At 34.6% G+C, this 288,358-nt stretch overlaps 5 protein-coding genes and 5 non-coding genes across 21 annotated transcripts in view; 7 read left to right on the top strand and 3 right to left on the bottom strand.

The window, feature by feature from the left end:
- Positions 1-51,033, top strand: part of LOC120425314 (glutamate receptor ionotropic, kainate 2) — a 312,178-nt gene extending 261,145 nt beyond the window's left edge. The window contains exons 12-17 of one of the 4 annotated variants that reach the window (XM_052706464.1): positions 8,998-9,135; positions 45,897-46,095; positions 46,162-46,393; positions 46,453-46,568; positions 46,786-46,941; positions 50,588-51,033. In XM_052706464.1, coding sequence (XP_052562424.1) covers positions 8,998-9,135; positions 45,897-46,095; positions 46,162-46,393; positions 46,453-46,568; positions 46,786-46,941; positions 50,588-50,806 — 1,060 coding nt within the window. In that variant the 3' untranslated portion in view covers positions 50,807-51,033. The other 3 variants (XM_052706467.1, XM_052706466.1, XM_052706465.1) reach the window with 3 other exon arrangements.
- A 9,811-nt stretch (positions 51,034-60,844) lies between these two features.
- On the top strand, positions 60,845-106,620 carry LOC120425313 (glutamate receptor ionotropic, kainate 2). 4 transcript variants are annotated; one of them, XR_008211836.1, is made up of 10 exons: positions 60,845-61,526; positions 69,912-70,084; positions 95,977-96,540; positions 102,714-103,467; positions 103,531-103,807; positions 104,617-105,041; positions 105,098-105,213; positions 105,382-105,531; positions 105,825-106,109; positions 106,247-106,395. XR_008211836.1 is itself a non-coding variant. In XM_039589779.2 (10 exons), exons 1-10 carry the CDS (start codon positions 61,403-61,405, stop codon positions 106,484-106,486), a joined length of 2,973 nt encoding a protein of 990 aa, XP_039445713.1. In that variant the 5' UTR covers positions 60,846-61,402; the 3' UTR covers positions 106,487-106,620. The 4 variants fall into 4 exon arrangements, 3 of the variants coding, with proteins under 3 accessions (XP_039445713.1, XP_039445715.1, XP_039445714.1); XM_039589779.2 differs by having other exon boundaries at positions 60,846-61,526; positions 105,825-105,974; positions 106,247-106,620; XM_039589781.2 differs by lacking the exon at positions 105,382-105,531 and having other exon boundaries at positions 60,847-61,526; positions 105,825-105,974; positions 106,247-106,620.
- An 8,698-nt stretch (positions 106,621-115,318) lies between these two features.
- Positions 115,319-272,791, bottom strand: LOC120425317 (protein sidekick). 5 transcript variants are annotated; one of them, XM_039589792.2, is made up of 17 exons: positions 271,974-272,790; positions 268,139-268,741; positions 176,430-176,531; positions 159,974-160,150; positions 154,951-155,826; positions 154,486-154,767; positions 148,757-148,876; positions 148,470-148,625; positions 148,263-148,389; positions 147,904-148,205; positions 147,656-147,841; positions 140,559-143,780; positions 137,437-137,715; positions 137,031-137,051; positions 122,044-122,364; positions 121,633-121,976; positions 115,319-116,732 (listed from the first exon to the last, which is right to left on the bottom strand). In XM_039589792.2, the coding sequence occupies exons 2-17, from the start codon at positions 268,389-268,391 to the stop codon at positions 116,490-116,492; spliced, it is 7,011 nt and encodes a 2,336-aa protein (XP_039445726.1). In that variant the 5' UTR covers positions 268,392-268,741; positions 271,974-272,790; the 3' UTR covers positions 115,319-116,489. The 5 variants fall into 5 exon arrangements, with proteins under 5 accessions (XP_039445726.1, XP_039445727.1, XP_039445723.1 ...); XM_039589793.2 differs by lacking the exon at positions 137,031-137,051; XM_039589789.2 differs by lacking the exon at positions 137,031-137,051 and having other exon boundaries at positions 147,904-148,389; positions 271,974-272,791.
- Positions 204,026-204,097, bottom strand: Trnap-agg (transfer RNA proline (anticodon AGG)). Its single transcript has one exon. It is a non-coding gene; the product is annotated as a tRNA-Pro (tRNA).
- On the top strand, positions 204,685-204,756 carry Trnap-agg (transfer RNA proline (anticodon AGG)). The gene has a single exon. It is a non-coding gene; the product is annotated as a tRNA-Pro (tRNA).
- On the top strand, positions 205,092-205,163 carry Trnap-cgg (transfer RNA proline (anticodon CGG)). The gene has a single exon. It is a non-coding gene; the product is annotated as a tRNA-Pro (tRNA).
- On the top strand, positions 205,513-205,584 carry Trnap-cgg (transfer RNA proline (anticodon CGG)). Its single transcript has one exon. It is a non-coding gene; the product is annotated as a tRNA-Pro (tRNA).
- Positions 205,797-205,868, top strand: Trnap-cgg (transfer RNA proline (anticodon CGG)). The gene has a single exon. It is a non-coding gene; the product is annotated as a tRNA-Pro (tRNA).
- Positions 272,792-273,873: 1,082 nt separating the features above from the next.
- LOC120425318 (40S ribosomal protein S15Aa) lies at positions 273,874-280,313 on the bottom strand. The gene is made up of 3 exons (XM_039589796.2): positions 280,176-280,313; positions 279,577-279,880; positions 273,874-274,086 (listed from the first exon to the last, which is right to left on the bottom strand). The coding sequence occupies exons 2-3, from the start codon at positions 279,873-279,875 to the stop codon at positions 273,993-273,995; spliced, it is 393 nt and encodes a 130-aa protein (XP_039445730.1). The 5' UTR covers positions 279,876-279,880; positions 280,176-280,313; the 3' UTR covers positions 273,874-273,992.
- A 2,697-nt stretch (positions 280,314-283,010) lies between these two features.
- On the top strand, positions 283,011-284,593 carry LOC120425323 (uncharacterized). 2 transcript variants are annotated; one of them, XM_039589803.2, is made up of 3 exons: positions 283,011-283,523; positions 283,587-283,655; positions 283,716-284,593. In XM_039589803.2, exons 1-3 carry the CDS (start codon positions 283,198-283,200, stop codon positions 284,566-284,568), a joined length of 1,248 nt encoding a protein of 415 aa, XP_039445737.1. In that variant the 5' UTR covers positions 283,011-283,197; the 3' UTR covers positions 284,569-284,593. The 2 variants fall into 2 exon arrangements, with proteins under 2 accessions (XP_039445737.1, XP_039445736.1); XM_039589802.2 differs by having other exon boundaries at positions 283,698-284,593.
- The last annotated feature ends 3,765 nt before the right edge of the window (positions 284,594-288,358 follow it).

The raw sequence follows: 288,358 nt of genomic DNA, 5'->3' as shown, positions 1-288,358 counted from the left end.
AAAATGGCCTCGACCTTTTCACCGCCCTGAACCACGTTCACCGATCGCTGCGGTATCTCCAGATCGAAAACGTTCCCCCATCCAGCTTCAGCGAACCCCACCTCAACCGCTTCGACGCACTGACCTGCGTGCGGCTCGGCTTCCTCGACGAATCCCAACAGTTCTACCTCGCCCTGTTCCGAGCCTGCCCGCGCGTAGAACTGGTCCAGCTGACCAGCATGCCCGCCGTCGATGACGAAGTGGTGCTGGTGCTGTGCCAATCCGCGCAGCGGTTGAAGTTCCTGGCGCTGTCCGAGTGTGCCGTCACGGAGCGGTCCGTGGGCCACATCGTGAGCGGCGACTGTCCGGCGCTGGAGAAGTTTGCGGTCGATCGGTTTTGCCAGCTTACGGCAGCGGCGTATCGGGGGCTGGATAACGTGGGAAGGCACGATCACGAGCTTGGGGCGCGGTTCGAAAAGTATGTCCCGGGGGGAAGGTTTTGAATAAATGTTGTTATTTTTGAAAAACGTATTTTAATTTGAACCATTGCATGTAAATTATTAAAAACTCCATATGATCGAGCTTGAGCTGTCACAGTCCCTGTGAAATTTTTTGGCTGAAATTTCTGTAAACGATCCAATAATTTAGATTTTACTGAGTTCTCAGTTAATTGATCTTTGTTACTTTGACAGATGAGTTACTGAAATTTCAATAAAGTAATGAAATTACAGCAAATGAAAAGTCAAAATTATTTTGCTGAAAATTTAGCAATTTTCTTGTGTCAGTTTGACTTTTTTTTATCAAAATATGATTTTCCTTACCATTAGAAATGTTTCCAATGCTGTTTTTGATATTGTACGATCAGTTCCTTACTGGACTCGGCTCAACGACCGTCGAAATAGGCGGCGGGTCAGATGGGGGTTACAAATGTCAAAACCACTCCCCCCTCACTTCGTCTCGCCATCCAACTGCAGCTTTGTTGGCAAACAAACGGAGCACGTGGTCGCATGATGGCGGCATCGAGCCAGAGCTAGGGATGATCATACAATATTTTAATTTTTTTCTCAAGAAAAATAATATTTTGCCCAAATGAAAAAAAAAAATGCCAGAATGTATTTTTGATGTTGGAGAAGTGATTAAATATTTTTTCTTTGAATTGAACTTTTTCACACCAATTGAGCACCCCTAGGTCTATCCACGGCCGTTTCCAACGACCGTAAGAAAAATGCTAGAAAATCCACAATACATATATTTCTCAAATCATCCCAGCGCATATAAAAAATCTTCGAAAAAAACATATTTTGGAAATTCTAGGTTGTGTGATAAAAAGTCAAGAAATAAAATCGGGGAAAACAATTTCCGTGTACCTATTCTTCCTTATTATAGCGGTGTATGCACTTCGGAAGGAATCGGTCAAGAAATTTTTTAATGAGCAGCAGCGGCAGCGGAAGCAAGCCAGAGAGGGTGAAGAAATACCACAAGAAAACGCTCCCTCTCCTTTGTTCTGCTGTTCGTAAAGCTGTTTCTTGACCCCTTTTCTTCCGATCTCCACACTAGCCTTATATCCTTAGCAAAAATTGCCAGTTTTTAATTTTTTGTTTGACGTTTTGTTTTTTGAAAAGTTATGATTTATTGACAAAATTTTGTAAATTGGGAAAATATCGGAAATTCCCCCGAAAAAAAAATCAGAAATCATTTTTGAATTTAAAATTAAGGGTCCTGATTGCTCAAAATCAATCACTCCATTCGCGAGCACAAATAGCAGGCGACGCGATACTGCCCTGATGGATTCCTACTGTTTGTCACTTTCACACCATTCACTCGCGAACACTCTCTCTTCTACTCTCCTTCTCTCTCTGATCGGCTCAGTCTCCGAACGGCTCAGACAGGCCGAACGTCACCGATCACTCTGGACTGAAAACATTTATTCTCTGATGAGCTGCGTTATACTCATTGATTTGGGTTGCCTACAATCAATGTTATCAATTAAATTGTGCATTTATTTTGATTTCATAACATTACAGACACCATTCAAAGAAACTTCCACCAAGAAAAACAAATGATGGCAAACTGAGGGCGTGAAGACAAAAAGACTGCCGCGCCGGCATTTTGTGAGAATGGCTCTTCGCTGAGCATGGTAGTGTGTGAGTGCCGTCGAGCGACGGAGTAGGCAAAAAATTTCACGATGTATTTGTTCGCTGAGTGAACAGTTCGGGCCACTTGCTGGCTGCTTGCGAGTATCATTCGCTCATGAATGCTAGCGGGTTAGAATAGGCGATGAGTGAGTGGTTTCTGTTCATTGAACCAAAAATCAGGACCCTTGTTTAAAATTCAAATTGGAATCAAAATGAATTTAATTTACATTTTTGATTTTATTTCCGATTTCAAGCCATTTTGAAAATGTGTTTTCAAAAAAACAATGTTTTTTTAAATAGTTTTCATCCTCTACAATTTGAATTAATTGGTCCTTTTCAAATATAAGTCGTAAATATAAAAAAAACACACGAATTTAACTTTTCAACACTGGATGTAACCCGTTTTGAAACAAGGATCGAATGAGTGGCGTTTTTTTAAATTCCAATTTACAAGAAAAAAATGTTTTTCTTAAAAAAGGCTTTAACTCTAAAAAAAATGCATTTTAATTAAAAAAAAACAAAAAAACTATTTGATTTAAAATTGAATTTGAAATCCAAACGTGTTTTTGGAAGCTTTTTCCAGTGAATTTTACGGATGTGCGACAAAAGGTCAAAAGACATAAGGTCGAATGGACAAAAGGTCGAATGGACAAAATGTCGAATAGACAAAACGTCGAAAGGAGGATTGTGAGAAAATGAAAAAAATAATTAAAATTATAAACTTTCAAAAAAAGCTTGAAAACAATATTTTCTTTCAGAAAAGTCTGATTTTTATCTGTGAGTTTATCCTTGATTTATACATCCATTTAGTAATGATCTTTTTTTTTAATAAACAGAATGACAGAAGTATTTCCAAATACTGTTTGACTTTTAAAATATTTTTGATTTTTTTTAAACAGCATCTTTGTCGTAATATATTTGTAAGTTTTTTCATTCATTTTGAGCAGTTCTTCAAAAAAAGTTCATCTCCTAAAATGTTTTGGAAGTTAATTTTTATTTTGAAAAACAACCTATTCTTGATTGTCAAAATATTTTTTTTCAGTTTTTCCAAAAGAAGTTCGGCTTCTAAAATATTTTTTTTATAAACAACCTATTCTTGACTATCATAATAATTTTGTGAGTTTTTCCTTTCTTTCAAACATGAGCAGATCTTTTGAAAAAGGTCGACTTCTAAAATATTGTTTTATGTTTTTTAATTAAACAACCGATTCTTGATTGTCAAAATAAAATGGGTTTTTTCCATTCTTTCAAACATGAGCAGTTCTTCAAAAAAAAAGTTCAAATTTAAATAGTTTCGAAAAATGAAAAAGTTTTGCTTCCTAAATATTGTTTCAAACTCTCTATCCTTTTTAATTTATCTTTCAAGGTCACAATAGATCCTAAGAAAAATCTGACTTCAAAAATATAGCTGCATAAGTAAAAAAAAACCCCTCCCCCCTTTTTTCAAAAAGTCTCCAAAAAAGCGTGGGCAAGTTTTTATTCAGAAGTCCTCTAAATTTTTAAGAATACAGAGAAACTTTGCTTTTCAATATTTGTGTATTTAGGCTCACATCAAAAGTTTTGTTGTGCAAATTGTTTTTTTTTTAATTCGATCTTTTGTCCAATTTCGACCTTTTGTCCATTTGACCTTATGTCCATTCGACCTTATGTCTTTCGAAAACGAAGTTGACTTTTATAGCTGTCGGCCACCATTGCTAGTACCAACCACTAGTGTCTTCCTTTTAATCTACAAGGACTTCGCCGCCCTGGGCTCCTAAGTGTATAAAAGTATGGCACGGAGCGACGGCGCCGAATACTCATATTTACACAAAGAATTTTAGAGCGCCCGCCGCGGGATTCGAACCGGCGACCTCTGGATTGTGAGTCCAGTGCGCGGTCCGATTGATCCACACGGGTCTTTCGACCTTTTGTAATTCGACCTTATGTCTTTCGACCTTTTGGAATTCGACTTTTTGTCCATTCGACCTTATGTCTTTGGACCTTTTGTCATACATTCGAATTTTACATAGTTCCGATTAATTAATTAATCCGCCGATCTCGCCCATGGGAACGACTGACAGCTGTCAAAAGCACGGAAACGCGCGCTCGAAAATCGTCAAACAATGGAGTTTAAGCAGAAAAATCAGTTTGAGTTTTCAACTCGATTCCGTCTTGTCATTCGATCATAATGATTACACCTCTGGCAAAACAATGTTATTGGACCAATGTTTAAGTGTAAACAACGAGTCTATTCTGCTCGTTCCTAGGAGGCTGCGTCGAATGGTCAAGTAGAACTTTGTTTTATTGATCTATGAAAAGTGGAAAAAAATAGGGGAAAAATATACCCATTCCCAGCCTGCTAAGCTGTCGTGTCTGAATGATGCTGGATAACGTGGAGTGTACCTTGAAATTTACTAAACCCAAGTACACCAACCAATAGAGCAGCTTTTTGTGAACATTTCTGTTTAATTTGACTTTCAGAAAAAGTTATTCCTATTCCTTTTACAAGCATTTTACAAAAATATTTCCCAATTGTATTCTGGTCTGACGAGAATGCGCTAGAGCCCGCGCCATTTTTCAGCGTTTTTCTTTCATTCAGTGCTCTTTTGCGTCTGCCTAGTGCTGCCATTTGCCACTCCTACACGCGCTGCTAGTGGTGATTAGAATAGGTATAAACGTCAAATGACTCAGTGCGATATGTTTTTGATAGCGCTTGCTAATTATTTTCATGTTTCGGGATTATTTTTCAAGTGAGTGGCTAAACCATGTTCAAAAGAACATGTTGCCGATAGTTGGAAGCAATTGCATAACTTAAGTGCTGTGAAATTGTTAGCGCAAGTGAAACGATGGTGATGGCGACTTTGGTTAAGCGGTTAAGCCCTCATAATGCGTGTGGATGTGTGTGCAACAAACTCTCTTTATATTTCCCCTACCTAAATCTAATTGGCTCTTCCAGCTCAGCGCAAGCCAGGTAACGATCCTTCCGGTAGGGGGAAAACCCCCGACCACCAGCGTCTACCCCCGACCAATACCCGTACCGTTTCTGCCACAAAACTCCCACGCACCGCTTCTCATTCATCCCATTCAGTCAAACCATGGCGGACGAACCCTGCCCAAACTGCTGCTACCAAGACCACCCGCTCGGCGTCCCCGTCGTCACGTGCGCCGGACCCTGCGGCGAACGGCGCTTCCACGCGTTCTGCGAGGACCTGACCCGGTCTAGCCTGGCCGCGCTCCGCGAGCAACCCGGCATGAAGTGGTTCTGCAGGGACTGTCGGCGGCAGCCGGATCGCCGCGTTTCGTTTGAGTTTTCCGAGCTGAAGCAGCTGCTGCGGCGGCGAGGTCGAGCGAAGAGGACGGGCGGTCGGGCGAGCAGGAGGCGGCCCTCGGTTCGGAAGCGGACGGTCGAGGACGGGAACGTGAGTACGAGTACGGCGCTGGATTCGACGGAGACTTCCGGGGAGTTGACGCCGCAGTTTGAGAGTGAGTTGTGGCCGGGGCTGGTGAGGAACGTGTGCGAGTTCCTGTCCGTGGCGGAGTTTATGGGCTTGCGGTTGGTTTGTTCCGAGTGGAAGCAGATTGTCGATGGTAGTGAGAGGTTGATGGCGCGGTGTCAGATCCGGATGGCGGGGGACGTGGATCGGGACTATCAGCCGAAGTGGTTGCCGCCGGTGCGGGGAGTTGCTTTTGGAGAGGGCACTATCCTGTCGGTTGGCTCGTGGTGGGCTTCGGTAGGGGAAAGATTGAGTGGGTTGGTGTTGGGAAACTGTCGGATTACGATGGGCACGCTGCTCGGACTGCTGAAGCAGACGCCCGAGCTGAGGAGTCTCCAGCTAGGCTCGGGAATTCTTCCGAGTGGTGGGAAATCCCTCACGAACGTTCAGCTGGACCAGCTGGAAGAGCTCAAGATCTCCAGGTGCACCAACTGTGACGTCTTGTTGCAACTGGTCTGCCCAAAGCTGAAGCAGTTCGAATCTCGCACCGGCAGCACCAAGGTGGCACGCTTCTTGACGGAAGTTAAGGGCACGCTCGAACAGCTGGTAACCGTCTACACGGAGGAGATCTCAACCGCGATCGTCGAGCTGAAACAGCTGAAGCAAGTCAACATGCAGTTCATCCTGAGTCCAGCCAGCCTGCAAGAGTCGTTGGCCAAGATCGCCCAAGCCATCCCGAGCTTGCAAAGTCTCAAGTTCTCCTGCTCATGGGAACAGCCCGAAGAAGGCAGATCGGTAGATCTGGCCAGCCTACAGCCCCTGACCGACCTGCAATCCCTACTAATCTGCGGTCCGTACGGTTCCGGCTCCCGATCCATCGACTTCAACCAGCTCGCCCACCCAACCCTGCAACGCCTCTGCCTCTCGCGGCTCCGCTTCCCAGAATCCCTCCCCCGCTACCTCAGCAGTGCTGCCAACCTTCACAGCGTCTCACTCCGAGGCTGCCAGTTCAACGATTGGAACGAACTGTTCTCCTCCCTCCCCCCTACCCTCACCCGGCTCGAAATCATGGACTGCGAGGTGCACCGCAACGACGACTTCATGCCGGACTACTTCGATCAGCTCGAAAGCCTCAAAATTTCCACCTCCAACCTCACCAAAACCCAGCTCAAAACCCTGCTCCAGCTGTGTCCGAACGTGCGGCAGGTCCACCTGTACGGGCTGGCCGTGGACGACGAAGTGATGGCGGTGCTGGCCCGCAAGGCGAAACAGCTGCGCGTGTTGGCCCTCTCGAAATGTGACGTCAGCGACGCCGGCGTGGCCACCCTCGTTGACAGCAGCTGTCACCGGTTGGTGCGCTTCGCCGTGGTGGACTGCGCGGCCGTTTCGAGCGAGCTGATGGCGCAACTTGACGACGCCGACGGCCACCAGCCGGCGCTGGTCAACGGGAACTGGAACACGGATGACTTTTACTGCTGAAGCGTTTTGTTTACACTTTTTGCGACAAAAGCAGTGCTGACTGACGGTTAGTGATTTGTTTACCTTTTTTCGGCACTCTCCGCAAACGTCAAACCATACAAAATTGCTGCCGGATCTTTTCCGGGAGAGATCCGAAAATAGATCCGTGGCCGTTTGGAAGAAAAACAGCAACCAAAAAAAGAACCCAATATCCAGTATGGGATTTGACAGTTTACACGGAAAAAAATCCAATCGCAAAATTGTGAACAAACGTTTGTAAATTTGCGAAATTAGAATTTTTCGGATAACTTTTTAATTTAAGCTTATTAATACGGAAATAAAATCTACTTTTTAACCAAACAAAAATCCCAAAAAAAAACCTAAAAAGAGAAAACTATCCCTCTTCTGAATTCAAAACAAAAAAAGATCAAAAACCACCGAAAATGACGAACGACGCAGGTGGGATTCGAACCTCCCTCCTTCTTGGACAGTTCCGAAGTCGGACTCACGATTGCCGGAGGCGTTGCTCACCGTAGTCCGTTTGTTATTAATATTGGATTGATTAGATTACTGCTGGGTCCCTCCCAGCTGGTCCCCGGATCGATACGGAATTCCACGAACGAGCCCAGTTCCACACCCGGGTGAGCATTGAGCCAAGGGTTCTGCCAAATTGGAAGCCAATCGGGTGCTTGAGGGGGAAGATTCCACTCGAAGTCACGAATTTTGTTTTGTTTTTGTTTTTTTTCAATTTGAAGTCAATTTCTCATCAAGAGCCAGAGCACAAATTCTGGAAAATTGAAAAATCGTTAAATTTAAGCCAAAATTAAGAAAAATCTTCAATTTCAAGTCAATTGCTCATCACCATCGAGAGCACAAATTCAGAGATGTTGAAAAATGACTAATTGAATCCAAATTTTGACATTTTGAAGTCAATTTCTCATCAACAGCCAGAGCACAAATTCTGGAAAGTTGAAAAATCATTAAATTCAAGCCAAAATTAAGAAAAATCTTCAATTTCAAGTCAATTGCTCATCACAATCTAGAGCACAAATTCAGAGATGTTTAAAAATGACTAATTGAATCCAAATTTTTGACATTTTGAAGCCAATTTCTCATCAACAGCCAGAGCACAAATTCTGGAAAGTTGAAAAATCGTTAATTTAGGCCAAAATTAAGAAAAACTTTCAATTTCAAGTCATTTGCTCATCACCATCTGGAGCACAAATTCAGAGATGTTGAGAAATGACTAATTTTAGTCCAAATTAAGTTATATTTTCATTTTGAAGTCAATTTCTCATCAACAGCCAGAGCACAAATTCTGGAATGTTGAAAAATCGTTAGTTTAGGCCAAAATATAGAAAAAAATTCAATTTCAGGTCAATTGCTCATCCCCATCTAGAGCACAAATTCAGAGAAGTTCAAAAATCATTAATTTAGGCCAAAATTTAGATCAACTGTCAATTTAAAGTCGATTACTCTTCACCAGCCAAAGCACAAATTCAGGGAGGTTAAAAAATCGTAAATGTAGACCAAATACAAGAAATCTTTTCAATTTCAAGTCCATTGCTCATTACCAGTCACAGCACAAGTTCAGAGAAGTTGAAAAATCATTAATTTGGGTCAAAATTAAGTAATATTTTCAATTTCAAGTCAATTGCTCATCACCAGCTAGAGCACAAATTCAGAGAAGTTAAAAATCAATATTTTATAAACGTTAACATTTGTCATTTGCGATTCGTCGTGGAACTTTCCCGAGAAAAAAAAAAAACAAAAAACGCCAGCAAAACTAGGCAAACGCCCTCGTCGAAAACGCACCCGGGGCCAATCGATCTCGGGGAACATGACTTTATTAAATTCACCTGGTGCCCGTTCCCAGGGCCCAAATTCTCCGTGCGGAGGAGAGAACAACGACCGGAGCACCTTCCGAATACTGAACATGATTTCTTTCTTTCCTTTTTTTCTTCCCCAAAAAAAATCAACCCCTCTTCCAAAAACGAAAACACACGAAACAGTTTCACGCCGTACGAGTGGGAGAATCCCCATCCCTGTAACTCGGACCCGCAGTTTCTGGAGAACAGCTTCACGCTGCTCAACTCGCTCTGGTTCACGATCGGCTCGTTGATGCAGCAGGGCTGCGATATTGCCCCCAAGTAAGTTTTCCGTTGTTTTTTTTTTTCGTTGAGTTTTGGTTTGCGCTTTCCTTGCTCGCTCTCTCTCTTTGTTTGATTGTTTCCTGTACCTACTTTTACCTGATTCGATTACTGGTCGTGGCACACGTGGTTCTTTTTTGGGTTTTGCTGTAAATAAGTGCTCTCCTTTTGCTCTATGTTTACAACTATTCTATTTACTATGTTCCTGTTCGTTAGTTTAAGAAATTTGATATCAAATCTTTGAGTAAACTCTTTGTAAATATCAGTCAAATAAGGGGCAAAAGAATACAAAAAAAAATAACAAAACAAATGTTTTAAAAACTGAAGAAAACTCTACTACAATTTTGTTTTATTTTTTCATTTTTGATAATTTTGCCAGTGTTCTAACAAAAATGTTCATTGAATTTCACAAAATAGCATCTATTTTTAAATAATTCAATTTTCATTATTTGCAATATGGGTAACAAACTACACGAAATTTTATGTAATATTTCATGTAAAATAATGACTTTCGTTATCCGCAATCCGTATTTCATTTCATTTGCACTGTAATAATTTTTAGTATTTTACATTAAAGTACATTAGCAATTTAAACAAAATTTTGTGGGGAAGTTGAGATTTTGAAAAAACAGTATTTTCAAATTGTATTAAATTTAAATTTCTACGAAATTTTGCGTCATTGAAGTTCCGTTTAGCCAATTTATATAAAAATATATATATTTTTTATTTTCGAAATACGGAATTTTGTGAAAGTATGAGTATTTATTTTAAATTGTAAATAGTTAAAGAGATATAATAAATAAAAGAGTCATAGTTTAAGAAATAATTGTTCCAAAATGGATCATGATGCAACACACAGCTGAAAGGAACTCCAAAACTCTGTTATGAACTTTAAAAGAACTTAATTTATTTTGATTATTTACTCATAATACCGAATTGAATTTTAAAAATAATTTATATTTTTTTATTTGGTTTAAACTTTGGGGGGCCTTCCCTATGACTTGGCTTAGTGATTTTTCACGCTCGAAAATTGCAAATTTCACGGGGACCTCAATTTCAAAACACCAAATTTTACGCAAATTTCGCGGAACTTGAAAAAAGTAAAAATAACTCTGAAAATCCTATGATTAAAACACAGAAACTTATTTTGATGCTTCATTATGTATTACTATGTAAAAAAATCTTTACTAAATTTGAATGCGACAAAAAAATTCTTCCAATTTAAAAAAAAAATCCTCCTGGTTATTGGATAGGCTCTATATATATTTTGAAACAAAATGTAGGGCACGCGTATTCTCATTTACTGAACTGCTCTTTTAATATTCGACTAACAAAGCTCAAATGTTTTCGCTAATTTGCTTCTGTTATATCATTTTACATTTTATTGAATTTCATATCAAAGCTAGGTTTGTCCAGACAGAATGAGTAAAATAAATTGAATTTTCTGCGTCATTTAACCCATTAAACATATTTTAAGGGTTTTAGCTCATTTGTCAAAAACTAAATTTATAAACATTTTGCAAAAATTATATAATTTTAAACAAAATCGAAATTTTTATTCTAAATGAGAAGAGAAAACAAAAAAGGATCATTTTTTAACTTTCAAGGGAATTATCCACCCAAATAAACAAATATCGCTAAAATTTAACAGGCCCAAAAATAATTGTTATACATATTTTTAAAATATGATTCCAAAGATAAAAAAATACTCTTAATTTTTTTTTTTTTGAATAAAACAAACCTTGATTCTTTTAATTTCTTTCAAAACTATACCTTTCAAATAAAATAGCACGAAAAATTTTAATACAGCGAATGAAAATATTACTAAATTTTGTTAGTTTCTAAAAAACTCAAAAATCTCAACATTTCTTCAAATGGTTCATATCAACTTGACACACATATAAAATCAAGCTTTTTAATTGAAAACTAAATAAATTCTTTTCTTTTTGGATGAAATATTGATTAAGTTGTTAGGCTGGTTCAAATTTTATTAAAAGTTTTTGTCTCCCCCCCCCCCTTCCTACGATGTTGACCCGAAAAATCAGGGGACAAAAAAAATATTTTTTCAGAAAAACTTAAAAATTTCAATGGATCAGCTGAAATAAATTTAAAATTCATTCCCCTGCGTTTTTCATTCCATTTTTAGAATGTTTGGGATCATTTTAAGAATGTTTGGGTTAATTTAAAAATCTTTCGAATTTTTGAAAATTTTCGATGTTTGTTATCGCTAAATGTTTTTTTTTTTTTTGCTAAAATTTTTATTTTCGTCAAATTTTACATTTTTTAAAAACTAATGATTGCAAAACTACTGAACTAGTGTAAAATGCATTTTTAAACCCTTTTTCCATGCAAATGTTGAAACTATGGCTTGTTATTTCAATATTTATATTTTTTTGCCCATATTTGCATTCAATGATTCGAGAAAATTGATAAAGTTCACGAATTTCAATCCGTCTACGAAACCGTCAAAAATCATTAACCCTATATTAGTAATAAAACCAGGGTATTCACTCGCTTGATTCTACAGTAGTTCATAACATTATTTTTATTCCTTTTTAAGTTTGATAAGTTATTTTATGAAAAATCGTTACATTTTCACACTAACAGGACCGGCCCGTGGCTTAATGGCTACGGCTCCCGCCTCATAAGCGGAAGGTTCAGGGTTCGATGCCCGACCGGTCCTGCTTGAAATTATTCGACTATAATTGAACTTTGAATATGAACAAAAACTGCATGGAATCAGGTGAGATTCGAACTCACCACTTTGGATTGGTAGTCAGATGTTCTAGCCACTCGGCCACCGAGGGGTTGACACCACTTGAGTGAAGAATCCGTAGTGGTGAAATATTGTCATTAGGTCATTTACTATATAATACAACAATCCCTTCCCCAACGATTCCCCTACACACACTACACACCATATTCTATAAATAACTCGAAGTGGTTGGTACGGTATGTCCTCACTTCTTCTTCTTCCCCTGATGATTCCATGAAATGTGGGTTCCGTTCATAGAATCTGTCTCTTGCGGTTAATGCAACGCAGTAGGCCGGGCCGCTTTAGTGAGTGTAATACATTTCGGGGGGTTCTCGAAAGTACTGCAATCATTAATAATGACAAGAAAGAACTCAAGGCGTAATCTAACCATAAGTTCTTCCCGGATGCTTTCTTCGGACTGGCTGCGCTTGTGTTCGATTAGATTAGATTAGATTAGATTAGAAAAATCGTTACATTTTCACACTAACATAAAATTTCACGGGATTTCGCGGAAAAAGCCAAATTTCGCGGATTTCACGCTGTCCGCGAAATCGTGAAATTTGACTAACCCTACCTATGACCAAAGAAACCATTTCAAATGGGCGTATTATTGGATGTCTGGCCCTTTTGAAATGTCAGTCTTGATTCCTAAATTTATCAAAATATTTTTCTCAAGAGTTCATTAAATTACAAATATTTTATTGTTCAACATTTAAATTTTGACCATAAATTGCTGAGATATTGGCGTTAGAAAAAGTGGAAATGTTTGGATGAGACTTAAAAACTAAAATTTTCTCGGGTCTTTTTTCATTTTCATCTTCAATATCTCTTAGAGAATTTTTATTGGAAATTTTCTGAACCTAAAAAAAATATTTCCAGGAATGGACAATCATGAACATTTTTTTTAAATCGAAAAACGGATTCTTTTTTCATTTTGAAGTCAATTTCTCATCAAGAACCAGAGCACAAATTCTGAAATGTTGAAAAATCGTTAATTTAGGCCAAAACTAAGAAAAACTTTCAATTTCAAGTAATTTGCTCATCACCATCTAGAGCACAAATTCATAGATGTTGAAAATCAGTGTCTTGCGAACCTTCGTGGTGAACGGACACTAGAGCTGCGGTATTTTTTACTACCTAAGCTCAGAGTTATTTCAAAACAAAATTCACAGTCTTTTTAAAGACTACCTGAGTTATTTTCCAAAATTCTAAACAGTCTTTTCAAGACTAACCCCGCCTGAAATTTTGTTGTATTTTACAAACGAAGCCATCTTTTTAAGAGAACTTTGCTTGCAAAATGCGTCAAAACAAAGGTAAACGCAAATCTTCTGAAGATTTGGTCGTTACGTCGGTGAAGCGTTTGAACGCTAAACCGGCTAACGGAAACAGAAAAAGAAAACAGCCTCTTCTGAGGTCTGATTCTGATTCTGAATGTGAGGTCAATCCTCCAATTCCATTGGCAAACAGTTTCGGTGTTTTATCCGAAACTGTAGACAATGATCCTTCTCCTCGTACTGAGCCTTCTGCCGTCGAGAAACGAGTAAAGGCTCCGCCAATTGTAGTGACTTCCGTCTCCGATTTGGCCAGCTTTCGAACGCAACTGAAGAATTGCAAGGAAACTTGCAATTTGAAAGTTTCGTTCCAGCTTGGTCGAAGAGGAGAATGTCGCTTGTTGACGGAATCTTTACAAGATCACCAAACTTTTGTTGGTTATTTGAAAAGCCACAAACACAATTTCTACACGTATGAGACCAAGAATGCTCGTCCATTCAAGGCGGTCCTGAAAGGTCTCTCCAACGACTTGTCGGTGGATGAGATCAAAAACGAACTTAAGGTGTTGCTTGGCTTTGCCCCATCCCAAGTAATACCAATGAAGAAAAAATCAAACGGGAATATTTCTCGCTTTGGTTTGACTTCACAATTTTATCTGATTCATTTCAACAGAAATGAAATCAACAATTTGAAACTTTTGGACAAAGTTCAGTTTTTGTTCCATGTACGGGTAAAGTGGGAGCATTTTAAGAAACATGGCGGTAATGGCCAGAATCTGACCCAGTGCCGGCGTTGCCAGGCATTCGGTCACGGTACTGATCATTGCGCCATGGTTCCAAAATGCATGGTTTGCGGGGATTCTTCTCACGACAAGGACAATTGTCCCGTGAAAGAAGTCACCCAATTTAAATGTGCAAATTGAGGTGGAAATCACAAATCAAATTTCTGGGATTGCCCCATCAGAAAAAAGGTTTTGGATTCTCGTGCTAAGCATCAGCCGAAATCCAAACCGAAATTTTCTCAAAGTCAGGTTTTACCTGCATCTTTAAATCAAACGTTCGTGCTGTCTCACTCGAACAATGCTAGAAATACCCCTACCGTGGAAAAGTTAGGTAACAACAATGGCATTTCTTATGCTAACGTCGTTTCGGGTTCATCCACGAATTTTAAATCCTCTACCAATCTTTCTGAAATTGGGCAGGTACCTCAAATCTCATTTGAAAATTTTTCTGCTGGCAACGCTTTGGGATCTTCTGATCTCGGCGATGTTACGTTTGAAAAAATGACTTTTTTGCAAAACTCACTGTTTGGTTTGATTCAAACAATGAGTAATGCTACATCCATGATGGAAGCAATCCAGATTGGATTAAAATTTGCGAATGATGTTGTTCTTACCCTGAAGTTTAATCATGGATCTAAGTAATTCCATCAATATTATGAATTTTAATGCTCGCTCTTTAAAAGCGAAAGAAAATGAATTTTTCAACTTTTTACGAGTTCATAACGTGCATGTTGCTGTTATAACCGAAACATTTTTAAAAACTGGCACTTATTTGAAAAGTGATCCAGATTATAAAGTAATAACTAATAACAGAATGAATCGAAATGGCGGTGGAGTTGCAATAGTTATCCACCGTAGTATGACTTATAGCACGTTACGTGACTTTAAGTTAAAAGTTATTGAAAGTTTGGGCATTGAACTTGAAACTTCTTTTGGGAAAATTATGATTGCAGCTGCATATTTGCCATTCCAATGCACTGGGGAAAATAAAAATTATTTCAAAGGGGATTTGAATAAACTTACTCGGCATAGATCTCGATTTTTGATCATCGGTGATTTTAATGCCAAACACCAATCTTGGAATAATTCAAAAGTAAATTCCAATGGTAAAATTCTGTTCAGAGATTGCACTTCTGGTCTTTATTCGGTTTTATACCCGAATGGGCCAACTTGCTTTTCTTCTGTTAGAAATCCATCAACAATTGATTTGGTGTTGACAAATCAAAGTCAGTATTGTGGTCCTTTAGTGACTCATGCTGATTTTGATTCTGATCATCTTCCAGTAACTTTTTCACTTTCTCATGAAGCAGTTACCAGACCCAATAGTTCTGTGTTTAATTACCACAAAGCTAATTGGGACAGGTATCAGCATCATATTGAGAATAATTTAAATCATGATTTTGTTTTAGAAACCAAAGCTGATATTGATTCAGCCTTGGAATCTTTAACTAATGCAATTTTGGATGCTAGGAATATTGCTATTCCTAAAGTCCAAGTCAAATTTGATTCTCCCATTATTGATGACGATCTTCAGCTTCTGATTCGTCTGAAAAATGTTCGCCGAAGACAGTATCAACGTTCTCGTGATCCTGCACTGAAGCGAATTCAAAAAGATTTGCAAAAGGTTATTGACCACAGATTCACTCTCCTGCGAAATGAAAAGTTCGCAAGAGATGTCGAACAAATTAAACCTTATTCCAAACCTTTTTGGAAACTTTCAAAGGTTCTTAAGAAACCTCAAAAACCCATCCCTTCTTTAAAAGATGGTGATAATATTCTATTAACTAATGGGGAAAAAGCTCAAAAACTTGCTCAGCAGTTTGAGAGTGCTCATAATTTCAACTTGAATGTTTTGAGTCCTATTGAAAATCAAATTTCAATAGAATTTCAGAATATTGTTGAACAAGAATTTTCATCAGATGAAGTTTTTAATACGGATCTGAATGAAATAAAATCTATTATCAAAAAATTTAAAAATATGAAAGCCCCTGGTGAGGATGGCATTTTTTACATTTTAATTAAAAAATTACCAGAAGCAACTTTAAGTTGCTTGGTCAAAATTTTCAACAAATGTTTTGATTTGGCATATTTTCCCAGTAGTTGGAAAAATGCCAAAGTAATTCCGATTTTGAAACCGGATAAAAATCCTGCTGAAGCCTCAAGCTATCGGCCCATTAGTTTGCTTTCATCTATTAGTAAATTATTCGAAAGAATAATTCTTAATAGAATGATGACGCACATTAATGAAAATTCAATTTTCGCTGATGAGCAGTTTGGATTTCGCCTTGGGCATTCAACTACTCATCAGTTGTTGAGAGTTTCAAATTTAATTCGAAGCAACAAATCTGAGGGCTATTCTACTGGCGCTGCTCTTCTAGACATAGAAAAAGCATTTGACAGTGTTTGGCATAAAGGTTTGATTGCGAAATTGAAAAGGTTTAATTTTCCGATTTATATCGTGAAAATTATTCAAAATTATTTGACGGATCGTACTCTGCAGGTATGTTATCAGAATAGCAAATCTGATCAACTACCTGTACGTGCTGGCGTCCCTCAAGGAAGCATTTTGGGTCCAATTTTATACAATATTTTTACTTCTGACTTGCCTGATTTGCCCCCAGGATGTCAGAAATCACTTTTTGCTGATGACACAAGCATCTCCGCCAAAGGCAGAAGCCTTCGTGTCATCACAAGAAGATTACAAAAAAGCTTGGATATTTTCAATTCTTATTTGAAAGAATGGAAAATTACTCCAAATGCTGCAAAAACTCAACTTATTATTTTCCCTCACAAACCAAGGGCTGATTTTCTTAAACCAAAAAGTCATCACATTATAAAGATGAATGAGGTAAATTTAAAGTGGGAGGATCAAGTGAAATATCTTGGACTTGGTTTTGACAAAAACCTTACTTACAAGGATCACATTGAAAGTATCCAGGTTAAATGTAACAAATATATTAAATGTTTGTATCCACTTATAAACAGGAATTCTAGACTTTGTCGCAAGAATAAACTGTTAATTTATAAACAAATTTTCAGACCTGCCATGCTTTATGCTGTGCCGATTTGGACAAGCTGTTGCTTAACCAGGAAGAAAAAACTTCAGAGGATTCAGAACAAAATTCTGAAAATGATTCTGAAACTTCCTCCCTGGTTCAGCACCAGTGAACTTCATCAATTAGCCGAAGTTGACACTTTGGATGTTATGTCCAATAAGATAATTGATGCATTTCGACAAAAATCATTGCAGTCTTCAGCAGCATTGATCCGCTCTTTATATAGTTTATAAGTTAGTTTTAAGGTATCCCTTTTCCCTTTTGTACATGTAGGACCTCCTACATTTGAAATCACTGAATAGCGAAAGCTACAATATTTCATGAATAAATGAAAGTTGCTAGTATTTAAAATTGAGGTGAAAAGTCATCGTTTGTGATTGGACACTCAATAATATTTTAACTGAATGAATGTACATGGAAAAGAAATTTGAATAAATATAAATTAAAAAAAAAAAAAAAAAAAAAAAAATAGATGTTGAAAAATGACTAGTTTTAGACCAAATTAAGTTATATTCTCAAATTCAAGTCGATTACTCATCAATAGTCAGAGCACAAATTCAGAAAAGTTGAAAATTCGTTAATTTGAGCAAAAATTAAGAAAAACTTACAATTACAAGTGAATTGCTCATCACACAGCACAAATTCAGAGAAATTGAAAAATCATTTATTAACGTTATTATAAGGTTAAATTTTTAATTTCTAGTCAATTGCTCACCACCAGCTAAAGCACAAATTCAGAGAACTATAAAAATCGACAATCTAAGTTAAATTCAGAGAAGTTGAAGAATCAATATTTTTATAAAGTCAAAGTTTGTCATTTGTGATTTGGCGTGAAACTTTCACAAAAAAAAACATAAATTGCTGAGATATTGGCGCTAGAAAAAGTGGAAATGTTTGGATGAGACTTAAACAACTAAAATTTTCTCGTATCTTTTTCATTTATTAGCTGATTTCAGCAACCAGAGGTTCTATCTTCAATGTCTCTTAGAGAATTTTTATTGACAATTTTCTGAACTTTAAAAAAAAATCCCAAGAATGGAGAGCCATGGACACTATTTTTCTTTATTCGAAAAACGGTTTTTTTATTTAAAATCAAACTTTAAGTGGCTATATTTTGAAAACGGTGCTTTTAACAAACAATCTATCAAGTACTTTTCGATTTCAAATTTAATATTACATTAAAAACTGAAGTCAATCAAAAATTTGCCCTAAATTTCTATTTTTTCTAAAAAAAAAAAGATTTTTTGTTCAAAAAATCAAAGCTCGGCGTAATTTTTTTTGAGTACTTCTAAATAGCTTGAAAATGAGGATATCACAAATGTAGAAATATGGATTTTGGGAAATCTTTTTTTTTTTGTGAAGAAAAAGTTAATGAATGAATCGGCATTTTTTGTTGTTTCCGTGCGCCTAATTTTTTTTCAGAATAGTCCTCCTTATCAATATCTACAACTTTGTCCAAGACACCAAATCGATTACCTAAAATACCTTCAAAAGTTACAGATTTTAGAATACAGTCCAAATTGATTATCCGAAGTTCGATTATCCGAAGGTTTGTATAGGACTTCGGATAATCAAATCACGAACAATTTTTTTTTCGTACTTGAATTAGTTGATTGTCTAAAAAATTAATAAAAAAATGCTTTTTTTCAATATTTCATTATCGCCATCTTGGATTCTAAATCACTATGAAGGGTTATACTAAAGCTCAAAATCAAAAATAAGACAACGAAAAAAAAAATGTTTTTTCGTGATTCGATCATCCGAAGTGAAATTTTGCCATAGGAAAGGCCCCCACAATGTTTGAGCCAAATTGAAAAATACAAAAAATAAAAATGGTCGAAATCGGCCGATTTTGTAGAGAACTGCTTACATGGACTTGACATGGAGTCAGGAAAAACACAAAATCTAAAAATGAAATTTTTTGTTCTAAATGAAAAAATAACCTTCTGGGTTAATGTAGATTCGAAAAGAACATTAAATCTCATGGTTTACATGGTATGAGCACATATTGGAACATTTTTTTAAATCTGGTTTGAGGGCATTAAAATATGCATTTTCATCTATTATCAAAAGAAGTTTGAAGAAATTTGGTTGTATCATTGCCGAGATATAGCTATTTGAAAAAAAAAATCATTTAAAAAAAAAGATAAAAATATTTTTATGCTTTTCATATAAAAAAACGTCAGTTTTTGATTTTTGTATTTTTTTAAAAAAGCAAAATTTAAAAATCGGGCTTTGTAATACACACGGGATATGTCTTGAGTGTCTTCACCTCTAATTTCAGCCAATTTGGTCAATCCCATCTCAAGATATTGTGGCACCCGTAATTCAACTCGGTGTTTAGAGAAAAACGTTCACAAAGTTTGACAGTTCGCTTTGCGCATGGCAAAATTTTGTACTTAAATCGTCTCTTACTCAGTTTAACCATAAAATATCTTCATGAAATTTTCAGGAGTGATTTAAAGTCATCTTTTTAGTGGATTCATTAAATTTTCTGTATTATTAAATTTTATGATTTTTTATATTTATGTAACCCCTTAAAATGACATGTTCCAAAAAAAATTACAGTCTTGTAACGAAAAATGGCAGTTTTTTAAACCTTTTTTTTGTCTTTTTTTTATGAAAAACAGTTTTTTGGAATTTTGAGTACGCCATCAAATCGTCTTTTTTCGCATGTTCAAAAATGGAAGAGGTTGTACCGTCCCTCCGTCACAAGATATCAAAAACGAACCTCGGATTCGTCATCAGGGACAAAAGTTACCCCTTTGGATAAAGTTTCACGCAAATCGAAGAGGGGTCGGGGCAACTTTTCCCGATTTCGTGTGAATTGGTAGAGAATTACCCACCTCCAACTCGTAACACCGTTTAACTTTCCGCTAGATCATCGTGTAATAACCACCACCGTGTCCCGCACAGGCCATATTTTCATTGAACTCAGATTTAGATAAAGACGTTATGCAAATTAAATGCAAATTTTCAGCAATCCCGAGCAAGAGCAAATTTACACCCCGCGTTGAACTCGCGTCGAGCAGTCGGCGGGAATTCATGTAAATCTGTTCAAAGGGGGGAGGGGGGGCAATCTGCATCAGCAGTAAATTTCCACAAAGAAAAGAGAGAGAGAAAAAAACTGTAAGTGCATTTCCATTCCTGGAGCGCATTTCGACTTTCGCCAGTCAGGTGGCCACCCGTCCCGGGCTTCCAGTTGGAGCAGGAAACTTTTGAAGAGGGCGATTTTCTTCTGCTCGGGACGACCTTCCGAAAAAAAGGAGGGGGAAAGGGGGCGGGGTGCTACTAAAGAGAAAGTGCATTACCATAATAATGGTGTGCATTCAGGATGATTTGTGGGTTTGGGCTGAGATGGTTCCGAGAAGGAGGAGGAGGAGGGGACGGGGCGGTCAACGGGATTATAAATTGTGAGTCTGCTTCTGGGGTGGGGGAAAGTCGGGCAATGTTGTGGAAAATGCAAATCATGACCAACTGGTGCCGGTGCTGTTGGTCTTCTGCTACTGATGACGAAGGAACTTTCTTTCTTCCACTCGATATTGCAACTTTTTGAGTGGGTCTGTTTTGGGGTGGCCCCCGGGATTTATTGGGATTGGCAGTGAAATCAAAATCAAATTTGGCTTCAACAGATTTTCTGGCTTCCCAGTGTCATCAAATAAGCCATCATTTTTCAAATGAAAATACTAATAAAAGAAATTATCTGCATATTTCAATAAATTTATTATTGCTTTATTTCCAGAAAAAAAAATTGACTAAAATTTACATTTTAATTGAAAAAACTTGAACAATCGATTGTAAACTATTCAGAACACATTTCATGATGCTTGTTTATGTAAGTTAAATCAAATGAAGACTTTTCATACCGTCAGTGGGGGTGACTATGGGTCAAAAAACGATACACCTCTCGTAAATTCTTAATAACAAAAATAATTTAAATAACATCGAAAATCTTTCAACGTAGATTTGTTCTTAGATAGTTTACTAACATTTTCCCAAAATATGGTGGATTATGATGAACCTTAAATGCCAATAGTTTGAAAATTGACCCAATCTCACCCCTTAGAAGGGGTGACATTGGGTCAAATGAAACTAAAATGATGCACCAATACAACGATGTGGTAAAAACAAGTCATCCAACAGTGTTTCTTGTTCGAGGGAATCGTATTGACATGCTACAATGTTTGAAGTGGAGATTTTCAAACATTTGGGTAGTTTTTGAGCAATTCCAACAAAAATATTAGAAAAATGATTTTTTGAGAGGTTATTTTTGGCCAAAAACGTACCTCAACTTTCGACTGCTGCCAAAATGACAGGATTTGTTCTAGGAACGAGATTTTTTCAGCGAAGTCATCTTAAGATGTCCCCTACACAACCCTTTTAACAGAATTGAGTTTCATTGAGAAGAACCTGAGAAATGGTAAAATCCGTAAAAAATCACTTTGACCCAATCTCACCCCCCAGACCCAATGTCACCCCCACTGACGGTATTTTAAAAAAAATTAAGGGAAGTGTCCACCAACGAACAAGTTGTACATTAAAAAATCATAAATCCATTGATATATCGATGTTTTATACTACAGTCGACTCTCTGGCTGTCGATCTTCTCGATATCAATATTTCTCCATGTACCGATGAATTCTTCAGTCCTTTCAAACTGCATACTGTGATTGTCTTTATTCCTCGATATTTTCTCTTGCTTGAAGGATCTCTTCCTCGACGGTCCCTTAGATTATTTTTGCTTTAAAAATCTCTTCCGGTTGTCAATAATTTCACTTTGTCATGGCTTCCATAGACATTTTTCTTTGATAAACGAAGCATTACAGGGTGTTTGACATTTGTTTGTTTTTGTTTGCTTGGCGTTGCCATGATTCTCCCCTATAGGAGGTCATCACGAAAAAACAAATTTCAATCGAGTCTTCATTTTGCATCGTTCTGTAAACTGATGCTTCTCTTCCTCGACGGTCCCTTGGATATTGACAACCAGAGAGTCGACTGTAGTACAACTGTAGTGACATTTTGCTATAATTTTCGCATTTTTTTATTAATCACGCTTAAAATTTGGAAAAAAAACTCAGCAAGAAAAAAATTAAAAAGAAAATATTTAAATTTTTAGATTTTTTTAGGAAAATCTGCTTTTGTACGTTAGAAAATCGGACTAATTAGGTGAATCTGAGAAAAACTTAATTTCCACATTATCATGTTAACATAAAATGTTGTTTTGAAATGATTTTTTTTTTAAACTTATCTAAACATTAATTTTAAAAGTTTTGATGACCGAATGTTAAATATTTTCCAAAAATCTACATCTTTTCAAAAATTTGTGTCATTAGTACCAGGTTTTGCACCATCCTAAACTCTGGGACAAAATATGTATTTTTTGTAGTTTAGGTAAACATGAGAAAAATCTAAAATTTACATTACGTATTTTGTGAATTAAATTGCAGATAATAAAAATTGGAATAATAAAACAAGTTTTTTTCCGTGTACTAATTTCAGAAAAAAAAAATCAAAGCATAACCTTAAAATTTGTCGAAGAAAACAAATCGAAAAAAAATCTTCTCAAGATACAGATTTTCGAAAATTTACATTTCCATATTTCATGATCAGTCCGCAGATTTGCACGCAGATTTGTATGAGTAATTCTCGGTCCTTCTATTTTTTTTTTTTGTATTTTTGTATCTGGCTGAAACATTTTTGGTGCCTTCAGTATGCCCAAAGAAGCCATTTTGCATCATTAGTTTGTCCATTTAATTTTCCATACAACTCCATACAAAAATTAAGTATGAAAATTAAAAAATCTTTATTTTTTGAAGGATTATTTTGATTGATTTGATGTCTTCGGCAAAGTTGTTGGATAAGGACTACACTGAAAAAAAAATTATACACGGTATAAGATATTTAATTTAACATTTTGTCACTTCTTGACAAAAACACTATTTTTATTTTTTATATGTCTTAGGGTACATCAAATGCCAACTTTTCAGAAATTTCCAAAATGGACAAAAAAATTTGACCGAATTATAAACTTTAGAATCAATTCTGATTTTTTTTTCAAAAAATCAAAATATTGGTCGCAGAAAATTTCATTTTTTTTTTCATTTTTCGATGTTAAATTTGCAATCCAAATATACTTCAGTGAAATTTTAATAAGGTTCACCGTTTTCAAGTTATAGACATTTTTAGGTAACTTTTTTGAAAATAGTCGCAGTTTTTTTTAATTAGCGCCCATGTTTGCTCACTTTTGAAAGAAATATTGAAAAGCTGAGAAAAATCTTTTTATTTTGCTATTTCGAACTTTGTTGCTGAAATATTACCATGCATAGATTTAAAAAACAGACCTTAACTTTTTGATCACTAATATTTCGGAAACTGTTGATGCGATTTTCAACTTTAAAAATGAAACATTCGTGAAATTTTCCGATCTCTTCGACAAAAATATTCCCAAATTCAACCCTATTGAACCGCAAATGAAAGGTGATCCCAAAAATCAAAGTTGTTAATTTTCAAAAAATCATATCTTGGAATCCTGTTGATGAAAACCTTCCATTTTCGAGTATGTTACGTAAAATTGTCCAAGGAATCATATAAAAATATTTTCAGGCATAAGCAGTAAAAAAAAATCATTGTAACATTACATCCGAAAGGGGTACATGTTTTATGTCAGAGAAAATCTGTAATTTTACCTCTGAAAATGTCTAATTTTACCACTTTTTTGGTGTAATGTGACTTTTTCAGTCTCAATTGAGGAAAAATTACATCATAAAAGATGTAATATTCAACCTTTAAAAATTACACCTTCCAAATTTACACATTTTTTACAGTGTAGGCTTTTTGGTCCAGACACCGTCATAACGGCATTTTTATGTTTCATTCCACCTTTTCAAAGGTTGTGCTAGATTTTTAGGTCTTCTAACTATTATTCCATAGAAGACTAACTTATCACCTTTCATTTGCGTCCAAGACAACTAAAATCGGTTGAAATGGCGAGGAGTTTTTGCTAAAAACTATGAAAATTGCCATTTTTGGGACCACCCTAGGACGGTGTAGGTCACCCTAATGGCCAATGACAAAAATACGGGTCTAATTATTTTGGCCAAGGAACCCCCAGAAAATTTTTGAGCCCGATCAGAGAACTTATTATCGGTTTATGCTATTTTCAGACGGAATTGCTGCTTGCATAAGTAAAATTGCATACAAAACGATGAAAATTTCAACAGTTTCTAATGTATTTAATAACGGACATTTTTTTGCACTACATCTTTCGAGAAGGATTTTGTGACTAAAAATGTGTAGTTTTACATCATGAACTAAAGATAATTTCATAATTTTCTATTCAATTTAGCTTTTTACACATCAATTTAGGTAAAATGCACAGAAAATAAAATCATGGTAATATTACATCTGGAAAGGGGTAACATCTTTTATGTCAGAAAAATCTGTAATTTTACCTCTGAAAATGTGTAATTTTGCCACTTTTCTGTTGTAATGTCGCTTTTTCAGTCTAAATTGAGGAAAAATTACATCATAAAAGAGGTAATATTCAACCTTCCAAAATTACACCTTGCAAATGTACAGAATTTTTTACTGTGTGGTCTTTTTTTTTTTGATGCAAATCCATGGTAGTATTTTGTTCTGTACCTAGAAAAAAAGAGATTAATCAAAATTATCCCTTTTGATAATTTATGATTCCTTTTTTTGTTTTTTGCTTTTTGGAATAAATTTATGGATTATGACGTTCGATCTTGATGGAATTAACGAACAAAAAAGAGAGCATATCGACTCTCCACACAGAAAAAAATAATGTAAATTTGGAAGCTTTAATTTTGGAAGGTACAATATTACCTCTTTTATGATGTAATTTTACCTCAATTTAGACTGAAAAAGTGACATTACACCAGAAAAGTGGTAAAATTACACATTTCCAGAGGTAAAATTACTCATTTTTTCTGACATAAAAGATGTACCCCTTCCCAGATGTAATATTACCATGATTTTTTTTTTCTGTGCATTTTAAATTGTAAGCCAAAACAGTTCACAGCAAAAAAAGTAGTTATACAGCTGCGTGTAAAAGGCCAGGGTGTGCAATAAATTTTGCATTATTTTATAAATTTTCCTGTAATATTACACCTAGAAATATGTAACCCATCAATGAAAAACCACTTGACCGAAATGTCTAGCTCATATGTGCGTTTATCCTTTCCATTCTTCATCGGTCTGATGGCCGAGCGGGCTGAGGCGCCAGTCCTTACTTTTGGTGCTGGGTTTGAATCCCGTCGGTTGCAACTTTTTTTTGTGTTTACAAAAATTGCTCAATTCCACATAAGACAACCAAGCGTTGGATGGCACTGAACTTGAAATGACAAGACGTATTTTTTAAAAAAAATTTCTTATTTCTCTTAAAGCCACAATAAAAGAAAATTAACATTATAAAAATACACAGAAAAAACACATTTAAGCACCTCAATATTGTAATAACATTCAAACACTTGTGCCCACCTTCCAAAACATAACTTTGCCAGCAGTTCAAATTGTCAACTCATTGTCCTGCTGTTTCTTTCTTTGGATCATCGATATCCTCCTCTCAAGCACCCACCCGGAGAGTGAACTTTTACTTTTATATTGACGGGACCTTCTACCAACCGGACGGATCGAACTCTCTCGTCCGTCCGGTTGGGCAAATTTCCTCGCCCCAAGAAAGGGGAAACCCCCAATTGTCCGGCACTTGGGAGTCCCACAAACCCGAAGCTGCTTGTTGCTCACAGTGAAAAATGGAAATTTCTAAGATTTTTCAAATTGACAGATTTTTTGTTGATTTCAACTAAACTTTTTGTAGAAACTGAAAATTTTTATCAGTGTTTCAGCTTAAAAATAGACACCAAGAAGCTCATCTTCTGCTCGTTTCAACTTTTCTTTTCACACTTGCCATCACTTGTCGTCGTGTCGTGGGAGTACAAGTATGTGTGTGTGTTGAATTCATCGTGATTGTCACTTTTGTGCTGGCAACACTGCCGGCTTCGTCGTTCAAGAAATGCTTTCTTCCACTTTCTCGTTTTTTTTCTGTCGGTGGTGATAACGTTTTGTCGATTGTCATAAAAGTGGGAGAATATGAAGTTTGTGCTTGAAGAGGGTTGATACTGGATAAGTTTCTTAGTTATTTTCTATTTTTAGAATTTATTTACAGTATCAATAGCTTCTTTAATAAAACATATGATTTTCCAACAAACAAATGATACAAAAAATCGTCCAAGAACGTCAAATCCCATCACCGACATGACACTCTTGTCTTCGAATAGAATCCCATATAAAAGAGAAGAAGAGTTGACCAACTCAAGCGACAAAAGAGAGCTGATGATCCTGTTGCTGCTGCTTCTCCTTCACATTAAGGGATGTGCCCCCCCCACACAAGAGTCAATCAGCCGAGAGTGTTTGCCTTTGCTGGCACTGACGACACTGGCCAAAGACTGCTCCCGGAAGTGCACTTTGCCCTGTTGAATGGACCTCGGGGCTGTCAATGGAGAGCTTTTAGTTAGTCGGTCGCTCTGTCTCCCTCTGCCCGTTCGATACAGTTCCAATAATGCCGTAGGAGTTTGGCCTCTTGTGGTGAATTCAACAGAATGCAATTGACCATTGTTGGACAAGCCACAAAGGAGCCCGGAGATTTGCACCCCAGTTGTTGGACGTGTGTTGAACATGGGAGGTTTTCAGCGAATTTCTTTTATTTTCCTTAAAAAAGGATTTGAACTACAAAGATTGAAGCCGGCTTTCCTTTCCCAGATTTTTTTAGTTTGCAAATTAGAAAAGACTCTTTTCATCATCAGTTTTCAAATTTAATCCAAACTTGATATATAATAGAAATTCGAATATATACTATAAAACTGAGAATGAGAATTTTAGGAACCCCTAATTTTATTTAACAGAAAGGAGTTCATCCAAATCGGGCCGTTTAAACACAAACATAATTTCACTAAAAATCTAGGATATCTCAGTTAAGATTTTTATTATTTTTAGGATTATTATGATTTTTAAGATTTTTAAGATTTTTAAGATTTTTAAGATTTTTAAGATTTTTAAGATTTTTAAGATTTTTAAGATTTTTAAGATTTTTAAGATTTTTAAGATTTTTAAGATTTTTAAGATTTTTAAGATTTTTAAGATTTTTAAGATTTTTAAAATTTTTAAGATTTTTAAGATTTTTTTTGACAATTTTGACAATTTTGACAATTTTGACAATTTTAACAGTTTTGACAATTTTGACAATTTTGACAATTTTGACAATTTTGACAATTTTGACAATTTTGACAATTTTGACAATTTTGACAATTTTGACAATTTTGACAATTTTGACAATTTTGACAATTTTGACAATTTTGACAATTTTGACAATTTTGACAATTTTGACAATTTTGACAATTTTGACAATTTTGACAATTTTGACATTTTTGACATTTTTGACAATTTTGACAATTTTGACAATTTTGACAATTTTGACAATTTTGACAATTTTGACAATTTTGACAATTTTGACAATTTTGACAATTTTGACAATTTTGACAATTTTGACAATTTTGACAATTTTGACAATTTTGACAATTTTGACAATTTTGACAATTTTGACAATTTTGACAATTTTGACAATTTTGACAATTTTGACAATTTTGACAATTTTGACAATTTTGACAATTTTGACAATTTTGACAATTTTGACAATTTTGACAATTTTGACAATTTTGACAATTTTGACAATTTTGACAATTTTGACAATTTTGACAATTTTGACAATTTTGACAATTTTGACAATTTTGACAATTTTGACAATTTTGACAATTTTGACAATTTTGACAATTTTGACAATTTTGACAATTTTGACAATTTTGACAATTTTGACAATTTTGACAATTTTGACAATTTTGACAATTTTGACAATTTTGACAATTTTGACAATTTTGACAATTTTGACAATTTTGACAATTTTGACAATTTTGACAATTTTGACAATTTTGACAATTTTGACAATTTTGACAATTTTGACAATTTTGACAATTTTGACAATTTTGACAATTTTGACAATTTTGACAATTTTGACAATTTTGACAATTTTGACAATTTTGACAATTTTGACAATTTTGACAATTTTGACAATTTTGACAATTTTGACAATTTTGACAATTTTGACAATTTTGACAATTTTGACAATTTTGACAATTTTGACAATTTTGACAATTTTGACAATTTTGACAATTTTGACAATTTTGACAATTTTGACAATTTTGACAATTTTGACAATTTTGACAATTTTGACAATTTTGACAATTTTGACAATTTTGACAATTTTGACAATTTTGACAATTTTGACAATTTTGACAATTTTGACAATTTTGACAATTTTGACAATTATGACAATTTTGACAATTATGACAATTTTGTCAATTTTGACAATTTTGACAATTTTGACAATTTTGACAATTTTGACAATTTTGACAATTTTGACAATTTTGACAATTTTGACAATTTTGACAATTTTGACAATTTTGACAATTTTGACAATTTTGACAATTTTGACAATTTTGACAATTTTGACAATTTTGTCAATTTCGACAATTTTGACAATGTTGACTATTTTGGCAATTTTGTCAATTTTGACAATTTTGACAGTTTTGTCAATTTTGTCAATTTTGTCAATTTTGACAATTTTGACATTTTTGACAATTTTGACAATTTTGACAATTTTGACAATTTTGACAATTTTGACAATTTTGACAATTTTGACAATTTTGACAATTTTGACAATTTTGACAATTTTGACAATTTTGACAATTTTGACAATTTTGACAATTTTGACAATTTTGACAATTTTGACAATTTTGACAATTTTGACAATTTTGACAATTTTGACAATTTTGACAATTTTGACAATTTTGACAATTTTGACAATTTTGACAATTTTGACAATTTTGACAATTTTGACAATTTTGACAATTTTGACAATTTTGACAATTTTGACAATTTTGACAATTTTGACAATTTTGACAATTTTGACAATTTTGACAATTTTTACAATTTTTACAATTTTGACAATTTTGACAATTTTGACAATTTTGACAATTTTGACAATTTTGACAATTTTGACAATTTTGACAATTTTGACAATTTTGACAATTTTGACAATTTTCACAATTTTGACAATTTTGACAATTTTGACAATTTTGACAATTTTGACAATTTTGACAATTTTGACAATTTTGACAATTTTGACAATTTTGACAATTTTGACAATTTTGACAATTTTGTCAATTTTGACAATTTTGACAATTTTGACAATTTTGACAATTTTGTCAATTTTGTCAATTTCGACAATTTTGACAATGTTGACTATTTTGGCAGTTTTGTCAATTTTGACAATTTTGACAATTTTGACAATTTTGACAATTTTGACAATTTTGACAATTTTGACAATTTTGACAATTTTGACAATTTTGACAATTTTGACAATTTTGACTATTTTGACAATTTTGACAATTTTGACAATTTTGACAATTTTGACAATTTTGACAATTTTGACAATTTTGACAATTTTGACAATTTTGACAATTTTGACAATTTTGACAATTTTGACAATTTTGACAATTTTGACAATTTTGACAATTTTGACAATTTTGACAATTTTGACAATTTTGACAATTTTGACAATTTTCACAATTTTGACAATTTTCACAATTTTGACAATTTTCACAATTTTGACAATTTTGACAATTTTGACAATTTTGACAATTTTGACAGTTTTGACAATTTTGACAATTTTGACAATTTTGAAAATTTTGACAATTTTGACAATTTTGACAATTTTGACAATTTTGACAATTTTGACAATTTTGACAATTTTGACAATTTTGACAATTTTGACAATTTTGACAATTTTGACAATTTTGACAATTTTGACAATTTTGACAATTTTGACAATTTTGACAATTTTGACAATTTTGACAATTTTGACAATTTTGACAATTTTGACAATTTTGACAATTTTGACAATTTTGACAATTTTGACAATTTTGACAATTTTGTCAATTTTGACAATTTTGACAATTTTAACGATTTGGACAATTTTGACAATTTTGGCAATTTTGACAATTTTGACAATTTTGACAATTTTGACAATTTTGACAATTTTGACAATTTTGACAATTTTGACAATTTTGACAATTTTGACAATTTTGACAATTTTGACAATTTTGACAATTTTGACAATTTTGACAATTTTGACAATTTTGTCAATTTTGACAATTTTGACAATTTTGACAATTTTGACAATTTTAACGATTTGGACAATTTTTTAAAATTTTGTCGAGCTCCACACTGCAAAAAAAATCAACACTTTACAAAAACGACCTTTGCTCAACTTATTAATTTTTGCACTGCACCAAACGAACGCCATAAATCACCCAATTTCAACTACATGCCCGAAACGCCATCCAAACTAACTTTACAACCTCACATTGTTGGTTTTGATCGTGCACCAGAACTCCAAACTCCAACTCGAAAAAAAAACCCAGAGAGTTTTACACCAGTGTGGAAATATGTAACAACGAAAAATTCCTCACGCTAGCTTTTTTTTAGTTCCGCTTTCCGGGGTTGATTTTGTTTTCTCGAGTACTTCAACTTTTGCACCAACTTCCGACATATGTAAGGCTTTTACACAAGGGGGAGGGAGGAAAACGAAAAAAAAACACGAGGCGAAAAAGCAATTACAAAACTGCGGCAAGCAGTCCGTTAACTGGTTTTATTGCTTCGCGATTTTTTTTTCTCACCCATTCCTGAAGGAGGTAAATTAAAACCACAACACGGTTGGGAATTATTTTTTGAGGTAGGGAAAAAATTAGCGTATCGTGGAAGAAAAAATATTTTTAATTTTTTTTACAATATTTTTTCAAAATAATAAAAATGCAAAAAAAATCATCAAAAAGTCATTCCGACAAAGTTCATTTTCCACAAAAATACAAAACAAAAAAAAATCCTTCAAACTAGCAATATCAAACTGCAGTGGTTTTGTAACTAGAGGAGGGAAGCTGCTTAGCAATGCCGACAAAACCACCACCTCACAGAAAAGTTTTGCCAAACTGCAGGAACTCGATCCATTTTCTAGCGAATTTTAGCTGGGCTTGAAGCATTTTTCACCTCGATGCTCACTTGAGGCCCGGCAGAATCAGATCCAGAGGCTGAAAGTTAATCGGAGGAACATGAGAGTTTTTTTCCTTTTTTTTTATGCACTTGTATTTGAATTTGAGTTTCACTGCCGGTATGAGCAACTGACGGTGAAACTATGCTCACTACACTAGATAGAGTGATAGAAAGAGAATGATGTGGATCCAAAGTGGAATTTTTACAGGTGGAACTTTTGGCTAGCAGTTATGGGGGAAAAGTCCATGATTGGCAGTGTTGCCGGATGAGAGAAGCTTATTTAGTAGTTTTTTTTCAAGCTGTGTGTTGTATTTTTCCTTTTTTTAACTAGAACCTTTACAATTTTCCCAAGTCAACTAATTGCATAAAGGCATGTATCCCATTTTTAAAATGTTTTTTTTTTATATTTCAAAATAGTTAGGTTAAATCAAATCACCGCAAAAATGGGCGACCCTAATATTTACCAACGCCAAAAGTTGACTTTTCTGTTTACAAAAGTTCAACTACAATCCAATTTCCATCTTTTTACAATAGCCACAGCTTTTAATAAATAAAACGCAACGCATACCGCAAAATGACAAAAATTTGATATGCTCAAAGAAATGCTTTCTAGCATTTCTCGGCGATTTTAGGTTGCCCTCCGTACGCCCAAAGAAGTAATTTCGCATCATATCAATGCAAATATCATTTGTAGAAATAAAAAAATCTGGATCTTTAGAAGATACCCGGGCAGACGGTAATAACAAAATTAATAATATTTCAATAACAAATCCTGTTAAAATAACAAAAAGTGTTATTATTTTATCCTGAAGTTCAACTTCAAGAAGAAAAAATAATAACAGTTTCTGATAAAATAACATAATTTGGTATTGAAGTGATGTTATATTGAAAATGTTTAATAACACGCTAATAAGAGGAAATGTTATACATTTCAAAAACTCTCCTAATAACAAAATTTGTTATTTGTTCGGTATACTGACTTAGAAATAAAATTACCATAAATCGCACAAATGGAAAAGTTTCTAAGTGTCCATAACACAATCTGTTATTATTTTTTCTTTTGTTAAATATGTTTAGATCTTTGGGATAATTTTGTCTAATTTCGTCGCGGTCATTATTTTGGCCATGAAATGGGGTCCTTAAGCTAAAATTATTCTAAAAAGTTGAAATTTTGAAAGTTGATTTTTTTATTATTTGATATACCCCCTAAGGGACTTAGCTAAAATTGGCTAGAACTATGGGATAATTTTGACCAATTTCGTCGGGGTCATTATTTTGGCCATGAAATGGGGTCCTTAAGCTAAAATTATTCTAAAAAGTTGAAATTTTGAAAGTTGATTTTTTTTTATTATTTGATATACCCCCTAAAGGACTTTGTTTAAAATGGTTAGAACTATGGGATAATTTTGACCAATTTCGTCAGGGTCATTATTTTGGCCATGAAATGGGGTCCTTAAGCTAAAATTATTCTAAAAAGTTGAAATTTTGAATGTTGATTTTTTTAATTATTTGATATACCCCCAAAAGGACTTTGTTTAAAATGGTTAGAACTATGGGATTCAGCAAATTTTCAGCAACTTTTACTTGGAGTCGGAATCTGTGAAGTCGGGTATTTTTTGAGAGCTGAAGTCGTCGTTGACGTCATATCCTGCATCCAGAGTCCGAGTTGTCTTCAAAGTCGCTTGGAAGTACCCGACTCTGCAGCTCTGACTAGTACAAAGGAGTTATGATAACTGCAGGTTTATTTGCAAATTACAAATAAACCAAAACAATAACTTTTTTTGTTATGGAGACATACCAGTTCAATAACATTTTTTGTTATTATGCTGCTCCACCTCTCCGCACAAAATAACAAATCTTGTTATTCCTTCATGATTCCTTCTGTGTTATTGGTTTGTTATTGCAATAACAACATAATAACAGTTTAAGTTATTCTTCGAACAAATCTTTGTTATTGATTTTTGTTATTTTAACAACTAATCCGATCATCCCAATAACATATTTCGATCTTCTCACAATATCAAAAACTGACCTTCCCAAGTTATTTCCGTCTGCTCGGGATATGCCATGATCGATTTGGTGTCTTCAGCAACCTTGTAGGTATTAATGAAGACTACCCCGAAAATAATGATAACCAGCTTTTTTTACAAATTTTTGAAATCACTTTTTGTCACTAGCAGTATATTTTCAAAACAATCTTTTTTAATTTTTTTATATGTTTTAAAGGACATAATGCCATCTTTTCAAAAAAAATCCAGGGTGGGCATAACATGTTTGGCCAAATTACAGTCCAGACTCGATTATCCGGAGGCCTCGAATAATCAAATCTCGAACTTGAAATAATCAAATAACGAAAAAAAATGTCTTATCTTTAATTGTCAAGCTAGAGTGAAAATTATAGTGTTCATGAATCGGGATGATGTCAACTATCCATTGCTATTATAATTACATGAAAATTTTCACAAAAATACTTATTTTTCCTGTATTTTGAAAATGCAAGGTTTCTCGAAATAAAATCTGATGATTATTGATATTGCTATATCGGTATCATATGATCGGGATTTTTCCATAGATTTCAAATGTTACTAACAAAGTTTTGAAAATACTTAAAAGTTTCACAAAACTACGTATTTTCGAAAAAATACTTAAAATCTAAGTTTTTACAATATGGGTATCAAATGATCAGAATTTTTTCATACATTTCATCAAATCTAGTCATCAATTTGTTTTGAAAATACTCAAAATTTTCATAAAACTACGTATTTTTGAAAAAAAAAATACTTGAAATTTCAGATTTTTTTTTCAATACGGGTATGAAATGATTGGAATTTTTTTATGCATTTTGAAAGTAATAACATTTTTTTAAATACTCAAAATTTTCACAAAACCACGTATTTTTGAAAAAATACTCAAAATTTCAGTTTGTTGCAATATGGGTATTTAAAAAAATGTGTTATAACTTTCTAATTGTATAAAAAAAAAACCGATTATTTGATAAGTATATTGTAAAAAACCTGAAATTTCTAGGTTTTTTTTTTCAAAAATACGTAGTTTTGTAAACATTTTGAATATTTTTCATTTTTTTTTTGTTATTGCTTTCGAAATTTATGAAAAAACCCAGCTCATTTGATACGCATATTGTTCTCCAGCCAAACAATTGAAATTGTCAAAATAAGTGTTTAAGCCTTTTCAAAAACTTATGTTTGATCATATATTTTTTTAAGGGTCCACAAACCACGTAGACACTTTTTTAATAAAAAAAATAAAAAAATCTAAAAATTGAAATTACGAGCCATGGATGTAACATTTTAATGAAAAAAGTGTTTTAAAATGCATTATACACCTGTCCAGTTGTTTTGCCATCATTAGTTTCCAAAATATCTAAGTATTGACGAAATTTTATTTTTTGCGAAAAATAAAATTTTTGCGGTGCTGTACATTGGAATTTCATAAAAATTCAAAACATTTTTAAACAAGCCAAAAATGCTAAATATGATTATGAATGCAGAAAAATGCATTTTAGTTTGTTTTCAGTTGATTAGACTTCTATTTTCATGTAAATTTTAAAGTTTTTAGGAAAGTTTTAGGGTGCGAAATAAACTTTGAAAAATAATTGCAACGGCCTTAGATATTTTTCAAAATCATAATGATTCTTTTGTCTATACTGGAAGTTTTAAAAAAGTAAATGTAGTGTTTTTTCTGTACTCAATTTCAAAGATGATTGAATTCGGCTAAATTCGTAGAGTTCCCTTTTTAAAGTGGAAAAAAGAAATATTTAAAAAAGAATAATTTCATTTCGATTTAATTCCACACTCCTTCGTCACATTGTTTTTCACTCACCATGCATAAATCATGCCTCCAAATGTGGAAACAAACAAGCTTTCCCGTGCTGCCTTCAATTTACCCAAATTTGACGAGCGAACATAACAGAAAAAAAATCAAACAATTCACCGTTCGAATTGCGATGATTTCAATTTGCCTCATTCCGCCAGAAATAAAATTCACGAATGCAATTTCCCCCCCTTTCCGTTTCGTCCTCCCCCACATTTTTGGCCCTCCCAAATCAAATGACAAAAGGTAACATATTTCCTTTCCCGGTTTCCCCACCCCACCCCATAAATTTCCCATTTCACAAGTTCTCTTTTTTTTTCCTGCTCCGAAAATCGGAACAAGTCTTTTATGCCCAGGAACATAATTTGTGTTTCCATTCTCGAAAGTCACAAAAGGCAGGCAGCCACCAAGCTGGTGATTCTTCAAAAATGCAAATCTGTTTCTACTCTTTTTTCGTTCTTGGTTGTTCGAAAACTCATTCTCGTAAAAGGCCACGAACCCCCCCGAAGAATCTGCTGCTCCTCTCCGGAAAGGGGTCACAAAAGGTGCTTCCTCTGTTCGATTTGAGAACCTTCCCTTCGAGTTTTCCAACCGCCCACGCAAGAGAAATGGCATTACTCTGCTTGTCAAGTGATATTATTATTTTTATTATTATTCGTGATTTCTTTTCGTTCGAGGTCGAAACATTCCACGAAATTCGACGACGAGGGGACAAAGTACGGATTTGAATATCCGGTCCTCGCTCCCAGGTTTTTTTTTGTATTTTGGGGAAATGCGATGAAAGCAGCAAAGTTTTTTTTCACGCTCGTTTCGTTTCGTTTCAAACGCTGAAAAGGAGTTCAGGGAAACGTAAAATTTTGTTAGATTTGATTTGTACGACTCCTCCCTTTCGCTTTGAAATGGTTGGAAGGTGAAATTGAACCGGGTTAAAAGATGACTGAGTTGGGCAGATTTGTGTTTGGATTTTTTGGGATTTTTGATGTCAACGGTGCAAAAATGTTAATGGAATTAAGAAGTATAGAGCGACTCCATGGAACGTCACCGAGTTTTAATATTTCGGTGGAAACGCATGGTGGCTTGTGAAAATTTGGTATTTTAACAGGCCACCATGAGTCTCCACGGTAATGTATTGGTTTATTTAGTGATCTTTCGATAGAATCATTTTCAAATACAATCATGTATCGGTTTAGCACCGCATATGGGGGATGCAAAACCAAAGCGTGCATAACCGAGGCACAGAGCTTATGGGATTTCGGCTATATTGGAGACATTGGCTAGAATCATATGAAAAATTATGCAAGCATCAAAAATAATAGTGTTTTGGAATCGAGATGATGGCAGCTATCCATTGAAATTATAATTTCATGAAAATTTTCACAAAAATACGTATTTTTTCTGTATTTTGAAAGTGCATTTTTTTTCTCTAAAGAAACCTCAAAATAATGGTTATTGCAATATGGGTATCAAATAATTGAAAATTCACAAAACTACATATTTTTGGAATATAAAATGATCGGTTTTTTTTTTATACATTTAAAATGTAACAGCAAAGTTTCTGAAAATACTCTAAATTTTCACAAAACTAAGTATTTTTGAAAAAATACTCAAAATTTAAGTTTTTTACAATATGGGTATCACGTAGTTTTGTGAAAATTAAGAGTATTTTCAAAAAATGTTGTTGTTACGTTCGAGATGTAGGAAAAAATCCAAATCTTTTGATATGAGTATTGTAAAAAAAAACTGAAATTTTGAGTATTTTTTCGAAAATTCGTAGTTTTGTGAAAATTTTGAATACTTTTAAAAAAAGTTGTTAATACATTCGAATGTTTGAATAAATCTTGATCATTTGACACAAATATTGTAAAACTAAAATTTTTAGTATTTTTTTCGAAAATACGTAGTTTTGTGAAAATTTGGAGTATTTTCAAAATACAGAAAACATACATATTTCTGTGAAAATTTTCATGTAATTATAAGTGCAATGGATAGCTGACATCATCCCGATTCCTAAACACTATAATTTTCTGATGTTTGCATGATTTTTCATACGATAGTAGCCAATGTCAATACAAAAAATATAAAAAATTAAATAGCAAGCTATGGTCTTAACATTTGAATGAAAAAAGTATTTTAAAGTGTATTTGACACTTGCCCAGTTGTTTGCAATCATCAGTTTTCAAAATATACCAGTACCGAAAAGATTTTTTTTCCGCCGAAAAAAAAACTTTTTGCGGTGCTTAACGCATGAAAATGCATTTCTAATTGTTTTCAGTTGGTTAGACTCTCCTTTAAAATTTTGAAGGTTTTTGAAAAAAAAATCCCCTTTGATTTTTGAAAGCGGGGCGGGGCGACATAAATTTTGAAAAATATTTGCAACGACCTAAACAATAGGTAAATTTGGAAGGTTGATATTACCTCTTTTATAATGTAATTATATGTAGCTCAATTTATATTGGAAAAGTGATATCACCCAAGAAAAGTGGTAAAATCACACGTCTTCAGAGATAAAATTACACTTTTTTGCAATTCCGTCGTGAAACTACTAATTTTTCCTGTCATTCTTGAACGACGAAATAGCCTACCTTTCTGTACCAAAAATAACAGAATCGAATAGCAACACTTTTCAAAATAAATGCTGAAAAGTTCTACTTTTCAGCACTCAAATGGGTGCTGAAAAGTTGAACTTTTCAGCACTTGTTTCGAAAAGTAACACTTTTCAACATTTTTTTTTTTTGATTTAAACGATTACTGACAAAATACATGAAAATTTGACATAAAATTTCACTCAGTGTGTGTTTTTTGGAATTGCAAAAAATGTTGTATGGAACTCGTTGCAAAACTTGATTTTTTCAGCACTCTTCGTATTTATCCAACTCGGTGAACCTCGTTGGATAAATGTACGACTCGTGCTGAAAAATTCTCTTTTTGCAACTTGTTGCATAAACTACTATTTTTGGCCTACTTTTCTCTACCAAAAATAACCGAATAGGAAAGAAATACTTTTCAATACAAGGCTAAAGAGTTATACTTGACACTGAAATGGACATTTGACTTAAAACGGAGTCTAGAGCTCGTTACATAACTTGATTTTTTCAGCACTCGTCGTATTTATCCAACTCGGTTAACTCCGTTGGATAAATGTACGACTCGTGCTGAAAAAGTATTCGTTTTTGAAACTGAGCAATTCTCTACCAAAACCGGCTCCAAATTTGGCTCAAACTTTGTGGGGGCCTTTCCTATGACCAAATAAGCTATTTTGTGTCATTGCTTCACCCATACAAGTCTCCTACAAATTTGGAAGCTCTCCATACAAAATTGGTACGTACATATTCAAACAGCTGTAACTTTTGAGCAATTCTCTACGAAATCGGTCTTTTTTTAGTGAAATTTTGATAAAGTGCACCATTTTCAAGTTATAGCCATTTTTATGTAACTTTTTTCAAAATGGTCGTAGTTATTGATTTTTTAAAAATAATGCCCATGTTTGCCCACTTTTGAAAAAAATATTTTTGAAAAGCTGAGAAAATTCTCTATATTTTGCTTTTTTGAACTTTGTTGATACGACCCTTAGTTGCTGAGATATAAACAGTAGAAAATGTTGGGTTGTTTGGTTGAGACTTAGAAACTTCAATTTTCCTGTTTCATTTTCTTCATTTCCGCAAACAGAGGTCCAATCTTCAATGTCTCTTAGACAATTTTTTTAAAATATTTTTAGAAATGGTCACTTATGGTAGCCCTTTATCAAAAAATCTGTAAATAACTTTTTATTGGCCATCACAAAGTTTGAGCCAAATAAAAAACTACAAAAAATAAAAATGGTCGAAATCGGCCGATTTCGTAGAGAATTGCTATTTTTAAAATGATTTTGACCAGTGTTCCCACGAGCCTAAGCCATCGGCTAGGCTAGGTTCATTTTTTTGGTTCAGGTTCACACCACACGTCGGCAAGCACCGTCGGCTCAGGCTCACTGAGTGCCGTGAGCCATGGTTCATTTGGTTCAAACCAGGCGAGGCTAGCCAAAATGAACCATTGGCTTGAACCTGGCTTGAACCTGATCAAAGAATGTTAGGCTAAACGGCAAGCTTTGTTACACCGTAGTATGCTCAAACCGTAACATTCGTTACACCGTAGTATGATTACACCGTAACATTGTTACACCGTAACATTGTTACACCGTAACATTGTTACACCGTAACATTGTTACACCGTAACATTGTTACACCGTAAAATTGTTACACCGTAACATTGTTACACCGTAACATTGTTACACCGTAACATTGTTACACCGTAACATTGTTACACCGTAACATTGTTACACCGTAACATTGTTACACCGTAACATTGTTACACCGTAACATTGTTACACCGTAACATTGTTACACCGTAACATTGTTACACCGTAACATTGTTACACCGTAACATTGTTACACCGTAACATTGTTACACCGTAACATTGTTACACCGTTAAATTGTTACACCGTAACAATGTTACGGTGTAACAATGTTACGGTGTAACAATGTTACGGTGTAACAATGTTACGGTGTAACAATGTTACGGTGTAACAATGTTACGGTGTAACAATGTTACGGTGTAACAATGTTACGGTGTAACAATGTTACGGTGTAACAATGTTACGGTGTAACAATGTTACAGTGTTACAGTGTAACAATGTTATGGTGTAACAATGTTACGGTGTAATAATGTTACTGTATAAAAATGTTACGGTGTAACAATGTTACGGTGTAACGAATGTTGTGGTGTAACAATGTTACGGTGTAATCATATTACGGTGTAACGGATGTTCGGTATAATGAATGTTACATTGTAACATTGCTACACTCTAATATTTGTTACACAGTGCATTATTCCTATGGTTCTCATTAGCCTGGTTAGCCTGGCTTAAGCCATGGTTCATGGTTCACTGAACCAGGATTGAACCACAAATTGAGGCTTAAGCCGAACCAAGTTTATAGGTGAACCTAGCCTAACCGGTTCATTTGGGAACTCTGATTTTGACAAAATCAATGCTAAATGCATATCACTACAGGAGAAGTACCATGCTGCTCCATCGAATTATTCCATTTTATTTAGAACATTAACTATTTGATGGAGACGCATGGTGTACCACTTTAAGAAGCGAATTTGCTTCGCAGATAACTGTTTTTAAAAACAAATCAAATTAAATTAGCTCTTGCTCTTAAATTTTAATAGTAAAATGTTTTCTTAATTTGTAAATTGTGGGTTTACAAAATATACCGAACAACTACCAGTTGCGTTTCTTCCCACGCAATCCCTTAGAGAACACACTCGTAGTGTTCACAAACTTGATGCTAATTACAACCTTGCCAACAGGTCGCCAGACATAACGCTGCAAACTTGGCCAAGAAGTTGCTCGACCACAAACCATAACAAACCAGGGGGACCCAAGCCCCAACAAAGTTGCATGAATTATCAATGTGGCCCACGTCCTCGGCTTTTTTGCAGGTCCTGCGACCACCACGCATCATAAATTTAATGTGCTGAATTATGATTCCCCCTGCCGCATCAAATTTCATGCGTTTGGAGAGTGGAAAAGAAGGAAGGGAAAAGAGATATTTAGTGACACTGTTTCTGGTCGCCCCCCTCATTTTTGGACGACGACGACGAAACGCATTCAAAAGTTTTATCGCCCTTTTTATGGGCAATATAAAACGAATTTTTGAAGGATTTTTTTGGGGCTTGGTTTTTTTCTTTGGGGGAGGTTTTTTTTTAGATAAGACTTTGCTGGAGAGTGGGGTTCAAAAAAAATGAGCAACCGGTAACTTATTCATACAGTTCGAGAACTTGAAAAGTGAGGAGGGCACTGAAAACTCAAGAAAAACAAACCTGGAATATGTTTGAAATTATTAGTTTTAAACTAATGAATATTGTTGACATTGAACTTAATTCAGTTTTGAGTAACATTTTAGAAACGTGTTTTGATATGCAAGCTGTCAAACTCAAAAACATGACCAAGACATATAGATTAGATAAGGTAAGGTGGGTTTTCCAGCTGTCAAAAAAATAGTTTGCACGAAAACCGGATTTTATATGAAGATTTTCAGAAACGGAAAATTTGATCATATTCCGGGCAAATTTTACCGTTTTTTTTTTACTGTAGGGTTGTTTTGCAAGCCAAACTGCGTCGAAAAACGTTTTCAAACCGAAAATATTTTTTCAAAAAATAAAATGCAACTAAAAGCGGATTTTTCATGCTAAACAACCCTACAGAAAAATAATCCAGTGAAATTTGCATGGATAATGGTATTTTTTTTACTTTTCTAAAAATCTTCAAATAAAATCCACACATTTACTGTAATATTACCAAATTTACATCAAATTACGTTGAAAATGTTTGATGACGTGCAAAAGTGTTACTTCATTAATGATGTAAATTTCGGAATTATTTCTTTTCGGTGTCTACTTAAGAATGCGTGACTTACCCAAGTAACATTTTAGGCTTTATCAAAGCTGTCACAACCGCTATAAAACCTATCAGCCAAAATCAACATTAAAACCACTTAGTCATAACAGCCTCCCCCCAGAACCCCGATAAACCTCTGTTAAAACCCAAAAGGACCTCGCAAAAGGTTGTCACGGCCTATTGATAAAACCTACATAAGAGTTCAAGGCTTTACATTTGAATCCTAACAATTTACTCAAAGCCGTAATAAAACCTTTGTTGAAATCCAGTTAGGAGTTATGGAAAAATGACATTTCATACGTCTTCAAACGTCTTTTGCCAGATAGGTTTTATTCTGGCAAAAAAAATATTCTTTGCTTTGCCAAATGTAATTATAATAATTTGAAAGATTATTTCTCGCAGTTGGTGACTTAATTTCAGCTGCGGTTGGAATTTTTTCGATAAATGTGGGGAAAAAAATCAACTCGCTTCATCAAAAACAATTCTTTTGTAATTTCAATTTTTGATCAGAATTTTTTTTGCGGTTTTTTGAGAAAAATGTTCAACACATTTTTGAACGTCGATGGTTATACTAGCTATGCCAGAAATTCATCATAAATGTGTGTTTTCATCAAATGCTTATCAAATTTATTGCTTTTTCTACCAAGATGGCGATCAATCACATTCAATCAAACCACGCGTTACTTTCTTAGGAGCTAATGGTTTTAAGTAAGCTTTTTGCATGCCTAAAGGCAATTGACAGCTACAACACCCTTGGTTTTAAAGAAGCATGAGATAAAACCATCAGGCATGACATCGGGTTTTCAAAACTCTCTTAAAACTTTCATAAAACCCTAGTGAAAGCCGTTTGACTTTTTTTTTATTGCCACCGGGTTTTATGTCCGAGGCATAAAACCTTCTTAGAACCTTCAAATTTGCGCATGCTTATTGGTTGCTGTGACAGCCAACATAAAATTTACAAGCAATCAAGATGCTTGTAAGATAAAACCTCAATAAAACTAGCTGGTTGGGTAGTAAAATGGATTTAATGCAAATTTTAGTTCATTTAGGGATTTTTTGTTTTACTTATTTGTAATAGCGATTCATTCCACAACTTTTCAGCGCACTATTAGTCTTTGTTTTTGAATGAAATTTTCGCGGATTTTTTAAAAATAAAAGAAAAGGCTCGATTTCAATTTATCGAAAACTGAGTGAAAAGGCTTGATTTAAATTTTGACGAAATCTAACTACTATTTTCTAAAAATGTGTGGTTTTGGATGAACGTGTACTCAAACGTGGACATACAAATACTGAAATTCACTTCGATTTCCTCAAAATCAAACTTTCTCAATCACTCCTTAACCTATTTTTCGAGGTAAATGAAATTTACTTAAACTGTAAGTGAAATAAACTTCAAGAAAAAATCACAAAAAATTGTGAAAAAAATCTATCTAAATTAATTTGAAAAATGGTTTTGACAAAATTTGAGATAAAACAGCTCAAAGTTTGTTGTTTCGGATTAACGTGTACATAAACATAACTTGTTCTGTTTGCACGCATATTGAAAATCGCCCAAATTTCCCCCAAAAATTGAATGCAATTTTTTATAAATTTCACAAATTAAAAAAAAAACTAAGTGAAAATAACAAAGAAGTGAGCTATTTTGAATGAACGTGTACAACAAAATCACCCATGACAGTGTTGGGTTAATATTATTTGATTTCGATTTATTAGTTTAGTTCACTCAACTCTGACATTTTCATGACTTTCTTATTTCTAATTTTTGCATGAATTCAACTCAAACTTAATGAATTTAATTAAAACTGATCTTAAAAAAAACATTGAAGTGAGTGGTTTAGGACAAACGTAAGTAAACATTACTTATGTTAATTTGGGGTTATTTTCAAAAAAAATACGTTGAAAAATGAATATATTCCCCCAATTCTGACATTTCTAACACTTACGAACTTAGAATTCTACTTAGAATATTAGAATTTCATTTAAAACCGAAAAAAAAATCTTTCAAAACTTCATTCCTGACTTGCTCGAGTAATTTGGGTTAGAGTAACCATGATTTTTTTAAATTTAAAATGAGCGTGTACTTACACATTAAACACATTTTGGCTACACGCAAATCTGGATTTACTTTGCAATGATAATAATGACAGATTGGGAGACGTTTACTCAAATTGTGAAGGATTTTTTTTTTTAAATTTTAACTGCCATTTGGCTCGATTTCTCATTACTTATTTTAGTATAAATTTTCTTAAATTTTAGGTATTTTATAGCAACTTTTAGAAAAAATTCCCGTGACATAAGAACAACTCACTCTATCGCTGGTAACTCAAAACTGATTGTTAAAAAAATGTTATTACTTATTGCTGAGTAGTTTCACTTTCGATGAAATAATAAAGAAAAAAGCTTAAAATTAACATTTCCCTAACTTTCTAAAATTTTTGACTAAAACTCGCCTACATTTGACGTTTGTGACTTTACTCATTCGTTAGTCAAGTTTGATTAAAATTTACCCAAAATTTGTTAAGTTATTAATTGTGTTTACATTCTAGGGAATGTTCTAATATTACGTGACATATCTTACTTGTTAAACAAAAAGTTTGAGGGTATCAAAAGGTGTTTTTTACTTTTGCATTTTTTCTTTAATTGAGAAAAACGACCACAACTGGTCACCTCCGTGCCATTTCACAGTCTAATGCCCGCTTCACCCACACATTTTATGGCCATATTTGTTTTTCATGAGCCTCCCACTAAACCAAAAATACTTCCGAGACTGATGGCACAATTTACAAAACAACCCTAGAGGAAAGGTCGCACAAACAAAGCCCAGCTGTCAAGCTTCCAACAACCTGTGACGTTTCGGGGGAACCGCATCATTTCGCGATCTAGTTTCAGCGACTAAAAAAGATTCGTCATAACTTCCGGCGATGCTGCCGCGAAGCGGCCATTGTTTGCATGTTTACGACTTACTGACAATAGCGCAACGTCTTTGACGTCTGTCATCTACTCCGGGCTTCCTCTTTTTATGGCAACCGCGCCATAATGGCGACTATTGTCAGCGGTCCGGATCCGGTGACCCGTAAACGAGCAGGAAAACTCATTAATGAAAAGCAAACAATCGATTCGGGCTCATTGGCTTAATTTTATCCCCCTTTGCTTTTGTTCAGTTTTTTTTTTTTGTTTTGGAATGAGAATTTTCGGCACGCCATAAAAAAAATGCTGTGCATTAACGAGGAAAATTTGCGGCGAAAGCTGCTGGCATTTATGATGAGGTAAAGAATTTAATTCACGCATTGTTTTCCCCTCTCTTTTTTTGCACTGCGTCAGTTGACGCTGTGAAATGTCATCGTGCACGGTGAAAAAAAGGTGGCGCAAGTTTGACGTTTACGCCCCGAGTTCTAATCAAAACAATTGTTTACACTCAAAACTGAGTAGAGTCAGTTTCGGTTAGAGTTCAACCAGCTGTCAAACTTTTTCACGGTGCCCGAAAGGGCACCGTAGCGAAAAAGTGTCACTTCTGAGTGATTTTTTTTGCACATCAGCGCAAATTTAATGTATTTTTCACCTCGCCCCTTCACGAACCTGCAGGGACAGGTTTTGTTTTGACAGTCGGAAAAAAATGAGGAGGGGGAGAGAGGGGGGCGGACCTCTCACTCACTCAAACAAACAAACGAGATGACGCAGAGTTGACAGAACAGAAAAACTCATCGCATGCAAAAGGGCGTAAGAGGCAATGACAGATTAAATATTTGCTTTTGACGGAATGTGCGCTTCCGGCGAGTGAGCGTGTACATGTGTGTGTGTGCGAGCGCAAATCCATCCGGAAGTTTAAAATAATGTGGAAAATTAAAGTTATTGCTAGCCAAAATATTACTTTCCGGGGGTTTATTTGCGCTTTTTGCTTTACAGAAAGGAAAACAAACAGTTTCAACATGGTTTAAAACTGTGTGTGTGTGTGATTGCAATTTGGACGGTGTTTTTGTATTTTGCCAGCATGGCACGCTGGGACCATAATTCAGTGCCGGCGAGATAAACAAAGTTGTAAATAAAATAAACGCCATCTCGCGGACCGTCGCTGCAATATCGGTGACAGCCAACAATTGTTGCTGATTATTTATATGCGCTGCATGTGTGTGTGGCTGTGTGCGTCTGTGTAAATAAACCGCACTGTTTTCGTTGGTTAATGAATGTAAACAATCGATGCGGGCTGATTAATGGCTGCGGTTGGTCGCTCAGCTGTCAAATTTTGCGTGATTTTTTAAACTTTACTCATTAGCGCTGTAAATTTCGGGTCAAATCTTTGTTTTCAAACTTCAAAATTCAGCACGTTTATCTTTCCACGCTTCCGAACTGTCAAAAAAAGCGTAAACAAAACATTCGCTAATGCTCTCTTCTCTTCTTTCCCCAAACCAAACGTATCGGAACGCAACCAAAACGTCACGCCACCAAAGGGCCGTCTCGACGCGGATGGTCGCCGGCATGTGGTGGTTCTTCACGTTGATCATGATCAGCTCGTACACTGCCAACCTGGCTGCGTTCTTGACCGTCGAGCGGATGGACTCGCCCATCGAGAGTGCCGAAGATCTGGCCAAGCAGACCAAGATCAAGTACGGGGCGCTGCGTGGTGGCAGCACGGCTGCGTTCTTTAGGGTGCGTACTGACCGGTTGCGTCCTGATTGTTAAATCTAATTTGAGTTGGTTTTTCTTTCCGCGCAGGACTCCAACTTTTCCACCTACCAGCGGATGTGGTCCTTCATGGAGGCGAGCCGGCCGTCCGTCTTCACCGCCAGCAACATCGAGGGCGTCGAGCGGGTCGTCAAGGGCAAGGGCAGCTACGCGTTCCTGATGGAGTCGACCTCGATCGAGTACGTGATCGAGCGGAACTGCGAGCTAACGCAGGTCGGCGGCATGCTCGACTCGAAGGGCTACGGGATCGCGATGCCACCGAGTAAGAAGCGAAGCGTTGATGGACGCAGCCAAACGCCTAACCTCTGACCTCTTTGACAGATTCACCCTTCCGCACCGCCATCAGTGGCGCCGTCCTGAAGCTGCAGGAGGAGGGCAAGCTGCACATTCTGAAAACGCGCTGGTGGAAGGAGAAACGCGGCGGGGGATCCTGTAGGGTAAGTCAACCGGTGCCCAGCTGTCAAACGTAGTGGCTGCGTACTTGACATTGATACGCCTACATTGGCTGCATACTCAACCGTCAAATGCTACCAATGGCGGCGTGCTCAACTGTCAAACCGCTACTAGTGGCTGCGTGCTCAACTGTCAAACCGCTACTAGTGGCTGCGTACCGCTACTAATGGCTGCGTACCTCTTTCTTCATTTTTGCTAAAGGACGACACCTCCAAGTCCAGCTCGACGGCCAACGAGCTGGGGCTGGCCAACGTGGGCGGAGTCTTCGTCGTGCTGATGGGCGGAATGGGCGTGGCCTGCGTCATCGCCGTGTGCGAGTTCGTCTGGAAGTCCCGGAAAGTGGCCGTCGAAGAGCGGGTAAGTTCACAGTTGATTGCTGTTGCCCACACGGGTGCTCACGATAACCGGACTCGGACGAAAACTTTTCGGAGAAAAAAAAAACCCAGTAAACATCATTTGCTCATCTGCCTCTCTCTCTCTCTCTCATTTTGCTCTTCCCAACTCTCCCGACCTCTGGCCCTCGAATTATTTCTGTGAACATCCCTACCTTGAACGAAATCTGACAGGAACCCTACCAGAAAAAGCACCCCAAAGAGTGTAGATTTGAGTGAAGAAATCGAACAGAATAGGTCAAAATTTCGTTGGTTTCGCCCTTGGTTGGTCCCGGCGCGCGAATTGTTTACGTCCAGCTGTCAAAACTGAACTGATTTCACACCCACACAATCAAGATGGCTTCAAGTTTTTAAGGTTACCACAGTAGATTTTGAAATCCGTTTCCCCAGCTTAGACTAGCAGAACAATTGTAGGAAAGTTAGCGAATCGTGTAAATAAGCTCCCCTAAAGTTACAGCAAAATCATTGTACATTCACAAAAACTCTGACTGACAGCACATTTTCACGCAACAGCAAAAAAAAAAAATGATCGAAATCAAGCGCTACATTCTAAGCTTTTCCGGATTTTTTACCAGAAACAACAGCTATACTAGAATGTCAGTATCGAAAAAAAAAAATCACCCCAAACAAAAACAAAACAACCCCCTTCAAAACAAAAAAAAACAAAAACTTCATCTCCGTGTGATACACTCAAAATCCAAAATGTATTGTGTGGCGATTTTTCTTCTCTTCTCACCACCACCACCACCGACACCGAAATCACCATCGTCAACTCACCACACGCGCGTACTCACCTCGGAACATTGATGGTGTGCGGCTTTGCGCGGAATTACGCAGGAGGTGAGTTTAAAAAAATTGTACAATCAAGAAAAATATGTTTTTAATTTTTTTTATTCATTTAAATTTTTAAAAATTTTCAAATTAAAAAAAATATTTTTCTTAAATTTTTTAAATTTTTTAAATTTTTTAAATTTTTTAAATTTTTTAAATTTTTTAAATTTTTTAAATTTTTTAAATTTTTTAAATTTTTTAAATTTTTTAAATTTTTTAAATTTTTTAAATTTTTTAAATTTTTTAAATTTTTTAAATTTTTTAAATTTTTTAAATTTTTTAAATTTTTTAAATTTTTTAAATTTTTTAAATTTTTTAAATTTTTTAAATTTTTTAAATTTTTTAAATTTTTTAAATTTTTTAATTTTTTAAATTTTTTAAATTTTTTAAATTTTTTAAATTTTTTTAATTTTTTAAATTTTTTAAATTTTTTAAATTTTTTAAATTTTTTAAATTTTTTAAATTTTTTAAATTTTTTAAATTTTTTAAATTTTTTAAATTTTTTAAATTTTTAAATTTTTTTAAATTTTTTAAATTTTTTATTTTTTTTAAATTTTTTAAATTTTTTAATTTTTTAAAATTTTTTAAATTTTTTAAAATTTTTTAAATTTTTTAAATTTTTTAAATTTTTTAAATTTTTTAAATTTTTTAAATCTTTTAAATTTTTTAAATTTTTTAAATTTTTTAAATTTTTTAAATTTTTTAAATTTTTTAAATTTTTTAAATTTTTTAAATTTTTTAAATTTTTTAAATTTTTTAAATTTTTTAAATTTTTTAAATTTTTTAAATTTTTTAAATTTTTTAAATTTTTTAAATTTTTTAAATTTTTTAAATTTTTTAAATTTTTTAAATTTTTTAAATTTTTTAAATTTTTTAAATTTTTTAAATTTTTTAAATTTTTTAAATTTTTTAAATTTTTTAAATTTTTTAAATTTTTTAAATTTTTTAAATTTTTTAAATTTTTTAAATTTTTTAAATTTTTTAAATTTTTTAAATTTTTTAAATTTTTTAAATTTTTTAAATTTTTTAAATTTTTTAAATTTTTTAAATTTTTTAAATTTTTTAAATTTTTTAAATTTTTTAAATTTTTTAAATTTTTTAAATTTTTTAAATTTTTTAAATTTTTTAAATTTTTTAAATTTTTTAAATTTTTTAAATTTTTTAAATTTTTTAAATTTTTTAAATTTTTTAAATTTTTTAAATTTTTTAAATTTTTTAAATTTTTTAAATTTTTTAAATTTTTTAAATTTTTTAAATTTTTTAAATTTTTTAAATTTTTTAAATTTTTTAAATTTTTTAAATTTTTTAAATTTTTTAAATTTTTTAAATTTTTTAAATTTTTTAAATTTTTTAAATTTTTTAAATTTTTTAAATTTTTTAAATTTTTTAAATTTTTTAAATTTTTTAAATTTTTTAAATTTTTTAAATTTTTTAATTTTTTTAAATTTTTTAAATTTTTTAAATTTTTTAAATTTTTTAAATTTTTTAATTTTTTTAAATTTTTTAAATTTTTTAAATTTTTTAAATTTTTTAAATTTTTTAAATTTTTTAAATTTTTTAAATTTTTTAAATTTTTTAAATTTTTTAAATTTTTTAAATTTTTTAAATTTTTTAAATTTTTTAAATTTTTTAAATTTTTTAAATTTTTTAAATTTTTTAAATTTTTTAAATTTTTTAAATTTTTTAAATTTTTTAAATTTTTTAAATTTTTTAAATTTTTTAAATTTTTTAAATTTTTTAAATTTTTTAAATTTTTTAAATTTTTTAAATTTTTTAAATTTTTTAAATTTTTTAAATTTTTTAAATTTTTTAAATTTTTTAAATTTTTTAAATTTTTAAAATTTTTTAAATTTTTTAAATTTTTTAAATTTTTTAAATTTTTTAAATTTTTTAAATTTTTTAAATTTTTTAAATTTTTTAAATTTTTTAAATTTTTTAAATTTTTTAAATTTTTTAAATTTTTTAAATTTTTTAAATTTTTTAAATTTTTTAAATTTTTTAAATTTTTTAAATTTTTTAAATTTTTTAAATTTTTTAAATTTTTTAAATTTTTTAAATTTTTTAAATTTTTTAAATTTTTTAAATTTTTTAAATTTTTTAAATTTTTTAAATTTTTTAAATTTTTTAAATTTTTTAAATTTTTTAAATTTTTTAAATTTTTTAAATTTTTTAAATTTTTTAAATTTTTTAAATTTTTTAAATTTTTTAAATTTTTTAAATTTTTTAAATTTTTTAAATTTTTTAAATTTTTTAAATTTTTTAAATTTTTTAAATTTTTTAAATTTTTTAAATTTTTTAAATTTTTTAAATTTTTTAAATTTTTTAAATTTTTTAAATTTTTTAAATTTTTTAAATTTTTGAAATTTTTTAATTTTTTTAAATTTTTTAAATTTTTTAAATTTTTTAAATTTTTTAAATTTTTTAAATTTTTTAAATTTTTTAAATTTTTTAAATTTTTTAAATTTTTTAAATTTTTTAAATTTTTTAAATTTTTTAAATTTTTTAAATTTTTTAAATTTTTTAAATTTTTTAAATTTTTTAAATTTTTTAAATTTTTTAAATTTTTTAAATTTTTTAAATTTTTTAAATTTTTTAAATTTTTTAAATTTTTTAAATTTTTTAAATTTTTTAAATTTTTTAAATTTTTTAAATTTTTTAAATTTTTTAAATTTTTTAAATTTTTTAAATTTAAAAAAAAAATTTTTTGAATGCAAATATTTTTTTTATTTTTTTAAACTTGTCTCAAAATATGTCAAACTCAAGCTTCAAACCTTTGCCAGGTCTCGCTCTGCTCGGAAATGGCCTCCGAGCTGCGGTTCGCGCTGAAGCGTAACCGGTCCAAGAGCTCGGACCACAACACGACCGCCACCACGCTCCGAACGACGGCCAGCTCGCGCGCCTCCCCGAAGGACTCGGAACCGTCGTCCGAGCATCGGTTCCACCCGCTCGGTCCGCCCTACGCCCAGTACGAGTTCGACCCGAAGGCGGTCGGCCAGTAGGTGTGGATGTTTTCGGCGATCCTCTCCGACGCTCCGGGCTCCGTCGTTCCCATGACAACGATCATAACGACGGCCGAGGTGTACGTGGAGTAGTGCTGTCAGTGTTGACAGCGCCGAGCTGTCAGTTGTGTTGCAGAAGAGAAGGAGGAGATCGCAACGAAAACCAATCCCGTGTTTGTGTCAAGTGTCCACTTTCAAAACCATTTTTGCGCGTATTTTCGTCACGTTTTGAGCGAAAGCATATGGAGCCAAGTCCAATTCAAAACATGGTTCCGAAATTTGTTCGCATCAGTATCACCACCTAGCGTGGATGCCTGAAGTTACTACACTGTTAACTTTGAATATTATACAAGATAATGTTGTATAACACACGCTACAGGTCACGCGCACTAATCTGATTTTGAATAAGTGGCATAATTTTTGAATTGACCGTTACTACTGGTTTATTTTTGTTTTCAACTTATTCCCTAGCGTAAACGAGTTGCATACATTGTGTAAATAAGTAAACAGTCTCCTCAAATAGGGTTGGCGGTAATTGATATGAAAAATTACGTATGTTTATAAATTAAAATTTCTAAAATTCTTTGGGAGGGATAATGCGTGTTACAAGTTTTTCTTATGTTTCCATAAAATAAGTGTTTCGGTGTTACTCAACAGATGTCCAGTTGGCCTGGCTTCAGCCCCAGTCAGACCCGGTGGCTTTTTTCTAGTCAAGATTTGTCTTACCCGTCGGATGGGGAAGTGAACATTGGTTCAGACCTAATCTAGATCGTTAGCTTAGTCCAGGTGTAGGAGTCGTCCATGGGTCCTTCCTCGGTGGAGTCGCTGGTAGGCAGTTGGACTCACAATCCAAAGGTCATCAATTCGAATCCTATCGAGAGGAATGCATCAACCACCATACGGTAGATTAAGTAACGTTTTACCATTCGTTAACATGTCGAAGTAGTTATTGATATACTGATTAAACATATTGGCAAAAAATCTGATGACCTTAATTTGTACACCTTTGTTTGACAGCTAACAGGCGAAAAAACAATCACTTTGGGGACTGGAAACTTTGCCGTTCTCAAGCAAACTTTTAAAATAATATCCGGCAATTTTGGGAAAGACCGGCTCCGTGGTTTAATGGTTATGGCTTCTGCCTCACAAGCAAAAGGTTCAGGGTTCAAATCCCGGTCGGTACCTTTTAAATTTGGAATCAGGAATTGGAACTTTGAATATGAACAAAAACGAAACAGAATCAGGTGGGATTCGAACTCACACCTTCGGATTGATGGTCTGGGACTCTAACCAGTCGGTCATCTGAAGGTTATAAAACATGTTGTATTCTTCTCATATTAAATACGCTCTGATCCCTGATTTGCCTGAAGGGATTGGGAGTCTTAGGATAGATCAAGGATCCGTCTGGTGCTTGCTTCTATGTTAAGGCGGGGCCGAACAATGCCCAACGACCTCGGAATTTGGCCGCTAGGATCTCTGCCATTCTGAAATGGGTCGTTGGAAGCAGCGCGAGGGCTATCACCACCTAATACCCGGGACTGAGATAAGTTGTATCAGCATTCGGAATATATAAAGTCTGATACAAATTATATTTTCCCATAATTTCGCTACCGGTTAGCGGGTTTTGGATTGGACCACACACACACACACACACACACACACACACACACACACACACACACACACACACACACACACACACACACACACACCCGGAAATTTTGGGAAAGATCAGTTTCTCTTGACAACGTTGGCTAGCCGGATTTTTTTTTATTTGGCCACTGTTTGACGGATTTTTTGGCTGTATTTTGCAAGAGGAATCGGTCCACCGGTGGACAGATTTCTTTTCAGGAGGAAAACAATGCACAGAAAGCCGTCCACTGGGGAACCAGTTCTCTTGTCAATTTACAGCTATTGTTGAACGCCCAACTGTTGTAAGCCAACATCACGTGCATGATGAAATTACATGCTATTCCTCTTTACATTCATAATAAAATTATGCTGCAAAAATATTCAAGAAAAAACGAACCGACTTACGGTAGTTGTACTGTATACTGTTTACAAACATTATACGAGGCTTTTTTGACGTTATACCACTGTGGCGTACACGGTCAGCAGCGAACGGGCAAAACAGGCAACAAATGGGAAACCAAAGTGAGACCAGGAAAAAAAATCGCTTTTGTTCGAGCTTGCCTCTATATGGCGAAAGCCAAACCTAATAAGACTTGTACTATATATAAATAAGTGTGTATAGCGGAGACACCGCGCGCCAACTGATGCGAACTAATTTAGAGTGTACCCTCTCCACTATCTATGCTCAACGATGTGTCAAATTTGAAACTATCGCCAAATTGCGTTTCTCCCCGTAGCTAAAAACACGTTCCTTTGACCCCTTTCTTTTGGAAGCAATATGCCAAGCAAATGTAAATTTACAGAACCCTCCTTGCGGAAGCGAATCGAGTTGTAAACAAACTTAGTGAAATTGAAAACCAAAAGTGAAACGTTTTGAAATGTTCCGAACAAAAGAAAAACCAACGTTTACGTTACCGTTTATCGAACGCAAAACTGTGTATAAACCAAAACAAACAAAATGGAGATTGTAATTAGATCCTTGCCGTAACAAAAATAACAACTTCGCGAAACAAAAAATCACATAAACATTCCTCACTGACATTTTCACAAAAAAAACATAAACAAACCACACAGTCGCGCACGGAATCTAAGCGGAAAAGTAGAGACAAAAACAAAACAGAGAAGGCGAAAGTAATAAAAAACATTTTTCCCAAATTTGTAAACAAAAGCCGGCGCAGAGTGTTAGATCAATGATCCGAACGAATCCCCAACATTAACTCCACTTTGAGTAACTTTCCGGTAACCGTGCACGTTTGACAGATTGCAGGCATCAACAAGAGAAAGGTAATCTCAGTGAGTGCTGTTTTCGACAGAGTTCCCCAAAGCGGGCTGTCAAAAGTCAACCCGAGATCATCAATCTTTTGACAGATTACACGTCAAACCACCGCCGGGGGTCATAAATGTTGGAAGTTGGGATAAACACACGAGAAGTACGAAACGGTACGGATCGATTGGGATTGGATTGCCGTTTGCGTAAACAATTGCGTGATGAGCTGTCACAATCTATTGACGGTGGTCGTTTCATGGGTGTGTGTGTGCGTGTGGTGTCATTCTTCGTTTACCGTCCGTCCGTCCGTTTGACTTGCGGGGGATTGGCTTTTACGAGTTGTGATGATGTGTGGCTTCTTCCGGGGACAAAAAGGGTAGGCCCTGGGTAATCGATCATCGCCGCGGAAGATGAGCAGCCGTGTTGATGGACAATTTAATCAACTTGGATGGTGGTGGTAAGTGTAGTGAGATTTGATTTTGTATTTATTACAGCTTTTTATATTCCACCGACATTTATTATTTATTTATTTTTTGCATTCCGTTATAAAACATCTTACTTTTCCTGTCAAAAATAACATAACATTTGAGTGCTGAAAAGAACAACTTTTCTGCACTTGAATCAAAAATTAATACTATTTGATACTGTTTTGGAGTTTGACACTTATCTTGATGGCAAATGTAAATGTATTCAATTCGCCGCAAAATTTGATTCTTTCAGCACTTGTCACCTCGTCACCTCGTCGGTTTTTAAGTATACATTTTTGACCTAATGATTTCTTTATAATGTTTCAAAATATAATGTTTTATTCTTTAAACAAATTTAACTAAATCCGAGTACATGGTTCGTGACCTTGAAAGATGTCAAATGGGGTTCATTCAAATATGACGTAACAGAACAAAAATGTTTTCCTTGTCTAATTTTTGATTGTCAAGCTTAGGTATGACCCCTAAACATCGCTAAAATGATTGAGAATTTTTAAATCCAAGATGGCGGTCAAAATGGCGGTGATGCAATATTGAAAAAATGCATGTTATTTTTTAATAGGCAAACAACAACTCAAATTTGACTAAAATGGGGTCGTTGAGCTCAAATTTTATGGTAAAAACAAGAAAATGAAAAAAATAAGAAAACAAAAAATTTTTTGCTCGTGATTCGATTATCCGAAGTCCCATACAAACCATCGGATAATCGAACTTCGGATAATCGAGTCTGGACTGTTGTTCCGTGGAGGATGGCAGGAAAAGTTTGATAATTCGCCATCACTGCATCATTTCGCCATTCTTTAAAAAAAAAACTTCATGTTTTTTTGTTATTAACAATGAAAAAAAAAACATTTAAGTACTAAAAATTTCGATACAATTCGTTTTATTTCAAAATTCTAAAATTTTCATAATTCGTAATATGGTTGCCATGTGTCGAAATTGTTTAAATAGTTTAAAAGAAACTTGGAATAACTTGTAAATAAAAATATTTTGTTTGTTAAATGAACTATTTTTTACAAAACTGTTTTTTTTTTAATTAGCTAGTCTAGCTAAGAGAGGTGTAAAATGACATAAAATTAAGTCATTGAAGTACGAAAAAATAATTCAATTTTGAAATACTTAATGTTTAAATTTCACAGTTTCAAGATTTGTGACTCAAATCTTTGAATAGATTTCCAGGACATTAGACTTTTTGACGTCTAACACAAAAGTTAGTTAACCAAAACATCTTTTTTCATTTATTTCCTTAAAAAAAACTCTTCATATGGTTTAGGAATGGCAGAAAAAACTCATTTTTTTTATCCTCAAATTTTCACGATTTAATTTGGATTTTTGGCGTGAATAACTCAAATTTGCTTTTTTTTACAAGCATTTTTTCAATTCAAAAAAAAATTTCTGATTTTTTTATTCTGAGTCTTACCAAATCACAATTTTTAGTCCGATAAAAATCAATTAATTTTCACAGCATTAACTAGAAAAAAATACTCAAATTTTGAAATTGTGTGTGTTGAAGTTCTATTCAAATTTCCAAATTTGCACGATTTGTGACTCGAAATTTTAAAAAGATTTTCATAACATTTGCAATGCATTTTTAATTATTTCCTAAAAAAATCCACGTAATTTATAAATGACCCAAAAAATCACAATTTCCTTTTTAATTTTTTTTAATTACCAAATTACTCTTGCCAGATTGAAAATTTAATTGATTTCACAGCACTGGAGTTACTTGAATAAAATACTCAATTTATGAAAGCTGAAAGTTTACAATAAACAATGTTCTTCTTGAATCTTAAAATTTACCTTATTTTTAAATTCTTATTAGGCCGATGCAAATATTTTTCAAAGTTTTTGTCCCTCGGCTCTGGCCGGGATAGAGGGCCCCTCCCTCAAAAAAATAAAAAAATATAAATATTGAAATGTCAAGCCAAAGTTTCAGCATTTGCATGGAAAAAGTGTTTTAATAGTAGTTTATGCAACAAGTTGCAAAAAGAGGATTTTTTCAGCACGAGTCCTACACTTATCCAACGAGGTTCACCGAGTTGGATAAATACGACGAGTGCTGAAAAAATCAAGTTTTGCAACGAATTCCATACAACATTTTTTGCAATTCCGGAAAGCACCCATTGAGTGAAATTTTAAGTCGAATTTTCATGTATTTTGTCAATAAATCGTTTAAATCAAAAAAATGTTGAAAAGTGTTACTTTTCGAAACAAGTGCTGAAAAGTTCAACTTTTCAGCATTTATTTGAAAAGTGTTGCTTTTCGATTCTGTTATTTTTTGTACATAAAAGTAGGCTATTTCGTCGTTCAAGAATGACAGGAAAAGTAAGTAGTTTCACGACGGAATTGCAAAAAATGTATTTAGCAAGGGTCCTGATTGTTCAAAATCAACCACTCCATTCGCGAGCACAAATAGCAGGCGACGCGATACTGCCCTGATGAATTCCTACTGTTTGTCACTTTCTCACCATTCGCTCCCGAACACTCTCGCTTCTACTCTTCTTCTCTCTCTGATCGGCTCAGTCGTCGAACGGCTCAGGCAGGCCGAACGTCACCGATCACTTTGAACTGAACACATTTTTTCTCTGATGCGCTGCGTTATACTCATTCATTTGGGTTGCCTAAAATCAATGTTATCAATTAAATTGTGCATTTATTTTGATTTCATAACATTATAGACACCATTCAAAGAAACTTCCACCAAGAAAAAAATTTTGTGAGAATGGCTCTTCGCTGAGCATGGTAGTGTGTGAGTGTTGTCGAGCGACGGAGTAGGCAAAAATTTTCACGATGTATTTGTTCGCTGAGTGAACAGTTCGGGCCACTCGCTGGCTGCTTGCGAGTATCATTCGCTCATGAATGCTAGCGGGTTAGAATAGGCGACGACTGGATAGGCGATGAGTGAGTGGTTTCTGTTCATTGAACCGAAAATCAGGACCCTTGGTATTTAGCAACACTTTTCAAAATAAATGCTGAAAAGTCCTACTTTTCAGCACTTGTTTCGAAAAGTAACACTTTTCAACATTTTTTTGATTTCAACGATTTATTGAAAAAATACATGAAAATTTGACTTCAAATTTCACTCAATGGGTGTTTTTCGGAATTGCAAAAAATGTTGTATGGAGCTCGTTACAAAACTAGATTTTTTCAGCACTCGTCGTATTTATCCAACTCGGTGAACCTCGTTGGATAAATGTACGACTCGTGCTGAAAAATTCCTCTTTTTGCAACTTGTTGCATATACTACTATTTACTTTAGTTCAGTTGTTTTCCAATCATTAGTTTTCAAAAAATGTACGATTTGACGAAAACACAAATTTTAGCAAAAAAAGAACTTTTTGCGATAATGATCATCGAAAATTTTCAAAAATTCAGGTGATTTTTAAATCAACCCAAACATGTTAAAAATGATTCTAAACGCAGGGGAATGCTCTTTTAATTGATTTCAGCTAATTGCACTTAAATTTCCATTGAAATTTTGAAGTCTTTTGAAAAAAAAAATTTGCCCCCTGATTTTTTGATAGTAAAAATTCAAATTTTTACATTTTTTAAATACCAGAAATGTTCATGATTTGCAATATTGGTGAGTAACGACGCAAACAAATTAAATAGATTTTTTAACAATTTGAATGATTTGTTAAAAATACGGTGATTCATACTCAAATATTCATAATTCTCAATTTAGTTACCAAAGCGAAGCCAAATTTTGAATGAAATTTCATAACTATGAGTTTTTGGAATATAATATTAGTTGATTCAGTTTTTAAACTTAAAATTTTCTTCCCTTCGCTTTGAAATTTTGCCATTTAAAAAAAAATCTCAATTTCCAAATAAAAAAGTCCACGTAGTTTGTAAATGGCCCAAAAAACACAATGATCACTTTGAAAAAAAAATCTGTTATTTTCTCTTTCCAAATTCTACAAATTCTTTTTTTTACTAAACAACATTTTGGATCTTTATTTTTAAATACTACGGTACCGTAAAACGGGGTGACTTTGATAGGTTTGAGATTTTTCCGAAAAATGAAGAGTACAACTTAAATACGTACGGAATGGTATTGAATCATACTGACCGTGGTAGAGAAGAGTTCAAAGTACCTCAAGAAAAACTTTTCATAAAATTTTGAAAAGTTTAAAAAGTTAGTTAACTATAATTAAGAAAATGTTGATGAAAAACATTATTTAAATCTTCTCAAAGTGTCATGTTTTTCTCAACGAACATAATTTTGAATCGGAAAATGGAATGCATTTTCGGATTCTTTGGACAATTTCCACTAAGAGAAGGTTGAATAAGTTTGTAAATAATAAATATTATCTGTTTTTGAAACAGAAATAAATAAAAATCTTTTGTTTCATAGGCATTTTCAGTTGACTAATTTCATATAAAATGTGAAAACTTTCGATTTTTGCTTCTAATTCAGTTTTAAATGCAATATTAATCGATAATTTTATAAACATAACAAGTTTTGACGAATTTCAGGCAAAATTCTGACTTTTAAACAATATTCCCTAAAATTTATATGTATTTTGTTAAAAAGCTTATAAACTTAGTTAACTAAACATAAACATTTTTTCCTAGAAATCTAAATTAGCAACCTTAGTAATGTTACATTTGACGTAAAAATAAAGTTTGAACACCTTAAATCTTATTTTAACAAGAAAAACTATGACTATCAAAGTCACCCCGGATTTCAAAATAAGAATTTTTAACATAACTTTTTTTTAAAAGACTATTGAAAAAACTTTTTTTCAAAAATGGTATATGGACCATGTGTGGGCTACCCTGGTACATGTTTTAAAAATAATGATCTCAAGACAAGCCTTACCAGTTGGAAAATATTCCAAAAATAAATTGAAATCCTATCAAAGTCACCCCGGTTTACGGTACTAAATATTTCAATTAACAAACCACCAAAATTTTATCAAAATTAATAGCATACGAAATTTTCCTGATTTCCAATATAATTAAGAAAAGACGCGAAATTAGAAAAAAAATTACTATATAAGAAATTTGGTAAAAAATATTGAAATTTTTTACAAAAGACCGTACTAATTTAAATAGGTATCGTAATTATTCAAGTTAAGTAAAATTATAAATTGATTTTCATAACATGAAAGTATTTTGGCATTTAAGTAATGCCATAAATGCATTTTGTATTTTTTTTTGTATTTTGTTTAAATTTATGTTCAAACTTAAAATTATCTCTCTCTCTCTCTCTCTCTCTCTCTCTCTCTCTCTCTCTCTACCCATCTCTCTCTTTTTCAAATCGGGATTTCATTTTGACTTTTTTTTCCTATTTTAGTTTTGAATCATCATTCAGTTTAGTAATGTTTAGAAAATAGTAAATGAAAGCTTTTATTTTTAAAAAATTTGCAGCTTCTTTAAGGCGCTGAAAGTCATCATTCCCGATCGGCCATTCGGCGGCCATGTTTGTTTTAGAAAAAAACATTCAAATCTTGTATTTTTTCTAAAACCTGACTTGACTTGACTTAAAAACATATATTTTCCTGTTTTCAAATCTGTGCATGGCAATATCTTTGCAACTGAGGTTTGTATCAACAAAGTTAGAAAAAGCTAAATATAGAACATTTCCTCAGCTTTCCAAACATTTTTTTTTTTTCAAGACTGGGCAACTTATTTTAAAACATGAATAACTGCGACTATTTTCAAAAAAGTTACCTAAAATTGACTTTATCAAAATTTTTACCCTGTATCATTTTTTTTCAGTGCAGTTCTTATCCATACCTACAACTTTGCCGAAGACACCAAATCGATCAAAAAATTCCTTCAAAAGATACAGATTTTTGAATTTTCATACATCATTTTATATGGACAGCTGCCAAATTTGCATGGACAATTTTATGGACAAACTAATGATGCAAAATGGCTTCTTTGGGCATACCGAAGGCACCAAAAAGGCAGCCGGATTAAAAAATACAAAAAATAAAATTATTAAAAATAGACCGATTTCGTAGAGCATTGCTCTAGAGTTTTAATTATTTTTTGAACAAGTTGGCATTTAGAAAAAAAATGAAAAAAGAAACTTTACGAATGATTTTCAATTGAACTCAATTAACAATCATTCCATGTGGGTAATTCATCATTAACGCAGTATTAAATTGGATTATTGTCACCTCATTGTCCGCCAATCAAGCATAAAATGAGCGGCATGTGTTCAGTTTGTTCTTGGTTGAATAGTGGACAAAAGACCATTGTTCCGATGTACTCTCATTGTGTGTTGACTACAATTCATTTGTGTAATAATTGGGTTTTAAATTTGATTCATTAGTTCGATCAGTGCTCTTGAGTGTACTTAATTAAAATAAATTTAAAACTTTTATCGATTTGTGTAATTTACACTCTTAAATTAGTGTACTCAATATTTTTTTAATTGTTTTTTTATTATTTAATTCAAACCACCTTTTCCCCAAACAGGTTTCACCCCTCGAACGCAACGCAACGCAAACATATTTCCGCAGCGCGACAAACCTCTGGCGATGGGTAATTTTAGAAAAGAAAAACAACAACAACGCTACGCGGGCCCTCGGAAAAATCTCTCACGGCGACGGCTCATCCACTTGTGACTCGTGTCTGTCTGGCACGACGGGGCCCGTGACACGACCGACGCCGCTCAGTTTACCGAGCAAACTCACCGTGAAAAGTTGTCACCGGTCGTCGTGAAGGCGCGCGCGCGCGTTTTGGGTCGCCATTTTCTTTTTTTTGTGGGAAAAAGTATTAAGTCGCTTTTTTGGCGTGAAAATGTTAGTTTTTTAGTGCGAAAATTTGAAATTTTTGTGAGCTAGTGTCTGTTGATGGTGGAAGTGGTGAAAAAGTGCGTGAAAACGACCCCAAAATTGGTGGAAAAGCGATTCGAAAATCATCTCAAGGGGTTCGAAGGAAAAAGTCAAGTGTGTTCGATGCGCTAGCCTGAAAGTGAAAATTTGCTTGCAAGCTCAACGCCAGCGTTTGACAACAACAACATAGCCTACTGGCCCACATTGCGTCAGTGTCATTGTGTCAACCAACTCCAGAAGAGAAAGAAGAAGGAGGCCAACTACGACCGAGTGTTGAAATCAACCGAAAATACTGTTACATAACCTCAAATAAAAAAAAAGTGCCATCTGTTGAAGCTGTCATGAAAATTGTGCATTTTTGGTCGTGATTGTTGTTGTTGTCAGTGCAGTGGTAAGCAACAGCCGGCTCACTGTCGGAATGATGAATAAGAGGAAGAAGTCTGCGGTGGTGGCGCTGGTGGCGCTAGTGTTGAGCGCACACTTTGACGCGTTCCCCGCGTACAACAGCGACGCCGACGAAACGGTGGAGCACATCAAAATTGGTGAGTTTGTTTTGGTTGACAAAATTGACAAAAAAATGAGACAAAATTGAGACAAAATTGAGACAAAATTGAGACAAAATTTAGACAAAATTGAGACATAATTGAGACATAATTGAGATAAAATTGAGACAAAATTGAGACAAAATTGAGACAAAATTGACAAAATTGACAAAATTGACAAAATTGAAAAAATGACAAAATTGACAAAATTGACAAAATTGACAAAATTGACAAAATTGACAAAATTGACAAAATTGACAAAATTGACAAAATTGACAAAATTGACAAAATTGACAAAATTGACAAAATTGACAAAATTGACAAAATTGACAAAATTGACAGAATTGACAAAATTGACAAAATTGACAAAATTGACAAAATTGACAAAATTGACAAAATTGACAAAATTGACAAAATTGACAAAATTGACAAAATTGACAAATTTGAGACAAAATTGACAAAATTGACAAAATTGACAAAATTGACAAAATTGACAAAATTGACAAAATTGAGACAAAATTGACAAAATTGACAAAATTGACAAAATTGACAAAATTGACAAAATTGACAAAATTGACAAAATTGACAAAATTGACAAAATTGACAAAATTGACAAAATTGACAAAATTGACAAAATTGACAAAATTGTCAAAATTGTCAAAATTGACAAAATTGACAAAATTGACAAAATTGACAAAATTGACAAAATTGACAAAATTGTCAAAATTGACAAAATTGACAAAATTGACAAAATTGACAAAATTGACAAAATTGACAAAATTGACAAAATTGACAAAATTGACAAAATTGACAAAATTGACAAAATTGAGACAAAATTGAGACAAAATTGAGACAAAATTGAGACAAAATTGAGACAAAATTGAGACAAAATTGAGACAAAATTGAGACAAAATTGAGACAAAATTGAGACAAAATTGAGACAAAATTGAGACAAAATTGAGACAAAATTGAGACAAAATTGAGACAAAATTGAGACAAAATTGAGACAAAATTGAGACAAAATTGAGACAAAATTGAGACAAAATTGAGACAAAATTGAGACAAAATTGAGACAAAATTGAGACAAAATTGAGACAAAATTGAGACAAAATTGAGGCAAAATTGAGACAAAATTGAGACAAAATTGAGACAAAATTGAGACAAAATTGAGACAAAATTGAGACAAAATTGAGACAAAATTAAGACAAAATTGAGACAAAATTGAGACAAAATTGAGACAAAATTGAGACAAAATTGAGACAAAATTCATACATAATTCAAACAAAATTGAGACAAAGTTGAGACAAAGTGACAAAATTGACAAAAAATACATAAATTACAAAAAATATCAAAATTATGAATTTAACAAAAAATACAAAAATCATAAATTTTACAAAAACTTTTGTCTTAAATATTATTGAAAATCCAACATTTTAAAGATCAATTTGAACAATTCCATACTCACCACAGAAAGTTAAATTCACTACAGTGCAGGATTTAAAAAATAATTTATTATTAAAAAAATTGAATATCAAAAAGGTAAATTTAAAAAAATTAAACATTAAAAAAATAATATTAAAAAATTTAATACTATAAAAATAACCAGAAGCAAATTAAGTAAAATATGAAATATGTTTAAAGTATTTTTGTAACTTTGTATAATTTCACACTTCTTGAAATATCATGACCATGTTTTCTTACAAAATACTTTGTAAGTCGGAAATCCCAAATTCTTTTAAAATATGTAAACAGTTTGGATTCTCTTAAATATTATTACAGTATTTAATTAATTTTATGAAAATCCAAGGCCGAAGGACATAAAATTTATATTAAATTTGTAATAGCCAAACTTAATGAAATGTTAAGTATTTGAATTCAGAAATGTTGTGTAAATGAGAAATAAATCTATTTTCTTATTGAAAAAAAAGAAACTTTGACACCTAAATTGTTGAATCTTAAATTTGAAGAATATAAAAAAAAATATTTTGAGAGAGTTGAGTTTTTTAAGCTATAAAAGATAAATAACGTTAAAACAAACGTTGATAATTTGGCTACGTTTTCAATATTACATAGGTTTTTTAAGCTCAATTACACAAATGAAAAAAAAATCTTTCGGCATAGGAAACTACATAGCTTAGAGATTTTTTTTAAATATAAACCCTGGAATTAATGTTTTAAATTTCTAACATTTCTTATCATTAATAATCATAATGATTATTATCACTGGGGTTAGTGATTTTTCGTGTTAATGAAGTTTACTAAACAAAGTTCACCAAATATTTTGCAATGTAAATGTAAAAAAATGCTTTTAATGAAGTTTTTCCTGAACTTAATTGAAATACTTAAATTTACCTACCTGAGATTCTACTTTTGATGAATATGACATTCAGTATATGCTTCGTTTAGGAGATATTTTAGCAAATTAAATTTCTTAAATGTCAATAAAATTAAAATTTGTAGCCGAATCAAAAATTCATAAATTCAACTTCTTCAAAATTTCTAAAACTTAATCAAATGCAGTTTTTCCCAAACAATTAAATTGTGTCAGAGAGTTTTATTTTCTATCTTTAACTACAGCTAAATTTTAAGACACTTTTCTGAACAAAATCATGCACATTTTCAAGTAAATTTTAACAGTTTTCCGAGTACCGTGAAATTTCAATGTTTTCGTGAAATTCCGATTTTTTTGCCGTTAAAAATCACTACCCCTAATTATCACTATTATCATAATATTATTAATAATAGTCTCCAGGTTATTTTACACTATCGTAAAGAAAATATTTTTTGTTACATTTTTTTAGATTTAAAAAACATGTTTTAAGAAAAACACACTTTTTTTACTTTTCCAAAACAAGATTAAATGATTGTAACAATTTAGATAAAATAACAGACAATCAGACGTCAATAATTGAACATTTTTATCAAAACCCCATTAAACAATTTTCAACAGTGCCATCTAGTTGTGAGTACACGAAATTCAGAGTTGTGTGCGTGAGTCCTTCACACAACTGTCAAACGCGTGTTAATGAGCTGTGGTGAGTTTCCATTCCTTCAAATCGACCGTAAAGCTTGATTGATAGATTTTTAGCGAGATCCACGACTGTTTGTCTGTGATAAAATGTTACTCAAACGAAATGTCTCCCACACAAAAATTCACCACCAGACAGACACACCGACGACAACAACAACGCGACAGATGGCGCGTTCGCGTCTTTCTAAAATACCCCAAAATATCATGCTTTTTGTGACATACACACGCACACCAGCCATCCAACATGACGCGAGACGCGGCGTCGTGTTTTTTGTTGCCAAACCCACAAAAAAAAATACAGAATAAAAAGTAGGAAGAGGAAAAAAACATGGTGCGACGATTTCGAACTCACCCTAATTGACAGATTGCACCGAATTCGCAGCATTTGAATCAATTTCAGCTAACACAGCAGGCTTGGACAAATATACACAGAGAGAGAAACAAAAACAAGTTGGTTCAGCACCAGATTGATCCCGCTGAGTTTGTATTTATTTTTGTTTGCGCTAAGCTGAAAGAGTTGATCCGAGTTCAGTGTTTACGAACTGCGATGCTGCACCCAAATAAACCGTTTGAACTGTGGGATTTATTGACAGATTATGCATTTCGAAGCAACTGTTTTGACGCGATGACATTTGCTTCTACTCAATTTTGGGTTTGAAGCGGGTTACTTCGTTTTTTTCGACTTTCAAGTCTGACTAAAAATTTAAAATTCAATTATTTTCTTTCTTCAATACTTAGAATTTAATCAAGCAGGTTAAACGACCTCCAACAGGTTCAGACCAAAACTCACCAAAGCACCCTTAAGTTTCTATTCCACCATCAGCAAAAACAAAAGATTAAAAAAAACAGAGAAAAGATAAAACACCGCCACTTTGCCAAGCAATTCATTCGTTTTCCATGTTTTCCATTCAAACGTGCACTTGTGAGGGGAACAAAAAGTTGTTTTGTTTACATTTACAACTTTTACAATCGCTCTCTGGCAACCAGACGACGCCGCCGTCGTCGTCTTGTCATTGTCTTTGCCGGTTTCTTTGAAACTTTTTTTTCCCCCTCCAACTTCTTTTCAGCTTTGAAATGTCCCCACTTGTCCTTTTGTCTTCCGCCGTCGCTTGGCAGCAATAATTTAAGCCACTTCTTCCCGCCTCAGCGCGCTGAAGGAGGAAAAAACGAAGTTTTGTTTTGGTTTTCCTTTAAGCGTGTAGCGCTGTCAAATTTGCGCACGCTGAAGACACACAGACAAACAGACGGCGATCGTTGAACAGGATGACTGTTTTGTTTACAGTCTTTTTTCTTTGTCCACTTTCTTTGAAAATGTGTAAGGTGAGCTGTGGTGAGTTTGACTTTGAAGTGGTGAGTTTCTCCAGACATTCAAAATGACGCGCGTGTCTGTGCTAAAGTTCGATAGTATCTAACAGATTGTTTATCGATAAAATTATCGAGGCTCGATATAGGTAACGATAACTCTATCGGCGATAATATTATCGCTGATGATGAACGTTATTTCATTTTTAAAATCGTTCTAAAATCGACTAAATTTAACTACATCATGTTATATTTTCAATGTTTTCACTATATATTCTTACATTTTTGAAAATGTAGTAAGTTTCAAATACTCAAAATTGTTCACAAAATACCGTATTTTTTCGAAAATACTGAAATTTTCAAAATTTGCAATATGGGTATCAACGAAGCAAAATTTGGTATGCTTAATTAAAAACAGAAAATTTCTCAAAATACCGTATTTTTTCGAAAATATATACTCAAATTTTCAAAATTTGAAAAAAAAAATCAATCGAACGAGATTGTGTATGCTTTTTCACTTTTTTATAGTTTTTTTTAAACTTCTAAAATTTTCACCGAAAACCGTAAATTTTCAAAAATACTAAAATTTTCAAAATCTGCAATATGGGTATCAAACGAATCATAATTTAGTATGCGTATTCATTTAATTTTTTTTTGTTTTAACCCTTTCAAGCCTTATGACCCAAAAATCAAAATTTTCTAAAGTAGCCTATAATTTTCGTTTTTTTTTTTCGATCCTCAGGATCATTTCCCATCATCAACTAAAAAAATATTTTTTTGAAAATTCAGGCCTAAAAGGGTTAAGCCAAAAATGTCATAAAATACCGAATTTTTCGAAAATACTCAAATTTTCAATATTTGCAATATAGGTATAAAACGAAGCAAAATTTTGGATTCGTTTTCACTTTCTTACAATTGATTTTGTTTAACTTGAACTAATATTTTCACAAAATACCGTATTTTTCGAAAATACTAAAATTTTCAAAATTTGCAATATGGGTATCAAACGAAGCAAAATTGTTTATGCTTTTTTACTTTTTTATATATTTTTTTAAAACTTCTAAAATTTTCACATAAAACTGTGTTTTTCGAAAATACAAAAATTTTCAAAATCTGAAATATGGGTATCAAACGAAGCGAAATTTTTTATGCGTCTTATTTTTTTTTTTGTTTTAAACAAAAAATTTAACAAATAAAAAAATATTGGAATTAAAAGCCATAGTTTCAACATTTGCATGGAAAAAGTGTTTTAAAATGCATTTTGCACTAGTTCAGTTGTTTTGCAATCATTAATTTTCAAAAATTGTAAAATTTGACCAAAACTATTTTTTTGCGAAAATTTTCAAAAATTCAAATGAATTTTGAATCAATCAAAATATGCTGAACATGATTCGAAACGCAGGGGAATGCATTTAAAACATATTTCAGCTGATTCCACTTAAATTTTCATTGAAATTTTGAAGTTTCCTGAAAATTTTTTTGCTGCCCCCTGATGTTTCGGGCCAATTTTAAAATCTTGAAATAAAATTTGTACCAGCCTAAATTCTCATAATTTGAAAAGTGGGTATTAAACGAAGCGAAATAATGTTTGCTTTTTCACTTTTTTGTAGTTTTTCTCAATTCTAAAATTTTCATAAAATACCGCATTTTCGAAAATACTCAAATTTGCATTTTTTTTTAATTTTAGTTATCGAAAAGAATACTTTAATAATGTTAAAACGCATACAAAATTTCGCTTCGTTTGATACTCATATTGCAAAATATTGAAAATTTGAGTATTTTCGAAAAATAATACGGCATTTTGTGAAAATTATAGTATTTTTCAATAAAAATTTAAAAATGTGAAATTTTGTATGCTTTTTCTCTTTTTTATATTTTTTTTAGTCTCAAATTTTCACAAAAATCCGTATGTTTCGAAAATACTTAAATTATATTTTTTTTCTTAAATTTTAGTTTTCGACAAAAAAAAACTCTAATAAGTGAAAAAGCATACACAATTTCACTTTGTTTGAAACCCATATTGCAAATTTTGGAAAGTACTTTCGAAAAAATATGGTATTTTGTGAAAATAAATATAATAATTTGAAAATGCATGACAAATTTCGCTTCGTTTGATATCCATATTGCAAAATTTTGAAAATTTTAGTATTTTCGAAAAAATACGGTATTTTGTGAAAATTTTAGTATTTTTCAATGAAACTTTGAAAAAGTGAAATTTTGAATGCTTTTTAACTTTTTTATAGAATTGTTTTTTTAATTCTAAAATTTTCACAAAATACCGTATGTTTCGAAAATACATAAATTTTATTTTTTTTCTTAAATTTTAGATTTCGACAAAAAAAATGTGATGAAGTGAAAACGCATACGCATTTCCGCTTCGTTTGACACACATATTGCAAATTTTGGAAATTTGAGCACTTTCGAAAAAAATGGTGTTTTGTGAAAATAATAATAATAATAAGAAAATGCATGACAAATTTCGCTTCATTTCATATCCATATTGCAAATTTTAAAAACTTGAGTATTTTCGAAAAAATACGGTATTGTGTGAAATTTTGTATGGTTTTTCACTTTTACATAGATTTTATTTAAATTCTAAAATTTTCACAAAATACCTTATGTTCCGAAAATACTCAAATTTAATTTTAAGGCGAAAACGCATTCGCAATTTCGCTTCGTTTGATACCCATATTAAAAATTTAAAAAAATTGAGTATTTTTTGAAAAAAATATGATATTTTTTGAAAATAATTACTAAAATTATAATTATTTGAAAATGCATTACAAATTTCGCTTCGTTTGATTGAAAAAAATACGATATTTTGTGAAAATTTGTATTTTTTGTTTGTATTTTCAAACAAAAATTTAAATAAGGTGAAAAGCTTGCAAAATTTCGCCTCGTTTGATATCCATATTTCAATTCAAGAAAAAAAATTTAATACTTTCTAAAAAATACGGTATTTTGTGAACAATTTTGAGTATTTATACTTAGGACCATCCATAAACCACGTGGGCACTTTAGAGGAGAGGGGGGTTGAGCGATTATCCACACTCCATACAACGAGGGGGGGGGGTCTGAGATTAAAAAAAAGTTTCCACGTGGTTTATGGATGGTCCCCTTTGAAACTTACCATATTTTCAAAAAATATATTCTTAGTGAAAGCATTGAAAATATAACATGATATGATTGAATTTTAGAATGATTTTAGAAATGAGTTATCGTCTATCATCGGCGATAATCTTATCGCCAATAAAATTATCGAAATTACGATAACGATAGAATTATCGTTATCTTTAGACGATAATATTATCGACGATAACTTTATCGACCTTGTAAATTCTGAATTTGACAGCTCAAAATCAATTCAAAACAACAACAAAACGGCAGCAATCGCACCGAAAATCAAACAAAAAGAGCTCAAAAATGATGAATATTGGTCCTTTCATGACAGCGATTTTTTTTTTTTCAAAACTGTAAAATAAAATGGAAATTTGGGAGTTCCACTCGCAGCGGAAACCTCCCGGCAGGGGAAAAAAAAGCAAAAGAGAAGTGAACCAGAGAGATTTGTTGTTCTTTTATTTACAATGTCATTATCTGGGGCTCTTGATGTTGGCCTTCCTTTGTTGTCCTGCTCTGATGGATGCTGGAAGGAGGAGGGAGGGCGGGGAGAGGGGAAAGAGAAGATAAACAATAACAAAATCTTCCAAAAGATGGCTCCGATTGGGGAAGTAAACAAAGTAATTTGATGCGTTGTTTTCGGGGTTTTCAATGAAAGTGAGGTTGAAAGGGTTAAAAGTAGAACGCACATTTTGGTTGTTTATACAGTATTTTTTACAAATTAGTTTATGAATGAAAATTTGAAGGCTGTGCTTCAAAAATTTCGATTAAATTTTATAGTTTCCTGACTAGAATCAAATGAGCGTATATTTGTTTGGCCTTGTTGATTGTAAATTGGCCATTTTCAGGAAAATTAATATCAAAATGTTCCCAATTTTAAGGTCGTTGTAAAATTTTTCATAAGCAAACTATCTTTTTATTCTTCTTTTTGCCAGGCGGCCTGTTTGACAGCGACACCGATGACGTTTCACTCGCCTTCCAGTACGCGGTCGAGGCCGTCAACAACGAGAAGCTGTCCTACTCCAACTACCGGCTGGAAGCGGTACCGGTGACGGTCAAGTACGGCGACCAGTTCGACGTGTCCAAGAAGCTGTGCAAGGTGCTGCGGGTGAGTCAATCTTAGTTTTTTTGCAGAAATGACAAATTTTCTAGAAGTCCAATCAAAAGAGTTCAGCTCAACTTCGAACTTGTTTTACAATCCGATTTTATAGTTGAAGCACTTTGCAAACATCGTTACTGTTACTCTCTGTCTCTCCGACATTTAACGGCTTCAATTACTTCCATCTCATATACAAACTCAATAAATTAATCACTTCGCACTTCCTCGCCCAATGAAACTCATTCATCGTCTACGTCGTCTCGTTTGTTCGAGTTTTGCGTTGGTAAAAGTCGAGCACAAAACCTCCCACCACAGACAAACAGACGCGAACCCGCTTCAAAATCTATCAATCAACAATTTAACGGTCAATTTGAACGATCAACTGTCAAACACTGCTCATTTGCGCACGTTTTGACAGTTGGTTGAATCTAGAAGGCTGCTGTTTCTAAATTCGTTCAATGATTGACGTCTGTTTGTCTGTGCTTCCACCCATCTTTTCCCCGCTATTCACGTTTCGATATTCTCCTCATAAATAATTAAATTGACGGCGCTCATTTTCGGAAGAAGATATGTGTGTACACAAAACACACACACTCTCGTGTTTGAGCACCAACAAAGTCTGTTTAAATTTTCACCCAGCTTCGTCGCTTCCTTGCTCCCCCTCGGAATAGAACAAACAGTCCCTGGGTGGCAATTTCCACGCGCGAGTTTTCTTCGCCCCTCGAAACGACACGTGTGCAGAGACAAAATTTGGTTTCATTTCTGGACTGTTTTTTTTTTTTATTTGATTCTATAAACCAATGTAAACATACAGGTCACCGCTGAAATTTTAAAGATATCGCAGTTTTTGTGAAAAAAGTTTTTTTTTAACCGTTCCCACGCCCATTTTAAAATAATGATTCGTGAAATTTCCCGCGAAATCCGAATAAAATATTTTCAGACAAAGGCTTTTGATCCAAACACCGTGAAAACCGCATTTGAAGTTTTCATGCGACTTTTTTCAAATATGGGGCGAAATTTTTCAAAATCCTTGCTATCTTTCCTTACAATTCCATTGTTTGGACTACTCTAACACAGCGTTGGTCACCCTAATGGCCAAATAGAAAAAAAAATGGGTCGATTTATTTGGGTCAAGAACACACACACACACACCAATTTGTAGCCAATTCGAAGCATTTTGTTTTTCTTCAACTTTCAAATGGAACGGCTGTCAGGAGAGTTTGATACGGTATGTCCACGCATCCTTCCTCCCCTGCCGCAGTGGTTGGAAACGCAAATTTAGCAGGGATAATTTATAATTTATTTCCGCTTCAGGGATGCATTTTCGAGCTTCGGTGTCCAAGAAGCATTTGTTAAAATGATTTTTTTCGCCTTTTGATCAAAACGATATTAGGGTGGTCCAAAAAATTCTCATACTTTCAAAAACTATCTTCGCTCCTAGATGAGATAAAGGTACACATTCTTGGGCAGCATTGTAGTACTAGTTATTTCAAACAACTTTGCCGAAGGCACCAAATCTCTATCTCTAAATCTGTTAATTCTAAAGCATTTTATATGAAAAGCACTAGGGTGGCCCATAAAAAAAGGTTTCTTTTTTGTGTTATTTTTGGCGATTTTGGTGCCTTGGGGACATATTAAGAGCATAAAAATACACATCTTTTGAAACGTGAACGAAGTCGCTAGGTCATTTTGGTAAAAAGTTTCAGCATTTTTAATGTTTTTAATATGCCTTTTTCAAATGTTTGTATCTTTTCGAGGGGTACAATACATTTTCTAACAAACATAATATATCTTTTTTTTCTAATTCATTTGAGCCACCCTAATCAGACATTGTATCCTCTGCTACTTCACTTATTAAAACAGGTTATGTATTTGAATTTTGTTCAAAATGATTTTTTTTTCTTTTTCATTCCAAGCAAATTAAAAAATCATATTTTATCAAATTAAATGAATATAAACCATCCTAGATCATCTAAGATCACCCTAGATACCATAAAAAAACGGGTTCCCCCACGTTCGCCCACAAATCACAAACTTACCGGCATTTGAGCTCATTAAGAGCAGTTTTGATATTGATTTATCCGACAATGCGACATTCATGTAAATTTTCTTTTTTAAAATTGCTGTAAGGCCTTTGCTAATATTTTTCAAAGTTTCTGTCGCCCCCCTTCAAAATTGGTCTGAAAAATCAGGGGCAAAAAAAAATATTTTTCCAAAAAACTTAAAAAATTCCATGAAAATAGAAGTCTAATCAACTAAAAACAATCTAAAATGCATTTTTCTGCATTGATAATCATATTTATCATGTTTGGGCTTGTTTAAAAATGTTTTGAATTTTTATAAAATTCCAATGTACAGCATCGCAAAAAAAATATTTTTCGCAAAAAATAAAATATTCGTGAATACTTAGACATTTTGGAAACTAAAGATGGCAAAACAACTGGAACTGGTGTAGAATGCATTTTAAAACACTTTCTTCATTAAAATGTTGAAACCATGGCTCGTAGTTTCAATTTTTATACTTTTTTATTTTTTTGCCCCCCCATCCCCCCCCCCTCGACTTAGGTCAGAGTCGAGGGACATAAACTTCAAAAAATATTTGCAACGGCCTAACTTGGGTTTAAGAAAAACCCTTTGAAGAAGTTTTAAGCTTTCATATGCACCGCGGAGCATTTTTTTTTGTTACCCCCTCGAAAAGATACAAACATTTGAAAAGGGCCTATTAAAAACATTCAAAACGCTGCAAATTTTTACCAAAATGACCTAGCGACTTCGTTCACGTTTCAAAAGATGTGTATTTTATGCTCTAAATATGTCCTCAAGACACCAAAATTGCCTAAAGTAAAACATATAAGATATGCAATAAAAACCTTTTTCAAAGGACCACCCTAATGCTTTCTAGTCTAATCTAACCCTATCGCAGCCAGTCTTTCGAGGGCATCCTGGAAAATGCCTCACAAAACGTTAAAGCGGCCAGGCCAACTGCGTAAAGTTAACCGCAAAGATGATTCGTTGAAGTGGATTGAGTTTTGAGCACGAATGTTCATACCACAACACCTTTCTGAATCTACATGAGAGGAAGAAACGTGGGGATCCCCCGCTCACGTTCCTGTTTATAAAAGCAATGCATCGTTGGGGGCACCATGCTAAGAAGTTTTGGATGATACAAAAAAGTTAATTAAAAAGTAATAACACCCAAGTAACATTTTAGGCTTTATCAAAGCTGTCACAACCGCTATAAAACCTATCAGCCAAAACCAACATTAAAACCACTTGGTCGTAACAGCCTCCCCAGAACCCCGATAAACCTCTGTTAAACCCCAAAAGGAATTTATAAAACCTACATAGGAGTTCAAGGCTTTACAACTGAATCCTAACAACATCCTCAAAGCCTTTATAAAACTTTTGTTAAAACCTAGTCAGGAGTTAAGTAAAACTGACATTTCATACGTCTTCAAACGACTAGGGCCAAATAGGTTTTATTTTGGCAAAAAATGAGTCTTTGTCTTGCCACATGATAAAATGGAGATGGTTTGCAGAAATTGCGTTGATAAATAATAGATATTGGATGTAATCAAAATAATTTGAAAGCTTATTTCTCGCAACTGGTGGTTCAAATTCAGCTGCGGTTGAAATTTTATTGATAGATGTAAGCAGGGCTGTGGAGTCGGAGTCGGAGTCGGAGCCGGAGTCGGAGCCGGAGTCGGTGGAGTCGGGTCTTTTTGGGGACCTGGAGTCGGAGTCGGAGTCGTCAAAACTCTAACAGCTGGAGTCGGAGTCGGAGCCGAGGATTTCTGATAACCCGGAGTCGGAGTTGGAGCCGGTGTTATCTTAAATTCAACAAAAAATTTGTTTTTTTTATTGTTCAGTATTTCCTATAGAACAGCTTAATTTACAAAACATCTTATATTTTTAATTGATTTATCAGATGCCATTGTGTTTTTGAAGCTTTTTATTGTGATTGAAAAGCTCTAATTGTGTTATTACACTATAATCACTAAATGATAACCTCTTACCCAAGTATGTAGTATCATAATTTAAAAAAAAAATATTGGTTATGTAGTCAGACATATATAATTGAGTCTTGAATGCTTCCTTTTGCCTATATTTATGTGCCCTTTCAATTCAAATTTGACCAAATTTCATCCAGTTATTTCTGAAAAAAAGTACACACACAGTCATATTTTAGCCCGATAGCATATGTCTTGGTACGAGGTACATAAAAATATTTAAAAAAAAAGTTATCACTGTTTTTGCAAATCGAAAAAGAGTCAATGACAGTTTAACTTTTGTAACAAATAATCAACGATAATAACAATCTCTTACTTGGAAATCAACATGCGCATTTTGTTTATCACTAAGTACAAGAAAATCAATATATTGCATTTAAAATAATTGAAACTAACAAAAAATATCAAAAGAAGTTGCAACAAATTTTGAATTAATCATTGATTGTTGATGTTGATAATGATTTTAGTTAAACTATTTTGATATCGTTGCAAATTATCGTTGAACAAATCTAAAGAATTCAGTACAAAAATGAACGAATAAAAAAATTTATAGAACAAAATGTAGGATTTTAATTTACTTTTCAAATATTATACAAAAAACAAAATCAAAATATTATCAACTGGTACAAATTTTCTCATACTGTATGTCCCACGCCAATATGACGCAAGGTGATAATCATTGCATAACAATGTAGCTTAAAAAATTAAATATTTGTGACCTAGAAAATATTTTACTTGTGGATATTTGTTTTTTATTATATTTTAAGCTTTTTAATATATTTTGATGGAGGCGCAAGATCATTCATAAAGCTTCGTTTTAGGTGAAGATTCACGAAGTATCGTGCGCCTCCTTTTTAAAGTATATAAAATTTTAAAATTAAAATAAATTAAAAATTTCCAGGGAAAAATATTTTCCATGTCACAAATATTTGAAAAGGACATCTTAAGCGTCATTTCCACGAAGAAATTTTTTAGATACATTGATTTGCAATAATAATCTCCTTCAGCCATGGCGTGATGTCCATGTACGTCTTAAAAAAAACAAAAAAAAATGTTTCGTTTAAAATTGTCATTTTAAAAACAAGGTGCCTGTCACTGTGCTTCTTACAAATGTCAGCCTTAAAGTGAGCAAATTAAATTTTAATGTTCAATAAATCATTAGGGCCAGGTTTCTTTTAGTTATTCTTTCAAAATAACAATTTAATATTTAAATTTATTAGCTTTGAGAAAAATATTTTCAAATTTGAGGTTAAGCAAATTAATCAAAATTTACTTACAAAACTGTTCTTCTCAAAATGCCTCTAAAACTGAAGATATTTTTTGATTTCTGTTTCCATAACCTATAAAACTTGTACAAACTTTTTTTCCGTTTATTTACTTTACTTTACTTTTACTTAACTTATTTTTCTTGAGAAAAACATGACGCTTAGAGAGTATTCAAATAATCATATTTATCAAAGTTTTAAAAATAATTAACTAATAATAGCTTACTAACTTTTGAAACATTTAAAAATATGTTGAGTCGGAGTCGGAGGCGGAGCCAACCATTTGTTGAAAGCTGGAGTCGGAGTCGGAGTCGGAGTCGTTTGATATATGACCCGACTCCGCAGCCCTGGATGTAGGGGAGATAGAGCCAAATAAATCAACTCACCTCATAAAAAATCATTATTTGTAATCATAGTTTTCAATGTTAAAAAATATTTTACTGCAATTCTTTGAAAAAAAATTCAAATTATTTATAAACATCCATCGCTATTTTAATTATATTAAAAAATTCAGGATAAATGAGTGTTTTCGTCAAATTTAAATCAAATTTCTCAGTTCACTATTTTTTCAACCAATCACATTCAATCAGAACACGCGTTTAGCGCCATATTAATGCACTGCTAATTGGCCGCGTTAAAAGCTTTTTCAGGAGCTTGTGGTTTTAATTAAGCTTTTTGCATGCCTAATGGCACTTGAAAGCTAAAACAACCTCGGTTTTAAAGAAGCATGCGATAAAACCGTTTGACATGGCATTGTCATTGGGTTTTCAAGACTCTCTTAAAACTTTCCTAAAACCTTACTGAAAGCCATTTAGCTTTTATTAGTTAGAACCTATTAATTAGTTCATGCTTATTGGTTGCGGCGAATGCCCAAATAAAACTATTAAGCAATCAAGATGCTACCATAAAACCTTAAAAGCGAGTCCACGAGCAAAGCATACCCATCTCGCATCGACCTCACCAATCTGCCTGAAATTTTCAGGGGTTGTTTGTACATATAAAACTAGCATCTGGCCAAAATATGAGCACTCTAGGTCAACGGGAAGTGGGGCAAATCGGGACACAAAGTTTGAAGGTTCAAAAACGTCAAAAATCTTAAAAAGGCTATAACTTAGGCAAAATTCAATTTAATTTCAAAATTCAAAATGCATCTGAAAGGGCTTGAAAAATGCAACAAAATGCAGGGTAGAGCATCTCAATTGGTTATTTCTAAAGGGAGTTATTGGCATTTTAGTGAAAAAATAGCATAATTTTCAAACTCAAATAAAAAAGTGTTCCATCCAGATATCAACTCGGTTCGACCTGCAGCTTGTAGGGGACATCTGGGACTACCATCTGAGACTGAGAACGCTTTGGGTAAGGCAGTTTAACATATTAAATAGACACTTTTACTTTTAGTGAATTTTTTTGTTGTAAATTTTTGCTCGGGAGACCCCTTAGATCCCATTTTTTGGTGATAATTTTATCATATTCGTGTTCCTGAGACAATTTCACAATAGAAACATGCATAAAAATGTTTATTTTCATCCATTTTAACCCTTTAAAAAATGAAAGTTAAAAAAAATCTTCGATTCACATTTATTGAAAATCAAGTTCGTTTCCAAGGATACTAGATGACACCAGAAAAAAAGCAGCTTCTTATTTTTTTTAACTTTCATTTTTTAAAGGGTTAAAATGGATGAAAATAAACATTTTTATGCATGTTTCTATTGTGAAATTGTCTCAGGAACACGAATATGATAAAATTATCACCAAAAAATGGGATCTAAGGGGTCTCCCGAGCAAAAATTTACAACAAAAAAATTCACTAAAAGTAAAAGTGTCTATTTAATATGTTAAACTGCCTTACCCAAAGCGTTCTCAGTCTCAGATGGTAGTCCCAGATGTCCCCTACAAGCTGCAGGTCGAACCGAGTTGATATCTGGATGGAACACTTTTTTATTTGAGTTTGAAAATTATGCTATTTTTTCACTAAAATGCCAATAACTCCCTTTAGAAATAACCAATTGAGATGCTCTACCCTGCATTTTGTTGCATTTTTCAAGCCCTTTCAGATGCATTTTGAATTTTGAAATTAAATTGAATTTTGCCTAAGTTATAGCCTTTTTAAGATTTTTGACGTTTTTTAACCTTCAAACTTTGTGTCCCGATTTGCCCCACTTCCCGTTGACCTAGAGTGCTCATATTTTGGCCAGATGCTAGTTTTATATGTACAAACAACCCCTGAAAATTTCAGGCAGATTGGTGAGGTCCAAACGACGTCCAATACAAAGGGGTATGCCCTGTTCGTGGACTCGCTCTTAATACAACTATGTTGGGGCTAGTTGGTTTAAAAATGTTACTTGGGCATGGATCACCATTTCTAACTAATTTAAAAATTTAAATAAAATTAAATATTTTTTTTAAATGTGTGCACCTGCACATTAAAATTACACAAATTCTGTCGCTCTCACACCTGGCAACTTTGTGGAATTACCGACCTCAATGGGCCACCCTAATGCTTTTCATATAAAATGCTGTAGAATGAACAAATTAAGAGATAATTCTGAATTTTGCTGGTTAGTCATAAAAAAATGAGCATAAAAATGCCAATGGAAATTCAAAAAAAGACATAACTGTCGAAAAAGAAATTACCGTGTTCTAGCTAGTGAGTAAATCTAGTTATTAAATTTGAAGAAATCGCCTTCCAAGAAGGAGTGCAAGCGCACTCAGGCTGATCGTTTCATAGATCACCAGCCAAAATGCGATAAACAGTGAAGTGATATTTTTATTTGGCTTTACTACATTCTGTCGAGCTCCGAGAAGTGATGGCCGCTAGGAAGGTACGCATCGAAAACGGTAACCCTTAAAACAGAAATCAATTTTAAAATATATTAGGGAAATTTAAATTATACTAAAAAAAAGACACCAAAAACATACTACAAATGAGCAATTGTAAACAACAAAATAAATATCAAATTTCAAAAGACCAAGGGTCTAAACCGAAATTAACGCCGGAACCACGTGTGCATCCACGCGATTTTCTCTCGCGGAAGAAAACAGCACGAAACCCACCCGCCCCTGACTATGGTTTACGTTTATTGGCTTTTATTTTAATTGAAAATTTTAATTGTTTTCCCACCGTTGCTATGGGGTGGCTATTATCTGTTGCACGTGCACGTGGAAAATTTTAACGGGCATTCCCGTGCCGCTGGCATCACTGCTTGCGTTACCGGGTTGCTGGGATTGTGGATTTAGATTGCCGATATGAGTTTTTTATTTATTGGTACGAATTTTGAGGTCATGTTCTTTTATTGTTTAACTGGTTGAAATCATTTAAAATTAAAAAAAAATCCTTAGAAAATTACTTTTACTTTCATAACAATTTTCACCAGAAGAAAACGCTGATTAATAAATGCAGTACATCCTAGGCCAGCCCTACTGGGTCGTGTTTACCGCAGAGAGGATTCTGAGAACGTATCACATTTTAAAGAATCTACAGGCATAGTTTTACACATTTACCATTTTTTGCACCTTTTTACGTCGAAATTGAACAAAAAATCGTCGATTTGTTCATTATAGTTCATCTTTCAAAATCAATCGGAACTGCTTTTTTCCCATATAACCATAAAATCAAAATTCAGTATAAAAAAAACCAACCCTCGAGCAACATGCATTCCAATCTAGAAAGCTTCATTAACAGTCGAACGCATCAAGCTGCTGCGTGACTCACTCCCAACTCCAAATATCACCGTCCCGTCCCACTGGGTAAACTTCACCACGGCGATCCATTTCAGTGCAGTTCAGTGCAGTTGCGCCACGCCACGCCAAGTTTATTGACTTTATCGAGTTAATTAAAGTGATGAATCGCTTGATCTCGTATCACGCTGGTGCTGCCATCTACCGGTAATTCTACGCTTCTCGAGCCAGCCCCGGTTTGCCATCATATCCCATAATCACCGGCACGGAACACGGGCTAGTTCAATGATTGGACCTCAACTGCACTAAAGGTCGGGGGTTCACAGATAAAACAGACCGAAAGGTGCGCTGAAAATGGTGGAGATGTCAAGAAAGTGCTACGGTAGTGCCTCTAGTGGTGATTTTTGAAAGTTTTTTGACAGTTCAAAAGGAACGAAATCGAAAATGGATTAGCGAACACTTCCACTTGTCTGTGAGCAAGTCGTAGAGCGCTCACGTTCATGATACACTTAACCGATTAAAAGGGTTATAGATTTAATTACTGCTCTCTTTGAAACTTTTTTATCCCAACTAGGCAACTATGGCAAACGAACTGATATTGGTTTTTTGTTCCCTTTTATTCTCAAAAAAGTAAAACTTAAAAAAAATCGAGTCAATAGCAATCTGTGCGACCACTGCAAGCCCCGGCAAAGCTTTATTAGCCTCACGATGACCACCGCCACAATCCCGGGTCCAGTGTTGCCAGAGCTGAACCAACATGACTTATGAACATGTTGATGGCCAACTTTGAGCAGCCAACGAGACGAGGGTTCCACAGAGTTTCCGCGTCATTTGAATAATTTTTGGGACCACCGGGAATAATAACCACCAACGAGAACGAGCGGGCAGCACTGTTTGTTTGCTTTTGGGAAATGTATACGGGGAGGCTGGAGTCCGCTTGGCCTTTTTGGTGGAAGATTCAGGTAAATCAGTTCGAAAAGTAAATCTTTGCTTCAGATCCACGAAAAAAAAATTCTAATTCTTTTGGCAGTGCTCCCAGATTTCAGGAATGTTTATAAAAAAATATTTTTAAATATGTAATTATATATGGAGGCAATTTCATTCAAGGCTAAATTGAGAATTTTCCATGACAATATTACCAGAAATTGATGAGCTCATAAAACCTTTTTATTTAAAAAAAATGATAAATAATCAAACAACTTTCAAAAAAATTTTTTTGTTTGGCTTTCTTATATTTCTTAAATTATAGAAAAAGCTTTACAAAAAACAAATAACAAAATATAATAAATTTATTCAAAGAACTGCTCATAAATCACGTAAACCCTTTTAAGGAGATTGTTGAAACTTTGAACACCCCCCCGCTCCCCCCTCTCCTTCACTCCATATTGACAATCATCCATACGAAAAACACAAAAAAAAATTAAGGCTTTAAAAATCTACGAAAATTTTAAACAAAAATTCAATCATTCATACACAATCGTCAAAACTCAAAGTTGTTTTTTTTTTATATATCTCGAAAGATTTAAAAAAAACTACGAAGGCCATTGCAAATACAATTTTCAGTTTTTGCCAGCTCTAAACGCATCTAAAAAATCAAAACGCGAGAAAATTATAAAAAAAAACTAATAAAAAAATTGCTAATGAAATCACTAAACTAAATTATTTTACAATTCCAAACATTTTGAAATGCTTTTTTCCATGTGTAAAATATTCGATTTTTTTAAACATTGTTTAAAGAAATCACAAATATATTTTAAATATATTTTTAAAAAAGTTAGGCCGTTGCAAATATTTTTTCAAGTTTTTGTCTCACACCCCCCACCCCCCTGGCTTCAAAATCGGTCCGAAAAATCAGGGGGCAAAACAATATTTTTTTAAAAAACTTAAAATTTTTAATGGAAAAAGAAGTCTAATGAACTGAAAATAATTTGAAATGCATTTTCCTGCGTTTAAAATCATATTTAGCATATTTGAGATCGATAAACAATTTTTTTTTGTGAAATTCTGTTGTACAGTACTGCAAAAAGTTTTTTCTTTAGACAAAATAAAATATTTTGCCAATGCTTTGATATTTTGAAAACTAAAAATTGCAAAACATCTGGGCGGGCATAAAATCGTAAAAAACACAATTCTGAAAAATGCAATAAATATTATTTAAAAAAAATCTAGGCATGTTGCAAATATCTGAAAAATTCTAAAACACTGTAAAATTATAAATCTTGAAAAAATTAAAATATTCAAAAAAAAAATCAAAATTCAAACTTTGTCTTAAAAAATATATAAAATATCAGAAACATAATAAAATTCTGAAAAAAAAAACATTATTCAAAAATTTAATTTATAATTCAAATTCTACAAAATTTTCTTTAGTTCAAACATTTTAAAAAAATATTTTTTTTAATAATCAAAATTCAGCATAATTGTCTTTATGCTGCCAAATTAAAAAAAAAATCCAAAAACATCTAAATATTTAAAACCTTCATAATCTTTCGCTAAATTTTGAAAAGTTCTCAAATTTCTTTAAAAATTCAAGAAAGTCAATAATATCTTTTTTTAAATGGGTAATTCTCTACCAACTCACACGAAATCGGAAAAAGTTGCCCCGACCCCTCTTCGATTTGCGTGAAACTTTGTCCTAAGGGGTAACTTTTGTCCCTGATCACGAATCCGAGGTCTGTTTTTTGATATCTCGTGACGGAGGGGCGGTACGACCCCTTCCATTTTTGAACATGCGAAAAAAGAGGTGTTTTTCAATAATTTGCAGCCTGAAACGGTGATGAGATAGAAATTTGGTGTCAAAGGGACTTTTATGTAAAATTAGACGCCCGATTTGATGGCGTACTCAGAATTCCGAAAAAACGTATTTTTCATCGAAAAAAACACTAAAAAAGTTTAAAAAATTCTCCCATTTTCCGTTACTCGACTGTAAAATTTTTTTGGAACATGTCATTTTATGGGAAATTTAATGTACTTTTCGAATCTACATTGACCCAGAAGGGTCATCTTTTCATTTAAAACAAAATTTTTCATTTTAAAATTTCGTGTTTTTTCTAACTTTGCAGGGTTATTTTTTAGAGTGTAACAATGTTCTACAAAGTTGTAGAGCAGACAATTACAAAAATTTTGATATATAGACATAAGGGGTTTGCTTATAAACATCACGAGTTATCGCGATTTTACGAAAAAAACGTTACTTAATCCACCTTTAGGTGGTTGGTGCCTTCCTCACATTCATAAAGTCAATACATTCAGTAAAAATAGCAACATTCCCTTAACATGTTTAACAAATCAACTGTATTACTTTTTTCTTTTGATAGGGTTCGCAGACCTTTAATTTTTCTGGCTCATCGGCAAAAAAAAACCTATCCAACGATAGTTCGCATGGAAGATTCAGACAATATTTTTATCACAATATCTGAAATCCGACCTCTAAAATGTGTATAAATAACACTTAAGTGCTAATAACTTTTGAAAGGGTTGTCAGATCCTCGATGTATTAGGCTCATTTGAAAGGTCTTTCGATTGTCTAACTAACGACAGGTCGCATGATGGACCCGGACATCATTTTTACTGAAATATCTGAGATCCGGCCTCCAAAAAGTGTATAAATAACACTTAAGTGCCAATAACTTTTGATAGGGTTGTCAGATCCTTGATGTTTTAGGCTCATTTGAAAGGTCTTTCGATTATCTAACTAACGATGGGTTGCATGATGGACCCGGACATCATTATCATTGAAATATCTGAGATCCGGCCTCCAAAAAGTGTATAAATAACACTTAAGTGCTAATAACTTTTGATAGGGTTGTCAGATCTTCAATGTTTTGGGCTCATTGGAAAGGTCTTTTTAATACCTTTCTGAAAATGTATAACATGATAGGGTTTCTTGCAAAAACCACCCTTTTTACAATCTTCCGGACATACGCCAAAATCGTTTTTTTAGCATAACTTTTGAAGTACTTAACTAAACTTGCTGATTTTAAATAGAGACCTATGGGACCCCAAGACGGATCGAATGAGACTACTACGGTCAAAATCCGTTCATCCAGTCCGAAGATAATCGAGTGACAATTTTTTTGTCCACCCACCTACACACATCCACACAGACATTTGCTCAGAACATGATTCTGAGTCGATAGGTATACGTGAAGGTGGGTCTACAAGGTCGAATTAAGAAGTTCATTTTCAGAGTGATTTTATAGCCTTTCCTCAGTAAGGTGAGGAAGGCAAAAAGTTTTGAAAAAGTTACTTTTTGCGTTTCTCTTTGTTTCGTCGTCCGTGTCTGTCGCGGGTGACCATGAACGGCCATGATCGATGACGACCAACTTTTTCAAAACTTTTTTTCGTAAAATCGCGATAACTCGTGATGTTTATAAGCAAACCCCTTATGTCTATATATCAAAATTTTTGTAATTGTCTGCTCTACATTTTTGTAGAACATTATTACACTCTAAAAAATAACCCTGCAAAGTTAGAAAAAACACGAAATTTTAAAATAAAAAATTTTGTTCTAAATGAAAAAATGACCCTTCTGGGTCAATGTAGATTCAAAAAGTACATTAAATTTCCCATAAAATGACATGTTCCAAATTTTTTTACAGTCGAGTAACGGAAAATGGGAGAATTTTTTAAACTTTTTTAGTGTTTTTTTCGATGAAAAATACGTTTTTTTGGAATTCTGAGTACGCCATCAAATCGGGCGTCTAATTTTACACAAAAGTCCCTTTGACACCAAATTTCTATCTCATCACCGTTTCAGGCTGCAAATTATTGAAAAACACCTCTTTTTTCGCATGTTCAAAAATGGAAGGGGTCGTACCGCACCTCCGTCACGAGATATCAAAAAACGGACCTCGGATTCGTGATCAGGGACAAAAGTTACCCCTTAGGACAAAGTTTCACGCAAATCGAAGAGGGGTCGGGGCAACTGCTGTGTGAGTTGGCGGAGAATTACCCAAATACGTTTTTTTTAACTCTTATAAAACCTAAACATTTGCTAATTTTGAAAATTCCGTTTTTTAATTATGCAAAGCTGTTGCAAATATTTTTAAACCCTTATGTTGTGAGAATCAACACACACAACCAAAAATTCTTGAACAATGTACATTATTTATAAATATTCAAATTTATTTAAAAGAGGGAGGACAAAAACTTTAACTGAAATTTGTACCAGCCTAATTAAAAAAAAAATCAAAATTTATCCAAAAAAATATATCTGAAAAATCATATCTAACATATTTTTTTCTGAAACCAAAAAAAAATCTTGATTTGAAGATTCTACTTTATTTTAAAAATCTATAATTCTGAATTCGAATAACTTAAATATAATTCTGCAAAACTCAAAAACAAACAAAAAATCTTCAAATATATAAAACCATACTAATATTCTGTTGAATTTTGAAAAATTCCAATATTTAAAAAAATATAATAACGCCTTCTTAAACCAAAAAAAATCCAAACAAATTTGAAATGATCTGAAATATATTTTTTTTCATTTCTAAGGTTGATGCAAATATTTTTCAAAGTTTTTGTCCTCCGGCTCTAGCCTAGGTCGAAATGAGGGGGCAAAAAAATAAAAAATATATATTAAAAATTAGATAACAGGCCATAGTCTCAATATTTGAACGCAAAAAGCGTTTTAAAATGCATTTTACACTAGTTCAGTTGTTTTGCAATCATTAGTTTTCAAAAAATGTAAAATTTGACGAAAACAAAAAAAATTGCGAAAAAAAAACTTTTTTGCGATAATAAACATCATTTTTTTCAAATCAACCCAAGCATGCTTAAAATGATTCTAAACGCAGGGGAATGCATTTTAAATTGATTTCAGCTGATTGCATCTAAATTTTCATTAAAATATATAATTTTTTTGAAAATTTTTTTTTTTGCTCCATGATTTTTCGGCCCAACTTTGCCGATGGGGGAAGGGGGGGGGGGGGGGGGGCAAAAGCTTTAAATAAAATTTGTAACAGCCTTATAAACAAAAAAAACTAGTGAATGAAAAAAAAAATCTGAAATAATTTTAACGTACATATTTTTAAAGTAATAATAAGGCTGTTACAAATTTTATTTTAAAGTTTTTGTCTCTCCCCCCTCCCCCGCATCCATGCAAATGTTGAAACTACGGCTTTTTATTTCAATATTTGTATTTTTTTTATTAATTTTTTTGGCACACGCACAAAAAAAACACTCAAAAAAACTGTAAAATTGCATTTTATTTAAAAAAAATTGAAATACCTAAAAAAAACTGAACATTTCTAAAATACTTTGAAAATTTTAAAATCCTGAAATATTAGAATTTCCCAAAAAAAAAATTAAATTCAAAATTTATCCAAAAATATATCTAACATATTTTTTCTGAAACAGAAAAAAAAATCTTGTATTTTCTAAAATTTGATTTTTATTTAAAATACCACAAAGAAAAATCTAATTTTATTGTTTTTTTAAATTACCAAGATTCTGTAAAATTCTTCAAAAGTAAGCTAAATTAATCAAGTTTCTACTAAATTAAAAAAAAAATCTATTTAATCATGAATTCTAATAACTTAAATAAAAGTAAACAAAAAGGAAAAACAAACAAAAAATCTTCAAAATTTATATCACCATATTATTTTTTTGTTGATTTTTGGAAAATTACAGAAATGACAAATAAAAAAAAATATTGTTTTTTAAAACCAAAAAAAAATAATTTGGAAAAGAGTTTGAAAAACTTTTTTGATCATTTCTGATGAAACCTCATTTGTAAATTTAGGAAATTTGTTTATAAATTTGGGAAATTTGTTTATTCCAAAGCATTTCAAAATATTTATTGAAAATAGACTAATTTACTGAAATTATCTGAAATTCTTTTATCTGCATGCTAATCATGTTAGGGCATGTTAGGGCATGTCTTTCTCGCATATAAAATTTCTCCAGCCAATACTAACATATTTCGGAAACTAATGATTAAAACAACCACTCCCAAAACCCACCTCTCCCTCCGACTTTGTTCAACTTTGTGGAAAATGTTTGACGAAAATCCTGATGTTCTATTTCAATCATTTTGAAAAGTGTCCTTCCATAAACCACGTGAACTTTTTTTTTGGAAATCTCAGCGCTCCCTCCCTCTTGTGACAATTGTTGTTACAAAAAAAATCTTTTTTGTATGGACTGTGGACAATCGCTACCCAATTCCCCCTCCCCCTCCTAAAGCGTTTACGTTGTTTAAGGATGTTCCCAGAGAACTATTATTATTAAAAATACCAAAATATTACTAGAAATTTATATATTTTTTGAAAATAATGCTACAAAATTGCTAACAGAAAGTTCTTTAGGGAGCGTTCTTTTATTACGTAACGCAGTTGGGGGTGAGGAGGGGAGGGGGGGGTCAGAAGCTGTGTTACGCTCCATAAACAAAAGTTTAAATTTGAATGGAAATTTTGTTACAAGGGGCCGGAGGGGGTCTAAAAATCCAAATTTTTGCGTCACGTAATAAAAGAACGCTCCCTTAAATGTTGGTATCAAGGTTGGTATCTTCCACATATTCCTTAGAAAAGGTTAACCTTGAACACAAATCGTACGAATTCGAAAATATTTTCAAAAAAAAAATGAAATGATACATTAATTAAGATTTAAAACGTTAAAAAATTTATTTGAAAACCTCATAAATTGTAGTTTATTTTTTATTCTTAAAGTAATCCATTTTACCCCTTAGATCCCATTCCCCAGAGAATATAGCTTTCCGAAAACCAACATTCCCCGACTCAACATCAAACTATCGTCACACCATTATAGTCAGAGTACACACAAAGTACCCCCCCCCCCCTTATTTCTTCATTCTCCCACCAAGTCCGACACCCCCCCCCCTTCGAAGTTAATGGAAGAGTGTGGATGGGGGAGAGAGGGGCGGTCCACAAAATTTTACAAACGAGAATATATACACAAAACGATTCCGGAATTGTTTACAATAAAATGTAACTTTGACGGGGATATGAGTGAGGACAACCACCCCGCAAGACCCCTCCCCCCCCCCCTTGGTTTGAGTTTTAGATGAATGGCAAAATATCTCCCTGCCGGTTGACTGACTGACTGGCCGACTAAAATGCTGTTGAGGGGGGTCCATTCCGGCAGAGTAAATAGACGATAAATATTTTGTGGTCGAGCTCAAGAGTTGCATTTGTTTGCACATTCGTTTGTTGGCCGCCCTCTGTGTCGCGCTGGACAGATGTTTTGGAAATTTTCGGCCGAAATTGGTTGACTCAACTGCAGTGGGATGTAAATATCTGGGGAATTTGGAGGGTTATTGTGTTTGGGATCGCTACGGTTACGTGATTGAAGAATGGTCCCCAGCTGTCAAACGACAAGCCACGTGGTTTAAATGAAAACAAGTCAATGTCAAACAACATTGAGGTGACGCAAAGTTTACTCGCAAAATGTCAAATTCATTATATCACGTAGCTTCTGGATAGCCCCCCTTCAATGAAGCTTTCGCCCATGCAGCAAAATCGTTCGATTAAACTCAGAGAATGAGTATATTTTAGCCAACGTGTACCCCCTCTGAACTGACAGTTCCTGGTTCATTGGCCACAAATAAAGGTTCCTGGAGGGAGAGGGCTGGCCCCTCTGGAGCCACCAATTTATTCACAGTCATCTGTCTAGTTTGACCCCCCCCCCCTCCGCCAACCCCTCCTTGAACATAACCACAAACATCGAAAGTTGTGTGTGTTAATTTATTCATATTCTATTCATTTGGCCCTCCCGGATTAGGATCTGTCAGAAAGAGGAAGAGAGCGGGAGGGGGGTCTTTCGGAAAATTTATCTGCTCTTGAACGACTCTATGAATAATTGGGGCTTGCTGCGTTTCTGCAGAGAGAGAGCACGAGAAATCGGTCTCTAATAAATGTCAACACATGGTGTGACGATGGTGGCGCCACCGGCGCCGGCGACGGCTGTTGCCTGAATTAATGTATTATTATTAATTCATTAGGAAATAATTTCCGCACGAAAGTTTCGCGATGTGGGTGGGGGGGATTTCAAGATCCCATTTCGGATCGTTGTGGGATTTGTGTCTTGCGCCGTTTTGTTGCTGATATGTTGCAAAGTTGTTTTTAATTGGTCGCGGCAGCTTTGATCCCAGCAGGCTTTGACAGATTTCGTTCGTCGAGCGTTATCTTCCCGGATAACATGTGCTCGGGCTATTAATTTTGCATTTGCATCGGGAAACATGCCGGGCAGTGCAGTCCTGGGCAGATTTTAAAATGGGTTAGTGGGTGATGAACTACGGTAGGTTAAATCACAGACAAATAGACGTAAATCAATCACTTTGTCGAGATCGTGCTATCTTGTCGTACGTCAACATTGGGCCACATTGAGTTAAGAATGCCAATTTGTGTAGCTCTCAAAGCCTCACTTTTTGACCTTCACAGATCAACAAAAATCGAAATAAAAACTCCCTGCAGGGTGGCCACTCAAGTCGGGAAAAATTCGAGAATTAACCAAAATCTGCCAAAATTCGGGAAAAAGTCGGGAGTTTGTAATTTGTTGTCAAAAAGTCTGGGAAAGTCGGGAATCCCAAGAATACTTGTTAAAAACTATTTCCAATTTTCAAATTAAATCTACTCATTTTTATATTTAGTAACTTTTTTTTTGCACTCTATCATATGAATTCAAATCCGAAATAAGATTCTCACATTTAAAAACCGAACTACGCGGGATTCACCCCTTTTTGTTGAAAAGTACACCATGTACTTCCGAGTGCTGCGCAAAATCAAACTTTTTTCAGTAAAATCGCTGTATCTCGTCAATAGTTCATTTTAGTTTGAGGTCTACATTGATTATTATGTAAAATTGTCCGGGGAACACGATGGTGATAAAATAAAACAAATAAAAATATAAGGAATTGGTCGAAACTGAATTTTAATACTTAAACCGTTAGTTTTATCGAATTCCTCGGACAATTTTCTATAAAATACAACCTGTAGAAAGTCTTTTGCTCAAATAGTTGCAAAGTTATGATTAAAAGAAAAAAAAGTTTTTTAGAAAATCGTCAAAAAAGAGGGCGGTGCCAAAACTAGAGGAACATGGGATTTCTGTCAACTATCGATAGATGAACGTTCCCTCCAAGTTTGGTCCAAATCGGTGAAGTTCGAGTCCAAAAGTGTACTCAGTTGACCTGGAATGACCCATATGCTTCCCTCTTCCTGAATGAAAAACAGGGAAAACTTTTGAACGTTTTGAACACATAAAGAAAATATTGAAATTGCAAAAAACTAATCCAATTTTGATTTAAGTTATTGCAAATATGTTTAAAGAATTTGTCTCTACAAACTTTTTACATAAAATAAGTGCTAAGACATGGAATCTTATCAAACTGAATTTCTCTTTGATAAAAAATATATAATTGTATACTGATAACAAGATAAATCAACATTGATTAAAAAAATGAATATCAAAATTTACAATAATAAAAAGGGAACTTAGTGAAAACATTTAATTAATCCAATTTCTAGACATTTTCTTAATTCTTCGGAAAAAACAAGCATTGAAATTATAAGAATTGTTAAGCTTTCTATTATTTTCAATCTGAATCAATCTGAATCAAAATAATGAGTGCTTAAATTTTAGAGTTATTTTTCATGTAGAAATTTGTTGTAAGTTTCTGTTTTTAACGAAAATTCTCATTTTGTGACTTTTAAATTTCATTTTGATTTTTTTTTTCGATGATCAGTATTGACTTTTTACAAGGAGTTTTTTTTATTGCTCTTATCTGTGTTTGTTTTTTTGTACAACTTCTGTGTACAGTTCTTTGAACTATCTAAAGAAATTGGTTTTATTTTTTTATTGTATGTATTTGCTTTATTTAGAGTGATCATTTCCTGAAAAAAATAATTTTGTGAAATCATTTTAGATTTTTTTTTAAATGTTCCCAAACTTTTTTTTTAGAGAGTTTTTATTTTTTCCGTGTTTAGGAGGTAATTTTAAGCAACTTTTGTTCTACGAAAAACTTTACTTCTCTTGTTTTATGTTTTTCTTGTTTTATGTTTAGCATTTTAATTTGCATCTATCTTGTTTATGTTTTGGATAGTATTTGGCCTATTCTACCACCTCCTATTATTACATTTTGCCTTTCTATTTTTTTTCATGTTTTAAACAGTAACTTTTTTCAATTATTCGCTTGTTTTTCACATTTTCTGCTCTAGAATGGCACCATTATCATTCAAATAGTAAAAAAAAATGCGTAGAAAAATAGTCTGGGACACTACAAAAATTACTGCATACTTCTTTTTACTTAAAATATCGGAAATGTTAGTAAAAAACACAGCCAAAGTTGACCCCTTAAAAAATGACATTTCTAAAAACATTGGCAAAGTCACATAAAACAAGTCTAACTTCCATCCCTAACATTTTCTTAAATTTAATGAGTTCTTCTTTCCAATGCTTTTTAAAGATCAAAAATTGGTTGAAAAAAGGATTTTTGGCGATTTTTTAGATCGAAGCCCGTCTAAAGACGGGGTTGGGTTTTAAAAAAATGTTACATTGATGTTTTTCATTCATTTCAACATGGCAGATTCTACATTTTTTAAAGAGTAATTTTCGTTCATTACTGTGAAAACTGTTTGTTTCGAACATGAGCACTGGGCAGTTCTTTAACCTTCGGGAAGTCGCGCTAGAGTACTTTGTGCACCAGATTTGGGAAACTTCGAAAAACAATTGTTTTTCATGAAATAATCAAGCCGTAGCCTTGATATATGCTCAAGATAAACCTTTTTACTTACGGAAACAAGTTGACCTAAGACATTGTATAGTTAAAACTATTTTTAATATATTTTTTAAAATAGTGTTTTTGGGTTGGTGCACAAAGTACACCAGCGCGACTGCTCGTGTAAGTATTTTTTTTTTTTTGTGGAATGAATACCGGAAGTTACACATTGTTTTTATGAGTCTCAATCTGGATCAATTGACCCCAAACTGTTGCATTGTATTCAGGGGGCCTCTTATAACGACTCAATGCATATATGGGATCTGAGTGTGGTCCGGTGGCCCTTGGGGATGTTCCGAAGAGGGGACATATCCGAAATTCCGGTCCGCTAGGCATGATGGGTGTCAAACTTCATAATTTTCAACGGCAAATCTCAATATGATCATTTCAAGTGTCAGAGATGATCTTGCCACCATCCGGATTAACCCGGTGGCCCCGGGGATGTTCCGAAGAGGGGACATTTCCGGAAATCCGGTCCACAAGCCATGATGGGTGTCAAACTTCATAATTTTCAACGGCAAACCGTAATATGAACATTTAAAGTTTCAAAGATGATCTTGCCACCATCCGGATTAACCCGGTGGCCCGGGGATGTTCCGAAGAGGGGACATTTCCGGAAATCCGGTCCACAAGCCATGATGGGTGTCAAACTTCATAATTTTCAACGGCAAATCTCAATATGAACATGTAAAGTGTCAGAGATGATATGCATTTTTGTTAAATTTCCAAATATCAAAATCAAAATCAAAGTGAACATCGTGATCAGTACACAGCAAAAAAAATGTTGAATTTTGGAAAGATAAAAATTTGGTTGGTTGATATAACCTCTTTTTTGAGTAATATTACTTGAAAAATATTCCTGCAAATTGGATAATTTTTTTACAGATTATTGGTGTTGTTAGAAGCGGCCGTGGGTGACTGGTTATGGTGTTCGCTTTGAAAGCGAATGGTTCTGGGTTCGATTCCCATCTGCTCCGAACACACACAACACAAAAAATTGAAATGATGAATATGAACGAAAAATCAAAGTCGCTCGAAGCGGGGTTCGATCCCCCGTCCTTTGAATTGGTAAGTAAAAATGCTAACCACTAGGCCATGACTACTAGGTGAGATTTGATTGGAATTTGGAATACTGGAATTTGGAGCGCGTTGTGGCGCAATAACCACGGCAAATAGTGTCTATGGTGGTGTGTCCCCACGCTTCTTCCTTCCCCTGTCGATTCAGAATTGTGTTCTTGTTCGAACACTCCGTGCTCAAACTCAACCCACTTCAACGAATCATATCTCTGCGATACGACTTTACGCAGTAGGCCTGGCCGCTTTTAGGCTTGTGATGTTTCAATGCATTCTAATGCAATGGCGCACTACAAATGTTAATGAATGACAAGAAGAGAGCAAGGCATAATCTACACAGCTAAAAAAGTAGTAATCCAGCTGCGTGTAAAAGGCCTGGGTGTAAAATAAATATTGCATTATTTTATGCAATTCTGTGTAATATTACACCCTGAAATATGTAGCCCATCAGTATGAGAAACCTACTTGACCGAAATGTCAAGCTCATATATGCGTTTATCCTTACAGCTTTTCGTCGGTCTGATGGCCGAGTGGGCTAAGGCGCCAGTCCTTACTGTTGGTGCTCAGTTTGAATCCCATCGGTTGCAACTTTTTTTTTGTGTTTGCAAAAATTGTACATGCAGTGTGTAATATTAAGTGTTTATTTTGACGAAGGTGATGTGCATGCTTTTGCATGCGATTTTACCATCGGATTTTTTGCTGTGTAACCTAAGGCACTCTCCAGGATCCCTTCGAAAGATTGGCTGCGTTAGGGTTTGGTCAGATTAGATTAGATCAGATACAGATTATTGTTGATGTTAATTCAGTTATTTCTGACTGATTTAACCTTCTTGGTCATTCGCTGCCCTATGCTATAAAGAGGAAAAATATTTAGCCATATTGATGTTCGATTGTATAAATGCTTCATTAATTTGGTGATTCAGAAAAAGTAAAATAAAACTTGTTGAAAATGCCAATTACTGTAGATGAAGACATGACTACTAAGTTGGGGACCCTAGAGTTTTCCATAAAAAATCATTTTCATATCCAGTCCAGATTTGAAAAATCTAAAGTAGGTAAAGTAGGTAAGTAAGGCCATAAATCATTTTATGCTTTCATTGAAGTCCAAATTAATTACGATTAAAAAATATATTTGAATTCTGTGTAATGTTAAGATAATTAGTGAATATTTAATTTTCCGTAAGTACTGTAAATATTTATTCACGTAAAATTTAAAGTTGTCCTAGCGAAGAAAAATAGTACTCAAAATGTTGCTTTGGGCCATTATTTATCATCTTAGGGAATCATATTTAAGATTTTTTTTACTTTCGGATTAAAATTTTCTAACAAGTTTTTGTTTACAACGAGAAAGCAGAATTTCAAACATAAAAAAAAATCCCGGAAAATAGCAAAAATCAACTCTCGATTCCCGGGAAACAAAATTCTCGACAATCATCACCTTCTAGATGTGTATCTTATATTGTCATCTGGTTCGGAACACCTGTGTTAGCCATATTGTGGAACAGTATTTTTATATTTTTGATCAGTTTAATTTAGAACAGACACAGATCATCAAATTTAGTCTATCGATTTCCAAATTTGAAGCCCAAAAACTGCTGTCCCTTTTCTGATTCGTCGCAGGTGACGGTACGCAATTTAATTGTAGATATATCCGCCTTTATTGTCAATGCCTTGGTAATCAAACAATTCCGATGAGCCAAAAATAATAATAATCGAAGAAATATGAGAATCTAGAGTTATTTTTTTAAACATTGGAAATTCAATATTTTTGATAACAATCTAGCATAATGTGACAAATTCACAACATACGTAAGAGTGATTTAATTAATGTTTTATTTCACTTTTTAGTTTATTGTCCTCATGAATACAGAATTGAAAAGCTTTTATCACATTTTAATTTAAAGAGATAATGTTTTTCATCATGCCTTGCGGACCGGATTTCCGGAAATGTCCCCTCTTCGGAACATCCCCAGGGACACCGTGTTAATCTGGATGTTGGCAAGATCATCTCTGACACTTTACATGTTCATATTGAGGTTTGCCGTTGTGGATCAATCGAACCGCGCACTGGACGCACAATCCAGAGGTCGCCGGTTCGAATCCCGCGGCGGACGCTCTAAAATTCTTTGTGTAAATATGGGTATTCCGCGCCGTCGCTCCGTGCCATACTTTCATACACTCAGGAGCCCAGGGCGGCGAAGTCCTTGTAGATAAAAAGGAAGACACTAGTGGTTGGTACTAGCAATGGTGGCCACTAGCGTGCCCAGTTCTTTGAGGAAGGTGGGGCAATAATAAGGACGTTTTGAAAAATACGTCATTTGTGGACACCCGACAGCTATAAAGTCAACTTCACACCCATTATGCCTTGCGGACCGGATTTCCGGAAATGTCCCCTCTTCGGAACATCCCCGGGGCCACCGGGTTAATCTGGATGGTGGCAAGATCATCTCTGACACTTGAAATGTTCATATTAAGGTTTGCCGTTGAAAATTATAAAGTTTGACACCCATCATGCCTTGCGGACCGGATTTCCGGAAATGTCCCCTCTTCGGAACATCCCCGGGGCCACCGGGTTAATCCGGATGGTGGCAAGATCATCTCTGACACTTTACATGTTCATATTGAGGTTTGCCGTTGAAAATTATGAAGTTTGACACCCATCATGCCTTGCGGACCGGAATTTCGGAAATGTCCCCTCTTCGGAACATCTCCGGGGCCACCGGGTTAATCCGGATGGTGGCAAGATCAACTCTGACACTTTAAATGTTCATATTAAAGCTTGCCGTTGAAAATTATGAAGTTTGACACCCATCATGCCTTGCGGACCGGAATTTCGGAAATGTCCTCTCTTCGGAACATCCCCGGGGCCACCGGGTTAATCCGGATGGTGGCAAGATCATCTGTGACACTTTAAATGTTCATATTAAGGTTTGCCGTTGAAAATTATGAAGTTTGACACCCATCATGCCTTGCGGACCGGATTTCCGGAAATGTCCCCTCTTCGGAACATCCCCGGGGCCACCGGGTTAATCCGGATGGTGGCAAGATCATCTCTGACACTTTACATGTTCATATTGAGGTTTGCCGTTGAAAATTATGAAGTTTGACACCCATCATGCCTTGCGGACCGGAATTTCGGAAATGTCCCCTCTTCGGAACATCCCCGGGGCCACCGGGTTAATCCGGATGGTGGCAAGATCATCTCTGACACTTTAAATGTTCATATTAAGGTTTGCCGTTGAAAATTATGAAGTTTGACACCCATCATGCCTTGCGGACCGGAATTTTGGAAATGTCCTCTCTTCGGAACATCCCCGGGGCCCCCCGGTTTATTCCGGACGGTGGTTAGATATCTGATGACATTCTTGTTGGTGAAATTAACAACTTTGTAGAACATTGTTTCTTCCTATTTGGAATTATATTCGATTTATTTTAAAATTTCTGACAGGTGCACAAAGTACACCACGCGACTGCTCTTGTAGTTTTTTTTTGCGCGACTTCCCGAAGGTTAAAAAAAATAGTGATGCTGTCAAAAATTTGCAAAAAAAAATAAATATTTTCTATAATGCAGGTTTATTTAAAAAAAAAATTAGTTTACAATCAATTGTATGGTTATTTTCAATGATTTAACAATTAACGTCTAACATAGAGCATATGTCGTTATTTTGGACCTACTAAGCAGAGCGCACTATTAATTTGTGATACTCTCAATGGCTGCTTAGTTTATTTTACACGAATAAGTTGGTGTTTGAATGTTAAAGCTCGTACATTATCAACTTTTTGATTTAAAATAATCTTATATGGCTAAACTACACTTTTTGTCCCTATTTTGAGTCTATTGCTCCTAGGATTCGACCTTCAATGTGCCTATTTTCGACCCACCTTCTGATTGATTGAAATTTCGAAAGCACGTGGCGAACTTTTTTGACGAACGATTTAGTCTGGCATTTCGTCGGTTTTGAGAACTGTCAAATTTCTATGGGGTACCCTGTAAAAAGTTTAACAGTTCTCGATTTGAGCAGTCAGCCTTTTTAATTTTTCCGAGTCACGACGTTCTAGCAGAGTTCTAACAGAGTTCTTATATTTTTAAATTATACATCTAATCTGAACATTTCCCCTTCTCTTTTTCTCACGCAGTCCGGCGTCGCCGCCATCTTCGGGCCCAACTCGCCGAAAGCGGCGGTCCACGTGCAGAGCATCTGCGACGAGAAGGAAATGCCCCACATCGAAACGCGCTGGGACGCCTACACGCGCCTTCCCACCATCAACATCCACCCCCATCCGCACATTCTGGGCCGGGTGTTTCTGGACCTGGTAGTGGCCTTCGAGTGGAAGGACTTTACCATCATTTACGAGTCCGGTCCGTGGCTGCCGGGAATCTCCGACCTGCTCAAGATGTACGACCCGAAGGGCTACACCGTGACGGTGCGCCAGCTGGACCTGAAGCTGAACGGGAACTACCGGGCGGTTCTGCGGCGGGTCAAGCAGTCCGACGACAAGCACATCATACTGGCCGCTTCGGTCGACTCGATGCCGGAGATTTTGAAGCAGGCCCAGCAGGTCGGCCTGATGACGGACTACCATCAGTTTATCATCACGTCGATGGATTTGCACACGATCGATCTGGAGCCGTACCAGTACAGCGGGACGAACATCACCGGCATTCGGCTGGTCGATCCGGACGAGGAGAAGATTCACCAGGTTGGTTTGGGAATTGGAAATATTCAAACAAACCATTTTTGGGTCAAACTTAAAGTACCGTGCGCCTCCATCAAAGTTTATTCGCTACATACATAATTTTATGGAGAAGCCTGGTCCTTTAAGTTAGAATAATGAATTGGACCGAGATCTTCAATTCTAAATTTACAATTTGCAGTTTGTTATGTAATTAGGTACGGTAATTTGCTAGCGTAGACTTAGCATCAGGTCGAGTCAAAGAAGAAACCATAACAGTCTGGACCCAGTACCTGCTATTTCTGTTACATTTATAGGGGAAGGTGGGGAAAGACGACCATATGGGGCAAGAGGAACAATCGCTCGTTTCCAGTATGAGGAATTGTTGCTAGCAATGCAATTAGCTGATTCTACTACCACATAACCGCCAAAACGACGTAAACGCCACGGGGCATAAGATATAATGAAGTTTTTTTTTCAAAACCTTCGTTTTCTTATAATATTTGGAAAGTACAAAATAAGGCTTAGGGTTCGTTTTGAGGCTCATTTTATCAAAATGCTATTTTTCCTAGATCAGTAGTGTCCCTACCAATGACTTGCACGTATTATAAAGTATGATTTATGTTTTGGCTATTTTTGTAAAGAGCTTTTAAAAATTCTTGTTTGGGTGGGGCAAGTGTACCATATGGATTTTTAGTATGGAAAAAAATACGAATTGCAGCAGCAACATATTTTATTGTGAAAAAATACATAAAAGTTCTTAAAAACTGATAAACAATTGTTTAAAAAAATGTCCATACACGATAAAATAATATCATGGAAATTTACTATTTATCATCTCAGTATTTTTTTTTCGTAAAAACCTGGGTGCAGAATAGTGGTTCGCAAAGCGGCCTCAATTTAGAACTGTCAAAGCGGAACCAATTTACTGTTTGCAAAATGATACCAAGAAGTGGCAAGTATTGTAATCGATCTATAATTTATTTTGTCAGGATTAAAAAATGACTCGAACTTTTGAGGTATTCGAAGTCAACAAATCTTAAGATACAAAGATACATAATCTCGGAACTTCCATTCGGTTGTTCTTCTGGTTCACAAAATTCCACCCACTTCTGACGCAATTTTTCGTCACGTGGAAAATAAAAAAAGCATCTTTTGGCCGCCCATCGTTTAGTCTACGAACAAAAAATGCGCGAAGCACTTAATTTTTCAGCAAAAACTTTAACATCAACAGATCCAAAATGTTTCAAAACAAGTCACTTCAGCAGCAAAAAAAAGTCACGCTTGAGCTTGAACAAAGCCTTCTACTTTGTTTATGTTTACAGCAGTAGTGCACTTGTATTAGTGAGGAGCAGTTGGGAGCATTCGAAAATCACGTTACGCATTCTGTCTTTTCAGCACCCAGGTAAAAACGATAAAATTTTTAGTAAAATATTGTTTTTTAATCTAAAAATGAAAGAAACGTTTCAAATACATTCTAATCTGATGTATCTAAGTGATAACAGTTCATTTGTTAGCAAATTAGCATGTTGTTTCAATCACGGAAAATCAAAAATTTTAAAATCAGTTTTTTACAGTCAAAAACTAATTTTTTTTAAAACCTGTTCTATCGAAGGCTTAGTCAAGACCTGGAATAAGATGATTATAAAAAAATCTGACAAATTTTTCACGTTTTTAATGGGTTATAACGAGCATTTCCTTAGCTTGTTACACTTGCCCCACTTTCCCCTATTGAACTCCAGAAAGAATGCAGAGGATATTTAAGGCAATGGTTCCAGACTGTTGCAAATTCCCGATACTAGTTTAAAATCAAAGTACAGTACACTCAAAGTCAGAAGTATCCCTCAAAAGGGTACTTTCAATCCTCAAAAAGGATACTTTCTATCCTTTTTTAAAGTTCACCCGGCGTCACCCTTTTAAAAGGGTACCGTAAACCGGGGTGACTTTGATAGGATTTCAATTTGTTTTTAGAATATTTTCCAACAGGTAAGGTTTTTCTCAAGATTATTATTTTTAAAACATGTACTGGGGTAGACCACACAAAGTCCATGCACTATTTCGGAAAAAAGTTTTTTCAATAATGTTTAGAAAAATAGTTACGTTAAAAATTCTTAGTTTTAATTCTGGGGTGACTTTGATAGTCATAGTTTTTCTTGTTAAAATCATATTTAAGATGTTCAAACTTTATTTGTACGCTAAATGTACCATCACTAAAGTAGCTGATATAGTTTTTAAGAAAAAAAAATCAATGTTTATATTTAGTTTACTAAGTGTATAAGCTTTTTAGCAAAATACATATAAACTTTAGGTAAAATATTTAAATACTTGGAATTTTGCCTAAAATTTGTTAAAACTAGTTTTGTATAAAATTATCGATTTATATTGCATTTTATAATGAATTCGAAGCACGAATCACAAGTTTTCAGAATCCGAAAATGCATTCCGTTTTCCGATTAAAAATCATGTTCATTGAGAAAATCATGACACTTTGAGAAGTTTAAAATAATGACTTTTATCAACATTTTCTTAACTATAGTTAACTAACTTTTTAGACTTGTCAACATTTTATGAAAAGTTCTTCTTGAGGTACTTTGAACACTTCTCTACCACGGTCAGTATGATTCTAAACCATTCCTTGCGTATTTTGCGTCATTGCGTCATTTTGCGGAAAAATCGCAAACCTATCAAAGTCACCCCGTTTTACGGTATGTCAAATTCAGTACATTTTCGATACCCTTTTAAAGGGTGACGACGGGTGAACTTGAAAAAAGGATACTTTTTACTTTGAGTGTAGGTACTTGTTCGATAACTGTGCTGATCGAAAAATTACGAGGGGAACATCGATGCATTATTTTTGCATCAACTGACCCCTCGATAATTTTTCTTTCTTATTGTTATTTGACGTTTCTCTGCTTTTTGACTGGGCAACAACCCAGTTATCGCAGCCCACGGTGTGTTTTGTAGAACAAACTTAAGATAAAAAATTCGGAGTGTCTGATAATTGGCACCGCGAAAGAATGGCTCTTTCCCGTTCGACATTAATTTTTTTTTTTTTTTTTTGAAGATTATTTTCCGATTTTATGGGATATTTGTTAAAAAAAAAAGTCACAGAAAATCGGTGCATTCATGTTGATATCACCAAATTTGATGACATTTGTTCAATAATTAACGTATACAAACGCTAGTGGAGCAATTGATCAACAAAAACAATAAAAAGCGATGTTTTACTTGCCACTTGGTGCACCATCTTCAGAAATCAGTTTTAAAATTGGTCAAGGGGTGTCCATAAACGACGAAATTTTCAAATTCGCTCATATTGTTGCCCCACCTTTATTAAGGATCCTGGCACGCTAGTGATTAGGACTATCCGGAAAAAATAGTACACGGAAAACCCATTTTTTTAAATCACTTTTTATTGTAATAAATCGATTTGGGAAAACCTAAACCCCTTAATTTTTTCATTTTGTTCATGTGTTTTAGTGATCAAAAAGTGCTAGTTGATCTAAGCAACCGAAGGGTGGATCAACAATGTCCAAAAAAATTTTAGACAGTTTTCACAATTTTTTTATAATATTTCTTTCAAATAAGGTTGAAAATTGACGCCTCTAAAATTTTGTTTTTTAACTTTAGCGTTTAAATGTATTTAACTCGAAAACGGTGCATTTTATCAAAAATCGCATTGGTATTTTTTAAGTTTTTAATGTAAAAAATAAACATCAATTCGATATTTAAGGATTGTTAAGAAAATTTATATCTCCGTAATAAAATAGCCATATGTAGGTGTGGCTCAGAAGTTTCCTATTTTGATCCTCTAACATATTTTTAAAAATTAAAAAAAAAGGTTTGGTGATTCCAAATTATTGAATAAGCTAACCTTTGCTTTGAATTGTTCTCCACTTACAACATTGCTGAAGACAAATAAATTTCTTCCCGAGTTAATGATTTTCAAGTATTTTGTAGAAGTTAGTAATTTAATATTCAAATATCTTAGCCAGTGAAAATTGTATACAAAATTTGGCGTCGTTTGTTTCCCATTTCAAAAAACTATAAGTAAGTTCAAAAATAAACGAAATTTTGCGCAAATTTTAAAATTCGATGCGTACAAATTCTGTTTTGTACAAAAAATCATTCCAAATTATTAATATTTAAATTATTTATAAAAAAATACGATATTTTGTAAAAAAAAACTGTATTTTGTGGTTAAAAGTTTGATATTTGAAATAGTTTTACAAATTTAATTATGAAAATTTGAGTAATTTAATAAAAAAGCTATGGTATATCGTGAAAATTAAAAAAAAAATCGTTAATCTGGTCAAAATTCAAATACATAATTTGGCGTCGATTGGTACCCATATTGCACATATTAAAAATTCGAATATTTAAAAAAAACTGTAAATTTGTTGAAAAAAAACTTTAAAATTTATTGCAAATAGAAGTTTAATCAACTGAGAAAAAAATTAAATATGTGCATATATCTGCGTTTATAATAGGGTGGCTCGAGATGCTAAATTTTTCAGAACAATGTTTTTCCAGTTGCTTTTAGGTCCCTAAACAACTCTCTAAAAATTTGGAGCGATTGGTTGCGTCAAGACTTTGCGCATTGCATTTCAACTTTGTATGGGAATTCGTATGAAAACCTTCTTTTTCTTTTGCTATCAAAAATCACGTTTTAGACCATGTTTGAGAATGCTATTGTGTTGATTCAAAATTTAAATTACAAAAGTCCAAATAGGGGAAAGTGTAACAATCTAAGGAAATGCTCGTTATAACCTATTAAAAAGTTAAAAAAAAATCTGTCGGATTTTATTATAATCATCTTAGTCTAGGTCTTGACTAAGACTTTGTTAAAACAAGTTTTTAAAAAATCCTAGTTTTTAATGTAATAATTGATTTAAAAATTTTTGGTTTTCCGTACGTTCTACTCAACTAGTGGGGCAAGACGAACAACCCGTTGGGGCAAGAGGAGCAATGCATGGAATAGCATGTTAATTTGCTAACAATTTAACTGTTATCAATTTGAGACTTCAGATTACAATGTATTTGAAGCGTTCCTTTCATTTTTAGATGAAATAATAATATTTTACTAAAAATTTGATCGTTTTTACGAGAAAAAAATATTACTTAGATGAAAAAAAGGAAATTTTCATAATATCACTATATTTTGCATGGACATTTTTTTTTACAATTGTTTATCAGTTTTAAGTACTTTAATGTATTTTTTCCCAATAAAATATGTTGCTGCTGCAATTCGTATTTTTTTCCATACTAAATATCCATATGGTACATTTGCCCCACCTAAACAAGAATTTTTAAAAGCTCTTTACAAAAATAGCCAAAACATAAATCATACTTTATAATACTGGCAAGTCATTGGTAGGGACACTACTATCTAGGAAGCCTTATTTTGTACCATCCAAATATTATAAGAAAGCAAAGGTTTTGAAAAAAAAACTTCATTATATCTTATGCCCCGTGGCGTTTACGTCGTTTTGGCGGTTATGTGGTAGTAGAATCAACTAATTGCATTGCTAGCAACAATTCCTCATACTGGAAATAATCATAATTGTAAAAATTACGGCCTTACGAGCGATTGTTCCTCTTGGCTAAACTCCGGAAGAATGTAAAATGGGTGGTTTTTGTAAGAAACCCCGTCTTGTTGTATATTATTAGGAAGGTATTTGAAAGACCTTTCCAACGCATTCAAAAGATTGAAGATCTGACCCTTGTAACATTTTAGGTTTTAAGTAGGCCATAAAAGCCTATTTAGGCCGTATGAGGGTTTCCAGAACCATGATAAAACCTAAAGTTTAAAAAAGTTACTAGGGGACAACCCCATCAAAAGTTATGAGCACTTAAGTGTTATTTATATACCTTTTTGGCCGGATCTCAAATATTTTGATGAAAAAGTTGTTCAGATCTATCGTTGAATAGGAAATCAAAAGACCTTTCGAACGAGCCCGAAAGACAACCCCATCAAAAGTTATAAGTACTTTGGTGTTTTTTATACCTTTTTTAGGCCGGATCTCAGATATTTTGATAAAAATAAGTGTTATTTATAAACTTTTTAGAGACTGTTTTGTGTATTCACTTTATGAATGTGAGGAAGGCACCAACCACCTAAAGGTGGATTATGTAACTTTTTTTTAAGTGTCCACATGGTTTATAAATGGTCCCTTATCTAAACTCCTACAATTTTCCAGGTCACGGAATTCCTGAACGCCTCCCAGATCTCCAAAACCCTGGAACTGAACCAGGGCCTGAACCCGGCCACGATGCGCGTCGAGACGGCCCTCATGTACGACGCGGTCCTGCTGTTCGCGGAAGCCCTGCGCCACCTGATCGGCATCGATCCCCCGCACCCGCTGGAACCGATCGCGCTCAAGTGCGAGGACGACAACACCTGGAAGAACGGGTACAGCATCATCAACTACATGAAGGCGTCCACGATCCACGGGCTAACGCGGGGGGTGAAGTTCGACCACGAGGGGCACCGGTCGGACTTTCTGCTGGACATTGTCGAGCTGGGCCCGGCCGGGCTGGAGAAGGTCGGGGTGTGGAACTCGACCGAGGGGCTTAATTTTACGCGCAAGAAGGAACTGACGGCGCTGGCGCTGGACGACGGAACGCTGCAGAACCGTACGTTCATCGTGTTGACGGCGATTTCGCCCCCGTACGGGATGTTGAAGGACTCGCCGACCAAGCTGACGGGGAACGATCGGTTCGAGGGCTTTGGGGTTGATTTGATCCACGAGCTGTCGCTGATGCTGGGCTTCAACTATACCTTTGTGCTGCAGGAGGACGGCGTGTACGGGTCGCTGAACCGGGAGACCGGCAAGTGGAACGGAATGGTGAACGAGCTGCTGGAGTGGCGGGCGGACCTGGCGATTACGGATCTGACCATCACGTCGGACCGGGAGAGCGCGGTGGACTTTACGATGCCGTTTATGAACTTGGGTGAGTTTGGGTGATTTTGAAGGGTGCGCGATCGCGGTAATGACATTTCTCGTCTCCCTTTAGGAATTTCGATCCTGTTCCGGAAGCCCACCAAGGAACCACCGTCGCTGTTCTCCTTCATGTCCCCGTTCTCGAAGCAGGTCTGGCTATATCTGGGCGGTGCCTACATGATGGTGTCGATGTCCCTGTTCATCCTGGGCCGGCTCTCGCCGAAGGAGTGGGACAACCCGTACCCGTGCATCGAAGAGCCGGAAGAGCTGGAGAACCAGTTCAGCTTCAGCAACTCCATGTGGTTCACGATCGGTGCCCTGCTGCAGCAGGGCTCGGAAATCGCCCCCAAGTAGGTGACCTGACGACAGTTCTGACCGCCCTTCAGAACTGTCAAACAGCGTTGCGTAATAAAAGAACGATCACTTGTAAGTGACAGCCACGGACGAACGGACATGACGCGGGGTTTCAAAAAGTGAAGCAGGTTTTCTTTTACTTCTTCTTGGCGAAAACCTGCTCAAGCGAGATCGCTTATGTCAAAATCTTCGCGCCACGTGGTTTAAAATGTAAACAAAGCCAGCTGATGATGCAAATTCATGGACACTTTTTGAAATTATCGGATGAATTTAAATTAAAAATACCATTTCTATCAATTTGTCGGCAATTTAAGTATATCCATCATAAATTACATAGAATCATAAAGACGAACTTAATGCCAAAAAAACAGTTTCTACACAGTCATTTTTGATTTTCGAGCTCGGCAGAATTCTGCCGAAAACAGAACAACTGATTTTTTCGGCAGAAAAATGTTGAAATTCGGCATATTAACTGTCATTTTTCGCCGAGAATTCGGTAGAATGACTCCCATTTTGCCGAGATTCGGCATATATTTCTGCCGAGCGATAAGTTGTTCTGATTTCGGCAGAATTTTGCCGAAGTTCGGCATAAAAATCTAAGTGTGTAGCACCAAACTAATGCTAAATGTTTTAATTAATTATTGCATAAGACATTTTGACAAATCATACGTAATCGCGCGATGATACTTCGACAACTTGAATGTAGATGGCGCAAGTGATAGTTTGCTTCAGAAATTTGAAGAAAATTTGTTCCTGTGGTGTCATGTCCGTTCGTCCGCGTGACAGCTGCATCGTTTCCGCGCAGGTCCTCCTCGACGCGCGCCGTCGCGTCCATCTGGTGGTTCTTCACGCTGATCATGGTGTCGTCCTACACCGCCAACCTGGCGGCGTTCTTGACGGTCGAGCAGGTCCACTCGCCGATCAGCAACGCCGAGGACCTGGCGGCGGCCGGCGGCACCGTCAAGTACGGCGCCAAGCGGGACGGCAGCACGATCAGCTTCTTCAAGGACGCCGAGTACAAGACGTACCAGCGGATGTACGAGTACATGATGCAGAACCCGGAACTGCTGACGTCGTCCAACCCGGAGGGGCTGAACCGGGCCAAGACGGAGAACTACGCCTTCCTGATGGAGTCGTCCTCGATCGAGTACATCGTGGAGCGGGAGTGCGACGTGACGCAGATTGGCGGCCTGCTGGACGACAAGGGCTACGGGATTGCGATGCGGAAGAGTAGGTTTCGGGTTTTTTTTTTAGGGTCTGGAGTGACCGGATCTGCTTTCTTTTAGATTCACCGTACCGAAGCGCACTGAGTGAAGCGGTTCTGCGACTGCAGGAGCAAGGTGTATTGACCTCGCTGAAGCGCAAATGGTGGAAGGAGAAGCGCGGTGGCGGCGCCTGTTCGGTAAGTTGACGTTTCCGAAGGGTTTCGCAAAGTCCAACCCTGCGTTTGACAGTTCGATCGCACCTAGCGTTGTTTACCTTTGACGCGTCAAGGTAGGCGGATGCAAGGTGAGCAACTGTCAAACGCAGCGTCAACAAAGATAACCAAAAGTCTTGCCGGCGCCCGTAGGGAACCACGGAGGAAGGCGGCGCCCTGGCCCTGGAGGTGGCCAACGTGGGCGGTGTCTTTGTGCTGCTGATCGTGGGCTGCGTCGTGGCGTTGTTCATAAGCTTCTGCGAGATGATGTGCGACGTGCACAGCCGCTCGCGAGAGCTCAAGGTTCGCAGAGTTGGTCCTGCCCCTCCCCGTTTCACAGTTTGACGTGTTCCTACTCTAGAATAGAACTTCATCGCGATCCCGGAACCACTCCCCGTGCACAAAGTTTTGTCCCTGTCGGCGGCCATCTTGTTTTCCGTAGTCATGCTTCAGTGCGAACCCGTCCCCGTTTCTCGAACCCCCCGGTTGTAGTAGGCTTTGACCCCAAACCCTCCCCCCTCTAGCCTACTGAGATCTGCCCTCCCCTTAACGCACCCGCCTTAACCCACCCTCTTGATCCACTGCCCTTTTTGCAGCAAGGTTCGGCGGACGACGGCGCCGAGGAGCTCGGCATGGACAACGTCGGCGGTGTGTTCTTCGTGCTCTGCGTCGGATGTTCCTTCGCCAGTGTCATCGGCTGTTGCGAGCTGCTGTGCGTGATCATGCAGCGGGCTCGACAGCACAAGGTAATTGTTGCCGCCACGCCACGCCACTGTCACTACTGCTCTAGTCGGTTGTACTAACACCCCCCTTCACTAACCTGCATCCCTGCCTAACCTCAAAACTCATGTGCTTGGCCACGCCCACCCCACCCAACACAGGTAAGTGTCAGATTGCCCAAAACAAAACACCGCTGTACATCTGTCACTTGTCAAAGCTTTGCTTTGACAGCTACACGCCTAACCCTAAACCACAAACCATTTTTTTCCCCTTTCTAACCCGCCAATCAATCCCGCAGGTTCCGTTCCGCGAGGAGCTCGCCGCCGAGCTGCGCTTCGTGGCCAAGTGCTCCGGCAACACGAAACCGGTTCGCCACCGGAAGAGCTCGTCCGGGTCGCGCAACTCGCTCGAGTCGGGCCTGTCGGTGGAGCAGCACTCGGGCATGGATCCGGTCGCGGCGAACGGAGGAGCAGGAGGAGACAGCAACGGGAAGGCTGCCAAGACGAACGGGCGGAAGATGGTTTCGTTGGACGATTAGCTTCGAGATCGGCCGTTGGGGAGATTGTTTATTACTTTAGCTTTATTTGTTTGCACCAAAGGATGTTCGCGTTTGTTTCAAAGTTTGAAAATAGATGTAGATAAAAAATACAATTTTATGAAGCTTAAAGTATGTGTCATTTTGGTTTTATTTTCATCGAAATTTCCATCAATTTAATAAAAATATTTTTCCAAAACACGTGTTTGCTCTTCACTTTGAATCTATGTCTACATGATTTTGAAACGAACCTTGTTCATCTCTTCTCATTGGAAACGAACCTTTCTGAATTATGGTTTGTGTCCCGAATGGTTGGTAAACGCCACCAACAATTCCCAGACAGAAAAGTGAGCCGAAAGCAGGCCAAAGGCGTTGGCCATCAGCACGCATTTTAAACAACTGCCGGGGGGTTCAATAATTATAAATTAGAGATAATTTATCGACATCATTTTAGATGAATTAAAATTAGCAATAATTCAATCAATTTAAGTAGGTATATAACTCAAGCGAGAAAAAAATAGATGAATTTAGCAAAAATAGTAAAACTTATTTCGATTCAGTTAAATTTAATTAAATTTGATGATAATTATAGTTACATCAAGTTGACTTAGTAACATTAAGGTAAATTTATTTAAATTAAGTTGAATTTAATAAAAATTAATTAGTTTCAGTTCAATTTAGAAAGATCTAGTTAAATGTTGCAAGAGTTTGTTGAAAATAATTGAACAGGTAAAACAATTATCCTTCCAATTTTTTATAAAATTTGGAACAAGTCACAATAAACTTAAATTGATATAAAAAAAATGGTTGAAATGAGTTAAAATTAGTGACATTTAGCAATTTTTTTAAATATGGTAAACATAGTTAAAATTAGTGTAATTAGGACATAAACTCATTCAAAGTAAAATTGAATTAACTCTGTTAATTTTAGTTGAATTTAGTTTAATTCAATGAATTTAGTTAATTTTCAATTTAAAGAATAGTTAAGTTTAGTGAAATTCAGTTAAATCAAGTCAATTTTAGTTAAATTAAGTTAAAATTAAATATATTGAGTTAAATTAGGCAATTTAGTTAAAATAAAATAAAATAGTAAAAATAAAATAAAATTAGTTTTAATCTTCTATTATTATAAAAAATTTCGACGGTTTTGTTCGAACGCGCATCAGTTGATAACGGAAAGTCGGATCGGAGCGCTCTTTGCTGCGTTGGGTTCGTATAGCTTCAGATTGTATGGGAAAAGTTGCGTAAAATTAAATTTTGATCACAGGAGGCTAAAAACGTCAAGAAGTGAAAAAATGACAAGACGAAGTTCTTCGGGTTAGCTTGTTAAATATAATTGAGAGAAATTAGCCAACATTTCAAAAATTAAAAGGGTAAATAATAATTCAAAATAGTTTAAATTACCTACTTGAAATATGTTAAAAAAGGAAATTATCAAAACTGTATTAAAATTTGTTAAAAATAGGTCAAAAAATCAAATCAAATAAAAATAGGTCAAATTAGTTAATTATGTCTTAGAAAAGTTTAATTTGGCTGAAAAGAGCTAAAATTTCTTAAATTTATATAAATTTAGTTAAATTCAATCAATCATAGTTAAATTTATCAAAATTGGTTCAATTTAGATAAATATATTTAAAAATAGTTATATTTTTCATTAAATTAGACTATATTTAGTGAAATTAGTTTAAAACAAGTTGAAATGAGCTAAAAATAGTTAAAACAAACAAATCTAAATTGGTTGAGATGAGCTAAATCTGGTTTAATTGAGTGAAAATTTGTTAAATCTAGTACAAATAGTTGAATTTCTTGAAATTAAGAAATATTTAGTAAAATTAAAACTAAATTGAAATAGATTAAGTAAATTTTATTTGAATTTTAAGTTAGTTAAATCAAGCAGAATTTAATTAAAGAAAGTTAAATTAAGTTAAATTCAAATATATTTAGTAAAATGGGTTACATTTGGTTTAGTTCAGGTAATTTTAATAATATTTAGTTAGTTTTATAAAATTTAGAGAAAATTAACAAACACTCATTAAGAAAATTGAAAAGGTGAAAAAATAAAAATATAAATTTGTGTAAATAAGTGAAAATGTGTATAAAAATAACCTGCCAAAACTTTGTAAAAATTTATTTAAAATAGTTCAAATCAGCATAAATAAGTTAAATTTGGCTGAAACGAGTTTAAATTAGTTCTATTTACATAAATATAGTTAAATTTTGTCAAACTTAGGTAAATTTATTAAAATCAAACTAAGTTCAATTTGATTGTATTTAGTTAAATTTAAATATGTTCAGTTCATTAATTATATTGAGTGAATTTGGTTAAATGCAATTAAAATTGGTAAAAGAAATAAGTTCAAAAAAATCAAATGAGTCAAATCAAGTTAAACGTTAAACGTAAGTTTTGTATTTTTTTTATAATTCCAATTAAATTAAGAAAAGTTTATAAAATTTAATTGAATTGCGTTTAATTGAGTTCAGTTTGATAAAAAAATAGTTATACTTTCAGTTTAATAAAGTTTTATTCAGTTAAACCAGCTTGAATTTATTTAAATTTAATTAAATCTGGTTGAATCTAGTGAACGAGTTAAATTTTTTGTTAAAAATAGACATATTTAAAAAATAATTGAATACACTGGAATTAAGTTATATTAAGGTAAATTTAGCAAACATTTGATAAAAACCAGTTACGTATATGGTTAAATATAGATAAAAATTAGTTAAAACTAGTTAAAATTAGTCTGAATTATTTAAAATTCGCTAATTTGGTTGAAATGAGTAGTTGAAATGAGTAATTTTAGGCCGCTAAGGGGCAATTTATTTTTCAAAAAACATAAAAAATTCAATGCAAATAGAAGTCAATCTAAAATGCCTTTTTGTATTGATGATTAAATTTAGCATGTTTGGGCTTGTTTAAACATTTTTTGAACTTTTATGAAATTACAATGTACAGCACCGCAAAAACATTTTTTTCACGCGAAAATCAAATTTTCGTCAATACTTAGAAATATTGGAAATTAATGCTTGCAAAACAACTGGACAGGTATAAAATGCATTTTAAAACACTTTTTTCAATAAAATGTTGACACCGTGACCTGCAGTTTCAATTTTTAAACATTTTTTTTTATTTTCCTGCCCCCTCCTCGACTTTAATCAGAGTCGAGGGACATTAAACTAAGTTCCGTTTAATTAACCCTTTACTGCCTAGCTATGTTTTTCGGAAATGTTTATTTGTTCTGTGTTCAGAAGGTCATTTTGAGCAACTTTTCTTCTACGGCAAACTTTACCTCTCTTGTTTTATGTTTTTTTTTGTTTCATTTTTAGTATTCATATTTGCATTTATCTTGTGGCACCTTTTGTCTATTTTTATTATTTTTATGTTTTAGAGCCACTTTTTCATTCTTATTTTATTGTTTTTCACATCTACCTCTAGAATAAAAACATTATCATTTAAATTGTTAAAACAATGTTTAGAGGCATAGTAGGGGTATTACAAAAATTATTGCATACTTATTTGTACAAAAATAGTTAAATAAAATTTAAATTAATTTTAATTTTATGTTAATGAAAATATTATTGAAAAACACAGCCAAATTTGACCCCAGAAAAAAAAATACATTTTTTAAACAAGTCACACTTCCAATCCAAAATTTTCTAAAATTTTAAGAGTTCTTCTTTTCAATTCTCTTTAAAAATCAAAATTTGGTTGAAAATTTGATTTTTTTTTTTTGCTGATCGAAGCCCGTCTAGAGTCTGGATTGGGTTGAAGAGGGTTAAACTTGAGCACCCCTAGCCATTCGAACCAATCTAGCTCGTTTATCCACGTTGGTTTATGTCTTGGCTAAATTGACCGACTCCATCTAGCGGAGCATCGAAAAATTCCACCAAACTACAGAGCGCTCCCGCTAATTTGGACTATCGTTGAATAAGTAATGTTTTAAAACTAGGATTTGTTTTCTTTCAAAAATAATAAAGCAAAGTTTTTTTTTTCACAATTAATTTATATATTTTTCTCGGCTTTCAAATGTACACATCCATCAACGATTTTCCGTGGAATTGTCCGGTTTGCTTAAGCTGAAAGTGTTGTTTTTTTTAACTTCAGTTTTACATGTATAGGTACAACTATTTTATTCGCATAAGTAGAAACGATTGTTTTTTGTTTAATGCTTTATCGTGGTGAGTTTTACGTAGATTTGCAGTTGCATGGATTGGGTTTATTTATGTGTGTGTGTATTCGATTGTATTTTGATATTCATTGTGTTGCTGTTGTTGCCTCATTCGATTACTATTGTGCTTTGATTGTTGATTGTTTTGCCTTCCTATTAATTTCTCTTTCTTTCTAACTACGTAAAAATAAGTGAGGAAACTTAAGGGGAAGCTTCCTTGCACAGTGGCCTTAAACCTATATTCGCTTCGTATAAACTTTATACAACGAAAAACACATTTACTTATTTTTCTACACATTGTTTTTATTTATAATTATTTATAAGTAGTTATTGTAACTAGATAAAGTGATTTCTTTTCAAATCGCGAAAAGACGCTTTTCTATTTGTTTTATTCGCTTTTAAATGTCGTTTCTTTTTCTTCCCTATATTTACAATCATTATTATTTGAAAAGGACACCCAACAAAATGGAGACCAATTACAAATGTTTTGTCTCGTCCCGTGATTAAGGCAACTGGAAAGAGTAAAAGTTGGATTTTGGACTAAACGATCGCACATTTGAGCACAGTTTCTCCTCCAGACTAGGGGCCATTCGTGATCAAAAGTATGTTTTAAAAATGTTCCGTAGCCGTGGAGGATTGTCGGGTTTGCGGTTTTTTAAAATACTGCAGTTTAAACGTAGATTTAAAAACAACAAACTGGGAATAAAATGGCAGTGAACAGGTTGTTTGTGGATTGTTTCGTAAGTACCGCGTAGTTGTTTTGACAAACGAAAAAAAAAAACAACAATATGGAAAACGAACAGTCGGGCAGTTTTTCTTAATCGTGTGTCTTTTGTGCCTTTTCTTTTTCAACTGCCTTAATTTTGTTGAATTTTATAGCTTTTTTGAGATCTAATAACACTTGTTTTCTTTTTCTTCGTTATTGCACTACCTGACATAATTGTGAGCAATTCTCTGAGGCTTAACAAAAAAGCTTTCCTTGTAAAGTTTTTATTTGACTGAAAACTTGTGGCACGTTTTTCCGTGACTAAAAAGTTTATTTTGAATTACTAGCTTGAAAATACATTACGGAAGAAACTACTATACTTTGCAAACAAATCAAAAAAAATCAAATCAAATTATTCGCTCTACAGCATTGCCTTGGCGTTCTCGATTGCGAGATTCCTACTCGAAACTAAGTGTCCGAAGGCTTGATTGTTGAGGCAATTGCAAACCTCTTTTTACACCTTAGCTTCCATCCACCCCGGGATTCGAACTGACGACCTTTGGATTGTTAGTCCAACTGCCTACCAGCGACTTCACCGAGGCAGGACCCAGGGAGACGACTCCTACACCTGGACTGAGCTAACGACCTAACCTTTTGGTTAGTCCGGGGCCAACATTTACTTCCCGTCCGACGGAAGGCGTGATCAGACAAATCTCGTCTCGAAAAATGCCACCGGGACCGTCTGGGATCGAACCCAGGCACACACACTTTGTAAACAAGAGTTTCTTTAAACCTTCCAGAAATAAAAAAAATATATATCTAAAATTTTGTAAAACTTTCTAGATTTTTAAGTATTAGTTTTACGCATTCTTCAAATTTTTCGTAATATTTAAATGTTTTTTAAAAGAAATTATCAAAAATCAAATACTCTTAGAAACTCTATGATTTCTGGAATATTTATTTATTTTTTTTTTTAAATAACCTCACACAGTAAAAAAAATAATAAAAGGCAAATATTTCAATATTTTTTTCGAATTTCTTAAACTACCTATTAAGATTACAATTAATAATTTCAAAAATCAAGTTCAACTTAAACAAAAATTAAAAAACTACCTATTTAGTTTAAGAAATGCGAAAAATATTGACATACCTATTTTCCTTTTATCATGGACGAACTTATATTATTAATTTTTACTGTGTGAGTTTTTTTTTGTTTAATTTTTTAAAGCTTTTTCCAAATTCTAAAGATCCTTAATAAAAAATTTAAGAATCAGCAGAAATGTTACAAATTGTTGATTTTTTTTAAGAATTAAAAAAAATAAAGAAATAATCATGATTATTGAATAGTTTTAAAAAAAATTGAAGCTTTCTTTTGCAATTTTCAAAGTAAATTTTGATTTTTTTATATCAACAAAAATCTTAAAACTAATTCCAACTTTTACAATATTGCGAACATCAAAAACATTGAATTTCCTAGAAATTCTTCAAAATTCAGAATAATTCATCAAAAAAAAAAAAGAATAAAAAAAATCTTGCAATATATTTCATAAAAACACTTTTAAAAAATCAAAAAAAAATTTCTTCATAAAAAATTAAGAAATGAAATAAAATACAAAACAGATAAATTTTTTTTTATATAAGCTACGAAAATTCTTCAACAATGTAAAGAAAGATAAGAAAGAACATTAAATAATTTCATTTATTATAAAAATTCGGAAAAAAATATAACAAATTTGAAATTATGACAAATATTTTTTTTGATCAAAAAACAAAAGAATTATAAGATTTAGAATATCTCCAAGTTTTTTATTCTGTTTGAAATTTTGAAAAAAAAATCTGAAAATGTTATTAAAAAAATAATTAAAATTTTACAGAATTTGAAAAACAAAAAAAATATTATTGACTTTTTTCAATAACATTTTCAAGAATTTTTCAAATATAATATTACAAAAAAGATAATTTTAAAGAAAGTTTACAAATTCTTAGACGTTCGGCAGAATTAAAAAAAAACCTTATTATTAAAATTTGAAAGAAGATTGTAGAATTCTTAAGATTTTGAAAGCATTAAACAAATTCAAAGATATTTTTTAAATAAGGGACTTTAAAGTTTTTAAAGAAATTTTAAGATGTTTTCAAAGAGTTTTTATGGTTTTAAAAAGTTTTTTCCAGTTTTAAACAATTTTGAAGAATTTTGAAGAATTTTTACCTTAAACAAAATCAGAGTTTTTAAGAAAATTTTAAGAATTTAAAAAAAAATATTTTTTTGAATCAAAAAATATAATTTGCAGGAGTTAAAAAATAAAGTATTTTTACTTTAAAATTATTTATTTAATTTAAATTTAAATTCAAGTTTAAAAAATAATAATAATGATTTTTAAGAACTTTTAAAAAATAAAAAATTTTACGTTTTAAATGTTTAATTTTTTTCAGAAATTTGAGGAATTTAAAAAAAAAAGAATTTTTAAAAAATTTATAAGATGTATCATTTTTTACAATTAAGAATTTAGAAAAAATCTCACATTTTCAAAAAATACCTTTTTCTAATGATTTTTTAAGAAATTTTAAGAATTTTTAAGATAAAAAGAAATAAAAAAAATTAAGAACCATTAACAATTTTGATTTTTTATGAACTTTCAAAAATTTTAGGATTTGAAATAATTTTAATGTTTTAAAAGAATTTCAAAAAGTTTTTTTGATCTTTAAACATTTTTGGATTTTGTTTTGTTTTAAGATTTTTTAAATAATTTTTGCTGAAATTTCAAAAACCTAAAAAAATATTTTTTTTAAATTTAGGCCGTTGCAAATATTTTTCAAAGTTTATGTCGCCCCCCTTCAAAGTTGCCCCCCCCCCCCCCCTCGACTTTGGTCAGAGCCGAGGGACATAAACTTCAAAAAATATTTGCAACGGCCTTAGTAATTCAAAAAAAACCTTTTCAAAACATTTTTTAATAAATTTTAAAAAAATTTAGAATATTAATTTTTTTTTGAGATTTTGGTAAATTTTTTAAGAATTAAAAAAAATGATTGATTTCCAAAAAAAAATTCAATAATTTTGAACTTTTTTTTATAAATTTTCAAAAATTTCAGGGCTCAAAAATATATTTCATGTTTTAAAAGAATTTCAAAAAGTTTTAAAGATCATTAAACATTTTTGGATTTTGTTTTGTTTTAAGATTTCATTTATTATTTTTTCAGAAATTTTAAGAATTAAAAAAAAGGAATTTTTGAAAATATTAATTTTTAAACAATTTTAGATTTTTTTTTTTCAATTTCAAGAAACAATTAATGTTTTTTAAATGATTTGTTAATAAATTTCAATAATTTTTATGATTTAAAAAAATAAAGAACTTTAAAACTTTATTGAGAATTTTTAATTATTTTGAACTTATTTTTATAAATTTTCAAAAATTTTAAGATTTAAAAATAGTTTTAATGTTTTTGAAGGATTTCAAAAAGTTTTTAAGATCTTAAAACATTTTTGGATTTTTTTTTGTTTTTAGATTTCTGAATTATTTTATTTAGTTTTTCCAAACTAAATAAATATATTTTTTTAAACTGTTCTTGTTACTGTAGTTTTTTTGTTTGTTTTAAACTCAATCAGAGTATTTTTTTTATTTTCAAAAATCAGTTTCATTTAGATTTTAGATTAAAGGATCTTTTAAAATAGGGATTTTTAAGTTTCGTTTACATTTAATTTTATAAAAAAAGTGATTTGTTTAAGTTTAAGAGAACAAAATATGAAATAATCTTGAAGCTGTTTTTTTCTATAATTAAAATGAAAACAGTTAATTCCTATAGTCCTCAAGATACAATTTGGATAATTTAAAAGCAACTTGTGTAGACATAAATAAAATGTTAGCCAAGAAAAAACTCACAAACTTTCAGTCAATTTTCCACAAAGTTTACTCACCCTCAGCAGAATTGCTCGTTTTTTTTAAACTAACTTTTTCCAGTAAATATTCCTTCTTTTTTTTTTGTTAAAATCAAGTAGTTCTCCACACTTTTTCTAGCAGCGCCCGTAATCTACCTACTTACATCTTATGGCTCTTTCTGTTCTACACTTATTCCACTAACTAATTTCCTAACCTCGATTAATTTCAGCGGTCGTATTGGTATTGTACATAACAGCAATCCTTGTGTCGGTTGTGTGATTTAGACTTTCTCTCCACAAAAAAAAACCCTATCATATCGTGTACTTGATCGCATCGCGCGTGGAAAGTTTTCTCTTTAAAGACGGTGTAGAAAACTAATACAAATTCGGCTCGAAACTAAATCTTACCCTTTAACACTGGAACGCCCAACGCATGTCCAACTTACACGGACGCCCAAGCCTCCCAAAAAAGTTGGAACGGCAACTTCAACTCGCTGGTTCTCGGACATAACTCAACCATTCGGGACGATTCTTGTTTCCAGGGATTTGTAAGAATGTCTAGATGATCCCAAAATTTTGCAGAACTTGATTTGAACAAATCTGTAATTTCTGCGACCGAAAACATCGTTCCACCTTTTTTAAAACGACTGCCTCCGCGGAATTTTAAGCGAATTTTTTTTTACTCGCGAAAAAAAAAGTTGGAACGATGTTTTTGATCGCAAAAATTAAAGATTTGATCAAATTGAGTTCTGCAAAGTTCTAGAATTATATAGACATCCTAACAAATCATTAGAAAGAAGAATCATCTTGATTGGTTGAGTTATACTCGAGAACCAGCGAGTTGAAGTTACCGTTCCAACTTTTTTGGAGCCTTGGGCGTTGGAATGTTAAAGAACGCTTTTTGTTTTTGCTTTTAAAAAAAATCAGTCACATTTTGTTTGATTATGCATTATTCGAAAACGCGCTCTCTCCCTCACACACACACTCAGCTTCTCACTCGCTCTTCCTCGAAAAAAAAAATTCGCGTCTTCTCGTCTAAATGTTCAGTTGTAAAACGTTTGTATCACAAGCAAGTTTCCCTCCGTCACCTACTCCTAGCTATCAGGACGCGAGCTGGTTCTCGCTGCGACTGCCCACGATGACCGCGGCATGGTGCGGACAGTGGTGAACCTTCCCGCCGCCGCCATTCGCCACCATCGTCGTCGTCCTGGTCTTCAACCGCGCGTCCAGCTCGTCCATCAGGATGCCCTCACAGGACGAGGGTCATACGAAGGAGCTGAAGCCGGGCAGCGGCGCCCGCGACCGGGCCATGTTGTTCATGATGATCTGGCCCCCGTTCAGGGACATGACGGCGCTGCCCTCCGGCTCCGAGTCCGTGTAGCTCGAGTAGTTGCGGACGGGCTTCTGGCGCTTCCAGGACTGCCGCAGCGAGTCGTTCACGTTGGCGTAGTGGTTCACGAACGAGTGCGGGTCCGAGCGGACGCTCTCGTTCTCGCTTTCGGAGGCCTGGCGGGGAAGGGGAGAGAGGAAATGGAATTTGGGTTAATTTTTGGATTTAAATTTATTGATGAAAATGGCTTTATTAGAAAAAGTCCAAATTAAGTGTTTTCAGTCCTTTCAAAAAGATCTTCTTGATTCTGAAAATTTGAAATTTTTGTGTTCAAAGACAAATTTATGGGAAATTGGACGAGCTTTCCGATAGAAATATTTTCGAGATTGAAAAATCAAGTCAAAAACCATCAAAAAACCCATTTTTCCAACATTTTTATTTCTAAAACCGCTGTAACTTCACAAAGATTGGACTTAGGACAGTGGTCAATATGGAGACTTTAAGTAAAATTGTCTGGAGAATCGACTCTCGTGTTCGGTTTTTGAAAATGTTGATGTTTAGAGCACTTTTGAAAAAAAAAAAAAAACAGTTTCAGTAAATGTTTATTTTTATTTTTTTTATTTGAGTCAATCCTGCATTTTTCGTGAGTCTTTTTGTAACATGTTAGGCTATTTTCACAAAAAATTCCTATTTTGGGCTGGAATTGCTCTATAATAATGTTTCAAATGGGTTTTCAACAACTTTTCCTCCAATTTCAATTAAATTTGAATAAATTTTGGTCTTTCAGAATCAGATGCTCAGATAAGAACCTAAATTTCATGAGTTCGAATCCCGAGGCAGACGGTTTTTAAGTGCAAAACTAGTTTGAGGCTCAGGCTATAAAACATTTTGACGAAATTACTATTTTCAATCACATTTTAACTTTTAATGAAATAGTTTTTTTTTAAACACAATGTTTGTTTCGAATAATCGTATAATCGGGATCAAAGTACAAAACAAAGTAACAAAAATTAAAAACTAACTTTCAACATTTTAAAATCAAGACTAACAATTCAAAAGGGCGTAATATTGAATGTTTGGCACTTTTGAAATGTTAGTATCCATTAAAAAAATATATATTTTTTTAAAGATTGGAAAATTTCACGAATGTTTCATATTTTAACATTGTAAATTGGACCATTAGTTGCTGAGATATCGACATTAGAAAATGGTGGGTTGTTCCTATTTTTAAACCTTTGCATGGCAATATCTCAGCAAATAAGGGTCGTATCAACAAAGTTCAAAAAAGCAAAAAATAGAGAATTTTCTCAGCTTTTCAAAAATATTTTTTTCAGTGGTGGGCAAACATGGGCACTATTTTAAAAAAATCAATAACTGCGACTATTTTCAAAAAAGTTACATAAAATTGGCTATAACTTGAAAACGGTGCACTTTATCAAAATTTCACTAAAGTACTTTTTGATAGCAAATTTGATTTTATTTATACATCAACAATTTTGTAATTGTCTGCTTTACAACATTGTACAACATTGTTGCACTGTAAAAAAAATACAAAAAAAAATTAAATGAAAATTTTATTCTGGGTGAAAAAATGTCCCTTCTTCCTATTGCAGATTCAAAAACAACATCAAACGTACCTTAAAATTGCATGTCTATTATTTTTAACAACGGAGTACAATACAAAAAATAATGGCATTTTATGAAAAAAAATTATATTTTACAAAAAAAAATCTTAAATAATGTTAAATAGTAAATAAAATTTGGCTTCGTTTAGCACCCATATTGCATATTTAGATATTTTTTTTGTATTTTCGATAAATTTAATATTTTGTTATTTTTTTATATTTTACAAAAAAAATGCTTAAATAAAGTGAAAAAGCAAACAAAGTTACGCTTCGTTTGATACCCATTTTGCATATTTTGAAAATATTAGTATATTATTAGAAAATATTAATTTGTGAAAATTCTAGCATTTTCAAACAAATAACTCTAATATAGTTAAAAAGCATACAAAATTGCGCTTCTTTTGTTACCCATACTGCAAATTTAATGGAGTACTTTCGAAAAATACGATGTTAAAAAAAAAGTATTTAAAAAAAACTTTTAATCTGAAAAAGCAAACCGAATTAGCTTCGTTTGATATCGCATTTTTTTTTTAAATTTTAGTACTTTCGAAAAAATACGGTATATTGTGAACAATTTTGAGTACATATTGTATTTTGAAAATAACTAGATATTCAAAAAATATATTTTTTGTGAAAGCATTGAAAATTTAAAATAATTCAACCATATTAAGTCCATTCTAGATAAATTTAAGTAAATGCGTTTTCGTCCACTATCGGCGATAAAAACCCATAGAAACTACTTTAAAAAAAATCTCAATGAGTTTTGAATTAAGAATTTTTAAATTACTGGAATTTTTAAACTCCAAAGTTTTTAATTAATGGATTTTAAAATATTATTCCAAAGTTTAGGTCACCCCCTTGTCAATTTTTCCTCGAAAAATTATTGGCAAAACAATTTGTTTTCAAAAAAAAACTTTGAAATTTCAATAGGGACGTGGCGTTACATCGTGCTGCCACCTGGTTTTTTAAGCGCAAGAGTGGAAAAGTGCTGAGTCATCGTCTAAAAATAGACGGCGTCCTATCTCGCCCAGCAAAATGAAGTCGATAAAGTAGTCGGTTTCGATGAGAAAAAGTGGAAAACGTGGTCTAAAAATAGCGACGCCATCCCCCTATGGAAGCAGACGTGCAATGATATATAAGTTGTACTTAAAAATATGTGTATTCACCGGATTGTTGAAACCATAGTTTATATTTTTTAATGTTTTAATTTTACTGTTTTAGGCAATAATTTAGCAAAGAAATCTCTGAAAAAAAAAACTCAACAAAAACTATTTTTTCATTAAAAGGGTTAAAAACCTTAAAAGTGAAGTGCGATTTTTTTTGTTAGAAACTTTTAAATGTACGAAAATCTCCTTACTTCTTTGGGTTTGGGAGTTTAGGTGGTGTTAAGATGACAAAAAAAAACGCCATATTTTCGGTCGAATTTCAGTGTTGCCAATTTTCTGAAAAAGCAATGATTAATTTTTAAACGATGAAATAGGTTTGTTTTACTTAACTTTTAAAAGTTGAATCAAGTTTGTAATTTTTACAGGAAATTTTAATATTAGGCACCGTTTAATAGTTATATCAACACAATATTATTTTATTTATTTTTTTGTAAAGAAGATCAAAAATGTCCTGTAAATTTGCCTTGAAAGCAAAGCGAAAATTCTATCAGCACTTTCACTAAGTATATGTTTTTTGATAATGTAGTATGTTAAAACCGTATATTTAGAAAAATCCCAAATTTCCAAATGAAGCGAAATTTGGTATGCTTTTTCACATTTATTAGAGTTAGTTCTTTTTTTTTTTTTTTTTTGGTAAAACACTAAAATTTTAACAAAATACCGTTTTTTTGTTGCGAAAATACTCAAATTTTCATAATTTCCAATATAGGTCCAATATAGGCCATTGGGTATCTAAGGAAGCGAAACGTTGTTCATTTTTCGGTGGTTTTTGGCCATTTCTATGAGACAGATTTGATCCTCGTAAATATGTTTACTGGAGTGCTCTTTCAATGTCCCATAAGTTTGCACTTGACAGCATTTCAATTCAACTCGTTGTAAGGCAAACTTATAGGAAATTGGACGAGCTTTCCAAAAAACGACATTTTTATTTTAAAAACCACTGTATCTTCACAAGAATTGGACTCATGACAATAATCAATATTGAGACTTTTTTTTATAAAAATGGTCTGGAGAACCAATTCCCGAGACCGATTTTTGAAAATTGTGTATGCTTAGACCACTTAAAAAAACAAGTTGTATTGTTAATTTGATTTTGGTTAACCGCGGTGGATTTTCTTGAAATAATTCGAACTGTCAAAAATCCACCAAAGCATCTATAGATGGTATGGGAGCGTTCTTTTATTACGTAACGCAGTAGGGGGGTAGGGGGGTCGGAGGCCGTGTTACGCTCCATACAAAATTTTTAAAATTTGTATGGAAATTTTGTTACGAGGGGGGGGGAGGGGGTCTAAAAGTCCGATTTTTCGCGTTACGTAATAAAAGAACACTCCCTATACCACATTTCAAAAGTATCCATGGATACTTTTGAAATGTGGTATACCATCTATAAGGCTTTCTAGTCAGAAATTTACCAACACATTCAAAGTATGCTTACATGACAGCTGGACGTTTGTTTGCATCAGGTTTCCTATCTCTTTCTAGCAAGAATTTTTTGTCAGGCGACTTCTAGCTGGTTTTTTTGACTGACTGCCCGATATGTCAGCCAACATACTTCGCAGGGCTGTGACAGCTACAGCTCGATCATTGTTTGCATCAGAACACTGTGACGAGGAGTTCGTCATTTTTGAGTAAAATTATATTTTTTTCACTGGGCCTAGAAAGCCTTATAGATGCTTTGGTGGATTTTTGACAGTTCGAATTATTTCAAGAAAATCCACCGCGGTTAACCAAAATCAAATTAACAATGCAACTACAGTTTTTATAAATGATTTTTGTATTATTTAAGGAAAGTTGCTCCATCCTGTATTTTTCGTGAGGCTTTTTGCAACATCTAAGGATATTTTTACAAACAAATTTGAACAAAAAAAAATAGTGAAATTATTTTCAAATTTTACATTTAAACAGAACAACGTCATACAAGTGGAGTGTTTTTTTTTATTTAAGTGTATTTTTTTTAGAGAGAGCCCATCCAATTTCTTACGAGTTTGTCTTTGACCACTTTTTGTAGGATGCAACCCAGTCACGACGCTCTAGCAGGATTCTAACAGAGTTCTCATAGAGCTGGAGGGTCGGGTACAACCGATTCCCTATTCGGCATGGAATTGCTTTTTATTATAAGGTAGATCAAAGGACCAAAAATTTAAAATAAACAAGAGAACAAATGTGAATTTTAGAAAGATTATTTGTGATGGCAAATAACAAAAAACAACAAATTTTAGAACACTTAATTTCTTAAAATATAAAAAAAGGTACTCAAATCCCAATCTTCAATCCTTAAAACTCACCTGCGAATCGCTCGAGCTCACTTCCGACGGCTTCTCCGTCACGCTGCTGTCGTCCGGATTCTCGTCGTAGCACTTCAGGCTCTCCTCGTCGCTGTGGTACGCCACCGACGCCGGCGATGGCCGCGGCGGACTCTTCCCCAGCGAAGCGGCCGCCGCCGCCGACGTCTGCGGCTTTCTGCTTCCCCCCAGGATCGTTCCCGTCCTCCTGCCCAGCGTGCTCGTCCCGTTCAACGTTCCGTTCTGGCTCGTTACGCCGTGCCGCGATCGGTACAGTTCCAGCGCCAGCTCTTGCCGCTCGTCGATCGACATCGCCATCGATTCCTCCAGGGTCTTTTGGGCTTCCTCTGTGAAAACGTTGGGAAAATCTTGTTAGTTTAGACGATTTTTTGGCTATTTTAGCTAAATACTCACGCTTATACTTGTAACTCTTGCTCTTGACGCACAGCACCGCAATGACCATGATGATGATGATGATCGAAGTGGCGGCCAGCGCCACCATGAACCAGGTCTGCCGGTAGAACGGCTTCTGCTGCAGGTATCCGTACTCGAGGTACAGCTTCGACGGCGTCAGGATCGCGTCGTCCGAGTACACCGGACAGCTGATGCCGTACCGGTTGTACGCGATCACGCGGAATTTGTACGCCGTCGAGGGCAGCAAGCTCTGGAAGCTGACGGTGAACTCCTGGATGGGACCGTTGGTGGTTCGGGCGACCGTCTCCCACCGGGAATCGTCTGTTGTTTTTTTTTTTGTGGGTGGAGGAAATGAGGTTAGATATTTCGATGGGATTGAAACGGGGATTTATTTCAGTGTACACGGAACAAAAGGTTATGCGTTATCAGAATTAGACAAACAACACAAATAGCAATTAAGGAGCTATTAGACTATGGCAAACAAACAAACAAACTTGCACTTTTTTGTGTTTGACAGTTAGATGTTAGATGACAGTTAGTGCCAAACTCGAAAACATGGCAAGCTGTCAAACTGTCAAAAAGTATGTTTGTTTGTTTGTTGTAGTCTAATAACTCCTTAGGTATGGCAAGCATATGATAAAAACAGCATAAAAGAAATAAGGAATTACTAATTAAATGTACCAGTACCAAACAAAAATAGACAACAAACTTTTCGAAAACACACAAGCAAAAATTATCGATTGAAAAAAAACATGCAATAAGAATATCAAAAAGTATCTACACAAATCTCAAGAGGAAGGTGAGAGTGGTTATGTTATAGGCAAGACCAATATGACAAATAACTAAAAAGTGCTTGAAAATATGGCAGCGTTGACAATTTTAAATATCAGCGATTCCACGTCAAATCAGCAGGTTTCAGAACAAAAGTACTTCGATTTGGCTAAAATTTGGCATAGAAGTTCCATAGCCAAAATTAATAACATATGAACCTGCTCTAAATGTTCCGGATCAGGGAACCTGTGGAAATTATATATTTTTTATTAATGTTATGAAGCAGTTTTTATTAAGACATTTTCAATGTATCTGGAAAAAATCTGAATTGATTCAAAATCAAAATCAGAAATGTGGCCAAGTGGCCAACGGTAACCTGTTCTGAATGTTCCGGATCATGGAACCAGTGGACTTTTGACATTTTTTTAATTTTAAAGGCAGTTTTTTATTAAGAAATTTTCAAGGTTTCTGGAAAAAATATGAATTAATCCGAAATATAAATAAAGGTGTTGTTGAAGCATTCTTTGCTACTTCATATTCATATTACCACAAAAACATGGCCAAGTGGCCAACGGGAACCTGCTCTGAATGTTCCGGATCAGGGAACCTGTGGAAATTATATATTTTTTATTAATGTTATGAAGCAGTTTTTATTAAGACATTTTCAATGTATCTGGAAAAAATCTGAATTGATTCAAAATCAAAATCAGAAATGTGGCCAAGTGGCCAACGGGAACCCGTTCTGAATATTCCGGATCAGGGAACCAGTGGTCACTTGAAATGTGTATTAATTTAAAATAGCATAATTTAATCAGGAAATTTTCTAGTTTTCTACAAAAATCAGAATTATTTAAAATCAGAATCAGAAATATGCCCAGGTAACCAACAGGAACCCGTTTTAAATGTTCTGGATTAGGGAACCAGTGAACATTTGAAGTTTTTATCAAGTTTTCAAAAAACATGTTTAGATTAATGAAATTTAAAAATTCCTGTAAAAATTAGGAACATATTCGATATCAGAATTAGAAATATTGCCAAGTGGCCTACGGGAACTCGTTCTGAATGTTTCGGATCATGTTACCAGAGGAAATTTGAATTTTTAATTAATTTTAAAAATGCATATTTTAATTAATGAAATTTTTAAATCCCTGGAAAATCTGAATGTATTTAGAATAAGAAATAAAAATGATGCCAAGTGGCCGACTGTTCCGGATCAGCGAGCCAGTGGTCACTTGGCATATTTTAATTTAGAAATTTTCTAGATTTCTAGAAAAATCTGAATTTATTTGAAATCAGAATTGAAAATGTTGTCAAGTGGCCAACGAGAATCTGTTCTGACTGATCCGGATCAGGGAACCAGAAATCACATAAAAAGTTTATTAATTAAATAAAAAACATTTTTTTAATTAAGAATATTTCTAGATTTCTAGAAAAATCTAAATTTATTTTAAATCATACTTCAAAATTTTGCCAAGTGGCCAACGTGAACCTGTTCTGACTGGTCACAATGTTTATTAATTTAAAAAATATATATTTATTTTACTGATTTGTTTTAAAGTTTTGGAAAAAATCACAGTTTATTTAAAATCAGATTTAGTAAAATTGCCAAGTGGCCAACGGAAACCCATTCTGAATGTTCCGGTTCAGGGAACCAGTGGTTATTTGAAATGTTTATTAATTAAAAAAAGCATATTTTAATAAGGAAATTTTCTAGTTTTCTAGAAAAATCTGAATTTATTCAAAATCAGAATCAGAAATGTGGCCAGGTGACCAACAGGAACCCGCTTTAAATAATCCGGATTAGAGAACCAGTGAACATTTGAAATTTTTATCATGTTTTCAAAAACATATTTTGATTAATGAAATTTTAAAATTCCTGTAAAAATTAGAATATATTTAAAATTAGAAATCAAAATGTTGCCAAGTGGCCAACTGTTCCGGATCAGGGAACCAGTGTTTACTTGACTTTTTGTTTTGTTTATTTTATAAAGCATATTTCAATTATGAAATTTTCTAGATTTCTTGGAAAATCTAAATTTATTTGAAATCAGAATTGAAAATGTTGTCAAGTGGCCAACGAGAACCTATTCTGACTAGTCACAATTTTTATTATTTTTAAAAAAAATATATTTATTTTACAGATTTTTTTAAAAATTTTGGAAAAAATCACAATTTATTTGAAAACAGAATCAGAAATGTTTCCAAGTGGCCAATGAAAACCCATTTTCAATGTTCCGGATCAGGGAACCAGTAGTCACTTGAAATGTTTATTGATTTAAAAAAAAGCATAATTTAATTAGGAAATTTTCTAGTTTTCTAGAAATAGCAGAATTTATTCAAAATAAGAATCAGAAATGTGGCCAGGTGACTAACAAAAACCCGTATTAAATGTTCTGGATTAGGGAACCAGTCCCAGAACATTTGATTTTTTTAATTAATTTTAATAAAGCATATTTAATTTTTATTTAAATTGCTGGAAAATCTGAATTTATTTAAAATTAGAAATATAAATGTTGTCAAGTGGCCATCGAGAACCTGTTCTGACTGGTCACAATTTTTATTAATTTAAAAAAAAATACTGATTTTTGGAAAAAAATCACAATTTATTTGAAATCAGAATCAGAAATGTGGCCAGGTGACCAACAGGAACCCGTTTTAAATCTTCTGGATCAGGGAACCAGTGAACATCTGAAATTACTATCAAGTTTTCAAAAAACATATTTTGATTAATGAAATTTTAAAATTCCTGTTAAATATCAGAACATCTTCGAAATGAGAATTAAAAATGTTGCCAAGTAGCCAACAAGATCCTGTTCTGACTGGTCACAATGTTTATTAATTTATTATAAAGAATTACTTTCAAGTTATTAAGAAAAATATTTTCAAGAATTACGCAAATTTGTTTTTTTTTCCATTGATTGCAATGAAAATTTCTCATTAATAGATTTTTTTTCTGAAAATGTTTGTATTTTCTTAATACGAACCGTCGAAAAATTTCGATGAAGATTATGTAGAGATTATTTTTTAAATGTATGGTTGAGAATTTCTCAAATAAAATTATTACTACACTTAACTCATTTCTTAATATGTCCGCCTCTGAATATGTAATTTCTTTTGAGTTTTGAGTAATGTTTTTTTCAAAATTTAAACATTTTTGGCGAAAAATAAAAAGATCAGAACATTCAAAAATTAATGCTTCATTATTCAAAATTCAAATTTCATCAATTCGAAACTTTTTTTTATATTTTAATAGTTTTTCTAAACAATTTTTTAAAATTCAGATTATTTCATTCATATTATTAAAATTCAGATTATTTCCAAAATCGTAATTAAAATAATCCAAAATTTCTAAATTCAGAATTTTAAAAATCTCCAAAAAACTTAAAAATCAAAAATTCAAAATTTATAGAAAAAATCAAATTTAAAAAAAAATCAAAATTAAAAAAACAATATTTGAAAACTAAAAAATATAAAATTTAAAACAATTTTGCAAACAAAAAAAAAACAAAAATCTCAAAATTCGCAAAAAAAAATTCTTGAATTCTTGAATTCTTAAATTCTTAAATTCTTAAATTCTTAAATTCTTAAATTCTTAAATTCTTAAATTCTTAAATTCTTAAATTCTTAAATTCTTAAATTCTTAAATTCTTAAATTCTTAAATTCTTAAATTCTTAAATTCTTAAATTCTTAAATTCTTAAATTCTTAAATTCTTAAATTCTTAAATTCTTAAATTCTTAAATTCTTAAATTCTTAAATTCTTAAATTCTTAAATTCTTAAATTCTTAAATTCTTAAATTCTTAAATTCTTAAATTCTTAAATTCTTAAATTCTTAAATTCTTAAATTCTTAAATTCTTAAATTCTTAAATTCTTAAATTCTTAAATTCTTAAATTCTTAAATTCTTAAATTCTTAAATTCTTAAATTCTTAAATTCTTAAATTCTTAAATTCTTAAATTCTTAAATTCTTAAATTCTTAAATTCTTAAATTCTTAAATTCTTAAATTCTTAAATTCTTAAATTCTTAAATTCTTAAATTCTTAAATTCTTAAATTCTTAAATTCTTAAATTCTTAAATTCTTAAATTCTTAAATTCTTAAATTCTTAAATTCTTAAATTCTTAAATTCTTAAATTCTTAAATTCTTAAATTCTTAAATTCTTAAATTCTTAAATTCTTAAATTCTTAAATTCTTAAATTCTTAAATTCTTAAATTCTTAAATTCTTAAATTCTTAAATTCTTAAATTCTTAAATTCTTAAATTCTTAAATTCTTAAATTCTTAAATTCTTAAATTCTTAAATTCTTAAATTCTTAAATTCTTAAATTCTTAAATTCTTAAATTCTTAAATTCTTAAATTCTTAAATTCTTAAATTCTTAAATTCTTAAATTCTTAAATTCTTAAATTCTTAAATTCTTAAATTCTTAAATTCTTAAATTCTTAAATTCTTAAATTCTTAAATTCTTAAATTCTTAAATTCTTAAATTCTTAAATTCTTAAATTCTTAAATTCTTAAATTCTTAAATTCTTAAATTCTTAAATTCTTAAATTCTTAAATTCTTAAATTCTTAAATTCTTAAATTCTTAAATTCTTAAATTCTTAAATTCTTAAATTCTTAAATTCTTAAATTCTTAAATTCTTAAATTCTTAAATTCTTAAATTCTTAAATTCTTAAATTCTTAAATTCTTAAATTCTTAAATTCTTAAATTCTTAAATTCTTAAATTCTTAAATTCTTAAATTCTTAAATTCTTAAATTCTTAAATTCTTAAATTCTTAAATTCTTAAATTCTTAAATTCTTAAATTCTTAAATTCTTAAATTCTTAAATTCCTCAATTCTTAAATTCTTAAATTCTTAAATTCTTAAATTCTTAAATTCTTAAATTCTTAAATTCTTAAATTCTTAAATTCTTAAATTCTTAAATTCTTAAATTCTTAAATTCTTAAATTCTTAAATTCTTAAATTCTTAAATTCTTAAATTCTTAAATTCTTAAATTCTTAAATTCTTAAATTCTTAAATTCTTAAATTCTTAAATTCTTAAATTCTTAAATTCTTAAATTCTTAAATTCTTAAATTCTTAAATTCTTAAATTCTTAAATTCTTAAATTCTTAAATTCTTAAATTCTTAAATTCTTAAATTCTTAAATTCTTAAATTCTTAAATTCTTAAATTCTTAAATTCTTAAATTCTTAAATTCTTAAATTCTTAAATTCTTAAATTCTTAAATTCTTAAATTCTTAAATTCTTAAATTCTTAAATTCTAAAATTCTTAAATTCTTAAATTCTTAAATTCTTAAATTCTTAAATTCTTAAATTCTTAAATTATTAAATTATTAAATTCTTAAATTCTTAAATTCTTAAATTCTTAAATTCTTAAATTCTTAAATTCTTAAATTCTTAAATTCTTAAATTCTTAAATTCTTAAATTCTTAAATTCTTAAATTCTTAAATTCTTAAATTCTTAAATTCTTAAATTCTTAAATTCTTAAATTCTGAAATTCTTAAATTCTGAAATTCTTAAATTCTTAAATTCTTAAATTCTTAAATTCTTAAATTCTTAAATTCTTAAATTCTTAAATTCTTAAATTCTTAAATTCTTAAATTCTTAAATTCTTAAATTCTTAAATTCTTAAATTCTTAAATTCTTAAATTCTTAAATTCTTAAATTCTTAAATTCTTAAATTCTTAAATTCTTAAATTCTTAAATTCTGAAATTCTGAAATTCTTAAATTCTTAAATTCTTAAATTCTTAAATTCTTAAATTCTTAAATTCTTAAATTCTTAAATTCTTAAATTATTAAATTCTTAAATTCTTAAATTCTTAAATTCTTAAATTCTTAAATTCTTAAATTCTTAAATTCTTAAATTCTTAAATTCTTAAATTCTTAAATTCTTAAATTCTTAAATTCTTAAATTCTTAAATTCTTAAATTCTTAAATTCTTAAATTCTTAAATTCTTAAATTCTTAAATTCTTAAATTCTTAAATTCTTAAATTCTTAAATTCTTAAATTCTTAAATTCTTAAATTCTTAAATTCTTAAATTCTTAAATTCTTAAATTCTTAAATTCTTAAATTTTTAAATTCTTTAATTTTTGGAAGAAAATATTTCAAATATTGGAAATGAAATTTGTTTCGGAATTATTCGAAATTAAGTGTGGAATATGGAAAACAATCTGTATTAAAATTCATAGATTTTGAATTTTTAGAATTTCGAAATCTAAAATTCAATCATATTCAAATTTTAGATTTTGGTTTTTTGAGCTTATATTTTTAAAGTTAAATTTCATTTATTAGATTTTTAAATTTTGTTTATATTGGTTTATAATTTTCTATTTCGTTTATATTCGTCAAAATTATTGTAGTGTCCCTCTGATTCGCAAAAAAAAATTTTTGGTGACACTTTTCTTGACGTCTCTTTAGGTATTTTTTAAAAGGATTTTTTGCTATCATTCCTTCAAACATAAAACGAGTTTTTTTTTATCAAATACTTTCTGTATTAGTTTTTTGTTTGGAAATAATGTTTCTTGAATGTTTGTCGCGATTTTTTTATATGGCGTGAATTTCGCACGGATTGAGGTTTCGGTCAGCGCGGATTTGGCGCGGATTTTCTTTCGACTTTCCCGTAACAACCCTGCATGTCCACTGGTTTCTTGATCCGGAACAGTCAGAACGGATTCCCGTTGGCCACTTGGCAACATCTAATTCTGATTTCAAGTAAATTCTGAATTTTTACAGGAATTTTAAAATTTCATTTATCAAAATATGTTTTTGAAAACATGATAAAAATTTCAAATATTCACTGGTTCCCTAATCCAGAACATTTAATACGGGTTTTTGTTAGTCACCTGGCCACATTTCTGATTCTAATTTTGTATTAATTCTGCTATTTCTAGAAAACTAGAAAATTTCCTAATTAAATTATGCTTTTTTTAAATCTATAAACATTTCAAGTGACTACTGGTTCCCTGATCCGGAACATTGAAAATGGGTTTCCATTGGCCACTTGGAAACATTTCTAATTCTGTTTTCAAATAAATTGTGATTTTTTCCAAAATTTTTAAAAAAATCTGTAAAATAAATATATTTATTTTAAAATAATAAAAATTGTGACTACTGAAATAATAAAAATTGTAACCACTGGTTCCCTGAACCGGAACATTCAGAATGGGTTTCCGTTGGCCACTTGGCAATATTACTAAATCTGATTTTAAATAAACTGTGATTTTTTCCAAAACTTTAAAACAAATCAGTAAAATAAATATATATTTTTTAAATTAATAAAAATTGTGACCAGTCAGAACAGGTTCACGTTGGCCACTTGGCAAAATTTTTAAGTATGATTTAAAATAAATTTAGATTTTTCTAGAAATCTAGAAATATTCTTAATTAAAAAAATGTTTTTTATTTAATTAATAAACTTTTTATGTGATTTCTGGTTCCCTGATCTGGATCAGTCAGAACAGATTCTCGTTGGCCACTTGACAACATTTTCAATTCTGATTTCAAATAAATTCAGATTTTTCTAGAAATCTAGAAAATTTCTAAATTAAAATATGCCAAGTGACCACTGGCTCGCTGATCCGGAACAGTCGGCCACTTGGCATCATTTTTATTTCTTATTCTAAATACATTCAGATTTTCCAGGGATTTAAAAATTTCATTAATTAAAATATGCATTTTTAAAATTAATTAAAAATTCAAATTTCCTCTGGTAACATGATCCGAAACATTCAGAACGAGTTCCCGTAGGCCACTTGGCAATATTTCTAATTCTGATATCGAATATGTTCCTAATTTTTACAGGAATTTTTAAATTTCATTAATCTAAACATGTTTTTTGAAAACTTGATAAAAACTTCAAATGTTCACTGGTTCCCTAATCCAGAACATTTAAAACGGGTTCCTGTTGGTTACCTGGGCATATTTCTGATTCTGATTTTAAATAATTCTGATTTTTGTAGAAAACTAGAAAATTTCCTGATTAAATTATGCTATTTTAAATTAATACACATTTCAAGTGACCACTGGTTCCCTGATCCGGAATATTCAGAACGGGTTCCCGTTGGCCACTTGGCCACATTTCTGATTTTGATTTTGAATCAATTCAGATTTTTTCCAGATACATTGAAAATGTCTTAATAAAAACTGCTTCATAACATTAATAAAAAATATATAATTTCCACAGGTTCCCTGATCCGGAACATTTAGAGCAGGTTCCCGTTGGCCACTTGGCCATGTTTTTGTGGTAATATGAATATGAAGTAGCAAAGAATGCTTCAACAACACTTTTATTTATATCTGTCTGACACATTGGAATTGTGAAAATATTGCTTAATTTTTTCCGGAGTTTCCGGATCCGGATTCACCGGAACCGGTTCTCAATGGCCACCTTTTCAATTAAACACCTTCAAACATGCTGGGACCAACATTTTTTTAGTTTGTATGGATTGTTTCATGCTATAGTGCGTTCACTTCGCATTAAGAGCAAAAAACTTCAAAATTTTGAAGTTTTTGCACAGTTTTGGCCAATATTCCGGATTTCCTCCGGAACCGGTTACGGGAACCGGCCAATGGGACCAAATCTTGAGTTTTTCTAACAATTTACCGTCGAATGACACCGGAAGCGTCCAAAAAGACCTAATTGATCAAAAGTTACAGAGAAAACAAAATAAAAAATATTTTCCGACGGGGGGTGATTCATATGCAAAACTTCTGCATTGAATATCTCGAGTTAGGATAACAATAAAAATATGCGCCAGGTTGCATTTTGTTCGGGAAGCCGATCCCTAGAGGAGCATTTTTTTTCGTGCTGCCAAAAAATAAAAAAAATATTTTGTTACGCTGTGTAATTAGACCTGTATTATTTTGTTTGACGATAAGGGTCGTCCTGTCTGAAATAAGGTGGTCCAAATATTGCCGTTATGTTTAATATTTTCGATGATTTTTTGGGAATAATAAAAAAATAAAATCCAGGCAATATGAAATTAACCTTCTACTGCCCAATTTTTTCAGAAGATTGTTATTTTTTCCTTAGTTTAGAAGGTCTCTTTGAGCAACTTTTGTTCTACGAAAATCTTTACTTCTCTTCTTTTATGTTTTTTTTTTTGTTGTTTCACTTAAAATATTTTTGTTTAATCTTGTTTACTACCTTTTGCCTATTTTATTCATATTTTTACAATCATTTTTAAAATTTTTTGCTTGATTATTTTTATATATTTCCTGCTATAGAAACATACCATTAACATTTATTTTTTAAATGTAAATTACTGCATATTTTTTTTACTTAAAATATAGAAAATGTTAGTAAAAAACAAAGCCAGAGTGGACCCCAGAAAAAAAATACAGATTTGAAAACATTTGCATAATTTTCTAAAATATTAAGAATTCTTCTTTTCAATGCTTTTAAAAGATCAAACAATGGTTGAAAAAATGATTTTTGGCAAATTTTTAGATCTAAGTCCGTCTAAGCTTTCAAGTTTTAAATATTTTGATAAAAAAGATATTAAAAATACATTCAAATTTAATTCTCAAATTCTGTTATTTAATAATAAAACAAATTTGAAAAAAAAAATCAGTTTAAGTAGTGATGCAATGAAGCATGATTTTAAAAAGACTTTTTTTCGTAAATTTATATATGAAAAAAATATTTAAATTCATAAAATCTTAAAATTTTAAAAGTATTTCATTTTCAATTATTAAAAACAAACAATTCGAATAGTTTTAACTATGAAACAATTGATAGCTCAAAATATTAAAATAAATATAAATAAATTAACCAATTTCAACATTTCAAAAAATATTAAAAAAGATCTGGAAATTTTTAATCTTATTAAAAAGATTTGAATTTGCAAATCATTTTGATTTAAAATTTATTTTTTTTTAATTAAAAATGAAATAAAAATTGGGAAATATCTTTTTAAATGGATTTTTATTATATAATTCAAAGTTCAATCAAAAATAGATCAAGTTAAAAAAAAATAATGTTTTTAAAATTCTAATGCTTCTAGCACCTATTTTTTTAAATTTCTTTTACATTTTTTTGATTTTTTGACACTAAAAATATTTGAATAAGCACCTCAAAATTTTCAAAAAGTTTATGATATTTTTTTATTTTCAAATTACTGAAATTAGAAAAAAAAATATTTTTCTTGCTTGAGATAAGAGGTTTTATTTTAAAAATCAATTTAAAAATATGAAAATATTCGTAAAAACAAAATAATTTAAAAACTCAGAAGGTGTTTTATGCTTGAGGTTATTGAAGCCTTTTTACTGTAAATAAAAAATCAATTGAAAAATATTCTTAAAACATGAAAATTAAATACTATTCTTTTTGGGAAAAAAAGTCAAATAAATATTCTTGAATGGAAGATTTTCGAACAAAATTGAAGGAATTCATGAATAGAATATTTAATGTTTAATGTTTAATGTTTAATGTTTAATGTTTAATGTTTAATGTTTAATGTTTAATGTTTAATGTTTAATGTTTAATGTTTAATGTTTAATGTTTAATGTTTAATGTTTAATGTTTAATGTTTAATGTTTAATGTTTAATGTTTAATGTTTAAAGTTTAATGTTTAATGTTTAATGTTTAATGTTTAATGTTTAATGTTTAATGTTTAATGTTTAATGTTTAATGTTTAATGTTTAATGTTTAATGTTTAATGTTTAATGTTTAATGTTTAATGTTTAATGTTTAATGTTTAATGTTTAATGTTTAATGTTTAATGTTTAATGTTTAATGTTTAATGTTTAATGTTTAATGTTTAATGTTTAATGTTTAATGTTTAATGTTTAATGTTTAATGTTTAATGTTTAATGTTTAATGTTTAATGTTTAATGTTTAATGTTTAATGTTTAATGTTTAATGTTTAATGTTTAATGTTTAATGTTTAATGTTTAATGTTTAATGTTTAATTTCTCTATAAAAGCACATTTTTCCAAAAAATTACAGATAACTTTGCGGCAAAATTTGTGGGCGTACTTTCTTATGGGTTAAAAAGTTACAAAATATTCAAAAATTAAAAAAATTGGATTTTGGGAAATTGTTTTTTTTTGTAAAACAAGGAGTTTAAAAATCGTCGAAAAATATCCGTGTAATTTTTTTCTGAAAAGTACCCATCGATACTTACAACTTTACCGAAGAAACCAAATCGACCTGAAAATTCCATCAAAAGGTACGGTTTGCATGAGCATGAGCATGAGAGACCACCCATGGTTGTCCTTCTCCGTTGCTGAACAGGACCATAATATCCCATCAGCACAACCGGTCACACGCTTCAACGATCAAATGATGTTTCCCTTATCAACAGCATGCATGAATGCGCTGAAAAGATTAAACATCACGATCATCAAAACTAGAGCCGGTGCGAATAGGAAACAGTCGTTGGCCACCAACGGCGCCCGCCATGTCAGTTTGTAGATCTCGAGGGAATGGGACGGGAATGTTAGTTAGCACAGGCTGCTACCAAGGGTGGGTTCTATACGATATCCACACCCCCGCGTGTGCCGGAAAACTACTTCTACTTGGGATTTTGTTAGTGGGTAAGGGTAATGGCCAGGATTCAACATAGAGGATGATGATGCGACCCAATAATCAATAAATTTTGTTTAATGGTGTGATGTATTATGCATTCTCAAGGCAATCAGTCGGAGTATGCGGATGAGACTATTCCCGGTTATTTGGTGTTGAGTTTAGCATAAATGATTAAATCTTAGACAGCCGGCTGTGGAAAGATAAAACCAAATAAAATGCGAAAACGCGAAACCGCCCGGATCGAAATACACACACAATCGGGGGGACAACAAAGACGGAAACGGCAACGAAAATCCTGCGTGAGGACCGCGACGCACACCGTTCAAATTCTCCAACGCAACTGTCAAACATCCCGAAACCGCCCGGATCGAAATACACACACAATCGGGGGAACAACAAAGACGGAAACGGCAACGAAAATCCTGCGCGAGGACCGCGACGCACACCGTTCAAATTCTCCAACGCAACTGTCAAACATCCCGAAACCGCCCGGATCGAAATACACGCACAATCGGGGGGACAACAAAGACGGAAACGGCAACGAAAATCCTGCGTGATGACCGCGACGCACACCGTTCAAATTCTCCAACGCAACTCAGATTTCAAGTATAACAACAAATAGCGCAAAACGCACACAGAAATATGATTGTAAAATAAAAAGAGAGGACTGACCTTGATTAATGAACAGAACGCCAACACACTCTGAAAACTGGAAAAATCTTACCTCCAATAACAGCTTCTTTAGTCCCTACCGTTCTGATTTATGTCTTCTCTCGCTCACCACCTTTGGCTCGGCAAGCCAGTCAGAGAACGCTTTTTCACCAATCGCCAGGTAATGCACCAACCGCATCCGGATTGGAAAGCTCCTGTAAACACAGGCTCTACTCTACCGCTTACGCACAACCTGAGCCGAGCAAACGCTGCAACTTAGCATAGCAAATTCAGGTTGTCTCCAACGTCCCCTTCCGATGCCGTTAGAGTTTCCTTCTGCATACCAGCCTGAATATTCCAATCCACTAACACTAACGCAATCCAATTTTGCGCACACCTTTAACTGCTAACAATTTGTTGCTCATTTCGTTTCGTTTTTCGCGAATCTTCCCCGATCTTCTCAGCGCTGTCAACAGACTTTCACCAATACAAAGGCACTTATTTTTTCAGGCTTGGAGTATCTGTTGTCTCACTCTTTCCCCCGCGGTTTCGGTACTGATTTCTTTTGCGATTCTACTAAACACTTTTGGCCACACAACTACAACAAGCAGCAGTATCACACACACTACAGCATGACCGTCGAAAACATTCCGGATGGCGTAGCGCCATCATGGCGGCCTCAAGCGAGTGCTCCAAACTGATTGAAAACTCACTAAAAATCACTACTTATGGCAAAACTTCGTAAAACTCCATGTTTTCTGAGATCCTCCAACACACTCGCGACGTTTCCGACATTTTCCCCAACGCAGTCTAGCATTTTCATGCAGAAAACTTCAAAATCAAAAGCACGATGAAAAAGACAATTGCTTTCGGCAGCACGCACACTCACTCCCCTCCATCAAAAGGTACGGTTTTTCGATTATTTAAGTACCATTGATACAGTTGCCAAAATTGTATGGAGGCTAGATGGGTGAGCCAATGACACCAAATTACTTTTTCGGTCATAGGGAAGGCCCCAACAAAATTTGAACCAAGCAAACAAATTAATAAATAAAAATGCACAAAATCAGTCGATTTTGTAGAAAATTTATGGAGCAACATTTGACAAGGGCGTATCACCATTTTGACAGCTTGAACTATTTTGCAACGGTAAAAACACGTTTAAAAACCATTTTAGTGCAAAAAAATAAATTGACAAGACTACATTTTTTCTATGGTTCAACTATGGTCCCCCTGGAACGAGCTGTCAAGTAGGACCTTTTCTGTCAAAAATGGTCGTTTTAAATCCTTTGCGGTCGTACTCAGAAAAATAAGCTCTATCGTTGTGAACAACAACATCACAAATTTAAGCTTAATTTTAGGACCCGATTCCGAGAAAATTTGTAACTATTAAAAAAACCCAATTATTTTAAAGGTTGTCCCGAAATTTGTAAAATAGCTGCACAAATTTTAAAAATTGTATGTTTTTTTTGACAATTTTTGGACTGGAAATGCGAGAAATAAAAATAAATAAAACCATGAAAAAATATTTTCCATCGTAAAAAATTATCCACGTGATTTGTGAATGGCCCCACAAAACAAACCAAATTTTCAATCAAAATTAACCCCAAAACCCTCCGAGCTGTCAAAAAGCAAAAACCCCTCTCACATGCACTCGGCAAAAACAAAAGGAAGTTCTAGATTAATGAAATCACAACATGCAAAACGACACGAGCACAACCACAAATGTGAGGGAAGCCCCCTAATCGGAAACAGCGCCAACTTCCGATAATGACACGTGGTGGCGCGCGGCTGCAATCCATTATACTTCGCCGTGGGAGGTGTTTTGGTCGGACGGAAACAACAGGTTGAAAGCCCACGCCCCCACACACACTGAACTAAATTAGCACGTGCAACTTAAAGCAAAAAGCGAACAACCGGGTTTAATGAGACAGGCGGAAATTTATTGCAGGTTAGGTTAGGTTTTTTTGTGAGGATGTTCCTCTAGCATGCGCTTTTATCTACGGTCCCCGTGAGGGAGTACTTACAATTATAGTAGTGTTCCATATCTACGCTCGATTTAGAGGTTTTTTTTTTGTTCCAGTGTGGAAGCAACAAAATAAACAAACCGCCCGCACCGGAGAAAGAGTCGCGAGAGGTTCGCGTTTTCAAGTGCGATTTATAAATAGAGAAGGGAAGAGGCGGGGATGGAAAAGAAGAAAGAATTTTATGTAGCAAAACTATTGTCTACGCCGTTACCTGCTAGCCCTGCGCTCGCTCTCTCCCTCTAAATAAACCGGCACCTTTTTACTTGTGACTAAATAAATGTCTTTACAGCATGCAATCGTTTTTTGTTTACCCTAACACCTGAACTACCAAAATAAGAAAAGTAACCTCACTCTTAATCACTTCAAATAAAGTCAAACATAACCTCAAAAAAAAACAATAACTTACCACGCTTCTTGGTTTCGATGTAATAGCCCAGGATCGGTCCCTTGCCGGAGGGTCCGTTCAGCCAGGACATGTCGACGGCGGCCTGCGATTTGGAGAGGAGCAGATCCCGTGGCGATACCGGCGAACCCTCCTGCGGACCGGTGGTCACGTTCCCGCTTAGGGCCGGCCCATAGTCGATGGTTTGGGCGCGCACCGTGAAGGTGTAGGTGACCTCCTCCTCGAGGTTCTGGATAATGAGGGAAGTTCCGGAGACCTTCTGCTTGACCTGTTTGCTGAATTCTGCGAAAAAAAAGGTGAGAAGGAGCGTTAATGATGACCCTTAAAATTTATGACTTTGATGAAGTCATGCAATGGCGCTGCGATCGCCTAGGAGAATTTATCTCAAAATGATATTTAATTTGATTATTTCAAGCGATCGTTAGATCTAAATATTTAGATCGGTTACCGGAAAATTACGATCGTTCTTGTGATGCGGTTTCTCAACATAGTTATTCTATAAGTTAAAAAAATTACAATGATATAAATTTTTCTAAATTCAAAAAAAAATTTGACACTCTTAAATTTTTATAAATTGAAAAAACTTTAAAATCTTTAAAATTCTAAAAAAATAAGAAGAAATCTAGAAAAAGTTTAGAAATTTTTTAAAATAGAGCTGAAAATTTTTATTTCCTATAAACCATATATTTTTTTAAATTCAAAATATAAAAAAAAACCGGAATGTCAAAAAAATACAATATAAACTATTATTTTCACGCTACAAAAATTTACCTTTTAATTTTTTATCATTTCGGAAATTTAAAAAATAATAAACTGCAAGCAAGTCTCAAATTCATAAAAAATGCAATTAATTTTTTTTTACATATTTTTTGAAATTCAAGATTTTCAACAAATTTCATATTATTTTAAATTTTAAAAACAATAAAACAAAATTCTGATGAATTTAATGTTTCATAACGATAAAATATTTCGGAAATCATAAAAAAGAAAGCGTCCAATGATCTAAACATTTAGCTTTGTAATCTAAATATCACGAACGTTCTATTGATGCGTTTCTTCAACATTGTTATTTTATAATTTAAAAAAATTACAGAGATAAAAATTTTAAAATTAAAAAAAATACATTCTGAAATTTTTAAACATTGAAAATATTGAAAATCTCTAAAATTAAAAAAAAATCTAGTATACAAAAAAATCTAAACATGAAAAAGTTTGGAAATTGAAAAAAATAGATCTAAAAATTTTAAATTCTTATAAAACATATTTTTTGTAAAATATATATTTTTAAAAAAACGGAACATAAAAAAACATAAAATAAATCTATTTTTTTCAGGCTAAAAATTTTACTTTTAACTTTTTTATTGTTTCGGAAATTATAAAAATAATAAATTCTAAGAGGTTTTAAATTCATGAAAATTGCAATGCAAAAAAAATGCTGAATCTTCCAAATAATCCAACAAAATATAAAGATTAAAGTTAGTAAAAATTTTAAGCTTCCATTTTTTTTATATTTAAAAAACAAAAATAGGTAAAAATTTTAATTCTATAATTCTGTAATTTTATATAAAACTAATTTGAGAAGAAAAAAACAGAGAGAAGAAAAAAAGCATGATTTGAAAAGAACTTTATTTTAGTAAAATCTCAAATGAAAAATATTGAAAATTATTGAATCTAAATATTTTATAACTTTTAATGATTCCGAATATAAAACAAATAAAAAAACAGTTTTAGGCGTGCTGCAATCAAGCATGATTTGAAATGAACTTTACTTAAGTAAAATCTAAAATGAAAAAAATATTGAAAATTATAGAATCTAAATATTGAATAACTTTTAATGTTTTCAAAATAAAATTAAAAAAAAACAAAAGCCAAAAAATTACAATAAAACAATCGAGATAATCCCAAATATTAATATTAATATGAATATGAATATTATAAAATTAACAAATTTCAACATTTATAAAAAATATTTAAAAACAAACATTCAAAAATTAAAAAAATAGGAAATTTTAAATTTATCAAATTTTTAAAATGCTTTGAAATTGTCAAATGAACAAGCTTTGAAAATAAAACAAAAATTGGGAATTGAAATGTTGTATTTTATAAAAAATCTAAATTCAATCAAAAATATCTTAAAATATCTTTTGATATTAAATTTTTTTTAATGATCACTTCCAAATTTTAAAAAGTTAATTTCTATATATTCTTTAAATTTTAAATCAAATTACTGAAATTAGAAAAAAAATTGTTCAACCTTGAGATAAGAAGTTTTAAATCAAAAATAAACAAACTAATTTAAAAATTGAAAAAATAAAAATCGCAAAAAATAATTCAAAGATTGAGTTTTTATGTTTGAAGTAAAAAAAGACAAAAAAATCTTCGTGAATGAATTAATTGCTAACAAAATCAGAAAATCTTTTTTTTATGAAAAAAAACAAGCTTAAAATATAAAAATATAAAAAAAAATTTTAAGGTTAAAAAAAATCAAAAAAATTAATGAATTTCGAACAAAAAATAAAAGAATTCATAAAAAAATATTTTTTTGCATTCCTTAAATTTTGTTCAAAATTCAAGATTCCAGGAAAACAAAAATCTGTTAATTTTATTTTTATTCTAGATTTTCACTATTTCAATTTATTTGACGAAACTATTTAGAGAAACCCTTACCGGTTTACATCACATCAAGCATTTTTTTACTCGATTTTATATGAAAACGCCTTTTAGAAGCGATGACATGATGACATTAGGTGCTAGATGGAATTACATGCAGTTCCCCAGAATATTTTTTTATAATTGATTGATTTTTATTTCAAAACAATTTTGAATGTATTTTTCGGATTTTTTGTTTAAATATGAAAAACATTTATTTAAAGATTCTAAGCTTTTTTACTGGAAGTTTGACAAAAGTGAAGGTGGTATTCCACTGCGGAAAAATGTATAGGCCAACTTAAAGCGAAAAATGTAAGGTCCAAAGACAAAGTGTAAACAAATAGTGAAAAAATAAAAACAGCTGTCAAAACTTTGTTTTTTAAAAGTTAGCAAACTTATTTTCCTGCAGTGGAATATCACCTTGAACTTAAAACCCTATATGAAATAAAAAATAACTAAAAACCAAAAAAACTTACTCTCATTATCCTCGGTGGTCTCGTACGTCACGATGTACCCCAGGATCTCCCCGTTCCGCTTCCTCGGCGGATCCCAGCTGACCTTCAGGCTGTTCATTGTGATATCCGAGAAGGACAGGCTGCTCGGCGGTCCCGGCAGCCCCTGCAGCGTCTTGACCGTGATCGGCGCCGACCGGGGTCCATCCCCGGCAGGATTGAACGCCAGGATCTGGATCCGATACTCGGTGTACTTGTCCAGGAAGACGAGACTGTGCGAGGTGTACGAAGCCGGGACGACCTCGATCTCCTCCTCGTGCTTGCGGCCTTCTTCCAGCTCCTGGGGGGAATCGGTGACCAGGTAGAAGATCTTGTACCCGAGCAGCTCGCCGTTCTGCATGCTCTGCTGGGGCGCCTTCCAGCGAAGCCGGACTTCGGTGGAACTCACCGGAGCTCCGTCGATTCCTCGGGGTTCTCCGGTTGGGACGGCTTCCCCGACGTAGACGGCGACTGGCGGTGTCGGAGGTCCGGAACCTTGCGAGTTGAAGGGTTGCACGATGATCTCGTAGTTGCGGTCCTGGGTGAGATCCTTTAGGATCGCCGACTCCTGCTCCACGCCCATCACGTCTTGTTTGGGAGTGCTTTGGAGCGTTGATGGGAAGTCGGACACTGGTTGGTAGAGGATTCGGTAACCTCCGGTAGCGGCGTCCCCGTTCCACATGTTTTTGGGCAGTGATCGCCACTGAACGCGCACGCTGGTCGTGGTTATCGGGACGACCTTCAACCCGGTGATTCCTTCCGACGGTGCAGCGGGAAGTGTCCTAACCTCAATGCTTTCCTTGCTGAACGCGGAAGGTCCAATGTCGTTAGTCGCTTGTATCCGGAACTGGTACAGCGTGTGCGGCTTTAGTCCTAGCGCCGTGTAGGAAGTAATCGATGGATCCACCCGTTCCGGAATCACTGTCCAGGGGCCTTCATTCTCCCGGAACTGCACCGTGTAGTAGCGAAGAGGGGCGAACCCATCCCGACCGGGAGTCCAGCTGAACGTGATCTGCTCGGCTTGCACCTGGGATCGTGAGATTTGAGGTGACGAGGGCCCTTGCGGGATCTCCCGGTTGTTGGTCGTGTAGACCAGCACAGCCGCGGTCTTGCCCCAACCCAACCTCGTCTGCGCCGTAACGCTGAACAGGTAGTACCGTTCCGCAAGAAGTTGCGTCGCCCGGAAGGTCCGATCCGACGGCGGGAACTCCCGGCTAAAGTTCAAACTCATTGATCCGTTGAGCAAGTAGGTGACCTTGTACGCCAAGATCTCCCCGTTGGGCTCCTCCGGAACGTCCCAAATGATCCTCGCCATGCTGAACGAAACGTCCGGGAACGAAACATTGGACGGCGCTCCCGGCGTGTCCTCGAACGTCTGCACCCTCACCGGAGGCGTACTCAGCATTCCATCGCCCAACCTCGTATAAGCCAACACCTGAATGTCGTACTGAACAAACTTCTTCAGCTCCGTCAGCGTCGTCGTGTGGGTCGAGTTGTTCGGAATGGTCTTGTGCAGAACCTGCGTCCTCCCCGCCGACCCGTAAAACACCTTGTACCCATCGATCTGCCCGTTCCGGTGTTCCTTCGGCACCTCGTTCCACTTGACCACGATCGTCGTTGACGAGGTCGCGTTCGCTTCCACCCCGAGCGGACCAAACGACGGAACCGCTTCCCGGGTTCGCTCGAACGCGTGCGGACTATCCGCCGACTGGCCGACCTCGTTCACCGATCGCATAAAGATCTCGTACACCGACCACTCCTCCAGGTTGTCCAGCACGTGCGAGTTCGCGGTCGGATCCTCGATCACCACGCTGTACGGCGCGACCTGGGACTTTTCGTTGACGTTGCGGTAGGTGATGTTGTACCCGCGGGGGTTTCCGAACCACTCGGTTTGCTGCAGCGGGATCCAGCGGACGCGCAACTCCGTAGCGCTCATCGCCCGGACGGTTACGTTCAGCGGAGGGTGCATCGGCCTAGCCTGGATCGTCTGGAAGTCCTTGGTGGGTTCGGAGGGTTCCGAAGGACCGACCACGTTCCACGCGATGATCCGGAGGCGGTACGGAGTGAAGGGGGTGAGTCCGGTTACGGTTAGGGTGAACGCGTCCGGATCGTGTACTTCGTACACGGTGAACCACGTCAGGTTGCGAGCCGTTTGACCCTCAACGGTCCACTTGGTGATCGAGGAGTTACCGTCGAAGCCCGGGGTGAACTGAATGACCACCGAGAAGGCTTCAATGTTGGACAAAGCGAGCTGATACGGGGGATTCGGAAGAACCGGCTCCACCCCAGATTGAATGGTAGCCGTCCGTGGCAATCCAGATCCCATCGAAGTCGACGCCGTCACCTCGAACCAGTAGTGCGTCGTCGCGATCAAGTTCACAACCTTCAAGCTCGTCGTATCCGCACTCAGATTGAAACTCTTCATCGTATCCGTGCGATCCTTGATCATGTACCTGACCTGGTACCCAGTAAGGATCCCGTTGATCTGCTTGGGCGGCGTCCACATGACCTTCACCTCACGATCGGACACGTCGTCAAACTGCAGCGATCCCACCTCGTCCGGAACGTCCTCTTTGGTCTTGACCTCGATCGGGTAGCTCCGCTCACCATCTCCAGGATCCGTAAAGCAAAGCACCGTAATATTGTACGACTCAAACTTGTCCAACCCCGCCATGACCGTGTCCTGCTCCGCCAGCGGATCCAGCAAGCTCGGCGGAACCGTCACCGTCTTGGCCTCCATCTCGTGTTCCTCCCCATCGTAGATCTCGTACTTCCAAGCCTGAATCTTGTACCCCTGATTGATCCCGTTGATCTGCTGCGGATTCGGCGGCTTCCACCACACCCGAATCGCCGTCGAGTTCAACGCCTGAACTCGCACGTTCGTCGGCGGCGCTTCCGGCACGCCCTCCTTCGTCTTGATCTTCGCCCCCTCGGTGTAAACCCCGACGCCCATGTTGTTGTACGCGGCGATCTGCACGATGTAATCCTTCCACGTGATCAGCTCCTGGATCAGGTAGTTGCGCTGGGCTTCGTTCGTGATGTTGCGGGCGTTCCACGGGCTGGCGTTGTACCCAAACAGCCGATACCGGATGATATAGCCGAGGATCTGACCGTTGCGGTGTTCCTCCAGCGGCGGTTGCCACTGGGTGATGATCTCCGACGAGGACCGGGCGGAACCGACGAATCCCACCGGGGGACCGGACGGGGCTACGGAACGGGGAGGGAAGAAGCGGTGGTTAGATTTTTTGGGGTTGGTGGACAGGCGTTGCTTATGGAACTAGGTACTAAATGGTAGACGTCGTGCTCTCTTGAAGGTGCTGTCAAGCTGGGTAGGTCGGAGACTGAAGGAGCTAATAGACTATGACAAACAAACAAACAAACTCGCACTTTTTGACAGTTTGCCTGCATGTGTTTATTTTTTGTTTACTGTCAATTTTGTCATTTTTGTATTTTTTTTTCATTTTTGTAATGTTTGTCATTTTTGTCAATTTTGTCAATTTTGTCAATTTTGACAATTTTGTCAATTTTGTCAATTTTGACAATTTTGTCAATTTTGTCAATTTTGACAATTTTGTCAGTTTTGTCAGTTTTGTCAGTTTTGGTTTTGTCAATTTTGTCAATTTTGTCAATTTTGTCAATTTTGTCAATTTTGTCAATTTTGTCAATTTTGTCAATTTTGTCAATTTTGTCAATTTTGTCAATTTTGTCAATTTTGTCAATTTTGTCAATTTTGTCAATTTTGTCAATTTTGTCAATTTTGTCAATTTTGTCAATTTTGACAATTTTGTCAATTTTGTCAATTTTGTCAATTTTGTCAAATTTGTCAATTTTGTCAATTTTGTCAATTTTGTCAATTTTGTCAATTTTGTCAATTTTGTCAATTTTGTCAATTTTGTCAATTTTGTCAATTTTGTCAATTTTGTCAATTTTGTCAATTTTGTCAATTTTGTCAATTTTGTCAATTTTTGTCAATTTTGTCAATTTTGTCAATTTTGTCAATTTTGTCAATTTTGTCAATTTTGTCAATTTTGTCAATTTTGTCAATTTTGTCAATTTTGTCAATTTTGTCAATTTTGTCAATTTTGTCAATTTTGTCAATTTTGTCAATTTTGTCAATTTTGTCAATTTTGTCAATTTTGTCAATTTTGTCAATTTTGTCAATTTTGTCAATTTTGTCAATTTTGTCAATTTTGTCAATTTTGTCAATTTTGTCAATTTTGTCAATTTTGTCAATTTTGTCAATTTTGTCAATTTTGTCAATTTTGTCAATTTTGTCAATTTTGTCAATTTTGCCAATTTTGTCAATTTTGTCAATTTTGTCAATTTTGTCAATTTTGTCAATTTTGTCAATTTTGTCAATTTTGTCAATTTTGTCAATTTTGTCAATTTTGTCAATTTTGTCAATTTTGTCAATTTGGTCAATTTGATAAATTTTGACAATTTTGTCAATTTTGTCAATTTTGACAATTTTGTCAATTTTGTCAATTTTGACAATTTTGTCAATTTTGTCAATTTTGTCAATTTTGTCAATTTTGTCAAATTTGTCAATTTTGTCAATTTTGTCAATTTTGTCAATTTTGTCGATTTTGTCAATTTTGTCAATTTTGTCAATTTTGTCAATTTTGTCAATTTTGTCAATTTTGTCAATTTTGTCAATTTTGTCAATTTTGTCAATTTTGTCAATTTTGTCAATTTTGTCAATTTTGTCAATTTTGTCAATTTTGTCAATTTTGTCAATTTTGTCAATTTTGTCAATTTTGTCAATTTTGTCAATTTTGTCAATTTTGTCAATTTTGTCAATTTTGTCAATTTTGTCAATTTTGTCAATTTTGTCAATTTTGTCAATTTTGTCAATTTTGTCAATTTTGTCAATTTTGTCAATTTTGTCAATTTTGTCAATTTTGTCAATTTTGTCAATTTTGTCAATTTTGTCAATTTTGTCAATTTTGTCAATTTTGTCAATTTTGTCAATTTTGTCAATTTTGTCAATTTTGTCAATTTTGTCAATTTTGTCAATTTTGTCAATTTTGTCAATTTTGTCAATTTTGTCAATTTTGTCAATTTTGTCAATTTTGTCAATTTTGTCAATTTTGTCAATTTTGTCAATTTTGTCAATTTTGTCAATTTTGTCAATTTTGTCAATTTTGTCAATTTTGTCAATTTTGTCAATTTTGTCAATTTTGTCAATTTTGTCAATTTTGTAAATTTTGTCAATTTTGTCAATTTTGTCAATTTTGTCAATTTTGTCAATTTTGTCAATTTTGTCAATTTTGTCAATTTTGTCAATTTTGTCAATTTTGTCAATTTTGTCAATTTTGTCAATTTTGTCAATTTTGTCAATTTTGTCAATTTTGTCAATTTTGTCAATTTTGTCAATTTTGTCAATTTTGTCAATTTTGTCAATTTTGACAATTTTGACAATTTTGACAATTTTGACAATTTTGACAATTTTGACAATTTTGACAATTTTGACAATTTTGACAATTTTGACAATTTTGACAATTTTGACAATTTTGACAATTTTGACAATTTTGACAATTTTGACAATTTTGACAATTTTGACAATTTTGACAATTTTGACAATTTTGTAAATTTTGTCAATTTTGTCAGTTTTGTCAATTTTGTCAATTTTGTCAATTTTGTCAATTTTGTCAATTTTGTCAATTTTGTCAATTTTGTCAATTTTGTCAATTTTGTCAATTTTGTCAATTTTGTCAATTTTGTCAATTTTGTCAATTTTGTCAATTTTGTCAATTTTGTCAATTTTGTCAATTTTGTCAATTTTGTCAATTTTGTCAATTTTGTCAATTTTGTCAATTTTGTCAATTTTGTCAATTTTGTCAATTTTGTCAATTTTGTCAATTTTGTCAATTTTGTCAATTTTGTCAATTTTGTCAGTTTTGTCAATTTTGTCAGTTTTGTCAATTTTGTCAGTTTTGTCAATTTTGTCAATTTTGACAATTTTGTCAATTTTGTCAATTTTGTCAATTTTGTCAATTTTGTCAATTTTATCAATTTTGTCAATTTTGAAACTGTAGAATCTTTGCTAAAAGTCACAGAATTCAAATCGAAGCAGCTAAATCCAACCAGGAAGCTACAGAATCCAACTTGTAGGCTTCAGAAGCCGATTTGGAAGTCACAGAACTCGAGCCGGGAGTTGTTGGCCTCAATTTGGAAGCTTCTGAATCCAATAGAATCAGATTTGGAAGTCACAGAACTCGGGCTGGAAGCTTCTGAATCTCAGCTGGAAGTTACTGAATTCCACCAGGAAGCATCTAAAGGAAGCTGAAAACTGCTGAATCCAAGCTGGAAACTACAGAATCCATCAAGATGAATCCGATTTGGAAGTCATAAAACTCGAGCTGGAAGTTGCTGAGTCCCAATTGGAAGCATCTGATCTGAACTAGAAGCAGCTGAATCCAACCAGGAAGATACAGAATCCAACTTGTAGACTACAGAATCCGATTTGGGAGTCACATAACTCGAGCTGGAAGCTTCTGAATCTCAGCTGGAAGCTACTGAATCTAACCAGGAAGCATCTAATGGAAGCTGAAAACTGCAGAATCCAAGCTGGAAACTGCTAAATCTAAGCAAGAAGCAACAGAATCCAACCTGTAGACTGCAGAATCCGATCTGGAAGTCACGATATACGAATTGACAGCTGCTGACCTCAATCTGGAAGCTTCTGACTCCAAACTGGAAGCTGCTGAATTCAACCAAAAATCTTCAAAATTCGTCTGTAAACTGCAGAATCCACCTACTAACTATTCCAGCGACCTTTTACGACCATCAAAGAGCACGACACCAACCCAGCTAAAATGTGACAACTCAAAAAACAGCAAAAGAAAAAAACGACTCTAAAGCGATGAGGCACTCGCGCGCTCAAACCCCGCCATGCCGCGAAGGTGGTTAACACTTACGGGACGGAACCCTCCTCCTCAGTTCATCTGGACGAACCGAGACGGCGTTCCACACACATACACACATCGAACCGGGCACGCAAGTTTGGAATTAAGAAAACCAAAAGTGAGGTTACAAAACTAGCGCGATTCTACACTGGGAAGCGTCTAATGGTCACTTACCTTCCTGCGGAAGCTTGATCACGTTGCTCGGGTCGGACGGGGAACCTTCGCCGACGCGGTTGACCGCGCTCACGCGGAACTGGTACGCGGTGGCCGCTTTCAGGTTGGTGAGGAGGACCCAGCGGGACCCGGCGGACACGTTGCTCAGCTCGGTGACCCAGTTGAGCAGGGGGTCTGGTAGGGGACCTGGAAGCGGGATTCGGGGTTAGGACGGAGTTTTTTTTGGTGGTTTCGGGTTTGGAACTTACCCAGCTCCGGGACTTCCCGCCGCTGGATGATGAACTTGAGGACGGGGCTGTTCCCGTCGAAGCCCGGGGTCCAGGAAACGTTGATCGCTCGGTGGGTAGCGGTGTTCAGCCGGACCGCTTTGGCGTTCGTAGGAGCAAACGGGAGTTCCACCACGCTCAGCCGTGCCGATCGCGTCTCGTTACCTCCGGGCGACGTAACGATGCACGAGTACTGGCCAACGTCCGAGGGCCGCACCTCGATGATCTCCAGCGTGCCGTCCGCCTTGACGGCGATCCGCTGGCTGTTCTTGATCGGTTGACGCCTGGGGGAGGGCAAGGTCGTTACATGGGTGGCTGTTACGGGGTTAGGGGTAACGTACTGTGGCTCCCGGTACCAGTCGATGTTGAACGGGACGGTCGGATCCGACGAGACCTTGCACTGGAGGGCTGCGGTGTGACCGAGCAGCACCGTCGTGTCCGCCGGAGGTTGCACGATCTGCGTTCGAACTGTCAAAAAATCCCGAAAGGGGTTAGCAAAGACTCAAACCATTCGTAACGCGTGTTAGTAACGTAACGCGACCACTTACCCATGACGCCCAGGTGGGCCTCTCCGGTAACGACTCCGGCTTCATTGGCCCGGATGCAGGTGTACAGACCGGTGTCGGACTCGCGCACGTTCGAGATCAGCAGATCGCCCGAGTCCAGGATCTGGATCCGGCCGGACAGTTCGATACCTTGTGATTCTGGTGGTAGGGTGCAAGGTCGGGGTGCAAACAGAGGGTTAGCCGGACGGGGAGGAGCATGAAACGTAACGCAGCAGTTAGTGGTGGTGTGCACAAGGGGTTCAAGGTTGACCTTGACTGTCTGTACTTACCGTTGAAGACCCAGGTGATGTTCGGCGTCGGAGCGCCCACGGCTCGGCAGTGCATCGTGGCGTCCTTGCCGTCCAGGACGGTTTGGTTGGTCGGACTCATCTCCAGAATTGGGACGGATGCTGTCGGGAAGAGTGACGGTTAGTTGCGTTGTGACCTTGGTGATGTTGGTGACGTTAGTTTGCGGTGATGTGCGATTAGTAAGCATGCTTTAAAATGATTTGTTTGTAAACAAACGCCATAGTGAATTTTGACAGCTTCTTGCTTTGGTTAAAACAACAGTAGCGGCCTGCTTCAAAACAAACCGCCCACAAGCTGTCAATTAAAAATCGTTTGTTATCAAACTTTGCCAAGTTCATCTCGTCGACTGACCCAATCCGGCCCACTCATATGGACGTTTCGTAACGCCATTGTTTGCAAATCGGAAAATTTCTGCACAAAAGCGACTTAAGAGCCATCTTCCCATCGGCGATTCATGCTAAAACGTGTTTTAAGGGGGGCCGGCCAAAAATTAAAACCAAACAAAAATCGACAGCGGAGCGCTGCAAACAATGGATTATTATTGGTTAATCGCATGCTAATTTGGGAGGAGGGTGGTGGTCGGTGATGTGGAGGGTGAAGAGGGGACACGCTAAAAAACGTAAATTAAGTCGATTAGGTGTTGTGATGTGATGTGGTGGTGGCGCGGTCTGGAATTCCAATTTTCCACGTGTTTGGGGGGGTGCGCGGCAGTTGAACTGCAACTCTCTACAGAGGTCTCTCTAGGCTAGGGTGAACTGCGGTACTGGGTACAGTGGTGCTGCTATAATTTATGGCGATGTGTCAATCTGGGTTGTGATGGGCTAAGGGTCGATCTGTCAAAATTTGGAGCATGACGTTTGATGGATGAGGATTTAACATCATAGAATTTTGAAAATTTTAAAAATATAAAATAATTCTATTTTGATGAAATTTTTTAAAAACATTTCTGGAGTTTTTTTTTGAAAAGAACCAATTTTTTTTTTTGCTTTTTGGGTGTTTTTAGAACCGCCTTGAGTCAGGGATATTCAAAAACACCCAAAAAGCAAAAAATGAAAATTTGGTTTATAGGACCTTTTAAAAAAAAACTCCAGATTTGTTTTTTATTTTATATTTATTTTTTTGAAACCTTGATGAAAGTTTGCACGAATCATTGTTATTTTCCAAGATTTGTTTATTGCAAGTTCAGTTGGTATGAAATAACTGTTTTTCTAAGGGAGCTATTACACTACGCCAAACAAACAAACAAACCCGCGCTTTTTTAAAAGTTTGCCAGTTTGCCTGCTTTGTTTGTTTACCTGGATTTGTTTGTACAAACGTCAGCCTGCATACATGCCTTGCCTTGTTTTCCGCAAACAAGTTTTCGAGTTTAGCAAACTGTCAAACACGAAAAAGTGCGAGTTTGTATATTTGTTTGCGGTAGTGTAATGGCTCCTTAACTTTTATTTTTGCTTGTCTAACAATAGGCCAATGCAAATTTTATTTCAAGTTTCTGTCTAGATTCTGTTTTTTTTAATCAAAACAATTCAAACATTCTTTATTTTAACTTTTTGATAAATCTTGGCAAAGTTTTTTAATAAAATTAAAATTTATATGTTTTTATTTGATTTCGTCTGAAAAGTCACACTGGTCTGAATGAAATTAATAAAAATTGATGATCAACTTCAGTGAAATGATTTCCAAATTAATCACTCATAGAAATCTGGAGTTTTTTTACATTTATATTTTAATTTTAAGATGAGTTCAAGTCAAGTTTTATTAATTTTTGATCAAAATTGCAGAACCAAAACCTGCCGCATTTAAAAATTCAGTAGATTTTTTTATTTAAATTTAAAGCACATAACCGTAAAAATAATTGCATTAAAAAAATGTTGTAATATAAAAAATAAATTAAAAACATTTGAAAAATATTGATTAATTCATTGAAATCTGGAGTTTGTTTAAAGGTCCAATGAACAAAATTTTATTTATTATTATTTTTATTTTTTTTGCTTTTTGGGTTATTATTTTTTTTTGCTTTGAGTCAGTGATATTCAACACTAACTCAATGCGGTTTCAAGAACACCCAAAAAACAAAACATCAAAATTTTTTTATTGTCTTTTTAAAAAAAAAAATAAGATAACAAAAGTTTTTAGAAAATTAAGGTAAAACATTGTTAACTAACATAAAACTGAAAAGGAGTGAAACCCATTTTTTTTTTCAAATCATAAAATGAAAAAAAAAATAAAAAGACAGCGAAAAACCATTATTTTGATTATTGACCGTTTCAAATATTTTTAACAGTTTACACCCTTCAAAATTACAACAAATACTTTGAATAAAATTTGTGTTAGTTGTTAGTGTTGTTTAACTAATATTATTTAAAAAATAGAAATGATTTTTAAATCAGTTTTGAAAATTATCAAAAATGCATAGTTTTTTAGAAATATTCAAGTTTATTTAAATATACATAAAATGTCAAAATAGGAATTATTTAATTTTTTTTAATCATTTCATAAAGCTGATGAAATAATTTTGAAAAAAATTTAAACGATATCGAATAGAATTTAAAAACTAAATTAGAATCAAATTTAAAATGAGCTAATTCCAATTTAAAAAAAAAAAATTCTAAGATTTTTTCAATAACAATTAAAAAAAAAATCTCAATTAGATTTTAACTGAATTCAATTATTTAATTTTTTGTTCTATCATTTCATAATTTTGATGAAATAATTTTAAAATAAAATTTAAGTGATATCGAAATGTTATTTAAAAAAATATTTAGAATTAAACTTAAATAGAAGCTAATTCAAATAAAAATAAGAAGAAAAAAACATCTAAATAATTATAAAAAAATAATATTTAAAAAAATCTTAAATAAATTTTAACTGAACTCATTTTTCTATCCTTTCATAATTTTGATGAAATAATTTTAAAATTAAAATTTAAGCATACCTAATCGTAATGAAATTTAAAAATTATCCAGAATCAAATTCAAAATAAGCTAATTCTAAAAATGGACAAAAAGAACATTCAAACAATTAAAAAAAAATAAAATTAAATTTAAAAATACTCACATTAATTTTATTTAAATTCAAAGGAATAAAACCATTCAGAACTCAAAATTATTCCGAATGTTCTTTAAGCCTGCTTCAAATAAAATTCCAAAACTGAATAAAAATATAAATTCATTTGCTATGAAATTACAATCGATTTTTAAATACAATTGAACATATTATAGATTTAAAATAACAGTTTAAAAACCTAAATTCAAAAAAAAAATACTTCAAATACAACTCGTGAAAATTAAATTTAAAAATAATACAACAAATATATAAATGATTGTTTTTGGTTTAAAAAAGAGCAGGCTTATTTTCCTTTAAAAGCAGATTTGAAATTTCTCAGTGTTTTGTTAATGACATTTAAAAAATAATAAATAAAAAAAACATTTAAAAGCATATGAAATTGGGTCCTAAAATGAAGCTTAGGTTGCTGATATTATTGTTCACAGCGATAAAGCTTATTTTTCTGAGCACAATGACCCTTTATACGACCACAAAGAGTTTAAAATGGATTTTTAAATCAATTTTGAAAAATTAACCTCGCGGTCCTTCTTGACAGAAAAGCTCCTACTTGACAGCTCGTTCCAAGGGGACCATAGTTTTTCCATCGAGAAAATGTTGTCTTGTCAAAACAATTTTTTGCGTTAAAATGAAAAAAAGTGATCAGAAATGGTTTTTAATCGTGTTTTTTACCGTTGTACATAAAAATTGACATAGGGCTTTAGTACCCAATTATTAAAAAATTATATATATATTTAATTATCAAATTTTAAATTCAAGGAAATGCCATTGAAACTTTTTTCAATCATTATCATGACAGTAATTATGATTTGTAAATATTGCTCGGTTTATTCTAGAGGTCGTATCGAAGTGCTCCGATTTGGATGAAACTGTCAGCGTTTGTTTGCCTATACATGAGATGAACTCATGCCAAATCTGAGCCCTCTACGACAAAGGGAAGTGGGGTAAAACGGGCTTTGAAGTTTGAGGTCCAAAAAACATAAAAAATCTTAAAATTGCTCGCATTTCAGTAAAACTTCATCATTTCCAACTCTCTTAGATGCATTCAGCAGGTCTTTTGAAGCACTTCAAAATGAGCCATAGACATCCAGGATTGGTTTAACTTTTTCTCATAGCTTTTGCAAATTACTGTTAAAAATTGATTTTTTTAAAACCTTAATATCTTTTTGCAACAGCCTCCAACACCCATACTCTTATAGGTCAAAAGTTAGGGAATTTCATGGACTATAAGCCTACGGTAATAACTTTTTGGCCAATCGCAGTTTTTCTCATAGTTTTTCGATTTTTCTATAACAAACTTTTTACAACGTTAGTTTTTGCCCTGTAGGCTCCCATAGCGGCACTTTTTGGTCTCAATTTTGTCATATTCGGAATCCTCGGAAAATTTCACGTTAGTTAGAAGTATTGGAGTTGTAAATTTGATTGAAAAAAATGCCATTTAGAATGAATTAAAATATTTTTTAACAATTTGTTGCATTTGACGTATTGACCACAGAGTAAATAAGATCTATTTCTTTTTTCAAAAATGTTTTATTTAATTATTTTTTAAATCAAATTTACAACTTCAATACTTCTAACTAACGTGAAATTTTCCGAGGATTCCGAATATGACAAAATTGAGACCAAAAAGTGCCGCTATGGGAGCCTACAGGGCAAAAACTAACGTTGTTAAAAGTTTGTTATAGAAAAATCGAAAAACTATGAGAAAAACTGCGATTGGCCAAAAAGTTATTATTGTAGGCTTATAGTCCATGAAATTCCCTTTCCCCCTTTTGACCTATGGGAGTATGGGTGTTGGAGGCTGTTGCAAAAAGATATTAAAGTTTTAAAAAAATCAATTTTTAACAGTAATTTGCAAAAGCTAAGAGAAAAAGTCAAACCAATCCTGGATGTCTATGGCACATTTTAAAGTGCTTCAAAAGACTTGGCAAATGCATCTAAGATAGTTGGAAATGATGGAGTTTTACTGAAATGCGAGCAATTTTAAGATTTTTTATGTTTTTTGGACCTCAAATTTCAATGCCCGTTTTACCCCACTTCCCTTTGTCGTAGAGAGCTCATATTTGGCATGAGTTCATCTCATGTATAGACAAACAAACGCTGAAAGTTTCATCCAAATCGGAGCACCTCGATACGACCTGTTACACATTGGTAAAAAACTCGCTCTTAAATCTTTTATCCAAAAAGGCCGTTGCTTATGTCTTATTTGAAAAAAAAAAAAAATTATTATGTATTATATGAAATAATCTTTTTTAATTTTTAGATTTTTATATGATTACTTTTTTTTAATTTTTATAAAGTCCAGCTTGTGACGATACACTACGTTCCTTTTACTAAGCAGTCAAATCCTGAAGGAAAAAGATCACCAGTTGTGTTGGTCCAAGCCGGGATTTGAACTCCGATCTACCGCTTACGAGGCGGAAGCGTTACCACTTACCCAAGTGGCTCGGTCAGAGTAAACAAAGATTTATATTTATACTTTAGAAGAAAAAAAATATGCGATTGATCGACCCTTAGTCCCAAAACAAAACCCAGAACGGTGTAGGTAGTGCAACTAGTCTAGTCTAAGTAACAATAAAAAAAGGTATCCGGAACAACTCAGGAGAGGGGGAAACAACAACAACAACGTGAAGAACAATCTTCTCCTTACGTCTCCCATCGCCGCTTTTAGCCATTTCCTCCGCCGCATTCCTCAAACTGTTGGCCGGACTTCCGGTGGCCTTTTTGCGGGTTCGACCCGGCGTCGCGGTCGCCGCCGCTGGTGCAACGGTGACCACTCCGGAGGGCGGTTCTACCGAGGTGTCCCCGGCGGCCGAGTTGCGCACCCGGATGATCCTCGGCTGCGCCAGACGCTTGTTGCGGACAAACTGGTTGTAGAGGACCAGCTGGCGCCGGAGTGCTTCCGGCGGGGGCGTTGTGGACAGGGTTAGGTCTTTGGAGCGGGGGGTTTTTGGGTTGGGTTAGGTTATGGGGAGGTTAGGACACGCACAATGCAGACATGAAGATATGGAGGTTTCATTTGTTAGAATTAGGCATGATCGAGTGTGATCTTCGTGGGGTCTCAATGTCTCGGGTTGAGGGTCCCACGGAGGGTTTACCGAAAAGGGGTACTTACTTTTGACCTTCAACCAGGTGTAGCTGGACTTTTCACCAGCTTCGTTGCTCGCCAAGCACTGGAACATGGCGGAGTCCTCCATGCTGAGCTTCTTGATCACCAGCGAGTGATCGTCCTGCACCTGGTAGCGATCCGTTGAAAGATCCAGTCCTTCAGCGTTCCGGAACCAGGTCACGTACGGCACCGGCTCCCCAATCACGTCGCACGGTAGCACCGTCTTCGATCCGTACTCCCCCAGGGTTTCCGTCCGGAACGGCGTGAAGAACGACGGAGGTTCCTGCACGGTCACCGTCGCCACCGAGTGCACCGTCGGATGTCCGCCGGTCCTCATCTGCACCTGACAGGTGTACTGCCCGGTATGCGTCAAGTTCACGTACAACAGCGCCAACGTCCTATTCCACGGATCCGTATGGGCGTACGAAATCCCGGCGTTCTCCACCGGAATCCCGTCCTTCAACCAGATCGTCTCCAGCTCGTGCAGTGGCCTCGCGTTGGCAATGCACTCCAGCTGCACCGTCTGCTCACCCCGCACCACCTTGATACTCTTCGGCTCGACGATAATCTCCGGCGCGACCTCCCCGTACGAACCCTCCGTAACGTTAACCCTGATCAACGCACTGATCTCCTCCTTTCCAATCTGGGTGTTGATCGCCCTCGCCTGGTAGCTCTTCATGTCGTTCTCGTCCACGCTCAGGATGATCAGCTGGTTGCTCGCCGTCGTTGCGTACTTGATGTCGTAGTTCAGCGGACCGTCCTCCGTTTGCCACGTTACCGACGGTGCTGGCCCGGACTCGATCCGGGACAGGTTCAGGATCGCCGGGTAGCCCGACTGCACCGACACGATCTGCTCGGTGAGGTCCTCGAAGATGCCCATATCTGGAAGGTTGAGAAATTTGGAATGATTAGTTTTTCAACTCTTTGAAATCTTGATGCTCCACTTTTTTAATGGGATAAGGGAAGTTCTCCACGGTATACAGATATTAAAAATATTTGAAAAAAAAACCATTAAATTTTAGCTTACTGTTTTATTTTGAAAAAAAAATCAAAATTAGTTTCTAAAGAATATTTTTCGTATCGATTTGGTGTCTTCGATAAAATTTTACGATCAATTCTCTAGATTTTCGCATTTTTTTTTTGAAAGAATTTTAATTTTAACTATTTTGAACGGAACTTTTCCCCTGCAATCCCTTTGTCAAAAGAAGCCATTTTGCATCATTAGTTTTTCCATACAAGGCTCCATACAATTGTGCGAGCTGGTCATGCAGAATGGGCATGCGAACATTAAAAAACTGTATCTTAAGAGGGGATTTTCTGATCAATTTGGATTCTTCTATAAAGTTTTAGATTATGATTGGGTATTTTTAGAAAAATAGGTACGCAGAAAAAAATCTCGACTTTTTATGACTAAAAATAGAATTGCCTAAATACGTATTTTTATATTTTCGGTAAAATCTGGTTCCAGATCAGAAAGACATTTTTTTAAATTACATTCTTTGAAATATTCTAGCCAATTAAAAAAAAAATAGATGCAAAGTTAATTTTGCAATCAGAAATTACTTTAAATGTTTTTAAATACTCAGTTTTGATGAAAAAATCAAATAATTTAAACTTGCATAGTTGAATGCGACTGAAGATTACAAACGCCTAAAAAAAATTTAATTCTCAAAACGCAGAATCTTGAAATGCCAAAAATTCAATTGGCGGTTTTAATTTTTTGCTCATTATGATATAAAAAAGGAATTAAAGGCTCGACCAAATATCATTTCACAAAAATTTAACAAAAAAATAGAAGTTCAAAATTAAAAAAAGGCCAAGTTCTAAAATTTTGCAAATATCTGAATTTTTAAAATGAATATCTATTTAACTGGGACCGTGGTGTAGGGGTAAGCGTGATTGCCTCTCACCCAGTCGGCCTGGGTTCGATCCCAGAAGGTCCCGGTGGCAAATTTTGAGACGACTGATCACGCCTTCCGTTGGACGGGAAGTTAATGTTGGCCCCGGACTAACCTAAAAAGGTTAGGTCGTTAGCTCAGTCCAGGTGTAGGAGTCGTCTCCCTGGGTCCTATCTCGGTGGAGTCGCTGGTAGGCAGTTGGACTCACAAAGGTCGTCAGTTCGAATCCCGGGGTGGATGGAAGCTAAGGTGTAAAAAGAGGTTTGCAATTTCCTCAACAATCAAGCCTTCGGACACCTAGTTTCGAGTAGGAATCTCGCAATCGAGAACGCCAAGGCAATGCTGTAGAGCGAATAATTTGATTTTGATCTATTTAAAAAAATAAATTTAGAAAATGTAAAATTTAAACACCTATTTAAATTATTGGTCTATGAAAATAAATTCAAGCAAAAATTCAAAACATTTTAAGCTCACAAATTTTGAATTTAAAAATCAGAAATTAAAAAAATTAAAAAATAAAAATTTTAAATTCAAAAATCAAAAACAATCCTGAATTTTAAATTTTTGAATTTCAAATTTTTAAATTTTAAATTTTTGAATTTTAAATTTTTAAATTTTTTAAAAATTTAAAAATTTAAAAATTAAAAATTCAAAAATTTAAAATTCAAAAATTTTAAATTCAAAAATTTTAAATTCAAAAATTTAAAATTCAAAAATTTAAAATTCAAAAATTTAAAATTCAAAAATTTCAAATTCAAAAATTTAAAATTCAAAAATTTAAAATTCAAAAATTTAAAATTCAAAAATTTTAAATTCAAAAATTTTAAATTCAAAAATTTTAAATTCAAAAATTTTAAATTCAAAAATTTTAAATTCAAAAATTTAAAATTCAGAAATTTTAAATTAAAAATTAAAATTAAAAAATTTTAAATTCCCAAATTTTTAATTCAAAACAGAAATTTAAAATTAAATAAACAAAATTAAAAAATTTAAAATTAAAAAATTTAAAATTAAAAAATTTAAAATTAAAAAATTCAATTCAAAAATGTTTAATTTGAAATTCAAAAAATTAAAATTTAAAAATGTAAAATTAAAAAAAAATTCAAAAATTTTAGATTAAAAATTTAAATGCCAGAAATTGTAAAATTCAAAATATTTTTTTTACTAAAGTTCAATAATTCGAAGATTTAAAAATCAACAGATTCAATGTTTTTAATTCCGGCCATCCATAAACAACGAGAACATCTTATGGACGCTCCATACAGAAAAAAAGTATTTTTTGTAGACAATTATTGTCCACATGGGGGGCCGTCTGGAATTTTAACAAAAGTTTCTACGTAGCTTATAAATGGCTTTGAAAATTTAGAAATTTTAAAAATAAACAATAAATCTAACATTCAAACAAACAAAAATGCAAAAATAAAAAATAAACTCAAAATTCAAAAAATATTTAAATTTATTGATTTAAAAATTTTAAATGCAATAAATTTTGAAATTCAAAAATTTAAAAATTCGGGGTTGAAAAATCTAAAATTCAATAATTTAATAATTTAAAAAACAAAATCACTTGAAAAAAATAGAATTTGAAATGTCGTGAATTTTAAAATATTCTACTTTTTAAATATTTTACAATCTTTAATTCGAAAAATTGGGCGCTCAGAAATTAAAAAAATGTGTAATTTTGATTATTTTTTGATTTTTAAGATTTTTGTTTTTCGGAATTTCAGTTCGAGCTCCGTACTTATCTATATAGATAAGAGTTGTAAAAATAATATAATAAAAATTAAAATCGCAGGCAATTAACCCTTAAATGGATTAACTGCATGAAAATTTTAGAAGATCGACTTTTTAGGAATCGACTTTGCTGAAATGCGAACTCAAGGCACTGGTTTGTTTTGTTGTAATACTAATTTTTATTGACAGTGATCAAAATATATGAATCTTAATCTAAATTTATTACAAAAGTTCTTCAAAGTTTCACAAAATATCTTAGATTTAAGACCTTTTTGTTTCGAAAATAAAGTATGAAACAGAATTTTTCCTTGATTTTCCCTTCGACATTATTTTGAAAACCATCAATAAAAAATAAAGTTTCTAAATGCAATTATCAAGAAGACATTTAAAAATAAAATACTAATTTTAAGTGCTTTTCCAAAAAATGTGAAATTGTAAAAAAAGACTTTTTAGTTCTATCGAAGTATAGACAAGCATTAAAAAAAAAAAACAAAAAAATCGAAGTCATTTTAACATGAAAATAAAATTTTAAATTACCCATTTTTTAGTTTTCAAAAAATGTCGATAATTTTCAAAAGCTCTGAAGATTTTTGAATAAACCCAAACATTCTAAAATGGCTATTAACATAGGGGAATGCAATTGAAATTGATTTCAGCTGATTGCCGTTTCATTTAAATTTTGAAGTTTTTGAAAAAAATGTTCCTTTATTTTTCGAGCCGATTTCGAAAAGGGAGCGGGGAGGGGGTGACAAAAACTTTTAAAAAATATTTAAAAAAAGAACAGTCTTAATTTAATTTAAAAAATAATCAAATTAATTAATTTGTGACAGATCTTGTGTCAAAAAAATGTGTAATTTTACATTAGAAACCAGTGAAATTTTTATCAGTTTCTGTTAAACTTCACATTTTTAAAATATGTTTTATGTAAAAAAAAGGTAATTATTGAACTAATCAAATTTTCAACCTTCTAAAATTCAACAAACGACAAAGCTTAAACATACATAAAAGAATTCAATTTATTCAATTTGGTACGTCATTTATTTGTTTCAACTCTTGTTGAACATTTTAAAGAATTGTGCTGCCTCGATGCAGCCCTTGAATAAAAATCATCTTAGATGGCGGTTACGTTTGTATGGAAAACTGTCCACTGATATGAAAAATTGGTAATTTAAAGTTTTGAAGTTTTTATGATTTGAAAATTAGAATGTTTGAAGATTACATTTTTGTTGGATACATTAATTTATAATTTTTTTTAAAATAATTTTTAATGTGATATTACCTAAAATGAACTTTAAATTGTATATTTGCCTTTATTTGGAAAAACTAAATTAGGATACGTTCAAATGGAATCTTAAATTTACAAAACATCTTATGCGAAATCCAAAATATCTACTTACATGCCACCACGACGTCAATCTTCTCGCTGAATATCGTCCCGGCGTCGTTCTTCGCCAAACACTGGTACGATCCGGCGTCCTCCCGGGTCGTACTCTGGATCTTCAAATACTGACTGGTGTCAAAGTCCCCCACCGGGACACCGTTCTTCAGCCACCGGTACATTGGCTGCGGATAACCTGCAATAAAAATTAGACAGAGAGAACGAAAAAACAAGTTTTGATTAGTTTGGTCCAGTTTTCGGAAATTGACCCTTTTCAGAGCGACCCCCCTTAAATTTAAAATTCATAGCTTCATCACGCTGCTCGGACCGGGGGTTCGAAATGGTCGATCAATCGCACCTGCATTAATTATGAGTGCTTATCGCCCTTAAGCTGCATTAACGACCCACACCCACTTTGTTCGAGATGAATTGGTGAAGACAACCTAGGAGCCACACGCTGATTAAAAATTAATCATGTTTAAGAAAGCCACTTTTCGTCACCCACCTCTAAAGTGATTAAAGTTTCAAGCCACTTTGAAAAGTTTCGTTAATTCGCTGTGGCAGAATAAAAGTTCGGTTCGTTTGCAAAATAAACGGGGAAGCAACAGGAAAAGCTCAGGATTTTTATTTTTTGTTGTTTTTGAGCTGTCATCCTAGATAATAAGTGGGTTTTTATTTTTTGGAGGGGGGATATTTAAGGCGAAAGTGAAGCGAACGCGCTTGACGTGCAAACTGAAAGCAAAAGAGTTCCCAAAAGTGGTGGGTAATTATAATCTTCCTGTTCGATTTTGAATAATAATTGTTGCGGTGGTGGTGGGTATAAGACAACGGAAAAAAAACGAAAGAGTTCAGAGGCCGATCGAACGAGTTTGAATTTGAACCTTTGGCGTTCGTGCACGATTAGGCGGGGTGTAATTAGGCGCAAGTCAAGGTCTTTACTTTTTAACGTATTTTTTGGGTTGCGGTTTGGACGTTAACGCTTCCTTACTCTTCTCGTAATTGATAGATTTTCGTTGAACTTAGAAGAAAAGAAGTTTGTTAGTAAATAAGGCCCAGTGAAAAAAAATATAATTTAACCCAAAAATGACGAACTTCTCGTCACAGTGTCCTGATGCAAACAATGATCGAGCTCGAGCTGTCACAGTCCCTGCGAAATATGTTGGCTGACATATCGGGCGGTCAGTCAAAAAAACCAGCTAGAAGTCGCATGACAAAAAAAACTTTTGTTAGAAAGAGATAGCAAATCTGATGCAAACAAACCCGCAGCTCAATGTATGTAGATAAGTAAGGTAAGGCGGGTTTGTCAGCTGTCAAAATAGTTAGTTCGCACGAAACCTAACATCCGGTTATGGAGATTTTTTGCAATGTGAAAATTTGACCTTTTTCCGGGCAAATTTCAGCGGATTTTTTTCTGTGGATTGTTTTCTTTTGATTTTATTTTATTTTTTGAGACAAAAGGTAAACTGAAGTTTTTTTGAAATATTTTTTTGAATGTTTTGGAATACATCTTGAAAACACTTAGAACCCAAGAATGAAAAAAAATCATTTCATTGAACCTTTGAAAAAACTCTAGAACTGTCCAAAATGGTCAAAAGTGGAAAATGGTAGAATGTCAAAAAATAAATTTTGTATTTTTAAAGCAACAATCATGCCACTCTTGTCTTGTTTGATAGACTCAGAAAACATTTTTTTTTTTTACAAAAAAAAATTTAAATTTGTTTAGAAAAGATATAGGGTAATTCTCTACCAACTCACACGAAATCGGGAAAAGTTGCCCCGACCCCTCTTCGATTTGCGTGAAACTTTGTCCTAAGGGGTAACTTTTGTCCCTGATCACGAATCCGAGGTCCGTTTTTTGATATCTCGTGACGGAGGGGCGGTACGACCCCTTCCATTTTTGAACATGCGAAAAAAGAGGTGTTTTTCAATAATTTGCAGCCTGAAACGGTGATGAGATAGAAATTTGGCATCAAAGGGACTTTTATGTAAAATTAGACGCCCGATTTGATGGCGTACTCAGAATTCCGAAAAAACGTATTTTTCATCGAAAAAAACAATAAAAAAGTTTTAAAAATTCTCCCATTTTCCGTTACTCGACTGTAAAAAATTTTGGAACATGTCATTTTATGGGAAATTTAATGTACTTTTCGAATCTACATTGTCCCAGAAGGGTCATTTTTTCATTTAGAACAAAATTTTTCATTTTAAAATTTCGTGTTTTTTCTAACTTTGCAGGGTTATTTTTTAGAGTGTAACAATGTTCTACAAAGTTGTAGAGCAGACAATTACAAAAATTTTGATATATAGACATAAGGGGTTTGCTTATAAACATCACAAGTTATCGCGATTTTACGAAAAAAAGTTTTGAAAAAGTTACTTTTTGCGTTTCTCTTTGTTTCGTCGTCCGTGTCTGTCGCGGGTGACCATGAACGGCCATGATCGATGACGACCAACTTTTTTAAAACTTTTTTTCGTAAAATCGTGATAACTTGTGATGTTTATAAGCAAACCCCTTATGTATATATATCAAAATTTTTGTAATTGTCTGCTCTACAACTTTGTAGAACATTGTTACACTCTAAAAAATAACCCTGCAAAGTTAGAAAAAACACGAAATTTTAAAATGAAAAATTTTGTTCTAAATGAAAAAATGACCCTTCTGGGACAATGTAGATTCGAAAAGTACATTAAATTTCCCATAAAATGACATGTTCCAAAATTTTTTACAGTCGAGTAACGGAAAATGGGAGAATTTTTAAAACTTTTTTAGTGTTTTTTTCGATGAAAAATACGTTTTTTCGGAATTCTGATTACGCCATCAAATCGGGCGTCTAATTTTACATAAAAGTCCCTTTGACACCAAATTTCTATCTCATCACCGTTTCAGGCTGCAAATTATTGAAAAACACCTCTTTTTTCGCATGTGCAAAAATGGAAGGGGTCGTACCGCCCCTCCGTCACGAGATATCAAAAAACGGACCTCGGATTCGTGATCAGGGACAAAAGTTACCCTTTAGGACAAAGTTTCACGCAAATCGAAGAGGGGTCGGGGCAACTGCTGTGTGAGTTGGCGGAGAATTACCCTATAAATTTTTCAAAAATATGTTTGACGTTTACAACTTCTGAAGGATTTGAAAAACAAAACATTTTGCTATGACCTTTTGTCCTTTTGACCTTGAAACTTTAGATGCCCTTCCAAAATCATTAAACTTAGAAGCATGTTTTTGTCACAACTGTAAAACTTTGAAAATTTGCTAAGAAGTCTTAAAAACGGAATAAAACTGTAGAAAAAATCGTAATAATTATCTAAATTTTTCATTTATCTTAAACTGTCAAACTTTGACCGAATAAAATACTTACTAAATAAAAACTTACACAAATATTGCAAAAAAGAACATATTTCCTTAAAATGGTCAAATAATTTGTTGTGGAAAATGTCAAATTTTGATAAATTTGATAGAAATCATAAAAAATTGTAATTTTTTACTCGAAAGAAAATTATTCTTACAGTATTAGTTCTAAGTCGAACTATTTTTAATAAATCTGATTAAACATTAAAATTCAACAAAATATTGCAAAATAGGACATATTTGCTTAAAATATTTTTAAAAGCGAATTAGTTGAAGTAAATGTCATTTTTTGTAAGTTTCCTAGAACCGTTAAAAACTGAGAGTAATTTACCCCAATTTGAGTAAAAATCATCAAACTATACTTTCAAAATTAGTGTAAATCAAACTTTATTTACAAATCTTTTTGAATTTTAAAATTTTACAAAACATTGCAAAAAAAATACCAGATTTGTTTGGAAAGATTACAAAATTTACAAATATAGGTTTTGAATCTACACACAAGAAAATTTTTCCGAATGTTACATCATTTATAATGTAACACTTTTGCACGTCATCAAACATTTAAATTTAAATGCAATTTGATGTAAATTTGCAACAAATTATACGTAAAAACATGATTTTACGTGTAATTAAACCGTTTACGTCGAATCTCAAGTTAACATCAACTGAGTTTCCATGTGATTTATGTTTTCCTTGTCGAGTAAATTCACATTTTTTTTTGTGTAAAATTATTAAAAAAAAAAGCTTAGTTTTTAAAGAACAAAACAGGAATTATCAATAATTTTGCAATTTTTTCCGCGATCTTTTAATTTTATTTTTTTGATTTTGATTCGCGATTATTTTTTTTTACATTTGGGGGGTGGTCATACAAAATGGGTTAGTAAGCGTATAAAATTCTGTATCATGAAAAAGGATTTTCTGATCGATTTGGTGTCTTCGGCAAAGTTGTAGGTTATGATTACGTACACGGCAAAAAAATATCTAATTTTTTATGTTTTTATGACCAAAAGTTGCTTTCCCAAAAGTATGTGCTGTTGAATTTTTCGATTTTTTTATACGTTTTATATGACTTAACTTGAAAATATAAATTTTTGAAAACAAAGATTTTTAAAAATTCAAAAATTTGGATAAAAAAAATTCAAAATGTATTTTTTTGTTATAATGTACCGTTTTTAAGTTGTAGCTACTTTTAGGTATAAATTTTCGAATTTTGTTCAGGTTTTTTGAGTTTAAAAAATAATTCTTAGAAGAAAAGCTGAAAATAATTGTGAAGAGTTGAGAAAATTTACAATTTTTTACAGCCTTCAAATCGAGGAAAATTAATTTCTTAGCATTTAATTTTCCACTGGCGATATTTCTGTTGCTTTTGCGAAATTTTCTGATCTTCTCAATAAAAGATTTTTTTAAATGGTTTATTTTGTCATGTTTTGCCTAAAACATGAAATTTATTAATTTTAGGGGAATATTATTCATTTTGGACCATTCCAAAAGTTGAGCTTGATTTTAAAATTATCCCAAAACTATTACAAAAACACAATTAAAAACTTATAAATTTAAATATGTTTGCAATCCATCTATTTTTCAACATGTGTTCAAAAACTGCTCATATAAAAGTTTAAAAAGGTCCCAAAATGTTATTAAAAATAAATTCACAAATTTGAGACATTTTTTCAAAGTTCGACCTTATGATCTTCGAGATTTTGTCACACATTCATAACCATAAAAATAAGAATAGAGTTTAAGTGAAAAACGTCTAAATTGACAAGTTACTCAAGTGAGTAAGCTTGGATTGTCAAAATCATAAAAGATAGTTTGGATGAAGAAAGCGTATTTTTTACACTGAGAAAAATATCCACTGTTATTTCACGTAATTTATCTTATTATTCTATTTCAAACAAGTTAAATAGTTGTATTCAGAACTGCTATCATATCATCACGACAATACTCTTTTTATGGCCTTCCTTATCAATTTCAACCCTATTCAATCTGTTAATTACTTGCTCACCAGCCTCTGTTGTGACAACACTGAAACAAAAACCCGCCACAAAAACACACAGACACACGAAATAATAACATCAATCACTGCCAAATGAAGCACGTTCTCCCTAAATGGCGTGTGTGCACTTTCGGACACGCAAATTGCATTTTATTTCCTTTATTTCCACCCTCTGGCCCGGACTAAACCGATTCATGCCAGGTTTTCGAAAAAGTTCGTTTGGAACCGACATGTCTTTTGCTCGAAAATCCTCGTCCCGCAATGGAGGGGATTCAATAAAACGGCAGACACGAGACAGAATTAAAAAAAAGAAAGGTCCAACACTTTGTTCAACCAGAAAGAAGCTTTGTCGGTCGGGGTTTGTCTCTCTAAAATTGCACTAACGATCCGGCCTGGCCAGGAGCCGATAGGAGACGGGCTTCAAAAGCGTTTGAACTGGAAAAAAATGTGCACCTTAAAAAAACATCCGTCTGCGAGAAACGAAAAGAGACACCATCAGAGACGGAATAAATATAATGAACGATATCTAGCGCCCCTGAATGTAGGCAGCAGAATGAGTGCAAGCAAGCGAGGATAAAACGTCAGCTGGAAGAAGGATTTAAGGATTGTGTATAGTGCCGAACGCGACACATCGAGCAAAGTTTGCCCCCGAGGTGAGAAGCCGATCCTGGTTTGCTGGATTGGTTATCTTTTTTAGGGTTGAAGGCTCTTATTTGGGTATTTGTTGTCAATTTTGTCTCAATTTTGTAAATTTGTCTCAATTTTGTCTCAATTTTGACTCAATTTTGTCTCAATTTTGTCTCAATTATGTCTCAATTTTGTCTCAATTTTGTTTCAATTTTGTCTCAGTTTTGTCTAAATTTTGTCTCAATTCTGACAATTTTGACAACTTTGACAATTTTGTCAATTTTGTCAATTTTGTCAATTTTGTCAATTTTGTCAATTTTGTCAATTTTGTCAATTTTGTCAATTTTGTCAATTTTGTCAATTTTGTCAATTTTGTCAATTTTGTCAATTTTGTCAATTTTGTCAATTTTGTCAATTTTGTCAATTTTGTCAATTTTGTCAATTTTGTCAATTTTGTCAATTTTGTCAATTTTGTCAATTTTGTCAATTTTGTCAATTTTGTCAATTTTGTCAATTTTGTCAATTTTGTCAATTTTGTCAATTTTGTCAATTTTGTCAATTTTGTCAATTTTGTCAATTTTGTCAATTTTGTCAATTTTGTCAATTTTGTCAATTTTGTCAATTTTGTCAATTTTGTCAATTTTGTCAATTTTGTCAATTTTGTCAATTTTGTCAATTTTGTCAATTTTGTCAATTTTGTCAATTTTGCCAATTTTGTCAATTTTGTCAATTTTGTCAATTTTGTCAATTTTGTCAATTTTGTCAATTTTGTCAATTTTGTCAATTTTGTCAATTTTGTCAATTTTGTCAATTTTGTCTCAATTTTGTCAATTTTGTCAATTTTGTCAATTTTGTCAATTTTGTCAATTTTGTCAATTTTGTCAATTTTGTCAATTTTGTCAATTTTGTCAATTTTGTCAATTTTGTCAATTTTTTCAATTTTGTCAATTTTGTCAATTTTGTCAATTTTGTCAATTTTGTCAATTTTATCAATTTTGACAATTTTGTCAATTTTGTCAATTTTGTCAATTTTGTCAATTTTGTCAATTTTGTCAATTTTGTCAATTTTGTCAATTTTGTCAATTTTGTCAATTTTGTAAATTTTGTCAATTTTGTCAATTTTGTCAATTTTGTCAATTTTGTCAATTTTGTCAATTTTGTCAATTTTGTCAATTTTGTCAATTTTGTCAATTTTGTCAATTTTGTCAATTTTGTCAATTTTGTCAATTTTGTCAATTTTGTCAATTTTGTCAATTTTGTCAATTTTGTCAATTTTGTCAATTTTGTCAATTTTGTCAATTTTGTCAATTTTGTCAATTTTGTCAATTTTGTCAATTTTGTCAATTTTGTCAATTTTGTCAATTTTGTCAATTTTGTCAATTTTGTCAATTTTGTCAATTTTGTCAATTTTGTCAATTTTGTCAATTTTGTCAATTTTGTCAATTTTGTCAATTTTGTCAATTTTGTCAATTTTGTCAATTTTGTCAATTTTGTCAATTTTGTCAATTTTGTCAATTTTGTCAATTTTGTAAATTTTGTCAATTTTGTCAATTTTGTCAATTTTGTCCATTTTGTCAATTTTGTCAATTTTGTCAATTTTGTCAATTTTGTCAATTTTGTCAATTTTGTCAATTTTATCAATTTTGTCAATTTTGTCAATTTTGTCAATTTTGTCAATTTTGTCAATTTTATCAATTTTGACAATTTTGTCAATTTTGTCAATTTTGTCAATTTTGTCAATTTTGTCAATTTTGTCAATTTTGTCAATTTTGTCAATTTTGTCAATTTTATCAATTTTGACAATTTTGTCAATTTTGTCAATTTTGTCAATTTTGTCAATTTTGTCAATTTTGTCAATTTTGTCAATTTTGTCAATTTTGTCAATTTTGTCAATTTTGTCAATTTTGTCAATTTTGTCAATTTTGTCAATTTTGTCAATTTTGTCAATTTTGTCAATTTTGTCAATTTTGTCAATTTTGTCAATTTTGTCAATTTTGTCAATTTTGTCAATTTTGTCAATGTTGTCAATTTTGTCAATTTTGTCAATTTTGTCAATTTTGTCAATTTTGTCAATTTTGTCAATTTTGTCAATTTTGTCAATTTTGTCAATTTTGTCAATTTTGTCAATTTTGTAAATTTTGTCAATTTTGTCAATTTTGTCAATTTTGTCCATTTTGTCAATTTTGTCAATTTTGTCAATTTTGTCAATTTTGTCAATTTTGTCAATTTTGTCAATTTTGTCAATTTTGTCAATTTTGTCAATTTTGTCAATTTTGTCAATTTTGTCAATTTTGTCAATTTTGTCAATTTTGTCAATTTTATCAATTTTGACAATTTTGTCAATTTTGTCAATTTTGTCAATTTTGTCAATTTTGTCAATTTTGTCAATTTTGTCAATTTTGTCAATTTTGTCAATTTTGTCAATTTTGTCAATTTTGTAAATTTTGTCAATTTTGTCAATTTTGTCAATTTTGTCAATTTTGTCAATTTTGTCAATTTTGTCAATTTTGACAATTTTGACAATTTTGACAATTTTGACAATTTTGACAATTTTGACAATTTTGTCAATTTTGTCAATTTTGTCAATTTTGTCAATTTTGTCAATTTTGTCAATTTTGTCAATTTTGTCAATTTTGTCAATTTTGTCAATTTTGTCAATTTTGACAATTTTGTCAATTTTGTCAATTTTGTCAATTTTGTCAATTTTATCAATTTTATCAATTTTGACAATTTTGACAATTTTGTCAATTTTGACAATTTTGACAATTTTGACAATTTTGACAAAATTGACAATTTTGACAATTTTGACAATTTTGACAATTTTGACATTTTTGACAATTTTGACAATTTTGACAATTTTGACAATTTTGACAATTTTGACAATTTTGACAATTTTGAATGACAATTTTTGAATGATCAAGCTAATCTAGCAAAAATTAAGTAAATTTTAGTGAAAAAAATCATAAAGGCAAAAAGGGCTAATCTTTTTTTCCCTACAACGTTTTTTTGCTCCTTTCGGTATCTAACCACAGTTTGGGATGTGGTTAGGGCAAATGTATCTCATGTTTGCACCATTTCGCCATTCCAAGCACAGACAACCAGACTTGAATCTCTTTAAAAAATACTTGGGTCAATAAATTAACGGTCATTTTGAATGTTTGAAAACTCACCACGACAAATTCAAATTCACCACAGCTTGTTTTCACAGCTAGATGGCTCTAGTGATTTTTAATTAAAATGTTAAATGATTAACATCCGTTTGTCTGTGATTCCAGTGCACCTCGAACACGAAGGTGTGGAAGTTGTTTTAAAACCCATCGCACAAAAAGTTCATTTCATTGCAGTCCATCCCATATCGCATGCATGCACCGGATTTATGAATGAAAAATGATACAAAATCACCTGGAAAGGTGAGGAAGAATGAACAAAGGGACGGGGGAGAAAAAGCTAATATTTCAGCTTAACCTCAACTCTTTGCCTAGATTGAGCTGTTTCGCGGCACGTTTGAGGGCTTATAGATTGTTGGAAATGGTAGGCAAATTTGAATAAAAATAATATTGGTTTTATCTGAAAATCAGCAAAGGCTTAAATTTAATTTTAGATAGCACTCTTCAAAATTCTACTATACAATTTTTTTTGACAGAACAAACAAAACGCTTTCATTAACATCCAACGGAATTTTCACCATCATTAAGACATCCGCTTGAAAATTGCAAAAAAATGCTCGATTTCTTCCTTTTCCAACCAACTGACAAACGTTTACATTCACGGCCATGCTCACAAACGAGTGATCACGCGTATTTAATGCTCTTGAAGAAATTCTTCGTTTCATTACCAGTTCTTAACGCGCTTTGAGCTTGAAAAAAGAAAATCTTTCATTCTTTGAAGTGCCATTTCACTCTTTAAAAAACGGTCAATTTGAAATCCACTAGTTCAAAAAACGGCCACCAGGAGTTGGCACTTAAGGTGGTATTCCACTGCGGGAAACTTGGTTTGGAAACTAGACAAGACACGTTCAAATTTTCTTCAGTTGAAAAAAAGGTGCAGTCACAGACAAACAGACGTACATTTTCTAACTATTTTTTTTAATTTTTCAGTCTCTCCTCACTAGAGCCATCTAGTTGTGCACGTGCAAATTCGTTAGTGTTCATTGTGACAGTTTTAAACAACTGTCAAACGCTTGTAAATCAGTTGTGGTGAATACCGTTAAATTGCTGATTAATGGTTTCGAACAGAAAATTACGTCTGAGGTGCAGCTGTGAGTTTGAAAAAAAAACATGACTGCAAATCCTCTTCCAAAACGGATGACCCCCTTGCCAATAAAACCACCAAAACCCGACCAACTGGTGGTGGTGACCACGAGACGCGTGTCTACGCCTTCCGGTTAGACACACTTTCCTTGTGGTTTGTCGGTGGTGGCTCCAGAAAGGAGTCCACAAAACAGATTCACTTTTGAAGAAGGGTGCATTCGTAGGTGACGTAATAAGGTTGTTGGTTTGCCTATTTTTCAAAAAAGGTTGTTCGTAGATTACGTAACGTGTTTGAAATTATATATTTTACGGTTAATAAAAGGTTATTTAATAATGTTCGGGTATTTTTTCGACAAGGGGTTATTCGTAGATTACGTAACCAATTTAAATTTCGATCATTTAAACGTTAAAATGCGTAACTTTCAAATGACCCCCGCTCAAGTTGGCAACACAACAACCACACGAGGGTGTGGTTTCCGGTTCCGGCGAGGCGCAAAACATTATGTTTTATGCATAGCTTCATTAAGGGGGTGCTCAATGGGAATAAAAATCTACTCCAGTGGCAAACGGCCTTTTAGTATTTTTTGCTGCATTTTTTTGTGTTGTTCTTCTTGTTTCCCGATAATGGTTTGAAAGATGGTTCTCGCATCCAGCCAGCCAGCCAGCCAGCGCAAAATGAGTAAAAGTGTCTCCGAGAGATGGGAAAATTGTTAATGGATGCGCCGCCACAAAAGTTGGCCCCGCGAGGGTTTAAGGGGAAACTGTATAGACAAGTGGTAAATGGTTCGGAGGCCATAAATTGAGAGCCATTGGGCGCGAAATGATAATGGTGTCAACGTTTTTGAAAAAAAGAGGATGTTTGTTTTGGAAATTGAAACTGGAGAACTGGCAACACTTAGTTCCATTTTTAAAGACAGTGTTGCCAGTTTAACAGCTTCTTTATTTTTTCAAAATTATAAAAAAAAATGCTTAATCATACAAAGTCAACAACGAAGTCACACTTGACCAATAAAAATTCAAGACCCCCTGGCAGTGGTGGTCATCAATCCCGCGATCCCAACCTTAAAATAAATGGCTCCGATTGTTCGCGGTTTCGTTCAATCAACGAGCACTTCGAGGAAGAGCGAGAAAAAAAATACTCCCTGATTGATGATTCAATTTTCGCTCTCTTCTCTCGGCGGCCAAATCACGCTCATAAAAACCGCCAAATCCAAATGAGTCGTATCTAATGGGTTCTCGCTGGCCGGTTTCTCGTAAAATAAACGATCCCTTTATGAATTGAACCTTTGATGTGATTGCTTGAACTGCGTGACGTCCCGGAGATGAGCTCGACGAACTGGTCGACGAACTCCTCGAGCTGATACAATCAGCAGTCATTGAACTAGATCTTCAGACAGTTGTTTTTATAAGCTGACTAAACTCAAAAGTAACGGTCAATTTGAATTATTTCGTTTTCAGTGTAGTTTCATTGTTGGCCGCAAATGTCAAATTGGCGCCACTATCGCTTAATTAAAAAAACAAAAACGCTAGTGATTGATAGATGGCGCTAGTGTCTCAGTTTTAATTTCAAACAAATATTCAGTAGCACCAACTGTGGAAGTTTTCACGAACTAAACCCCACAAATATTTATTTTGAGTTGAATAGATTTTAAATTTCATGCAATTACACTTCTAAAGAAAACTGCACGGACAATTTCACTTCAAAGGGGCTGAATTCCGCGAGAAGGTTTACTCTGAGATGGTAATGAAACGAAGAATTCTTGGATGTAATCGCTTTGTCAGTTGCTCAACTCAAGGAGCGCGGTTAAATTGAGAAAAGAAAAACCGGTTACATGTTTCAAAACGAAAGTCGTAATGAGGGCTGAAATTGTTACTTTAAGAGTAAAAAGAACATTTGGCCCTCTATTTTGTCAATTTTGTCAATTTTGTCAATTTTGACAATTTTGACAATTTTGTCAATTTTGTCAATTTTGTCAATTTAGCAATTTTGTCAATTTTGTCAATTTTGTCAATTTTGTCAATTTTGTCAATTTTGTCAATTTTGTCAATTTTGTCAATTTTGTCAATTTTGTCAATCTTGTCAATTTTGTCAATTTTGTCAATTTTGTCAATTTTGTCAATTTTGTCAATTTTGTCAATTTTGTCAATTTTGTCAATTTTGTCAATTTTGTCAATTTTGTCAATTTTGTCAATTTTGTCAATTTTGTCAATTTTGTCAATTTTGTCAATTTTATCAATTTTGTCAATTTTGTCAATTTTGTCAATTTTGTCAATTTTGTCAATTTTGTCAATTTGACAATTTTGTCAATTTTGTCAATTTTGTCAATTGTGTCAATTTTGTCAATTTTGTCAATTTTGTCAATTTTGTCAATTTTGTCAATTTTGTCAATTTTGTCAATTTTGTCAATTTTGTCAATATTGTCAATTTTGTCAATTTTGTCAATTTTGTCAATTTTGTCAATTTTGTCAATTTTGTCAATTTTGTCAATTTTGTCAATTTTGTCTCAATTTTGTCTCAATTTTGTCTCAATTTTGTCAATTTTGTCAATTTTGTCAATTTTGTCAATTTTATCAATTTTGTCAATTTTGTCAATTTTGTCAATTTTGTCAATTTTGTCAATTTTGTCAATTTTGTCAATTTTGTCAATTTTGTCAATTTTGTCAATTTTGTCAATTTTGTCAATTTTGTCAATTTTGTCAATTTTGTCAATTTTGTCAATTTTGTCAATTTTGTCAATTTTGTCAATTTTGTCAATTTTGTCAATTTTGTCAATTTTGTCAATTTTGTAAATTTTGTCAATTTTGTAAATTTTGTCAATTTTGTAAATTTTGTAAATTTTGTAAATTTTGTAAATTTTGTAAATTTTGTAAATTTTGTAAATTTTGTAAATTTTGTAAATTTTGTAAATTTTGTAAATTTTGTAAATTTTGTAAATTTTGTAAATTTTGTAAATTTTGTAAATTTTGTAAATTTTGTCAATTTTGTCAATTTTGTCAATTTTGTCAATTTTGTCAATTTTGTCAATTTTGTCAATTTTGTCAATTTTGTCAATTTTGTCAATTTTGTCAATTTTGTCAATTTTGTCAATTTTGTCAATTTTGTCAATTTTGTCAATTTTGTCAATTTTGTCAATTTTGTCAATTTTGTCAATTTTGTCAATTTTGTCAATTTTGTCAATTTTGTCAATTTTGTCAATTTTGTCAATTTTGTCAATTTTGTCAATTTTGTCAATTTTGTCAATTTTGTCAATTTTGTCAATTTTGTCAATTTTGTCAATTTTGTCAATTTTGTCAATTTTGTCAATTTTGTCAATTTTGTCAATTTTGTCAATTTTGTCAATTTTGTCAATTTTGTCAATTTTGTCAATTTTGTCAATTTTGTCAATTTTGTCAATTTTGTCAATTTTGTCAATTTTGTCAATTTTGTCAATTTTGTCAATTTTGTAAATTTTGTAAATTTTGTAAATTTTGTAAATTTTGTAAATTTTGTAAATTTTGTAAATTTTGTAAATTTTGTAAATTTTGTAAATTTTGTAAATTTTGTAAATTTTGTAAATTTTGTAAATTTTGTAAATTTTGTAAATTTTGTAAATTTTGTAAATTTTGTAAATTTTGTAAATTTTGTAAATTTTGTAAATTTTGTAAATTTTGTAAATTTTGTAAATTTTGTCAATTTTGTCAATTTTGTCAATTTTGTCAATTTTGTCAATTTTGTCAATTTTGTCAATTTTGTCAATTTTGTCAATTTTGTCAATTTTGTCAATTTTGTCAATTTTGTCAATTTTGTCAATTTTGTCAATTTGGTCAATTTTGTCAATTTTGTCAATTTTGTCAATTTTGTCAATTTTGTCAATTTTGTCAATTTTGTCTTTTGTTGTCGTCTTTTGTTGTCTTTTGTTGTCTTTTGTTGTCTTTTGTTGTCTTTTGTTGTCTTTTGTTATCTTTTGTTGTCTTTTGTTGTCTTTTGTTGTCTTTTGTTGTCTTTTGTTATCTTTTGTTGTCTTTTGTTGTCTTTTGTTGTCTTTTATTGTCTTTTATTGTCTTTGTTGTGTTTTGTTGTCTTTTGTTGTCTTTTGTTGTCTTTTGTTGTCTTTTGTTGTCTTTTGTTGTCTTTTGTTGTCTTTTGTTGTCTTTTGCTGTCTTTTTTTCTTTTTTTTCTTTAGTTGTCTTTTATTGTCTTTTATTGTGTTTTGTTGTCTTTTGTTGTCTTGTTTTATCTTTTGTTGTCTTTTGCTGTCTTTTTTTGTTATTTTTGGTCTTTTTTGCCTTTTTTACCTTTTTGTCTTCAATTTTTTGTTAAAAAATATTTTAAAAAGAGTTACAAATCTACCAAATTCTACTTCCATTCTACGAGCTTTTCCACTCCAATTGCGACTTTCCCCTAAGGCTAAAAAAGCTTTCTTACCCAACTCCACCTGCGTTTTCCACGAATTTTCCAGAATGTATCGCCACTGGCAAAAAAAAACGGTGGAGCTTACGGGAAGTCGAAGGTATCAACGCCGACATATTACTGGCGGCGGACTTTCCATTTTTCAAATCCACCACGGCATGTCGACCCATTTGGGGGGAAAATTGACTTTTCCTTTTTTTTACTGTAGCGCAAACTTCCCTCCGTGTGTCTACGCTTTTATCGGCTTATTTTTTGCGGTTCACACCACAAGTTGTTGACACGGAGGGAAATAGTTTGGTTGATTTTCGTTTAAATTTTCCGATGATTTGAAGAGAAAAGTAACTTTTAAAAATCATCAGACTTTATTTGCACATTTGAGTGAAAATTTTCCTCCGTGCCCCACGTGCGTTCACCTAACTTAAGCTCGACATAAAAATAAACGATGTCGGCCAGCAAAGGTAAACAAAAAAAACAAGAAATAAAAGGAGTCTGGTGTTTGCCGGGCCAACCCGTAACCACAGACTTTCAGTCAAAACAGGACACAAATCGTCTTGGTCACCGACGAACGACCAGGCTTAGAGCTGAGACATAGACAAATCGACGTTAAAATTGATTTTGATGCAACGTTAAACAAAAAGGTCCATTTGTTTACAGTTTAGTTAAGCTATTGACCGCAACTGTCAATTTGGCGCCACCATCGCTTGAATAAAAAAAATCGACAAATTAGTTTCACTATTAACCGCAGGTGGCACTACCAGAGATTGATTTTGAAAACTGAGTCGCTACTGACTAATAGATGGCGCTTTCAGTTAAAATTTCTATTTTTCCAAAGTTTTACGTCCTTTAATCTATGCCCCATATCTCCATTAGAACGCTTCACCACACACACTTCGAAGAAGTGTGTCCTGAATAGACTTCGCCGAGGTGCCAACCGGCAATCAACCGGAAGGAAGCCGGCAAGGCCCTTCTCCGTGTCGGTCTGCCTGCGGCCATAGGCCGTGTGTTTGTCCACTTTATGCACTTTCTTTCACGATTAGTGTCCGGACGGGAAGTTGTGGCTGGTCTCATTTTTCACTCTCTTTTTTTATGTGTGCTGTTATGTTGTATAAAGGCATTCAGTCCAGATGGATTGTTTGCGTTGGCGAGAGTGACATGTTCAGCGGCTCAACGCCTTCTTTTTGTCGATTCTTGGAGGGGAAATATGGAAAGAAGTGAAGCTTGAAGTTTATTCGAGTGAAGGAATTGATAGCTTTCTACATAGACGCCCTTGCTCAAATATTCATTTTGAATAAATGACGGAATTTCAAGCCGATTTAAATCTGGATACTGTATGACTCTTGTTGGTGACTGACCTCAATCTAAAATAGATTTGAACGCCTTTGGAAAAGTTACATAGACGGCCTTGTTTCGATTCACTTGTTTTGACAGAACAGATCACGTCAGTCAGATATTAGAAAGCATTTGTTCGATATAAAACACTATTCGCTCATGACGACTCATTGATAACAGTGACTAACGACACCCCATTAGAAACATCACATAGACGCCCTTGTTTGGAATCACATTATCTATAGACTCTTTGATGTCAGTTCGACTTTGATAAGCATTTGCCAAATATCTGAACTATTCGCCAACAAATGGCTCAGTGAGAACTGTCACCAATGAAACCCCAAAAAAGCATCTCATAGACGCCCTTGTTTTGATTCCCAGACTTTCATAAGGTCTATCATTACAGTCCATTTTTTGCAAATCACTACCCGATATTTGACACTATTCTCCAACAGATGGCGCACTGAGAACTGTCACCAAAACGACACCCTACTACGTCACATAGACGCCCTTGCTTCAAATTGCCCACTCACCTAGCGCATGACACTGGAGAATCTTGGTCCGGCCTTCGTTCACCATCGACCCGGACGAGGACGGTTGCGTCGTGAAGCGGGGCGCCTGCATTTGCGGTTCTGCTGAAAAGAAAGAAAAACAAACAGAAATATTAATAGAAGGTTAGACAGATCGAAAGATGTATACAACAGCTCCAGCGAGCGAACAATTAGCCATTTTTGCTCTCTCAAAACGAACAACAATGCAACAAACTGGGGCATCTCTTCGTTTCGGCCGGACGTCTTCATCTACCGAACGCGTCCATCATCATCATCACCGGGCAAGGCAATCCAAAATTACGACGTGCCAACGACTTCTTCACCTAACGGTTCACACAATGGCGGCCATTGTTTGTTACGTCGTATGGTCTGGTTGGGGCAGGTCGATAGATCTGCCAACTATTAAGTCATTCAGAATTCGCGTGGTCCGAACAAAGGCACCATTAATATAGGTGTTGCAATTGAGTTCAACTAGTGACCGCTAGGGGCGCCGCAGGCGTAAAATCACTTTCCCTTGCCAGGTTATTTAAGTCGCGAAATGAGGTTATTTAGGGATTGCTAATCCGCTGGCAATTGTCCACGCGGAGCGCGACACGGGAAGCCCCGCAATTCCAGGAAACGTGTCCGAGTGACCAATTAACGTGGACGTACAGCGAGGGCTTATAATAAGCTTCATTTTGTAGAACAACTCGATTTGCTGTTGGTTGGTGGAAGGAAAGTGAAAGTGAAATGGAAGCTTTTTTCTATTGAAGTTTCGCTTTTAATGACGTCTAAACTGATTTGAAAATATATTAATTATATATTCTATTATATAGACGCCCTTGTTTACATTTAAAACATGTTATAAATAGTAAAAATTGCTTTCAAAGTTGACCTTATGATATTTTTATCCAAAAACAATAAGGTCTATGATGATTTTGAATCAATCATCAAACTATTGTATTCATGTAGACGCCCTTGTTTACATTTATAACAAGTAATAAATGCTACAAAAAATAATCTTTTTTTGTATTTATTTTTATTTGATTCAAGATCAAGATCGTCTACGTAAAATTGAAAAGAAAAAAACTATCCTATTTACATAGACGCCCTTGTTTATTTTAAGAACACGTTAAGAATGGTATAAATTGCAAAGGGAATCGATCATAAAAGGGTTTTTATTTTTATTTAAGAACGTTTGGGTTCAATAAAAACGAGTGAATTGACCATTCACATAGACGCCCTTGCTCACAACTCAATCAGCTTTAAACTTAAACGTTTCTCATCACCACTCAATTAACCCTAACAAAACTGATAAACCAAACCACCTCAAAAAGTGCAAACAAGCCGCCAAAACAAACCTCAGCCAAGTGCATCCAGCGGGAACGGCCAATCTCCGGAAAATTTGGCCTACCGCGGAAGACATGCCGCAGGTAACCAGCTGGAAAATTTTAAAGTCCAGTCCAAAACAACTCCGTGGTGAGAAGAAAGTGATAAAAGTAACACACCCGACGTGGTGCGAAAGCGAAATCCAGAGCAGCGGCCAATTAATCTCAATTTCGGGCCAATTTTTGGCGGTTGTTTCTCCGCATCATTTGATTCCACCATGGTTCGAGACTGGTTGCCAGTCTGTTTACACGCGTAACCAAGCAGGAAAAAAAGAAGACAGGGGTTTGGTGGGAAAATTAACAGCTCGTTACAAGTTGCAATTGGAAATGGTGTCTGGCGACGGGGAAAAGTGCTGTGATGTAGTGAGATTCGATTTAAAGTCAACATAGACGCCCTTGTTTTTATTCAGAAATTAAAAAATAGCTCATAAAAGATCATTTCAATGCAACCTTTAACTTTTCTAATATTCTTAAAGTAAACAAGGGCGTCTATATGAATAGAATGTATAATTGTTGGAACTTTAAAATAACGTAGACGCCCTTGTTTTGAATCCTAACTTCAGTAAAAAACAGCTTGAAAACACATTTTTATTAGTAAATTTCAGAAACCAAACCCGATTAAAGCCGCTCAGCTAGACTAATTAATGACAGCCGAGACGGCGAAATACGATGCAATCAACTGGCAACTGGTCTTGTCTCGCGAAATGTGCCCGAGACCCCTTTGTTTGGGCACAAAATTCCGACCGGCGGGTTCTGTACGGTATCGCGGCGGGGATTCCCGACATTTTTCCGCTCAGTGGGAATATTTTGCCTTCATTTGAGGTTATGGATAGAGTGTATTTTGGGCTGAAGGGCAACATTAAAGGGTAATTAGGTGGGTTATTTTGTGGTGTTATTTGCTTGGGAAAAGATAATCTGAGGGGATTTATGTAAATATGAACTTTTATTTAAAGATATTTTGAGAACAGTTATCATTTTGCTTGCGAATGATTGGCGTTAGATAATGATATGAATATTCAAGATTGAATAAAACTTACCCTTAATTTTGTAATTGTGGATTAATTTAAAGTGATGTAGTCTTACGTCAATTTAATAATTATTTTTGCAAAATTCTAAGAGGATTATTCTAAAGAAGAATGGAAAGTTTCAAAGTAGTTCTACGTTAGTATTTTTTTCAATGATTGCTTTAAGAGAATGGTCGATTAAGTACTTTTTATTACACAGTTAACGTAGGACTACGTGCGCCCTGAAAATGTGATAATAAATTTGAACGATTTTTTTTTCAATAACTTATCGAAATGTTTAGCCAAAATTTTTTTTTTAAATAACGTAGGACTACGAAAAAAATTTGTATTTAATGAAGATCAAAATTTTGGCCTATAATTTCTCGAATTAGTTATTATTTTACTGAAAATCTCTTGTAATTAAAAACAAAATTGTTAATCACCATAAACGATTCACCGGGTTGACGACCCCAACCCGGATTAGCCGCGCGGTACAAATCCGGGAAGTTTTATGGTAATGCAATGCAGATGTCGGAGCGCATCCCGGACCCATAATTAATGACTTGCATGATGTGAAGACCCCCCTTCATGTTCGGCCCGAAAGAGATTAATCGTTTGTTTTGAAAACAAACCATGTGATTCTTGAACACTGTAATCTCCGGAATGTTGAGACTCCATCACGAGTCGGGAATCTCTTGGGAAAGTGCGAAAATTCTGGGGTGGTCGTTCACACCCAGAACCAAACCGTTGCGAAACCTTAATAATGCTTGCGCTTCCGGGCTGGGAAATCTGGTTCTGGACACGTGTTCAATTTGGGTCAAACCGAGCGCGTCGCGACGCCCTGGCCTCGCAGAACGAAATGAAACAATTTCTTGCGTGTTATTTGGACTCTCCGCTACAGAAACCAAACTGTGTATTAGCTGTAGCTTGCATCATCATCATAACCATCAACACCATCATCTCTCGCCTTAGCACCACCGACAAATCATACGAAGGATGAAGTTTCTAACGTTAGCACGTGTTGCTTCCGTGGACACTGGGGAAAATCGTAACTTTGAGTTTATTTGTCTTATTGCAGATCTGATTAATTCTAAATAATTTGCTTTAATAAAATTTGGTGTAATTTCAGAAATGAAATTTGAAATCATGAAAAAAATGTCATAAAATTCATTACAAAAATTCTCTCAGTGTAATCAAGTGGATCAACCAAGTTTTTGACGAGTAGCGTTTTGCTTTTCCCGCCCAATGCAGATGAGTGATGCTGCATTCGATGCATGAAGTCTGTACGCGCGCGCGTTATTATTGCTTATTTCGACAGGCACCGCATATTGCTTGCCGTATCAAACACGATGTCGGGATCTTCTTTCATCGACTAGATTTGATCGGCACAATAAACGTCAGTTTTCGATTTTTAGATTTAAGATTTGATGGATCAAAAAGGGTTGAATTTGAATGATTTAAAAAAAATGGAATATTTGTCTAAAAATAATCCTACAAATTTGGAGGTAGTCCTAGGTCATTACCATTTTTTTGTATAGTTAAAAGATGGTATTCAAATCGAAGTATTTTTGTAATGATCTCGAACAAAATCGTTTATCATTTTTTGCTGAAAGTTAGTCATACGCCATCAAAGTCTCAATTGCATCTTAATGAAATCATTTTAAAAAATGATAAAACTGATAAACTTTTTTTTTAAATTGAAACTATTGTTTAATAACTTCATCGAATTAAAAAAATAAGAGTAGTCCTACGTCATTTTTTGTTTTAAAATTGTGAATCTTGTAATTTTTCAAACACTATAGTGTTCGGACGGCAAATAAAACCAGATTTTGTATCAGCTAATGCAGATCAAACTGTAATTATATTTTAGAATTCAATTTTAGTTCGTTGTTTTGTTTTTGTTTGAAAATTGTCTTACATTGATTGGTTTGTTTTTGTACCGTTTTGTACCGAAACCTTCTCGCTCCGCCTTCGACACTGGCAACCTATCGATAATTTTAATATTTATTTACAAATAGTTCTAAGTTTTAATCTGTGTAACAACTCACAAATTACCCCAGCGGTGACGACTGCACCTCTTTGCCGGGCGTTTTTAGTTTATGTTGCCTGTCGCGCGGTTCTGTGTTTCAATGAGCGTTAATTGTCATTGTTCACTTTGGTAGTAAATTACGTGTTACCTGTTCTCCACTGTACTGTACTGTTCAATCCGTCCTGTCCGAACTGTCTCGTCCTGGCCGACCCGTTTCGAAGTCCGTACTGGATTTATTGTGATCGTCTAACCAACTCGTGAACACGTCTGCATGCCCCGTTCTAACTGTTGTGCACTAAAACTGTCCTTCGTTAGCCACAATCACTAAACACTCTCCTGCTCGTGGAAACCTCCAACTTCTTCGTTCAACGCGTTTTCTGTTTGTCCTCGTCCCTACTTTTACTCGTGTTTACTTCCTCCTCTCTTGTTTCTACTTTACTATAATTTGTTTATGTTTATATTTGTGTTGTGTTGTGTAGCGCTGCGTGTGCCGTGACCCTGCCGTGTCTTCGCGACCTATGTCGACTTGGTGGCAGTGTTGTCGGAACACTATAGTATTATAACTATTCGATAATAATACGAATTAGAAAAAAGCGATGACGTAGAACTACATATTAATTTGAAGAGACTGAACAATCTAAAAATAATAATCAAACTTCGAAACATCAAAATTCCTAGAAATTCAACCCAAATTTTCCCCCGATCCAGGAAACAGTCGCGTGCCATCTAAAGTGCGAAGCAAGTTATTGGATTTCCATTTCTCGCAGTCCAATGTTTGAATGCATCTCAAAATCATAAAACCAGGCACTGTTTGTTTACATTCATTCTGCTGATACACTCATAAACACGTTCCAATCCACTATCGACACCAGTTCGTGCCGTTCGATCTAATCATCCCCGTTCTGAAGAAAGCATTCTGTTCCATCATCAAGCAGTGAGTTAAAAGAAGAGGTGACGGTGATGCCTCCACTGTGAAATGGGGAGCTTATAAACATCGCGCTCGTGGCAGTGCTGCCAACCGTAAACAATTAACGCATTCCATCCACCGATCCGGTTCAATGAAGTGAGGTTATGTTTTCGGAGCGATCGGAATCTAATTATTAAATTTGAATTCTAAAATTATAATCCCATCCACAAACACGGACTGATTAGTTCGTTAAATATGGAATTTCGTTAAAAAGCCTCTACTGTTCTAGGTGGTAAACCAATAAACGAGATCGGAAATCAATTTGCTCGATGCGTCCATTGTTCGCTCACACACATACAGACGAACACTCTTCACACACTGCTGCAATAACATCAAAACCCGATAACGAGCCCGCGCCGCACTTCATCGCGGTGGCCTGTCCGTCCGATATGCCGCAATCATCGACGAAAATACCGACTGGCTTCACTTTCATCTGCATCAGCTTTCCCGGTGTATCAGGGTCCGCTCGAGCGCAACCGCAACACCTCTCAAAGTGTGGCTTTTATTGACTTTGATATTTTTTTTTCCTCTTCCGTTTGCGTTTTTTTATTTCTTCAATTGAAGGCACCACTCGTTCTACTCGTTAATCAGTGAAGTTGAGTGATAACAATTGAACGCTTTTTTATTAATTTCGTTAACCCTCCATCGAAATGGGATTTTTTTTGTAAATTTAAACTGAAAGTAGTCGTCATTGTTTTCTTTGAACTTAAAACCTATTTTTTATCATTTACCAGAAGTTTAAAAAATATATTTAAACCAAAAAAGTAGTCTTACGTCATTTTTTCAATTTTATTTCAAAGTCCTTAAGACAGACAGACCTTTATATTCTGGCAACACTGTCCAATGTTAGACCATATTTGAAAAAATATAAAACCATTTCAATTCTGAAATGATTTCCAAAATCATATGAAGATCTTGAGTCTGAATATTTTTATTTGTTCTTAGGTTGGGATTAGTAGTCCTAAGTTAATATAACTATTATTATTTATCTTATTTTGTTTTGCAATTTAAATTCATTATTACCTGTTCATGGAACATTATACATTTTAGAACAAAAATTTAAGAAAAAGAGGAACGTTAAAATTAGGGCTAGCAATTGTAAAATTGGCAATGATTTTTTTTTTTTTTGAAATTTCTAACTTGATGAAAATAACCTCGGTTAATCATCTTATTGTCTCGAATTTCAATATTTAATTAGTTGAAAAAGCATAATACGTCACTATATATTTTTTTGCCTCATTTATTTAATAATTTTTGATCCATTATTGCATTTTCTAGTTTTTAAATAAGGTATTTTTAATAACTTTCGCATGAGGGCTACCTATTGAAGACATGACAACACTTTTCATAGTTTCTAGCATTCCAAGTTAATTTATAAACCTTTAAAATTTTGATGGAAAAGACTTCCATAAATCAATTGAAGAAAAAAAAAAATAATGAGTAGTCCTATGTTATTTTTTGTAAGGATATTTTGCATGAACAGAAATAATTTGTTTTATAATTTTTTATCATTTAATGAAAGAAAAAATATGAAAATAAATTTTCAATCAATTGCCAAAATTGAAAATATGGCATCACTGTTAATTTTTTAGTGAAATTTATAAAACTTTTTAAATTATGATTTAAAAAAATATCATGTCATTCTGTTGATTCGAAACATTTCTTAATATCGAATATTATGACAAAAATAATATTTTGGGTGTAGTCCTACGTCATCATTATAATTTATAAATAATAAGCCGAATTTATTTGTACATTTTAAATCACCATTGTCTATCCAATGGGTTTATCCTAGACATTTTCAGAAAGATACTTCAATAAACTTTCGAATGAAAGCTGAATATTGAAGATCTGCTAGCATTGTCAAAATTGTCAGCACCGTAGTGAAATGTGTAATGTTGTATTGAAAAATACTTCCAAAATCAGTTGAGTATCCAGGTTTATTGACTTATTTACATTCTTCAAAGTTCAACAAAAAGTAATTATTTACGGATAGTCCTACGTCATTATTTCTTAACTTCATTAATTATTGCCATTTTCGTGTGTTTGTCTTCAACATTCCTAGAGAAATATTTGAAAAAGATCTAGAAAACGCTTTTTCATAGTTGTGGACATGATATTTATTAAATTTAAAAATATCGGATGTTATCAAATTCAATCCAGTGTGGTAAACTTTAATTAAAAAAATATTCCGGAATCACATTTTTGTTCATTGCTAAAAAAAATCAAAAATCTTTTAAGTCAGTTGACGAACTGCCAACACTGTCTTCAAAAATAAAATAAAAAACTTTGGATTTTATAAAACTAGGCCGATTTTTTAAGCAAAACGCAGTCTTAAAATTGGGCAACCCTGTTAAGTCCAACCCAGGGTTACTTTTGCTTCGCAAAACGTCAAATTTGACACGCCGCGATGCAATTTCCTCCATCGCCATGTAACGCGCGCGCGTTACACTTTTGATTGAGACCGCGCATAACTTTCGGCTGCTGATTTTTTTTTTTCGCGTGCGAAAAATTGTAAATGACCAATCCACGGAAAACGGAAAAGAAGGTGGGCGCGATTTCCGCGGTATAAATGAAACGGAAAGTTTGGGCACGCCATCATCGATTCGGGCGCGATTAATTGAATCTAAATTTTGAAGTGAAAAAACCGCAAAGAGTGGGTGGAAACGTCGAGCAGTTGGAATTGAAATGGCTTGCGGCGGCTTTTGTGGTGATGTAATAGTTACAATTTGTCTAGAAAGCATCAAGAAAAAAGTTGTATTTTTCGAGATTTGAGTCAGATTTGAGATTTGATTGAGAGTCGAACTCGCTACTGCAATGCCATCCTCACCAGTCTTGACGAAAAGGCAAATTGAGCAGATTAAATTAATCACGACACATGAAAGAGCCATTTCGACGCTTCTAGGAACGATTTTCTTGTAAAATTCCACGTGAAATCGTCGAAGTCGTGGGTGCGCTGAGGTTCATTCATCAAAATCGAGAATTATTCAGTAGCACGTCTCCGGTGTACCGAGCGCGCACGTCAACAGCAAAACCATGAACGGCCGTCCTGGGGGCTTCTCGGTAGTAGTCTAAACTCTTCTTGTACTTTCAAGAGATTCGGAGACGCCCACACGCACAACCTACGCTTGGATCAAGGACGATGAACGTCACAATTAAATTGTGTTAGGTTTCTGTTTTTCGCTCTCGGAATGCTTCAAATTTTGTGCGTGATTTGGGCCAGAGACAGTTGGAGATCTAAATTGGTTGAATTGTAGTCAAATGACAGTTAAAAACCATCAAATTGCGGTCAAGTCATGGCAAATCATGAAGTCAAACCATGGAGTCAAATTTTGAAGTCAAGTCTTGAAGACAAGTCATGGAGTTAAATTTTCGTCTTGAAAACAATTCATGGAGTCAAATTTTTAAGTCAAGTCTTGAAGACAAGTCATGGAGTCAAATCATGAAGTCAAGTCTTGAAGACAAGGCATGGAGTCAAGTCATGGAGTTAATTCCTGGAGTAATTTTCTGCTTGATAATTTTTGTACCATTATTTCAAAGTTTTTAGCACATCAAGGTAATTTATAAACCTTTAGAGTTTTGATAAAAACGGCTTTCATAAATTATTTGAGGAAAATGTTATGAGTAGTCCTACGCCATTTTTCTGGGTTATTTTATTTTAACATAATTAAATTGATTTTTAGGTCTCATTTTATAAAAGAAAAATATGTAAAAAACTATTCAATTACTGGCCAAGCACTTGAATGAAATTTATATGATTTTTTTAATTTTCTTTAAAAAAAAGTATCATGTTATTGTCTTCATTTAAAACATTTCTTTATCGAATGTTAAGAAAAAAATAATACTTTGGTCATGGAGTCATGTCAAGTCAAGCAATGAAGTCATGGAGTCAAGTCAAAACATGGAGTCAAGTCATGGAGTCATGGCATGGCTCTGGTCTTGGAGTCAAGTCATATTGTCAAGTCATCGAGTCAAGTCCTGTTGTCAAGTAAAGTCATGCAGCCAAGTCTATACGGCATGTCATGGAGTCAATTCATGGAATCAAATCTTTGTCTTAAAGATAAGTCATGGAGTCAAAGTTTGAAGTCGAGTCTTGAAGACAACTCATGGAGTCAATTCATGGAGTCAAGTCTTGAAATCAAGTCTTGAAGACAATTCATGGAGTCTAGACATGGAGTGAAGACATGGAGTCAAATCATGGAGGCAAGGCATGGAGTATTTTTCTGCCTAATTTGTTTAATAATTTTTGTACCATTATTTCAAAGTTTCTAGCACGTCAAGTTAATTTAAAAACCTTTTAAATTTTGATGAAAACGGCTTCCATAAATTAATTGCAAAAATTGTAATGAGTAGTCCTACGTCATTTTTTCTAGGTTATTTTGTTTGAACATAATTAATTTGTTTTTGGTCTCATTTTATGAAAGAAAAATATGTTAAAAACTATTCAATCAGTGGCAAAAAATCAAGAATTGGCATCCCTTTATTTTTTTTAGCTTTTGAATGAAATTTATAAGACTTTTTAGTTTTCATTTAAAACAATATCATTTTATTGTCTTGATTTAAAACATTTCTTTTTCGAATATTAAGAAAAAAAATAATACTTTGGTTATGGAGTCATGTCAAGTCAAGCAATGAAGTCATGGAGTCAAGTCATGGAGTCAAATAATGGAGTCAAGTCATGGAGTCAAACATGGAGTCAAGTCAAAACATGGAATCTAGTCATGGAGTCAAGTCATGGAGCCAAATCATGGAGTCAAGTCATGGAGTCAACTATTGGAGTTATGCCATGGAGTCAAATCAAGTCATGAAGTCAAGTCATGGAGTCAAATCATAGAGTCATGTCATGAAGTCAAGTCATGGAGTCGAGTCTTGAAGACAAGTTATGGAATCAAGTCATGGAGTCAATTAATGAAGTCTATTCATGGAGTCAAATGTTGAAGTCAAGTTTTGAATACAAGTCTTGGAGTCAAGTCATGGAGTCAAATCTTGGAGTCAAATCTTGAAGCTAGTCATGGAGTCAATTTATGGAGTCAAATCATGAAGTAAATTCATGAAGTCAAGTCACCATTCATGTTTTTTTCCAGAATTTTGAAATCCTAGATCTTCTTGTCTGTTTCCAAGAGTAAAGATCCGTTTGACGAGCACACTAACCTGTGATGATGGGTTTTCGTGTTTTCCCCTCTCCGGAGGGCATTTTCCCCTCAGCGAAAAACAGAAAAGTGCACAACAAACACCCGAGATTTGAAGATTAGAAATCGCGTGAGCAGCAACGATGAACTTTGCCGAATTTTCCGAGAAAAATCTCCACCGCTGTAAAGGTCACGGACATGAGTTGTGTGGGCGTCGGATGCGTTTAAGCGCGCGTTGGCGAAGGAACACCATTTCCACGAAGTTTAGTCCGCCGGAAGAGAGAAGTTAAGCTGAGGGATTTCGGCGAAGATGCTCGATGGCGAAATGTCGATTGCTTAAATGTCAAAGATTTGTGGGAGAACGTTTTTATTGAATTGTGTAGGCTCGGGAAATTTCAAACTTTGCCAATTAGGACGCAGGACTAATGAGACATCGATACCGGATTTAGAACAACCGACCAACGGCAGTTCTCGTTGCTCTGCAGAAACTGCGATGCAACCGCAAGGAATCTCATTAAAATCCCTGTTTTGCTCGCATTTACTACTCGTTTCAGGGTTGAATTCCAAATCACCAGAAAAAATATCTTGAAAAAACGTTTATTTCGCTTTAAATCGACAAAAAGATCTTCTGCCATACCGCATTGCTTAAAAGCGCTTCTTCTACCTGTAGCGAGCGCAGCGCTGCGGTAGCGCGCGCGACCGTCACGCCGAAAACCTGAGTTCGATCCTGGACCCAAACACTTTTTTTTTCGTCTCGTTAGTCACTTTTAATGAACACTGCATTAGTGGATTCCTTTTCTAACCTCACAAAAACGTCATTCCAGTGAGAGTCATTCGATCTAGTCTCATAAAAAAGCCGAAAATTTATGACTTCTTTTGACTCTTCACCATAACTCTATCGATAATAACTGTTATTGAACCCCTCCTCGCTCACAAAAGGGAAGCTTTGCTGTGTAATTGTTGGAAGGGACCACATCGTTCGATTTCCACGAAATAAAGTGAAAGGGGGAAACTTGTTCATCCTCGTAATCGTAAATTTACTCACGCACACACATATAAATTTTCCCGTCACCTCCACTAATGCATTCGGTATGGCCGGAAATAGCTCAGGAACAAACCAGAAAAACAACGGGGAAATTGGGATCAAAGGCTCGATTTTGAGGGAAAAATTCATCTTTCAACTTTTACCGCCCTCTAGGGGGAAAGAGAGCATCGCCATCATAATCCACGGCTCGTTTCACCTTAAAAGTGTGGTGCGGTGTCTCGCGTGGTTTCCTGTGGAAGTGGTGATGATTTTATCTGGCGAAAACTTTGAGGAAGCGGGGATCGAAGGGGGCGAAAAGGATGATATCAGCTGTTCTGAGGCTTTCCGGGACGTGGGCACGGAAAAATGGGATTTGTTTTTTTTTTTGATTTTCTGAAATCAAGTCGAATCATAAATCACACAAAATCACGAAAAACCACACAGAATCACACAAAATCTTACAGAATATGGGTCATTCCAGGTCAACTGAGTACACTTTTGGACTCGACCTTCACCGACTTGGACCAAACTTGGAGGGAACGTTCATCTATCGATAGTTAACAGAAATCCCAAGTTTGGTGCTGATTGGACCATCCCTCTATTTTTGGCACCGCCCTCTTTTTTGGCGATTTTCTAAAAAACTTTTTTTTCTTTTAATCATAACTTTGCAACTATTTGAGCAAAATACTTTCTACAGGTTGCATTTTATAGAAAATTGTCCAAGGAATTCGATAAAAATAAAATTTTAACCCTTAAATGCCCACTAATTTTATATTTTAACGTTTTAAGTATAAAAATTCAGTTTGGACCAATTGATTATATTTTTATTTTTTTATTTTATCGCCATCGTGTTTCCCGGACAATTTTACATAATAATCAATGTAGACTTCAAACTAAAATGAATTATTGGCGAGATACAGCGATTTTACTGAAAAAAGTTTGATTTTGCACTGCACTCTGTCCTATGAATTCAAATCCGAAATAAGTTTCTCACATATAAAAACCGAATTATGCGAGATTCATTCCTTTTTGATGAAAAGTACACCATGAACTTCCGAGTGCTGCGCAAAATCAAACTTTTTTCAGTAAAATCGCTGTATCTCGTCAATAGTTCATTTTAGTTTGAAGTCTACATTGATTATTATGTAAAATTTTCCGATGGTGATAAAATAAAACAAATTAAAATATAAGCTATTGGTTAAAACTGAATTTTTATACTTAAGGGTGCACAGCAACCAAAGAAGTTGTTGTCTTCTTATTCCAAAATTGCCAAACTTACGGACCCAAACCTGCAACAATTTGATTGTCAAAATAGTGGAATGTTGTTGTAAATTGTTTTGTACACAGTATATTAGGGGATGAATAAAAAATTATATCAATAGTTCCCGTAGTTTTGAAGATACTAAAATATCTGTAACAAAATTCTTGGTGCAAAAGCTCTGCTTGATGTGCACCGTTAAAACGTTAAAATATAATATTAGTGGGCATTTAAGGGTTAAAATTTTATTTTTATCGAATTCCTTGGACAATTTTCTATAAAATGCAACCTGTAGAAAGTCTTTTGCTCAAATAGTTGCAAAGTTATGATTAAAAGAAAAAAAATTTAGAAAATCGCCAAAAAAGAGGGTAGTGCCAAAAATAGAGGGATGGTCCAATCAGCACCACACAGCAAAAAATCCGATGGTAAAATCGCATGAAAAAGCATGCACATCACCTTCGTCAAAATAAACACTTAATATTACACACTGCATGTACAATTTTTGCAGAAACAAAAAAAAAGTTGCAACCGACGGGATTCAAACCCAGCACCAACAGTACGGACTGGCGCCTTAGCCCACTCGGCCATCAGACCGATGAAAAGCTGTGAGGATAAACGCATATATGAGCTTGACATTTCGGTCAAGTAGGTTTCCCATACTGACGGGCTACATATTTCAGGGTGGAAAATTACATAAAATTGCATAAAATAATGCAATATTTATTTTACACCCAGGCCTTTTACACGCAGCTGGATTACTACTTTTTTAGCTGTGCAAACTTGGGATTTCTGTTAACTATCGATAGATAAACGTTCCCTCCAAGTTTGGTCCAAATCGGTGAAGGTCGAGTCCAAAAGTGTACTCAGTTGACCTGGAATGACCCATATAAAAAAAATATAGAGAATCACGCAAAACCATACATTTTTTTTATTTATTTGCCACAGAATCAAACAAAATCATACAGAATCACAAAAAAAAACTCATAAAGAATCACACACACAAAATCACACAAAATCACATAAAATCACACAAAATTACACAAAATGACCAAAATTACACAAAATCACATAAAATCACACAAAATCACATAAAATGACCAAAATCACACAAAATCACACAAACTCACAAAAAATCACACAGAATCACACAAACTCACACAAAATCATACAAAATCATATAGAATCACACAAAATCACACAAACTCACACAGAATCACACAAACTCACACAAAATCACACAAAATCACACAGAATCACATAAAATCACACAAAATCACACAGAATCACACAAACTCACACAAAATTACACAGAATCACACAAACTCACACAAACTCACACAAAATCACATAAAATCACACAAAATGACCAAAATCACACAAAATCACATAAAATCACACAAAATCACATAAAATGACCAAAATCACACAAAATTACACAAAATCACACAAAATCACACAAACTCACAAAAAATCACACAGAATCACACAAACTCACACAAAATCATACAAAATCATATAGAATCACACAAAATCACACAAACTCACACAGAATCACACAAACTCACACAAAATCACACAAAATCACACAGAATCACATAAAATCACACAAAATCACACAGAATCACACAAACTCACACAAAATTACACAGAATCACACAAACTCACACAAACTCACACAAAATCACATAAAATCACACAAAATGACCAAAATCACACAAAATCACATAAAATCACACAAAATCACATAAAATGACCAAAATCACACAAAATTACACAAAATCACACAAAATCACACAAACTCACAAAAAATCACACAGAATCACACAAACTCACACAAAATCATACAAAATCATATAGAATCACACAAAATCACACAAACTCACACAGAATCACACAAACTCACACAAAATCACACAAAATCACACAGAATCACATAAAATCACACAAAATCGCACAGAATCACACAAACTCACACAAAATTACACAGAATCACACAAACTCACACAAACTCACACAAAATCACATAAAATCACACAAAATGACCAAAATCACACAAAATCACATAAAATCACACAAAATCACATAAAATGACCAAAATCACACAAAATTACACAAAATCACACAAAATCACACAAACTCACAAAAAATCACACAAAATCACACAAAGTCACACAAAATCATACAAAATCAATTAAAATGATTCAGAATCACACAAAACCATACAATCAGATTTAAATTGCCTTCTTCACAATTTAAACTCCCCGTTCACCCAAAACCCGGGTAAATTTTCAACTTTTGCCCGGATTACCGCGAGCCCAGCTGCCTGTGGTTTCCGCTTTCATAAATCGAGGACATGTGCGTGCGTGCGTTCGAAATCGGGCAGGGGTGTGAACAGTTTCCTGTCTCCTCGATTTACGTCTGCTGGTACACAGCATCCTGCCTCCAAAAATTTCGGCTGCCAGTTTGACAAATGGGAGATGAAATGGAAACATTAACGCCCCTCGGGCGTTAAGGGAAAGCCCTTTTCTTCGCGGTAAATTGATACTTTTTCTGTGGTTGAGAGGATTATGATTTTTTATTTAAATTTTGTTATCTTGAATCGTCCTCAAATCAGCTGGCACCGACTCTTGCCACAAAATCTAATTAGTGTGAAGTGCATCTCCTGCCGAGAACGGAGAAAAGCAAAACAAAACACTGGTCATAATCATAATTTCCCATCTTCCGGATGGTCCGAGGAAACAAATCTCGTCGTCGGTCCCGACGGGCTCGTTGTTGGCCGTCCTCCAAGGTCCCATAAATGACCGAACCATGTGAGCGAGTGAGTGAGCAAAGACGTTGATGATCTTGATGAACCTTGGAAGACGACGAGCAAATTCAATTAGGTGAATTGTTTCAAGCCGATGACGACATGCACTCGTGTTTTTCTTTGTGCTCGTTATAAGTGAGTTATTTAAATATAAATATGAATGGTTTCGTTGGTGAACGAGGGCGTGAAGTTTTAATTTGGTTGATTGAGAGACGATTGGTTCGGCTATTCACCACTGAAATGTTTTTCGTTTTGTGTACCCTGAAGAAGTTCAAATTTTTGTTCGAAACGTCAAGCGATTTGAATTTATGGTTGAAACTTCAAATCGTAGAGCTTTACTTCATTTTCTTAAATTTCTTGACAAAAACAAACAAAAGTCGATCTGTCAAATCATAGTTCTGCTATCCACCACCTCTCAGGTCATGGCGCCACTGAAGCACGCTTCCTGCGGTAGCATATCGCAATTTTGATAAATTCGAAACAAAACTCATCGATTTTTCAAGAATTATGCGTTGCAGACGCCGTCTGCAGGCTCCATAACCATAAACCGAATCGCATTTCACGCAAATGAACCGTATAGAATGCACGATTTATTCGTCGCAGACGACGGCAGCAGTAGTTATGACGAAATTTGACCAACTCAACGAAACATATGTCCTGACTTCGAGATACTAAATCATAACTGCTTGTTGTTTTTTATCCCTCTCCGAAGAATTGTTTCCTTCTGCTGGAATTCACCGCTCGATTATGATCACCACATGAGCGCGCGCTCCCCGAAAGTCTACCGTAATGGCGTAAACAAACGCAGTCAGATTTTTACGAGTTTCGATTTAGTGTGTACTACTGGAGCGGGCGATTTGCGATCGCCGCAGGCCATCAAAAGCTACATTAATCTCGGCTCCAAGGTTGTTTTTCCCTGCACGGGGTGGGATGTTTACTACCCGATTGTGAAGAGGGTAAACAAATTTCGTGGAAAATGTTTTCAGTAAATTTAAACAAAGCGATTGGCTTTTGTTCGATTGTTTTTCGTTGCAAGAAGTGCAAGTTAAAGCAATTTCAAGGTTTTTAAAAATGAGGACGCCGATGGATCAGTTGGTAGCGTCACGCAATTCGCAATCAATGGGTCACGGTTCAAATCCAGTTATCACCAACTTTTTTTTCGGTCACTTCCAAGTTGTTTATCAACCGCAAAGTCACTGCTTTATCAAAGCAAATCATTATCGCACCCTTAAGGCAGTCCTGCTTTGGCACGTGACTACCAGATTCCCCAAACCAACCTTCCCTTAATTTGTTATGATAAAGCCAGGCAGCGTAAATAAGTTGCTTTTAGGCAAACAATAAACTTGCCTCCGCCACACGTGTTTGCTATCTATTCCGGAAGGGGGCAGGTCGGGTATGCATTTTCCAAAGGGGGAGGTTTGGATGAAATTTATTGCTAATAGAACGTGCGTTCCTCTCTACTTTGGTTTCCTTGCAGAAGGAGGTCCTGGGGGAAATATTGGCCGCACGAAAGAGTGGCAACTTAATGGATGAGGACGAATTTGTCTTTTGCCTCTGTGTGGGGAAATATGAGGGGAATGGCGTGGATTTTTATTTCGAGTCTATTTGGGTCTATTAGAGGGACATTATTGTGGCGAAATTGAGGTTGAATTGGGCAATCAGGGGAATTTGGAGGTGTGGAATGGGTAGAAATAAGGTTTAAGGCAAGTTTGAGATTTTATTTGTTGACAAAAGTTGTCAAGCTTAAAAATTTCCAGAGCTAGGGTCTTTTACCATATTATTTCTACGATAGAAAAAAATATCAAAATGTTCGCTGCGCCGAATCAAACTTTTTCAGTAAAATCGCTTTTTCTCGTCAATAGTTCATTTTAGTCTGAGGTCTACATTGATTATTATGTGAAATTTTCCGGAAAACACGATGGTGATAAAATAAAACAAATAAAAATATAAGGCATTGGTCAAAACTGAATTTTAATACTTAAAACGTTGAAATAGAATACGGAGGGGCATTTAAGGGTTGAAATTTTTTTTGGAATTCCTTGGACAATAGTTTCAAAGTTAGGATTAAAAGAAAAAAAGTGTTTAAGAAAATCGTCAAAAAAGAGGGCTATGCCAAAAATAGATGGATGGTCCAATCAGCATCAAACTTGGGATTTCTGTTAACGTTGCATGAAGGTTCCCTCCAAGTTTAATCTAATTCGGTGAAGGTCCCAGTTGACCTGGAATGACCCACACGGTTTTTTAAAAACTGAATGCACTTAAAAAAACAACAAAATTAAAAATTAAAAAAACAAATTATCAATTTATCAGACGTGAAAATTAATACAAAGATTTTTTTCACCACCAATTTAAAAATGTATGGCCATTGAAGTATTAAAAAAATGTTTCAAAGTTTTATGTAAAAAATAGGTATTCAAAATGCAAAATGCGGGGGGGTTTATTAGCGTTTGTCCACGCTCCATACAAAAAAGATTTAATTTGTATGGAAATTGTCCACGATGGGGGGGGGGGGTTGAGATTTTCAAAAAAAAGTGTCCACGTGGTTTGTGGATGGTCCCATATTGATGTGCATAAATTTTGTTTAATTCGGATTTTTAATAAAATACTAAATTCATAATAAAAATGCACATTGAAAAAAATTTCAAAATATCAATGAATTTATGTATCTATTTTTCCCTAAATTGAAAATTTGCAAAAAAAATAATAATAAATTACTATATTTGATTCAAAATGTACTAACAAGCGTTATAGAGGATTTGCAGCAAAGCTAAAAGACACATGTCGCCACCTATGAACAAATAGCGTAAACCTATCATTTTTTGAAAAAATGTGTTTTTTCCATAATCAACATTTTTATAAAACTTATGCCGGATTCGGATGAGAAAAATTATTTCCAACAATTTGGTGTAAAACTTTCCAATATTTGTTTGATTTTTCTATGAGAAAACTGTAAGTTTAGAAAAAGATAGTAATTTGGACTATTTGGCAAGAAAGTCTGACAAAAATCAATAAAATTGGTTGAATATACGTTAACACATCTGTTATCAACTATATAACTGTTTATTTCATTGATATATACGGGGAAACTCATTTTTTCATGTTCCAAAACATGTTTTTTAAAGGAAAAGGTTACAAATTTTTGCGCGCCCAAAAAATGATGTTCATTAATTTAAAGCAAAAAAATGTTCTCGTCTTTTGCAACCAGTATCATTAAGATTGATGCAGGGAATCATGAGAAATAAGCGATTTTGTTCTTCAATCCAGCAGAATGGAATACAATTTTTGGCAAGTAACCTCATTTTGGCGCCACCTACATTTGAAACACAGTCGCGCTGCAAAACCTCAATAAAATCTACTCTGAATAGTTTTTTATCAATTACAAGATTTTTAAATGAAAATTAAAATTTTAGTCAATCATTGCTTTGCCCCCTAATTTTGCAGGGAATGGGACAAAACTTTGAAATAAGATTTGCAATTGCCTTGTTTTGCAAAAAAAAAACAGCTCTATTGACAAAAATATTAATTTTATGAAATGAACAAATTTTAATTGAAAATAAAAAAAAACATAAAAATTTCAAAAGTATTTTACTAATTTTATTTTCCCAGTTATTTAAAAAAAAATCATTAAATACTGAAACCTAAATTAGATTAATAAACAACTGCTGTTTTAATTTCCTGGAAAATTCCAAACCGAGTGCTAATTTCTAAAAAGTCAAACTACAAACGTTCACGTCATCGTGTGCGAGAAAGTAATAATACTCATTATTCCCAACTCATCGCCATTGCATGTCAGTTCTTGTGGCGGAAAACTCGCACAAAATTGGTGTGTCGAGAAAAACACACACCCGTTCCAGGGTAAGGCAAAACCAACCATCATCATCGCTTCTGGTGCACATGTTTTGCAGGCAGGGTGACATTCCATACCGTGCCATGGGGTAACAACTCAAGTTTAGGTCGTGACATAATTTTACCTTTTTGTAACAAGTTTTTTGGAACGTTTTGAGCTCGTAACCTTTGTACAACATGTTTGTAACCCTTGTTCAACATCCGAAAAAATAATGTTTTTTGGTAGTTTTTTAATCAAGCAATACAATTTATAGCATAATTTGCCAATTAAAGCGAAATTAAACGTTCTACTAACATTCCCACCCTAACCTCACATTTCAGTAATTAAAACCATTAAAAAGCTGCCTAAATCCCCCTCAAACCGCAAAACTCCCACAATTCTGCGTCTTTAATCCGGCACTGTGGGAATTATGGGAGTTCAACGACAGTCGCGCTGATCTTTCGCCGATGAGGATCATAAATCAAATCTAATTAAGGGGCCTCTTCCCCCTAGAAATGTCACCGCAAATGCACTACAAAACCGACCAGGAAGGGTCGCCACGTCAGTCAGTCTAGGCCATGACACAACGCCGCGGGATTTAATACGTATGAAAAATGAACCCAAATAAAGCTTTGAATTGCTTAATGAACTCGCCCTGTATAGAAGGTTGATGTTCTTTGACCGAGGGGGGCGACAACAGGCGCGCGTGTGTGCTCTCTTTTTTATGACTATTTGATGTAAACAAATTAAAGTTGGTCAGCGAATGAAAAGTCCGTGTCCGTAGAAAAAGAAGAAAAGTCAGAAATCTCACAGGGGAAAAGAAAGGAAATAATTCAATTAGAAGTTTGATGGTTCTAATCCGCTTAGAGAGAGGAGTTAAGTTGAGGCCCAGAACATCGGGCTTATCGCGGTTCACACTTTCCCCGTGGGTGATGTCACTTTTCACAGCCGTTTGTCGCGCGCGCGCGTCTGTATGCTTTTCAATCAATTTTGTGGAGGTTGATCGGCGTCTCCGGGGAGTTCTGGGAAGGAGAAATGGATTCGAAGAAATTGTGGGAAACTTTTCCTTAAGTTTTAGAGGTTTTAGATTTTGATTGAAAAATGGGACACATTTTTCGAAAAATATAACCTAAAAAATGCTTAACTCAAAAACAGTTTACAACATAAAAATTTAATTTCACAGTAAATTGTCTATCAAACAAATAATTAAAACGATTTACTTTAAAAAAATAAAGGAGTTTTTTCAAATTAATTTAGTGTCGGGTCAGTTCAAAATGACACCAACAAATCAACTGTGTTATAGATAACGTTTGAACTACTCGTATGAGCATTGTATTGACGACTTTTAAAATCTGGTTGATCATTGCATTCAAAATACATTATGTTCTGGACCAGTTCAAAATGACACCAACCAATCAACTACGATGAAATTTACTTTCGGAACAATCAACGCGTTACAGCCATGACTTGTCTAACCGATATTTTGAAAGTGGTTTCCAAATAAAATTATGTGATAGGTCAGTTCAAAATAACACCAACCCGCCAAATATGTTGTAGATTTTTTTTAAACTTATATTTATTTTATTAGCATTTTATTGACGACCTAATATGATTTAATATGGCATTTCTAATTTAGTAAGTGTTGGGCCAGTTCCAAATGACACCAACAAACCAACTGTGAAAAATTTAACTTTTAAAACAATTAATGTTTGACTCTAGTCTAATCCATAATTCGAAAGTGGTTTGCAAATTTAATTATGTGTCAGGATAGTTCAAAATGACACCAACCCATCAAATGTGTTATAAATTAAACTGTGAAATGTGTGAAACTATTCATTCGAGCATTTTATTAACGACTTAATTTGGTTGAACTGGCATTGTAAATTGATTAAGAGTAGTGCCAGTTCAAAATGACACCAACAAATTAACTGTGATAAAGTTTACTTTTGAAGCAATCAATGCGATCCAGCCTTGACTTGTGTAATCAATATTTTGAAAGTGGCTTCAAAAATAAATCATTTGTTAGGCCAGTTCAAAATGACAAAAAAGGTATAGAGGCATAGACATAGTCATAGAGGCAACTTTCAAAAAATTACAAGAGCAACGATTCTTTCCACTAAATTTATTCTAAACTTCAAGAGAGGAAGCTACATCTAACTCAGAACTGTAACCGCCACGTTATGTTGGCGCCATAAATCAAAGCCGTATCTCCTCGGTATCGACGTAACTGGGGCAGACACCCATATTTAAAGTCAAGAAAACCCCCAACCGATCTGCACGTTCATTTTTCGCACTTTACTGCCCTCTTGTTTTCTGCCTGCCAACTCTAACCAGCCAACACTTGAGAATTTACAGCCTCTCCAGACGAGAAAAAAAAAGTAACCGGAAATTCGCAAAGTTTTCCAATCCACTCGAGCTGCGAAATACTTTGCATACCGCCAGGCGCTGGCCCGTTTTTCACAGTTTACAGATAAATTTGCTGATTTTTTTTTCAAACTCAGAATTTTACCACGTGTCCCGCAAAACGAATTGTTGTGGTGGCAGACATGTGTTTTATTAAATTCCTCCGGCAAACCTCACAGAATAATTGCGACAAGGAAATTCTTCATTAATTCAATGGCACACGTGGAGCGTTTCCACAAATGTCACCACATAGAAAGGCTCTCTTGCACTCTTCGGATATCATCAAAGCGGGCCCCGGAAATGACACACTGTCTTGTTTCCACGTGGTCCAGCAGCCTAGTGCCACGTGGGGCAGCCGACGGAATATCTCTCCGGGACATAATTTTGCAAATTAAATTCCCTGGGATCGCGTCAAGAGGTAGAGCGACTTCAAACGGTTGCACCCGATGACAGAATCTAAAAGTGGCCGCAGGCTGCGAAAAAAAGATAAAAGTGGTTTGTACCATCGATTGTGGAGGCTTCGGAATGAAAATTTTCATCGCCAAAAGATCTTTTGAATCAAAAGCTTCGATTCAAGCGATTTTTGTACCACAGTTGATTTGTTGATGTCACTTTGAACTGACCTGTTTCAAAATTCAGTGTCGAATCATGCTAAAAAAAACTCTGATGTCGTGTTACAACTCCAAAGCAAATAAAAAAAATCTTGACCACAGTTGCTTGTTAATGTCATTTTAAACTTGCCGACACTTCATTTTTTTACGAAACCATTTTTCAAAATTTTCATTAGTTAGGCCAAGTGTTTCAAATTTTGTCTTTACCTCAGTAGATTTTTTTTTGTTGATGTTATTTTGAACTGGCCTTACACAAATTTAATTTATGATATCATAATTTCAAACGCTTCGATTCAAGCGATTTCTGTACCACATTTGATTTGTTGATGTCACTTTGAACTGACCTGTTTCAAAATTCAGTGTCGAATCATGCTAAAAAAACTTTACTTTATCCACCCTTAGGTGGTTGGTGCCTTCCTTGCATATTTTTATCAAAATATCTGAGATCCGGCCTCAAAAAAGTTTATTAAAAACATTAAAGTACTTATAACTTTTGATAGGGTTGTCAGATCTTCAATCTTTTGGGCTTGTTGGAAAGGTCTTTTGATTACCTATCCAACGATGGGTCGCATGATAGATCCGGATAACTTTTCCATCAAAATATTTGAGATCCGGCCTCAAAAAAGTGCATAAATAACACTTAAGTTCTCATAACTTTTGATGGGTTTGTCAGATCATCAATCTTTAGAACGCGTTGGAAAGGTCTTTTAAATACTTTTCTAAAAATGTATAGCATGGCGGGTTTCCTTACAAAAACCACCCTTTTTACAATCTTCGGAAGTTTAGCTAAAATCGTTTTTTTAGCAAAACTTTTGAAGTACTTTTCCAACTTTCATAATATTAACTAGGGTCTTGTGAGACCCCAAGACGGATCGAATGAGACCAAAACGGTCCAAATCGGTTCAGCCAGTCCAGAGATAATCGAGTGCATATTTTTTTGAAGCACGGACTCACATCCAGACACACGCACAGACATTTGTTCAGAATTTGATTCTGGGTCGATAGGTATACGTGAAGGTGGGTCTACGAGGTCGAATAAAGAAGTTCATTTTTCGAGTGATTTTATAGCCTTTCCTCATTGAGGTGAGGAAGGCAAAAACTCTGATGTCGAGTTAAAACTCCAATGCAAATAAAATAAAACAATTTCTTGACCACATTTGCTAGTTAGTGTCATTTTGATCTGGCCGACAATTATTTTATTTTAATAAACCATTTTTTTAAATTTTCATTAGTTTAGGTCAATTAAATTTTATCTTTACTTCAGTAAATTTTTTTGTTGATGTTATTATGAACTGGCCTGACACAAATTTAATTTATAATATCATAATTTCAAACGCTTCGATTCAAGCGATGATTTGTTGATGTCACTTTGAACTGACCTGTTTCAAAATTCAGTGTCGAATCATGCTAAAAAAAACTCTAATATCGTGTTACAGCTCGAAGGCAAATAAAACATTATTTTCTTGACCGCAGTTAATTTGTTAGTGTCATTTTGAACTGGCCGACACTTCATTTTTTTAAGGAAACTATTTTTCAAAATTTTCATTCGTTAGGCCGTTGTCAAACGTTGTCTTTACCTCAGTAGAATTTTTTGCTAATGTCATTTTGAACTGGCTTGACACAAATTTAATTTATAATATCATAATTACAAGAATAGGTCGTCAATACAATGCTAGAACGCATTATTTCAAACATAATTTTTTTTACAGTTGATAATTTTGTTGATGTCATTTTGAACTGGCTCAAAAAATTATATAATAAATATCATCTTTCAGTAATATTGAATAGTCACAACTCACTTAAACGCAAAGTTTTGAACGATAATACAGTTAATTTGTTAGTGTCATTTTGAACTGGTTCGACTTAAAATTCATAAAATAATGTTCAAAATTAATTCGGCGTCAATATTTGAATGACTATATTTACCACTGCTGCATTGTTCGTGTCATTTTAAACTGTCAAACTTGAAAGTACGTCAAAATCTCGATTCCATACCTGAAACAAAAAAAAAGAAGTTAGAAAACCGTTAGAAAGTTAGGCAATTTAGCGACATTTTTCACAAAACTAGCCGACATCAGCAGTTTCCAACTCAATCACAACTTTCCCCATTCGCGGAACCTGTTGAACTGCACGAACCAATTTCGCCTCAAACAAAAAGAGCCCTTCCGCCTACCAGTAGCTAATCCTAGTCCGAACGAACGCCCTCTGGACGTGACGACGCGCCGCGGGGGACAAAACGTCAACAAAAGCGCACCACTTTCATTACTTCCTGCCATGCTCTGGACTCAAGGCTACAAAAAATCCAATAATAGAGCCGATTGGGACGTAGAAAAAACGGGGACGTTTGTGTCCACCTTATCGATGGCTCTCCCCAAATTGCTGCCAACTTCCGAGTTGTCCTTGACATCTACCGGCAATCTATTGGCATGATTTTTCAATTATTCACTGTTGCTCTCACAGCTTGAAGTCCTCACGTTCAGAGATAAGTAAATCGAACAATTCTTACAAGTAAAATTGCTTAAAATGGCGTAGTCCCACGTCAACTTGTCTATGGCTCCTTTACGGCCAATCGAATATGTCCTGATTAAAAGCCAATAAGTGAAGCCCACCCCGGGATTCAATATCCAATTGCACGTTCTCACAGCCTTACCGTACCAACTTGTTGGATTACACGGCTCGTTTTCCGATAAAGATCCCACCAGAAGGTGGGGAGTATGAAGAAAAATGTCAGCTCATCTCACCCAACTAAATCCCGCTTCTATTTATAATCACCGGGCAAAATTCACGAGATTCGTTCGAGCCCATCCTTTTTGCGGCAAACGAATCCTTTGGCGAATCAAGGAATAAATCAGCCCAACCGAAATTCTATGATAAGAATTAATGATGTCATTTTGAACTGGCCTAACCTCAATTTTTTCCCATAAGCCATACTCTTAAATTCTTACTCAGCATATCAAAACTCTAAAGCTTTGTATGAAACGAAAACGTTAAAAAAGTTGATTGTTGATGTCATTTCGAACTGGACCAACTACAAATTCCAGCTAAAAGCCATATTTTAATAAAGTATAATTGATTTCACATAGGTCTAGTCTAACCACAATTGTGGTAATTAAGAAAAAAATGGTTGAAATTGTTGATGTCATTTTTAACTGCCCCAATTTGTTTTTTTTTCAAAATCAATAATACACAATACTTAGTCTAACAATTCAATTTCAAAAGCCTTTAATGTCAAGAAACAAAATTTATCTTCACCACACCTAATTTGTTGGTGTCATTTTGAACTGGCCCAAATCCAAATTTCATCTGTAACTCATGTCCAAGAATATTGAATCAAGTGAAGACAAAATTGTTAAAAGACCACTCTCTTTTCTTTAAAAACTAAAAAAGAAAACATTCAGTTTGACGTGGGACTACGTTTTTTTGCAAATATTATTAAAAGTTTTTTTGTTAAAAAAACAAACACCTCAAGCCAAGGGTCGTCGCAAAAATCACGGTGCCGTGAAGAAGCTGTGCTGTACACACACTCGGTAAACTAGAGTTCATGGCTTCCGATGACTGCCCTAGGAGAGAGAGGGCCTTGATAAAGATTGCATCACCTGTGGGAGCTCGGGGGATTGCGCCGTGTTGTGTATATTACGGTTCGGGAGGCTCGGATGATGACGACGGTCTCTCTAGCCTAGCCGGGTGGGAGGAGTTCGAGCACCGAACGAGCAAGTTGTAATAAAAGTGACAAAATTAAAATAGGATTTATGAGCTGTGGCATATGTCGGTTCATGTGAATGGAATGGAGTGGAAATAGAGGCTGAATCGGAAATAGATGGTGATATCCGTTTGATAAATTGTTCCGTGAGAAATTGTGGACAGAAAAAGATCTAAAGTCTAATTCAAAATTTCAAAAATGATCGAAACGTCCAGACAAGTGTTTCAAATTAGCATAGAAAATCCGTTTCAGTCCCTAATGAAGGGAGAAATTTGTTTCCAATCGGGCAAATCATCACAGCACGCGTCCGGGAAATCCACGGCAAGGCAGGACCACCCAGCGAGCGGCAGGTTGAGAGACCAAAGATGCCGACCGCGACGCAGACGCTGCAACGGGAAAAGAAGCATAAATCCTGCGTGTTTTCCCCTCAACGTCGGCCGCCGCCACATTTCACCGGTTTTGTTTACGGTCCTAGAGCGCGGGTTTGTTTATCGGGGCTGTCAGAGTTGTCGGAGGAAGATCCAGACTACTTGGATTTTGTTTCTTTTTTTTTTTTGGAAAACAAACTTCAAGATTTAAGCTTGGCGTAGCCCTACGTCAATTATATTGAATTAGAAGCAATTGAATTAATGATTGTATTTTCGAACATAAAATATTTTTTTCTTTTTTTGTATCTCAACGTAGTTAGGACCATGCTATTTGCATTGAAACATTTTTTTTAAAAATATTCAGGTTAAATTACAAACCTTACCTAATAAATTTGACGCGAATCAGCGTAGTTCAACGTCATTTGTTTAATAAAAGAATTTTGTGCAATTTAAATATAACGAAATGTATCATTTGGCTACCAAAAGACTCAACACAAAATTTTCAATTCATAATTAGATTTCTTAACATTGTTTTGACAGTTCCAGTTTTGACGTTGGACTACGTCGACAACTCAAAAAACTTTAAAAGAAACTGTAAGTATTCAAATAAATTAAATTAACTTTGGTTACATTAGAACCGGTGTTTAAATAAATCTTTTAATACAAAAAATCAAATAATTGACGTAGGACTACATAATAAAAGCAGAAACCAAGTACTAAATAAAGTCTGCTTCAAAGAAATCCCTCAAAACAAAACAATCCAATAAAACCACCACAAATCTGCGCCAACAATTGCATAATTACGCCACAGAACCCATCTCATCGCTCCACATTTCCGCCGTAAACAATCGCGCCCGCAATAAAACGGCAAGTACGCCGCCGCGACCATCAGCAAAACAAGAATCTCGTTGAGCAATTATCACTTGCAAACGCCTGTCACGCATCAAGTGCTGCGCGCGCCCTCTTGGCCCTGGAACTCCGGGCCAGAACACCAATCTCTGGCCGAACCGAGCAACTTTGTGGACACAGTGCGGTTGTAAATTTAGCTAAATTTGATATTTGAGCTAAAAAAAAAGTTTTCTACGTGGGCTCGTCCGGGATTTGAACCCGGGACCTCTCGCACCCTAAGCGAAAATCATACCCCTAGACCAACGAGCCCGTTGAAGAAGGCACTCACTTGAAGGTCCAAAATCTTCCAACCCGCACCGTAATCAGTGCAATCGCGATGGAGGACCAGTGCGGACCCAGCATAATCATTACATTATGCTGTACTGCCCCAATCCTAGGGCTCACAGTTGAACATGCAGAGTTGCAGAACGATCTGGAGCCCCCGCGGGTCGTCGCGCCGTCACAATCATATGAACAATGGCCAATTTATGGACGGTTTCACGGTTGGCTGGTGTCCTTTTGGCGAATTGGCAAACAATCCAGATTCATGACGGAGGTCCTGACGCCGGGCCCACATTTATGGGGTTCACTTTGGGTGAGTTTGGAAAAGTTGGGGTTGTTGGCTTTAAAATCATTAAAATTGACTAAAATTGAAAGCTCGTCTACTCTATGAAACTTTTATCGAAATTGGTCGACCATGTCCGACATCTGTTCCACTAATCAGAGTCCAAAATCTAGCAACCCAAGATAATTTTGGAAGACAGACGAGCGCAAACGCAAGTCAGTCGCGTCGAAACGGTCGCGGAGACCCCAAAAAGCAAGCACAAAGTTGCCTCCAGTCGGTGCAATGTTCAACGGGCTCGTTGGTCTAGGGGTATGATTTTCGCTTAGGGTGCGAGAGGTCCCGGGTTCAAATCCCGGACGAGCCCACCGAACTTTTTTTTTTCTTGCGCAAACTGATCAATTTTGATATTTTATAATTAAAATTAATTGAAATCTAAAATATTTTTTTAAAACGTTATCAGGCGTCAAAATTGTGATTTAAATTTTTGACGTAGGACTATAATTCGATAATGTTACTTTAGGTCAGTAAAATTGTTAATTTGTTTGTTTAAGAATTATTCAAAAATAATCGAAATTCAACGAATATTTGGCGTAGGACTACGCACTTTAAACAATTATTTAATTAATTTTTTCATTAAAATATTTTACCTAAAAGTTGCAAAGTTACTGAGTTGGGCATCACAACACGACATATTCAACCGGCTCGTTGGTCTAGGGGTATGATTCTCGCTTCGGGTGCGAGAGGTCCCGGGTTCAATTCCCGGACGAGCCCACCGAATCATTTTTTCTAAAGTTAACTGATCAAATTAGCTTTTTGATAATTAAAATTAATTAAAATCTAAAATATTTTAAAAAAACTATATCGAGCGTAACCCTACGTCAAACACAATGTGATTAAAGTTAATGACGTAGGACTACAAGAGCAAACATAAATTCTAACATTTTACTTTTAGTCAGTAACATCGTTAGCTTGTTTGTTCAAAATATAATCGAAATTCAACAAATATTTGACGTAGGTCTACGCACTTGCGCCAATTATTTAATTAAATTTTTCATTAAAATATTTTATCCTTAAGATTAAAAGTTACTAAGTTGGGCATCAAAACACAAAATTACCAACCGGCTCGTTGGTCTAGGGGTATGATTCTCGCTTCGGGTGCGAGAGGTCCCGGGTTCAATTCCCGGACGAGCCCACGGATTCTGTTAGTTTACATCATCACGATAAATTAGATTTTTTATAACGTAGAGCTACGCGAGAACGAGAAATATACGAAGTTTGTTTTTTGCCAATATAATTGACTACCTTGTTTGTTCATGAACTAATAAAAAAAATCTAATGAAAATTAAAATAATGTAATGACGTTGGACTACGCACCTACGTCAAATTGCACGAAAATTTTCAAACGGCTCGTTGGTCTAGGGGTATGATTCTCGCTTCGGGTGCGAGAGGTCCCGGGTTCAATTCCCGGACGAGCCCAACCATTTTTTTAGAACAAATCTCAAACCAACATTCCTAGCTTTCATCAGACCCTCACGTTTGATTTACACAACCGCCATCGCGCGGCAGTGTCCCACCGGTCACAACCCTAATTTCGGCCTAAACCCCCACTATTTGGTCACATTTGAGCCCCCAACCCTCGGCGAATCAAAACAAACACACCGTAACAGCGACGACGACCCCCGTGGGAAACTTTCCGGCGCAAAAAAGCGCCAACTGCAACCGATTTGCGCTTCACCAGACCGTGACCAACCAGCGGGGAGTCCGCTCCCGGAACTGGCGACCGGTCAACCGGTGGAGGGGGTGTTCGAAAATTACGTAACGCTTGATAATCTTAATAATTTTAGACTCATTTCTGTTGAATTTGTTTAAAATACTAGTTTAATTGCAATTTTTCGAGTAAGATTGCAACCAAGACGTCACCTGTCAATTTTCGTTGCGTAATTCTTGAATGAGCCCCTCCTCACAGAACGCAATTCGCGGAGGCTCATCAGTCAGAGAGCAAACGAGAGTGCCCAGCAGTAGTTATGGCTGGGAAATGCCAATTAATTACTTCATTCCGGAGGGGTGCATCCGTCACACTAGCTGGTGGTGGACCCCTCGTTTTGACATTCGCAACAAAAAAAAAAGAACAACAACTGGACAGTGCCGCGCATAATGTTTATTGAATGAGCCTTCGTCACATCCATCCCGGGTGAGAGAGAGATGCAGCAGCGGCACTGCCAGTAATTAATTGGCATCACTGAATTGACCATTGACACAGTTATTTGTACGGGGGGTGCGTCAATCGTCAGAGTAGAGGGTCAGCGCCGTACAATTTTAATTGATGGCCTGCTTTACTGGTGCATAATCATTTGGCGAAGGCACATTTCACGGTCATCTGTTGACATTTTATGGGCGATGGCCACATATACTGTTTACATTCGATTTAGTGAGGTTATGTTGGCGCCCGCAGCCTAATGAAGGGTCAATAGGTCTGATTAGGATTTGGCCAGTAAATTGGATATTGCAATTTTCAAATTGTTTACAAATATTTCTATGATTGTGACAAAGTTTTTAAAAAAATATTAAAAAATGTAAAAATTTTGAAAACATATCTATTTAAAACGTAGTCCCACGTTGAACACATCGTAATTGGAGTGAATGGCGCAGGGCTATACGATTTAAAAAAAAAATATTTTTGTATATGTAACAAATATTTATTTATTTTTCAAAAACATGAATAATCTAAAGAACAATCCTTTTTAATGACGTAGGACTACGTCATTTCACAATTTGTTTTTAATTTCTATCATTTAAAGAGTAAATGCGGTATTTGTTCCAACTTTGTTTGGTATAATTTTCACTAATTGACCCTAATCGGTGAGAAAAGCGCCACCTAGCTTTTCCACCCCCGAACCCATCTCACGAAAGCTAAAATTCCTCAAGCCAAAACAAAAATCGAACCTGCGGTGCAAACTTTAAACCCGCAGATAGTTTTCACTACTGCAGAGTAACCAAACTAGAGGGGCAGAAGAAAAAGAAAAAAAGTAGTCGTATTTTAGAACGACGACTCCGGTAAGAAAGTGGCCAGAAACTTTTGGCGGGAAATGCAGCAGCACAGCAATATCATTCTTTTAAGGAGCAAAAAAAAGGAGAGCAGTCGATTGCGGGTTTTTATTTCCCCTCTGGAGAGTCTTTTTTTTCTGTGAATGGGTGCCGGCAAGTGTGGGTCGAACAATTTTCGAAACTATTTTTAATTAGAATTAAATCAGTCTGAAAATAGTGCGCGAGGAGAAGTTTTGCTGCGTTCCGGGTTCGGGTTTCTTGCTCGGTTAATCGTTGCTTATGGGGAAGTGGAAGTCTTTTTGGTTGCCAAAGCTAGATGTATCGAATTCAGCTTGAAGAATTTATTTACAAAATGAAAATAAATTTAGATAGAAGCGTAGTCCCACGTCGAAAAAAGGAAAAAAAATAATGCATCGCATTTGACAGCAAAACTAAAAATACTCAACATTATCTAGATTTAAGAAAAATTATAGGTATACCGTAGTCCAACGTCATTAAAGTAACAATTTGCTAACCAATATCAATGTAACGATTCTTGTTTATAACAAAATACGTTGCAATTCCACGGTGGTCAAAATAACATTTTTGCTTTGTGCTACATCAACAAATTTATTAATACCTGAAACATTTGAGCTGCAAGGAATTTAATTATTAAATACGTAGTCCTACGTCATTAAAGTTGAAACGTCAAATGTCAACATGAATAATAAAAATCAATCTTGTTTGATTCAGGAAAAAAATAATTACATCTCATTCACACACACACACTAAATTTTGACATTTACGTTTCCAAAATTAATGATGTAGGACTACGCAGTTTCTTGGTAATTCCCTTACAAATGAATAATTTTACCGTTATGAAGATTGTTAATGAAGGACTTTTGACGTAGGATTACGTATTGAGTATAGAGTAAAAAATGACTGAAATTTTATTTTTTTTAACGCAAATGGCGTAAGACTACGAATTTCGTTTTTTTTCTAAAAAAATATTTGAGCACTTTTATTTTACTTGATAAAGAATTTGATATTTTATTGATTGTAAAAAAAAATCCTTACAGAGATTGTTTTGCTCGATTTGTTGATAACTATTTGCATAGTTTGAAACAGAAATAATTTCCCACAGCAACAGATAATCAAATTGGTCCTCTGTTTACACCAAAACCACAAACCACACAATTTCCGTAAATCAATTATTCCTACATACTGACGCACAATAATGTCGCACTCTGTCGGCCCAACCGAAAGGTCATAAAATGATTAAAATTTCATCAAAACCCACAACAATCCCCCTTTTCCTCACCGCCACCTGATTACCATAGGTTTTTATGAGGCACGAGGTCGGCCCTTTTTTAGCCACCCAGCAAACCACCAACTTATTAACCCATTAGTGAGAGAGCCTCCTTTCACCTTCAATCTGCCATGTTTGGAGGTAAACAAAGGCGCCCACGTTTTTCGCGCGAAAAAGAAAATATTTCATAAAAGGCTGCGGCGCCGCGGCGCCGAAAAGTAGGTCACCAAAGGGTGCAACTGTCAAAATTGCAATGTAAACAAAGAAGGTGTTTGACGTTTGCAAAAAGGCGTAACCGCCATCCGTCAAAACAATCGCAGTTACGCCCTTTTCAAAGCACTCTTTAAGCCGGCACCGCTCAAATTTACTTTTTATCTCGCAAAAAAAGATGGCGGCCGCGATTCGTTCCAAATTGCGCGTGTTTTTCATCATTCTCTTCATTTCTGCCTCTTCGTCCGGAAGCGACCGATACATGTAAGATTACTTACGCGCATTTCAATCGCATTTTTTCCCCCCGACCGTCTGTGTGTGAAAGTGAATCTTGGCGGAATTGTTTCTTGTGCCGGCGACCGGACGCGTTTTAGACGTGTTTTGTTTTGATCGGTCAGGCCGCGGCTTCCGGACTGTGCGGCGAATCGGTTTCGCTTTCGATTGACACATATCCGTTGCGGCGTTCATGGTGAAGGTAAGTGACAGTTTTGGAACTGTCAATTACACGCTAAATGGTTTGGACCCATGCAGCAAAAGTGCTGATTTTAACTCAAAATTCAACCTTTCAATTACGGACTTCAAATCTAAGTTACCTTGAAGATCTTAAGTGTCAAATTGATGTGAAGTGATGGGTTTAAGTCATGAGGGTGCAAAAACAAGGTAAGTGAAGGTGAAACTGTTGCTGCTGAATGGAGTTGGAGTGAATTGACCTCTGGTAAGTAACTGTCAATCTGTCAAACTGTCACTTATCGCTACTCCAGTATTCGATCAAAGCATTCCGATTCAACCGAATTGCTTTCGATCGAACTGAGTAGTGCAAATCGATTCGATTTGATCGAAACTTCCACACGTTTGACGTTTCGAGCTCCAATCTTACCCTCAATCGACATCAAAGCCCAATTCAACGTAACCGCATGGCATGCACAATCTCAAGGGTTGTATCATCATAATGCGAAATCACGTGATGATTCACAGACAATCGGACTCGGTAACATCTCGTCGATCTGCGATCGACTTTGACAGCTCGCGTTAGTTCACCTAGCGTCCGCTAGGGGCGCCACTTTTCCACTCTTACTCAACTGCTGATCCATTTATCTTTAATTTCGAAGCTATCTGAGTCGCTTCCTCTTGCCTCGAAGGGAATTTTGCGGTGTTGCGTCGACGGCTCGAAATTTGAAATTGCTCTCGATTCTTGCGTTTTTTCGATGATCGAGCCTCACGTAATGAAGCGTTATGAAGTCAATCGAGCGATCTAAACTCCCCGACGGAATAACCAATTCTAGTCGCGAAGCGAAGCTTGTAGATCTTGGCAAAAGCGATTCGCACTCAATTCTTTCTGCAAACTTTGCGAATAAATTCTGCGCTGCCGTTCGTGATAGTTTGGCTTGTGGTGCTGGGGCGAAACGGACGAACGGGGTTTTGTATACTATTAATATCTTTCCAGAAGAAGCAATGGCATGATGGTGCATAGGAGCAGACTGTTGCTCTTGGGGTAACCCTTGGTAACTGGTGAAGTCAAAATTTGAAATAATACTAAAAATGTTGTTATTGTTTATTTTATTAACGTGACTTTAACCTAGAAAATTTTAAAATTGAGTTCGAAAACATTTCCACAACCTTGTATTATAGTTCGATTACTGTTATAATTCTATATTTGTTGGAGGGTGTGGTTTTGGTTTTGGTGGTTAAGTGCGGGACATCGAATTGCCCATTTGGGTTAGGACCGCGTTGCATGTTGCAGGTAATGATGTATGCATTGCGGTATAGTTTGATGGTGGGCTTTCACGTTTATTAGAGGGGGGTATTGGATTGTGTTTCCTGTCTTTTGTTGAGCACTTGGTTGGGTTTAGTTTATGTTTAATTTTTTATCGTGGGGATTGGGGGAGGGGTTTTTTGTTTTAGGTGAGTATTTGGAGGTTTTTTTTTACTGGTTTTTGGTTTGCTGGATGGTGGGGTGGCCTTGGTGTATTGTTATTGGTGGACGGTTTATAGTTGCATTCTGAGGTTGTAGTGGGGGTTGGGTTTTGGTGTGGGGTTTTGGGGGTTTTGGTGGTGGGGGGATGTCGGCTGTGATTAGGGTATGGTCCTTTTTTGTTTGTGTTCTTTTTGGGGTTTTGGGGTGGCGGGTTGGGACTTTTGTGGTGGGAGGGGTTGTGGAGGGACTTTGTAAATTTTTTAAAATATCTGAGAATTCGCAAAAAAAAACTTTACTAGGCTTGTATTTTGAAAATTTTGTTATTGAATTTTTGAATTAATGTTGATTTATCTAGTTGTCAGTATTTAACTGCTTCATTTGTTCTTCAATAATAAAAAAAAAAACAGTTTGATAAGATTTTATGTTTTACCACACTTTTAAAGTTTGAAAGAAAAAAATCTTTTAACATATTTGCAATAACTTAAACAAAAATTTTTCGGTTATGAGCTGTTCTTAATGTTTTTTGTAGGATATTTTTCTTTAAATTTTTTGGCTGTTTAAATTTTTCTTTAGACATTTGCATTCCATTTAACATGAGCAGGTTATGAAAAATGGGTAAAACAAATCGCTAAGAATTTGTTCTTTTATTGCAAGAGAGAAAAAATATTTTGTAATGAAATTTTTTATCTTTCTACATAAATTAAAGCCAAAATTATGATTTTTGTGAATAAATATTAAATTTATAATTGAAGGGGTGAATAAAAGTCTTGAAAATAATCAAGGGAGGAATTGGTCGAAAGAAGTTGAGAACCGCTGTGATAAAATGAAACAGAACGTTGGCGCTAGCCAAAATCGTTAAAATTAGGCTAAATTTTTATATTAAATTTTCAATAACATCGTTGTTGTTTTAAGTTAGAGTAAGAACAAGAGGTAATGTTATCAAGAATACAAGAATAAATAAATAATAAACATTTGACTCAGATTTTTTTTTTTTAATTATAAAATTGTGTGTCAAATACATCCAGTGTTTATTAGTATAAGTATAAGTCTTGAAAAACCTTTTAATTCTCAAATAGATTGAAACAGTGAAAGAAACTTTTATTTTAAAATAAGTTACTGAAGAAGAATTTTATTTGAAAATTTTTCAAAATGTTACGAAATTATTTAAGATTAGAAACAAAAAATCAAGTAGGTATGCTTAAGATTCCCGACTTTTCCCGACTTTCTGACAAAAAATTACAAATTCCATACTTATTCCCGATTTTTAGCGAATTTTGGCGAATTCCCGACTTTTTCCCGACTTTCCCGATTTCCCAACTTAAGTGGCCACACTGGATTAAGGTTAAGGATTTTGGGTTTTTGGTTTTGGGTTTTGGGTTTTGGATTTTGGGTTTTGGATTTTAAGTTTAGGGTTTTTGGGTTTTGAGTTTAGGGTTCAGGGTTTTGAATTTTGAGTTTAGGGTTTAGGTTTTGGGTTTAGGGTTTTGGGTTTTGGGTTTTGAGTTTTGGGTTTTGGGTTTTGGATTGAGGATTTTGGGTTTAGGGTTTAAAGTTTTGGGTTTAGGGTTTTAAGTTGAGGGGTCTTGGGTTTAGGGTTTAAGGTTATGGGTTTTGAGTTTATGGTTTTGGATTTTGAGTTTAGGGGTTTGGGTTTAGGGTTTAAGGTTTTGGGTTTAGGGTTTTAAGTTTAGGGTTTTGGGTTTTGAGTTTAGGGATTTGGATTTTGAGTTTAGGGTTTAGGTTTTGGGTTTTGAGTTTAGGGTTTAAGTTTTTGGGTTTAGGGTTTTGGATTTTGAGTTTAGGGTTTAGGTTTTGGGTTTTGAGTTCAGGGTTTTGGATTTTGAGTTTAGGGTTTAAGGTTTAGGCTTGTGAGTTTAGGGTTCAGGGTTTTGAATTTTGAGCTTAGGGTTTAGGGTTTTGGGTTTTGGGTTTTGGGTTTTGAGTTTTGGGTTCAGGGTTTTGAATTTTGAGTTTAGGGTTTAGGTTTTGAGTTTTGGGTTTTGGGTTTTGGATTGAGGATTTTGGGTTTAGGGTTTAAGGTTTTGGGTTTAGGGTTTTAAGTTGAGGGGTCTTGGGTTTAGGGTTTAAGGTTATGGGTTTTGAGTTTATGGTTTTGGATTTTGAGTTTAGGGGTTTGGGTTTAGGGTTTAAGGTTTTGGGTTTAGGGTTTTAAGTTGAGGGTTTTGGGTTTTGAGTTTAGGGTTTTGGTTTGTGAGTTTAGGGTTTAGGTTTTGGGTTTAGGGTTTAGGTTTAGGGTTTTGGGTTTTGAGTTTAGGATTTTGGGTTTAGGGTTTTGGATTTTAAGTTTAGGGTTTAGGTTTTGGGTTTTGAGTTCAGGGTTTTGGATTTTGAGTTTAGGGTTTAAGGTTTAGGCTTGTGAGTTTAGGGTTCAGGGTTTTGAATTTTGAGTTTAGGGTTTAGGTTTTGGGTTTTGAGTTTTGGGTTTAGGGTTTTGGGTTTTGGGTTTTGGGTTTTGAGTTTTGGGTTTTGGATTTTGGGTTTAGAGTTTAAGGTTTTGGGTTTAGGGTTTTAAGTTGAGGGTTTTGGATTTTGTGTTTAGGGTTTTGGTTTGTGGGTTTAGGGTTTTGAGTTTAGGGATTTGGATTTTGAGTTTAGGATTTAGTTTTTGGGTTTTGAGTTTAAGGGTCTTGGGTTTAGGGTTTAGGGTTTAAGGTTATGGGTTTTGAGTTTATGGTTTTTGATTTTGAGTTTAGGGTTTTGGTTTAGGGTTTTAAGTTGAGGGTTTTGGATTTTGAGTTTAGGGTTTTGGATTTTGAGTTTAGGGTTTAGGGTTTTGGGTTTAGGCTTGTGAGTTTAGGGTTCAGGGTTTTTAATTTTGAGCTTAGGGTTTAGGTATTGGGTTTTGAGTTTTGAGTTTAGGGTTTTGGGTTTTGGATTTTGAATTTAGGATTTGGGTTTAGGCTAAGTTCTCGGGTTCGGTTGAGGTGTACTTGAGTTTAAGTTAATGAAAATATATTTTCAAGATCCAGATATTTCCCCTTTTTTTTTGACAGATGCATAAATGTAATAATGTGTTTATACTTTAGCATTAGCATTAGCATTAGCAATAAAGGTCGCACAATTCCGGATGGCTGCACAACGCTTATCTTGCTGTTTAACTGTAATTAAACGTATGATAGCACTAGACTCTCATCCGGTTACAATATTCCAACACGGGAGATACCATGTTTTCCTCTTTAGATGAGCGTGTAATACTATCCAGTAAGATAAGGGGCTCCTGGCCGGTACCTTGCTAACCTCGGGGATTGGAAGGTATGTTAGTAAACATCTATCTAGAATGCGCAGAGATCTCTACGTCACCTAGTGGTATAGATGTTTGTAGGGAGGTTTTGGACTCAATGTTAGTAAATTGAACGTTTGTTTTTTAACACCATCACCACCACCACCAAAACCATACCATCACCACAAATAGCCATGCTAGATTTGAATACAAATACATTACAAAACGAACACAACAATAAAACCATCTTCCTGACCACAATGACCCCCCACTGCATGCATGACTCGAACATGAACACGAACATAACACAAAGAGAACACCACAAAAATCCACCTTCCCATCACCACTGCTTGCACGATACTCATAATGTGTTTATACTTTGATAAAATTGTAGAAAGTTGGACTTGAAGTCCAAAAATCTTTTTTTAATTTGTTTGCCTCCTTGACAGGCTGAGCGATAAAAACTTGAAATAAAATTTGCAACAGACTTAGGTTTAGTTGTCCTACAATTTAAAAATTAAAGAAAATCATTAAAATCACCTTTTTGCAAATTTGATATCAGTTTTTTCTTTAACCCACCGGAGGTCGCGTACGTGTACTTTGTACACAGTTTGTAAGGGCACTTGTAAGAAAGGCGAAAACACGCGACTTCCCGAAGGTTAATTCAAGATCTGTTTCCAATTTATGGTCTAATATTTTAAAATAATGTACATTATTTTTCAAAAATCTTTTGAATAAGCTGATAAAAACATTGCACAAAGCAAAAAAATCAAATCGTTTGTTTGAAAAATCGTCAAATTTAGAAAAAATTTTGCTTGAAGTTGAAGAAATCGACTTTTCAATTACGGACTTCAAATCAAGTCACTATGAAGAAGGAATGAATCACTGTGGTCAATTTTGTGCACGACATCAATCTTTCAATTACGGACGTCAAAATCAAGGTCCTGTGGAGATCGTAAAAGTGAAGTTAGGTTAGGTTAGGTTAGGTTAGGTTAGGTTAGGTTAGGTTAGGTTAGGTTAGGTTAGGTTAGGTTAGGTTAGGTTAGGTTAGGTTAGGTTAGGTTAGGTTAGGTTAGGTTAGGTTAGGTTAGGTTAGGTTAGGTTAGGTTAGGTTAGGTTAGGTTAGGTTAGGTTAGGTTAGGTTAGGTTAGGTTAGGTTAGGTTAGGTTAGGTTAGGTTAGGTTAGGTTAGGTTAGGTTAGGTTAGGTTAGGTTAGGTTAGGTTAGGTTAGGTTATGATTCTTGGATGCATCATAAAAAATTGACCTTTCAATTACGGACTTCAAATATAAGGTCCTACGAGATCTTGAAGGAAAAATTGCTGTGAAGTGCAAGTGTTTAATTTATGATTCTAAGGTGTAATAACAAGGTAAGTGAAGTGAGAATCTTGCTGCTGAGCGGAGTTGGGGTGAATTTACACTTGGTAAGTAGCTGTCAATTGTCAACCTGTCACTAGTCGCTAATCCAACGTTCGATCGAAAGTTTCCAAAAGCATTCGATTGAACGCTGGCTTGCAAAACCAGTCAACAGAACGCCAAGGGTTAGCGTCATTGCAGCCGACCTCACATTTTAGACCACAGAAGCACACAACACTGCTAGCTAGCTCTCGACACTCTGCGGCACATACCCCAGGACCAACTAGCTAGCGTCCTAGCGAGGCGAAAGAAAAGTTATGTCTTTGTGTACCAAAGTTTGTTATTAATATTTGAGGAGGTATTCCGAGTGGGCCTGCAGCCATAGACGCTTAGAATGTTGGCGCGCGCGAGAACCGGTCGAACCAGGCCATCACTCCGCTCCTTCCCTCGTGCAGAGGTCGCCTCTCAACTCAAGGGGAAGAAGGGGAGGGGGGACATATTTGCGATGTCTACTTAATGATATGTGAATTATTTACGAAACACTTTCTGGTAAGAGTTGGGGAAACCTAGCTGGCGGCTATTTGCTTTTTCAAAAGGAGTGTCTCCAGTGCATCTTCTCGGCGAGAGGTCAAAGTTTGATAATTAGCCCGCTCTTTGAGGTTAGGACTTTAGTCCTGTCACAAACTTTTAATTGGAACTTAAGGTGGCGAGAGTTTGTGGCGTCAACAAGTTGGCGACAAATCTTCTCTCCCCTCAGAAGAGACCAAGTTCGTCAAAACGGAACTTCCGGGCCGCCATTGTAAGCGGGGCGCTATGAAAGCCTCTTTTCATCGACGACCTGTCGCCGAGTTTGATTGAAAAGCTGCTTTGCAAGCGCGAGCAACTTTTTTTTCTTCAAAAGAAGAGATTAAACATTCGCCGCACACATAGAGAGTGCATGGCACGTTGCACATGTTCTCGACTTGTCAAAAAAGGGGAGGTCCGACCAGCGGAGCTAAGCTTGTTGTGCTGGAAGGCAATTGATTGAAAGGTTCACCACCAGGGGCGCTGCTGTTGTGTCAGCAGATTCTTTGCTTTTCAAAAGGGGAGATTTTTTTCTGGGATAAAAATTGGGATTCTCAAAAGGAGAAATGTTGGATTGAGAAGCAGGTCCTGTTGAAGCTGAAAATTTAATTTTCTTTTTACTCCGAAAGGATTGGCAGTGGATGCTCTTTTCCAAGGTGCAGTAGTCGCAGGATGTGTGTACGAGATTATTTGGAGAGAAAATGTTGGAATAATATGTCTCCAGGTCCCAACGGGAAGCACAAGAATTGTGATAATCCCAGGTTGATTAAAATCAATCAAGGTCTGGAAGATTAACAAAAGCAAATATAGTGTAGAATTCTGGGCATAGGTACATAGTAAATTTGGAAGGTGTAATTTTGGAAGGTTGGATATTACCTCTTTTCTGATGTAATTTTTACAACAGAAAAGTGGTAAAATTACACATTTTCATAGGTAAATTTACACATTTTCAGAGGTAAAATTACACATTTTTTCTGACATAAAAGATGTACTCCATTCCAGATGTAATATTATCATGGATTTTTTTCTGTGTTCTTTAAGATTTCATATACTATTTCTAAGTCGGTTTTTTTTTTTTGAATTTCTAAGCTTTACTCTTCAAATTCCAAAAATCTGTCAGGTAAAACAAATGTGAATAATATTTTTGTTTTGTTTTAAATGTCTCAATTTTTCTGCAAGGCATCACCTTTTATAAAATAAGCAAATTTAAATGTATCCAGTCCTCACCGACATTAACAAGATATTTCTTTTATTCTATTTTATATTTTTTTTTTCATTTAAAACATTTTTTTAAATTTTATTCCAATTTATTATAATCTTTTCCATATCAATCATACACAGAAAAAAATCATGGTAATATTACATCTTTTATGTCAGAAAAAATGTGTAATTTTACCTCTGAAAATGTGTAATTTTACCACTATTCTGGTGTAATGTTGCATTTTCAGTCTAAATGTAGGTAAAAGTACATCATAAAAGAGGTAATATTGAACCTTCTAAAATTACACCTTCCAAATTTACACTTTTTTTTTTTGCTGTGTATCACTTAAGTTAGTCTTTTGGAAAAAAGATACGGTCGTCAAATTATGACAACATTGTAATATAGGCAACGACATAAAAATATAAAAAATATACATATTTTTCTTCAATTCATGATCTGTTTCCAATTTATAGCCTAATATTTCTAAATAATGTACATTATTTTTCAAAAAAAAAATGAATGGACTGATAAAAACTTCGCACAATGTAAAAAAATTAAATCGTCTGTTTGAAAAATCGTCAATTTAATGTTTTTCTTCCGGAGCTGCATTTTTAACATCTTCTTGCTAACATTTAAAAAAAAACATCTGATTTTTTCTAGGTTACTTCACATTTATTTTCGATGTTTCCATCGGATATTTTTATATATATTTAAAATTATTTTTGCAATAATTTCATTTGAATTTGTTACTAATTATATTTTGTATTTGATTGATTTTTTCATACATCTAATTTTTACATTTTTACCATTTTTTAACTTAATATTGGAGTCATTTTTTTCTTACTTTTATTACTTTCTTAAGAGTTTTTATTATTGATATTTTAAGCCAGATACAAAAAAAATAACTGTTTTTAAAGTGATAGTCAAAATATTACTGTTAAATTGTTTTTTTTTTTTAAATTTTCGATTTTTTATACATGTTTTAGAGGAGTAAAAAATATATCATTTGCAAAACCTGTTACCAGAGAGATATTTTTGAAAAATGTGATTTTTGGGGAAAAAAAATCAAAAATATTGTCAAATTAAATTTCAAAAACCTTTTTTGGTAAGTAAGAAGTAAGTAAAATTAGCAATCAAAAATGGCTTTACATATGTTTAATAAAGGGCACTGGTGATCTTTTCCCTTCTGGATTCGATTGCTCAGTAAAGGGAAGGTAGTGTATCGTCACAAACTGGACCTTATCACGACACCTTAGGGAGGCGTCCTATGGAATGTTAACATTGACCTAAACATGTTAACATTAGTTGAGTGAAAAACTGCCACTGAATCCGCTTTGTAAATGCCGGCCCCGATACTCTTCACGGGTGTTCCCCTCAGGAACTGGGAAAGATTTACTTTTTTTTTATTGTTTGATATTTAAAGTGATTGTTTTTGAAAAAAAAAAACAGTTTTTTGCTAATTTTAAAATATTTAATGAAGTAAAGGAACCCCAGCAAATTGTTTTTTTTTATGAAAAGCTGAAAAACTATTTACCTTGTTGATCAGACTGCTAGTTGCTGGGTTACATCCCCTAAGAGCTCAAATTGTGTGAAACATGTATTTTTCTCAGTGTCCTCAAATTAGCCCTCATTTTTTTCCAATTTTAGGCCAGTTTTTCTGTTTCCAATTTTTTTTAGAAGAGAACAGAAAATTTCGCAAAATTTCATTTTTTAACATTGTAAATAGAATCGATAGTTTCCAAGCTATCGTGAGTTAAAAAATGAGGGCAAATTAGATAACACTGAGAAAAACTCAAGTTACAAAAAACTTAAACTTCTCAGCTTTTCAAAAATATGTTTTGCACGGGTGCTTTTCCATCGTAAACAATTTTTAAATTGAAAAAAAAATTAACATTTTTTGAATCACCTTAAAAATGGAAAAATCGAACAAATTTGCGAAGTTTTAGAGAGTTACACAAATATTATTTTCAATTGCTTTTTTTAAGTTTTGAATTCTTTTGATTCTGTAGACTTTTTTTATTGTTATCATTACAATGTTTCCGTTGTTTTTTTTTTTTTTTTTCATGTAATAAAAAAGTATTATAATTTTTCAAGTTTCTAAGGTTCAGTGAATTTTTCTGAAATCAATGCTCCATGTTTTCTCGATCAAACCTGGATTTTTTTCTCCATTACTTCCCACCCCTTTTTCCGTCGCTTATAAACAAAACATTTTCCTGGCAACCCGCCGGAAAAATAATGAAAAACGACGACGACGCCGGTGATGAGTCGGCTCATTTCCACCCTCCTTCCTCCTCCAATTTCATCAGTCGTCGTCAATCAGGCAGTTTGTCGGTTTTATTTTCCATTCATCTTTTACAAAAACAACGCGCGTGGAAAATGAAGAATGCAAAGAAGACAACTTTCAACAACTGCTGCTTCTGCCTTCGCAGTACCAGTAGTACTTAAAAATAATAATTATATCTTGCGGCTGGTGTTTTTCGGAGGGAGTTTGGATCTGGAATTATGGTCCACGCTGACGACGGTGCGAGTATATTTAAACACCGGAGTTGTAAAAGTCTGCTGCCGCTGCCAGAAATGAAAATAAAGATTCCTTCAAATATTTTCACGCAACAACCGCCGTGTTTTTTCGAGCGATTTAGAGGAAAAAGGGAAAGATCATTAAACGCCATATGAAGAAATTATACAAATCAAACGTCTCAACCCCAGATGTGTTGGCTCCATGATCCACGAAAAAAATAAGAACATCGCATGTCATGTACAATTTTCTGGGAGGGAGGAAAGTTTATCCGAAAATTCTATGGTGACGACCGGTTCCCGGAATCAGCTCGAAAAAGAGTTACGTGTACACAAACTCTATAATTAAAATTGAAGTTATGTTTGAAATCATGTTCGGCGTCCTCCCCGAATTTCTCGAGTTATTCATCCAGTCGAAAAATGCAGAATCACAATTTTCCACTTCAAAAATGAGACGAAAGTGCCCACCCTTAATGAGGGGAACGCGTGAATCGAACACAACGACGAAACTCATCCCGGATTTGTGAAGAGGGATGCATCAGTTGAGTGGGGGACACAGTGAAAAAAAAAGTTCTGAATTTTTTTTCGACGGGATTCGAAGCGAGGCGCGCGGGTTGCGACCCGCGACGCTAGCCGCTCGGCTATTTGCCCACTTTAAGCGATGAGGTGTTTTTAGCCCAAATTGAAGCTTTTAAAATCGAAACAAATTATAATTTTTCTTACTGTCACTCAGGGATTGTGATTTTTTCTCCTCCCGCTTCAAAATTTCCAATGTTTTGATTTCGAAACGGATCCTTGCTATCCTGCTGGGAATGATTCGATGCGGCGTGGTATCGGGTTACACCGGGTGCTTGAACTCGGTTCCCGGCTGCGTCCTCTACAATTCTGATCAGAACCGCAGTGGATCTCTCTCGTTTGATTAGGCGCTCGTAGTGGGTTTCCTTTCAAGTGGCAAACACTTCCACTTGGACGGGGGCTGTTCTTTGTTTCCGAGGCTAACGAAGCGTTCTGCTGTGAAATTGGCATGAATGAAGTGTGGTGTTGATTCGATGAATGGGGAATACAGTTTGGGTTTTTTTGCAGTCTGATGTTACTTTTGGTTTTTTTTATTTCTGTTTATTCCAATTTATAGTGTTTTTTTATTTCTTTTATTTTTCATTAAATGCGAAAACAAAATAAATATAAGAGGCAAAATAAAAATTAATGAACCAAACAAAATATATTGGAGAAGTGATAACAAAATTAAGATTTAAAATATTTTTTTAAACTACCTAAAAAACTATCGCTTAGACAATTTCAACACAAAAATACTTTTTTTTAAATATGAAAAAAATAAAACGATGTGAATATAAAAGCCAAATCTCAAATGAAGCAAAATAAATCAATATGGAAAGATTTGATAATTCATGATATAAAAAATATAAATTAATTCAAATAAATATTATTTAACTAATTTAACCCTCAGCAGCCAGCTTTATTTAATTTTTTTGTTATCAATTGAGAGCATTTTTTTTTCTAAGAAAAAATCTCCTGCTTCCGAAAAAAAATAAAAATTCCCCCTTTTTGTTGCTTTTGTAGAAAAAGAAACATAAAATTGTTTGCAAGAATTATCTTAAGAAATAAGAAAAAAATCTATTTGATCAAAATCAAATCAGCGTAAAAAAAACCAAAATGAAAAAAAGTAAATTGTCCAATAAAATGTCCGATTAAAAATATATATCTTTTTGAAACATAAATAAAAACAAAAACATTCAAAAATAAATATAATTTGTATTCCACAAAACAAATGACAAAAGATTGTTGAATATCAAAATTAAGAGATAAAAACACCACCAATAAATTTTGATATTCTGAGCAGTTTCAGAAACACAATTAAACCAAAGTAAAATTTTAAAAAAGAAAACAAAAAAATTAAAGAGGCGACATAAATAATCATGAATAAAACAAAATATATTGGAGACATGATTAAAAGTCGATCAAAAAAAAAGCAAATGAACTATTTATAACAAAATTACGAATTAAACACTTAATTAAACTACCTGAAATACTATCATTTTACATAAAAAAAAATAATAAACATTAACAAAATTACGATTTAAAGACGAATTGCAAATTGAGCAAAATAAATCAATTGAGTTAGAAAATTTCAAATATTATGGTGAACAAACAAATACAAATAAATAAATTAATTTTAATAAATATTATGCATCAAATTTAACCCTTAACAGCCCGCTTTATTTGATTCTATTAATTATCCTTTGTTTCGAAGGTAATTGAGAGTATCTTTTGTTCTACGAAAAAAAATGTTTCTTCGAAAATTTATGAATGAAGAATTCATGCAAACTAATTATTTTGTAGAAATTTTATACAAATATCAATTTGATCAAAATCAAATCAGCGTTTAAAAAATCAAAATAAAAAAGCAAACATTTATACTGCCCCTGATCACATAAATGTCCCATATGCATTTTCATCGTTTTTGAATCATTGATGCAGTGTGGTTCAAAATTGTGTGCCTATAACATCCAGTACTTTGTTCAAGAAATCAGGAGGAAATCCAGTTTTTTCGCGAAAACTTAACACGTAGCCTTATGTGTGGGACAAACTTCAAATGCTTTTTTCTCAGCTTGCTGTTTTTGCATATGGGACATTTATGCAAACATGGGCAGTATAGTACAATGAAATTTAACCCTTAAATGATCAATTAAAAAAATCTTACTAAAAAATAAAAATGAAAATTATTTCAAATTACCAAACCAAAAAACAACATATCTAACTGCAGTAAAAAAAATGATTTTGTTTAAAATTAAAACTTGAAAAGTCTAAGATGACTTTGAACAAAAAAAATGCAGTTTGTTTTGCAATTCTATGATCTACGATTTGTAAACAAGGACTTGAAGCCTTAAATATGGTATTTTGAATGTTTTACGATGTTCAAAGTTTATTCAAACAAGGGCGTCTATGATGTATCTGTTTTAGAAAAAGTGAAGCTTGTTTTGAAATGTGAGCGTTGAAGTGCGTTTAAAGGTTAGATAATCAAACATTGTTTATTTTGGAAGTAAGCATGTTTCAAACAAGGGCGTCTATGACACTATTTAAAAAGGCTGTTTTTGTTTATTTTTAAGTTTACTGAATACGCCTTTCCAACCAAAATGTTTCATGGTTAAAACTAGTGTGACGATTTTAAACAAGGGCGTCTATGTGACTCAGCATTTAAAGTCAATCATTTGTCAAATGATAATCGCAGAAAATCTGACGTGTCTTAGAATCGTCATAAAAATGATGATTTTGCATAAATTCTAATTTCCACTTATTTTTCTATCTGGACCACTTTCCATAGGAAATACAAGATTCAGATTTCGCTCTTTTTTCAAGAAACAAGGAAATCATACCTCTCCACAGATGTTTCCACCTCCGGAACAAATTGCCACCTTTAATTTTGCCATGTAAACCTCCGACACACATGGCCAGGGACTAAAACTATTCATTCCGGAGTGCTACTGCTGTATGTTTCCACCTCTAGAGCCAGCCAACATTGCAATGCAATGCATTTCCCCTTAAGTAAAATTCTTATTATTTCCTCCTTTTATTTTTCCGGAGAAAACAGACGCGCGCCTGGTGCAGGGGCCGGCACACATGTGCAAGTGATAAATCGCCTGTTTTGTTCCGTGATGCTTCTCCGTTTTTTGTTTTTGTTCCAAGCACCAAAACTCATATTTACCCAGAGGAGAGAGGGTGTGAAACAAATTCGACGACGGCGACGATGATCACAGTCAATGTTTGAGTATCGTTTGCGCGCGCCATGTGTATGAGAAGTTAAATTTATGTTGACGATTACGCCCTAAGAAAATGAACTGTGGAGTCGAATCGAACACTGAAGGTTGGAAATTGAAAAAATAGGCAAAACATATTTTGAATGCTCTAAAATTTGTAAAACTTACAAAATAAGCAATTTCTGGCAATAGCAAAAATGGCTCAGTTGGTAAGGGCGCCATCCTTTTTTCCACCTGTCACGCACCTAGGTTCAAATCTCACCACAAAAACAGTTTTTTTTTACGACAAAACTTTTTTTTCAAGTCTTTCAAACTTTCAGTGTCTATACAAAAATCGAAAAGGAAACAAATTGTGATCTGTGATGGCAGCAGCAGATGCCGTCACCGCAAGAAAGCCCAGCACAGAGGTAAGTGAAAAAGTGGAAATTGAACGGGGAAATTTTAAGGGGGTGGAACACGGGTCCCCTTGATGAAGTGACATATACGCCGCCGACACGGTAGGGAGCGGACCTAATTTTTTGGATGGAGTGTGGAATTTTTGAACGTGGAATGCGGTATTCAAAGTGATGGGATGGCTTGGTTGAAATTTACCGGGAATTTTCGGTTCGAGTTGCGAAGATTGATGACTGTCTCTCGCTGGGTTGATTAAGTGGGCGCAATTAACGTACCTGGAAAGAGAGAATAAAATTAGGCGTTAGTTTGTTTTGAAAATTTGGATGTTTCACGATGTTCTTAATTAATGCAAACAAGGGCGTCTATGTTGTATCAATTTTGGAAAAGGAACGGAGTGGAAATCAGAATGTAAGTTATAATATTTATTGTGAAAAGTGCAGCTAGTTTTGGGTTGTTTATTCCTGTTTTACTGTTATTTTTGAAAGCAAACAAGGGCGTCTATACCGTTGTTATTTTTTAGTTTTGAATGTATTACATTCTGCAATGCTTAAAGAAAAAAGGACATCTGCAACCTATCCGTTTGAAAAAAATGCTGCATGTTTTGTAATTGTTGATGTTTTAAGATTCTGCAAACAAGGGCGTCTACAATTCTGCTTATGTTGAAAAATTGAATATTATAAGAAGTTCAAAGTTTAAACAAAGAGGTCGTCTATAACGTATCAGTTTAGCGTAGCTTATTATGACCTTTTTCTTGGTTTACGACGAAATAGGTGAATGCAAACAAGGACGTCTATGCAGCTGTTTATTTTAAAATTTGAGAAATACTAGAATATTTTTAATTCAAACAAACAAGGAAGTCTATGACGTTTCAGTTGTGGAAAAAACGCTGTTTGTTTTGGATGTACAAATGTATAACGATGTTTAAAGTTAAGGCAAACAAGGGCGTCTATAATGATGATTATTTTTGAATTTTGAATACTTCAACGATGTTCAAATGTCAAACAAACAAGGGCGTTTATGACGTATTTCAAAGCAGTTTTGGAGTTTCTAGCTGCACGATAATTTTGACCAAGGGCGTCTTCTTGGTTCATCATTTAACGTCAATCACCTGTCAAAAGTTAATCACAGAAAACCCTAACCTATTCAAACCCCGCCAATAAATCACAAACCCCACAAAGCACAAAGAGAGTGCAGTACAGGTTTCACGCAGCAAAAAAAAAACGCAGCATCTCGTTGCCATAATCATCTCACCGAGAAGGAGGAGGGGTTGACCCAGATAATCCACGTGAAGACCCCCAAGCGCCCCCACCTGATCTGCAAAAAAGCCAAGATCTGCACAGTCTTCGTACACATTTGCCGACTCAGTGCAATTCATTTCCCGCATCCAATAGAGTCGAAGAAGAAAGTGTGTTTCAATAAACATCCGACGTCGAACTCGACGTCGAAGACTCGAGGCTTTCGTGTCATTATCGAAACCTTAAGGGGGGGCGCGCTGCAGCGGAAAATTTTCCTTCCTCCCGTTTTCGAAGGAAAAAAAGCCGCCACCATTTCTGGCAGAGATTAAATAGAACTAATGTGAGCGCTTCTTCACCGCCCCAAAGGAGTGAGACAACGCTCTTTTGTGCGATTGCAGGAAATTCCAGAAATTAAAAATTTAAACCCGCAATGCCACCATTTTATTAAGAGGGGGCGTTTTACAGCCTCCGTTGAGGGGCGCGCTAAAATTACAGCCGGCACAGGTAACGACGACCCTGGGGAAGATCCTAGGCAAACATATTTCACGAACCGAGGTCATTATGCACACACGTTTATCGTCACTCATTAACCTTGGTGTAGGTGGGAGTTGAATTCAGACCGACGGGATGTGTGTGTGTGATTTCTCGAAGATGAGCCTCATTGTGGACGGTAGCAGCAGGTGAAGTCATTAAAATTTTGCTGGAAATTTGAGGGCGTAATTTTAATCACGTTCTAAGTTGAACTGATTCACCAGATGTGCCCTTAGGATTATTTTGAAAGAAATTAGAAACACAAATTTACAAAATTTACAAAAAATTGGCCCTCAAAATTCAGAAAAAAAAATTCAACTTGGAATTTAAATAAAATACAAAAAGGGCATATCTACAATTTTCGAGGGCGCATGTCAAAATTTGCAATATATTTAAAAAAATAATTTTAAGGCCGTTTAAAAAAACTGTATTCAAGAGCGCATAGCCTTGGGATTTTTTTTATACGCCCTTAAAATAATTGTTTGCCAAAAAAAAATGCGCCCTTTAAATTTGTAGATACACCCTTATAGTATTTTTTCAATTTGGTTCGTGCTTATAGAATATGGACGATGCGCCCTTTGAATAAAAAACGCATGCGCTTTAAAAATTTGCCAATGCGCCCTTTTGCTTGTTCAATTTTTCAGTTTTTTTTTATTTGTACCATTATAAAACTGTACCATGTTCCATTGTACCATAAACAAAAACTCATGAGCCCTTTTAAATTTGTGAATGAGCCCTTGTAAATATTTCGAATAATTTTATCTTTTTTTGTGGATTTCGTATTTTTTTTCTGAAAATGAGAATATGATCGATGTACCCTTGGGATTTTTTATACGCCCTTAAAATATTTTTTTTTTCAAAAATAAATAAAATTTATGCACCCTTTAAATTTGTAGATACGCCCTTTGTTTTTCTTTTAATTTGGTTCGTGCTTATAGAATAACGACGATGCGCCCTTTGAAAAAAATTGCCGATGCGCCCTTTTGATTCATCAATTTTTAAAGTTTTTTTATTTGTACCATTATGTAATATGAACAAAAATGTATAAATTAAGTGAATGGGTCCTTGTAAATATTACGAATATTGTTTATCTTTTTGCGGATTTCGTAATTTTAATTTTTTTTAATATTTTTATTTGTGCACCTCAGAATATGAACGATGGGCCCTTTGAGAACACCGATTATTGGTAAGTGCCCTAGACATTTGTAAAATTTTCCCTTTAGACAACTTTTAAAGTTCAGATTTGTGCCATCAGAGCATGACCAATGCGCCCCTTGAAACATCTATTTTTTCGAATGCGCCCTTAAAATTCATACAAATTAAAATGTTGTACATACTTGTTTAATCTCTATTTTTTATAAGCAGAAGTGCCTTTTTACATATTTTTCAATTTCATTAATGCAACTCTAAGTAAATACGATGCGCCCTTTAAAAAAAAATCAATTTTTGAAAAGAGCCCCTGAAATTCAAAAAAACGTTTAGATTTTATTTTTTTATTTTTCAATTCTAACCCCCTGATTTTAAATGCCCTTTTGAAACTATCAACTATTGACTTGCGCCCTTAATTTTTTTTTTACATGCACCCTTTTGTCATTTTTTTTCAAATGTTTTGACTTCTGAACCCTTTGAAACCAGCATGTTTCGGCAGCGGTCAAAATGTTCAGTAGAGTCCTTCTAAAATAATTTTAGGTAATTGATTTAGTGTGCCCTAAGAATAATAAAAGAGTGCCCTTTGAAAACTTCTGACAAGACCCTAGAAATTTTCTAATCTAAATTTTTGATCTTGAACTTTGGAGTTGCAGATTTTCTTGTTCGCCTCAGAATATTAATGATTATCTTAGAGAACATTCATTTGTAAAAGGTGCCCTTAGAATTTTGTTTCCTTTTTGAAAAGTTTTTTTTTATTATTTTTTATTTTTGCCCTTCAATTTGAACAATGCGCCCCTTTAAAATATCAACAACCCTTAAATATTATAGAAGTGCCTTTCTTTTATCATTTTTTTCAATCTTTTGACTTATTCCCTCAGAATATTCCCGATGGGCTGTTAAATTGTGTTTAAATTTTAGATGCGCCCTTTTCCACTTTTCAGTAGTTTTTATTGAGACCTTGAATGCGCCCTTTGAAAAAAAAATGAATGAACCCTCTAATTTTTCAGATGTCCCCTTCTAAACCTATTTTGTATGAATATTTCTTATTTTCAAAGAATGAAAAAGAGTGCCTTTTGAGAACTTCTGACAAGCACCCTTCAAATTTTCAAGTGCGCCCTTTTTGATCTTTTCTTATTTTTTAATCTGTTCACCCTTGAAATTTGCAGCGTCAAAAAGGCTTTTGAACATTTGGTGAATTTCAACATGTGTATCTTATCTCGTTCGTGCGAACATGATTTTTTTATTAGTGTCCTTTTTGACCCCTTTTTTTGTTTAAAACTTCAGATATTTAACAGTGCGCCCTTTGAAAATGCTAACTTTTGACATTTTTACCTGAAATTTTCAAATGTGCTCTTTCAAGTATTTTTTGTTTGTTTTGAGTAGTACCACAAGAATATGAACGATGCGAATTTCAAATTTGCTGATGTGCCCTTTTTAAAAATTTCTTTTAGTTTTTATTAGCTTACTCTAAATATGAACGATCCGCCCCTTGGAAGTAAAACCTTTTCATTGGCGCCCTTTAAATAAAATGTATTTTCTTAGTTTGGCTAATCCAGTGAAGTTGGCACAGAAAAAAATGAGATTAAGGTGCCAATGCTACTCAGAAACTTAATGGCCAATTTAAACAAGGGCGTCTATGTTCAATAGAATGTTTTGTATTAAATTTTAATGGCATCTGTGCTTTGAGCGTTTTTTTTGTTTTAAACAAGGGCGTCTAGGCTAGTCAAAAAATTAGAAACCATTCTGAACAAGGTCGTCTGTGTCCATTAGAATGTGATTGAATTGAAAACTAAAGGCATTAAGAAAGAAAATAGATTCAAAGCGTGTCAAACATTTTTTTCAACCACATCAATCAAAGGCTTCATAACTTTTTTTGAAAAAGGGCGATATACCATAAAATGGGGCGTCTTCTGTCAAACTCCAGTCTCCATGAACTCCAAATTCGCTTAATGACTTCATCTCATCATTTCGTCCATTTACCAACTGTTCTTCTCCGAGGCACCTCCAAAACGAAAATGTCACAAGTCACAGACGTCCCCAACCTCCATAGACACGTCGCCGCCGCCAATCTGTCCCACGTAGTAATATTTATGCTTCATTAACACGCCATAAAAACCATTGTACCGACCAACTCTCCCACCCCCCCTAAAACAGTGCCCACTGTGGTGTGTGCACTCATTTGACAGATGTCGCTTGACGATGATGACTCCCGTCCAAAAACTAACCTAGATACTGGCGGCGCCCCCACAGAGTTGCGAAATGAATTAACATAATAAAAAAACAGTCACTTGACGGTCTAAATGTTGCAGCATCGAGTTCAGTTCATTGATTCAGAAGTTGGTGAGGGCGTTTTGTTGAGTTAATTTTTCGGTTAGAGTGAGGTTAATCTAGGTAAAGGTCGGTCAGACGGAGCCCAGAACGATTGCGGTGACCTTCGTCGTATTTGTTGTCATGAATATGTAAATGATCTCATTTTTTCGTGTGAACAAATTCCGTAATAATTGGGGGGAGGGTGTTGGAAAGGCACAGTGAAAATATAAAAATTAAGACGCAAAATTTTAGCGATGTAGACGCCCTTGTTTCTTTTAGTAAAAATCCTTTCACAGCGCTTTTGAGTAAAAAAAATACATTCAATATAGACGCCCTTGATTAAAATTGCTTTATTAGCTTATGAGTAACATAGACGCCTTTGTTTGCCAACCAGAACACCCAACATAGACGCCCTTGTTCAAAATGATTTCTATCACCAGAAAACTGAAGACTTACTTCCAATAAAAAGATGCGTTTGAAACTTATAAAATAACATTTCAACGATTATAGACGCCCTTGCTTAAATTGATTTAAAAGCTTCTGAGTGTTATTTAAGACTATTTTTTTCAAATTAACTCTATTTTACAGTGTCCACCCCCCACTAAATCAGCCATCTTATTCATATTCACGTTAATGCCCGAGGGAGGTGTCACTACTAACGCCCCGTTGATTCCTTTGTGAAGAAAGGGGCCCACCGAATTCTTTGTTGTTGAACGACCTGAACGTGATAGGAAAAGGGTGGCGAAAAGGTAGTTTTCGTTCGATATTTTCTCACTCTGAGCTTCAAAGGCGTCTTTTTTGGAAATCGAGGCATTTTACAGCTTTTTAATGCAGACATCAAAGCCCGGAAAAAGGGGCAAATTTTGGCACATGCTGTCACCCAATATCCATTACATCGGTGCCGATAACCCCAATCGTATTAGATTTACCTTGACTGGCAGTTCAATCGAATCCCCGCTCCATCCTTCCTCAAATATATAGAAACATAAAATGATTGATATGTGTGACAGCTGCTGACGCTGCTCGCGCAGCAAGGCAAATCTAATCGATAGTAAAAAAGTAGAACAAGATCTGCCCACAAAAGCCTACTTTTCACGCAAAATGCCAACGTTTCGAAATCACTTGACACTTGTGACAATATGAAATTAGTGGCACGCGCTCATCTCAATTGAGTCTGAAATGGAAGCCAGTCTCCAGTCGGGAGGAGCGAAAAAAAAGGGGAGGCAAATTTAATTTTATTCTATTTAAATTGATGCCCGGCGCGAATCGCGCGCGGCGTTATGCTATAAAGGCAGAACTCAAATTAAATTATGCTCTCGGTTTATTGGCGGCAGGAGTCGAAAAGTGAGAGGCCGTTGAGTGAATAAATTGTGCGATTTGTGAAATTGGATGGAAGATTCTCATAGGTTGAAGGAAGCGAAAAGTTATAAGTCATTTTATCTTCATAAAACCTTAGCGACATAGACGCCCTTGTTTTCTGTGTGAAACGAAATATTTATGTTCCAATCTAAATTTTTACAACATTTCAATGGATATTTTGAAGAATAAATAACATAGACGCCTTTGACTCATTTTAAATTGTTAACTATTATGAAAATCTCTGCGACATAGACGCCCTTGAACAGATTCACAAAAATGTCTTCAATTGATTTAAAAAAAACAATATAGACGCCATTGTTTCCTTTTAATTTTAATGAAGATCTTAACGATATAGACGCCCTTGTTTAGTTTGTTTATTTGTTCATTTTAGAACATTCAAAGCTAATTCCATTTCAAAACCTGTCAAAATCAGAATAGTGCCACCCTAACCTCAATTCCTACCAACCACAAAACCGATTTTAACTGTCCAAACGAGTGCACAGCCAGTAAAACTTTAAGTAGCCAGTAAAAAAAGTAAGAAAAACAAAAGCAAAAGACAGTATCTCGCCCCAAGTGCACCAACCATCTTGCACACCGCGGAACTGTCGCGTGGTAAAATTTTAGGTTATGTTGCGCTAACACAATGCCCCCTTCCCCGTCACATATACATTTCGCGACGACGGCAGAGGAAAATAAAAAAAAGATGCAAAAATATCGCATCACGACAGAGAGGTGCATGGTCCTAAAATAAAGATTATTTCTTGAAGGGAGAGGCTTTTGAAAAGGGCGTGTGAAAAAAATGTTTTTTTATTCAAAGATATTTTGAAGAATTTGAAAAAATATAAACTGAGTGAAACTGAATTGAGCCTAACATAAATAGGTTTAAAACAAAATTATCTTATCAAATTCAAACTAATTTTTATCATGGCCAGCCCTACTGAGTAAAGTTAATCGCAAAGATAATTCGTTGAAATGGTTTAAAAAAATTGTTTCAAAATACAACAAAAATCATTAAACAATAAAATTCGCCTTTTCCAAAACATCCTCCACAAAATGCACTCGCATAATTCGCCCAACACCACAGACTTTTGTTTTTGTTTCTATTTTGCAAACTTGACACCTCTTTTTTTCGCGCCCCATTGTCAGTGCCCTCGTGCCTTACAAAGTTTCGACCATTTTTGCGGGCCGAGCTCCACTGTCAGTTAAAGTGGCACCGAAATGGGATCATATCTTCAACTGCAGCACACGTTTTGTGGGACATTAATCTCGCTGTTTTGGCGCGCGAATAAAGCTTCACGTGCTGCAATTTGTCGAAAGAGGGGGGGTTGGCCTCGTCAGCTTTTTGATGAGTCAGTTGTGGGATTAGGAATAAATTGAATCAAAAAAAGATTAGAACAAAAATAAAAAATATATAAAAAATGCTTTGAAAAAAAAGAGTAAGACACGATAAAAATAAAAAAAAATTATCACCAAATTTTTTTCGTGTAAAAAAATCCGCAATGATTGGGGTGTTAAAAGGCACTGTACTATAGACGCCCTTGTTCGAAATGGCATAGACGCCTTAAAAAAGTATTTAGGAACATTGACAAAGACGCTCTTGTTCAAAATGGTTTTTAAGCTTCTGAGTAACATAGACGTCCTTGTTCCGTTAAGAATTTCTTCAATAGCACAGCTGCCAAAAAAATATTCAAAACATTCCAACAAATCAATTTCTGAGTAGCATAGACGCTTTTCAAATTAATTTCAGAACATTCTAACGAACATAGACGCCCTTGTTCAAAATGGTTTTTAAGCTTCTGAGAAGCATTTTTGATGTTGTCTTTCGAGATTTGGCAAAACGTTTATTTTTTTTAACCATTTTGTCAAATTTCTAGTGCAATTTTTCTTTTTTATCAGTTTTCAGAATAGATTTGAGCTTTTTCCCAAGTGTTTTACTGACTATGTTGTTTTTTCGCGTTTAGCTTTTTACCTTGATTACGCCACCAAATCCCGCCAACGCTTTGTGACAGTTTCCAATCTAAAATCCTCTTATGACCAGTACCCAAATCCCCATCAACTGCAGCACTTCAAACAACCTGCCCAACAAAACAACTCCACCACCGAAAATTTCAACCAAATCTCCGAATGAATCACTTGTTTGTGAGTTTATCCGTTCTGAAAATCACAACAGACACAACCCAGTGCAGACACAGCACACGGGGTTTGTATATTAACGCGGTCGGATTTGTTTGTTATTGAAACCGAATCGGCAATTAAAATCGACACTGGCTTGCTGACTGTGGTTGGTTCTGTGGCTGTGGCCACCAGAGTGGATAATAAAAGCGGCAAAAGAACTACCAATAATGAGAAGCGCTTCTCCGGCGGCGTTCAATTTTGCTATAATTATGCTAAATAAGGCGCTGCGAAAAGTGTCGGAAGTTGTGCAAGTGTGAAATCGAGTGGAAAATTCTTCGAAATTGAAACAAAATTATGCCAGCTGGATTTTACAGAATATAGACGCCCTTGTTTTTATTGGTATCTTGAAGTAAAAAACTTAGACGTCGTTGTTTCGTTTGCTTCTTTGAAAAAGAATACCAGACGACTTAACCATTGATTTCAAAACACCATTGAACATAGACGCCCTTGCTCAAATAAGACCTACAAGCATTTCTAAGCAGCTTAGACGCCCTTGTTTAAAAAGGTGCAGGTGGTTATGTTACACATGACCAGTATGACAAAGAACTTTGCAAGATGATTGTTGAAATTTTCGATTAGATTGTCCGGTCCAAATTTCCCCCTTATAATAACCGTCCTATCGAACTAAGGGGACGGAAATTGCAAGTTGAGCTGTAATAGAAATCGAAGTGAAATCAATTTACTTTCCTTCACCACTGAAAGTTACCAAGATGCGGGAATGTTTTTGCAAGGCTGTTGCAAGCAATCGGCGGCAGTAAAGGAAATTTGAACAGCAGACATTAAAAACTACCCTTTACAGGGCTCCTAATGATTACGAGATAGTTATTCTAAATTTCCAGAAACAGATTTTCGCAGTGGCACAAAAAAATGTGCATCGCAGTAATCTATTTATTACTTCCTGCCTAATAAGCAATATATTTTAACTGCTTAGCATTAGCATATTTTAACTGCTTAATTTCAGATAATGGCCAAATGCAACTTTTTATGTCCAGTATCAAAAATCATTAAGTTTGATACCCATATTGCCCCAACTCTTACGGTTCGGCAAATGTCCCCCCATCGGAACATCCGCGGGGCCTCCGGCCACTCCGGATTGTGGCCACTTCTGCCGAAATGTCAAATTTCATGTCCAGTATCAAAAACCATAAAGTTTGATACCCATATTGCCCCAACTCTTACAGTCCGGCAAATGTCCCCCCATCGGAACATCCGCGGGGCCTCCGGCCACTCCGGATTGTGGCCACTTCTGCCGAAATGTCAAATTTCATATCCAGTATCAAAAACCATAAATTTTGATACCCATATTGCCCCAACTCTTACGGTTCGGCAAATGTCCCCCCATCGGAACATCCGCGGGGCCTCCGGCCACTCCGGATTGTGGCCACTTCTGCCGAAATGTCAAATTTCATATCCAGTATCAAAAACCATAAATTTTGATACCCATATTGCCCCAACTCTTACGGTTCGGCAAATGTCCCCCCATCGGAACATCCGCGAGGCCTCCGGCCACTCCGGATTGTGGCCACTACTGCCGAAATGTCAAATTTCATGTCCAGTATCAAAAACCATAAAGTTTGATACCCATATTGCCCCAACTCTTACGGTTCGGCAAATGTCCCCCCATCGGAACATCCGCGGGGCCTCCGGCCACTCCGGATTGTGGCCACTTCTGCCGAAATGTCAAATTTCATGTCCAGTATCAAAAACCATAAAGTTTGATACCCATATTGCCCCAACTCTTACGGTTCGGCAAATGTCCCCCCATCGGAACATCCGCGGGGCCTCCGGCCACTCCGGATTGTGGCCACTTCTGCCGAAATGTCAAATTTCATGTCCAGTATCAAAAACCATAAAGTTTGATACCCATATTGCCCCAACTCTTACGGTTCGGCAAATGTCCCCCCATCGGAACATCCGCGGGGCCTCCGGCCACTCCGGATTGTGGCCACTTCTGCCGAAATGTCAAATTTCATGTCCAGTATCAAAAACCATAAAGTTTGATACCCATATTGCCCCAACTCTTACGGTTCGGCAAATGTTCCCCCATCGGAACATCCGCGAGGCCTCCGGCCACTCCGGATTGTGGCCACTACTGCCGAAATGTCAAATTTCATGTCCAGTATCAAAAACCATAAAGTTTGATACCCATATTGCCCCAACTCTTACGGTTCGGCAAATGTTCCCCCATCGGAACATCCGCGAGGCCTCCGGCCACTCCGGATTGTGGCCACTACTGCCGAAATGTCAAATTTCATGTCCGGTATCAAAAACCATAAATTTTGATACCCATATTGCCCCAACTCTTACGGTTCGGCAAATGTCCCCCCATCGGAACATCCGCGGGGCCTCCGGCCACTCCGGATTGTGGCCACTTCTGCCGAAATGTCAAATTTCATGTCCAGTATCAAAAACCATAAAGTTTGATACCCATATTGCCCCAACTCTTACGGTTCGGCAAATGTTCCCCCATCGGAACATCCGCGAGGCCTCCGGCCACTCCGGATTGTGGCCACTACTGCCGAAATGTCAAATTTCATGTCCAGTATCAAAAACCATAAAGTTTGATACCCATATTGCCCCAACTCTTACGGTTCGGCAAATGTTCCCCCATCGGAACATCCGCGAGGCCTCCGGCCACTCCGGATTGTGGCCACTACTGCCGAAATGTCAAATTTCATGTCCAGTATCAAAAACCATAAAGTTTGATACCCATATTGCCCCAACTCTTACGGTTCGGCAAATGTTCCCCCATCGGAACATCCGCGAGGCCTCCGGCCACTCCGGATTGTGGCCACTACTGCCGAAATGTCAAATTTCATGTCCGGTATCAAAAACCATAAATTTTGATACCCATATTGCCCCAACTCTTACGGTTCGGCAAATGTCCCCTCATCGGAACATCCGCGAGGCCTCCGGCCACTCCGGATTGTGGCCACTACTGCCAAAATGTCAAATTTCATGTCCGGTATCAAAAACCATAAAGTTTGATACCCATATTGCCACAACTCTTACGGTCCGGCAAATGTCCCCCCATCGGAACATCCGCGGGGCCTCCGGCCACTCCAGTCCAGGTGATGGCCAGTTCCAATGATCGACTCCCGCGACTGGCATGTCTTAGCTGGTCCTTGCCTCCAAGCCATCTGCTCGGACCTCCAGGCCGTCTGCTACCGGGCCACCAGGCCATCTGCTTCTGATGTGTCCTCGTCGACGTCCAGCAATAGAATGAATTTTCGGGACCGACCGAGCCGAGTTTTGTTGGCTCGTCGACGATCCGAAAATTATGAGGTGGAGTGGGGGTGATTTTAGATACATCAATCTCACGTCTCTCGATTGACTGATTGGGAAACGTTCGTTCATCCAACCAGCGTGCACCAAAAAGAGGGGAAATTTGCTGAGAGGGGAATTCGTCACGTAACGTTTTAGCTTCGCGAAAATTTTGGATTGACACCACGTATAGAAACCTTAGGACAAAGTTCTTTGTCAAAAAAAAGTTGTTTTGAAGTTGTTTAGCTAATTTTATTCTAAGTGAAACAATTCTGGAAAATCTTAAAAATACGAGAACAATTAAACAAAACACAGACGCCCTTGTTTGCTTTGGCACACTAAACTAAAGAACATAGATGTACTTGTTTCTTATGAAACTTTGGAAAAGAATTTCATTAAAAGCACAGATAATACTATCATTTATTTCAGAATTGAATCCCATTACCGTTGAACATAGACGCCCTTGCTCAAAACAGACCATCATGCATTTCTGAGTAGCGTAGACGTCTTTGATCCAAATTTTGAAGCTGTTTTGTGTGAACTACCATTAAAATCACAGAAAACTTCGCCATTTTTTAGAACCCCATCAAACATAGACGCCCTTGCTCAAAAAAACTAACTTGCAGTTCCAGTTTGAAAAGTTTGAAGACCAGATTGAAAAACCTGATTGTTCCAAACTGTAAACGCAAGGATCCACCCTGATTCCCCACATCCCGGTTGAATTATCGCGCTTGACACACAAAAAACTATCATTTCTGAGTCGTCGTCGTCGTCGCGCGCGCGTTTAAAACGAGGACAAGTGTCACGGATGACGTCGCCAAGTGTCGTCGCCGTGTGATCTTGCCCAGCTCATCCCGTCTTCGTGGCCGACTTTGCCTGCGGGATAATCGCTCTCGTTACACATCAGTGTTTGTACCCGAGAGAGCATATCTATGTCTGGTAACGGAGACATGTGTACGAAGGAAAAAAGAAACATCGCAGCTAAAGTGTTTCAAGTGTATGTTTCATGTCGTCTGCTTGAATTGTTCATTTTGCATACCCCTCGAGAGCGAGATTGCTTTGGGAGGCTGACATTGAACGTCAAACTTGATTTTATTTTCGGGAGTGTTGTGTTTTACAATTGGCACGAACCTAGGTCAAACTTTTGCTGGGAAATCAATTTCCCAACCAACAAGGCCACTTTCGTCGCCACCGTCGTCGTATGCTAATGCTGCTTTATCGATTTTTACTCGCGACTCACTACTCGGAATTTAATTAACTACCGGTTCGTATTTTTTCTTCTTGTTGTTCGAGCATGACCTTTTCCGTGAGTGTTGTTTACCTTCTTGGGGGTAACGTTTGTTTACGACGGCTAGTCGGCATATCCACGTGGGAGTTAATAGCTTAGCTAACAGCTAAACCAATTGATTGACTTTCGAAAAAGACGATTTGAATCGTCATATAGACGCTCTTGTTTGGCTATCGAAAATGTAGATCAACATCACACGTCACATAGACGCCCTTGTTTAATTATCAATAAAGTTGTTTTGAGGTATAGACGTCCTTGTTTTGATTTGTTTTCAAAATCTGTAAAAAAAATTACGCATAGACGCCCTTGTTCCCCTACATCGATGACCTTTCCCCAGATTATTTTTAAACCCTTTACTGCCAAATGGCCAAGTTAACTTCAAACAAACGAAAAATTCGGAGCAAACAAAGTATCATTTCCAGCCGAGCTCGTCAAGTGCGTCGTCTATTAATAGACGCAACCCCTTCTCCGTGAACTCGAAAAAAAAAAACTCGCCAAGCCGGGTGGAAAAACCGGCAGCAGCAATCTCTAGAAGTTTGATTTGCATATCCAAGCGATTAATTGGGCTAGGTCGTTCGGCTTTTTGGGTTGGTTCGTGGGCTGATGAAGTGTGTTTCCACTTCTCTTCTGCGGAGAGAAGTGAGGGAGATTTAGAGCTGTGGTGAAATTGGATTAGGTGGTGGTACGAGCTGCTGGCAAGAATTGCGGAGTGATTAAAATGTCGTAAAACGTGCTGTGAGGAGGTTTTTTTTCTAGTGAAGATATCGATTAGATGGAAAGGGGTAAGTTTGCAGAAAAGGTTTTGGTTGGATCGTTCAAATAAGCTATTTTGTCGCCTTTTTTAAGGAGTTTTTGTCACTTGAACTGTTTTTATTTTAAATTAGCTTAATTATTACAAAATATCACAAAAAACAAGGACGTCTATGCGTCAAAACAAGAACTACTTTATCGATATCTATACAACGGTGCATTTCATATTTCTTTGTTTTACAACGTAATGATTAACGCTTGATTTTTGTCCTTTTTTATAATTTTCCTAAACTCAATTTACGTTCATATTTATGTTGAATTTATTAGGTTGAATAGTTTTTCTTTAAGTTGGACTGACTTACTGTGATTCGAACCCTTGTGTCTTATTTTATCGCTTTTGACTAATTACGCGAATTAGTCCATTTGTAGCATTGTTATTTTTCATTTCTTCAATTTACTTTTAAACTATTTTATTTAACTTATCATAATATCACTTCGTTATTTAATAATTTGCGGGTTTGCAGTTATATCTTATGATAATTTAGCTTTTTGTAAACAAAGAAAAGCCTGCCTTGCTAAATATTTTGTAAAATCAGAAGAAGGTTTACTGTTTGGATTTCAGTTTGCTTCATTTCCCTTTTTTCAACTGCTGATCAATTTATGTATTTTGTTTATTTTAATTTTTATTCGTTTAACATTTCATTAGCTGCGAAGTTACTAAAAATTATTTCTTTTTATTTTGCACATAGCAAGATACCTTTTCATAATGTTTTATTTGCCATATGTTTTATTACTTTTACATTACACCAGAAAAGTGATAAAATTAGACATTTTCAGAGGTAAAATTACAAAAAAAAATCTGACATAAAGATGTACTTCTTCCCAGATGTAATATTACCATGAATTTTTTAATTTTATTTTATTCAAGCTTTTTGTTTGTTTAATTTTTAACAGGTTTGGAAAATTGTCAATTCGATTTTTTCCTCGTTAAACAGTTTGACTTAACTTTTATGTTTCTTTTTTTTATATTTTATTTGAGTTGACCTTTTGATAGCTTAAATCCATGAATTACAATTAGAGCAGTTCTCTTAGATTTCGGTCATTCGATTTTTTTTGTATTTTTTAATCCGACTGAAACTTTTTTAATGCCTTCGGTATGCCCAAATAAGTTATTTTGCATCATTAGTTTGCCCATATAATATTCCAGAAAATTTGTCAGCTGTCCATACAAAAATGATGTATGAAAATTCAAAAATCTGTATCTTTTGAGGACATTTTTTGATCGATAAAAAAATAAATAAAATGGTGATTAATAAAAAAAATAAAAACATTGACTATTTTCAAAAAAGTTATCTAACAATGGCTTTAACTTGAAAACGGTGCACCTTATAAAAATTTCACTAAAGTACTTTTTGATTGCAAATTTGATTTTACATCGGAAAATGAAGTTGAAATTTTTGCGACCAATATTTAGATTTTTTGAAAAAATCAGTATCGATTAAAAAATAACTCGGTCAACGATTTTTTGCACAACCTGGAAATTTCTGAAATTTTGGCATTTGATGTCCCTTAAAACATATCAAAACATTAAAAAAAAATTGAAAATAGTGTTTTTTGCAAATCAAGTTTTAGTGACAAAAAGTTAAATCAAAAATCACAAAAAAAAATTTACCGTGTATCATTTTTTTCAGTGTAGTCCGTGCCCATACCTACAACTTTGTCGAAGTCACCAAATCGATCAAAAAATTCCATCAAAAGATACAGATTTTTGTATTTTCATACATCATTTTTGTATGGACAGCTGCAAAATTTGTAAGGAAAATTATATGGACAAACTAATGATGCAAAATTGCTTCTTTGGGCATACCGAAAGCACCATAAAAGTTTCAGCGGGATTTAAAATAAAAATTCAAAAAAAACGATTTCGTAGAGAATTGCTCATTATTTAAAAATCCCAATTAATTTTGTTTGTTTTATTTTTTTTATTTTGTAAATTCACATCTTTCCAGTTAGTTGTCAGTTTGACTGAGCTTTTTTACATTTACTTATGATTAGTTTTTTTATTGATATTTTTTTATAGTATGGCTAATTTTTTGTTGAAAAAATTTAAAATTTATAAAACTAGTTGTTTTTTTAAATAATTTTTATTTATTTTTTTAAAGAGTTAGCAATAATCAGCAAACAATTAATTTAAAAAATATAAATAGTTTTATTAGTTTTATTTTTTTTATTTAGTATCTTTTTAGTTTATTAGTGTCAATTTGTGAATTTCCCTTTTTTATATGTAATTAGAAAAAAAATCAAATTTATTCTTTTTATTTCCCGTTTGACCATATTTTTAATTAATTTCAAATTTTTCCTGTTTGTTGTCAGTTGACTTTTTTTGTTTTAACTGTTGCTGTAAAATTACATTAAAAAATATAGCCAAATGGGATATAAAAATAATAAAATTGATTTTGTTTTTTACTCATGACCTGTAAAAAAGGAAAATTTAAAATTGTCACTAATAAACTAAAAGTGATATTCATATAAAAAATTTAAACTGATAAAACTGTCTATATATTTTTTAGTTATTTTTTGCTAATTTTTTTTCAGTATTGCACTATTGCATTTTTTTGTTAAAAAAATTAAGATTATTAAAAACAATGCAAATAGTTTTATTAGTTTTTATTTTTTTTATTTTAGTACCGTAAAACGGGGTGACTTTGATAGGTTTGCGATTTTTCCACAAAATGAAGAGTACAATTAAAATACGTAAGGAATGGTTTAGAAACATACTGACCGTGGTAGAGAAATGTTCAAACTACCTTAAGCAGAACTTTTCATAAAATTTTGACAAGTTTAAAAAGTTAGTTAACTATAGTTAAGAAAATGTTGATGAAAGTCATTATTTTAAACATCTCAAAGTGTCATGATTTTCTCAATGAACATGATTATTAATCGGAAAACGGAATGCATTTTCGGATTCTTTTGACAATTTTCCACTAGGAGAAGGTTAAAAAAGTTTGTAAATAATAAATAATATGTGTTTTTAAAACACAATATAAAAAAATCTCCAAATTTATAGGCAATTTCAGTTGAACAAATTTCATGCAAAATGTGAAAACTTGTGATTCGTGCTTTGAATTCAGTATGGAATGCAATATAAATCGATAATTTTATAAACAAAACTAGTTTTAACAAATTTTAGGCAAAATTCCGACTTTTCAACAATTTTACCTTAAATTTAAATTTATTTATTTGTTGTTGTGTTATAGTCATTGTATTTAAACTTTTTATTAGTTGTGTTTTAATAAGTTTTTCTTTCTGTTGATTTTACGTTTTGAAGGTGTTACTTTTTTGTAACGGTTGTTTTTATTTGGGTTTCCTGATTTTCAAATTGTTACTTTTGCGTTATGTATGTCATTCATTTTGTTAGTATTTGGTAAAGCTTTCTTTTTGTCAGTCTTTCTGTTGGTAAGTCTTGGTTTGGTTAGACTTAGTATTTCTATTTATATAACTCAATTGTATTCTTTTCGTATGTTTTTTCTTGATTGTTGTTACAATTAATAAATCTTAAGTAAATCTTTTGCTTTGTTTTTTTTTTTTGGTTCGTCTTACTTTTGTTAGTCTGTCCGGGATTTCCCGGGACAGAATTTCTGGATTTTTTTTTTGCAAAACCGGGAATACACGATTTTTTTTAAATATTTTACCCCAGTTTTGATTGAATGATGAATGAATTATTTTTTTTTTTTTTTTTGATCTCAGTTTGAATTTATTTATGATTTTTTTTCTTTTCTTCGATATTAAAAGAAAGACGTTTCCTTCATCATCATTTCCCGACCAATCTACCACAATTTCCATAATTGAATTATTACTGACGCTTGCAGCCGTTGCACCCCCTGATGCAGCCGGAACAACCGGTGCCGTTGCCCTTCCGGAACATGAAAAAAGCAGTAATCCCTGTTTTGCGTTCATACCAGAGAACCAGATTCCGAGAGTGCGCGCATAAATTTGCATACAATGGTGTTTTGGACTGTTTTTTTTTCTTTCCCCTCTCTTGAAAGTTGCTCGCAACTCTCCTCTGGCGGAAACTGGAGCAACCTCTGCGGGCTTAACCTGGCCATAATTTTCACCGTGGACAACCAATAAATTTCGTTTTTGCTCGTAAGATCCAATCTGAGCGCGGCTGAAGAACTGCGCCGCGAGGAAATGAGCCGAAAAGTGAGGAATTGGTTCTTTTGTTTTTGAGCTGCTCTTTTTTTTAATTCTCATGAATTCGAAACGCTCGCGTGCGCCAAATCAAATCTTTCCCAAAACGGTCCCGGAACGCCCTTTTCCCATAGCCTTAAAATTCCGGAAATGGGCGAAAAATTCAAATTTTTAAAGAAAAGATTGCATCGCGTCGTCCCCAACCTCTTGATTGGGGCCGTTTTGTTTCGGACGGAGGAGAAGAGGAGGTCCAAAATTTAGCGTGATGGGGTCTGTAATTTAAATTTTCCCGACGACGATGGTGCGGCCATAAATCATGACATGTTATTTTATTGTGTGTGTGCTTTTAGGTTGAGTGTTGCCGTTTTTTCTTTCTTTTTTTATGCCTTAAAAGACTGTTTGCACTGACAGGTTGGTCGTAATTGAGTGTTGAGGTATGTTTAATGAAGCTTTTATAGATGGCGCTTTCGAGAGGTTTTTATAGCTGGACATTTGAGGGTTTGGTGTGATGATGGATATTTGGATTTTGTTTACAATTTAATAAAAAGTTATTCATTGAACTAATAGAAAGCAAAAAAACAAAAAATAAAAATAAATAATTCTATGTTATAGTGTGCCCACCTATTCCCAGCAAAATCTCACTCAACTCGTTCCGGAATCCGGTCCCGTCTAACCATCGGGAGGTTATTGCACTTTCTGCAAGAACCACCATCGTCTCAGTATTTTCCTTCCCCAATCAAGAGAAAAAAAACATCCTCGTCACACCCATAACTGGACCTTGTCCGTTCCAACAACAACTTCTTACACTTTATGACGCGGTGATGTAACGTCGTCACCCTTAACAGGCCTCTGGGCAAACCGGCCGATGATTTAGTGCTAAATTAAAATTTAATTGTCGACACTTACCGGCGTTTTGAGATAGAGAGGCGAGGAGGAAAAGAATTCACCCTTGATGATGCATTCCTCCCTCTTCCTCGGAGCATGCCGGCCATGTTTGGACTCTTGCGAGGAAAATGTGCAATCAAAACAAACAACTTGTAGGGTGGAAATGGTGATTAAAGGCGGGAAAATGCTGATATAGTGCTGATTTAGTGCTAGTGTAGTGCTTGTTTGGTGTTGATTTAGTGCTAATGGGAGACTAAGAGGTCATTTTTGTATTTATTCAGGAAAGTATTTAAGACGCTCAGCATTTGCGATATAGTCATTTTTAATCATGCTATTAAGTGCTAAATAAATGCAACAAAAGTGGTAGATGAGCTTTTTATAATGCATTTTAGCATTAACTTCAATTGAATTTCAGATCGTTTTAAGATTGTTATGTACGATTTTTTTCCTGTAGTTTAGTGCTCAACAAATGCAACTTAAAGGGCTTATCAGCACTGAATCGTTAAAAAACGAAAAAAAAAGTCAAAAATCGACAAAACTACCCTACTAAAAGCAAAAAAGGCCATACTCTGGTCCATCTATCGCCGTATACGGCGTACAGGTAAGCTCCAGCATAATTGGATGTGAACTTGAAGAAGGTGATTAAATTAATTCCCTCTCTTTCTACAGGGCCATAATTGTCGGTACTGCACATCCCGCACTCGGACGCTTCTAATTCCCACTCTTCAGATAAAAGCGCCTACAATTCCAGCTCTCGTTCCAGCGCTGAAAAGCCACTCAAATTAAGAGCTGTGAGTGTGAGTTTGCGAGTGAGTATGCAAAAGCGAGCTAATAAAAATGCATCAGCCGCCAATATGAACAGATAACGTTTAATCAAATGAACGTGACCCAATAACCATAACGCGTACGGTAACGGAAGCTGGCAATTACACCCCGAGCGTCACCCCGTTGTCCAATTTCGATACGGCGGCTGTCACAAACGGGGCTCGATTTAATGGCGATTCCATGTCGTCGTCGGACCATCCTGGGATCCGGACTTTACAATTTAATTAATAGTTGCATACGCTTAATGCGACGTGCCATTTTCCCTCCGTGTCCATCGGTTGTAATTCCGGTCGTGATTATTACAACGACGATTCCGAACCTTTGTCCTGGCGACGCCTCCGACTCTGCATGTACTAATTGATTTGTTGACATTGCGACCGACGAGGCGAGGTATTAAAGCTCATTTGCGGGATGATTGGGCCATTAGCAGTCGATTCTCGGCTTATCTGCGCACTTTGTGTCGTAAATTGTCGAGTTTGAGGACGTTTGCTGGCTTTACTATACGATAACCATTAAATAACCTTAGATTTTAAGGTATTCTTATCTTTTGTTAAGTAAATTTCTAATTTCGACGCCGTTTAACGGCTTTGCTGTACGAAAACCATTAATTCACCGTAGGATCTACGGTAAAACCAACATCACTGAAGCGTGACGCCCCAAAACTCTAAACACCTCCCCGGAAGCCGTCCAATACTGCACAAACCATCCTCTTCCACCCCCGCTCTAAAATTCGATCGTAAACAAAACACCCGTTACAGGGTTCACTGTGTTTGTTTACGCACAAGCGCGTTCGTCCCTTTAGATCAAAACAAAAAAACTTGGTAGTTTTCGTCACGCTCCGCACGCCATCATAATCGTCACCCACCCCTAACATAACCTATTTTTTTCGAGGGAGAGTAGGACGACCACCTGGATGATCTGGAGTGCAACAAAAAAGCGCAACTTGATATCGAACTTCCGTTTTGTCTTCAAGTGGGCTGCTGGCTGCTGGTTAGTGACAGATGAAGGTATCGAATTAACTTGTGGTAGAATCTGCAAACCTGGTGGATTGAGGGCACTTTGGCTGAAGTTATCCGTTAGGGAGAGTCTGTTGAGTCTGTGGTTTACCATTCAATGAGGGCACTGCCATCTAGTTGTGACTAGTTGAGTTTGATGAGCTGTCAAACAAGATAAGACGCCAATCTTGAGTTTGATATCTGATATCCTTTGACATTACTATAAAATCTACGGTAATTAGTCAGAAATTTGGCAACAAAAACACACAAAACAAAACTTTATCCTTTTTGAAAAATCTGTTTAATCTGTGGTTTAGCCTTTCAAAGTTCAGTTAGTAAAGTTAGATGAACTGTCAAGCTGTCATCAGCGAGTTTGACATCTATTAATAATTGACATGACCATAAAACCCTTGGTAAACTTTTGTAAAAATGACATGCAAAGAGTATTGTATGTTAATCATTCTCATGGTAATAAAATCTACGGTAGAGTGTCAAAAATTCATAATATTTATAATACTCGTTAATTCTGTTTAGATTTTTGACCATGCTAGATAAGTTTGATAAGCTGACAAACCAAACTAGAAGCGCGAGTTTGACATCTGTTAATCTTTTATATGACCATAAAATCTACGGTAAATGTGTGAAAAAAAGCATTTCTTTAGTATAACATTCAAAATTATAACATATAACAACGATAACAATAACGATAACAACGTTCAGCATTTTAAAATGGTAAATAAATCGTCTGTTAAGTCTGTGTTACACCTTTCCCTGAGCTCACTGCCATCTACTGGTGAATAGTTGAGTTATGAAAACTGTTTAACAAGTGTAGAATTTTTGATCTTGGTCATGGTGAATACATTCGGCATAGGAATTAAATTTGTCAACTGCTTACAACTTTGGCATTTGTCATAGAAAAAATACAATTAAATTCGCTAAGGAAACTTAGTTTAATCTGTGATCTACTCTTTAGTTATTGCAAGTTGAGTTTTATGAATTTTCCAATGAAACTCCGAATAGCAATTTTAAAAATTATCTTTTTTGTGATATAACCATAAAACCTATGGTATTAAAAAAACTTTTTTCATTTATCTTTCACTAAGAGCACTGCCATCTAGTTGCGACTAGTGGAGTTATAACCACTGTCAAACAATAATAAAAACCAAGCAGCTTTGAGTTTGAGAAACAACCATAAAACCTACAGTAAACCAACCAAACCTTTTTGAGGGTCATCAAAATTTGCATTTCGTCTCGTCAACCGCTCGAAAATTATGACGGGCGGCAAATTTAAATACGCTCAATTTCACAGAAGCGCACATAAATCTTCGCGGTCCTGCGAAGAATTCTAATGGATTTTCGAGTCGGTTGACATTTACTTAATTTGAAAACGGCTCGTCAAACAGTCAAAAAGTCATCGGGAATAAGAATGAGACGAGCCTGCGGTATGCAAATTTCCTCATGCCGTCTTCTGAGAGTACGTTGAAGTAATTGAGTGGTCATCCCGGTGACGTTAAGAAACCCCGTTGAAGAAGTTTGGCAAATGTTTGCTTGAAAAATAAGTTTATTCAAGTGCTCACCGCTAGATGGCGCAGCTAAAACAATCGATTTTTACGAGAACCGATGACCATCTTTGAAAACCAAACAGGTTTTACATTTCTCTATTAGCTTGTCGCTTCTTCTACCGGGGGTTGTCATCCCTTTAATTCATTCGATACCTTTGGTTGGCCGGCTCAGGGGAAGCCGTCTAAGAGCCCCCTCTTGACGCCGAAGAAGACGAAGGTAACAAAAAAAAAACTCCAATCAACTACTTCCAAGAAATACAAGCTACCTTACGACTTGGGGTTTTCAAACGCAATGGCTGCGTTGTATGACTCAACTTTTTTGTGTGTCACTTAAAACGGTGAGTGGAGTTGAGGAATTGACTTTAAAAATTAAAATTTCTAATGTTGTGACACATTTTTCAAGTAAATTAGTAAAAAAATGTGAGTTGCAGGTGCTCGCTAAAAGATGGCGCAGTTTTCATAGAAGAACTGCGCCATCTATTTTCGAGCACAATCAACTCTTATTTTTTTCTATTGTTGGGATAGTAATGTATGTCAAGATTAGAATTTTACGTGTATTCTAATGATTATTCTACCAAAGACAATGAAAAAAATCTTTGACGTTTAAAACGTCAATTTTTTTTCTTCTTTTCAATAACCACTACGCCATCTATTTTTGAGCATGGAAAACTATTTTTTGTTTTTTTTTTCCTTGAAGAATATGGGTCAAAATATAAGCAATAGACGTTTTTTGAGTCTATGATAAAAAGATAACATGTTATACCCTCAAAACGCTCAAGCTTCACATGACGTCCCCTGCTCACAAACAACAAAACTAGTTCGTCTCATTTAGCGCGCCCCGGCGAAATTAGAGCCCAGTCTCGGGTCGGGTTTACACATATTTGTGCTAAGCATGGACCCTTGATCGCATCAGGAATTCCGTAAGTCGTTGCTGTTAGTCTCTGTTTTATGTTTAATGTTCTCCTCGACGACGACGACCGCGGCCATTACGCGGTGGAAAACCTTCGGTTTGTTTTGTTCATCACCAGTTTGCTGTGTATGCTCAAGTGTTGTGTCTGTGGATTTGAGGCAGAAAAAGGGGGAACTGACCTGTGATAGTCATCACAGCGTCACAGACAATCAGATGGAAAGATTTGAGCATTTTGACACGCTTCACTGTTTACACTGACATCTAGTGGCGAAAACTAGAAACTCGACCAAAATGAACAAAATGACCAAAATGACCGAAATGACCAAAATGACCGAAATGATCAAAACAACCAAAATGACCAAAACGACTAAAATGACCAAAATTACCAAAATTACCAAAATTACCAAAATTACCAAAATTACCAAAATTACCAAAATTACCAAAATGATCAAAATGATCAAAATGAACAAAATGACCGAAATGTTGAAAATGAACAAAATGACCGAAATGACCAAATGACCAAATGACCAAAATGACCAAATTTATCGAAATGTTAAAAATGAACAAAATGACCGAAATGACCAAAATGAACAAAATGACCAAAATGATCAAAATGACCGAAATGACCAAAATGACCAAAATGAACAAAATGATCAAAATGATCAAAATGATCAAAATGATCAAAATGACCAAAATTACTAAAATTACCAAAATGACCAAAATGTTCAAAATGACCAAAATGAACAAAATTACCGAAATGACCAAAATGAACAAAATGACCGAAATTACCAAAATGACCAAAATGTTCAAAATGACCAAAATGAACAAAATGACCGAAATGACCAAAATGACCAGAATTACAAAAATTACCAAAATGAACGAAACGACCAAAATGACCAAAATGACCCAAATGACCAAAACGACCAAAATGACCGAAATGACCAAAACGACCAAAATTACCGAAATGACCGAAATGACCAAAACGACTAAAATGACCAAAATGACGGAAATGGCCAAAATTACCAAAATTACCGAAATGTTGAAAATGAACAAAATGACCGAAATTACCGAAATGACCAAAATTACCAAAATTACCAAAATTACCAAAGTGACCAAAATTACCAAAATTACCAAAGTGACAAAATTACCAAAATTACCGAAATGACCAAAACGACCGAAAGGACCAAAATGACCAAAATGATCAAAATGACCAAAACGACTAAAATGACCAAAATTACCAAAATTACCAAAAACCAAAATTACCAAAATTACCAATATTACCAAAATGATCAAAATGACCAAAATGATCAAAATGACCAACACGACTAAAATGACCAAAATGACCAAAATGATCAAAATGACCAAAATGACCGACATGACCAAAATGACCGAAATGACCAGAACGACCGAAATGACCAAAACGACCAAAATGACCAAAATGACCAAAATGATCAAAATGACCGAAACGACCAAAATGACCAAAATGACCAAAGTTACCGAAATGACCGAAACGACCAAAATGACCAAAATTACCAAAATTACCGAAATTACCGAAATGACCAAAACGACCAAAATGACCAAGATGAACAAAATGACCAAAATGACCAAAATGACCGAAATGACCAAAATGACCGAAATGACCAAAATGACCAAAATGATCAAAATGACCAAAACTGAAGTTTCCCGCAGTGGAATACCTCCTTCACAAGATATTTGTCTATTTATTTTTTCATGGTCCAAATTGGATCCCAAAATTCTCAACTGTCAAACCAAGTTCAACATCCGCTTGTCTGTGAAGCTTATCTCATTCTGGAAAAAGGTGCGAGCAAAATGGATCAAGCTTAAAACACATTCTACAACGCACAAGCATTACACGAAGGGAGGCGAAGTTCAAGTTCTTCCAAATTTGGTACCCCAGGTAACGCCAGAACCAAGCAGTGAAGAAGGTGAGGTGTATAAACAAAGTGCGGAAGCCCTACTGTGCGGAGGAGAGGCCGCCGCTCAGGTAAAATGACGTTAATTATACCCTAAAATTAAACAACGCAAAGGGAGAGAGAGACGGAAAGAAGCTCCGAAATCCACTTGAAATAGGCAAGATCTCCAAGGTTTTGTTGGGCAATCTGGACGGACTCGAAGGTCAAGTGAATAATGGGGAATCCGATGGTTTTCGGTAGAAAGCTAGTTTCGGTTCAGAATCATTTGGGAAATCCTATTTTTAGCGTATCTAAATGCTCTGGGCGAGGTACCTGAGGGTGTTCATTCAGGTGTGCTTCGAAACGAAATAATGATTAGTCATTGCGCTTACATTAGATATACATGAACGGGGGTAATGGTCATTCCATAAAAGGTGATGTTTCTGATGATTACACTTTTTGTTTCTGAGTGGATTAAACGGTGAATTATTTGATTGAAGCATGAAAAGGATTTCAAACAAAAGTTGATAATCTTTTATCGAAAAATACTCATAAAAACATAAAAAAATATGGCTGGAAACTTAAAAATCGTAAAATTTTAGGTGAGGAGAGAACAATCGAAGAAGTTCTTCTCTTTGCGTGCAACGCCATCTAGTGGTGATCACTCGTAACTCGCTTGGGGTTAGAGCTGTCAACGCTTGGACATCACTTAATGTCAGCGTACTTTGGTTTGGGAGTAGAAATCGTTGAGCAATGTATCAAGTAAATACCACAGACAAACAGACGTTAAAGTGGAACATTTCTACCAAAAAATCATCTATCAGTGCCATGTAGTTGTGAGCAAGCGATTTATTTCTTGATAGTTCATACATCTTTATAGAACTGTCAATCTCATGTTGTGGTGAATTCAGAATTTCCGTGGTGAGTTTCTAAAAAATATTCAAATTGACCGAAACGAAACGAAACTATTGGCACTACGCCCCCCGGGGCATGGCCTTCCTCTAACGTGGGATTTCTGCTCCAGCGCCTCTGACGAGACAGGAGAAACCGGGACCGACGTTTTACTTCACCATCCGATAGAAGCTCAGTGGATAAGGCGGGAATCGAACCCGCGTCTCAAATTGACCGTTAAAATGTATATTGACGGATTTGAAACGAGATTTTCGTGTATTTGAGCTAAAATAATGTCTGTTGTCTGTGTTGCATTGGTCACCATTCGCAGCACACCTGAAAAAATGCGACATTCTTCGCACCATGATTCATTCGGCAAACCACCTTCCTCCACAACTCGCGCTAATCTGCCGTAAACGCAACATTTCACCACGTTCCACCGTGATGCATTTCCGGAGACACGAATTTACGACCTTATTCAGCACGACACGACGAATCAATCTTTCCAGTCCCCTCGCACATCAGTTTTCTCAGCGCTGAATGAAAGTCCCTTCACCTCTTTTTTTCGAGGACGTTCACAATTTTTTCGCGGACGGAGATTTTCCGCTTCCAGATATTCCCTTCGTTGAAGTCTTTTGTTTGTCCCATCCTCCTCAACCCTCCCGGAGCAGATCGGCGATGACAGAAAAAAATCTGTGAGGTTATAATTGTGGGAAAATTTCACGGTTTTTTGAACCCCCGCCCGAAAACGCACCTGTGAAGCGATTTTTTTTTTTTGTATGAAAAATCAAAAGGGCGTATCAACCACTTGGAAGGTCGAGCGGCTATTAAAGGTGGGTTCCATTCTTTGTTGTAGCAGATCGTTATCGCTCGAGGTTAGAGACATTCTGGAGAGAGAGAAAGAGTCGCAGTGGTTCATCCGGCCATTCCGGACCTGCATGCCGAGAATTGTAAGTAGTTTTCGAATTAAGGAGGTGGAGAAAAGGAGTGGAATCTTGTTCTTTTTTACAAATCTCAGAAATATTAAACTTTCATATCTGGTAGTCTGTGGACGAAATGTCAAAACAACCAAGGCAAATGCATGTCAAGGTAAGTCACAAATTTGTTTTTTTTGTATTTCAATATCGATTGAAATCTCAAAGTTTCGTTGATCTTTTTCTCAACTCTTTGAAATATCACACTTTTACATCTGTTAATCTGTGGTAGAACTGTCAAAACAAGTAAGACAAAAACGTTTCAAGGTGACCACAATTTGTTTTTTCAATTTGGATAGAAATTTGGTATTTTTTGTGATTGTTACTTTCTTTGTAAAATATTGATACATCATATCTGTTAGTCTGTGGTCGAACTGTCAAGACCATCAAAATATTTTTTTTATTAGTTTTTGCTTCAATTTGAATAGAAACATAGGGTTTTTGGTGATCGTTAGTTTTTAACTCTTTAAAAATTTTGATGTTTCATATTTGTTATCTGTTAGTCTGTGCTCTAACTGTCAAAAAAAGACAAAGCAAATGCACTTTAAGGTGAGACAATTTTTTTTTTATTTCACTATTAATTGAAATTTAAAGGTTTTGTTGATCTTGGTTTCAACACTTTGAAATATCATAGTTTTACATCTGTTAGTCTGTGGTAAAACTGTCAAAACAACTAAGACAAATACGTTGAAAGGTGACCACAACTAGGTTTTTTTTTTAATTTAGATTGAAATTTGTTTTTTTTGTGATTGTTATATTATATAATATTGATGTTTCATATCTGTTATCTGTTAGTCTGTGCTTGAACTGTCAAAACCACCAAAATAAAATTTGGTAATTTGTTTTTGCTTCAATTTGGATTGAAATTTGGTGGTTTTGGTGATCGTTAGTTTTCAACTCTTTGAAAAATATTGATGTTTCCTATCTGTTATCTGTTAGTCTGTGGTCGAACTGTCAAAACAACCAAGGGTAATGCATTGTAAGGTGAGCCACAAATGTGTTTTTTTTATTTTAATATCAATTGGAATCTCAAAGCTATGTTGATCTTGGTTTCAACTCTTTTAAAAATCACAGTTTTACATCTGTTAGTCTGTGGTAGAACTGACGAAAACGACTAAAACAAATACATTTAAAGCTGACCACAATTTGTTTTTTCTTCAAGGTGGATTGATATTTAGTCGTTTTGGAGATCTTATTATTTTTATATTTTTTTAAGATATTGATGTTTAATATCTGTTATCTGTTAGTCTGTGGTCGAACTGTCAAAACCACCAAAATAAATATTTTCAAGGTTACAATTAGTTTGTTATACGATTGAAATATCGGGATTCCAATGACCATTGATTTTCAACTCTCGAATAAAATGATGTTTCATATCTGATAGTCTGTGGTCGAGCTGTCAAAACAACCAAGGCAAATACATTTATAGGTGACAACTATTAGATTTTTCCTACAAAAATCGATTAAAATCCCATGTTTTCGATCAGAATTTCGTGTTCAAACATCCACCTCCCTCCTACAAGCCTCCTAGTTGAGAGTTTAGCCAAGAAATGCCTTCTTGGAACGGCGGTCACATATAAATTCATGCCGGCAGACGCTGAATCTCCAAAGTCGTCGACGACAACCACCGGAGAGTCATCAGAAACATGCGGCCGTGGCGCGTGATTCAACTCTCCGGCGAAACTGGTTTCGTTGCTGCAGGTTGCGGTCACCTGAAGAAGGGGTTTGAGACGAGACGAGTAGGTTCTTTGTTCAGGTAACCCGCCGATCAACTCCACACAAGGCAGAGAGTTGAGGCTCTGGAATTGCTGCAGCTGACGAGCGGGTTTGGGGTGCACTCTGGGTTGGGATGCTCATATTTTCGCCGCAATGTCACAGACAATTAGATTTGAGCGTTTTGACGACCTTCGCTGGTGTCACTGCCATCTAGTGGCGAAAACTCGAAACTCAATTTTCAATTTTATTAAAATTTGATTGAATCTTCGAGTGGTTGATCATCCCTAGCTCCGGCAAGAGTTATGATAATCGCCCTCTAGCCTTAGGCACAAATCTCTCACATTTTTTTAACGTTGTGAAATTCTTGCGTTCTTCACAAGGGACTCAAGTTGAGTTGCTTAGCTGTCTTCCTACGGAGAGGGGTTAAGCCACCGATTGAGCCCAGCTGGACTCACTTGTAACACACAGTGGTCGGTGAATCAGTTATTCCGTTTCATTGAGGGATGGTCCACAGACAAGTGGAGATTATTCTCAAAATTTACTCGAAAATTATTGATTTAACGATTTCTGTGACGTTTCCAACTCAAATCTGATTAAACGAAATTTAGTGTGTAGAGAATTCGAATTCTTTCAAATGACGGAGGCGCCAAATTGTCGATTGCGGTGAGTTGCGAAACTACTCACTATTTAAATCAAAATTTGAAATGACCGTTATTTTCGATCATGAAAAAAAAACAAGTCTCAAATCCATTTGTCTGTGCCAAGCCCTGCGGGCTAGTAACTGGTACTAGACGCCCCATAATTGCACATGTAGTCGGGTTTGGAACGGAATATGGATGAAGGCGAATTCTTAAACCTACTGATTAGAGCGCGCTCGCGCACCTGAGATCTTGGGTTTGCGCAATTGTTGCGGTATTTTGCTGTTTATTTTTTTGTTTGTAGACTGCAGGGCCGATTTAAGATCGGGGTCAACGCAAGGTACCTGGCAATTTGGATTGTAAATTGAGTGTCCTATATTGGGGGGGAGCGAGCAGGATTTACTGTTGGTCGTACTATTTTGAAGTTTTTTTTTTTTTGCAGAAAGTATACAAGGATTTTGACAAAACTATTAAAGAAGAAGTGCTCTCAAGTTCTTGTACTGCCATCTAGTGGTGAGCACTTGTAACTTGTGTTAAAAAAGGTATATTCCTTTTAAACATTAAAGATTAAAGATAAGTAATTTGAATCTGAAGTGAGGAGAAAACAATCGAAGACCTAGCTCTTAAGTGCTCGCACTGCCATCTTGTGGTGAGTACTTAAAACTCATGCTATAAAACATATTTCATATATTAATGTGTTTCGAAGTAGAGAATTGGCTTGAATCTGAAGTGAGGAGAGAACAATCGAAGAATTGGCACTTAGGTGCATGCACTGCCATCTAGTGGCGAGCACTTGAAGTTCTTGTTTTAAAAAAATATCTTTATAGACAAGTTATTTGAAATCGATAATCTACACTCAACCCCCGGTGGTTGGTCACTTTTTCGTTTGACACTTTTTTAGTTTGTACCCCGTTGGTTGGTCAAAGTCAAACTAAAAAGTGACGAACTGTCACTTTTTACACGGCGTTCACGCACACTATCAAAACAAACGTTCTGTAGTGTGTGTGGACTCCGTGTAAATGGGGTGTCAAACTAAAAAGTGACCCCGTTCGTTTGACAACAGTTGGTGTCAAACCAACGGGGTTTGAGTGTATTTGAATCTGAAGTGAGGAGTGAACAATCGAAGAATTAGCTCTCAATTGCTTACACTGCCATCTAGTGGTGAGTACTTGTAACTTTTGCAAAGCAAAACTAAGAGTCATCCAATCCAATTTTCATCACACAATACTAAACATTTCCCACGCCCAACCAACGGTCAGTAGCTGCATGACTTTTTATGCCTTCAATTCCAGGAAAATATTTTAACCGCTTCTCGTTTTTTGTTTTGTTCACTCTGTGAACTTCCAAACTGCAACAAGTGCAATCCATCTTCACCCACCGCGCTCATTTCTTCTGGTCAAATTTCAAACAAGCTGTCTCTCTTTCCAAGAGCTTAAGGTGGCGCGCGAGGTCAGCACTTTTTTCTTATTTTAGTTTATTTTTCCACCACAAGTCCCGCTCCATCTGGTGGTGGGAAAATGACATTTGGCGCTGAACTTGACTTTTAATGACTCTTTTTGTGCTGCAGCGGCAACAGTTTTCACTTGCCAGAGATGGAACCCAGGAAAAGGAAAATCATGCGCGCGCGCTTCGCGCGTAATTGAAAAATACTTTTGTGGGAATTTCCTTGAACAATAAAAGATGGGAGGCATATCTGGACCGCGGGTGATTAACACTCTCGGTGCGCACTTTAAAATGATATAAAAGAAGGCAGTTGCGGCTTAACCTTTTCGGTCACAGATAAGCGAAAGTGGGAAAGTCGTTTAAATTTGAGGTGAGGAGAGAACAATCGAAGAGGAAGCTCTTAACTGTTTATACTGCCATCCATTGGTAAGAACTTGTGACTTATACTTTTGAAACGAGCTTTAGTTGGCTGTAGCTGTCTAAATCTGGATCGATAATTTGAACCTCAATGGGAAGAGAACAATCGAAGTGCTACCTCTTAATTGCTCGGACTGCCATCTAGTGGCGAGCACTTATAAATCTCACTTTAAAAACAATATTTGGGGAACCTTTCCATTGCTCATAATTTTGTTTGAAATTTTTATTCTGTTTAAAAAAAATCATCGTCGATGAGACATTTAAAATTGGGATGAGAAAAGAACAACAAAAGTGTTATCTTAAAACTGCTTGATCTGCCATCTGGTGGCGGGTACTCGCAATTCATGCTTGAAAAACCTATTTTTGAATTTAAAAAATATTATTCATAAGTTGTGAATCTGAGATAAGAAAAAAAACAATACAAGTGTTATTTCTTAAATGAGTCTACTGCCATCTGGTGGCGAATACTTGCAATTCATACTTTAGAAACGTAATTTTGTTTAAACAAAATTAAGAATCGATGAGACATTTAAAATTTAGATGAGAAGAGAACAATAAAAGTGTTATCTTTAAACTACTTGAACTGCCTTCTAGTGGTGGGTACTGGCAATCATATTAAAAAAAGCTATTTTGTTCGCATTTTTACTATCGATGAGACATTTTCAATTGAAATTAGAAGAGAACAATAAAAGTGTTATTTTTCAACAGCTCATACTGCCATCTAGTGGCGAATGCTCGAAATTAAAAAAAGGGATATAAAAAAAATATTCATGGGATGTTTGAGTTAAATTGATGTGAGAAGAGAACAATAAAGTCTGTTATAGTCGCCATCTGGTGGCAAGCACTCGCATTCCGTACTTTCAATACGTATTTTTGTTTACATTTTTCACTATGCATAAGCTGTTTGAATCTGAGATTGGAAGAGAACAATAAAAGAGAAATCTCTTAACTACTTCTACTGCCATCTAGTGGCGAGTACTTGTAACTGATGCTCTGAAAACGTATTTTTGGTTAAAGTTTTCTTTAATAATGAGTCAACTGATACTTGAAGTGAGAAGAGAACAATAAAAAGTGTGTCTCTTAACTGCTTGCACTGCCATCTAGTTGCGAGCACTCGCAACTCAATTTTTTTCAAAAAATTGTCTAACGATTCATCAGACAATTACCGTTACGTCTGCAAAGTCTGTGCCCTCAACATTGTAAGTGTTCAGACTCCCCCTTCCCCATGGGAATCCGCAGCGTTCCGTTTCGCTTCTTGCAACAATGTGCCTTTGTCAAACGGTGGTGGTGCGGGTGACAGGTGGTCCAGATGAAGTGATTATAATTGGTACACATTTAGCCATTGTCTTACCGGGTTGACCCCTGAGGACCGTTGCTACAACGGTCTCAACTCCTTTACCTGGGGTTAATTATCGAGTTTAGAACTTTTTGTGGTAACGTACCTGTAACGAGAGGAAGGAGAAACAAGACCATAAATCATCACACTAATAACTACACGCTAAATTGGAACAAAACTACAAGTTTTCAACTCCGGGCGCGCGATAACGATCTGTCCAAATTTGTTTGCTGATAATAACTCGGTAATACAAGGGGCAAAACTTGTTGTTTACACGTGCCAAACAGCGGTGCACGTGTTTCGCGGCAACCTATTCCTAAGTTGGAAGAAGGAAGTGCATTTCCTTTCGACGGGATAAGTTTTAAGCTCTCGTGGAGGAGGAAACTAATTTTATTGCAGGGATGTGACTGGCATTACGTACCTGTGGTGGATAGAACTGTGGCAGGTATGGTTTGTTTGTTGAAAGTAGAATGAATGCCAAGCGTGAAAAGTTGAAGTACCCAATTTTGGCTGAGGTAGAGAAAGTTTGAGGTTAATTTCAATTTTGCTATCAACCGGATCGTTATCGTTATCTAAATTGAATGAGAAGCAACCGAAGTGAAGCCTTTAACTTTTATGAGGTGAGGAGAGAACAATCGAATAGTCAACTCTTCACTATTTGATCTGCCATCCAGTGGTGAGTACGTAAAACTTTAGGAAGTCTGTCAAACTTCGGCGATTTTTTTGTTCCGATAACTCATTAATTCTTGGAAATAACAGCTTCACTCTTATGAGGAGAGAACAATAGAAAAGTTTAAATCTTAAATGTTATCTCTGCCATCTAGTGGCGAGCACTTGCAACTTTTGAAAATTTGTCAAACGGCCGCAAATTTGCTGAGTTAAAATCGCGGTATTCATAGAAAATTCATGAGAAGTGAACAATAGAGAAATTGTCTCTTCACTGTTTTTTCTGCCATCTAGTGGCGAGCACTTGCAACTCTTGGAAGTATGACAAACGACTATAAATTTGCTGATTTTAACTCGTCAAACTCACCAAACATTTAGGAGAAGAGAACAACAGATAACAATCGTCTACACTGTTTGCTCTGCCATCTAGTGACGAGTACTTGCAACTCTTGAAAAAAAATTCAAACGTCCATGAGTTTGCTGTTTTGAACTCGTAAACTTACGTAACATTTATGTGAAAAGAACAATCAAATATTTATTTTTCACTGTTTTCTTCGCCATCTAGTGGCGAGCACTAGCAACTCTTGAAAATTTGTCAAACATCCATAAATTTGCTGTTTGAACTCGTGAAACTCATCGAATATTTATTGATAGAGATCAATCAAATAGTCAACTCTAGACTGTTTTCACTGCCATCTAGTGGCGAGCACTAGCAACTCTTGAAAATTTGTCAAACATCCATAAATTTGCTGTTTTGAACTCGTGAAACTTACTGAAGATTCAGGAGAAGAGAACAATTAAGTAGTCAACTCTTAACTGTTATCACTGCCATCTAGTGGCGAGCACTTGCAACTCTGAAAATTCGTCCCCGTCCGCAAGTCTGCTTAAGTGAACTCACTAAATCAACAAAATTTTGAAGTGATGCTAACAACAGAGAAATCGTCTTTTCACTGTTTGTTCTGCCATCTGGTGGCGAGTACTTGCAACTTTTGATTTTTCAAACGTCCATGAGTTTGCTGTTTTGAACTATTGAAACTTACTTAAGACTAACGAGAAGAGAACAATCAAGTAGTCAACTCTTGACCGTTTTCTCTGCCATCTAGTGGTGAGCACTTGTGCAAGTCTTGAAAATGTGTCAACGTCCGCGAATGTGCTGAAGTAAACTCGTGAAATCAACAAAAAAATGTGAAGAGAACAATAGAGGCTTTTCACTGTTTGCTCTGTCATCTATTGGCGAGCACTTGCATTTCTTAAAAATATATCAAACTTCCGCAAATTTGCTGAGGTGAACTTGCGAATTTCACCAAAAAATCATGTTAAGAGAACAATAGGGAATTGATCTCTTCGCTGATTTCTCTGCCATTTAGTAGCGAGCACTTGCAACTCTTGAAAGTATGTCAAACGTCCATGTTTTCGCTGTTTTGAGCTCGTGAAACTCAAAGAAAATTTATGGGAAGAGAAATATCACAGGGTCAACTCTTGAAAGTTTTCTCTGCCATCTAGTGGCAAGCACTTGCAACTCTTGAAAAAATTGTCAAGCGTCTGCGGATCTGCTGATGTAACCTCGTGAAATCAACGAAAAAATATAAGAAAAAACAATAGAGAAGTTGTCTCTTCAATGTTTGCTCGGCCATCTAGTGGCGAGCACTTGCATTTTTTAAAAATAAATCAAACTTCCGCGAATTTGCTGCTAATTTCACCAAAAAAACATGTTAAGAGCACAATAGAGAAGTGATTTCTTCACTGATTTCTCTGCCATCTGCCATCGAGTACTTGTAACACTTGAAAGTATGGTAAACGTCCATGTATTTGCTGTTTTGAACTCGTGGAAAATTTTTGGGAAGAGAAATAGCACGGGTCAACTCTTGACAGTTTTCTCTGCCATCTAGTGGCGAGCACTTGCAACTCTTGAAAAAATTGTCAAACGTCTGCACAATGAACCAAATCTGGAGTTTTTTCAAAGGTCCAATAAACCATATTTTTTAGTTTTTGCTTTTTGGGTGTTTTTTAATACCCCTGACTCAAGGCGGTTTCAAAAACACCCAAAAAGCAAAAAAACTGGAAATTTGGTTTATTGGACCTTTTCAAAAAAAAACTCCAGAAATATTTATGAGAAGAAAACAGTAGAGAAGTCACTGTTTGCTTACTGTTTGCTCTGCCATCTAGTGGCGAGCAATTTGCATTTCATGAAAATTATCAAACTTTCGCAAATTTGCTGAGGGCAGCTTGCGAATTTCACCTAAAATTCATTAGAAGAGAACAATAGAAAAGTTATATCTTCACTGGTGTTCCCGCCATCTAGTGGCGAACAACTCTGAATAATTTGACAGCTACGACCGCCATTATGGCAAAATACCACAGACGCACAGACCGAAAAAATCATTTCAACAAATTGATCTCGCAAAAAGGGAAGCAACCAATCGGGGCACCGATGAAATGCCTTTTCAAAGCTGGTTTTCATTTGAAAAACAAAACAAAACCGCTTAAACCGAACCGGAAATTACTGTCACTTTCGATGCAATTAGAGCGAGAGGGAGAGAACTCGAATATTTTAAGTGAAACGGCAGAGGGTGCAAGCGAAAAAAAGAGACCAATTTCAAAGGGACGGACGAACGCTTTTTTTTGTTTTGATCGGGAAATTTCTTCGTTTTTTTTCTTTGCGCTTAAGGGTCCATTAACCACTTAGAAAAGGTACACTGCCGTCGCGGGTTAAGGTTCCACACGATGAAAAACAACAGCTGCTGCGGAGCAGCATTTGAGATCTTTGTAGCTGTGTTTTTTTGAAATTTTTGCAGCGTTTGTGTATTTTAATAGGCTTCGATCTTGGAAAAAAAGATCGGGTCATAACCTCACTTATTGGGAATGTGCAGCATAAGGTGAAAATATGACGTTTCCAGAAAGAAAGAGCGGGAGGCACAAATCGATACTTTCGATGACCTTCTTCTTAGTTGGTGGTGGGAGCTCGAAAATTGTGGGGAGAAAGAAAATAGCCAATTTATCCGAAGACACACAAACACACACAAGAAATAAGGTAATAATCGAGGTGAATGATGATGGAGAGAGGGAGAGAAAGAGTGCCGATTGAATGGGTTGAAGAAGAGAGAATAGAAGGAAGTTACAAATGAGCTATAACCACAACAACAATCACAATACTTTGGCGAGGAGAGAAACCTGATTTTGGGATGAAAGAGGTGAAGAGTTGCAGCGAGAAGAATGTGATGTTAAGGAGACTTCCCTTACTATTTTCGTAAAAAAATGCCTTTTAAAACCTGTAATTGAACGTCAAAGTGCTGATATGCCAACATTAAATGCTCGCTGGAATTTCATGTTTTACCCTAGTAGAAATGTAATTACTAAGTTTTAAAAAAATGTACAAAATGTAGCAAAAAAAAGTTACATTAAACAACAAACAAGTTATTGGCATTTCTGGCTTGTGCAAAAAGATTTGGTAGGTCTAAAATAGGAACATTTAGATCGAAAATAGGTTTAACAAGGTGAAACCTTTTTTCGCCTTATTTCTTTTACTGAGTGACTCCTAATGAAAAAACTTTAAAAAAATGTGACAGAATACAGACATATTCGATCATTTTTTTACAAATCCTTGGCTTAGATTTGAAATATCTCAAAATTTATTTTTTAGACCTCGGATAAGTCCAAAATTGGTACAGATGCCGAAAATGGTTTTGATCGGCTAAAAAACAAAATTTATCCTTTTTTCAAGAGACATAATGCGTAAGTGAAAATAAGGTGCACGTATGTCACAAAAAAGATACAACTAGGTCATAAATAGGTACAGATGCGTCGAAAATGGTAATCAATATTGGATAAAAATCGGTTCAGACATTCTTTTGATACGTTGGAAATTGATTCTGGTCGGCAAAATTCAACCTTATTCATCCTATTTTTGACAATTAAAAATGTGGTGGATCAAAATGAGGTACAGTTATGTAAAAAAGGTACCAGTAGGTCAAATATAGGTACATATGGGTCGAAAATAGGTACAAATGGGTCGAAAATTGCGTTTTATTAGGTACAAATAGATCTAGAAGCGTGCAAAACTACACAAAAATTGAACTGAAGATCTTGAGGTCACAAAAAGCCCCAAAACTTCGCCAAACGAGTCTTGTTCGGGACTTTACATCGCTTTTCAGGTCGTTTCTCGACTCATCACCAAAAGCGCCATAAAACGAGTGTGTTCCGCAGTCAAGCCCCCTAATATCTCCAAGCCAAGATCTTCACGAGCCTTCTCTAGTCTTCGGTTAGTGATTCTGGGCTCGATAAACTTTGGTGGTAGTAAAACGTTTAGATTCCTTTTGTTTCTTCGAGCGCTGCTTAAAAAGGCTCTCTGTATGAGTGAACGGCCACATGGAAGGGAGGGCCTCCCTCGAAAAAACCGGTTCCACCGGAGTGATGATCATCGGCCACATCACACCAGCGTTATTACCTTCTCTCCTTAACTCAACACGCACACACCGAGGCTTCGCTCCAGGTCGAGCCTCGTGTGTAGCTGCATTCTAGTCTTGCTTTACCTTTGCGTGTATTTTTTTCACGATTCAACACCTTAACATTGGTGAGGTTGTAGTGGTTCCCTGCCTTTGTCGCTGGTTTTATTTTTATTTATTTTGCTTGACTGACTGCAGTTCTTGCAGGAGTTGTTGTGAGGCGGATTTTGCCGTTTTTTTGCGTATGGTAAATTTACGAGGGTTGCACTTTTCCATTAAACACAGCTGTCTGAAAGGTGTTTTCGGAATCGCCCACCCTTTATTTAGTGTTTTTTTAGATTTCAATCTCAACTTGCGATTACCCGAATTTCGATTATCCGAAGGTTTGTATGGGACTTCGGATAATCGAATCATGACCAATATTTTTTTTCGTATTTTTATTTTCTTACTTTTAACATCAAATTTGAGTTCTGCGACCCCATTTTAGTCAAATTTGAATATTTGATTGCCTTTTAAATTAAAAAAATGCATTTTTTCAATATTTCAGCACCGCCATTTTAGGCGCCATTTTGGATTTAAAAATTTCAAATTAATTTAGAGTAGTTTTTGGGTCGTACTTAAGTTCGACAATCAAAAATTGATCAACGAAAAAATATTTTTATCGTGATTCGATTATCCGAAGATTCGCTTATCCGAAGTAAAATTTTTCCGAAGGCCTTCGGATAATTGAGTCTAGACTGTACCAAAATTTCGTTCAAACGAAAATAAAAGAAATAAATAAATTTTAAACCAAAACAAAACAAATTTTAAACCAAAAATAAACAAAATATTAAAACATAACAAAGCAAAAATAAGTATTTAAAAACTTGTCTTCCAGCGTTTTTTTTTTGTTTGGTTTTAAAAATTGTTTTTTTATTCATTTAAAATAAATATTTTTGTTTGCCGCTGTACTATACAATAGCTATTTTTTTTACTATAGTCTTATTTCATTTAATAATTTATAATTTTTCAGCTGTTTATGAAATCAATTTACTATTAAAAATAAATTTATTTATTATATTCATTAATTATATAACATTCAACTATACATTTTTAAACACAACTTTCACAACAATAATGCAAAAATAAACCGGAGCGTTTGGTACGGTATATCCACGCATCCACGCAAAGTTGAATTTTCGAAGGTTGAAAATTAGGTTGGTTGAATATTATCTTTTTTTTTGTGTAATATTACTCAAAAAATGTGTAAAAATGTGAACCTGATGAATTAATATTCATCAAAAACTGATGAAAATTCATCATTTCCAGAAGTAAAATTATTTTATTTTCACTCAAAATCTATCATCATTTCCAGATGAATATTACCTTATTTTTTCTGTGTAAATTTTATGCTACATTTTAGGTCGTTATGTTGGCACCCTGATTTAAGGTGTTAATTTAACCTAATTTCGCTTAAAAAATTATAGAGGCAAAATTCATCAATTATGTATAAAATTTCCTAACAACATTTTTTTTAATTGTCTTTTCTTTTAAAAATGGTTTGTTCTCTTAAAATTTGTTTCTGTGTTCACACAAAATTATGCTTTGTTTGTCCATATTTGGCTTCTGTCATTTTCGAGCTCCTTCATTCAAAGTAATTCGAAAATTCCTATGATTCCATTTCTTTTCTCAAATTTGGTTCATATACCAAAGGTATAATTTTCGGACAAAATTTTCCTTTAAATTTTCTCATCTTCTGGTTTGTAAAATTGGTTGAAAATGATAAATTTTTGCATATTTAAAAGTTTTGACAAAATTAGGTGAAATTTATAAAAAATGGTATCCTTGAATTAACGTGTAAAGAAATGACAGATACACGCTGATATGATACAGAACAAGATGTGGGTAACATAAGATTTGTTTCGTGTAACATAACTAGCTAACCTTTTTTTTATATTATGAAAACATGGTTAATTGTTCGTAAAACTGTGTCACCAACTAATAACCACATTCAGCGGCACGAAACTGTCAACCGCTGCCCCCAAAAGTACACACACTTAATTTTAAAAACTAACCTTTCAGATCAACAATCTTGCGCGCTGTAAGTTACACACTGCCGTGACAAAGGCTCACTTCTAGACTTTTTGTTCTACCCACTTTCGTCCCCCCTTTCCCCAACATTGTGTACGCGACAACCATCCCGCGGAAAAGGGCTTCGTGTCGGCGAATAAAGTTAAGGGTGCAGGCCGAGCTTCTCGAGAAATTGAGCCACTAATAACCATCAAGCTTCTTTTTTTTCGTGCACTTCATGTCGTATGCAAATTTAACCTGCCCCTGTAATTACCCTCCGCAAGAAGATGAAAATAGGTTAATTTTTAAGGCGCTCACCAAAACGAAGCAAAAACAAAGCGCCTTCCACACGAAGGAAGAAATTGTTCCCCACATCCGGTTATTCAATTTGGCCGATTTAGCAGAGGATGTAAACCATTAACTTGAAATCACTATGATTGCAACGCCACCGGGCGGCGTTGAAATTGCGATAAATTTCCATACAAAACGAACCGGCGCGTCGCCGCCTAGTGGCGAAATTGCTAAACCCCCGAAAGTAGGCAGAAAACGAAAGAACAGCGCAGCGCAATTCCGAAACGTCTTGAAAGGTATAATTTGCACACTTTGTTGTTGCCTCTTTTTTTTTTTGTTTTGGTCGGAAAAGGTATGATAAATAACTGGCCCCCCAAAAAGTTGCCAACCTCAAAAGTGGGTTCGGAACCAGGCGTTTGAGGTTATGTTGTGTAAGGAAGAGGGTGGTAATAACGCTGTGCTGCATAATGCATACATGCTGGGGCCAAATTGGTACAAGTACACAATCCACTTGGGTGTTTTGCACGGTTTGCTGAGCCGCCGGGATTGAGGTTAGGAAAGGTTCTTCGAAACGTCAAAGTGCCATAATGGCGCTCACTGTAGCTGTCAAAGTAGCTATAATAGCGATTTAAAAATCAAAAACAACTCATTTGTAGCAACAAAAACAATCACGCTAAACGAACCTTGCATGTTTTGACAGAAGTGTCTTCATCACAGACGCGCAAAACAAAGCACTGCTGTCAACGTTTCGAGCGGGAAACATTTTTACCCACATTTGCGTACGACACAGATTGCTCCACTTTCTAAAAAGTCATGGCATGTTCTTCTAAGAAATATTCCAAAACATGCACTCGAGTGCCATAAATTTCTGCACTCCCAGAAGAAAGCTAAAGCAAAAACGGAAAACATATCGTTGTCACCTCTTGGGCTGAGATATTAAGGGACCAAATAGCAATCCCATTAGGCATATGGGTTTTTCCGAAGATTTTTTTTCTTGTTATGTTCGGGCTTGCACCCGAAATTGGACACCCTTTCCTTACGTTACTGACTGGATGTGGATGTCGTAGCCCAGAACAAATCGAATCATCTTCCCATTATGCAGACACGCCAGAAGTCGGAATGGAGAGAGAGACTGATATTTTTTCCGGGATGCATGTCTGTTTACTTTCACCCAGCATAGTTTTGCGACCCTTTTGTTGGCGTCGACTTCCCACTCCCGGATTCTAGGTTACACGAACATGTTTTTTCTGTTTTTCATCAATTTTCGAGCAAAACTTGCTTAACTAATGAAAACGAGGTTTATAGCAGTCGCCATTATGGCAAATTTGACAGGTGACAGTAACTGTTGGGGACGCCATAATTTTATGATTTTTTTTATTTTTAATTTTTGTAATTTTTATACATTTTAAAATTTTGTAAATTTTGTAATTTTTTTGAATTTTCTAAATTTTGTAAATTTTGTCAATTTTGTCATTTTTGTCATTTTTTTCAATTTTGTCAATTTTGTAAATTTATTGTAAATATGTCATTTTTGTCAATTTTGTCAATTTTGTCAATTTTGTCAATTTTGTCAATTTTGTCAATTTTGTCAATTTTGTCAATTTTGTCAATTTTGTCAATTTTGTCAATTTTGTCAATTTTGTCAATTTTGTCAATTTTGTCAGTTTTGTCAATTTTGTCAATTTTGTCAATTTTGTCAATTTTGTCAATTTTGTCAATTTTGTCAATTTTGTCAATTTTGTCAATTTTTTTCAATTTTGTCAATTTTGTCAATTTTGTCAATTTTGTCAATTTTGTCAATTTTGTCAATTTTGTCAATTTTGTCAATTTTGTCAATTTTGTCAATTTTGTCAATTTTGTCAATTTTGTCAATTTTGTCAATTTTGTCAATTTTGTCAATTTTGTCAATTTTGTCAATTTTTTCAATTTTGTCAATTTTGTCAATTTTGTCAATTTTGTCAATTTTGTAAATTTTGTCAATTTTGTAAATTTTGTCATTTTTTTCATTTTTTTCAATTTTGTCAATTTTGTCAATTTTGTCAATTTTGTCAATTTTGTCAATTTTGTCAATTTTGTCAATTTTGTCAATTTTGTCAATTTTGTCAATTTTGTCAATTTTGTCAATTTTGTCAATTTTGTCAATTTTGTCAATTTTGTCAATTTTGTCAATTTTGTCAATTTTGTCAATTTTGTCAATTTTGTCAATTTTGTCAATTTTGTCAATTTTGTCAATTTTGTCAATTTTGTAAATTTTGACAATTTTGTCAATTTTGTCAATTTTGTCAATTTTGTAAATTTTGTCAATTTTGTCAATTTTTTCAATTTTTTAATTTTTTTCAATTTTGTCAATTTTGTCAATTTTGTCAATTTTGTCAATTTTGTTAATTTTGCCAATTTTGTAAATTTTGACAATTTTGACAATTTTGTCAATTACGGCAATTTTGTCAATTTTGTCTATTTTGTCAATTTTGTCAATTTTGTCAATTTTGTCAATTTTGTCAATTTTGTCAATTTTGTCAATTTTGTCAATTTTGTCAATTTTGTCAATTTTGTCAATTTTGTCAATTTTGCCTATTTTGTCAATTTTGTCAATTTTGTCAATTTTGTCAATTTTGTCAATTTTGTCAATTTTGTCAATTTTGTCAATTTTGTCATTTTTTTCATTTTTTTCAATTTTGTCAATTTTGTCAATTTTGTCATTTTTGTCAATTTTGACAATTTTGTCAATTTTTGTCAATTTTTTTCAATTTGTGTCAATTTTTGTCAATTTTTATCAATTTTTGTCAATTTTTATCAATTTTTGTAAATTTTTGTCATTTTTTGCCAATTTTGTCAATTTTATCTATTTTGTCAATTCTGTCAATTTGGTCAATTTTGTCAGTTTTGTCAGTTTTGTCAATTTTGTCAATTTTGCCAATTTTGCCAATTTTGCCAATTTTGCCAATTTTGTCAGTTTTGGCAATTTTGTGTTTGTTTTTTGGTTTTCTAGTTAACACAGACTTAAACTTTAAAATTTGCCATAATTATAGCAAATCTGACAGTTGCGTCAGTCGACGCCGTCCACCATTATGGCAAATCTGACAGTTGCCTTCAACTATTGTTTTCAAGTGCTTTGGGCCGCAAAATTCAGTGACAGTAATTTGAACCAGTTGTCAATACTTGAACAACAAGAATATGCTTTCTTCAAGTCTTTTTTCCAGAATCTGTCTTTTTTGTGGGGTCGCCCTCACATGTTTCAAAAGGCAAAACAACACATGACATGATGCCATCTCATAAATGTATGTCTCTTCCACTTCTTCCTACCTTTTTTTCGAGAAGGAGGAGGAGGAGGAGGAGGAACTCTCTCTTCTCCAGGATGAAACAAAGCAGATGGCATTCCTCACACACAAGTGGGCATGATTTATACTTTGTTTTATGAAATGTTGCATCTCTCCGTAGAGGTGCACCCGGAGTCTGTTCAGAAAAGCTATGTTCGGGGCTTAGAATGAGAGTCTCGTCCTCAGTTATTGATGGCATAAACCGAAGATCTCTTCCAGATCTGAAAATACCCGGACAAATATTGCCAACGTGGCCAACAATTACCCCAGTCGTCGTCCATTTTGGCCTTTGTAACGACACTCAGTCGAGTCAAATCGAGAAAGGCCTTCCGAAATGAAACTTTAAATGGCCCACCACCACCACCAGTTGCTGCACAGCCTCGGCGGTTGATTGATTGGTCGTCTGTACGTACACACATGGTTGGTCTGACGAGCCGGTCCAAGGTGAGCCACTTTCCATGGAGCGATTCAACGAAAAGACCGGCTGTTCGGTTCAGAGACTCCATTGGTTCAGGAAAGTTGGGAAGACAGATTCAATCGTTATCTTTTCAAATTTAGAAGTTGGGCCCATGCAGCAAAACTCGAGTTTAAACTCACAACTCACATTTTTCATTTGAGCGTGTAACAGCTTTGACAGTTCTGAGTAGTTTTGTTCCAAACTAGGAAATGACTCATTTTTACTCAATCGCGAAAAAACAAAACAATCCATCAAACGCGTGAACTAACCTGCAAAAACCGACGGGATTCCACCGAGCAGCGCCACTATCGCTGCGAACGCCAATCCCGCTGATAACCGGGCCGCACCCATTAGGGATCGAGGTCGTCTGCCGGTTCTACGCATTATCACTGCTCTCGTTGAGTTACTACTGCTGTTGCAACTATCACCGCTTCTTCTTCCCCTTCCAGTAACTGTCGTACCCCGCACTTCCCCCTCTTCCAACATGGCCGCCGGATGTCCTAGTCGTTCGTGAGCTTCCATTTCCGAGAACCCTATTGCACACTTTCTTCCTGGCGATGATTCACTGCCATATTTGATTCGGCTTTGCCAATTAGAACCCAACTTCAACTAACCTCAACGCGACAAATGTGACACTACTGCCTTCTTATCGGCACCTTGGGTACTTATCTGGCTACCCGAACTTGGGGTAGATAACACTGAATCAACAACAAACCGCACCACACTTACAGCGAAATTATTGTGCGCGGGTACAGCAAGGTAAACAGCGACTAGAACTCTTCTTTTTTTTCGTGATCACACTTTGTTTCGAGAGCCTTTTCCTCACAACGGGCACTCCAATTGCAGCTCGTTGATGTTTTAGTAGTGCTTATCTGTGGAAAAGAAAAAAAAGAGGTAGAGATAAAAATGATGGTCTACTTGAGAAAAGATTGCTACATCTAGTTATCAGTGCAAATAGAACTTATCTCTTGGAGAGCACACTTTGGGAAGGCCTCCTTTAAACTAATTTAATTCATTTTGGGTAACCTTGTGGATGGTTTTCGATAAAAAATGGGTCTGGATCGGATTGCACAATTTGTTTTCAGAATATTCGCATCATAATATATTGCACAAATGAATTTAAATGATTTATTTTTAAAATTCAAAATTTAAATTCAAATTCACTGTAAAAAGTTAAAATTCTAGAAAATGTTTATGCTCAAATCACTAGCATTAAAAACATAATTTTAGAAATGTTCATTTTTTTACATTTTAGAAACTTAAATTATTAGAATAGAAAAATTTTAGAATTGAAGAATATAAGAATTTAAGAATTTCTGAACTTTAAAACTTTAGAAAATGTTTGTGCTCAAATCGCTAATATTAAAAACTTTATTCTAAAAATTTTAATGTTTTAAAAATTTAAGAAACTTAGATTTTCGAATAGAAAAATTTAATAATTTAAGAATATTAGAGTTTAAGAATCTTAGAAAATTATTTTTTTAGAATAGAAAAATTGAGGAATTGAATAATATTAGAACGAAAGCATCTCAGAATTTTAGAAATTTAACATTTTCGAATTCGAGAATCTTAGAATTTTATTTAATATGAAAATTGTAGAATTTGGTAACCCTAGATTTTAAATTTCATAATTTAAAAATTTCAGAATTTGTGAATTTTTGTCGACAGTATATTAGTATCATAGACCGATTTATTAAGAAAAAATCCAAAGTTTAAATTCAAAACTGTAAAAAGTTAAGATTTTAGGAAATGTTCATGCTCAAATCGCACAAATTTAAAGAAATATTTCATAGATTTTGAAATTTTTAGGAAGCTTAGATTTCCAGAATTGAAAATGTTCAGCATTTAAGAATTATTCAGAATTTAAGAAACAAAGAATATACGAATTGAGAATTTATAGCATTTGATAAACATATAGTTTTGAAATTTGATAGTTCATAATTCGAGAATCTTAGAATTTGTGTTTTATTTCAAAATTGTAGAATTTTATAGCCCCTAAGTTTTAATTTTCATAATGTAAAAATTCAAGAAGGCGTGAATGTTTGATTTTAAGGATTTTAGAATTTATGGAATTGAAATACAGGAATTTCAAAATTTGAGGATTTCTGAATTTTAACTCTTTGGAATTAAATTTTAGAATTTTATTTATTAAATATTTCAGAATTTGAGAATATAGAGTTTTGAAATATAAGGAAAAAATCAAAACTCTAAGGCTAAAATCGTACAAAATTGCATGTTCTTTAAAAAAAGAATTTGGAATTCTAATTTAAGAACTGGTTAGAATTAAGAATCTTAGAATTTTAAGGATAATAGAATTGACAAACATTAGAATTTTGGAATTCAGGTTTTCAGAAAATTAAATTTCATATTAAAAAAAATGGGAATCTAAAAAATTAACTCAAAACTGTCAACAATATTTTTTATGAAATTAAGTTTTTAGAAAATTTTCAATAATTAAAAATATAAAAAATAAAAATGTAATTTTAGAAATTATGATTTTATGAATTGGAGAATTTAATTGAATTTTAATGTGTTAGAATTTTATAGTTCTAGAAATTATGCATATTTTTTCATAGAATTTTAAAACTGTAGGATTTTTGATTTCAGAATTAATAATTTATAAATGTTCATATATATTTCGGAAGTTAAAAATACATAATTATAACATTATAATGAGAATCATAAAAAAGTAAACTAAAAACTGGAAAAAATAAAACAATCTGAACCGTACTATTTTTTATACTTCAAAAAACAAAATAATCCAAATATTTCTAAATATAAAACAAATAGAAATTAAGAAATTCCGATTTTTTTAATACAAGCATTTTAGATTTTTTTTAAGAATTTCATAATCTCATAAATTTAGAATCACAGAAACTTGGCATTTTAGAGTTTTACAATCTAAGATTTTTTTTATTGTAAAATTTTGGAATCCTAGATTTTTTGTTTTAGAGTTTAAAATTTTTAGATTTCGTACATTTTAGAATTTTTTAATTTCAGGATATTGAGTTTAAAATTTTCAGAATTCTATAATTTATATTTTTTATAGAATTTAATAATTATTCATGTATGGAATTTATGATTCGGATTCGGATTGATCTAATAACTCAACGAGAATTCAAAGATATAAGAATATAATTATTCAAGAAATTGATAATTTAAGAATTTTAAAATGTATGAATTTCAGAAAAGAAGACTTTAATAATTCAAGAATTTAGGAGTGTACAAATTTTATAATCTTTTTCATTAATATTTTTTTAAGCAAAGATTTTTATTTATGTAGTTTTTTTTTCTTTAAATTTGAAATTTCAAAAAGCGAAAAAAAACCTAAGGTTGAAGATCGTAGAATTTGAAATAAGAAATTGAAAAAAACATCCATCTTAAAAAATATGATTAAAAATCGAAGTGGAGTTTAGATAGAATGGAAACGAAGTCATAAGGTTGAAAACATACTTTTGGCAAAATTTACATTTTTTACTAAGAAAGAATATAAAGCCCAACGGCAAAAGAGCAGATCTATGCAAAATCTATGTTTTTCAGGATATAAAACAAACTGCAAGCATTTTCAAAATATTTTTTTTATATCTTTTGTAAGAATTTAATGTTTTGAATGTTTTTGTTCTCAAACAAATTTTACTACAAAATAACAAAAGGTAAAAAAATACTGGAAAAGTAAAATCGTAAAAATTCATAAGTTTTCTAGAAAATATTCAACGTAAATAGGTAGTTTTCAACATAAATGTCACGTTTTATGCTTTCTAAGTCAATCTTCCCTACTCAATAGGTAAACACATCTAAAATTCAACCTTCAGTAACAAATTTTAACGTCCAGTTTTTACTGCCCTCGTCGGCAACCGTTTTACAGCGGTTTACAATTTCAGCAAACGTTAGCGATAAACATAACCAAATAGGTACCACCACAAACCAGTAGCCGCGGGAGTGCGCGCCCCCTTGCCCAGACCAAACAAGCATTAAAAACCACACGAAAAACCTAGTCACTACTTTGCAACACTGTTGTTGATGTTGTTGTTCTGTTGTTTAGTACACCACTGGAACCACCACCATTTCGATACTTTATTGTATATTTTTTATTTAAATTTTTACCTTTTTCCTTCTCCAATACACACGTTTCGAACCGATTCTCTTGTTGTGTTTGATCTTTTTTTTTCACTTCTTCTCCGATTACTTCTTACATTCTCTTCTCCATTCTTCACTCGTATTTTTTTATGTTTTACTGGTTTCTCACGGTTTACATCTGCTCCGTCTTCGTCATCTCTGTGCGTGCGGTGTAGTAGTGCCGAGAAGCGCGCGCCTTAACCAAACACACACCTGTAGGATTCACCACTCTGGAAGCTTTTTCTTCGCTTCGCCTTATTGGCCTTCTTTTTATTTTAACGAAGCGATATAAAATATGGAGAATTTGAAGTGAACACGCACACCGTATTTTTTCGCTTTTCCTTTTAATTTGTCACCGACAATTTTTTTAAATGCTTTCGTATTACACACTGTTACAAATTCGATTCACGTGCAGGAATTCATTCCGCCGAAATTCCTCAACGGAAATTGTATCCTTCGCCTGACCCGACCCAATCTAGCAGGCCGATCGTACACGATACACAACAACAAAAAACTACATTCTCCAGGCTACCGATCTTCGCGCGTATTGGTCATAGCCTACTGCCGCTCACTCACACGATCGCGCTCGCTCTCAGCCCTTTCCCGAACTAGATCGCGCTCAAGGTGTGCTGCGATCAATCTCCAGGAAACCTCAGTGTGTGGTAGTATTCTTGTGAATGAAACCACCACTACCAGGTTAGCGCGCGCGAGTGTGTATGCGTTAATAACGGTACTACACACACAGGAAGGGGACGACACACGACGAGCAACGGCTACCGAACGCGACGACGGTCAAAACACAACTGAAGAAGCCGACGGAGCAGGCGAATGAACCAGAGGTTGTTGCAGCGAGCATAGAAACAGTGTGTGAACGCGGTGGAAAGTGGAACGAACCGGCAAACGGAGCAGGGCGCCGCGGCGGGAAGGGATTTTTTGGAAGCGGTTCCCTAACGCAGACGTCGGAATAGATGTAACGGAAAACGCGTTAGTTTCTATTATTCACGTCTTTCCGTGCCAAAACATACTACAAGACTGATTTATTACTTTCACTGAGTAGTGAGTACACGCTCGCCATATTTTAACACAAATTCCGTATAACTGAATCGTTCTTGCGCGCCGCGGTAGGAAGGGATTGCTGGTAAGGATGGCTTTGAGGTATCGGAAAATCGGTGGTGCTCACTTTTCGTGCCAAAACTCCCCTATCTGTTAGGTTATATAGTTCGCACGGCATGTTGCTGCTTCCACGCGACAGGAAACTGTTGCGTAGCAGATATCATCTCTGATTGGGACGTAAGATTCAAGTACCTAGAATGTCAAGCCGAGGGCATGCGACGGTAATGCTACATTTTCGATTTTTTTTTTTTTGGATTGACACCGCAGATAGAGCTTTAAGACAAAGTCTTTAGTCAAAAAATAAATAAAACCACTTTTTTATTTCTTTATTTGACGCTGGTTTTGAAGATAAATCCTCTTGCTGTTTGGCGCTCCAAGACCGGGAAACTGCAGAAGGAACGACCCGTTCCAGTTCGAGCAGCTGCTCGAAAGTTCCAAGCTATAAGAGATTATGGCAACAGAAGAAGGGAGAACCTGGAATAAAATTTTCAGCGAATTTTATGAAAACACGAAAATTATGTAGGCGATACCTGAAATTTGCGTTTCTCAACATATCTCGTCATGGAATTTCGGATTCTTAAAAAGTAGACAGCCAACGGCGGGGATTCAAGTTTTCTTTTCACTTGTATACTTTCATTCAAAATATCCTTTCATCGCTACAACCCCGATAACGGTTGTAAACCCCCCAAACCCCCTTACGCGTTCCGTCAGTAAAGTAAAACGAGAAATCCCCGCCAAGTTGGCACTTCCGTAGCTGGTGTCGGAATCGTGAGTGTGTGTTTTAAGTTACTCTATTCTTAAACGTTTTTTCATTTTCTTTTTTTTCGATCTTATCCAGGTTTGTTGGCAACACCCAACAAATGCCACCTTCCCACACAGTGGGGCTTCCAGTGCTTAGAAGAAGTAACCCAGAATCTTGCCTCCCAGATGCTTCCGTCTGGCTTCCTCGTGGTCCATGATGCCGGCGCTGGTGGTCAGCACGACGTATCTGAAAGAGGTAGCGGAAATACAGACAATTAGTTTCAAGTCACTAGATCGAAATATTTAGAAATTTTGTAATTTAACTGTTTCCATCCATTGAATCGAAAACGTTTCTAGACTCGAATCCGGGATTAATGGTGGACTGCGCTCCGGAGAGCTTTGCTCTAGCCTCCTAGGGGACAATAGCGCGCCGAGGGTTTGGTGCGCTATCATAGGTAGGTAAGAAGGCAGAGTGGTGTTACTTTAAGGGTTTTGGATAGGTAAAATGTTGGGACAATTACCTTTGCTGATCCATCCAGTGGGGTCGTCCACCTCGATGAAGCCAGTGCGGATGTCTTCTGATTTCAGGCAAAGGAGCTTGCTTTTTTATTGTTTTTTTTTTTTTTAGGTGAGTTCATCACTTCTTTTATAAATCTAGGGTTTTACTTGGAAAGGCCATATAAGCATAGGGAATCTCACAGCTTGTAGGACCATATTTGTTTGTTTTGGAAATGTTTCTTGCGACAATAATGTCAATTTTGATCTATTAATTTGAAATTTAGATGATATTTTCTATAATTTATCCGATATAATTAAGCTGATATAAAATTCAAGGCACTATAAAGTCAAAAAAAACTTTACAGAAATAAGCCAAAATAAGTTGTCAATTGTGCAATACCTCCTTGAGTAAACAAACCGATCATGACCCAAAAAAAACATAGACTCAATTTGAGCATTAACAAGTTTCTAACTTAAATCTGGCATTCCATTGCTGGAAGCTTTGACAGAATCAAAAACACAAACTTGGGAACGGTCAAACCAGTGTTATAAAGTTTGCAAAAACTAAGTTTCTCACAGCAGAATACCAGCTTAAGATGGAAACTTCATTTGAGAAACCTTCTCAAAATTTCTCAGAGAAGCTGCCGAAGTTGGAAACAGTTTCTTGCAATAGAAAATTTTGACAGTTGGATTTTAATTACAATCGAGCAGCAATGCCTCCAAATGAAGTTGGTTCGTTGTTGTTTCTTTTTTTTTTTTTTAATTTATGTTTCTGACATATTCAACACTCATTTCAGTCTCAAATTAATATTTTTTTAAATTATTTGGCCTTTAGAGAAACTTTTTGCTGATGACCTTAAAAAAAATCTTTCATTTCAATCTATGCTTTCGTAATTTACGGATACATTTTATTCATCAAGCTGGTATTCCACTCTGTGAAATGTGATCTTTTTCGCAGAAACCTCTCTGTGGTAAATACAACGGAGTTGGTCTGGCCTTTTTAAGCTCAATCATTTATTCGGCAAACGAGATGAGCGATGTTTACTCATCAGTTTTGCATCTTTTTTTAATTTTTAAAACAACTTTCGTGAAATCAACAAACAAGTGCTTGCTAAATTTATTCGCGCCATTTTTCGAATTTGAGACAGTCAAAGGTTGTAATTTAGGACCAAAAAGGTACGTTTGGCAGGGTAAGGAGTCTGTGAATTGCGTTTTTCACTATTTGAGCAATCTATTTAGTTATTCCACGTTTCTACATGAAAATAAAGACACAACTTTCGAAATCTGAAGGACGTATTAGACTACGACAAATAAGCAAAATTTTGACAGTTTGCCTGCTTTGTTTGTTTGTTTACAATTTTGTGAGCTTGCCGTACAAAATGGGCATGCGAATATTTAAGAATCTGTTTATTGAGAAGGAATTTTCTGATCGATTTGGTGTCTTCGGCAAAGTTGTAGGTTATCCTTATGACTTTTCAGAATAAAATAGGTTCACTGAAAAAATAAACGCTCGATATTTTTATTTGACTTAATATCAAAATTCGTATTTCTCAACATGCATTTTGTAATGTTTTAGAGGGCTCAAAAATGCATCTCTAACGCAAGTTTGTTATTTAAAAAACAACTGAAATATTGAAACATTTTTGGACAAAGTGCATATTTTCCATGTTATAGGCATTTCTGGAAAAATATGATTTTTCAAATTAAAAATAATTTATGAAGGCGAGACAAACTCACAAAAATATTTTCAAAAAGCTTAGAAAATATTGTTACAGCCTCTAGAAGTAAATATTTTGTGAAACATGAGTTCTAGAATTTTTTTAAAGGTCCTATAAGCTAATGTGTTTCAGATGTTTATAGGAACTTTAAACAAAACTCTAGAGTTTTTCTCCATGTTATCCAAATAAATCTATTTTGATACTTTTGTGAAATTTTCTACCCATTTCTATTCTATAAAAGTAAAGTATCTAGAAAATCTAAAATGTAGACCAACTTTTGAAAGAAAAAACTCCAAACTAAATGTTTTAAGCCCATTCAAATATAAGTCTTGATTCTGAAATTTCAAAATGATAATTATAGAAAAGAGCCATAGTTTCCGAGATATCGTGAAGGAGATATTAGACTATGACAAACAAACAAATTCGCACTTTTTTGTGTTTGACAGTTTGCGGCAAGCTGCCAAACTTTAAAAAAATGTGTGTGTTTGCGAGTTTGTTTGTTTGTCGTAGTCCAATTGCTCCTTGAGTTGCAAAATGGTGGTTAATTGGGTGAAACTGAGAAAAATTCATTTTTCACTAATTTAAGAGGCTGTATCTAAACATGTGAAACATAATAGCTTCAAGGTTGTTAATCGATAAATTCTATCGTCGATGAATTCTATCGTCGATAATATTATCGTCTAACGATAACAATATTATCGTCGATAACGGACGAGAACTCATTTTTAAATCTTTCTTTAATTGGCTTAATCCATCAATATCATGTTAGATTTTTAATGCATTTGCTTAGAATATATTTTTGATAATGTGGTAAGTTTCAAAGCATCAAAAACAAAAAAATCACAAAATACCGTTTTTTATTTAAAGTACTCAATTTTCATAATTTGCAAAATTTGTTTTCTGAATAAAATACTACAATTTTCACAAAATACCATATTTTTCGAAAATACTCAAGTTTTTATAATTCGCAGTATGAGTATCAAACAACTCGAAATTTTGCATGCATTTTCAATTTTTTAGAGTTTTTTGGATATCTCATTCAAAAAAAATCTAAAACAGTGAAAATGCGGGTAAAATTTAGCTTCGATTAAAAAAACGGTATTTTGTGAAAATTTGAGAATTTTATTCAAAAAACTCAAAAACAGTGAAAATGCATGCATAATTTTGAATAGTGTGATACCCATATTGCGAATTATAAATATGTTTGTATTTTCGAGAAAAAAACGGATTTTTTTTAAATTTAAGTATTTCATTCCAAAAACTCTAAAACAGTAAAAATGCATGCATGAGCAAACGTGAGCCAGCTCGCGTACCGCTCCTCCTCAAGAATGAGCGAAGAATGCTCGCTCATGAGCGGATGAGCGCTCAAAATCGCAACACTGGTTTCAAAGCATCAAATACAAACAAAAAATCACAAAATACCGTGTTTTATTGAAAGTACTCAATTTTTATAATTTGCAATATAGACAAAGTTTAGTTTGCAATATGTTTCAAAGTTTTTTGGATGAAATACTCAAATTTTCACAAAAAAAACCGTATTTTTCGAAAAAAAAACATTTTTTTTAATTCGCAATATGGGTATCAAACGATTCAAAATTTTGCAACTTTTTTCACTGTTTCAGAGTTTTTTGAGTATTTCATTCGAAAAAAAACTCTAAAACAGTGAAAATGCAGGTAAAATTTTGCTTCGTTTGTTACTCATATTAAAAATTATGAAATTTGAGTACTTTCAAAAAATACGGTATTTTCTTGAAAATTTGAGAACTCTTTCAAACAACTCAAAAACAGTGAAAATGCATGGATAATTTCGAATAGTTTGATACCCATATTGCGAACTATAGAAATTTAGTTATTTCGAGAAAATACGGTATTTTATAAAAAAAAATATTATTTCATTCAAAAAAACTCTGAAACAGTGAATAAGTGCAAGCAAAATTTTGAGTCGTTTGATACCCATATTGCAAATTATAAAAATGTGAGTATTTTCGAGCAAATACGGTATTTGCGAATTTTTTTGCATTTTGTGAAAATTTTAGTATTTCATTCAAAAAACTCTAAAACAGGTAAAATGTATGCAAAATTTCGAATCGTTTGACACCCAGATTGCGAAATATAATAATTTAAGTATTTTCGAAAAAATACGGTATTTTGTGATTTTTTAAGTATTTATACTTTGAAACTTAACACATTATAAAAAAAAAAAAAACATTTTTTCTAAGAGGATGCTTAAAAATTCAACAAAATTTGGTTGGATTTGGTCAACATAAACTATTTGCAACGGCCTAAATGTATTGAAAAAAAAAAGAAAGTGGCCAGCCCTACTGCGTTGCATTAACCGCAGAGACAGATTCTGTGAACGGATTACTTTTCACAGAACCAAAAGGGAGGGAAGGATGCGTGGACATACCGTTGTTCCAAACGCTCCGAATCTGTTGTGAAGTTCACCACAACCATTTTTACTCATCACTGTGCTCAATTAGATGCGTTTAACAGTTGAATAATGAATAATCATCAAAATGTTTATGTCTTTTTTGTCTTTTATGCAAAATTTAACGAGAAATATTTTGAACATTTCTCAGAATCTTGACTCGAATCGATCAATGTGACAAATTTGAGTTTAATCTTGATTTGTCTCTGAATCTATTGCAAGTTTTTTTTTTTTTTTAAACTAGTCTAATTTGAAAATTTTTACTTGAGAAAAGTAAAGTTGACTCAATTTGCTCGTGGCGCCAACAGATATGATTTCGATTGGTTTGAAAACTATTATTTGTGTAATGTTTTAGTTTGAAATGACAGTTTTCTTCATACAATGTAGTAAAATCGAGTTTTACGACTATTTGTCAATGTCTTGAAGCATTTTTTGGATCAAAAAGTTTGTTTTGACTGAGACAAAATCCAAAACGATTAATTTCTAAGTTGTTTTTCTTACTTTTTTGGATAATTACAGCACTTAAACTCTACAAGTGATCCCGTGAACGGTGTGGGTGTTAAATTTCAATCACATTTTTACATGCAATTTTGTTGTGATGATCCAGGGTTCGTTCAAATGAGATTGCTCAACAAGACAGACTTTGGATAATCCTCAAATTCAGAAGCATCCCCTCCCAAACAAGCTGTTTGTGGCGAGAATAAACCCAAGAATCTGTCCCGTAGCTCTTACTCATTTGACCAATCCCCGGAAGCACCACGAATAAGTCCCATTCGATCACGTTCACACACATCGACATCACTGGCATCACCCGGCGGCACCTGCCCTTTCCCGTGAGGTTCCCTCACGGGCTGACCAGCATGCAGAAATTTGAGCCCCGCGACTCAACATGCCCAAGGGCGGAGGTTGGACCTTCCAGTCAATTCTTCTGCAAAGAAGCTAGACTTGGGTCCACATTAGGGGTGACTGCAGAACCGGAATGCCCGCACGGGGACACTCCCAGCCTTACCCTAACTGTCGAAGACCGCCATTCCAAAAAGGTAAACAGAATAATGACACCCCACTTTCTTCGTCGTTGCCCCTCAAAACTCACCCGAACTGACGCGAGGGCAGCAGCGTGTTGGTCCACCGCTCGATGTCGTGCAGCTTCACGTCGAACCGGGGCGAGATGATGCCGGCCTTGTTGAGGCGACCGGTCAGGTTGACCACGACCTTGCCGGACCGGTGGTCGTCGACGATCTCGAACTCGCCGATGTAGCCATGCTTCATCATCACGGTCAGGAACTTGATGACGACCTTGGAGTTGGGCCGGATCAGCACCTGGCGCTTGCCGCGCTTCTCGGCGTTGTTGATGCACTTCATGGCATCGGCTAGCACACTAATGCGGACCATTTTTGCTGCAAAAAGAACAAAAACCAGCCGTAAAAACCACCAAACTTAACAGATTTTCCAGGTTATGTCGAAAAGCTTTGCTCTCCCCCTCTTCGGTCCAAGTGACAGCCACACAGCTAGCGATTTTGACAGGTCGACTGTTTCTCTCGAAAACACTTTCACGCCGACCAAAAAACAGTCATTTTCCCCCAAATTTCGCCACTTTCCCCGCCAAATCGCACATGGACGGGCTGCCACCGGCCTCGGGGAACCGATTCGCACACAATCCGGAACGGTCCGGCGGCCGGAACACGGTCGTACCTCGATAGTTTATTTACCGACACAACGTACGTCGCGGAGGACTGCGGTTGAAAAGAACAGGAAACGGCCGCGTGTTTCGTGAGGTTGGCAGCGCCGGAAAAGTTGACAGCTGCGGGGAGCGTTCGGAGATTGTTGAACAGTCCCCGCGCGTTTCTTTGCACGGAAAGTGCATGCGCGGATGGAATTACGTAAATGTGGTGTTTTTAATACCGAATTAGGAATTGATTAAATAATTTAAATAAATCAGAAAACCTTCCCAAGTAACCATCCAGCACTAAATAACAGTCACTGTTTGGCCCTTAATGCGCTTTCATAGCTGCGAGTAAAAGCCAAACGGTTTTTACTTCAGCACTAACAGCTACTATAGTGCTGAATAGTGGCCGCTTTTGGACTTTTCTCGGCTGTTTAAGTGCTGGCCCCTACTGTTTTTGATCCAACCCTGCACAAAACGTAAAAAAAAAATGGGAGGAGCAAAAATGTTGCTCTCTCTCCCTTTCCTTCCTCGTCATATTCTATTTTGGGTTTGTTTACAATTACTACGTTACGTTTGTGTTCAAAATATAACAAGTTCAGTATGTAAAATATTTGTAAATTTTTGTTTACAAAACTTTTGAAAAAAGGTTCAAACTGCAGTAAGTTATGTACAACTATACTAAAGGAAACTATGTATGAAAACCCAGCCCAATTAATTAATCTTGAGGCTGATTCCAGTGACTGTAAAAATGCAGGGATCTAGTCTCTTTAAACTTGCCTTAAACGCACTTTTTTAAACAATTGATTGTAAAAATAGTATGACGATAAATTTAACATCAAAGGCGTAAGGGTTTTGGAGTTGATAAGTTTATCAAACAATTCTTGTATAAAAAATATTTTTTTGAATAATTTTTGAGTGTTTTCCATACATATCAAAAAAAGTAAAAAAGATCTCTTGGAAGTTTTTAGCAGCTCGTTTTTGAAAAATGTGTGTAACTCAATCTAGCCTTTTTTTATTTTTTTCCTTTGTTTTCTACAATGAGTTTTAGTTAATTTCGCACAACTTTCTAGAACAAAGCTAATTGTTTTACCCACATGCTGACGAGATACAGGCTTGGGATCAAGTGTTTAAAAACTAAGGGGTACCAGCAGCTTAAGCAAAACGAAAAGCGGTACACTCAAACCCCGATGGTTTGACACCAACTGTTGTCAAACGAACGGGGTCACTTTTTAGTTTGACACCCCTTTTACACGGAGTTCATACACACTACCAAACGTTTGTTTTGATAGTGTGCGTGAGCGTCGTATAAAAAGTGGCAGTTCGTCACTTTTTAGTTTGACTTTGACCAACCAATGGGGTATGCTGAGTATGCCATGAATTGCTAAAATTTGGGTATAAAAGGCGGCTGTCGGCGATTAATAAATCATTCTAGTTTGGACCACCAACCTGAACAGTTGTATTATTCCAAACCTAACAATTGGCGACGAAGAAAATACAAGCCTACGCAAGAAGATGTCTCCGGAGTTTGAAGCGAACCTTTTGAAAATTTTGGAGAACCAGTCAAAGCTTCTTCAAGAACTTGCGGCTGCTCGAATTACGGAAGCTCAACCGGCGGACAACGGCGGTGGGGACGGTAGTGGCCTTGCCCTGGTCTTCGCCTGCACCAAGTTTCATCGGATGATTTTCGGCAGAAGATTCACGCTACAAACGGATCACAAGCCGCTGCTGGAATTTTCGGAACGAAAAAGGGCATTCCAGTTCACACGGCGAATCGACTCCAGCGATGGGCGCTCACACTGCTGCTGTACGACTTCCAGATCGAGTTCAAGGCAACGGACAGCTTTGGGTACGCTGATGTTCTGTCACGTTTGATCGGCGAGCACACCAAGCCGGACGAGGACTACGTCATCGCCAGCCTGCAGCTCGAGAAAGACGTCCGAAGCATCCAGGCGGAATCCGTGGCTGCTCTACCAGTTACTCATCAGCTGATCCTGCAAGAGACGAAGCGCGACAAGACACTCCAGGCCGTACTCAAGCAACTTCGTGACGGATGGTCAACCAAAGCATCATCTGGAGAGTTCCTGCAGTTCTACAAACGACGGGAATCGCTATACGAAGTGGACGGCTGCGTGATGTTCTTGGACCGAATCGCCATTCCTGAGAAGTTACGAGCTCCTGTCCTGAAGCAATTGCACGCTGGTCACCCGGGAATGCAGCGGATGAAGTCGATCGCGAGAAGCTACGTCTACTGGCCAAACATCGACGCTGTGATTGAAGACTTCGTGCGGAAATGTTCGCGCTGTGCTGCTGCGGCAAAAGCTCCAGTCAAGACAAATCTTTCCTCGTGGCCGATTCCAGTTCAACCATGGACGTGCTTGCACCTGGACTATGCTGGACCCATCCAAGATCATTCTAGTTTGGACCACCAACCTGAACAGTTGTATTATTCCAAACCTAACAGGGTACAAACTAAAAAAGTGTCAAACGAAAAAGTGACCAACCACCGGGGGTGTAAAAGGGATGTCAAACTAAAACGTGTCAAACCATCGGGGTTTGAGTGTAGAGCTTTATGACGTTTCGCGTACGCACACTAGCGCACCATTTGGTTTTGCTGGCTGACAAAATTTAACCTCACTTGATTTTCGTGTACGTACACGAAAAAAGTGAGGTTAATTTTTTCCGGTCAGCAAAATCAAATGGTGCGCCAGTGTGCGAACCGCGTAAATACGTCATAAGCTCTATTTGTGGCTTTCTCATTTTTGGGTAGGTAAAACTTTATGAAATTTTATTGATTTTGGATAAGCGTGTGATATTGAAATATGAGTAAAAATAGTTTTTCGTGTACCTTGAAACACCAATCAAAACAAAGAGCATAAAGCGAGCACTCCACGTAACATAAAATTTATGCAAAAATGTTATTTCAGTGATGGGTTGATGTTGAAAATGTTTGTTTTGATTAGCAAGCCAGTTGAAATAAATCCAAGCTCAATTTGAGTGGACGTGTTGCCATAGTGAGGAGACTCAACAAATAGTTGGTCTAAATCAAGCATGGCCCTCATGATGTGCCGGATCTGTCTCCGGCCCGACCCGATGGTCCGGTTGAGTCTCTTCGAGGGCACCATCGCGGGACGACCCGCCGCCGAAGTGCTGTCCATCGTGGCCGACGTTCCGATTCTGGCGGGGGATCCCTTTCCGCAGGTTTGCTGCTCCGACTGCTGGCAGCAGCTGGAGGCGGCGTTCAACCTGAGGGAGCTGGTCCGGGAGTCGGACCGGAAGTTGGGTGAAATGCTCGCCGGAGTCGGCGCCGATCGGGTGGTGGTCAAGCAGGAGTTGGAGGATGTCGAGGAGCAGCAGCAGGATCCCATTGGGACAGGGTGGGTTTGTCTGTGAAGATTTTTTATATTATTTATTTTACATTTGAATAAATTTGTTTTTAGCACGACCTGGTCAACAATTGTTGATAATTACGAAATTACGAAGGTTGAAATGCCAAATCCGGAATACAAGTAAGAAGAACAATTTCACCGCCTAATTAACTTAAAAAAAAGTTCAATTTTTTTGCCAAGCACCCAAGGAGAGATGAGTGAATCCGACACCGATTCCGACTGTCCGATGGACGTAGAAGCGACTGCCGAATCGGCCTTCCTTCCAGAAAAATCAAAGCCGTTGTACGAAGCGGCCTTCAAGAAGTTTCAAGAGTGGCAAGCCAGGAACTGGATCCAAACCGTCGACGAAAACTGTTTGCTGGCCTATTTTGCCCAGGAACTGAAAGATAAGAGGCCGTCGACAAAGTGGAGCCAGTTCTCCATGTTGAGGACCACGATCAACCTGAAAATGGGCATAGACATTTCCGGTTTCACCAGCTTGAAGTCGCTCCTTAAGCGGAAGTCGGATGGCTATTGCCCGAAAAAGTCCGAAATCCTCACCAAGGAACAGATTTTCGAGTTCTTGAGGGAAGCCGATGATGCGGTGCATTTGGTTACGAAGGTGGCGCTCATCGTCGGCGTTTACGGTGCATGTCGGCGGGAGGAACTCCTGAAGCTGACGCTGGATGATATCGAAGACCTGCAGGACAGCATCAAGATCACCATCCCCAACACGAAGACGAAAAGTATGCGGCAGTTCTTCATTACGAGTGGTACAGCTCCCGGTGTGGACATGCTGCAACTGTTCCGGGCTTACGCGGGAAAACGGGCCGCCGGTACGAATCACGCGAGATTTTTTGTTTCGTACCGCAATGGAAAGTGCACCAAACAGGCCATCGGAATCAACACGATTGCAAAACTGCCAAAAACCATTGCCGAGCACCTGAAGCTTCCGTCGCCGGAGCTGTACACTGGGCACTGTTTTCGACGATCTTCGGCCTCGCTGCTTGCTGATTCGGGCGTTGACATTTCCGTCCTGAAGAGGTTATCTTGAAAGATCTTTGCAGTTTCTGTTGATCCTCCGGTCCCAGACAGGATTCCTATCGTAAATTTTCCTTCATCGCAGTTCAGATCAGTCAACTGACTAACTGCATTATTAATTTCTAACAAAATATGTGATATAATTTAATGAAACCAATAAACCTAAGTAAATATAAAAATTAAGATTTTAATTTTCAGATTCTCACAGTTCTTTGGGTCTGATGGAAATATTCACCCTTCACCAAGATCATACGATTCAAAACAGTGCTGAAACGTTCAACTTTTCTGCACCAAAAAATTTGCTGTAAATTGCTACTTTTCAGCATTGATTTTTTTTTTGTGGAAAAGTAGGCCGTTTCTTTTCTTCCGAAGGCAATACAAGAAAAGTTTCGATATGTATAAATAATAATAATAAAAATAATAATAATAATATTATTGAAAATCCAGGATTGTCTCACAAGCCAAATCATAATCCTCTACAACACAACCCCGCCTCTAGACGGGCTTCGCTCTAAAAATTTGTCAAAAATCCATTTTTTAACCAGGTTTTGATCTTTAAAAAAGCGATTTTAAGAAGAACTCTTATAATTTTAGGGTTGGAAGCTAGACTTGTTTTATGTGACTTTGCCAATGTTTGGAAAAATATGTTTTTTTTTAGGAGTCAACTTTGGCTGTGTTTTTTTACTAACATTTGCTATATTTTAAGTAAAAAAAAAGTATGAGGTAATTTTTGTAGTGTCCCAGACTACAGACCTCGACGCATTTTTTTACAATGTAAATCATAATGGTGCCATTCTCTAGTAGAAAATGTGAGAAACAAGCAAAAAATTGAAAAAGTGACTGTATAAACATGAAAAAATTAGATAGGCAAAATGTAATGTAGGAGGTGGTAGAATAGGCCAAAAACTACCAAAAACAAACATAAACTAAACAAGATAAATGCAAATTAAAATACTAGAAATAAAACAAGAAAAACATAAAACAGGTGAAGTAAAGTTTTTCACAGTACAAAAATTGCTCAAAGTGACCTCCTGAACACGGGAAAAATAAAAATCTTTAAAAAAATTGGGCAGTAGAGGGTTAACGCAGATTCTTAAAATGTCAAAATTTAAAACGATGGAATTTGGTTCTTGCTCAGAATGAAGTGAATCAACCGTATCAATAATCACTGAACTTTCAGGCAAAAAATCAGAAATTTATAAATTAAAAATTTCAAAAAATAAATGTCATAATGGTTATGGTCTTAATTTAAGAAAAATCGTAAAATTTTGAAGTAAGTTAAGAACAAGAACATAAAAAAAATCAGAAAAAAGGAATTTAAAACATATTTAAAAAATATCTATAATCAAAATTTCTTAAATAATTAGGAATTAAAAAATTATAAAATCCAAAAAAAGCAAAATAAAAAAATAAAAATTTAAAACTTTTAAAATTTTGAGATACAAAATATTTTTTTTTATTTTCAAACGCAAAATTTCAATAAATAAAAAGCAAAATTTAAAGAAATTTTAAAACAATTGTTTGATTCTCTGTAATGTAAATTAGTTTCAAAGAATCAAAAAAATAATAAAATTCAAAAATTGTAAAAAAATCAAAATTTTCAGAAATTTTGGAATTTAAAATTAAAAATATTCAATAAGGATTTAAGTTTTTGCTTAGAATAAAATAAAACAGCCATAATAATAATTTTTAGGCAAAAAATTGAATAAATCAGAAATTTAGAAATTAAATAATTAAAAAAAACAATTTTTAAAAGGGTCGTAAATTCATAAGTTAGTTTAGAACATAAAAATAATCAGAAAAAAATAAGTTAAAAACATATTTCAATATATCATAAGGCTTAATGATTTTTCACGCTCAAAAATGGCTAATTTCACGGCGATCATAATTTCAAAACACAAAATTTCGCGGATCGTGATTCTTTTCAAATAACTCTAAAAAACTTATGTTTAAATCACAGAAACTACTTTTCATGCTTCTCTATAAATTATTCTTCAACAGACCGTAAAAAATAACATCACAAAAAAACTTTCCTAATTTCCAAAAAAAAGTTTCCACGTGGTAAATGGATGAGCCCATATATTTTGAGCGAAATGTACTGCCGTTCTACGCATAATTGTCCCATGTTCAAAAAAGTGCAACTGAGAAAAACGCGATTGAAATTTTTCGACCGATTTCTGTGTTTCTACGCATAATTGTCCCGTGGGTTCCTATTCACCCTATGTGTCCCTAATCGCCCCAGTTAGCAGTTTATCACCCTTATTTGTGATTCTCTTGCTATACAACAGGCAAACAAGGCATAATGCTTAGTAAAACTAATGATTCCGTGTAAGAAAATACTTGGTGGGACAATTATGCGTAGAAGTTCAACGATGGGACAAACAGACTTGGTGTTGTTTTTGATGAGTTTCCGAATAAAGTACCAGATTTTATGTGTTTTTCTTAAAGTACACATCAGACTAAACTTAAAAATGGCATAAAGTCAAAATCGTCAAAAACTGACATGGGACAATTATGCGTAGAACGGCAGTGTAGGGCATGCGTGTTCTGATTTATAGAACTGTTTTTTAATACTCGACTAATATAGCAAAATTTTATTCAAAATCAGAACAGCAAACAAAAAAGGTGTTATTTTCAATTTCAACGGAAAAAAATCATAAATTTATTAATATTAATCAATTCCATTAAAAAATCTATGCAACCTTTCAATAATTTTCAACAGTAAACTTGTTCAGTAAATTTCAACAAGTCTTGGTTGAAAAAGCCAACACTTGTAAAAAAAATTGGTGTGAGAATAACTGGAATCAAATGATTGATGTTATCTTTCATGTGATGATTCTGAGAATATTTTTGTTTTACTTTGAGTGACCTTTGTTAACAAGATCAAAGTATTTACAGCATTCACTTCTCAGTAAATGGTGTCACAATTTATGTTAATGTATGTTTGGCTAACAATTCTTCAAATGGTCCATACCACACTTTTCAATTGAAAACTAATTAAATTCATTTAAAAAGTCTTGATGGATAAACTATTTATTATGTTGGTTTTTCAAAGAATTGATTTGAGAAAATTGATAAATTTCTGGGGAAATCCCCCACAGAAATCTCTTTCACGGAGCCCGCGAAATAGTGAAAAATCACTAACCTAAATCATCATATTATCCAGCTTTTTAAGCGAAAATGGCGTTCGAATGGTGAACGCCCGAAATGTCAAAATAACGCAATGGTATCAATATCACGGACGAACGGACATGACACGGGGTTTCAAAAAGTGAAGCAGGTTTTCTTTTACTTCTTCTTGGCGAAAACCTGCGCAAGCGAGATCGCTTATGTCAAAATCTTCGCGCCACGTGGTTTAAAACGTAAACAAAGCCAGCTGATGAAGCAAACTCATGGGCATTTTTTGAAATGGTCGTATGAATTTATATTAAAAATACCATTTCTATAATTTTTTCGGCAATTTTAGGATCCATGATAAATTACATAGAATCATAAAGACAAACTTAATGCCAAAAAACTGTTTCTAGCACCATACTAATGCTAAATGTTTTAATTAATTATTGCATAAGACATTTTGAGAAATCATGCGTAATCGCGCGATGCTACTTCGACAACTTGAATGTAGATGGCGCAAGTGATAGTTTGCTTCAGAAATTTGAAGAAAATTTGTTCCTGGTGTCATGTCCGTTCGTCCGTGTCAATATTACGAAAAAAGTGTGCCATGGCATGACAGCCGCATTTTTTTCTAAGGTTGGTGCTCTTGCGCGATTTTGACATTTCGGACGTTCAACATTCGAACGCCA

The sequence above is a fragment of the Culex pipiens genome, chromosome 1 (assembly GCF_016801865.2).
Source record: "Culex pipiens pallens isolate TS chromosome 1, TS_CPP_V2, whole genome shotgun sequence".
Taxonomy (NCBI): Eukaryota; Metazoa; Arthropoda; class Insecta; order Diptera; family Culicidae; genus Culex; species Culex pipiens.
Note: the sequence above shows the minus strand (reverse complement) of the source record. Positions and strands in the feature narration are given on the sequence as shown.

Coding starts and splice junctions, on each gene's coding strand:
- LOC120425317 (XM_039589789.2), bottom strand. CDS start 268,391: ATGGAAGCTCACGAACGACTAGGACATCCGGCGGCCATGTTGGAAGAG. Junction 160,151..176,429: donor TCTCCAGTGTCATGCGCTAG/GTGAGTGGGCAA, acceptor TTTTTATTGCAG/GTTATCCGCAGCCAATGTAC. Junction 154,768..154,950: donor CACCTGGTTGAAGGTCAAAA/GTAAGTACCCCT, acceptor CCCGCTCCAAAG/ACCTAACCCTGTCCACAACG.
- LOC120425313 (XM_039589779.2), top strand. CDS start 61,403: ATGATGAATAAGAGGAAGAAGTCTGCGGTGGTGGCGCTGGTGGCGCTA. Junction 96,541..102,713: donor ACGAGGAGAAGATTCACCAG/GTTGGTTTGGGA, acceptor ACAATTTTCCAG/GTCACGGAATTCCTGAACGC. Junction 105,532..105,824: donor GCCGCTCGCGAGAGCTCAAG/GTTCGCAGAGTT, acceptor CCCTTTTTGCAG/CAAGGTTCGGCGGACGACGG.
- LOC120425323 (XM_039589802.2), top strand. CDS start 283,198: ATGGCCCTCATGATGTGCCGGATCTGTCTCCGGCCCGACCCGATGGTC. Junction 283,524..283,586: donor CAGGATCCCATTGGGACAGG/GTGGGTTTGTCT, acceptor ATTTGTTTTTAG/CACGACCTGGTCAACAATTG. Junction 283,656..283,697: donor ATGCCAAATCCGGAATACAA/GTAAGAAGAACA, acceptor CTTAAAAAAAAG/TTCAATTTTTTTGCCAAGCA.
- LOC120425318 (XM_039589796.2), bottom strand. CDS start 279,875: ATGGTCCGCATTAGTGTGCTAGCCGATGCCATGAAGTGCATCAACAAC. Junction 274,087..279,576: donor CTGCCCTCGCGTCAGTTCGG/GTGAGTTTTGAG, acceptor TACCTCTTTCAG/ATACGTCGTGCTGACCACCA.